Source organism: Rissa tridactyla, chromosome 6, assembly GCF_028500815.1.
Source record: "Rissa tridactyla isolate bRisTri1 chromosome 6, bRisTri1.patW.cur.20221130, whole genome shotgun sequence".
NCBI lineage: Eukaryota > Metazoa > Chordata > Aves > Charadriiformes > Laridae > Rissa > Rissa tridactyla.
In genome coordinates, this window is record NC_071471.1 from 24273775 (window position 1) to 24562132 (window position 288358).

At 37.6% G+C, this 288358-nt stretch overlaps 7 protein-coding genes across 32 annotated transcripts in view; 3 read left to right on the forward strand and 4 right to left on the reverse strand.

Moving 5' to 3' along the window:
* The first annotated feature begins 7516 nt into the window (after positions 1–7516).
* ATP1B3 (ATPase Na+/K+ transporting subunit beta 3) lies at positions 7517–34277 on the forward strand. Of its 2 annotated transcripts, XM_054205450.1 has the most exons (8): positions 7517–7794; positions 15817–15945; positions 20550–20657; positions 21915–22102; positions 22823–22873; positions 23463–23489; positions 28630–28716; positions 31981–34277. In XM_054205450.1, exons 1-8 carry the CDS (start codon positions 7686–7688, stop codon positions 32149–32151), a joined length of 870 nt encoding a protein of 289 aa, XP_054061425.1. In that variant the 5' UTR covers positions 7517–7685; the 3' UTR covers positions 32152–34277. The 2 variants fall into 2 exon arrangements, with proteins under 2 accessions (XP_054061425.1, XP_054061426.1); XM_054205451.1 differs by lacking the exon at positions 23463–23489 and having other exon boundaries at positions 7518–7794.
* A 12019-nt stretch (positions 34278–46296) lies between these two features.
* On the reverse strand, positions 46297–107266 carry TFDP2 (transcription factor Dp-2). Of its 6 annotated transcripts, XM_054205616.1 has the most exons (14): positions 107018–107265; positions 97907–98063; positions 94921–95014; positions 88370–88436; positions 75623–75726; positions 71864–71985; positions 70008–70055; positions 68462–68624; positions 67768–67914; positions 65335–65403; positions 63517–63668; positions 59227–59393; positions 55446–55551; positions 46298–54539 (listed from the first exon to the last, which is right to left on the reverse strand). In XM_054205616.1, exons 3-14 carry the CDS (start codon positions 94933–94935, stop codon positions 54356–54358), a joined length of 1344 nt encoding a protein of 447 aa, XP_054061591.1. In that variant the 5' UTR covers positions 94936–95014; positions 97907–98063; positions 107018–107265; the 3' UTR covers positions 46298–54355. The 6 variants fall into 6 exon arrangements, with proteins under 6 accessions (XP_054061595.1, XP_054061591.1, XP_054061589.1 ...); XM_054205620.1 differs by lacking the exon at positions 97907–98063 and having other exon boundaries at positions 46297–54539; positions 67768–67911; positions 107018–107266; XM_054205614.1 differs by lacking the exon at positions 97907–98063.
* Positions 107267–108350: 1084 nt separating this feature from the next.
* On the reverse strand, positions 108351–138101 carry GK5 (glycerol kinase 5). The gene is made up of 16 exons (XM_054204471.1): positions 137930–138101; positions 136738–136831; positions 133660–133735; positions 133147–133240; positions 132047–132178; positions 130571–130646; positions 129819–129880; positions 129660–129733; positions 129263–129323; positions 127964–128090; positions 124618–124722; positions 123216–123301; positions 119168–119271; positions 117855–117914; positions 114896–115029; positions 108351–113578 (listed from the first exon to the last, which is right to left on the reverse strand). The coding sequence occupies exons 1-16, from the start codon at positions 138065–138067 to the stop codon at positions 113442–113444; spliced, it is 1560 nt and encodes a 519-aa protein (XP_054060446.1). The 5' UTR covers positions 138068–138101; the 3' UTR covers positions 108351–113441.
* On the reverse strand, positions 136738–180169 carry XRN1 (5'-3' exoribonuclease 1). 14 transcript variants are annotated; one of them, XR_008466869.1, is made up of 47 exons: positions 180013–180169; positions 177054–177286; positions 175639–175736; positions 175180–175289; positions 174977–175087; positions 174653–174735; positions 172712–172799; positions 172418–172586; positions 172141–172208; positions 171352–171486; positions 169914–169980; positions 169007–169112; positions 168581–168670; positions 168266–168422; positions 167791–167910; positions 167044–167213; positions 166045–166165; positions 165853–165951; positions 164285–164388; positions 163644–163775; positions 162729–162891; positions 162149–162262; positions 161580–161678; positions 161301–161416; positions 160266–160412; positions 159817–159906; positions 158612–158747; positions 157827–157883; positions 157034–157166; positions 155826–155895; positions 154453–154678; positions 153687–153788; positions 152906–153001; positions 152557–152671; positions 151970–152034; positions 151458–151568; positions 150950–151075; positions 150473–150629; positions 149979–150157; positions 149627–149740; positions 149428–149545; positions 148276–148427; positions 147780–148075; positions 143417–143554; positions 141655–141899; positions 140644–140741; positions 136738–136831 (listed from the first exon to the last, which is right to left on the reverse strand). XR_008466869.1 is itself a non-coding variant. In XM_054204466.1 (43 exons), the coding sequence occupies exons 1-43, from the start codon at positions 180085–180087 to the stop codon at positions 147785–147787; spliced, it is 5310 nt and encodes a 1769-aa protein (XP_054060441.1). In that variant the 5' UTR covers positions 180088–180169; the 3' UTR covers positions 145044–147784. The 14 variants fall into 14 exon arrangements, 6 of the variants coding, with proteins under 6 accessions (XP_054060441.1, XP_054060440.1, XP_054060439.1 ...); XR_008466867.1 differs by having other exon boundaries at positions 140644–140796; XR_008466868.1 differs by lacking the exon at positions 141655–141899.
* Positions 180170–181265: 1096 nt separating this feature from the next.
* ATR (ATR serine/threonine kinase) lies at positions 181266–223461 on the reverse strand. Of its 3 annotated transcripts, none has more exons than XM_054205748.1 (47): positions 223163–223461; positions 222169–222260; positions 220692–220835; positions 219219–220108; positions 218023–218210; positions 216534–216728; positions 216098–216324; positions 215129–215281; positions 214786–214984; positions 213933–214192; positions 213314–213504; positions 213105–213205; positions 212610–212781; positions 211750–211917; positions 210711–210905; positions 210195–210380; positions 209619–209711; positions 208145–208275; positions 207808–207951; positions 206463–206556; positions 205617–205742; positions 203925–204131; positions 203592–203705; positions 202628–202743; positions 201588–201708; positions 200541–200678; positions 199233–199440; positions 198573–198751; positions 197513–197677; positions 196268–196359; positions 195317–195408; positions 194743–194920; positions 193345–193521; positions 192794–192953; positions 192082–192261; positions 190853–190995; positions 190359–190456; positions 189042–189274; positions 188125–188259; positions 187328–187528; positions 186883–187026; positions 185997–186147; positions 185039–185195; positions 184755–184908; positions 183672–183823; positions 183268–183373; positions 181266–181863 (listed from the first exon to the last, which is right to left on the reverse strand). In XM_054205748.1, exons 1-47 carry the CDS (start codon positions 223219–223221, stop codon positions 181690–181692), a joined length of 7983 nt encoding a protein of 2660 aa, XP_054061723.1. In that variant the 5' UTR covers positions 223222–223461; the 3' UTR covers positions 181266–181689. The 3 variants fall into 3 exon arrangements, with proteins under 3 accessions (XP_054061723.1, XP_054061722.1, XP_054061724.1); XM_054205747.1 differs by having other exon boundaries at positions 188113–188259; XM_054205749.1 differs by lacking the exon at positions 223163–223461 and having other exon boundaries at positions 188113–188259; positions 220692–220906; positions 222169–222230.
* Positions 223462–223844: 383 nt separating this feature from the next.
* Positions 223845–271352, forward strand: PLS1 (plastin 1). 3 transcript variants are annotated; one of them, XM_054205750.1, is made up of 16 exons: positions 223845–223939; positions 245741–245849; positions 249177–249340; positions 250612–250741; positions 252449–252581; positions 253487–253568; positions 254876–255041; positions 255137–255279; positions 256732–256827; positions 258402–258597; positions 263646–263724; positions 264895–265009; positions 265736–265869; positions 266848–266971; positions 269090–269214; positions 269680–271352. In XM_054205750.1, exons 2-16 carry the CDS (start codon positions 245780–245782, stop codon positions 269813–269815), a joined length of 1893 nt encoding a protein of 630 aa, XP_054061725.1. In that variant the 5' UTR covers positions 223845–223939; positions 245741–245779; the 3' UTR covers positions 269816–271352. The 3 variants fall into 3 exon arrangements, with proteins under 3 accessions (XP_054061725.1, XP_054061726.1, XP_054061728.1); XM_054205751.1 differs by lacking the exon at positions 223845–223939 and adding an exon at positions 238314–238531; XM_054205753.1 differs by lacking the exon at positions 223845–223939 and adding an exon at positions 239336–239354.
* An 824-nt stretch (positions 271353–272176) lies between these two features.
* Positions 272177–288358, forward strand: part of TRPC1 (transient receptor potential cation channel subfamily C member 1) — a 23572-nt gene continuing 7390 nt past the window's right edge. The window contains exons 1-9 of one of the 3 annotated variants that reach the window (XR_008467123.1): positions 272177–272678; positions 274361–274515; positions 275752–275853; positions 276724–276926; positions 278375–278506; positions 279782–279977; positions 281642–281978; positions 285776–285915; positions 287498–287641. Coding sequence is in view for 2 of the 3 variants with exons in the window: in XM_054206743.1 (XP_054062718.1) it covers positions 272543–272678; positions 274361–274515; positions 275752–275853; positions 276724–276926; positions 278375–278506; positions 279782–279977; positions 281642–281978; positions 285776–285915; positions 287498–287641 (1545 nt within the window). In the remaining variant the exon portion in view is untranslated. The remainder of the gene's footprint in view (positions 272679–274360; positions 274516–275751; positions 275854–276723; positions 276927–278374; positions 278507–279781; positions 279978–281641; positions 281979–285775; positions 285916–287497; positions 287642–288358) is intronic. The other 2 variants (XM_054206743.1, XM_054206744.1) reach the window with 2 other exon arrangements.

A 288358-nucleotide genomic window follows, 5' to 3' on the forward strand; every position in this document is an offset into this window, starting at 1 on the left:
TGAAATCTGCAGGAGCCTGCAGAATCAAAAGAACTGGGCATATGGATCCTAGGTAGCTTTGATTCTCTCTTATACCTAGAGTATTTGTTTATAAAACTATATTATAGACTATAAAGTGTATCTACTGCTCTTTCAAAACCACAAATAGCTAAAAATCAACAGAAATCAGTTGCAAAGAGGTTATAGCTTTGTTTAAAATGATCTAATAATTTGCTGTAAGGGTAGTATAATCTTACAAAAAATGCTGTAAAAAAGTCAGACCAAAAATAGAGTAATGGTGGAATTCCCACACATTCAGACTAGGAAAAAAAATGCTGACTGTCATTTTCCATTTTCAAAAGTTCTCTTTTTTTCCAACTTCCTCCTCTTTCAATATCTTATAAACAAACATTGACTGCGCAACATAAAAAGTTGACACTATCTCAATTTGTAAGCCTTGTGACTTTGTGTGGCCATTCCGCAATTGTAGAGTATCCACTATCGGGCTACTCCCTGCAAATGAATCTATCGAGAACAGAGGGATGTAGGACTTCACTGAAACGATGCTGAGCGTCTTCAATATCATTTGTGGTTAATGAGATATGAAGGTGGTTAGTCTTTTAACAAATTTGACTCTCATGAAGTAGCAGAAATACTCACAAAGAGTTAGTAAATAACCTCAGGTGAATATATTAGTCAAGAGCTGTTCCTGTATACCAGCTGGTTAAATATTTTTACATGGCAATGGTTTATATAATACAGTGAACTTTCTGCTAAACAGTACATAAAAGCTGGCTTGCTGTAATTTTTTTTTTTTTACCTAATGCATGCTCAGAAGGACTAATAATAGGCCTTATGAGTCACAAGCATTCATTAAGTAAGCCACTAGAGTTTTAAAAACATAACAGTTGAGAACTAGTCTGTTTGAAGTGAACAAGTAAATTAGTATGTTTTAAAAAATTGTGACTCTTTTAAAAACACTATGATAATATGCTTCTAAATATTTAAGATCCTTTATTCTATGCAAAGCCAGCATGTTAATTACTGGATTAGCAAAAATGTCTTTCAAGACCAAACTTGAACCCATCTTCTAGGTTTTGAAATGCATTTGGAATGCTTGACTCCCTCGCGATGGTCCCAAGGGAACGTGTGTTAGTCTCACCCGTGTTTGTTTACGCAAGAAGGCACAGCTTAGGCATAGCATTTGGTTTTCAATGCTTTTTACTTTAGTTATCCAGCTGGCTTGATACGGGTACAATTAAATCAAATGATTTGTTCAAGACCACTGAGGGACTCGTCTGGGAGAAGAAAGTTGGACTGGGAAAACTGAAAATACTAGTTCCCATCGCCGAACAATTTCTCAGTAGCATTTAAGTAAATTAGAGGGGCAACCTATTGTATTTCACAGTCATCTGCGCAAACTACCAACATTGTATAGATTAGATTTACGTCAGTAGGGAAATGTAGGTGCAGAAGGAAAACTGAATGAAAAAAAAATTAACACTTTCACGTGATAGATATCTGAACAGACGCACCAGATAAAGAACAGGAAAATTTACATGGAAATTTGTCTTCCAAAGCTATTTGTTTTTGTAGGTATCACTTTTAGTGCAAAAATTCGCTGTATAATGAGTCTTTCTTGCTTGCCTTTAGTCATTTACTATCCAACCTATATGAACTGTAATTCTAGGATTTTTCTAATTTAAAGGTGTTCAAAGTTCCTTTTTTTTTTTTGCTTAATTATCTTTTCATTTTCCCATTTTTTAACAACCTAGAGATATGTCAGTGCTATCGGGAGACTATGATGTTGGTATGATATCACCACTTTTATCAGTAAGATTAGATTACTGCTAAAGACTTCTGCCTGTTGCAGGCATTGATTACTGATAAGAGTAGTAAGTTGTCATCTTCTATGATAACAGAACACAGTGAGACATGCACATTGGCCCATAATTGGCATCATAAAAATTTGGTGGTAAAGGAATAGTGAAATTTAGCATTTTCTAATTTAGTTTCAGGGTAGGACATGGTGCTTTAGCAAGGACAGAGACTCCTGCAATTGCTTTCTACCCTCTCCTTCCTTCCAAACCCTACCTCACTTCTCCAGGCCTTTCAACCCCTCCAACACCAATTTTTCAACAGTTTGCTTTCTTCATAGACTCTTCATTTCAGCCTCAGTGTCCTGGCTTAGCCAGTGCTGGCTTTCTCCTTGGCTTGCTGCCTGAGTCCCCTGCTGAACTCAGGATGTGGTTCTGCCAATCTAATTGTGGGCTGCTACTGAAAGGAGTAGTCCTGTTCCTCCTACCGTCCGCCCTGGTCTCCCTTGTGAGCCGAGTCAGGGAACTAAACTTGTAAGATTCGTTTTCTTTCAGTTCAACTCTCTGAATCAGGTCATCATGGGGTAAAATGAACACCAATGCTAAAAATCACAACCAGGGTTGGAAGGGAGAGTGGAATAGGGAGGGGAGGGACCATCTCTTTCAGCAGCACTTCACAATTAACGTGAGTTTCATCATTAAACTTAATTTTCGGCCCCGAACTCCTCACCCTCCCTTTCCTGTTCTTTGTGTTCCCTTTTTGGCCCCTCTTCCTAATGGCTTCCCATTTGCCCCTGCCCTTTCTGCTCCCATCCCAGAGTTACCCCTCAGCTAATGCCAGCTGTCTTGCCCAGCTCCCTTTTCTGCCTCAGACCTTGCACTTCACTGGTCTCCTGTAGACAGTAACAGTCAGTAACAGTGCCTGTGGTCCCTCACTCGATTGCTGTTTATGAAATATTAGCTCAAGATGGGAGAAAAATGCTTCAGCAATTAAGACAGATATCTCATTTTTATAAACTCTTCTCAAACCAGCTTTAATGAAGAAGCTCTTTTAACTTGTCCATGGAAAAAATCTGAAACTTAACTCTGACTGCATGTGTTATAAAACACATAAAAACCCTAATAGTTTTGAAGTAAAATTCCTCACTTCGAGCCCTTTACACTAAAAATAAGCAGTGAAATAGTTTTCAACGATGTTTAGAAGCTCTTTTTCCTACTATAAACAAATGCTGAATATCTGGGCAAAAGTCTCCTCTGCGTAATGCAAGTCAACTCCCATTGACTTAACAGGAGTTGTCGTGCTATATATGAGAGCAGAATCTTGTCTCTGTGAATAAAGGAGTTTTTTCAAGAGTGAGGGGGCTCTGCACAATGACTGCATTTTTACCAGCCCTTTCTGATTCATTGGCAAACTACCAAACACAAGAACTGTTTCTGTAGTCTTTCTACTCTCACAATGACAGACATTTTCTTTTTCATTTTTAGTGGGAAGTCTTTTGTATTTTTTTTTCTCCTCGTGAAAGTGTGTGTCTTATGTTTCTTGGTATTTTGTACAATGAAGTACAAAGCATTTCTCAGTCGTAATATTTTTGAAGTTGGTCCTTCCTGAGTTTATCATGTTATCTTCTAATTCCAGTTTAAAACTCAGCTGAGGATAAAGAAGGAGATTTGGGTCTAACTTACGTGTACGTCTTTTGCAACTCAAAAGCTGCTTTGAAACTAGGCTGGGCAGACCCCTGTGGAAGTTACAGCAGCCCCAGGGAGCTAGCCAAGCGATGCCAAAATTGTGTCTTACTCTGTTCCACCCTAGACCCAAACTAGAAAAGAAGGGGGTGGTTTTCTAGTCTTCAGGAATCTTCCAATGGGCCAAAGTGAAATTCCCTTTAGCAAAGTGAAAGAAATTTAGCTCGTGCTAAAGAAGTGCCGTCTAGAGTTTCTGTAGTGCAAACTACAGCCTATCATATTTTTACTATTTATTGCTTCCTGTCACATTTTTTCCCCCAGAGTTCTGCGTGACAATTTTTTAAAAGAACTTAGCAGGTATCTTTATACAATTAATATTTTAAAAGTTTGGAATTTTTTGTGTTGTATGGTTTACATTTTTATCATCGTCATCATACATTATTTTCTTGATAGTGAGTCAAGGTGGTTTTCTTCCTGTTGTGTGTTGGAAAATACATATTACTAATTATGCCATTACAAAGATCAGCTGTGCAGATAAAACTGTTTTTCCAGAGAAACAGGAAATTGTAAACTGAGGGCCATTCCTAGCGCTGAATGGTCTGTGAGGCGATGAGCCCAAACCTGACAATCATCAGACATCCATATTCAGAACCACCAGCGTAACTTGTTCATTTCTCTCTGTGGAACCAACTCAAATATTTCAGTAACCATCTGAGCGAACACGGGCACAATCCCTGTGGACAGCAGAGACAGTTGGTCTTGCTTTCGGGACGGTGTACTGCTTCTGACCTAGAATGGTGCATTGCAATGTTATTTGGTGGTAAGCAAAGACTTGCTGCCAGTCCACACACAACTGGATTTCTTCCAAAGCTGACTTAAAACCTGTCTTTAAAAAGTATATCTGATCTCCTGTTTAAAACCCAAGCAAAGGTGTACCCGCTACCTCTCCTGATATAAACTATTTAAATATTTAATTGCCCTCACAGTCAGGAAGTGTTGACATGAGGTTTGTCTAGCTACAGTTTCCAGAAAATGGATGCCATTGCCTTTGTCAGTGAGGTTGAAAAGGTCAAACTATCAAAATCTCTTTTTTATGTTTAAGTACCTATTCAAAGTAAGCTACTGTGTCTTAGGTTTTTTGTTTCAGAAGCTGGATAAGCTGAAACGTGTAAGCTTCGTATTGTAAGTTAACTTGTTTTCTGCTCCCTGGATCATTTTTCAGTACTCTTTGAATTATCACTAATATTTCAATTTTCCTGCTAGTGTAAATATCAGAAGAGCGTGCAGGTTTTCTTGTAGTGTTTCTTCACCAATGTGTGTGCACAGAGACCTTTCTAGAAGACAAGTTTTTATACATACTAGATTGCATTAGTTCTTTTTGCCACAGCATTGTCTGTGCTCTGCTGAACAAATGAACACACCGATCTTCCTACCCTCACCAAAGACTCTAGACTCCTAACACAAAACACCTCCAGCTTAGGGAACAGCATCCTGAAGGATGCCGCTAGAAACACATCAACTCATTGATATCTTGCCACTGACAATTACATTTTGAAATGTCAGCGAGCCAGTTTTTAGTCCGGTTATTTCTATATAAATGAGGTGTTTTGAATCAAAATGTCTTGTGGCACTAAATCAATAGCTTGGAGAAATCCAAGTTTAAAATGGAATTGCAATTAGTTTTTATCAGCTGAACATTTAATTATTTAAAAAACCGAAAATGTTTGTTCCTCCTCATCAGGGCCCTGAGTGCACTAAAAGGCCTTAATTGCCCTGACCAGTCTGACTCCCCCCCTCGTCCCTGTGGCCCCAGAGCCCCATTTCAATTGGACTGGTGCTGGCTTGCATAGGACAATGTAGGTCGGGACGGGAAGTGTCAAACACCGCGCTGTGACTGCAGCTAATTGCATAGCAGATCATGCTGTCACCATTCATTATTTTTAACAAAGACTGGAATATGGGTGGTCCTTTCCATTATTTTAGCCGGGATGAGTGTCTATGATGGGTTTGTGTGTCTATGATGGGTTTGTATGTCCATGAGTGGAAACATTTACCCTTTTGCAGCTCGGAAAGAGTTTGATTTTCAGCGGGGATGAGGAACCACCCTTCCATCCTCATCCAGGCTGGGCTGCATGAGACTGCTGGGTTTGAAAATGAGTATAATAGTTGTTCTAGTCAAACTGAGCCTCTGAACTCATTGCAGCAGAGCACAAAAAGACTCCTATGTTTTATGATGAGCAGACTGAAGAGTTTCAGTGGTTGCTGCATAATATTAGTTCCTCTAATACTTTGGCTTACATTTTCTTTAATGTTTTTTAAATACGAGTATCTTTAAATGTTGAAATTCCGTGTAGGGCACGGTCGTTCCTTAGAGGCAATCCGATTTTTTTTTTTTAATCTGCATTAACTCCCCCAGTCTTTGCATTTAGTAAACTTTAAGGTTGTTGAATCAATATGGTGCCCCATCCAAAAAGATGGCTATAGGCACCTTTTTTCTGACATATTATTCCTTAAGAGTGTGGGATACCTATTTGAATAAACTGGGAAAAATAATTCAGCAAAGCAGCTGCTAGAATGGAATGACATTCAGTCTTTTGCTTGGTGACATTTAGAAGAAAAAAGAAAAATGGAGATGGCTTATTTTGGGCCTGAAATGGAATATATTAGCTGATCAGCGTGACACAGAGTGAGCGATATGTTATCTTCTGCTGTTGTTTTACAGCAAATAGAATGATTTAGATGATGTACCGTAACAGAAAAGACTATTGGAATCAGACATTTGAGTTTATTCTATTCTATGCTTCACATTTACTGCTTTCTGGCATGAATAATACTGCAACCATCATAAAGATTTAAACTAACCATGCTGATAAATACTTCATTCCTCTTGTTTAAGACGTCTCTTTTATTGTTGCTCTTACATTTTTAAGATGTAGTCTGTCTCAGCTTTTTCACTCAGGTTTGATCTCTGGCTTATTGATGGATTATTTTAGGAACTGCTTTGATGTAGTTGCTCTCCTGTTACACTTGAGTTTTGCAGAGTCCCCAATTAACGGTCCATTATTCACCCCGGCTGAGCAATACTGGAGGGAGGACAGGTTAGAGCAGACCCACTGGACGGAGCTGGTGGTGTGCAGGGGCTGGCATCGATTCCCCTCAGTATCGGGGAAAGAGGGAATTGAAGGGGCCGAGCTCTTCATCCATGCCGGAGTAAATGGAGTCTGTTCCTCTGCTGTCAGATGAGAGATAGAGAATGCTTTTCTGTGCTATTCTTACCGTGACCTTTAGGAGTGCGACAGCGAATGAGTTTTTGAGGTTTTATGCTCAAAGAAATCACATTATCAATACCCCTTCTATTGCATTTTTACACATATGTGTTCATTTACCAAGAGTATAGTGGCACAATTAAAGGAAGCCCCAAGATGGGAGGTACACTTGCTAACCTTTCCTTCTTCTGGATATTTTTCTATCGACATTCTATAATATTCTATATTTTTCTGTCTGTTGGTATTTTTCTGCAGTGCAGCATCCCTGGCCCTCCCCCACGGCCCGGCGTCCGTTCAGAGCTGTGAGAACACAGCGGTGGCACCCACTAACCGCCGGCGGGGCCGGGAGGGAGGGAGCCGTGCTGCTCCCAGCGGCCGGCGGTCGCCCATGGCGAGCGCGGGGATCGGCGGGCGCCTGAGGCCAGACCCCGGGGGCGCCGGGCCGGGGGAAGGCGGCGGGGGGGTGCCGCAGGTGCCATTTAGGGCTCGATCCGCGCCGCGGCATCTCTCTCTCTCCAGAGAGGGCGATGTCCCGCCGCCGCCGTTCCCAGCCATCCCCGCAACGCCGCCGAGGCTCCGGGGCCACCCCCCACTTCCACCCGGTCCCCTCTCCCCGCTCTCTCCATTTCCCCCCCCCCGCGGCGGGGAGTGAGACCGGCTGCTGCCCGCAGCCCCCCCACCTCGCCACCACCAACGGCCGCCGCCAGGGGGCGGGCGCGCGGCGGGCGGGGATTGGCTGGGGGCGGCGCGGCGCGGCGGCGGGCCCCGCCCGGCGGCGGAGGCGGGAGGGACGGGCCCTGCCTGACTGGCCCCCGCCCGCTCTCCCGCCGGGCGCCGCGGCCGCATTACTTAGCGCTTGGGAGCGGGCGCTCGCTGCGGTTCTCTCTGCCTGGGAGGCTCCGCCACCGGGGTGTGCGACGCAGCCGCTTCTCGCCTCGCCATGTCCAAGGAAACGAAGAAGCCCTTCCGCCAGAGCATGGCCGAGTGGCGGCAGTTCGTCTACAACCCCAGCAGCGGCGAGTTCCTGGGGCGCACGGCTAAGAGCTGGGGTAAGGGCTGCCGCCGGGAGCGGGGGAGCGAGCCGCCCCGGGGCCGCCGGCGAAGGCGAGGGGCGGCGGGGGACGAGGTCGAGAGCGGGAACGGGGGGTGGCGCCGCGGCCATGTGGGGGGCCTGGGCGGGCAGGTGAGGCGGCCCCGACAGGCCGCGGCGCACGCGCCCCGGTAACGGCTACAACCGCCGCCGCCCGCCGGGCTAAAAATAGCTCCGTCCGTGACAGCGGGGGGGCGGAAGGGGGGGGGGCTTCCCGGAGCAGGTGGGGGTCGGGGGAGGAAGAGGAGTTTCTGGGAGCGCGTCCCGAGCTGACTCACTCTCCCGCCTCAGTACGCAAATGCAGCGATCGGGGGCCGCAGGCTCCTCCTCCCCCGGGTCCGCGGGGGACCGGGGTGGGGAGTGGGGGGGGGCTCCGGCGGCCGCCGCCGTGCGGCTGTGACGGGCTTCCGCCGCCGAGGTGCGGGGCCGGCCCCCCCGCTCGATGGCGGCCTGCGGGCATGTCAGTGCGGCCGCTCGTCTGCCTCCATTCCCTACCGCCCCCCCCACCCCCCCTCAGCATCGCAGGGAACGGAGAATGAATGAGCGCGAATCGCCTTTGTACTTCCAGCCGGTAGCTGCGGATCAGAGAGAGGGGGGAAAAAACACCGCCAAATCCCCCCAAAACCAAAAAGTTTATGAGCTCCAATTCCAGACAGTCTACAAAAAAAAAAAACAAACACGTGATCGTTGTATGTAATTGTGCGCATTGTGCTAAGTTTGTTTCAACGTGGGGTTTCTGGGCCTTTTATTTTTCTTAAATGAAGCTTTTAAATGAAGGTTCCCCAGTAAGGCTTGTGGAGGCAGTGTTTGTTTTCCTACTTTCAGGTAGTCTTCCCATTGCTTTCCTCTGAGCTGGAAGGCATGTTATCATAATCTTGTTGCTTCCAATAAAAATATTTGGATTTTGTGAGTATGTTTTCTCATATTAAACTGTTGTATAAATGCTTAATATTAGGATGTTTCTACAGTCCTCCTGGGACGTATTTACTGACTTCAGAAAATGCTGCGTCTCCTCCCAAAACTTGGATGTAGTTGCGATACTTAATAGTTGTGCTTACAAAACCAACAAGAATCTCAGCATGGCGTAAAGGAACAGGCCAATATATCCTTGGCCTTGACACAATCTCAATGAATACTAATGTTGAAATAGTGAGGAGGAGCCTTAAGCAGACTACGCATGGGGTGTGCTTTCTCTGCGGTGCCAATGTCTCCTGTCCATCAAGAGAGGGCCCTAGCTCTGACTTGAGTTCTCCTCCATTCAGATGGAAATAAGAGCTTGCGAGCTACTCTGCCACTTGAATAGCAAAGGAGAGGAAATTTCCACTATGCCGTTGTCTAGTGATCTTTCTGTAGAGGCAGGTTTCCTGAAGTGCGTGGGCTGGATGAATGGGCGTATGGATTGCAGAAGTCTGTCTGTGTCATGAATCTGGCAAAGGCTGTGGGCGCATTAGAAATAGCTTGTAACTTTTTAAAGAAAGCAAAGTTGAAACAACCTCCTCTGCTTAAACCTATCTATCTAGTAGGATAAGTCACTTACAATGTTAACAGTCTGTGCTAGCCCAAGCCAACAGATAACAGTTGAAATTGATGCGAGTTAGTTGGTAATTGAGTTTATACAGCCAGCTCCCTTGATAAAAGATGTTTTTGCCATATTGAGAAAGTTTGTATAGGCTTAGATAGCAGTTTGAATAATTTTACTTCGTTAATAAGTGGTTTAGGTGATTGGTATGTGGTTAGTGCTGTGTACCTTTTCCTTAGCCTGGACATCGAGGTGACTGTTCAGCAGCACTATAAATTGTGACTGTGTTTTTTTGTCAGTATTTATTTGTCCTGGCATTTTGTGATTAGCACATTGTGCTTATTTAGTTTAATTTTATATATATATGAAGCAAATTATAATCTTTGACTGTTTTGGGGCGTGGTATGTGGCTTTCTGTTTCGGGTTTTACAGTTTAATTGCAGAATACTAATTGAGTGGCTCTCTTAGCACATAGGAATATGCAGGGTTTGGTGTCACTTCTGCCCTTGCAGTACTGATGTGAGTTTAGGGTGGTCGCAAGGACTATTGTTCCTTTCCAATTGCCAGTCTCCCCCCTGAAAGGCTGGGAGGTAGGAGAAGAGAGCTCTGGTTGCCAGTCCGCTGGGCTGTGGTGTCTCCAGGGGCAGCATGATAAGAATTCAGTTGGCTCTGACTCTCCCATGCGTATTTCTCTTGTCTCAAGACAGCTTTCTCACAGAAATAAGGCAGAAGCAGTAGAGAAACTGTTAAATAGTTATTCACAGTATGTGCATGTTTTGCCCTAGTCTGAGGCAATCCTGGGGGTTTATGTAAATCGTAACTGCAAGGCAGTGATTCTCTGTGAATCTGAGTGCCATGGCATTAGAGTACTTGCATTTATCTGCCATTTCTACACCGGTATTTGTAAAAAGATCAAACACAAGCAGCTCCTATACTCATTTGTCATTGAACAGGGGTATGTTGCCTTTTACAGTTTGGCAAAAACCATTTACTAAGTCTGCATTTGCTGTAAAAAAGGAAATATTTTTATTTTACCATTGCATACTTCAGGGATAATTCAATTTGAATCTTTCACAAATCAGTATCCAAATCTAATGACTCCTCCCCCACCAAAACCCTTACACTTTTAGTTATGTGTCATAATCACTTATTCCATTAAAGAGAAAATACTGTTGATGAGTTGGTGGTGATCTTAGCAACAAGGCATAAGGGGCACTAATAGTCCTCGCAGAGGTGAGGGGAAGGAGCGTTGGTCCTGGGGTTCCACACAGGGTGTGATCGGGTATGGCAAGGAGAGGAGAACTTGGAAGACTGCCATATGGGGCCTTCCTGTAAGTAAAAGGAAGACTACCATCTGGCTCAGCCTGTGATGGCAAAGTGCTGTGCCTGCCTAGAATTACAGCAAGAACAGAGTGAGATCATCACGAAAGTATTGTAGCAGGATGCTCACTGCACATTCAAATGTGTGCATAATCTTGCAATATAGACAGTAAACTTTTTACACAAGGTTACAGAAAAATAATTTGTGCCAAAAAAAAGGCAGTATAGAGTCTAGCAATACTTCATTTATAGTCACACTAGATGTCACGTTGAGCTTATTTAAACCTTCCTGTAAAGCTAGTTGTGTCAAGGTGTTCAAGGGACAGGTGACTTTGTCTTGAAGTACATATAAATTTGGACCTACTGAATATTCTTTTGCATGCTTAGTGCACAAATACGTGCTTCAAAATAAAAACAAAAACAACAACAAAAAAAACAACAGAAAAAAACACCAACAAAACCCAACACCTTGTTTTTAGTAGAGCTTTCCACCATTCCAATGGATATCCAATCTTGTCAGTCACCGTAACAAAAGATCCAGTTTTGCTTCTCTTTAGTGTTCACCGAGTTCTTGCTGGGACATATGGTGCTGTCAAAGTTTTAACTGCTTTTCTGATTTGATTCTTCTGTGTTCTTTATCAGTGTTTTAAGGAGGGTTTTGTTGTAATTTAGCTTTCTTCACAGGTAGTGTATTTTTAAATATTCCGGCATCACTGTCTTCCATTGCAGTAGAAACACTTACACATCCAAGTTGTGAATTGGAGAGAGACACAGTGCTCTTTTTTTGTATTGTGACAGATGGACAGCTGATATAAAAAATCCTGCACAGCCGGGAATATCACTGCAGTCAAAATCTTACTAAACTTTTCCATGATACTGCCTATGTAAGAAATGAATATTTGAGAAATCAGTAGGATATTTTATTTTCCATGACACAGATCGCTCTGAAGAAAGAAGGCTTGCCTTCTCTAGTTGCAGGTATCAGTAAGCTTGGGTGGTATAGGGAGGGTATTTTGGGGGTTTGGGGTTTTTTTGTGTTGTAAATGCTTAATCATGACATTAAGCATTGGCTTTTTTTGATTCTTTGCAAGTGTTGCACTTGAAAATTTTTATTGTTTACTGAAGCATTTAGCAAGGTGATATGTGGATCCCTGACTTATTGTGAAATAAAGGACCAAAAGTCCTTCTTGATGTTACTGGCGTTGGTGGAAGTCACTAGTAACGTTATGTAAGTATTTAAATCCCACTAGTTAAAGATAATGAAGAATGATCATGGTGATATGGTCAACGCAGCATGGAATCCAACAAACCATAACGACAGCATTTAATTTTCATTGTTGCAGATAATGTTGAATAGTTGCTTCCATGTCTGCTGTGAAAGTGTTTATATTGATACCTGTATATATCTACCTATATATTACATATAGGTAGATCTTCTGGGCTGGTTTATGCCAGATTGGCATGCTTTTTATCACTTTTGCCATGTCAAATTTGGAAAGCTTGCATTCATCATGGAAATGATGGCCAAGTATGTGGTATCTTGCATTCACCAGAGCCAGAAATTCTAATTTTCATAGTGGAGAACCATTTTGATTCCTGCAAACGAATAGCAGTTTTCAAGGTTTGAATGTCACTTATCAATGTGGTTAGGATACAAAGGGGTTTTGGTACTGTGATGCCCTGCAAAAATTAAAAAAAACACAACCAAACCGAAAACCCAATTAGGTAAATTGTAATGCAGAATTTTGGTTTTGAGAGTTTTCCTCGTGTGATAGTTTTAGTGTCAAAGACTGACTCAAAGGGTTTGGTGTAGCAAGATGTTCTGCAGCAGTCCAGTTGAGTTACATGTTATATGTGGTAGCTGTACTTTCCTTGGAGTAAGTGTGGAGGATAGCATTCCGCTGTTACTTGGGTACATCTTGTTTCCTGACAAGAAATCCAGTGTAATGTGAAGTTATTTTGGCAGAGCTTCTCGACAGGTTATGGCTTGTTCACTGTGATTAGCTTAGAATAATGAATACTAATAGGCTCACAAAGAGCAGCTTACTCAGTTTGGGGCCATTGGAAATTGCAGAGGGGTTTTTTGTTGTTTGTTTTATCCCTCTCTTTAATGTGGCAAAGTAACATAAATGGGGCAGCTTAGTCTAGTGGTCACTGTTCTGCAGTGCATTTACAAGCTATATTAAAATAAAGATTAAAAATAATTTGTGTGTGTGCATGCATGTTCTGCTGTACTGGGGGAAGTTAGTGGAGTTTCAGGGCTGTGAATACAAACGGCATTTCTCTCTGGCCTTGTTACTGCTGCCGTGCCGGTGAGTATGAAGTTGCGGGGAGGGACAAGGACTCTCTGAGGGACTGTTCACACTGCAGTCTCCACCACGGAGTCGATCACTGAGTTTTAGACATTGGGGTCCCTCTCATTTTCACCAGTATTGGGGCTGCCTCTGTGCGCATGAGGGCTCCCCAGGGAATGCCTACACATAGCAGTCCTGCCCTGCTGCAGCCCTCGGCAGGGGAGGGGGACCCCAGCAGCCCCCTTCCCTGCTGTGCAGGTGGGTCGGCACCATTGCCTCGACTGAGGGAGCTGCAGCAGGCTTGGATCTGTTCTTTAGGGTGCTTCAAAATGGGGTGCAAGGCTGGTATTGCAGATGTTATGGAAGTATTGGCCCAAAGCAGTACTATACTTAGGGCTGTGTCTACTTAGAAGTGCACCACCATGGTACTGTTATGCCCACCAGCAATAAGTGGGCAGGGATTTTTTGTTTGTTTGTTTGTTTTTCAACTAGTAAAGTTAGGCATCATATTTTGGAAACTTAAATACAGACATATTCTGAAATAGCTCAATTAAAAAGATTTCCCTGAGTTTTGGCTTTTATGTTAATTGCCACAGAAGGTGCTTGTCTTGTCTTAAATGTCAAACTTTTTTTTCTCTTCCATTGGAACTGATTGATGACTGTCTTGGTCACTTGATGGAAAGTGTACTTTTTAGACAGCTTGATGAAAGTGTAGTCAATCATTGATTAATTTGTAGGAATCAAAATGAGAGTGGACTAAAGGTTTTATAAGGGAGGTGTTTGTTTTTGTCATACCCAGAATACACTGTTATTTATAGCAGATCATTGCTCTGTTCTGGATCCAGTTAAAGCAATTGTAAGCTTATATGTAAAGGCAATTGCTGGTTTGCCAAATACAGATGTAACTTCTGTAATGGCTTGTTGATTAAGATTTTTACTGTTCATTTTTATATGCTCTTTCAAGCTTCTAAATAGCCTTAGCAATAGTTTACAATAGGTGTCTGCTATCTTGTTCATTATAGAGTAAGTTTGTTTTTGTTTTCGTGTACTTTGCTACTTAACTTCTAATCCCTGCATTGTATCTTACATCTCAGTGGTTCCTAAATGTATTTTAAGTAGCGGATCACTATCAGAGTAGTGCAGATTGATGAGTAACTTTCTCAACACATGAAATTGAAAACTAAAACCAAATCAAAATCCAGTAACATTCATCTGGTCGCTGCAGAGAACCTAAGTTATGGTAAAGATAATTTGGGAGCCATATGTTTTAATATATGTACACCGAATTCTTTCAGAAGAAGTAATGCAGGTACTTGCATCTTCAGCAGTCATGGATTACTGGGGGCTGTAGTACACTAGAAAATATTTCAGTGTAAAATGCAAACATAGTTTCTGGGACAGGAGCCAGGGGTTAGGCGTCCTTCTGTCATCTTCCAGTGGACAGTACTTATCGCTGGGGTACAGTCGTTTTTGCTTTTGCTTTTTCCTTTTCCATGGAAGGGTGAAAAATGCTGCACTCGATGCTCTCATATAGTCAAGTGTTAGTGGTAGAATGTTGCATAATGGTTTTGATGTGCTTTTCTTGACCTGAGTCAAAGTCTCTTTGGCTTCCTGATAGCAGCCTTATAGTTAGAATATTTTATAAAAACTGAATTTGCATTATCATTTGGTTATGGTTTTGAATTAGAAGGGTTTTGAAGGTGGCTCTCTGTGAAAGCATCTGAATTCCTCAATGCTTTCATAGCTCCCATTCTTTTTGACAATGTCTATGCATGTGTCCTTAAGTGTCAAGCACTCAGTCAGAGTTCACTCGCTGCAGCTGATCTGAGTCCCTATCAACTCTATAGTAAGATTTTGATCTTTGGGCTGTTACCTTGTCTTTTCAGTAACAACCGGTCTGTGTATCCAGAGTGCATGTCTGTGCATGCATAACGAAAAATGGGGGGGAAGGAACAGGGAAAAAAAAAAACCCACTTCATCACAGTCAGTTTTCAAGCTGTTTTCTTACGTAGTGTTCTCGCTTAGTGCTTTGTTGCAGCTAAGTGATGGAGAGGTACTACGTCCTAATAGGCTGTTTCCTTGAGGCTGTTTCCTCAGGTTTTGAGCAGCTCTTCCTTAGCAACTGTCAAGTTGATGCCAGTAACATTCGTGTAATTGGTGAATTCCAGGAACATTGCCGGGTCCCTGAGGTAGACTGGTGTAAAGCAGGTGGATGTGTTAGACAAAGACTTTTGATAAGTCTGAATAGAAGGCTTGGTTTGCTTTCAAAAACATGCAGCAGACAGCATTTTCACCTTGAGAGGTCTCTTGTAACAGGATGTACGTGTGAATGAATGCTCTGTGTGGAGTTCTCTAAAATGTCAACCATGTTATTAAAGCACCAGTTGCTTCCTACCTATTCTGGATCCAGTGTACTAATTGTATCTTTTCACTCACTTCTTTTGTCTTCCCTACGATGCCTTCCATTCCAGATACAAAACTATAATTCCCTTAAACAAGTGAAACTATTTTTTTTCTAATGGAGTGCTTAGTCATCTTCGCCAGCTTTCCAGTGTAGCTCAAAGAGTGGTTTTTAATGCTTCTGTTGTACAAGTAGGGATGCCAAAATGCCCTGTAAATTTTAAGAGCCAGAAGGTATGAAGAAAACATTTTTGCATGCGTTATTCTATGCTGTGTGGTACAGATGTATGTTAGTGGCATATTGATTTATATCTACAGTTAGGAGTGGCAAGGGATTGCGAGGGACACCAAAACCAAATGTTGTATTGCTTATTTCCCATATTGATTTTCAAAATAGGTAACGGAATTAGCTGAAACAAAAACAGTAATTTTAGCTTTTTCTTTACAGGTTTGATCTTACTATTCTATCTGGTATTTTATGGCTTCCTAGCTGCACTCTTCACGTTCACAATGTGGGTTATGCTTCAGACACTGAGCAGTGATATACCAAAATATCGTGACCGGATTTCTAGTCCAGGTAACAGTGTATTTATTTTTCCATAAACCCCTGTCTGGTTTAACAGCTAAGTTTAAGTTGAGAGTTTATTTGAAGTATGAACTGCCTATGGGAAACTGATTATTATTCAGTTACTTACAGGTTTCAAAGGTAAAACTTGTTGTGAGATAAGTTATATATATTTCTAGCATAAATTCAGTCAGTAGCTTTTTGTGTGTATGTGCTAACTTTTGCTGTTTTTTCTCTTCAGTTCTTTTCAGTTGAATTTGTCATGTAGGTAGACCACAATTTTACCTGCACATCCACACAATATGATGTTGTAGAAGTGGGAGTATCATTTAATCAAATTACTTTAAAGATACTATAAACTAATGGATCTCTTGGATCAGATGGATCTGATCTGACCCCTTGTGATTAGTATTTGATACTTTGAAGAAAGTACAGGAAGGCTGTACTATGGGGGTGGTCTGCTCAGGAGCATGTAAGGACTATGATAGGAAGGCATTTCCAGAGTTTTCATTATAGTATTATATAGCTTTCAACCAACACGGAATGTCTGTGGATTCCAGGGGTTGTTCACCGATTACATAGGGATCCACTGAAGAGAGAGCATCCTGTTTATGATGAAGCTCAGTCCACGTAACGTGTAGCTGCCACCAAAAGTGGTGTCTTGCTTCCTGCAACTACTGCTTCCTTTGTGTCCATGCCCATCCCGTCCCACCGTTGGCTGGTTCAAGGGGCTGTATGTGACAGGAAAAAAACCCTGCGCAAATAAAAATTAATAATAAGGTGGTTGTCTTTTTTCTTTTTTTTTTCACTTTTTAAAGATTGGTTTAAATATATCACAAAAATCTGTCATTATAGGCTCTATTTTGGTGTATCTCCATATTGGAAAAAAATTAGGGATTTTCACTCTGAAAGATTTAAAAGATGCTTCTGCATACTTTAACTACACCAAAGAGATTAGTGTTTTCTAGTTACTGTTTCTGGAGAATGGGTAAGTATGTGATTTGTATATGCAACTTAAATGATTGGGCCACCTGAAAATTTGATAAGATCTCAAATTTTGTAGTAACTTGGCCTAGGGACCAAATTTATGTTTAAAACACAACAAAAGCAAATGGCTATGCAATATATTAATATTTTGGTGGAAGTTAGACAACACTATTTTTAAAAATACTTTTTCCTTTTTTTTGAACTCCAGACTCTTAAAATGAACCAGCATTGTGCAGCTGCATCCACACTTAAGATGATAGAGTAATCTTTTGTGCGAGCAAGTTGCAATTGGGCAACATGATAAATGTCTCTGGATTCTGAACGGAATTTGTTTTGATGTAGTGTTCAGGCCTTCTCTAACAAGGTCCTCTTCTTATAAGGGATTCTTGAGGATTTGTGCTGTTTTTTCAAGCGAAGAATGGGCTAAATGCTGGAAAGAATAATAATACTAAAAAGACCTGATTAGTTTAAAAAAAAAAGAAAAAAAAGGAGGAGAAAAAAAATAGGGTGACTCTAGTTGACTGTTTCTCCCCGTTTCCTTTGTAATAGTCAGAACCTTGGTAGTGGATGGAGCTGTGGGTTGTTGTGACTTAATACTGACTGGACTTAAATGACATTTTTTCTCTTGTGCCTTTCACAGTTCAGAGTATTAATTTTCCTTTGTTTTGAAAGAAGTCGTAAGGGATGTTTGTTTAAAAAAGTACATATAGCATAATTAGTTTTTAATTTAAGAATTCCTATAACATGTCAGAATTAATTTTATTAATGATGTCTTTAATTACTCATACATAAAAGTTAATAAAATTGCTTATTTCTGTTTTAATGTTTCTCTTTAACTCTGTCATTTTTCACTTGCAGTGAAACATGTCATGTTCCTGGCTGTAAAACTTTAAATTATAAAAAAATTTCTACACACAAAACCTGGATGGCGTAGGTCAAAGGTTTTACTCTTGTATTAAACATACTTGAAAATCTCACAGATAGTTTATTTCATAATTGATATTTGACTTGCGTTGGGCACTGGGATATAATAGTATCAATCAAATCCAGATGATTTTAAAACTTTTTTTTTAAATCCCTCTTGGAATTGTAGGATAATGTAATCTCTGTTACAATTCTAGATGTGATCCTAATGTTGAGGCTGCTAATTCTGTTCCTCTAGAAGAGCCTAAGTCCTGCATCTCTCAGTCTATGCATCAGTCCTTCAGATGGCCTTTCTGTAAAATTCACACCATAGTCTCTAGGCAGACTGTGATCTACTGGAATTGGAGCAGTCCCTTTCTCTTAGGATGTTTTTGAAGTTTCCTTGAAGCAATAAATCTCTTCAAATTACTGTTTCGTTTATTCATGGCTGGTTTAGTTACTTTGTCGTATTCACGTGGAAAAACAGCATCTAAGTCCTTCATTTACAGTATAATTCTATAGATAATAACAATCTCTTCTCCCCCAAAACCCCTTACTGTGTAAAACCCCTTCAGCGATTTTTCAGCCCTGTTACTAATTATCTTGTATTTTGTTGAATCCCAGTTTAGTGTGGAAGCCAGAAGATGACTGTAATGGTGCAGTCATTTGCAGTCAAAAATGGTATTTGTAGTTTTATATGGACTATCAGTCATTAAGGCATTTAGTTGTGGCTTGCCTGGAAATAATTTTAACTGCTGCTAATGCAGAAAAGAGAATTTATGATTTCTTGTAAATCCTACAAAAAAGGTAGAGTAAAAAAGCATTAAATTATATGTGGATATTTTTTTAGAATCTAAAAGATGTTTTGACTATGATAAATTTCTAGTGTATTTATTATTGCCCAATTTAAAGTATTTGTAATAATTTCTGCCTTTGGGTGAGAAGCTTGGTCATTTCTACAGGTGAATCCTTAATAGACCTGGGCTGCTTAATTGCACTTTCTATATGCTTTCCAAACAATGTATTATGAATTAAGATTCATTCATGAATTAAGAACATCGAGACAACTTATCTAAATGATAAGTTGTCTCAGATAAGTTGTGTTTAGATAAGACTTTATCTTCCCACTGTATTCTTATCTTCTTAAATGTTTATTTTGTATAAAGAAGGCCTGATTTTATTTTTATTTTTTAATCTGGGGAGATGAGTTTTCTACCTTAAATTTTATTCATTTGGGAATCTAGTTTTAATTAGTTTTGCCAGAGGATAAGAAACTACACGGCATCCTGAACTGATACAATTAGTTGCTGCTGTAATAGCAACTTCTTCCCTTTTGCCAAATTTGACGTTGATTAAACCATTTTAACATTCTAACTTAGAAGAAAACTAATCTGATAAAAAGAGGTTGATTTTGTGGTTTTTTGTTTTGTTTTGTTTTTCTTATGTGGAACTGCAATGTCAATTCTAGGCTATGCTTGAAGAGACAGATGCATGGACACTCCTCTGTTAATCACAACTGCAGGGTTTTTATCCGTTCTAGTTACTTATATTAAATAAGAGTTACTTTAAGGTAGCGTGAATAAAGCAACCAATCATACACCCTTTCTTGAACAGATTTAATCTCTTCTGCAATGTCTGGTGGTGTAGTGCTATTTCATCTGCTACTGAAGCTGTGATGAATGGTAGTAGCATTAGGTGTCCGTGTTAGCGACAACTCCTGATGCTAGAGGGCTATATGTATTTTCACCTGCCACAAAGGAATCCCAGAGATTTAACTCTGTACCTTTCTCTACTCATGTCCTGGGAAGAAGGACAGTTCACCTTTATCGAGGGCCCAAACTGCATGTCAGTCTCTGCCTTTTTCATCCTTCAACACAAAGCCAGACTTTAGCATTCGGTAACCCGTGTCCGTGTCTCTCCTGCCAGTCCTGGCTCCCTGGCTGAGGATTGCTCCTGCTCCGGCACCCTCAGCCAGCAGTCAAGTGAAGCCGGCCGTGAGCCCGCTGCAGGCACCCGGGCTGTTGCCTCTGCGTGCCAGCAGCCTGGGAGGCAGCTCACAAGCCTTCGCAGTTACCACAGGCTCACTAAAGTGTACCCCTTTCAAGTGACATGCGTGCAGTGGTTTAATAAAGTTTCTCATATTCTCCATGAAACAGATGACATCTAGACTTTCTGTTTCATGGAGAAGGAGGAAAGGACTAACAACTAACTTGGCGTGTCTGTTTTGACTGGGAGATCTTTCAAGCCATTTTTATGCATTGTAAAGTTCTTAAAAATACTTTGTTTCTTCTGGGTTTCTATGAGATTAATACAATCATAGCTTCAGTCTATCTTGCCTAATGCTTTAAGTGGAGGTTTTCTGGGTGTGGTTTTGGGTATTTTTTCAATTACTTTGTAAGTTTAATTTGCTGCGTATGGAAAGTGGGAAGTGAATTGGTAAAATTCTTTGATTGAAAGTGATTAAGTTGCTGATTTTGCTATTTCTAATCAGTTTGTGAATTGCAGTTGTACATTGTATTGAATTTAAGTATTAATTCACGTCGTGTTGATTTTGATAACTGACTTCAAACACAAATTACCTTCTGGTACGGTGGAATATAGGGGTAACATTGATACTTCTTTACAGATAGGTATTTTCCAATTTATGGATATGGTTTTTGACTAGGTTAGAGTGCTGTAGGGAAGAGAAGTTGTTTAGTTCTTTACTTGCACTTTTTCTTTTTAAGGACTTATGATTTCACCAAAGCCAGACACTGCATTGGAATTTTACTTCAACAAGAGTGACGCCCAGTCATATGCGGAATATGTTTCTACACTTAGAAAATTTCTTGAATGTAAGTTACTTATAACTGCCCAAAGTAATTCAGGAGTCTTAATGTTGAGTAACATTGAGGAAAATTAGTTTCCTTTTTTACTTGTACTTAACAATTGATAATGAAAACTGATGCAAGTTCACGCCTTAGACGTGTGTTACTAAAGTGTATACTTTGCAGAAAAAGGTAAGTATCAATACCAATATCGGACAGGGATTCTGAGCATGAGCAATAGTGGAATACATAACGGAGAGTTTTGCGTCCTAGTCCAGTGTTTTGGTGACGTTGTTGTTTAAATACTGCAAGATGTAGAAATTACATATGCCAAAAGAAGTCAGTGTAAAATTACATAGATCATGTATTTGGAGGCAAAGTTTATCAAAACCTAAGTGGTCAATCTTCATCTAAATGGCTTGGTAACTGAGTGAGAATCCTTTAGTCTTAAGAATTAATTGCAATTTATTAATTTTTTTACCCTGACGCAAAGTATTTACAGGCAGAACTATTAAAACATTGAATTTAGAGCATGGAGAAAAGGTAACACAGGACAAGATTGAAGGATGGCAAAATCATTAATTTACATTACTTTTATATGTATTACTTTTTATATATTTGCCCATGTGTAGGCTTAATCTAGAAATAGCTGGGGACAGGGTGTAAGGGAGGGAAACAAAATCACAAAACATGTTAAATGTAAATAGATGGGTGTTAGTGACACTGTGATCTGTGTACTTGTGAAACACAAGAAAGTGAGAAACAGTTTGGGATGTTAGTATAACAGCAGTTATACTGCCTGATATAAATGTAATATTAGTCATTGGAATACTTGAAGTTTTCCTGTGTGCTTATAAAATGAACATGTGCTAAAGGAAACCTGGTTTATTTTCTGGGTAAAAACTTGATTGTTTAAATTTGAATACGTTATTAGTTTAGAGTACATCATTAGTTTATATACAGAAATTAATGAGGTTGTGATTATTGATACAATTTGAAAAGCAGGGCAGCAGCATTATTTCTTTAGTAATATACTTTAATATATACTTTTTAGTAATATATACTTTTTATACTTTCATTCAAGTACAATGCCACTTCTTGATAGGCTTTGAAAAAGTAAGTGATTGTTAAGATGGATATGAGACATAGTGCTCTGAAAATAGTCCTGTGAGAAAACTCCTAGACATGTAACAACTATAAATTAGATGTTTATATAGGTTTCTGCAGTTTTTGCCTAATTGTATGCTTTATACCATTGACTTACAAGCCATTTGTGTTTCATAGCATATGATGATTCAAAGCAATCCCAAAACATAAACTGTACACCAGGAAGGATTTTTGATCAGAATGATGTTGCTGTTAAAAAGGCATGTCGATTTAACCTCTCTGAGCTTGGACAATGCTCTGGAAAGGAAGACAAGACCTTTGGCTATTCTAAAGGAACTCCCTGCGTGCTTGTGAAAGTGAACAGAGTAAGTGCTTTTACTTTTTAATTCTTAGTATAAGTGCTCTCAACTACCACTATATGAAAAATGACTGTAGAAGAGGACTGAAATATGTGTTCAGTTTGCTTCTCAAGACATTTGCACTTTTGGAAATAGTGTAACTTACTGAAATGTCTAGCAATTCATGTGTTTCAGAGAGTAAAGTGAAGTGAGCTTTTTGAGCATTCTAATTCTTACAAGTATTGGCATTGATTACTTTGATTACTTGCATCAAAATATATGAAAACCCTGTTTTAAGGAGCGCAGTGCTCTTTGGTTTTGCCTACTTTTCTATGTAAGAGATTCTAACCCACTGCACAGGTTTTACTTCATGTCTACAATCTAGAAACGTCACTAGAATGTCATGCATTCTGTAACTCCTAAACTGTGTAAGGTGGTGAAAGTTTTACTAAGTTTTTGACTTTTCAGTGATATACTTGAACTGCTAACTGGTTTGAGGCATTAAAGTTACTTGCTGAATGTAAAATAAGAAAATAGTCTTTTCTGTGGCCACTATTTGAGTTTTAACTTAACAATGCTTTAAATATTAGTCCTAGTCTAAAATTGTGCTTCCTATAAAAATGATACTAGATAGATTTGCTCCCCATGTGAACTCTGCCATATTAATTGGGGGGGAAGTTCAAGTTCAGTCTGTGAAACTGGAAAGGGGAAGGAAGTTTGTAAATATTTTAACTTTCTCTCCTTTAGATAATTGGATTAAAGCCTGAAGGAGAACCACGTATACAATGTACACCTAAGGTCAGTTCTGAATGTAAGAAGTAAGTGTGTAGTTAATTTTCCTTGTGATTAGGATGAAAAGTGAAGTAATATGCTGTGTCAGAACATTTGTTTCACTCTGTTCCTTTCTTGTTAGACTTTGTACTTTTTTCTTTTTTTTCCACCTATTCTGTGTCTAGTTTAGTTTTAGTGTATTTAATTTCTTCAACGTACTATAAAAATACTTTTTCCTTGTTCTTTCATCTTTAGATGTGTTTTAGCTACCTGACTTGCTTTAGAGTTGAGGAAAAAGCATACATGTAATTTGTGGTCATGTTTATTTGTTTTATTTATTTATTTATTGTGAGTTGTGTTTTGTTTTCTCATTTCATAACCTGTATTTTTATTTTTCCTCCATGCTGCAAGTGCACCTTAGACAATTTTATAAATGATGGGTAAGACACAGTGTGGAAACTAATGTTACTGTGCAAGTAAAAATTGCCTTCAAATCAAGTATAAACTACTTAAAATAACAGCTAATCTGTGCATATTTGTTGTGTACCAATGGATTTATACAGAATGTTTTATGGCAACAATAATGATTACTTTGACTTCTGCGTATTTTTCCTAGACTGCTTGGGGAGCAGTGAAAGACTTGGTAAGTTAGTAGCTTAAGCAAGGGATGGAGTCATGGCTTTTAGCTTGAGGTGACTGGTAAAAATGTAGGCTGGGGAATTTCAGTAATTAACAAAAACATTTTAATTCTTGATTTTGTGGAGCCTTTCAAAGTTTTGATCTCCCCATGACAGTCTGTTGCAAGTACAAGTGCTTCCTTCTCTTATTTGAGGCTTATTTCTTTGTGTCCATGCTTAAAAAATGTTGTTCTGTTGCAGGAATTATTTGTTTCTTTAGAATAAAGCAATTAAGTTCCTTCTACTACTAGTACTCTTTCTTCTTTGACTTCTGTAGTTTATCTTTTTTCATAATGTGGTATCCCAAACTGGACAGAGTTTTGCCCCTAGCTGAGGTATTGTTAGTGACGATTTTTCCCTGTGTCATCGTATTGGAAATAATGATGTCTCTGGAGGTGAATTTGCCATTTGTAATACACTGAGTTTTAATTTTAATTGTTTTACTACTTAGATCTTTATTTTGATTATTTCTCAGTCTGTATTTGTATATGTGATTTCTTGAAGTTCAGAGCTTTGAATTTCATGTTCCTATTTTTGCGCCTCGCCCTGTAATTTTTCATGATCATTTTAATGGGATCGAGATCTTTGAAGTATTTTGAACTACTTATGACTTGGGGCCATCAATGAATGAACTTTGTTTTACATCTTGCTAGTCCTTATTGAAAGCACTGAATAGAGTCCAGCACAGTCATCTTCATTTCCACCTGAAATGCCTTGTGAGGTGTTGAGAGCTAAGGTTCTAGTGATTCATAAAACATTGATGGTAATCCTATTTTATGATGATTGTATTTCTTCAGCTTTCTTATATGGATGTTCTATGAGACAGTGGTAAAAGCTATACTAAGCAAATCACAGAGGATGCTTTTTCTTATCCTCTTGTCTGACTAGCAGAAGAGTAAGATTGATAAGAACTTGGTTGATCATGATGGGGTTTTTTTGCCGTTTTTTTACCCTTTGAGATACTTGTATTTTATGTTATGGTATGTATTTTCTTGCATCATCTTTCTTTAAGTACAAAATACTGCTTTTTACCATATCCAGTTAGAATTTCTCTCATATACGCAAGTGTGGTGTTTTTAAATTTTAAGGTTATTAATCTTATTAGTTCTTCAGTGACTTCCAGGGAAAATATTTGTCAGGCTTTGCCACTTTGAATGCATCTATTTTATCTTAAATTAGCCTATTCTTGCCCTAGCTCATAATGATTTACCTGCTTAGGAAAGCCTAAGTATTGGTGACAGGTCATTCTTCTCTGTAGGCAATGAAGCAGCATCAACAACTTCCATTTCCTCCTTTTGTCTGTGCTTCATTTTTACAAAACTTCTCCTTCTTTCTGTTACGCCCCTTGCTTATCAAAACTCTTAAGCTAAACTTAAAGGATTACGTTGTTCTTCACATCAGTTTGAGGCCTTGTTTCCAATTCCATTTTTATTTCTTTTGGTGCTTATAACCCTATAGGATATGAGTGCTGTGTAATGGTCTCTTCCTCTGCTGTAGTGGATAAGGTGAATGCTCACCTGGAAATATCTTGTGGCTCTTCTGGATCTCGTTGTTGCATGGATCTGAATTGTGGTCCTCTTGTGTGCACACTGGAAAGGTGGAGAAGGGTAGCTGATAGGCTTTTGTGCATTTTGCAGACAAATTTATAATTGCGTTTCATCTGTCACTGTATTTGAATGTTCCTAAATGCTGGCTTATACAGAAGTTGCAGTGTAGCGGTCATTTGTACTTCTCTACTGCTTCTCATTCAGAGTGTTCACCTAGTCTTTAAGTAACTGATGTGTTTTGTGGTGTTTTGGGTTTGGTTTTTTGGGTTTGCTTGATTATTTTTTTTCCTTCTGTGTTGCTGGCAGCAAATATGGATTAATAGAATTTGGGGTGTACTGCAAAGTTTAATCCAGGTGACACGCATTTCTGAAAATAAAATCCACAATGGATATTAGCTTCATAGAATATATGAGCATATTTGTGCAGTTCATAGCACAAATGCAACTTACTAGTAATTTTCAATTTTACGTCAGAAATCTTTAACATCTGAGTGACAAAGATGGATTTTGCTTAAAAGGTGGTTTAATTGAGCAGAGCAGAAATCCTAATATTGTGTCTCTTCATTATAGAGCAGACTTTTTTTTTTCACCTGTAGATTTGCCGTTTTGTTTCTTCTTTCTCCTTCATCTGTGTTTTTAGATGTTTCTTGTTCTTTATAGTTAGAATTTTACCTATATTGAGAGCAGTTTGGAGAACTGTCTGCCTGGACTTAACACAGTCTGACTTCTAAATGGAAAATTATTTTCTTTTTAATTAAGAGGACAAGGCTCTCAAATACAAAATAATATTAATAGCTTCTGACTGTGCATCCTGACAGTCTTTGCTGCCTGAAACGTCATTTAAGTTTTTCACTTTGAAATTTATGTTCTTCAGGCATTCTCCTGTGAGGCGATTCTTCTTTCTTCTCGCTGCACTTTTCCTGTGGGATTTTTTAAAAATAGAAAGATTTTAGGTAGATCTGTGATTTCAAAGTCAGCACACTTGATAGTTGGGGATGCTCCCTCCTTTGCCCCCACATAGTGGTAGTTGTCATCACTGTAATTTCTGTAGATTAGGGAAGTTAGTGTTTGCGCTGTCAGGCGCTGATTACAGCTGGTTCTTCCTTCTGTGCCCTGGAGGAACTGGCCTGCTGTAGTCTTGAGGATCTCCACAAAGAGAAACAAGCCAAAAAAGGATTATGTTTCCAAGAACTTTGAAGATCGGCATTTTAGGTCTTTAGTTTGAGGCTAGAGGCACACAATTTCATGTGCGCTGGAACATCTTGCAGCAGTATTATTTCAAGTTAAAACTACCTTTACTGAAAGCTGGTAGATTTGATGCTTTTTTTTTTTTTTTTAACTACAGAAAAGAAAATTTGCTTGAATTCCAATATATATATTTCTGCTGTTTAGTGACCATCTTGACTTTGTATTAGGTATCACTTTCTGGTTTACAAGAATGAAGAATAGCGGTACGAATGACACTACGTACCTTGCTATTGTCAACATACTCAGCATCTGAGTTACCTTGCTCTTTGTGACAGAAATCTTAGGTGTTTTACAGTTTCCACTGATGGATTCTACTCTTCATCCTGTGCAATGATACCATTTCTTCTTCTCAAATGATTAAAGACCAGTCTTCCCCAAGTTCTTCCCTTGGGTCTTTGTACATAATTTTAACATCTGCAAAATTATTCTTTCTAAGACACAGTCTTAATAAAGACCCAGTAAGTGAGGTGGAAGTCTGTCTGTCCAGCTAAGTGGGCTGATTTTTATATTTGATGACTGCCTGCAACTCTTTGTGGAAATTGTAAATGGTAAGCAGAAAAAGTGACACTCGCTAATGGACTGATTCTTGAAGCTCTTCAGCAAATGCAGCTTGCTTAGCTGGAGGGTTTTTTTTTTAATTGTGGAGGGGTGTTAATTAGGATTAATTAATTAAAGAAAACTGCAAACCCCACAGCAGTTGCATGAGACAGGCAGTTGCATGTCCCAGAACCTCTCTGCTATTGCATTTATAGCCTAATGCGTATATATTTATGACTGCATGCATGCGTTGTTTTTAGCTGCTCCAGAAAGCTCTACTCATATTTATCTTTCTTATGTTATTCTGTATTCTAATTTTTTTAACCATTATTTCAGGAACATATTTGAAAAATGAGTATTTTCAGCTGCATGAGCTTTAAATAAAATAAAAGAATAATGGTGAAAAGCAACACAATTCTACTTATCTATTAAATTTGCTAGCTCAAGGTCCAAAATACTTAATAAACATGTATTGAAGAATTGCAATAATTTAGCCTGTAATAAAGGAACAAGAATGTGGTCATATCCTAAACAACGTAGCTTTTGTTAGTAGGGTGAGGAGAAGGGGTTCTTGAGCTGTGGTTTATTCTTTACTATTTTTGATCTTTGTGTTCCTCTGCTTAGTTCTATTACTACAGTTGTCTTCTGAACTTTGTAGTGTATCTTTGTGAAATTGCAGGTCTTATATATGGTAGTACAGAAAAATCAATGAAAATTACTAATGCATTTTGAACTTGTGAATTACACTGAAGAAGCAGTGATGTTCTGAAGATACATTTAGCATTTTAGGGAGGTTGTTTTAGTGGCATTTCCCTTTATCATGGTAATATGTTTACCTTATTAAAGAAAGTCACATTAGATGTGGGTATTTCCTAGTGGTTTGAATTTGCAGTAGTTTGACATGCTGCCAGGATACACAATCCTAAGGAATACTGTATACGGGGAGATGTGTCTGTGCGCTGCTATACTGATAGCCTGTGCCTGGGACAGCTCAATCATATATACGCATTTTGTGTATCTTACAGATTGGGTGACTCCTTAGTCAGAAATTAGGCAGCAACTCTGTAGGTAGCTGCTTCGTACTACAAGATTTGGGATTGCAGGGGAAAGTCTAGTGATAAGGCATGCATATGTATATTTTCTTCCAAGGAGGTGATGACATGCAGAAACTCTAGTTAAACATCACAGTTTTAAAGTTTGGTTTCCTTTTAGTTAGCCTATATTCCAAGGCTAACTGAACAGTGTTAGGAATAGTACATCATTGCAGGGAGGGGGCTTTAGTTCTTTGTGAAGGGTTGTATTGTTCCAAATTTGAGAGGCTTAAAAACCTGGCTTTAAACAGAAATTCATCTTTAACTTAAATACGGATGTGCTGTTGCTTCACCAAAATATACAGGCTTGCTTGTGGATACTTGGGATTTTAGCTTATATATGGGGGTTTTTTTGGTGGTTGTTTAATTATTCATTACAATGAATATCCTCGTCCCCCCCCTTCCCTTTTCTTTGACTCATAAGAGAAACATGAAGGCAAGCTGTTTTGACTTGATTCCTAATTTAAATACTACTGTTAATAGTCCTTAGTGTAGCAGATGTGTGCAGCATGTAACTGCTTGCCAAAAATTATTTTTTTTTTTTAAGTTATTCTAAGACTTTGGAGATCAGTTGCCTATTTTTAGGGATCTTGCACTTTATCATTGGGTTATAATTCTAATTTTGTTTTCATTTTTATGCAAGTGGATGTTAACTTTAATTTTGTTGCTGTCTCCAATCACAGGAAGAAGGCACGGTTGAGATAAATTATTTTCCTCCTGAAGGCTTGATTGACTTAATGTACTTTCCATACTATGGGAAAAGCTTGCATGTAAGTATGCCTTAATGACGGTCTTCATTTTGTAAATGTTTTTTTTCCTGTTTACATTTACAATTACTAATATCAGATTGATTCTGAAGTTTGTACTTTGTAATGAGGTACAGTGCTTGATGAGATTATAGATATGTTTTAGCAAACAAAAGGAAATGGACTGAGCGTTGTCCTAATGAAGAAGAGGCTGGGTACTAGCGGTGTTAAGGGTCACTGCTTTTTGGTCACTGCTATCCTTTGGAATCTCTTTGAGTGCAGGGAAAGGCAGCAAAAGTGAACTGTTCTTTGTATTACAGTACAGTTTCTAATAGTCAGTCCTTGGGGCTTATGTATAGGATATTAAGTTTATAATTCATTATGGTATTGTTGATTATATTTCTTTGTGTCTCTGTGGTCATCTCTTCTATTTGCTCTGTTTTATGAAGCAGCACTTCAAGGTAGCAGACTTTTTTTTTTTAATTTTCTAATCTTTGTTTTTCTTTGCTTGCTCCATCTATCCTCATTATATTCTGACAGAAATTGTATTTATCTAATTGAAGAACACTTACGTTTTAAAAAAACCCAAAGCTTACTGTTTTATGGACATGGAATACGTAGACTTAAAACTCCTATTTCTTTTTAAACTTGAATTTAGTGTGGTTTTTTTCCTTTCTTTTATCAACCTGTGATAACTCCATACAGAAAATCTGTACCTTCTATAAAATATAAAATAATTTTGCCTCTTACTGACCAAGTTATTTAGTCTAATAAACGTCTTCACTGTTCACCATTGAAGATAAGAGCACTTTTTAAACATAAATCTATTGGATCCATAGTATACCACAGTGGTTGTTTGTAATGTCCCCAAAGTGACTTTTGTACTGAATTATTCCTTTATCAGTTATTTTTCCACTGTACTCTATACTTGCTTGCAGCAGTTCACAGAAGCTTTTTTTATCCTCACATGGCTTTTACTAATGAGGAACGAGTTTGTTTTTTTTCAGCATTTGCTTTTATGTATTTACAGGCAGTTCTGTGTTTTCCATTCCGTTGCCAGACTTTTTGAATTGGTAAACTATCAATTTTCTTAGACATACAAGATTAGAGAAAGACTGTCAACCCGTGCTTCCAACAGGCAGAGTCAGTACGTGCTCTGTCCCCTTCTCGGAATGAAAGAATAGGGAAAGAGAGCACTGCTTCCCTAAGAAACGCAAAATACAGTATGAGCAGACCTTGAGATGTCAGGAGGTAGTTTGTACCAAAGACGGGGTGAAGAACTTTCCTGACAAAATTCACGTCTTCCTGCTATACTGATGGAAGGGGAAAGATTATGAGAGTAATGACATCAGGCAAAACTCAATGCTGTTCCTTGCTTGACTTAGGTGATTAAGAAAAAGCTTTACTTTTTTTAATTCTTTTTTTTTTAAATTATTCTTTTTTAGTCTTTGGTTCAGTGTCCTTTTGTGTTCGCTTTGTCATGTGGGATAGGGCTATGGTTTGAGGGATTCTTGCTTATGTGAGGCTCAATTCTGATAACATTAGTATATTGTGAAAAAAAAAGGCAGTGAGAAGAGTTGTGAGAGGTAGAGGTATTTGACTAGGTCTCAAGAGACTGGTTTGATTTCTTGGCTATATGACAGAATTTAAAATTACATCAGTGTGGAATTGCTGAATTTATTCTGTAATGGAGTTAAGAGGACTAAACTAATCTTGCTGCTCTTGTGCTAAGGTAGGGGCCATGAAAGAACTAGTATCTGCAGTTTCATGGTCCAGAATGTTTATTTGCATTTGCTGCTCAGCACAATGAACCCAACTCCTTGACCTTAGGGATTATTACCTTTTTTAGATGATGTCTTGTACTAAATGAGGATGCTGATTCTCTTCCTCCCTCCCCCCAAATTATATATTGAGTAAAAGTCCATTATGGTATCATCTGTCTTCAAAACATCAGAAATTTTTGTACCTATTTGAAGAATCTTGGTGATGAGAGGACTTCTCTGAGGAAAAACAGGAATTTTATTTCTGATTTTTAGAAAGCTCAGTTAGTACCTCAAATGTGGTATCACCCTTAAAACTGGAGAATTTTGTGAGTGCTTTCCCTAGCTGCACAGGAAAAATTCTGATGTAGTGAAATAACCATTCAAGGAAAGCAGTTCTTTCAGTCTACTTCTTACTAGTACTTTACATGAAAGGTTTTAGCGCATCAGCTTCCATGCCATCATTCTACGTAAATGAGACTTTAAGTGTTCCGTAGTGCTTTCTTTGGTAGAGAAGTAGAGAAGATAGCCTAAAAATAACAGAAACATGTTAAGGAGTCACTTAAGTTAACAAGGAAGAAAAAAACAACAAAACTCCTAACCCCAGATTTGTTCAATTAAAATTTAAGGCTTATACTTGTATAATACTGTGTCATATTTAGTCCACTGGCTTATATGAATTTTTCCCAAGAACATAAATAATTTTGCTTAATCAGCAGTCAGCAGTATTGACCTAAAAACCGTAATAAATTATGGAAATACTTTATGAATATTGGATGAAATGCTGCTTTAACGGTATATGATAAATAAGCTCTTATTTAATTCATACGCACTTTACAAGAGAATTCAAGTCGTCCTAATTGAATTGGACTTGAGAAATAATAATGGGTTGACAAAAGAAAACTTAAGTTTTATTCTTAAGTCTTAATTTTTGTTATAGGGAATGGAGTCAACAATTGTACTTGTTCCACCAAATATGACTGACCAGGATACTGTCAGAATATTCAAGAAAATGTTTCTATGTAAAGCTATCAAACAGAGAACACATTTTAGAATGGATTGTTGCTGAACAAGTAAATGGGATAGTGTGGAAGGGAAGCTAGTTTACTAGTATTTGTTGAATCATGATTTTGGCAAAAACCGTTTAAATTAGCAGATTAAAAAAAACAAAAGCAAACAGAGGAGACAATGGAATGGATAGGAAGGCAGAACGTCATTTCAGAGGCTGTTTGAAGTAGAGTTTTCTAGAGAAATTGGACCCAATGTACTAGGGGTAAAGTCACGTGCCTCTTGAAGATACCGTCTGTGACTTAAATTATGTTGAGTGTATTAGTTAAGAAACAGCATGAAGACTGTATACCTGACTGACGAACTTGGAAGAAAGCAGTCTTACTTGGGTCAGATTGGGCTTTGAAAGGTTGGGTTCTCAATTAGCTTTTTTCTTAACTGTTCTGATGGATTAAGTGTTAATTTAAATGCTAACTTACTTTGGTATCTCAAATATTTTCCCCATCTTTCTGTTTACTAGGCTCACTATTTACAGCCTCTAGTGGCTGTTCAACTAGCAATTAACTCCAACAGTACCAAAGAAGAAATAGCAATTGAGTGTAAGATCCTGGGCTCACCTAATTTAAAAAATGAAGATGATCGTGACAAGTTTCTGGGACGAATTGCCTTCAAAGTTCAGATGACTGAATAGCAGGAGCAAAAAATTATCCGCAAAGTAAACATTGTGTTGTCTGTTTTGTATCAGCTGGACATGCCATTCTAGGATATGAGACCACCTTGGAAAGCGTTAAGGTGGTTTATGGCGTTCAGGGTAGCATAATGATATGCTTCCAAATTGTATGTTTAAAATCCCTCAAAATAAATGCCTATCCTGCTTCTGCCTACCCCATTGGAACAGTGTACAGACTATAGTTATGTCATAGGGACCTGTAAATAGCTGTTTTCAAACACATAATGGTGACCTTTGTTCTGTTCTAAAATGTGGTTTTATCCCCCAAGTGAGTGTCTCAAGCTTCATGTGCTGTGCTATGTAAATATTGTATTGATTTAACACTGGTTTAACTGTCATATCTCAATGCTGACACAGTTATAGGGATAAATAATAAATGGTACCTGATTGACATAGTGATTTTGTTTGTAAGAGTAAACACCTCCAACGTAAACTGTGTGTGTGGGAGAGGGCGGGTGGGTGGATGGCTATGTGGAGATGCCTTAAATTGTAGACTGTGTGGCGTGGGAGAATTGAAATGGATTTTCAAAGTCGGTATGGGTTTCTGAAAGTAAGCGCTCAACTAGTACTTCCTTGTGCTTGTCACTGTGCAAGTATTGTGTACATGTAATACTTGGTATAGAGTTTGGTATTCTAGCTGAGGAATTGAATCTTTCTTCGTGTTGTTAATTGCTTGCGATATGTGGAGCACAAATAAAATCTATACAATATTTTAAAACTTTTTAGTTCAGAAATATCAATATACAACAATTTAAATTGTTTAGGGTCCTGGTAACAGTTGTACAACAGAGCTGCTTGAAAGAAATGGCCTCACTATTGTGGGAATAGGCTTTCGTTTTCCAATTTAAAAATTTCCTGAAGAACCTCTGTTAAAAAAAAAAAAAAAAGGATTGTCTTGATTAAACATTCCTGTTTAATTTATACACTGTTTTGTTGCATCATTTTAACATGCTTCATGTCTTCGTCTGCTCTTTCATCTTGGATTTTCTGTGTTTTTTCTCATCGTCCATTTAGAAAATTGCTGTCATCAACTGCTTTATAGAAATATCCTATTGACAGGGAGTAGATTACTTGCAGTTTAACTTAAGTATTTTTATTAATCCAGTTGCTAAAATGACTACAAATAGACTGGTTTATTTGTGACCCATTATATTGGGTTCTAATTTCTGCAGTCTTGCTGACATGGGTTTTATATTACTTGTCCCCAGGAGTTTTGTTTTTTGTTTTGGTCTTGCTTTTTTTGAGCACAAGGTCCACATTCTGATGTCTTCTCAATATTAAAGACCACAGCAAATTAGCATTTGTGTGAATACCTGTATATTCTGCTCATTAGGCCTAAATTTGTTGCTTAACGTGCTTTTATGCATTTTTTTAGTGGTTTTTAATATTTTATTTAAACAAATTGAATGAACAATTACTAAGATTCAAGATCCAGTCTTAATGCTGCGCTGTGAAAATATTTGAGGCCAGTCTAAGCCATGTTAGTGCAAAACTTTAACACCTCTGCAACCTTACACTGGTGCACAGTTGGAGGAAGCTGCTCTTAATGGGACTTGAACAGTGTGTTGAACCTCATTAAAAATAGATTTATACTGATCTGATACCATTCAGCATGCTTTTTTTTGTTGTCTATAAAAGAAAAATTGTTGTTCTTTACAATATGCAATGGATATTTTTGTAATAATAGCATGCATCAATACTGAATAAGAATGCTCTTTCAAAATATTTCGTTACTAATGTTTTAAATTGTGCACTTTTAGAGCTGGGGTACCTGGGTTCTTGAAGATGTGACTAATTGCTTCTCTGTATGTTAATACTGCCTGAAGGTATTTTAACAGTCCTGAGGGAACTTAAAGTGTAGATGTTGCATCTGAGAGTGAAAAGGACTAGCTTCATGTAAAAAAATCTTTCACATTTGTGTTCACTTAGGAATGGTAGGAAGTTCTGGAGAAACACTCAGTTTTCAAATGAGCTGATTTTTGCAACAGTTTCTCTTTCGACTTATCTATATAGACAAAGCATGAAATGGCAACTCTTCACCAGCACTTTTCAGACAGGTAGAACTCAATAAACTCCTGTTCTCCTTAGATTGTGTAGAAGTGTTTTGTTTTGGTTTTTAATTTAATCGCATAAGGATTATCAGTTGGGAAGAGGGGGGAGGAGAAAACTTTTGGACAGGTTCAGCTATCAAAATTAGCATGTAAAATGTAGGTAATGAGTCTAGTGTTAAACTATTCAATTAAACTGAACTATTTCCTTATTTTTATTTCTGTGTTTTAAGAATGTGAGTAAGAAAATGATCTAGCAGTTATTTATAAACAGGTGTATTGACTATTAGGACATGATAAAATTACTAATTTTCTTCATGTGAAATTTACAGTAAAGGTTCCTTGGACTTAATTTTAAATTCTGTTTAAAGATTTAAATTTACTAACTTGTCAGCAGAAACCTCAAATGTTTAACTTTTATACTGGTAAATACTTATTTGTCATATTGGGTAACTTTTAATGCCTTCGAGTCTGGAACGAGGACTTCTAAACATTGTGAAATGTCCAGTTGTTGCAGGTGCTGTTTCATACCATACCATGAAAACCTGCTTATATCCAGTTCAGTTAAGGTCCCTTCTCTTTGCCATGCCCCCCTGCCACCCCACGCATGGAAGTTCACATGCAGGGCTAAAAGGGAAGCTGAAGAGGAGATTGTTAAGAGACAAAATTAGCTGAAGGTTTTATTTACACTGATCATGCAGTAGATAAGATCATCTCTTGAGAACAGATTACATTTAGCACTGATCTGCAATTACTTCCTGCTGGGGACATGCTGCCTCTAGGACACTAGTAATGAAAACAGACCCCCTTTCCTTTTGTTCTGAAATGGCTTCTTTCCTAGTTCCCAGGCAGCAGAGAGAAAAAGAAAAAATGTGGATTCAAATGAAGAGTAGAAGGAAGAGTTGTAGGCTAAAGGACATGTGAATCTGTGTAGACACAAAGAGTTGGGGGGAGGGGTTGTGGGTTTTTTGTTTTTTGTTTGTTTGTTTGTTTGTTGTTTTTTTTAGTCCCCTGCACCCTGCCTCTCTTGGTAGGAGATTTGGAAAGGAAAAATACATTTCTCTGCACTGAGCCCTGATGACTGATTTGCTACAGTGTTTTGAATGCAGTCTTCTGGCGAACCGGGCACTGAACCTGAATTTTCCCTATTTCAGGATTTTTTTTTTCTACCTCTCTGTGAAGCTTATTCATCATAACTTCTGGATGATATGAGGCAAATAGAGTTTGAAGCTGAACACGAAGTTTTGCATCCTTAAACATTCCGAGAGTATGCTTTGGTCTTCTTACCAAATGAGATGGGTCTCCTGTGGTGGAGAAAAATGTTTTGACTGTATAGTTTAAGGCTTGAACTTTAGATACTAAGAGTATGTGGGCAGCTTTGAGTATGGATTTCTAAAGCACAGAATGCTTGAAGCTTCAATCCTAAGTTTTATCTTTTTGCAATTATTCAGAGCTTTGACTCCCCTGCTAGCGAAACATTCATCTTGCTACTTAGGCACTTTGTTAAAGCTTGTCAGCATTCATGCTAAATCTGCTGTCAAATTACTCAAGCCTTTTAATAAATTTATGTTAATATGTTAGTAGTCAGTATACCTGAAAACTAGTACTTTTTCTCTTGTAGAAGAAATCATTCTGTTATCATCTACCATCATAGAGGCTTGGGTTTACAGTAGTCTTAGTTGCCCTTCAGTTAAAATACATAAAGTAACTGTCATTGTCTTGTTAAAAGAAGAATTTTAATACAAAAGATTGAAGTGAGTTCCTCTATAGGATACTTCCTATAGTTTTTCTTCCTGTGTAAATGGGAGGGAAGAAACTCGGATAAAAGCTTAGCCAAAAATTCAGGTTATTGCAGTTTGAAGTCTGTTAATTTGGCAGCCATGATTCTTAACATAAAATCAGTGCAATGCGAGGGTTATCAGAAGCTTGCATGTCACTCTGTGGTTTGTTTGGATCAAATAGCTCTAATAATTCATGACTAAAAATAAGACTTTTTTGTCTCTTTAAATCTCAGGCAAGGACATAAAGAAGCCAATAAAGGAAATATCCGAGTTACGTTCACTAGCATGCACTTAAAGCCGTAAATCTTTATGTGATACAACTCTGAACAGTGAGTGTTGCACGTAGCTGTGGAAGCAGTGTCTCATTGATTTTGCATTAACTGAAGGGAATTGCTAAGAGTTTAATCTGCATTTGGCAGCAATTCCTTAGAAGGGTTGCTAGTAATCCCGTATTTTATTTTAGAAAGTATACTTCATTGTGTATATTATATGTTAGAGAGGATTATAATCCTTTGAAATTGCATTACAATTGTATGGAATAAAAATGTGTCTCTCCAGTACCCAAATATTTGGTGACTTGTGAGCATGCTGTTTCTAGTTTTCTGACACAAGAGAGCCCCTACAGTGATACCTCCTCCAGGGTTTATTGTTCCTAACAAGGTCTCTCTTAAACCTGCTGTGGCTGTAGATTCTAACTCCAGAAACTGCCACTTCACTCCTAATTACAAATGGGACAGATGCACTTACTTAACACTTTAAATATTTAAATGGCTGTTACTTAGTACCAAGTTGTCTGAATATTTTAAGTTTTCTTGTGAATGAGAAGAAGCATAATGCATCAGAGCTTGGATGAGTTTTAGTGTAAGGAATGATTTTTGGTTAACTTCTAACTTTTTGCTCCTTTTGCCTTTTAAGTTTAGGGAGAGGTTAGCGTAGGATTAGTACGGCATCTGTAATTCTGTAAGTTTCTCTCTAAATTTGTTTGGGCTTAGAAATTGCTTAATTTAAACACTACTTACAAGTGGTAGTAAATTTCAGCCTGAGTGGTTTAAATGTTAGTTTAAAGCAAATCCACAGATAAGGTTACACATCTTAATCTACTCTAAAGAAAAGTTGCATGAGTGGCCCTGCCTTCTTTTGAGGTGACAGGTATAGTAGCAGCTCCTTATTTGGTCCTCTGGTTCCCCACAAATCCCTAAGCAAACCGCTCAGTAATTCTTTGAGCTATTCACTTAAGGCCAACTATAGCCACAGGTGTAAAGTTAGGAGCTTTCTGAGACTTCTTCCCTGGTCCACAACCCTCAGCATTTCAAGTGATTAAAGCCCAGTGATAAAGTACAAAGAAGTTTAGCTGCTAAAGAAAAGTGAAATGGGATTCTTGATCTGAATCTGATTCTTGACTTTGAAAGAAAACAAGCGAAAACAAATCCACCTCTGAAAAAGTAAAGCTGAATTCAGATACATTTCTCCAGGTGGCTGAGAGCATCTTAGTTACTTCACTTGATGTTTTATATATATGTGTTGTGTCCTTTCAGTGGATGGTGCATGGATGTACGTGTTGCATGCTGAGAGCAAGTACTGTCTCCTGAGCCAGCCGTACGGTTTGAACTGGAGGAGCTTGCGGCACGTTGACAAGACTTGCAGGTTCACTGTAGTGCAGTCTCATCTTCAGGCTTACAACCCCTGTGCTGTGGAAGAGAAAGGGGGTGTGGCTGGAAGAGAAAGCCCCTTGTGTGGCTGGAGGATGTCAGTTTTGAAAGAGGGGAAATGTGCCTATAGGTAGTTCCCTCAGTCTGGATCGATAGCTTTCTATGCTTGTGGATTGAGAAGATTTTTTTCTCAAAGGTAACAACACAATAGCTGCTAGGAGAAGGAGGATGTAATGTACACTGGGTGAGTGCCAGGCACAGGACAGGGGAGGTTTGTAATGCTTCTGTGTATTGTATAGTAACTTCCTTGTTGGGTACAGGAGAAAAGTTAAAGAGGGTTTGGGTTTTTTTGAGAGTGCTGTATGATCAAATATGAGCTCCTTTAGTAGCCTTTTTGTGAAATGTACCACATAGTTTAGAAAATTATATAGAAAAAAGGTTAAATTTAGGAAAACTGGGGACAACTTACAGGACAAAAGGGAACATATTTTCCCAGTGCGAATTCCAGCCAGAACAGAATAGATTTAGACTTCTATCGCTTAAACAATTTTCAAATGAAAGACAAGAATGAAGCTGATAGGCATAGAAAGGTTTGCACTGAGATTCAATGTGATGCATTAACCTACAGGTGAAGTCTGAAACACCTCTTAATTTTATTAATCATCTTAAAGGATATAAAACCAGAACACAGTGAAGAACCACCTTCATTACATAAAGCCCCTTTAATATGACACAGAAGTATTCGGCCCCAAATCAAGTGTATACCAAAATGCTTGCAGTTTTAAGGGTTTACCTGTAGTAGTAATATCCTCACTTAAAGCCAAGGCATTTCTGAAATATAGTAAAGGAAAGATCATGAGGGGCACTGTAATAGTACAGTACAAATTATACTGGAATGGCAGGGCAGGAGCGATACCTATGTATTAAAGAAACAAGGTAAAATAGCTGTCGGTGAATGATGCTGGATGTTGTTTGGACTTAATTGTTTTGTCTGCATGGGAAAAGTCCTATAGGGTTAAATTAGTAGTCAGTTATCAAGATTGTACAGTATCAAATACATGAGATTTTAATGTCAAAATCATATCTAAGTCTCTACAAATTTTAAGGTGAGAGAGTGTTATTCCACTAATGCAGGATATAGAATAACCAAAGAAGATAGACAGGGCAATAAAACCAATAGGTCAGAACAGGGAGTTGTTCTGACCACTGACACAGAATACACACGTACCAGTGTACAAGTCAGGTGACGGTGTCTATTGTGTTCTCTTCAGCCGTGCTTAAAACTTTCCTGATGTCTTAATAACAGAAGCAGGGGAGGATAAGAAAAACCCCAAATCTTTCCAAGATTGTTCTGAAAGAGAGCTCTGTAAATCTTGAACTTTAACATAGTTTGCAATGACAGGTGTCTGCAGGCCCACTCAAATAACTGTGGACAGACACCTTAATTAGATTACAAATGTGAAATGTACACAGTGTGGAATGTATCTCGTAACTTTTAAAATCACCATATCAGAGTCCTGTTTCTCGTGGGAGAAGAAGATTAAGGGGTAGTCATCCCAATTTTTTCATGCTGCTTCCCCTCCTGTTCAAAGATGAGTTCTGTTTAAGAGCGGGAATACTTCTATTTGCTAACTTTCCTTTAGTAGTGGCGTTTAGCCGTTCACATTTGACAGTGGAATAGATAAGAGTATCAAAGATCCTCTTTGATAAGACCTTCAGTTCCTCAAAGACCTTCAGTTTATTTCTGGAGTTCAGGAGGATGTCTAGAAGAAGACAGCTTTCTTCTCCAACATGGATGTCTGGTGGGGCAAAAGATATCATTATCGCTAACCCTGTAGTGTTTTGTCATAACACACAGAAGCCCTGATTTGAGGTGTTCAGCGGTGGTCTTCAGGAAACTGCACCCTAGAGAGGTCGAGAAAGAGCACACAGGTCAGTGTGATTTTTGACTGTTTGATCTTTTTGAAATAATGTGTGCAGTCTCTAGCTGAAAATAATAGGTATGATGATAGATCTGGATGCTCCTAATGGTTTGACAAATACCTTGAAAATCAAAGTCTGTTTTTCTTTGTCACCTGTGTTGTAGTAGATCAGTGTGTTTGTCTAAAGACTTGCTTTCTGCTGCAGTGTAACACAATCAAGCAGAAAGATGCCGCAGTGGATCTCGTGTTTCCAAGTGCCCCAATGCGTTAAAGTAGGTCAAAAATTGCATAAGATGCCATTACTGGAAACTGCTGTAGGCTGACTTGCATATAAAAACTCAGCAGTGCAACTAGCAAATGCGCTCTGACAAACAGAAATGCAGCCATGACTTAAAATATGACAAGAGAGCGCTCTGAAATCTCCCTAGGACATGAATGGCTGTTGGAATCGTGAGATGTCTTTGCCCCTTGAGTCCATGTTCCTGCGAACTGCTGAGCCAGAGCTGCCTGCCTGCGCTTCTCAGAGGTTTCACATTGTTCTTGTCTGCAGGGAGCTCAGCCACGAGGCTCCTTAACTCATTCTGGATCGCAAAAGATGTATTCTGTATTTTCCTGCTTACCGAGCTCCTCTTAAGAACAAACATACATAGCACAGTGAAAATCATGTAAGGTTAAGAATCTGTAACAGCTCTTCCACTGACTGAACAGTTGCTGGTGATTAGTAATGACCAATGGAAGTTTATGGAGATAAGAGCAAAAGTCTTTTCGGTTTCTGCACACAGGAGCAGCCACTGCTGTTCAGTTTAATGCTCATATGCCCTGTGGAGCACTGAGCTGAGTACGGTGCTTGCGTTTTCCCTCTTTTGAAGCACTGTTCCATAGCGTCAGCCCAGAGGGGTAATACATGCCTAGGGAGTCAATTTATGTAGTATTTTACAAAAACGTGTAAATGGAGAAGGAAAAAAATAATTCTGGAAATACATAGTATCACCTTCAATGCCCGTCAGTGTGTATTCTCTTTCTCGTGCATGTGCATCCTGTACCCATGAAACCAGCAACGTCTGTTGGCCCACTCTGTTTCCATGCCCTTGTACCTCCGCACTACACTGGGCAGCGCTGAGCACAGAGCATCGGACGCTTGCCTTCAGGTTTTGTATCTTTTTAAGAGTCTGCCCACTGGTGAGGGCAGTCTTCTGTGTTGTTTTTTTTTTTTCTTACTACCGGTATTTTCATATCATCATTTTCTAACACAATTTTAATTAGTTGAATAGAAACAAGAAAAACCTCACAGTTTGAGGGTTTGTATCCATTAGTAATCAGAGCAGGGTATGTTTGGCTGTAATTACCTTTTTGTGCAGTATATTTGTTTTAAGTGTGAACAGTTTATTAGTCATAAAATGTACCATTTGATGGATGCATTTTTCCAAAGGTTTGACATGGGGGTACTCCTCTATGAAATGAATTCATGAGACCTATTCTGAGTCCAGCAAGAATTCTTTGGACTCTGCAGTTATTTACGAATAATCTTCGGCAACCAGTACTGCTTTATTTCCCGAAATTGTTGTGTCTCTCATGATGTACCCATGTGTTATCATGCAAATCACACATTTCCTGTATTTAAATAGACAAGTGGATGGCTCAATACCAATCATCTCAGGGACACACACAATCGTACAGTCACAGGAGCTGGAAGGGTCCTCAGTTAATGTACAAACTGATCAGGTCTCTGCCAGTGCAAAAGTTTCTGTCCCTTATTTGCTGTTCAAGGGCCAACAAAAACTGATCTGATAAATGGTCTAATATAGTTGACTCAGTCATTTGGCGATGGACTCTAGACACAATAGACCTATCAGCCAATCTTAATTTATTAGTCTTAATATATTGCCTTATGTCAGAAAACTGTAGGTAGGAGCTTGGCAGAACACGAATAAGGTTTGTAAGCCTAGAATGTTTCCAACTTGGCTTTAGTCATGCTAATGAGATGATGAGAAAATACCAAAGGTGAGAAGGTTCAAAAATAAATAAAAATCCTGGGCTTTCCCTGAGCTTCCATCAGAATGGCCAGCCTGGCTGCAAACAGCCAGCAGCTGTATTCATTTAGATCTCATACAAGGTTATCTTATTAGCAATGGGTGTAGCTGCTCCTTCTACAGTTTGGTTAATTTACTATTAATAATACTTAATTCTTTGTTATGGTAATGTGAAAATGTTATCTTAGTATGATAATTAAAATGAAAAATTAAAAAATTATGATAATTAAAAAAAAAATGGTCTCCCTCAAAGGGTGTTTTGCAAGCACTGGATCTTTTTCAATCTTGAAGTTTTTTGTCTGCAGATTCTCCAGAGCTGTTTGTATTTCTTAACTCACCCATGTATTTAAAAAAGTTAATTTTTTTTTCCACCTTCAGAGGTTCGCCACCTATTAGGTTTAAGTGTTTAGCTGAATCACTTATTTTTTTTCCCCAGTTAATGCCATAAGGATTTCACAGACTTCATACTCTCCCCGTCATGATTATTCTGTATTACTCTGATTGTACGTTCAGAATTTTGTCCTCTTCCTGGTGAGAGGCTACTTTCCCCGGGAGTGGCTCCCTGAATTTCATGAATCCAGGCAGGGAGTCCATCAGGGAGTCCATACAAGGAGAAGTCCTGAGCACTGCTGTGGCAGGCTTTAAAAGGAGAATAGGTTAAAGCCTATTGGGGTCTTGCCACTTTTAATTATTTTTAAATAAAAATAAACTCCCATTCTAGCAGCTGAACGCTGCTGACCTACAGCACGCTTCAAACTCTGGAACTTCCTATAAATTCCTAAAATAATTCTAATGGATGCTTGTGCCAGGGCTTGTTTGGAGGTGGCTGGTGGCAGCCGGCCCCGCTGCGGGCAGGGGAAGGGGCTCTCCTGCCACCTCACCTGCCGGCCCTGCCGTGCCGCCGGACGCCGTTCCTGCGGGGCCGCCATGAGCTCCTGAGGCCGTTTTTCTCCTTTTGCCGCAGCACTGGGCCTTGCGCGCAGCGGCGGCCCTCACAGAGACGGGACACCGCGCTGCGGCCTCCTCTGCTACTCCTTTCTGTTGATTTTTCAATGGAAATTAAACTGGACGTCAAAAAATGTATGTTAAAACCCCTCGCTGCCCGCCCCCACCCCGCACCTGCCCGGCCCCGCCCCCGGCGCGCGCGGCGGCCGGTAGCCCTGAGGGATCGGGGAGGAGGCGGCCGTTGGCCCTGAGGGAGCGGGCGAGGGGCTCTCCCGAGCGGCCACCGCCGCCTCCCCGCCGGACCGACAAGGGCAGCGCAGGTAACGGGGGGCGGCGGGGGAAAGGGAGGGCTGGCCTAGCTGGGGGGGTGGCGGAGCGCCCGGCGGTACGGGCGCTGCCCCCCGCCGGGGCCGCGGCCTCGGGCATAGGAAGGGGCCGAGCAGGCCAAAGCCTGAGTGTACTTGGTAGAGCTGGGGGAGAAGGTCTGTCGGTGGTTACAGGTAGTGCGGTGTGTTTTGATCTTATTCTCTGCAGGTGTGGGGAAGATGTGCAAAGTGAGTATAGCTAGGTGATTCCACAGGTGTGAAAACTCTGGGAAATGAGTGCAAAAACAACTTTGAAAGTGTTAAGGCAGTGGCAGGTGGCATTATGTTGCATTGTGTGGTTGGAGTACGATGTGGCTGTCCTGCCTTCCTTAGGTCAACAGCCTGATATGCCTTTATGTTTCTTTATTGCCTGGGGTTCTCCACTGGACCTTGCTCTGTGGGGAGGACAGAGGTGCCTGCAAGCCAGCCTTCCCCAGGGGCTGCAGGAGCTCTCTCATCCTCGTGTTGCTCAGAGCAGACTGAGCTGGTGAGCATGTATTTGTGTGTCACTGAAACAGGAGCAAAACAGATAGAAGCAAACAGGGGAACCTGGCAAATGCAAGATACATCCTAAAGAGAGGGATATAGGTTTTTGAAAAGGAGAATAATTCGGCTGGTTTGGTCATAAGTCACTGTTCTCCAACAGTAGATTTAAAGCACAAGAACTGTCTCTTAACAAAATACATGAACATGCAAACACCTCTTTTTCTGATGCTTACCTAAGGTGTGGCCTTAAAACATGCCTGCGACTGTGGAAGCTCCACTTCTTTTTTCTTAAAAAAAAAAAAAATAGTCTTACCTTTGCCATAGAGAAGCTTTCTGTGGGGTGCAACATGGGCAATTACAGTGTGGGAGCTATCTGCGGTGAGTTCACACCCTTCCTTACCTTGCAGTAACTTGTACTTGTCCATGCCCTAGACCTAGTCCTGTTACTGAGAACTCTGAATGCTGTTTAATTGCATTCTGGAAAGCCGGAGGCTTAAATTTTACACAGGGAAATGCTAGGACATTTTCCCATCATCTGTGTGGTTTACTCATTTGAAATGTTTTTTAACTCCTAAATGTGCCAAGAAATTTATGTCTTTGTGGTCCTTATTTATTAAAAATAACTATCTTGTTGATGCCAGCAGCTGCTGCAAAAATATAGTCTGCTGCTTTTACATAGTATGGTATTAAACAGGATTTTTGTTATTTAGAATTTGAAAAACAATGTTCAATTAATGATGATAGATTAATTAAATGTAATATTTGTGTACTGTCATTGCTGCATAACTTGGACTTTAATGTCAAGATGATGAAAACTTGCGTTAGGACAGGCGATTTGAACCAAAGGAGTATTGGTTTCATGTATTCTAGAACAATGGTGCTTAGATAACTTTGCTGTTTTGTAACTGTTTGCTGCCTTATGCTGGAAGAACATGAACCCTTCTGTTTGCCAGTACTTCTTCCTTTTGATGTCATCTCATTGTTGCAGGGTTACATCACTTCCTGCTCAGCTATGCCTGGTACAATGGTTTTTAGTTACGGTTCATGGATCTGTAAGTTCTCTGGCTGACTGGTGAGGGATTCTCAAAATGGAAGAAAATCAAGCCTGTGATCGGTTGTCTAGGTGGCAGCTGTAAGAACCAATAGGCAGGAATGCAAATCCTTCAACAACTTCTGTTTTCTTAGTGTGACAGATGAGTACTGTTTATCCTGTGAAATATACAGGAACAATTTCTTAGGTTTTGTTACCCTTGACCAGCGGTTTCAGCAAGGAGACAATCCTAATGACGTTAGGCTTTTGAGCCTTTTCTGTTGCTCCTACCGTAGATCATTTAATAGGAATTCGATATTAAGTAGGACCCCAAGAGCAAAGATGTGTTGTTCAGACAAAGGACAGGCACACTGCAGTAAAGCTTAACTGTGTTCGGGAGCAACCTACACGAATCACACGCAGTCAGGGACGTTTCTCGTGACAGTGGACTTCCACAATGAAGTATTGTTCAAATTTATCTCCTTTCCTACACTTGGGGTTGAGACAAAGTTTAATGAATAATAAACCTACACAAATTTGGTGGTTTTATTTCTCTGGTTTCCCTGAATGTTTTGAGATCTTTTTGCTTTCTAACAGAATGTGTGTAATTCTGCAAAATACAATTTTAAAGAGTTTGTTAGCCAAGGAAAAAATTTCTTGTCTTAATGTTTCTGTTGTTGGTGTTAGCACAGAGCACCTTAATGCTGCAACTGTTGCCATTCCTTTTGTTTTTTTAGAAAACATGCAGATTTATGGGAAGAAAAGTATAAAAGAGTTTGTATGATGCTATCTTATTGGACAGACAAAGAAATTCTAACCAAAAGCATTTATCATTTCAGAGAGCTATTTGCAGACTTCTCCATTCTTAGAGAACCATGCTTAGTACTTCCTTAGAAGAAAAAGAACAAAAGGGCTTTTATGCTTTAACATTTTCTCAGTTTCTATGTTGGGTTCTTTAGGGGGAGATCCCCAGGTGAAAACAGGGCACAAAGAAATAAAGTAGCTTACAACAAAACCCTGTCATTTTAGATTCTTTAGAGGACAGTATTTATTCCAGCCAGCTTTACCATTAGTTCAGTGTTCCAGAATCCTTCTGGCAGCAACTTACATAGCACTGACACAGAAGGACATACAGTTTTTTACCTTTTTTTTTTTTTTTTTAAACTAGCAATATCTGTATTAGTGAGATAACGACTGTACCCTCTAATTTCTTCAGTTGTGTTTCTTGCCCGTAAAAACCACGCAACAGGAGTTTTAGCTAGTTATTTGGGGCTAACTGGAGCCTGCCAAATTTATTTGTAAAAATGCCATCCTAAATATGCCAACGCATTTTAAATGAAAGGGATCTGTTCTAGAGTGTCTATTTATTACACAAGAATGAATTCACAGTTTTGCAAGTTGTTTCCTATTGTCTTTTAACCTTTACTTTCAGCTGGTTTGAGATTAAAAATACTGAGTCATGGGTCTTCTGTGCACGTGGGGAGCAAGAAGTACTGTGAAATTACTTGTGTTTTTGGTTTTGGTGGAGTTGGAAAACCAATACAGACAATGAAAAGAGACAGTATTTTATGTTCCCTAAATGCTTATCATTTGGATTCTTGTTAACAAAGTATGGGAGAGGGGGTTGGAAGGATGTATGTTCAGAGCCTATAAACGTTTGAAGGGGTTTAGCATGAGACACAAGAGTAGCACACAGAGTACTGGAATACAGTGTGCTGAGGAGAACGCTCTGAACTCCTGCCTCGAAACCTGACTGTTAATAGAAAGACCTAGCACTTTTAAGAGAATAGAATGAAAAAGCCTGTGTCAAACATGCATTCAAGTTGATGTGCACATTGGTTAGCTGTTTCTGAGGCCTTTTCTTAGGTGCAGATTGGGTGCAGGTCTTGATGAGACAGGGACAATAATATTCCTAAACATTTTGTGAGTTTGTCAAAATGTAACAATTTCAGCAGCCTGGCAGCTTTCCCTTGATAATGACATACTAACTTTCTGAGTGGTAAATTAACCAATGAGGCCACAATTGCTAGATTTTTATATTTATTTTCAAAACACCAAAGGATGCAATATTTCATGGACATGAAATTGTAAAGTAGGGCGTTTCCTTTTTTTTTTTTTTTTTTAAAATGCGGTACATGTACTGTCAACATTAACCTTGAACAACTTTTTTCCACAATGTTTTTCTGAAAAACAAGCTCAGTCCCATTGCCTTGAAATTCTTTTATTCAGGTCTTCTACAGTTAAGCTTTATGTTTCTGTTCACAGACAACTGGATGTTTTTCTCCAAAGTGTACAGTTTTCACTTCAGTCAGACTTGTCTGCTCCCCACCCCCATTTTGCAATGTACAATTCCCACTTGCAGCATTTTCAGTAAACATGGGATCATTGAGTATACAGAAATAGCTTCTTCTATAAAATTTCCATTAAAAAAATAACAAGTTTTTATTTACAAAGTGTTTGCTACTACAAAGTAATATTTCCTATTGGTTCAAATATACTATTTGCTAGTGCCAGTGTTCCTATTAGGAAAGTAAAACTTTGTATATGCATTTTTCTTTATATCTTTGTCAGTGTTTAAAGCACATATGATACTACCACATTCTATTTTACACTACTCCTAGCAATGTACAATGTGGTAGTAGAAATTAACACTATTTGATCAGGACAAAAAAATCAGCATAGCTTAATAGCAGTCTTTCTGCAAAAACAAAACTTTATAATTTAAAGGTATTTGGAAAGAAAGAAATCTATGGAGAATTCAAAAATACACAGCAAATTGTTTAAAAGATGAATGGGTGACTTGGACTTCCCCAAAGACACAAGGAGTTTAGCACAAGAAAAGGGAGAAAAATTTCTGTCAAAGTGTTGGTGTGACACTTTATGCCAATACATATGTTGGTGGAGGGGGAGAGTAAGATGAGCGGAATAAAAAAATTAATTAAAACTTCAAATCCCATATAGTTAGCATCCTCATAAATTGGATTTGTCAATGCGTCTTTTCTTCCCACCCACCATGTTTGCAAACCCTCCTTTGAGTTCAGCATTGAAAAAGGTCATAAAATAGCTTTGTCCATGACTGGCCTTGTTCTTTGAAAAAAAAAAAAAAAGAAAAAGAGGAAATATCTTATTTCATTTAAAAGTTAATGGACTTTCAAGGGGTTTCTGCATTTTAAACATGACAAAGAAGTGTCTCTACAACTTACTTCCATGTAAATGTTAAAAAGTGCTACTGTAATGGGGGCTGGATGGACCTGCCTTTTTTATCCTCTACTGCATGTTGCAGCGGCTCTGTAGCATTGGTTGATGCATGCGTCAGCATTAACTCATTGCCCAGGGATTGATCTATTGCCAGATCATCTAAGAACTGCCAACAGACATGTACTGTTGTAAGAACTGTGCCTATACTTGCTGGCTGGTTACTCCCGATGCCATGTAGGGTATGTAAATACAAAGGTTGGTGCCTTGGTCCCAGGGCATGACTTACAGTCAGGACCTGAAAAAGGAGGATGAACTCACATCATCATTCTTACAGGTTTGTTCAAAGTAGGATTAATTTTTTCACAGTAGGTGCTTGCGAGATACAGTGTCATAACATTTGCGTATACTTCTCTGAAGTATTTTTCATATATATAGCCTGGCTTTAGAGACAAGGGAATGTGCCAGAAACTTCTTGTGTGATGGGTTGTGATTCAGCTGGTATTTTCCTAAGGAAATTTTGGAAGATCCACTTAATCCCTGCATTAGCACAACAAAATCTACTAATTATTCAAGTTAGATTAAGATTTAACAAACCCACCAAAAAAAAATGGAGACTGATTTTGTGGACTTAACCTTTTCTGGTCAATGTTTTAACTTTCGTGGCTGTTCAGAATAATGGTATGTTACCTAAAAATTTCAATGGGAAGGGATATGGATATGTGGTGGTTTTTTCCTCTTTGACTGTCTTGGTCTTATGGGTGTGCCATTGCTGCTTCATGGAAGGCACAAGAACAAGATAGTGCTTGGGATTAATGTCTCTGTTTCACTCAGCCTGGATAATGAGAATAAGCTAAAAAAATTCCCTGTTAAAGACTCATTGTCTCTTGAAAAAAGTTTCCTATATGTACTGCATAGGTGAGTTTGATTTACACCTACAACTGGATTTAAATTTTACATAGCTTTATCCTGCTATCTCATGGTGTTAATTTATCTAAATGCTTACACCTGGAGAGCATTAAGTATTTAAGAATGGCATTTAGAGAAGTCAGAAGATTAAATGGTTGCTATGTATTCTAGCCAATACTAAGAAGAGATGCAAGTCTGGGCTACTGGGAGGTTCTTGGATCTGCTTGGAATTGTTATGGTCCTCTACAGATACTGATCTGAGCCAAGTCAGCCTGCTTTTCTTATTGAAGAAAGGAAAAATTAAGTTATTCATTTACTCTATATTGTTCCTAAGCAGGAGGCTTTCTCCTGGGATTTGGATAGTTAGATGTTTCTTCTGCCAAATTTTGAGCAATGATTTTTGGTGTCCTGCAGCTCAGCGGGTATCCTAAATGTTGGAATCTTGGGTACTGTCAAAAAGACCTAAGCAGGAAGAAAACATTTTGGTTTTGGCTGATCTTTGGGGTAGGCCAGACAAGGTAGGAGTATTAAAGATATAGAATGAATATGCACTCTCTAAACAGCTGCAATAAACAGCCTCTTTAATTGTAACTGTCAGATTGCTTTTATGAGCAGTCCCTTACCAGTCAGTGCCAGCTGGGTTAGGTATCCATGGATGGCAACTACATGGTAATTGGGTTGAATGAGTTAGGAAGTACTTTTATGAACAGCTCTACAGTGACTTGAAAGGGAATGAACAACTGGGAGTAATGTTGGTTGTGGGGATTTTTTTGGCAATATAGCTGGGTCCAGGGGAGAACAGTTGCTCACAGCCTCTTAAAAACACTCACCAGACTAAATTCTAACAGCTAAATAGGAAAGCGATAATCTGATTTGGGAATTTATTAAGTTCCCAAAGGAATGAGAGTTTTGGGAAGTCTCATGCTATCAGGATTTGGTTATGTGAACACCTGCCAGCAGATAATTAAGTATTAGAGCTGTTAACATGCTTGCAAGGGCGGGTGTGTGATAATCAGAAATTACGAATGATTTATTGGCATATTATTTCTAGACATAGGTCAGAATTCAAAAAGTGACATATTTTAAAATACAAAAACTCAATCAGCAGGCCAATGGTCCTTAGCCTCTTCCCTGTTCATCAGTAATGCTGCACTAGGCATGTTTCCAAGTGCTGAAGGCTGAGATGCCTTCAGACACAGAACATACCAGGCCTTGGACTAACTCAACTGCAGCATTTCTTTCTTTAAAATTAATTAAGCTTGTAGTAAGCAGAAGGGTGTCACCTCAAAGTATGACTATTACTAGAAGTTTTAAAATAAAAAAATCTAAAACCCTCATATAGCCTTTTCCCAGCTTGCATTATATCTGGTTATTTAAAATACTTGTGTTCATGAGAGACTCTTGTAATGGAAAGATATAAATTAGGTGGGTCAGTCAGAAGATAACTTGCTTTGGTTTGTTTACTATCTACTATACCCTGTGGTTACTAGCTTTGTTTTAAAATTAATCCAAAACTCACATGCCTCTAACTCATTAAAAGGAAGGTCTTCTTAATAAACTGCCTGGATTATATTCAGCTGAAAAGAGACAGTTAATTATAAAAAACAGTATTGCCCCATGTTCAAATGTGATTTAAGTTTCAGCCATGCTCTTGAATTAAATTGGTGGATATGGTCAGAAGAGCGAGCACTCGACATTTGAAACCTTAACTGTGGAATTCTAAATTCAAGCATCATTTTATGTGTGAACTTGAGGGTTTTGTTTTTCTTTTGGGGAAGGAAAAAAAAAAAGGATTAAAATTTGGTTATTAGGCCTTTTTACATTATGTTACTTCAGGCTGACTTAGTTGATAAGCACAAAGTTCTTCTGTGGGTATTCTGTGTACTCAGCAATTTCCAGCATCTCAAAAGTATTAGGAGTATTTGCAAGCTATAGTTTAAAAAACTAAACAAAACCCTTAACCAAAATGGAAATAGCTACAGTGTGGCTTGTAATATGTTTAATAGAAGTTTGCTAAAATCATACCTTCGGTTAAACTGGTATAATTTGCTTTAGCGTTTACTTAAATATACACACTTTCTTAGATTAGGTGGATTGCTGCCATTAATTCCAGTGATTAAATGAGAAAACTGGCGCACTTTAATGCAATTTTAAAAACCAAAATGTCAAATTTCCACATAATAGAAAAATGCTCTCTCCCACTCATGCTTTTTCATCTAGTTTGTGGTTTTTCATAGTCAAATTAGATTTTTTTTCAAGCACTGTAAAGTAAGTCCAGAAATAAAGCTGTTTTCTGCAATATATATAAAAGCATTTACAGATGGCATTATATTGCTTGCAGCCAAGTGCCTTCTGAATGTGTAACCAAGAAAGAGTTCCAAGACACAGAAATGTGTCACACATGAAAAATTTAAATGTTAACTTTGTTTTCTAAAAGCTATGATCTAGTACCAGTTGCTACTTGTTTCATACCAATGAACGTCAAGGGTATTGCGTGAGACAGGAGAGGATGATGGTAACTGAATAGAAAATGAGAAAACAAGTCTTGCTAATGACAGTTTTAGCCTGGAAAGTATCTGCTGCTGGCTTTCAGAGAGAGGGAAGGTCTGCATTTTGAAGCAACTGAGCACAATTACTGCCATTAGCTTAGTGGGAGCTGTGTGGTTGCTTAATATTCTCAATCCTCTTGTTATTCATAATTGCTCAGAGCTCAATTCAGGTGCAACAGCTGCATTTTGTGAGCTCCTGCATTTACCTGTTTTGTTTTGGTTTTTTTTTTTTGGTTCTGATTTTTTTTTTTTTTTTTTTTTTTTTTTTTTTTAAAACATATCAGCTAAGATCAACAAGAATAATAGGAAGGCTGCCTGAAATCATACATGAGTTACTATGGCTGGATAAGGCTCAAAATTCTCCTAGTTCCCAGACTTTAGTGTAACCACAGGACCACAGTACTTTAGTTGAACTTCATCCTCAACTGGAACTTGGCACAAAGGATCCCAAGGAAAGAATTTCCTTTTGAAGTCTCTTCTAAATGTTCTAACTTGTTTTGGCCTTTGTATCCAACTAATACAGGAGAAGTAACTTTTAAAGTCTTGGTTCAACTGTCTAAATAAATGTTATGTGCTCCTAGATTATTACTATTTTATTTTTTTTAAAAGTTGATAGCTTGAAGTTTGCCAGAAAGCAAGTAGTTGTGCAGTCTGCTGCTTTGAAGGACGTGGACATCAATGGAAGGAAGATATCACTGAAGATCTTCCTCCTGTAAAGCAGAAAGCACACTGACTGCTAATAAAATACATTCCATTTCTGGGCAGGAAGCCATTTTTTGCCAGGTTCTTATAGTTCAAAGTGCTCCTCTTTAGCAATTGTTGAGTGTTTTTCTGTTTTTTTCTTTTTACACAGATCTTGAGTGGGAAATACGAAGAAAGTGTGAAGTTAAATCTGCCCCTAATGTGGTGGGGGCCGGGGAGTAATAACTGTAGAAAATGTTCCCCTCTTAAAGGAGTTCCTTAGGATCCTGCATATATATCAGGTGTCTTTGATCTGCCCTCTCCAATGAAAGCTGACATGACAGTTTTTGAAAAAACAATGGGTTTTTAAGAGTAAAAGCAATTATCTGTTTAAATGAAGTGTCATTCATGAAGCTGACAATTCCATACTAATATGCCTGGAGTATCTGTTACCTTCTCCTCCTCTTATTTCAAAAGCGAGCCACTTCAATCAAGTGCCTTGACTCTCTCAGGAAGAATATTATTTCATATTTGTAAAGCTTTTCGTTACAGAGAGGTAGTGTTACGGATTTGGTTGAAGTGAGGCGGTGTAAATCCCTCAGTCTGCTTTTGCCTGTGAGCCATGAGCACAGGACAGTCTTAACAGTCTTGCCCAGAAGGTGAATGATGTGGTAGGCATGTAAGAATTCTTTTAATTTGTGCATTTGCAACTCATTTGTGTAAGCTAGATAGCTCTGCTTGTTCAGTCAAGAGCCGTACCTAAATAATACCTGTACCTCAAATGCAGGAGTTCCAACTATCTATGAAAAGTTTCCAAATTTTTAACGTAAACATGCAGGTGTGCTTGTTCACTCCTCGCAGTTTTAGCTGTCTTGTATGTAGTTAGTCGTGCAGTAACTCCTGTACAAGAGACAGGTGGCTTTTTAGCTGGAGGCTCAGTTTACCTCACTAGCTCAGGCTCAGTGCTTTTGGATCTTGTTGGCTTGAGTGCAGGTTTGTCTGTAAAAGATCATGTGGAGGTACCCCAGTAGAGCTGCAGTAGTGGTCACAGCAGCCAAGGGCTACAGTTTGCTGCCGTTGCTCAAGGAATTACCAGTATTACATGCTGCCTAATCTCGTAACTAAATAACAGAGCCAACCTCCTTGAGCTCTGACAGCTAATACACTGGTATTTAGAAACAGGTCAACTATTTACAAAAAGAAGTAACACCATTTTAAACTGGATTTGCCTACTTGTTAACTTTGAGACTAGTTAAAGTACTGGACGTTAGAACACCACGGGAAGAGTACATCTACGGTGTATTTTGCTCTGTTATTCAAGTTTTGTTTTTTTAAAAAGGTCTTTATGATTGGAGGTGATGTTAACTGTAGAACATGGAGCCTCCTGTTGCAATTCGAATTTAACGGTTCAAATGGGATTCATGTTTTGTAATTTTAACCACAAATTATTTTAAGAAGTGGTTCAATACCCCTATTTTTCAAAGGCGCATCAAGGTGAGTGCAACAGAAGTTCATTTTAAGAAAGTTACTCAATCATAATCCAAACTGACCAGAATGCAAAACATGAAATGATGTATTGTTGAAATTTAATTTTTTTCCTAAGAACCTCAACCTATGACTTTAGAAGTTATGTGACCTGCCCACCCTGAATTTGAAAATACTGCCTTGAAAACATGCTGCCTGAGATCCTTAACTTAGAGGTGTTTTTTTTTTTTTTTAAAAAAACCCCAACACATGCTATAAAATCAAAGGGATTATAAAGTTAGAACAGTAAAGGAGAAGCTACACTGGATACACTCTAATCTAGAAATACAATTTTAAAACTTTTTTGCCTTGAAAAAAGCTGGTGCAGAGAATACTGCTGTTTTCATCCTGACTGTTTAATAATGGCTAAGAATAATCACTTATTTATAATAAATTAGGTCTGCAGTATAAATGAACATATGAACCTTTCAAAAGAGACATACTATTGTTACTTTTAGAGTATCTAAAATGGGTTTAAACTATTTTAAGATTCACTTAATCACTTACAATTTATATTACTTTAAGAATCTTCTATACAGCAAGTCGAACAGAAAAAAGCAAACATTCTAACAGCCCCTTTTCCCTAGAACAATTTCCATATAAGATAGTTTTAAATAGCTATTTTAGGGCATTCGCACGTGCGCTCTCTCCCCCTTTTTTCTAAAGGTAGCACAGCCAAAAGCCAATGCAAGAATTGGCATTTGTTGACTGACTGTTTTCTTCTCCATCTGGTAAAGGTAAGGGGAAGACAGAGACTTGAGGCAGAATGTCCCAAAATGGAAGATGTTTACTTTGCCAAATCTCCAGGGACTTTGTTCTTTTCCTTGGTTATAGTTGATAAAAACCACTTTGCTCTGTGTCTGCATGTCACTCTGTGTTCAGTTACAAAAAGTTTTGAATTTCAGCTGTGGATGAATTTGTTTTGAAGCATACATTTTGCTTCACCGAACACAGTGCAAACCAAGGCAAGAAACTTAAGTAAAATCCAAACAGGAGCTCCCATTAAGAATATTTATGAGCAGCATTTTGTATATTCTGTTTTCTACTGTCCTTATTCTGGGGAGGAAGAATCCTCATCTTCATCCTCTTCATCTTCATCATTGAATGAGCATGGAGTTTCTCCTCGTGATTCAGAGTAGCGTGACGTTGCGCTGCTGGACTGCTGACTGCTAGGGGCAAGAAACTGCCCAGTTGCTAAGGCCACTTCAGCATCCAAACACAACCCTGGATTCTCACTATCAAAACAACAGAAATGTTGAAGTTTAGAGGATTTCTCATGAAGTTTTAAGCTTTCTTTTTGGCCTTAGCTTTTCCTTTAGTTAAAGAAATGCTGCTAACAAGGAAAAACCAAAAAGCTTTACATTCAGCACAGTTAATAGCTATGCAATTGGCTAAAATACTGGAAGGTTGCATAAAAAAGATTATCATATGGCCTTTTTTTCCTAACCAACTAGTAGAACTGCTCAAGCTGAAGAAAGCTTAAAGAAGAATAAATCCATCACAGTTTTGTCAATACACAGAAATGTTTGCAATGGGAAATTAAGTTACTAAATGCCACGAGGAAGAACTTGTTCCAGAATAATCCATAATTACATTTTTTTTAAGGCACAGGTAACCTCCAAGCAAAGTATGGTTGTTGAGGTGGTTTTTGGATAGGGTTTTTGTTGGTGGTGGTTGTTTTCTGGTTTGTTGGCTGGTTTTTAATTTAAAATTACAATTAGACTGTGTGGACTAAACTTCTTTCATGAGAGCTTAAGCAGTAGTGCATTTGGACACCAAACATTCTTTTGTATTTTTCAGGCTTTTTTCCACATGTAATTACCTATTTGTAGTCCATGCCCAGGCAGGAATTTAAAGTTAATCAGGAAAACTCTATCCTTATAATAAGGGCTTGGAAGCGATTCTATTCTTTTGAAACATAGATACAAAATAGCTAGTATGTTCAAAATGCAAAGCATGTTCATTTGACCTTTCAAATATAATTATCAAAGAAGGCAGAATAAGAGACTTTTTCACAATCCGAAATCAACCATAACAGAAAACATCTAATTCCCTGCATGTAAACGGTATAAAATAGTGAGGTTACTCAAAGTACCACAAGTATATATCACTATCCTTGAATAAAAAATTATTTTATTTACCTTGATTTAGCACCAGAAGTGCCTCCTGCTACCTCTAAATGTGAAACTGCTTGTGCTGAACTTGAAAGTAACCCTTGATTTATCCATGAAAATCCTGCAGACATATCTAGAAGAAAGCATAATTGCATTTGTTATAGTTACTTAAATTTTTTCTTCCTTTTACAATCTTAAACTTTGCATTTTCTTTGCAGTTGGGATTCCTTAGTTTAGAAGAGAAGGTACCAGTACTTGAGGTAGATGTATCCTGTTTAAATCAAGATGAAATTTTATATACACGTGTGTATATATATATATACACACACACATATATATACACACACCAGTGTTTGTGGATGCACTAAAGCCTTGCACACCCTCACACTCAGAACTGTAGTTATTTCTATGAAGCTTTTCCCTGTGTCTGATGAGAATTCAAACTGCAGGTGACCCTGGCTAGTAGCCATATCCAATCACAGGTACCTGAAATAGTTTTGGAGTCCTTCAGGGAAACTTATTGCTACAGACTGACCCTATCAAATGCCCCAATAGCTCTAAGTGCCTTTGCTGTTGCGCTTGGTGAAGGTATAAATGGAGCTGTACTTGTCAGGATTGGAGATACTGCAATGAAGCCACCAAGGCAGTACGTGTTTCAGTCGTGTGTGTTCTGATGGCCAAAGGCAGTTTCACCTTGGTGGTCTCATAGCTGGCTGTAATGCAGCCTCCTAACCCAGTCTGACACTGACTAGAGACAGCCATCAGCTGTGGACATGAACAACCATGTCAAAGGTCTTGTGCCAAGAGTATGAAAAGTGAGAGCCTGTTGTAAGCTGCATGTGTGATGTGTGAGTCAGGCTCCTCCCTAGGGATAGGAAATTTTAGGATTAAAATGGTCTTGCAATAATGCTGAATTCCTTCAGGTAGTAATTTGTTAAAAGCCTTCTGAGGGATGTGAATGGATTACTTACAACCATCACAGTACTTGTTTTCAAATTGCCTAACAAGTAATGCCTGCCAGTTGTTTCCAGTTACATATGTTTCTGCCAAGAGAATCAGCAAAAACGAGTCCATCGACCCAATTACACTTAGGGGATTTTTTTTTTTTTGGGGTGGTGGTAATGTTTTTAATTTGTTTCTTAGATAAGGCATTTCTATTGAGCTACCCAAATTCCATCTCAACACAAAGCTAAAATCAAAATAAAGTTATCAATCAGGACTGTCTAGTTTTTTTTCACAGTGCTGGCACGTGGTGCCAGCTGGATGTAACCAGGAGTTACAGTTCTTACTATTATTTTCTATGCCTAACCAAACCTCTCTCCTGTACAGCACAACAGCAGTAAAATGGGATTTTACTGATCATATTCTATCTAGAATTGTTCTATAATAGCAGATAAGAGGAATAACTAAATGTGTTTGTTACATACGCTTTCTCATTTGTCCTTCTGTGTTCTTGTTAAGCTTTGGCTCCTTCAGATTTGCCAGTCCCTAGCACAGGAACTGTTTAAAGCAGGTTGTCACAGCCACGTAAATTGGCTCACCATCACTGGGATTCCTTGATTTGTGCTGTGGGGACTTGTTAGCAGCAGGGTATTTAAATGATGTGCCACAAAGCAAGGCTAGCAAGGTTGATGTTCCTGCCAGCAGAGTCTTTGGAACATGACAGAAAACATTAATAAGTGGCAGCTTTAGGGTGATCTGTGAGGATGGAATAGATGAGAATAGCTGAATATGGACATAGCTGGATGGCTTTCATTAAGACAGCCCTAAATGCAGGTTCGTTTGTACAGAGAACGTGTTCCGACAGTCTCCTCCTGTCTTTGCAGGAGGCGGCCGAACCATTTGGAATGACTGCATTGTATTTAGATTAATAAAGTGGATTAGAGATGTATCACACTGTTGTTTCCTGGTCTTTTGAAGGGGTGTACTTGTGTGTACATGCTTAATATTCCAGAAGAATAACAAGTCACTGCTAGTAATGTTGCGTTTTACTAACAGTTTGGGATAATAGCTAGTTAGCTTTCCTTTTTGAAGAGCAATGTGAAGACTGGTTTTACTCAATAAATAGTGTAATGACAGAGGGTTTTTTTGCAAGTGTAAAGAAACCCTATTCTCTGAAGATACATTAATGCAGGTTTAAAATGAAACAGAAATTGTAGTTTGCTTCTCGATACATGGGAACAATTAAGTAAATTGAAGACTGCAACGCTATTAAAAGATGTGGGTTCTGCTCCTTTCTCCTTTTTTACATTGGCAGTAAATTATGTGGTAAATAATTTTTAGTTGAATGAACCTGCAAGGAACAAGTCGAGATGTCTTTCAGACTCTCTTTTTGGCACCAGAGCAGCCTTATGAAGACTTGGTGTATAATTTCAAAATTGACCAAAATTAAAATCTTAGTTTTAAAACCCACAGAACAAGGGGATCGGGAAAATACAAACACGTGTTGATAAACAAGCACATTTGATGTATCTTGAAAAGTTAAGCCATTTAAAATGTACTAATTTTAGTGAATGTAAATGAATTCTAATTTATATTCAGCAATGTTTTGACATCACAAATTTTAAGAAACTGTTTCATTCTTAATTCTCTCACCTAATAAAATGAAGTATACAAAACCACGTGTTCAGCTTCCTGACGACTTAACTATATTTTTCTTAGCAAAACCAAATAGCATTTTTAATATAAAGCTTGCATTTAAAAGATCCTGACATGAAGACTGAACGTTGCCAACAGAAGGGCATCAACTTTAGGAAAGTTTAAAAAAAAAAATTAAGCCAAATGTTTGAAGTTTCTAACCTCCCTGTGTGAGAAACACAGTTTTACACTACCGTAAATTTAAACAAGACCAAAGCCTGGTTAGTAGAGAAGTCAGGGCAATAGCTTTGTTCCCCCTTTCCTCAAAAATGAAGGTCTGTATACAGTAATTCGTTGGGTAATACTTCCTTTACAGATTAAGTCCCTCCAGAAACTTGAGAAAATGCTGGGCTAAATTTAAACTTTGGGGAGAGCAAGAAGAATGCAGCCTGACAATAACTAAAGGAAGTGATTATAAATTTTAGCAGCTCTAGTCAAATGATGCAACAGTGAAGGAGATCTAGGTTCGAGTCTGTCTAAGTGTGACTCATTCAAACAGTATGACTAGCGGGGGTAAAAGCCTCTGCATAGGACGCTCTTGGTTTATGTAGAGAAGCTCAGTTCTCAGATGTCACCTGCTGGCCATGTGTTTTATCTAATTATCACTGTTTTACATGTTAAGTAAGTGTGAAAATGACTGGACAGAGGAGAGCCTACCATCCATCTATTGTAAGTACACTCAGCATGTCTACATGGACAGAGATGTGGAGAATTCTTAGCAGAGCTCACCTACCTCAAGCGAAGTAAAGAGCGAATGCAGCTGGGTCACATATGGATTAACACTCAACCAGTTCAAGATGCTCTTTTTCTTTCCTTTTTCTCCTCGCCTTGGGAAGAGCTGCTTTCTTCCAGTTTGCTCCTCCACATATCCACAGTTATTCAAAATTAATACTAACCCCTGAAAACCTGTTCTTGGGTGTCAATTTAGTTATTTAAGAAATATTTTTTTCATAATGCAGCTCACTCAGAAGTGAATTTACGTTTACAGGACAACTATGATAAACTTTCCAAAATTAACTGTAAAACAACTTGTTTAGGTACCAACCCTACTAGCTCCTACTTAACTTCAAATGTTACATAGTTATGTAGGTTATTATCATTAAATTTGCTTCAGTTGACTAATGTTATGAATTTGGTCAGAAACAATATTTAAAAGTCTCATCTAACTTACCTGTGATGTAGCCTTCTAAAGCTTTTGGCACCAGTGATTTTGCCGTTCTTAGGTCCTCATCTGAGCATTTGCCTGCCTCAAGCCCAAAGGACATTCCCATTCTCTTCAGCACCTCACTGTCATCATGAATCTCAAAAGTGTTATCAAAATTGAAGAGGTATTCAAATCTGCATGTAAAAAGTCAAAGTGAGATGGTTTTGAAAAGAGCACAGCTATGGTTTTTTTGCTTATTTTTTCCTCTTTTTTGGTATGCACTGAGGTAAGCATCTAGATTCCTCATTATCTGTAAAGGGTCCTTAAGGAAAAAAAAAAAGTGCAGCAAATGCTTTTTCTCTTCTGTTTGTGTGACTGGCATGTCTACAGGGTTTAAAATGGCACTTTCTCAATTAAAGTAACTTCACCACTGCATGAAGAAAGTCTAAAATTTTCTACCTCATTAAACAGATTCAAAGGGGAAGAGGGAGGCCTTACGAAACATGAACCTTCACTTGTACTAAATCCAGTACTTTTAAAGGTCACCTGCAGCCCTGTCACCAAAATAACTATTTTGTTTTTGCTTCTTTTACATTTCATTTCTGTTCTAATGTGCAACACTCCTCCTGTGAACTGACCTATTTACCTGGGTATAACTGTGCTTTTTGGATGCATTTGGATGCTGCTAGCAAAGCAGTCTGTCCAGAGTCCTGTAGTTCACAACCTACCTTTTCTGATGCAGGACTCTCAAAATGTTTTTCATTGCAAATACAAATGGAAATAGTGATATAAACTTAATAGAGCTTTAAGAAAAGCAGGGGCAGCTAGACTGGCCTTATGCTGTGATCACAGGCTATGAAAAGCCTGGACAGCACTGGTCCAGGGATTACAATATAAGGCCTTGTTACTCATGTGGTATTACTTGTAAAACCTATTGTTCATGCAGCTATATTTACTTAAGCATAACCACATTAAAAGGGAAAATAAGATGTGTCACTGTGCCTTTAATTGGTACAATTACATTCCTGCCACCTAGACTGGGGCAGCTAAAGTCAGGTAACTATGTTTACACAAACGGGATGGGAGACCAGTGTCATACTAAGTTACTATCAGCAAGCTGTGTAGTTAACTAATAGCCGAATTCAGCTGCTATGGTACAGGATTAAAGGCTGTATTTATTGATAGCTCTGCATTTCTCCTCCCATGTGTTGTGGTCACATGCTGGATGCTAGAAAGGAGCATAACTCCTCTTTTCCCCCCCGCAAGTTTCCAAACAAAGAAACTTACAGTCATATTTCTACAGTATAGTTTCTAGCAACCTGCAGCCTCTGACATAGGAAGTCCCTACACTTGTACCTTTGCCATTAATAGCTATTTCAGGCATTTCTTTCGGGGATTGGACATGACCCCTTTTTGAACCTACATAAACTTTTGGCATGAACAACATCAAATGCTATGATTTGCATAGAGTAACCGTTACAAACCCACTTGTATTTTTTTGTCTAAAACCTGTCACATGGTATCTTCTCTTAATGTCTCTTAATTTTAACTTCAGTAAGCAACTGTGTACAGCTGTTCTCTATGCACACTCCCCATGTCATCCATGATTTTACAGACACCTGTGAATCCACTGTTCTCTCCTTTTTAGGCCGAAGAATCCATCTGTTCCTTCTGTGAAAGCCTTTTTATAGCTTCAGGCATTCTCTGTGCCCTCCTCTGTCTCTCTCCTGGTAATGCTATACTCTTTCCAAGAACAAGACAGCATGCAGTATTCCAGATACAAAAGCACTATACGTACCTTGTTTTACATTGTATTTCTTACTGTTTTTCCTGATAACTCCTAGCATTATTTTGGCCGTTATTGAGAAATCAACTTTTGTTCTCAGAGTCATCTACTAGGCTGCCATCTTATTACTCAGTGCCAAAAGCTAGGTCCAGAGGCCAATATTGTGTATGCAAAGTTTGGGTACGGCTTCTGTCCCTTCCCATGGTAAGTGCAAATTTGATCAACAATGAATTTAATCTGGATTTTCTGCTCTTGCAGGCAATTCTTTTGCCAAGGGTACAAGAGCCTGCTTCCTACGCATTTTCTCTAACATAGCACTGTATCTCCAAACACCCGCATTTCCTATTAGATGTTCTAATTTTCCAAGTTTCTGCTACATCTGTTGTGTCTGAATGCTTGTTTAAAACGAGGTATTCTGGTTCCTTTTTTTTTCTTTTTCCTAAGACATATAGCATTTACATAGAAGCACCATATACTCTAAATAAATTTTTCCTGTTCAGGTATCTCATCTTTTCAACATAATTTTTAACTTCTTTTTTATCTAAAGTCTCTGCTTTTCCTTACTCCGGCTTCAGAAATGTCATTCCCAGTACGCTGCTTGGCACCCATCTGCCTTCTCAAATACTAACCAAAACTTGCCCAATAACCTCTTTGTTTTACATGTGAGAAACTTTATTCTGTTTTGGCTAGATAAAGCCTGTTCTTGCAAAGGAAAAAGCTTAGAAGCCACAAACCTATGTTCCTCATGATGCTAAATCCCCCTTAAATGTACTATTTTTCCAAGCAATTCTTTTCTTTTTGGAAGATCCTCTGTAAATACAATTTTGATAGCTAATGCTGTGAGCTTATCTGTTCACTGGACCTTCCAAAATCACCTGCTCTTGCATCATGAATACAGAACAACCAATGTTTTATATAAATGTTATTTGTGAGAAGAAAGGAAAACGACAGTCCATTACAACAGTGGGTTATTAACTGAGGCTGAAACCAAGTGAAGGACAGGCACTCAAGTTGACCAGTAATGGGGTTAGGCAGCACAAACACTCTCCAATAAACTACAGAATTTGAATTCTTCAAACTGAGTGACCACTTTTGCCAACTGCCTTATTGAGCAGATCAATGTAACAGTGCTTTAAACACTAGCAGTTTCTGGCACTGTTTGTCTACATACTGCTGCTGCGACTAATCAGTTGCACAAATAACCACAGTGGAAAGCTTGCTTAATTTGGGATCTACACTTAATGATCTCCAGATGACAGTAATATTGAAGCTGGGTTTTATAAACTGAAATATCAACAACTTAAATGATTTTGGTGTGCTTATTTTTAGTAGTAGTGTTTTCTTACAGTTTGAGATTGCAGAAGTGTGTTGCACTTCACTAGATCCCAAATGCCAGTTTATTCTCTCGCTTCGAAGCAACTGTTCTGAAGTTTCAGTATGGAATTGTTAACTGTTTAACAACTTCAAAAGTAAATATAGAACATTGTTTAGAAGTGCTGTAAGAACTGTAGAGTATGCCTACAAAATAAGGGTATGGTTAAGCTAAATCAATATTGATCCTAAAATTCCCAACTTGCTGAACCACAGTGCTGATGGGAGTATTCCAAAAGTTTTGTCACAAAATGTACTGGACTTCAGTCCAATTTTCTACAAAGGTTCAACTTTTAATAGTATTGCTTTTTTGCATGTTGGTGCTTAGGTCACTAGAGACCTTGTCTATTTTTGTTGTATGTTAAATTGACTTGAATCCATATGGGATTTGTTATCACAGAGATTTGAGAGCTGTAATCTACAGTATTAAGGCAAAGCCAGCTATTTTCAGCTAATAAACGAGTTGTGATCTGATTAACAGTTAACATAATAGCACCTCATACTTTCAGCCATATTTTCACAGGATGAAGAGCATGAGCACCCAAAAAGTACATAAATGGAGATTTTCAGATTACTATGAGTGCAACTCTAGCAGTTTGCTTACAAAGACAGTATTTCAGATTTCTGTAAAATTTCCTTCCTTTTTTTCCTTCAAAGAGCTAGATGCAACCTTTTTGCTATTAAAAGACACTTTCAAAGTTGTTATCACCTCCAAAATGTTACTTCTGTGTTACATGGTTCACCTTGTGTTTCTGGCTAAATACATTTATGGCATATTAGGAATAAGAATTCAGAAGCACTACCACGTGGCTTCATTAAAAGCTAGCACTGTCCTAGTATATAATTTCATTCAGTTATTTCTTCTGTGCGGTGAGTCCTCTTTGAAACATCAGTCTGAAGTGCCTTTTATAACAGTGAAAGTTGGCCTGTTTTATCTAGTGATTGTAAAGCAGTGTTGATAAACTTATTGCTGTTACTACTGTGGTTGCATTAAATATTAAAAAACTAAACAATACACACCCCTGATGTGACAGCAGCATATTTAAATTTAAATACATAATTTCTTTTAGTAATCTAGAAAAATTTATCTAACTTGTTCAAAGAAAAATTCCAGTCCACAAAGAACATAAAATTCTAAAAATCGATTCCATAACACTCACTTATCACTTGATATGCTGCAGTCTATAACTGTTCTTTTGCTTGTGTTGACTATTAAGAAAGGCAGCTGTATTGTTGAGTTCAAAGCTGGAGGGCCTTGATTTCGTTGTTCATTTTGCTGATTTCTTTGTACCAAGTTTTTGAATGCTATTTGCTGTAGAAAGAAAGAAAGAAAGAAAAGAAAAGAAAAAGAAAGAAAAAATGATCACTGACAATAAAAGAGAAGACATCAGTGTTTCCAGGGAGTGGCACTTCATAGCTTTTATTTACCAACTCTCAATACCTCCAGTAATTTTCTGGCAAAAAGTTGTGGCCTGACTTTGTGTTTGCGCTAGCGACGCTCACCAGGAACAGAAGTTAAACACAAATTTTTCACACATATCCTAATGGCTATGCACCCCTCACAATCCCTGGAGAAGAAACAAGAACGGAGCAATAAAGCTTGGTGGAGAATGATTCCCCATTCCTTTGGAAAACGCATTGGAGTCACAGGCCTTCTCTAGTATTTTATATACATAATTGCCTCAGACTAGGAGCTAGTTACACTGAAACAAAAGTTAACAGTATTCCCCTGCTTCCCATGATCCATAGTCTCTTCCCCTTCTCATCCCACACCCTCTTTTCCTCTCTCCAAAGAGTGAGTTTTGAAACTCTCCTCTGCAAGTTTTTAAACAGGTGCCGTTCAACACACCACTCGCTCTCTACTGAATTCTTCTGACTGCATATGTATGAAATGTGTGGTTTTAGGAAAAGTAATTTGAGGGATTGGAGGTCAGTGTTCTTATGGACTTTTGACTCACTACTTATTCCACTTATGGGGACGATGGACAGACAGAATCACAAAGGACTGGCAAACCAGTTGACGATTAACATAATCAAGGAAATAATGACAGTTGTTGATAGTAAGGGAGTGCAACACTGTCATTTTCAGACTAATAGTTAAGAGGGCCTGGGCTGCCTTATTTTCACCAGGATAATTTCATGTTACTCTTGTAGAAGCTGCCAATTTATTAGGTCAGACAGAATAAGAATTGTGCCCTAAGTAGTAAAACAGGTTTTGCTAACAAAAAAAGGAGAAGCATCAGATATTTAAAAGTGTCAGTGCATATCTAATTATATGAAAATTGTATCAATATAGTTACACCAGAAAAAAAAAGCCTTACTGCCTGTAACCTCTTAAAACGGTTTGATCACATTTAAATTACTCAAAGTCTGCACAGACCAAGACACTTAATAAGAATATGTAGCAGTGTTTATAAAATGTTACTTTATAAGCAAAGATGCATTTGAAATATATTTCTGCAATCAAAGCCAAAACTCAAGTCATCTCAAAGGTGCATGTCAGAATGTAAAAGAGCTGGATTTGCCAGCCTTCCATTCTTAGGATCCAAAAATGTCTGTCCTCCCCAAAACAACTCCGTACGTATTTATACAAGTTCAGCTGTAAATTTCATACTTTAGAATCAAAGAGAAATTTTCCAGTAGGAACTACTCAGAGAAGGTAACTGGGGGGACTTGGAGTCAACGAAGGGGACTCGTGAGTTGTTCCCATTCCCGCTAATAATGACAAAGCTTCAGCAGAACCCTCGCAAAAGCTTGTGGCACCCAGACGCAGCATGCTGTTTTACAAGAGGCAGAAGTGAACCAGAAAGTGAGGGTAAAGAGGTGTCCCCGCCCCAAATCCAGAAAGGTCCCAAGCATGAAACTTTTCTCCCTAGTATATCATAACTGCTAAGTACATCTAGAAAGAACTTCAGACATTCTAACTTGTCAGATTTGCACTTGATAATTTAATTTATAGAAAAAATAATTAAATATACCTGCAGCAGCAGTTCCTGTAGTTGCGCTCGCTTCTGTTTTATCCTTTCAATCCGCTTCTGTTTTTCTATCTTAAAATATAAATGTAAATGCATCAAGATAATTAGTTACCTTGTTTGTTACACTGTGCCAAACTGTTAGAGCTAAATCGTGTGCTAGCACTGTTACAAAAATCCATACTTTCTTTGTAAAGGGTGGTGAATTCCAAGGCATGTTAAGTAAATGGCACAAGTCATTTTGGCCCTACCCCTTTGACATGTATTTTCTTCTTTTTCAAAGAGACTAATCACAGCCACATGAGTTTCTCCATAAAACAGCTCTGAAAAGCTGTAATTTCTTTCTTTGTCAACAATTTAACTTCAGTAAAGAATCACTTATTACAAGAGGCTGCATTATTTCCCCACCCATTCCTCCTCTTTTATATTGTGCACTGAGAGCCGATTAGCACCAAATTAAACACTTGCTTGAAGGGCTGCTTCGAGTTGGTGCTTGTTTTTCCCTCCAGCCTTCCACTCTTTTGGAATTGTGATGTCCCTTCTGCTGTTCCAGCTGCAAGCTACTGGACATAAATGTGTGGACACTGGGCTCAGGATCATCACCTCCCTCTTTCCAGCGACCTCCACTTTTTGTTTGGACTACTTATTTAAGCCTTGATTAAACTAACAAGATTTCAGCAACAAAAAGGGGGTAGAAGTAACATTTTCTACACGAACACAGAATCCGTTTCTTTTAACAGTTTTGTTAATGCCAGTTTGTGGGGCAAAGCTGTCTTCAACCTGGGTGTGCAGTGTTTGGGACAGCAACAGTACTGGATGCCGAATGACACTGCAGATATAACCAGCAGTATTTTAAATAGTGTTCTGAGACAACACTAAAGAATTGGACAGTAGTCATCATGTTTAGAAGGTGCTTTTCCTCATCATCTTGTTGGCGCCAGCACCGTATGACTGCTCCCAAAATTATTAAACTCTTAAATTACCTTTTAATTCAACCACTGAAACTTAATGATGCAGTCTTTTAAAACTTAGCTGGCCTAACCCCTCCTGTTTTATTTACAGTGTTGCTTTGTGGCAGTGTGTCCCCCCTGCCCACTTTAATGTTTAAAATGCTTCCTTCAGAGCACAGTAAATGACTTTCTTTGCTGGGACAAATATATAACTCTTAAAACAGATATAATTTAGACACGGTTTCCATGTAACAAGCTTTTTTGTACTCATTTCTCATTTTTGTACTGGTAATCTTATTATGGTATTACACTGTAAGAAGAGTTGGCACTTTATACAGCAGTAAAAGCAAAATTAATTCTGATTTTCATACCATGAAAATGCAGCTTTATTTTCTAGTCTTTTCTCTATGTCATAGGAAGCAACATTTTAAGAAAATATGCCTGGCTTCCATTCTGTGTGTATGTAATTAGAGCCTGAAACAATGAATAGCATATGATCACTGTAGACGACACAATGGAATTCAAGTTCTGTACTTGTTAAATAACCTACACTGAAGATAATGCATTCACATGAATGCATGTAAAATGTAGATTTATCCTTTTTAAAAAAAAAAAAAAAAGAGTCCTGGAGTATAATGGTTGAGCATATACATACTCCTTGGGCGGATGTATTTTCCAAGTTGCTGTAATGGACAAGGACAGTAAAAGCTTTTTTCTTACCACATCTAGAAAGATGATGTAAATGAACCTGCACAAAAAAAATTGTTCTCTACCAGAGAGGCAGCCCACCCACCTTTTAGGGTATTTAATGTCCCAAGTATCACAAATATAATACATATTAAGGCGTATTTACAGACAGTCATTACAACATGCTGCAGTAAATACAGTAACTTGTGCTTTTTATTTAAAGAGCATTTGGCCTGAAGGATAAGCAACATTTGTGCAGATAAATTCTGGCATCCCTGCAAAAACATGGTAACTCTTAGGCTGCTGGAAAAATAATGGAAATAACCAATGAGTAGAACTTCATTTTTTCCCTTGCCAGTTCATCACTACTATTTAACATCCTAGCGGGAATTATTTTTCAATTAATTTCCTTTGAATGGCATTTCCAAATACAGACATTAATAGAAAATTGGTCTCCTTTCAAATGTATCACGTTTTTGTCTGGTTAATTCAGGCTACTGCAGACTTTAGTCTTAAAAGTAATCCCCGATTTAATCAATGTCCATTTTGGTAAGGTAAACAGTTTTTTTTTTTTAAACTTCATGTAATATATACTAATGTAACGTATACTAAGTAAAACTGAACTAAGCATAAACAAACATATCCTTTCAGTTTATTCAAATATCAAAAGTTGTATTTTCATAGTGTGCAAGAATCAAAACCAATCAGGTTCAAATTAAGAAAAAACCCCTCATCTAAAGTAGAGCAGCTCCACTCTCACAACCTGTGAACTGCGCAGAATTTCCCATCTACCCCACTTTACCTCTAGATTCTGACATTCCTGAGCTGAGTTTGTAGGAAGGCCGATCCATCTGATTTCCTTCTTCTCTTTTGAAATTATGTTCATTGCCATCAGGACATTAAGGGCATCGTAAACTCTCCGTCTAATATTTTTCTGATCATAAGCCTGCTAAGAAAACAATGGAGCATTAATTACAACAAAAGAATTTGAAAAGAAAAAAAAAGACTGAACACATCCTTCATAGCTATGTAGGCGATAAAAAGCCAAAATGGCAGTTCAGGTCAGAATGGTATTAAAAGAGGGTGCCTTCATCCATGCTACTACCTGGGTACCACGTAGTGGTATTTCCTTTGGTTGCAAATGGAAGCTTCAGACCTGCTTGAAGCCTCTGCAGTAAATTCCCATCATGGCAAGTGTGTTACAGGTGAAAAGCCTGACAAGACCACATGTGGTGGGTACAAGGGTAACCCTTTTTTAAAGATATCTTTTGGCAGACTTCTCTATTTTGTTTATAACTTTGACAGAGTTCAATTCTTCATTTTAATTCTAGATTTTTAAATTTCAGAGGGTAAGTCTTCATATTTGGGAAGTAGTAAAGTAAGTGAAGGAGAGTATGGAGCGTGGCACGACAGTGCAGAAACAGAAGGGACAGAATTCTGTGATAAACCAGACAATTTTGTAATGGTACAACAAATTTCAACACATATTTGCTTACCGAATCTGTAGCTAGGTGGCTGTTAGAATTTGTGAATTCTGATACCAGCTCATCAGCGACTTCATTGTATGAAGTTGTTCCTTTACGTTGAACTTTTTCACATACTTTCATTGAAAAATGCCTCAGACCCTTCCCATTTTTATCTCCTTTTTTGCTTCTCTTACTAGAAGGAGAAAAGTAATTATTTTAACACACTGAATGTTAATAAGATACTTTGTTACATAGCAAAAGGTCTACCTATTGCAACAGGAATCAGGACTCATGTCATTATATACTACCTAAATGAAAAATAAAACTGTTCTGCTTTTTAGAATCAGTTTCTTGTTTCTTACAAGTTGGCAAAAAAGTACACTGGAACCCTTTCCCCTCCTTTGGCGATTCCTACACTGACAGTATGTGAACACATGCTACTGGGCAGATGCTTGAAAAACTGGATTTGTAATTCACCTACAGGGAGTTTCACAAAAGAGCAACCAAAAAAAGGGAGAAAATCTCACAGGCTGTTTATGTGCCTGGAAGCCAGATTTACAGGGAATTCTCATGTTTCTGCTTAAAATAGAAAGGCAGAGACACCCCTATTTACAATACAGCAGAAGATACCTTAGTTCTCCTCACAACCAAGTTTAAAGTCTGTGACTGAGACACAAGAATCTCTTTTGTGAAGAGTAAGTACATATTCATTGGGTTTTATGGTGCCAAATTACTAACTGGCAACTGCCAGGATTATTTTCCATTCACTTTCTTCCTCCAGAAATGCAAGAGCTTAGATAATGGTAATGGAAAAACCAGAAGCAATTGGTTTTATCACACAAGCTAGATTTGGATGCATATTTCAACAGAAGCCTTTAAAAAGTTCAGCTGTGTTGGCTTTGGGTTTGTTGTTGGTTTTTTTGTTGTTTTTTTGTTTGTTTTTTTTAATTACCATTTTACAAGTTGTTTTTATAATATGTTTCAGGGAGATCTATTATTTAACAGAAACAGGCCTAGTTCTGTCAACAGTAACAAGCTAAGGAAAACATTACAATACAAGAATGCTTTTCGAAATTTTGAATGTATTTAAGGAAACATAACACTGGAAAGAAAGGCAGAAGAAAAGGAAGAGTGAAAAGGAACACCAGAACATTAAAAAAAACCAACCCAACACTCCTAATCCCTACACAGTAATTAAATTTGACCAAGCCCTGACAGGTAAACAAATAAAACCCCCTTGAATGCACTCAAAGAACTTTTGGAAGCAAAGGAAAGATCGTCTGTTTACAAGTATTTGTCACACCGAAAACTAGAACAATCCTGTTTCTGAAGATGTGTTGTGTTTTTCACAACTCCCAGTGTCATCTGTAACTGCAAATTTATTTATCAGGAAGTGATAGAGCAAAGAATGAATGTGAATTATAACTACAAGGAATAACAGACAACATAGCCTTTACACAGGGGGTGAAAACTGCTGAAAGTGGGAACTGGACACACATTTCTCTGAAGGGCAGATCTGAAGAAGTAAAATGAGTATGACCATATACATAAAATGTATATGTTCAATAATACTCACCTTTCTGAAAAATCTGATTCTATAAATTCTCGAGTCCGCTTTCTGTCCCTAAGAAAAGACAATTCAAACTTAGATGAAAATAACATTATATATTTAGACCAACAAAATCAATGTATTTGGGGCCTAGCTAGGTACTAGTGTTTGCTGTTACCTGCTCTGAAAGGGGACAATAGCACACACGCAGCCTGACAAAATTTGAGAGGTGGTGGTTAGGACTCTGGAGGTTGTCTGAGCTCGCTGACAGACAAGTTCTATTCCCAACTTTACCCTGCTTTGCTCGTATGATTTTAAGGAAGTCACTTCATCTGGAACTATAGGAAGTGCTGATGTGAGTTAGATAACCAAATCCTATCAAAAAGGAGAAGCTGGGCTCCTTTGAAAATTCCTATTAAAAATTCCTCCATGTGGAAGAAAAACACCTTTAAACAGTGCATAAGATATATTCTATATTTTCAGGACATTGAATGTTTTGGTATCTTTAAACAAAAAACAAGGTAAAACACTGAACATGTTCATATTAGAGCTGATGCACACAGAGCTGAAGAGAGACACTCTGAAGAAGTAGTTGACGTTATTTTTGCAGAGGATTAGCAGTCACCAGTTGTTGCTTGTTTCCTTATCATTCTGTTTATTAGCTACAGCAAACTGACTTCAGAAGCTGTATTCCAAAATCGTCTTCTATTCTTGCAGCTAATACAATGCACAGTGCTTGAGAACTATCAGTAATTACTTCATATTGTTACCCTGCAATTTCAAAACCAGGGCTCACAGCCGATACTTACGCAGCTAAAAACCTGACACTGTTATGAAGGGAGCTGAACAAAACCGATGGATTTGCGGGCCTGTGCCGTGAGAGCCGCGTGTTTGGCTGTGCGACCCCGAACCCTCCGGCAGACGCTTCCTCGCCGCCGCGGCGGGGCCTGTCCTGGGCGACCCCTGTCCATGGTGCTAACCCGCCCGGGCGGCGTCGGGCCCGCGGGGGGCTGGGGAGGGGCTGCGGCGGCAGCGGATGGAGACCCCCAGTCTGTCAGCCGGAGTGACGGAGGCTGATTGGAGCCCCGAGAATGAACATGCTCTTGTCTCATTTGATTTGGGAAACAATTTGGCATCTGTGTGAAAACGGGTAAAGCAAGGAGTCTGGACTTGCAGTCCTCCAGAACTGTCTTCAGCAAGGGGCTCGCCGCTTAGGTTCAGCCGTACCACAGACCCTTCCTCACTTTTCTTCGGATGAAAATATGATCTGTCATATGAACTACTGCAGGGATCAATACTGACTGGCCAGTCTGGAGAACATCTTGCTCCTTTTTATTGGCGAAACAATACTTAGGCTCATTGGAAATACTGTGTCTAGATTTTGACAGTATACAAACAAAAGGATGGTGCTTCTCCTTGGCTGTGGTTGCTGCACTGCAACTAGGCTTCTCTCTGGGAATCTTCATCGCCTGGGTTTGGATGAAGCTTAAGAAAGCTAATGGGCATTGATTCTCTGCTTTAGCAGGCTGGGAACAGACACTATAGCTTTTCCATCCTCTGGGTACTGAAAGAACTTCTGCCTGGCCTCCACATGACACAAATTTTGCAGAAATAATCTTTGACAAATCCTTTTTCAAATTAAATCAGAACGAAGTGTATTTAAAAGATATTTGAGGAGATAAACACATACTCAGCAAAAAAATCAAACTTAAAAACTGCTCAGCTGGGCAGGCAGTTTACTGACTCTATGGCGGGAATAGAGCAACTGGGAAGTACAAGCCTATGACTGTCCTTGTGTACAGCACAGAATGAGCAAAGTCAAGGTACAAACATTATACTCAGAGCAGATCCTCAAACATCTTTAAATAAAACAAAAATCTTACCCTGGTACCCAGCCAGAAGCTTCTGTTATGTGTGTCTGTGTGACCATTGTTGGAGCTGGGTTATATGGACTCCCAATCAGAACACTCCCTGAATTGGTCAGTCTTTGTGATGTGCTTATGATCTATGACATGTAGAAATAAAAACATACAGTTGTCTTAAGAAAACAGAGGTTACCACAGCCCAAAACTCATACTAAGCATGGTACTAAGAAAGTAATAATAATTCTGTAGCAGATGCAAGCTGCAGTCAAAGTACACAGTGGAGATGTCATCACAAGATCTTCATACATGAAAGTAATTACAATGCTGTTAAGTTTTCCACTAATTGTACCATGTTACTGTGTAATTCATAGGGGCAAGATCTAGACAAACAGAAATAATTAGTAGGTATGGCAGATAGGGTCTGTGCCTATACACATTTAATTGTTTCTTCAAGAGTACATCTAGGCAATTTCTTGATCACTGTAATCAAAAAGCCTCCTTTCCAATGGATTTGTCTCTTGGAATTGTCTGTCTTTGGTACCAAAGACAATCTGAGGTACAGGCAAAGTATTCCCTACAGTTTCTAGCATTCACAAGATCTCAAAGCACTCCACGACATTGTACCTATGGAATTAAATGTAAAGCCTGTACAGAATAGACAGAATTTACATTTATTCAAACCTGGTGAAATGTATGCATAATGGTTGTTAACACTAAGACACCTGGTTTCAACTTTTAAATCGTATCTAAGTTCACTCTTTAAAGTAGGTCACCAGAAGAATTTAGATAGTATTTAAAAATGAAGTAGTATTAAGTAGTTATTCTTTAAAATAAAACACGTTATGCTATTTTGATTACAGTATGGTAAGATTCATATCAAGGCTTCTTGGACTATGCTTTTTACTCATATACCTTATTTTGCTTTTTTAAACTTTACTTTTACTTTACTCCATTTGTTGGTGACATTTTGAGTACCTACTGAATTAAACTTTGCAGTTTCCTTTACTTCTTAATTTACCCAACACCCATGTAAGTATAGAGCAGATAATTTGTTTGGTATCCATAAATATTTTTTAAACAAGTAGAAAAAAAATGGTATCTGAAGAATTTTCTACTTCCTTAGCTTACTGAGCATTACTTCACATCCCTCCTGACAACACACTGTGACTGCACATATGTATTTTTTATCTTAAAGACATAGATTTATCTTATTTATTTTTGCAAGTGGATAGCTTGACAGAAACAAGTGAAAACAGAAATTTAGGAAAACCAAAAGAGGTGCAAGTTAGATATTTACTGGTTGGTACTGGAGAACAAAAGATCCCTGGCTGGCTGCTTTACACACGGCATGCAGGCACAGGAAAGGGATCAACTTTTGTCAACTTCCTGCTACATTGGCTTAAAGCCAGAAACATTTTGTGATAGAATGATTAATTTTTAAAAGCTTGCTTAAGTTCAGCCCTGGTGTAACATCAGTATGTATGTAATGCAATGTTTCAATTAAACATCAATCCAATCCAGTAACTTTTTACATCCATTTCTTGCAACACTATCAATAATGTTTATTTGCAGTAAGCGTATGGTTCTGCCAGCGTAAGGCAGGCACGTGCCAGGGAGAAAAGATTTTAAATATTTTGAGAACTGAAATGCATTTCAGCACATTCCCTCCTCTCTGAGGTTTCACATCGCTCTACTGATGTCTTGCAAATCACAGATCAAGCGTGATTGATTGAGTGAAAGAGTGAATACATTAAAGGGTATTTTATGTGCAATCTCCCGGTAATTTTCCTGTGACACGCGAAGCTGGCACCGCCACCTCCGGGCGTCCCCACGCCGACCCGTCCGGTCTCCTCCTGTCCCGCGGTGCCACCTGCTGGCGGCGGCACCGGAGCGGAACCCACCGCCGGCAGCTCCCGAAGAAAGCTGCGCGCCCTCGGGGTACACAAACCGGTGTAACTTCACTTCCACTTTTACTTTTACCAGTGAACGTCTGCTTTCACAAAAAATGCTACACGGAGTATTTTGAGAGGACTAATTCCACCTTCTCTTAACGGCAAACATTTTTTTCCAGTGTGCCTGAAGTAATCACAGGAATTCCCTACGCAACATAAAGCAGGAAAAGAAAACCTCACCCTACTTTAGCAAATAGAGCATCTGTAGGATGTGTTTAATCCCTGTAATTAACCACCAGCATTTTATCAGTGATATTTATGCTGTTAAATTTACACCTACAGACTGAATCTAAAGAAATTGTAACAAACACCCATATGCAAGAATCCAGCCCCAAAAACCTGTGCTGACGTCACTGTTTGCGCAGCCGTACCCCAGGGGATTCCAACTGACTCCGGGGGGGCCGTGTGCTGCTGTGAAGGGCCCGGAGCAGCCACGGGGGCTGGAACCTGCAGTGGTTAAATACAGCCCAAACCCCCTGGCGGCAGCAGGATGCTGCTAAGGCGGGTGAGATGCCAAAGGAGTGCTCACACACACACTATTAAGAACTTGTGAACAATTCCCTTTTAAATGGTCTGGGGCACAACACAGCTGTACGCTGGGTGTCTTAGGAGGCCTAACACCTTAGGAGGAGGTGTTAATGGCTATTTAATAATAAAATGTTTTCTGAATATAGATCTATCCTTACAAAGCAGCAAATAAAATAATAAAAAAGAATTTAAAAAAATTCAAATAAGAATACAAAAGAAAAATAAATCAAATGCATGTCTCACACCACGCAGTAGCTTTTCCAACTTCTACCTGCTATAGAACCTCAACTGTAACTGGGGCTCATGTAAACCAAAAACAGGGCCTTGAGAAGCCACTCGTAAGAGCAGGAACCGCATTAGCTGACTGCTCCCCCCGTTCTTGGCTATTATTTATTGCCCTCACAAGATACATCTTTTGTGGTGGAACCGTTCCAGTGAAATGCTGCAGGGCACGTGCTCTGGCAACACCTGCATCAGTACCGATGCACTGAGGAACACGATTCCCTGGTAGATGGGGCACTAGCCTGTGGCTAGTACTTCAGATGCAGAGCTCTGCACAGCGGAGATGCAGCTCGGGGCAGAGGGGGCTGGCTGCAATGCTTGTGCCCATCTGTCCAACTGGGATAAAAGCCATTGAAGAACAGGAATAAGTGCCGATGTGAAAAAGACCCACCACAATTACTTGGCAAGTAGGCACCAGGTTACTAGAAGCAGTTCACTGTATTGCCTATTTAGTTCTTTGGCCACTAGAAATCTGAAAATTTTTCTCAAACCCAGATCCAAAATCCTTGAAACAGCAATATGCTCTCACATACAGGAAAAGACAGTTTTAAGAAGAGTAGCTTCAACAAGTTAAATATCTAGTAACACATCCAAGACATTTAGTCTTTGGCAATGCTGGAGATTTACTAGTGAGAACATGACTCAAAATATTCAGAGAGTCCCAATAACACTCTTCATGAGAGTTTTCTTTTCTTAATACCGTTTTGAATAATAGTTAAAATGTCAACTGGTAAAGTTGTTTCAGTTTCTATTTCAAGCCAGGAAACGAGTGTCCCCTAAGGTCACCCACAAGACGGCTGTTGGGAGTGGCGATTCCAGCATGCGGAGCTGCTGCACCCACAGGTCAGGGCCTCTGCAGCCAGGTGGGGCCCCGCAGCAGCCCCCGCGGCTGAGGCGGGAAGCGGCAGGTTCCCAGCACTGATCACATCTTGGTTTTTCATGTTTCCACATCACATCAACAGGAAGTCAGGCAGGTAGTTACATAAGGTCGCGTTACCGGAATTGCAAAACTTACCATTTGGGGTCCAACATTCACATTGATTGGTCCTAACGTTTTTGGCAAAATCTTAGTTGGGGAGTTGGTGCTGGAAACTGGTAACGTGATTATTGAAATATTACCTGAAGAGACCAGTAAAAAGAGAATTTTAAATTACTTCCTTAGTAACCTATGAATAACAGTTTGGCAAATTTTCACATTTTAACATATTGGAATCAGGTTAGCTTTTTTGTCTCATAAACTGCAAATACACCTTCCTCACACAACCGCCTCCAGACCTTTTAGCAGATGTCAAAGACACCTCACAAAGCTACACCTTCACTATTTTACCTTTAAAATTACGTGTTAGTATTTTTTCCAGAAACAATTTCTTCTTGCCTAAGACAGAAAGCACACAGCCTGCCATACCTCAGCATTAAAAGTTAAAATGAATGAGTATGCTTCTAGAGAGAAATCAGCATACAAATGCTATTTATTATAATAATGAGTACACATACAAAATGTGTATCCATCTATCTTCATAGCCTTAACCATTTTTCACCTGACTATACTAAAATGTTGTACAAACACGAGTGAAGTAAGCCTGTCACAGCCTACCACTCTACACATGCGATGTACGGAGTAAACAATGCCTCTGTCACTGCACAGATGGTGTAAATAATGCCTTTGCAACTTACCGGAATTAACAGAGCAGGCAGCTGGAGGTCAAGATAAAGCCAACCGTGCCATCTCTAACCCAGCGTGTTCTCATCCCAAGATGTTTATCATCCTTCTGATCCCAAACTGCTTATGGATCTACCTCATCCTGCCTTCGCACAGAGAAGCCCAGCTCTATGCTGAGAGCCTCACAAATGCTGCTTCTCCTCCTCTATTCCAAATCTTATTTTATAATCTTGATCCAAGCAGTGAACACATTTATCTATGGACACTGTGGTGGCAGCAGCTCCTGGCTCTATGGCAGTTTCAATGTAAGAGAGCTGGGACTCAATCAGTCAAACACCTCCCCCGATTCTTATGCCCAGCCTTATTCACAACGGGGAATGACAGTGGTGGGTCTGGAGGCAGAATCAAATACAAGGAAGAGCTGCCACTGCCTCGTAATCCAGAGTCAGCTTGGGTCTAGCTGGGGTCAGGAGCCGTAAGGACAAGGATTGGCTCCTGAAGAGCCACTTATGCTCCCTGGCACTAGCAGACAGAAAATGAAGGCGTCTGAGGCGACAGGTTTCTTCGGACCAGCGCAAACACCAGCCCTCACCACTGCCCTGCCCTGCTCTCCTCCTCCCACAGCAGTTGCCCCACAGTCAGCTTAGCCCGCACAGTCCCACGCTGACCCACTCGTGTTTGACAGCTCTCTTCCCTGGTCTTTTCTCATATAACCTGTTCTCCCTCCACTGCCCGCTCTTCTCTTCTCACTTGCTCCTGAACCATAGTCATCTTTTTTCTTTTTTTTTTTTTAAATTTCAGTACACCTATGTTCTGCCATGAGGTAACTGGAAAGTCACAAATTCAACAGCGTAACTTCTCTGTAATATGAAGCAGAAGCAACGCAATCGAGAAAAAAAGACCACTTAAAAAAGGATCTTCTGTAGCTACAGCATGGAAATAGAAAAGACGTGGACATACACAAACTCTCGCCTTTATAAAAAATGAACAGATATGAGAAATATTTACAATTTGATGTAATGTTCTGTGTAAATTCCTGTGGCATCTGGACTAACACTTCTGCTAACACTAACACTATTGCTGATTACTACTACTACTGACAGTATTAATTTTCCAAAAGGCAAATCTGTATCTGAGAACATCTTCAGAAGAAGCTTGCTTCTTCTTTATTCAATACGTTAAATAATCTATTCAGTCACCTAACTCATCTAGGGAAAAAATCTTATAAAACCCACACACTTGCAAACCCACCCCCCCAGTAGATCCTTGCTCTATTACAAAATACCTTTTGTGAGGCAGTGCCAGAGAGCACAAGACAGCAGTAATTCATGATTTACATACATTGTGTTCACATTTTGAGCTCAAAATAATTCTCTAAACTGGCCAGTTACTTGTCAATTTTACTTTTGCTACAGGATTTTGCCCAGGATTTGCCAATTTGTGCTAGCATGTTCTCATCAAAACCCCATCCACCCTCTCCTTGCAGGCTGTCATCGTCAGGGACGTGCCCGTCACTTCCCAGTACTGCTGCAGCTGAAACTTTTTGACTCCTTTTCTCCAATATCAGCTCTCATACTATTTCTCCTTGTCCCCCTTCTTACCAGGGAAAAGAAATAAATTACTTTCTCTGGTGCTGACAATATAAAGTCACGTGGCAAAGTGCAGTAAAATTCTGAAATGTCGGCATTTGGCTGACAGTTCTTTTACCATAGGGCTACATCACAGATTTGTCTCCAGCGACACTTCCTGGTCTGCAAGAGGCAACAGTAACGTCACATTTCACAACGTAAGATTGAGACCTCTCAGACATACTGTACCATACCATTAGCACAGTCCAATGTACGCATCTACCCACTGTCCCACATCAATCGCTGTGCACACCGTTTGTTTCTTCCTCAGCATGTGGCATGTGGGTTGTAATCTATTTGCACTGGCAATAGTTTTTAATGTGTGTACCCTCCCTGGAACACACACGCAAACTCTCTGAAAACTGTAACTTAAAAATACAATACCCATGGCCAAAGCCACGCACGGCCACCAGATTTACTGTAGCAGCCCTGGAAAAAACATTAAAAGCTACTGCTGAACCATGCCTTCGTTCACAAGGCTACCTAGATAAATGTATACAATCACCATTAGGGCAACTCTAGTAATTACAAGGGTCATTCAAATTACTTAATCTTGATTTTAACAAGACAGTTGCTTACATATGACATATGTTTAAAAGTCTTTTTTGGCTACAGTTACTGTCAGTAAGAAAGATCTTCATCTTCTAATCCCTGCACAAACCCCCCATTTGGCAGCAGCAGCAGCAAAGTGATCTTAAGAGTTGATCAAGTTTTCAAAGAAATGCTTCCCTGTCCTTGTCGTTCCTTTTAAATTTCTTTATGGTTAAATATAAATATGCGAATGCGTAGACTTTAAAACACAGATAGGGACCAGTTTCTTTTTATGAGCGAGGTCTCACTCATCCACCACATACAGAAGGAAAGAGCGACCAAATTTGTCATGATTAGAGTTCATTCTCTGTGTTTGTCAGCAGTTGAAAAAAATAGTAAACAAAAAGTTTTATCGCTTATGAAAAAAATACTCCCTCCCTCCTGTTTTCTTTTTTTTTTTAAAAATAGTATCATAGTCCAGATACTTGTGTGACCTCAACTGCTCCAAATATTTAGTGGTGGAAACACCACCTTCCCATCTCTCTTCACAGCAAACATGACAGTTGGCTCAGTGAGTTGCTGCAAAAAGTTAATGTGTTTCCAAGTAGACCACATGAGGACCCCAACCTGAAGAGACAGATTTTGCAGTCAATATCACCAGCGTCACTACTCTCCTCTAAACAAAGAGAAATCCAACTTCCAAGAGCATCCTGTCCTGCCCATGGCCCTCACGCAGCAGCAGCCGAGGTCCATGGGACTCGGCTGCCTCTGAAGCACCTGGAGCTGGCCAGGACCCGTCCCAGCGCAACCAAAACATCACCACAAACTGGAAACTGCCGACACAAGTACAACCAGCTCTGAGAGCGGGCACTTGTTTGCTAAGGTGACTAGCTGTATTTTACACCAACTTTTCACCAAACAGTGCACTGCTGTTTGCTGCAGAGCTAGCAATTTCTGAAGTTTTGACGGCAAGGTAGTATTACAAGCCAGCAAGCGTCAAGAGGAAAAATTTCTTCAAGTCTTATTTATAAAACAACATAGAAGAAGTCGAAGGAGGAAGGAGATGTCACGCTGTTTGTAGATCATCTAAAAAATATTCAGAGACTTGTAAAAAATATTCAGCAGATTTCTGTATTCAACTTTAAGCAGAAATATAGAAATATCACAAAACTAATTACATATACTTTACCACATAACAATTGTAAAGGCTTTAAACATGAACAAATTCCAAATAAATGCCAAGTGTTAATAACGCCCATGATTTGGGGAAAAAAAGATTACACTGATTTACGTTCCACTGAAAAACAGCAGTGCGTACAGTTGTAAGCTGAACACAATGAGACCCATCAGCCTCCTAGTCACGGTAATCTTACTGCATGGATGAAAAAGGTCAGCAGAGATGGATCAAACTAGAATGATTTGTATAATAATACTCAATTCTTATATAATGTTTCTCAGCAGTGCTTTGGAAGCACAAAGGAGGTCAGTGTCATTATTCCCATTTTACCTACAGAAAACCAAGCACATGGGAAAGAAACCCACTTACAACTCTCATAGAGAGGCTTTAACTGCAATATATAGAAACCCACCACAAACGGAGCACATTCGTCACTGATGCAAATTCAAAATAAAAATCTGTCAGTGAACATATGTATGTTTCTCTTAGAACAAAACCCCTTTGCTTCTACATAAATTAGTTTTCCATCCCTCGGTCACCACTATTGCTGTTTCTCATGGAGAAAAACCAGCCTTGCTATTCTTTCATACTTAGAAAAACATGATCACTACATAACTATTATTCTTCCTGGCATTTGTGAAATATTTTTACTTGCACACACAAAGAAAAAGTCAATTTAAGTGATCTTCAGCTTCAAGCAGTCACAGAACAGTTATTCATGTTTATGTACACGTATGCTCACATGCACACACTAACTAGCCATCCCACAAAACTAACTTTAAATGGTTACATGGCATCCTAAATAGCTTAACTTCACACAACAACGTGGAGTCCTACACGAATATGAAGCTAAAGAGGTTTCAGTGATTTTTCCCTGTATAACTAAATCTGTTAGGGCTGCAGCTTTGTTGCAAAGATAATCAGAAACAATGTCAATCGGAGAACCTATAGAATCTGTCACGGCCAGTCTGAAGGAAACCATAGCTGACAGGAAGCACAGACCAACCAGCTGGGGTCACACACAATGTGTATGTCAACAAAAAAAGTCTTTGAATTTTTAGACAAAACACCAGGGAAGTGCTGGTAACTTGGATTTCATATTGTGAGCTCTGAAACAAATGTCCATATTTTTTAAAGCGTATCAATGAACAGTCATTTTAAATAATACAGCCTATGGCTTGATGGTAATGGACGGTAAAGAAAACAGTTTAGAGCTGGGAAATATCGGGAAGTCCATTAGGGTATTTTGCAATAGCATGTGATGTTTCCTCAGGATCCTCTATTACATTAAATTGATCTCCAAGATCAGGATACGGTATTATAAAAGCATATAGAAACCCCAAATTATTAACATGCTATTAATAGGCATGTATTTTCTTGGTACATTTCTTCATTTGTTTATTGCACAAACTTACTTGGCTATAAACTTAACTTTAAAAATTGCATAGTCTGTAGATGCACACACATATCTAGAAATATATGAAACCAAAGACCTCTGTAGAAAAGGAAAAACAAAATCACAGAATCGCACACAGAATGGTGCGGTACATGGAACAATGGGCATTTTTGGGCTGAATCTGTTCCTGTGTCCAGTGAACTGCTCAGCTACCTGCACAGCTACACTGGCACTAAGCAAAGGACAATCTAAAAGCAGCTGTGAGGTGACCAGGGACAACTTCACCGACACTGTTGCCCGAGAAGATGTCTGGCATCAAGCAAAAGATTACAACACAAGGAAAGGCAGAAAACGGTAAATATGCTAATTAAAAAAAAAGAAAGAAAAGAGAGACACCTGCCTTACTGCTTCCATTACAGTACCACAGCCAGATGGCAGTCCTGTGCACTGCGAAGTTTCTAAAATGCCAGCCCTATCAGGACTTAGTAAAAATTAGATACTGCATAAAAAAGGACGTACCTAAACAGTTTCTTGTGAAGTTCTATTAAAAGTTAAGATTCCCACCGAAAGCAATCTGTATTGCAATTTGATCTGATTAAGGGATCCTCCCTCATGGAGACTGTTGCAAGATTGGTGGTCTAAAGCTGGACTCCCTTTTCCCTCCACAGCAATAAACAGAGAATACCATGTAAATTCTTAGAATTTAAGAATATAGTAATAAAAAAAGTATTAAATAAGGACAGTGTGATCTACATTATACATTTTGAGATGAGAATCAAATATGTCACTCAGTCAACCAGTTGAAAACTGTTGCTTCTTTCTTCCACACCCTATTAACTAGTAACTGTCAATTCACTGGTCATAGAAAAAAGTGGCTCAGTACCCAGTGTCTTCACTCGGATACAGACACACTGGGTCAGCCAACAGATTTTGTTTAGGAAGCAAACACAACAGTTAATCTGTGAAATGAACTCATTTTTTACGTGCAAGAGTATTCCCCATGAAAGATAACAAAATACGGTTTCAGTAACTTTTGTAATTTATTTTACAGGCACTTAGAAATTTAGAATTCTTTAAATTTTCAGGACATTACTGAAAATTAAGCTTGTGCTTTAGGTGACTTCTCTGTGTATTTAATTGACCTGATTTACTTTTCGGAATATCCCTTACTTGCAGGTCACGTACATCAAGTACTTTTACAATAAGCTAAAAGCATGCCAAAACAAGACCTTGGAAAATAATTAAAAATGCAACTTATCAAATAAAAGTTAATCCTTACTAGACTTTTTTTCTACTTACATCAGATATATTACCTCTTCATTCCTACCAGCAGCTACGAGTTTTGAATGAAACAACCTTGTTACAGACGACAGCTTGTTTGTTTTGGAAACAAACTCTCATTGGGAGTTTTCCGTCTCAAAGTCTGGTATGACTTTTTTTTCCCACCAAACCAAGACTTCCTGATCATTTCTACTGGTTTTGCTGTTGTTTTTGGTGAAACTATAATAATTACAATCAAATCCCAACTTCTCAATTTTATGAAAAACATTAACCCCTAAACCTAACTATTCTTGGTAAAATAGGTACTTAACAAGCAAACTTACAAGAATCTGCAGAGAGAATGACAGGATGCTTGGGAGGGTTGTCCAGGGGTCATCTTGTCAGAGCAGGCTGCCCAGGACCATGTCCAGATGACTTCTGAGTATCTCCAAGGATGGAGACTCCACAACTGCTCTGGGCAACCTCTGCCAGTGGTCAGTCACCCTCACAGTAAAAAAGTGTTTCCTGATGTTCAGAGGGAACCTCCTGCGTTTCAGTCAGTGCCCACGCCTCTGGTCCTGCCACTGGGCACCACTGGAAAGTCCCTGGCTCCATCCTCTATGCACCTTCCCTTCAGGTATTTATATACATTGATAAGTTCCCCCCTGAGCCTTCTGCAGACGACAGTCCCAACTCTCTGAGCCTTTCCTTGCATGAGAGATGCTGCAGTCCCTTGATGATCTCCACAGCCCTTGGCTGTACCCTCTCCGCTATGTCTGTGTCCCTCTTGCACTGAGGAGTCCCATAACTGGACCCAGCACTCCAGCAGTGGCCTCACCAGGGCCGAGTGGAGGGGACCTGCTGTCACCTCCCCTCCCCGTACCGCCCGGGACACCATTACCCTTCCTCCTGGCAGGGCCAGGCTCATGGTCACCTTGCTCCTCACCAGCAGCCCCAGGCCCCTTTCTGGAGCCTGTACTGGTGCAGGGGCCGTTTCCCCCGCCATGGCTCTCCCCAGCCCGCTGGGGTCCCCCCGGACAGCAGCAGGCCACTCTGTGGCCCCTCATCCCGGCCATTCCCAGTGCCGCTCCCTGTCACACCACTGGCGCTCCGCTCCCGCCGCTCGCCTTCAGTCAGGGGCTCGGACCCTGCGCTCCCCTCCCGGCCTCGGACGGCGGCGCCGGGCGGCCCCCGTCCCGCCGGAGTACCACGGCGTTAAGCTTAAACCAGGCAGGCCGAGAGCGGGGCTCCTGGGCGGCGATGGCGGCCCCAACTTGTCACCCGGGGGCGGCAGCAATGGCACAGGCGCGGCGGGCCCGGGGCGGCCGGAGCGGGCCGCGGCATCAAACCTGCCTTAACAAAGGCTGTCCTGTCCACCGGTGCAGACTGTCATCCACGGGGATATTCCCAAATTTACACCGACAATGTTAATTCAGGCGGTCCCACACAGCGGTACGGCCAAGGGGGCGCCTGGAAACTGAAGGAGTTGGAAGAGATTTTGCTGAGGCTACAGAGTCCTGATGGAAGAACGGCCAGTGTCTCTTGGGGGCAAAGCAAAGACACAAACCCCAAACCCACCGCTGGTTTGCCTCACGGACAGACTGCTTTGCTGGAGCAGGGCCAGGTCCCCCCCTGCCCCCATGCAGGGTGACCAGCAATGGCCCCTCGCCCAGGGCCACCCGGCTCCATCTCCACAGGGCAAGCACGAGCCTTTCACATCTGCAGGTGCTTTCAAATCGGAGTTCTCTGCATATCTTGTTTTGTTCCAAGGAATATTCAGGACACGCTGTCCCTTCACCTGTCACTGCAGAAGGTAACGAATTAACGCACTTCAGGTGTGTTCAATTAGAGTGCTTACCTGGTGGCACCACATCTCGTTGAATTTACAGCTGAGAAGCTCCTTGACTACCTGATTGCAAACCTTGATTTTATTACAGAGCTTCATACCTAGGCACCTCTGACGCTCAGTGGCTCAGGTAGCCTTAGGACTACTCCTCAAACTAGAAGGGAGCCCTCAAAGCCGCAGACATCCAAGGGATGCACCGAGGGCAGGTGAAGTGGCTCTATGGGACAAGTGACCAAGTGGTAATACAGGTGTGCCCTCTGCCTGGAATCAGCAGGAGATTTGATTTTCCATTTTTATAATCTCTATGAACAGGATTACAAGACTGGAAGTGTTTAATTTACTGACTGGGAATGTCTCCCAAACAGATTAAATTTTAAATTCTCCTGCTTACACATGCGACTTTTCAAACATGAACTCTACAGTATGTCTGATTTAATTCATTCACAGCTTGAAACAATCACCCAAAAACTGTAACTGAACTGTCACTATACAACTCACTTACAAACCTAATTGTACCTGTTTGAGAACTAACCTGAAATATTATACTTAATAATTTTAACTTAATAATAATAATTTAATATTATACTTAATAATCTATTTTAATGGGCCAACTCCACAAAGACATTTTGCCACTTAAACCAGGATTTTGCCTAAATAATGGAGTACCTTAGTTGTTGTCAACTAACTTCATTAGGCACCAAAGTTCTGCCTACAACCAGGAGTGTGTCGGTCTTGTTAGCATGGACCGTACCAGGAGTTTCTCCCAACGGGCACAATCCATGATAAAACACTAGTAGAATACCCAACACATCTGTACAGGTCTCTCCCCAAGGCTAAGCACAGACTCTGGTCTCCAAAACCTGCGAGGAACATCCCTTCTGCATTCAGTAACCGAAGAGTATTCATTCACTAAAGAACGAGAACCAGGGCCAATTTCTTCTGCCTGGGAGAATTAAAATGCAGGTCTCCTACAGGAATAGTTTTAATCACTAGTCTGCCAGGCATTTTCAGATAAGGAAATGAAGCACAGTCAGCCCAGTTTGCCACAGCTGAACAGTTTTGACTGTAACAATAAGAATCTATTACGTGAAAGACTGAGTGAAAACACGAGTGAAAATGACTTTCAGAAAGGAGATACCCAGACTGTGCTGCGTGGACTACTTAAAATATTTTACCAAATGCCTTGGAACAAGCGGTCCCTGGCATTAGACGGGTACCCTGGCAATTAGTCAAGAGCCATCCGCACGTGGCATTCCCTTTCAGATCCACTGAGTATTCATTTCAAGAAGAGGAGAAAGAAGCTCCAAATGGAGATCCTTTAGCCAAAAAAGCCTGTTGCCTATGTGCAAAACATGTAGGAAAGTAAATTGGCTGTTGAACGGGAATTGTTCACTAAACAAAGTGAACAACATTCTGAGTTAATGCTCTGCTGAGCACTGTGAATTTCTTCTATGCACACCTAGAAAGAAAAATCTAGCTCCCTTCAAAATTAGGCAGCAAGTCTTTTCATAAGGATTACAAATGTGGAGGTATGTGCTCTGATTCTACAATCATCACATTTAAAAGATGAAATTCCTTAGTAAATTTGTATTGCATTTAGATACACCAGGTGCCAGAAATGCTTCTTTTTCCCAGTCATTATCTATACAAGGAATAAAAAAAATACGGTAAGTATTCTAAAAAGCCTGCATCAAAAAAACTACAGCAAGACCATAGTATTCACTACCAAGCACAGGAAACAAGCAAGCAATAAGAAAAACTGAACACCCAAATAAACCAAACAACCTGCCAACCTACTTAGGAACAGTAATTCAGATTTAAAAATCATCAGAAGTGACACAGCATGTACTTTAGGACTTACAGATTAGATTGCAATACCTAAGCAGTCTGTGAGCATTAGCTTCTCCTGTAGCAAAATAAACCTGGAAAATATCCAGAGGTTGTGTATGGACACTACAGGTCATGGTGGGAAAGATAAATGGAGCCTGATCAAACCCACGCTGGAACAGCAGCAACAGAGTAACTGCTTCAGATGGTCCGGGGGAGAAACTTGGGGAGAATGAGATTCTGAAAGGTAAGCCTCTGACCAGAAAAAAAAGCAGAAAAAGTAATTTTAGAGCACAAAGGTCAAGTGAGCTATTTTGATTATGCATTTTTAGTGTTGAAAAGCCAGAAAACTTCCCCTAGCTAACTATATATACTGGTGCTAATACTACAGAATGAGACTGCAGCTCTATGAGTACATAAAGAGCAATAGCTGATTCATTAAGTATTTCAAGACATTGTCTTGAAATTTGAAACAGCATCCTCAAAGATCCAGGCTGCAGTCCACTCTTATTAGGCAAAGTGGCAGAGCTGTGGGTTTACCTAGAACAGTCCAGCATTTTTCAAAATTAAAGCCAGTGAAACCAGGATTACACAATAGATTTCATAGTATAATAAAAGATTAGAGTTCATAAAAAAAAAAAAAAAAAAGGAAGACAAAAAATTTGCAAGGAATTTTCTATGTGCTCATGGCTCAGCACTGGAATCTGAATAGTGTTCCTTTAATGTGATATTGGTACGAAATTAGTAAGTTTGTACTAGAAGCAAACAAGTAAACGCACACCACAAATAATTATCTTTTTGGAACAAAAAAAATTAAATTAAATGCAACTTTTCTAAACATAAATTTTTAGCACTTGGAATCTGATGCTTTCAAAAGATCCTTATTTGAGCAAAGGGCCTCTCTCACTCTTGAACATATAAATTCATCATGCTTCAGTCTAAGAATACTGTGAAGGCACATTATGAACTTCAATGCCGGATAAAACAATAAAAACTGTATTAATTGGGAAGTTCACAAAGCTGTGTTAAGAGATAGTGGATCTGAATGCCTGTTTGGAGTTTCTTCTCCCCTCAATTTGCAGAGTTCAACAGTAAACATGCCAGAAGAAGTAACGGATACTTCAGACTGAAAGGAGGAGACAGCTTAGGCACTGGCATTCAAGTTTTTCCAGCTTCTGATTAAATATTTTTGATGAAATATTTTGAGAATATCTGATTCTCCAAGCCAGTGTGAACAAGAGGTTATACTTCAACAGAGATGTCAGTGATTTTTAATTATACCTCAAGGTTAAAAAAAAAATGAAAATAATTAGAGCATAACATTTTAGAAAATACAGAAGAATGGAGGTAAATAATACATCTATCAGCCCAGAAGGAAAATCTAATAAAGACTGGGACCAGGATGACTGAGATATTACTACTAACAGTAATGTTCTATACTTCATAACGTTATTCAAGTCAGTTATTCTCTGAACAAATCAATAGCTTGCCTCAGAAATTATTTGAAAACGTTGCATGTATTTTAGTCTTTTTCTGTAGTATCATGACACAATCACAAAATAATGAAACGCAAAGGGCAATTATCTCACCAATGCACAATAAATTAATTCTTAAAGGCCTAAAATGAATCTGTAATGTTCTGCATAGTCAAGAAAACTAGGAAGATACTGTAGCTCTAGACCTTGTCTGTTTAGTGTCTCTCATTTTTTCAGACTCCGAAGTCTGATACACCTAAACTGTCATAATGAGCCAAAAATCATTCCTCCAGCTGGTAGATGCATTTGTTTATTGCAGTGGATAACAGCAAATCTGTATTTCCTCAGAAAGGTTGATTGAAGCATTTCCTGAATTGTAACTCCTCAAGTTTTGTAATACTGATAAGGGGCTGCAGTTTTATTTTATTGGAATCCTATAGCTGTTCTGACTGCCACCACACTCGTTTAGTCAAAAGTGATTAATCTAGAAATGCCAAGATGAACAGGATATGACAAAATATAATTATTATTGCAAATTATCCAGAATGCTTATAAAAGTACCACAAGATATCACTGACCATGAAGTCTGGCTTAACCTTCTCTCCCATTTGGACAACAAAAGAGTCTGGGAAGTTTAAAGGTGGGGTGGAAATCAGGAAATTCAGCACATTATTCACCATCAAGGAAAGAAAAAAAGGGCTTATTTTATCCTCTAATTATTTTTACTACAGTCTCCTTTTCCCTCTGAAAACCTGAAGACCAGCAACACTTGCATGTCAGTAACAAAACATCTACCAGTGCAGGTGTACGAAATACATTTTGAACATCTAAGTTCTGAGTCTCCCAAAACCGAACCAACCATATGCAGTGAAATCAGCAATAATACTGATTTAGTAAACATAAGAGAGAAATAAGTCTTAACGTATCCTTCTTTTCTATGTATACAAATAGAATTCTCTTACCTTTTGTTGGACTCTGGTTCTGATCTATAAATCCTTTCAAGTCTCCATTTGTGGAAGTCACACCAACCTGAACAAAACATTTTTGAAGTCTTAAAATATGATAAACCTTTCTATGTTTTCTAGTACACAACTAGCAGTATTATGAAAGTAATCTGCTCTGCATTTCTGAAACATCATAATCCTATGGATAGCAGTCTAACAAGAGCATGAGATTCAAAGCAAAGAATCCAAGACATTTACTGTGTATATATGAAGACAAACTCTAATTTTTAAGTTCTTACATAAAAAAACCCCTGAATATTCTGATACTGTACTATACATGACCCAAGCAGCACATTCTGGCTGTTGCGGTGTAAGTCACTGGCCCCTCCAAGTCAGACAGAGCAACTGCCACCAATAGCACAGCAGAAATCTGCCTGATGTCCAGTACTGTCAGTGCTAAGCTACACGGTCTACAGGTCTGAGGAGGTGTGACTCTTGATGCATTTTAAATACATTCCCTAGGCTTCAGAGATAAACTGATTTACACTGAGGGTCAATTACCAGAGACATAGGGAATTTAACTTATAAACAGAACAGTGCACCTCAGATTTTGGCATGTACACAAAGCATAGAAAGGTGGAGTTTGCATAGAAAAATGCAAGATCACTGCTCCTGGATAAGGGAGAGAAGAGATGGAAAGTCCCTCAGATCCCAGCTAACAAGGGATGGGCCCAGCAACAGCAAGCGACGATAAGGCATTCTGCAGTTTCAGAGCATTATGCTTGCACCACCTTAGTAACCCCTGCTCAACAAAGCATTTTGGTTTGCTTCCAAGACGGAAGCTGTGATAAGCACTGACTGAGCTCCATTGGAGCAGTAGGCAATTAAAATAAATACTACAAAATCTCTTTTGAAAATATTATAAAATTTGAGTACTTTGTAAACAATTGGGACAAAGGGTTCAGGTATCCAAGTTAAGAAAAACCAATCATACAATCAAGGATCAAATATTTGCTTTATTTTACAGAAATATGGAATAATAATGGAACATATGCTAGGGCCGCTCATAGAATTTTAATCATATCAAATTAGAGAATCATTTGACTGCAGGCAAATTAAATGTTAGCAACATAACACTAAAATAGACTACACAAGAACAAAAAGTACCTATTACAAGCATTCAGTCACTTGGTTCCGCTAGAGAGCTTGTGTTTGGCAAGTAGTTTTTGAAGGGGAAAATCTGCACACAGCATTGTGACAGATGCTTTTGAAACTACTTTTATTGAGATTGTTTTCACCATCAGAAGCAACATACAAACATTAATTGTTGCTGCCCTGCCCTGATCATGAAATAATCTAAATGAGCAAAGTTACGTGCTTCCGTAAACAAGCCCATAGAGATGTTCAATATAGTTCATCAATTTATCTCAAGTGTTGTCTGTATCAGACTTCCTCTTTCCTATCACACACAACTAGATGGTCATATACTATTTCCAATGGGCAAAGAAGTGCTTTGGTCATTGCAGGCTACAGTATCAGCACAAGTTGCTTTTGAAACAGAGCAAGTCTGCCTCATTTTTTCCTCCCCGTTTTCCCTTTTTCCCCCGCAGGTGGCAGCGGTGCAGAGGCAATGCAGCAGGGCTGGGGAGGACCGAACAGGAACGCCTGGATTTGAGCAGGGGAAAGAGCAGGAAGACATGAAAACAAACGCAAAACGTCTCCTATCGCTTTTTGGTAGCAGGTCCGTACAGAAAACAGCAGCATTCTATATTCTTCCCCCGAATGCTTGGGCAGAAAGGAATGCTCATGTTAGGATTCCTTACACTAAAAATGTATTCTTGAGGAGATCTTTAAAATAGAGGTCGGAAAGGGGAGTAAATTGCATAGCATATAGCATTGAAAGGGCATTATGACTGCAAAGTCAAGATGAAGAGCCAGCACTCTTGGATCATACTACTGCTGCCTTTGCACAATAAATAACAGTACCAGCTTCTCCCTAGGACCCCTGCCTCTGCGAGAAATGGAGAAACACAAATAGGGGAAAATTTTAATTCAGAGAAAGAACAGGGAGCCACAGGGATAAATATCAGGTATTAGATATAAGGGCCTTAACTTGTTCCAAGAGAAAGGGTATGAATTAGGATTCCCATGAACACCTTCAAAGACAGCACTGCAATTTGTTCACAATTGAACCTTTAGCTCTAGATTTACAACTGTACATTTCCCTATTGATTCATATTGGTGCTTCAGTTAAACACTGAAGATGATATACATATGCACCGTCAGCCCAAGATGACTCTCCAGCCATTAAGAAAATTCAAACATTTACATTTAATTCTCTGAAAGATTTAGATTATTTAACTGGTTCAGTATCTAAGGAAGTATAACAAAGTACTTGAGTCCTTTTTTTGTGTGTGTATCCTGTACTTCAGTGATCCAAATGATATAAAATTACATCAAAATTTGAGTTTGTATAGAAATATGTATTTTCATTATGATGGTCCCAGTAACACATTTATAAAAGGCATCCAATGAACAGGATAACTTCTCTCAATTTTATAATCTTTGTATCTAAATTTAGAAGAGCTTGAAAACAAACTTGAATTTCATGACAACTTAAATGAGAAGTGCAGTAGATCTAAAGGGATTTGTTAATCTAACAGAAAAATTATCATAACTAAGTCCTCAGAAGAAGCAAAGTGTGATGCAATATTACAATACTGCAGCAGAACGAGAACTTTATAGTATTGCATTTTGATGTCACAAAGGTTCCAGGCCATGTTGTTAGCTGGAGACTGTACCACCCACAACTTCGAGGAATCTTGTCATTTAACCACTCCTAAGCTGAAACCAGCCAACAATCCAATGCTTACATAGGTATCATTTATTACTTCTTGTAAGGCTCGCCTGATATTTCTGCTTTATAACACTGTCCCAGAGTGTCTGGATTACTGGGTATGGCAGGAGCTGGACTCTTGCTTCTGTGCATCTGCAGCAAGATGAATCCAGCCATGAAGAAAGATGAAATAAGCACTTTGCAGGCTTTTGCATCCTAATAAATATTTTCATCAAGTTTTTTCCCCTCTCCTGGCAGGTGACTAAGAAGTTTCCAAATGGGATAAGGGGAAAGAAAAAAAGAATCACAACGAGAGTCTTGGATGGGGCAAACCGTCAACGAGCTGCTCTTGTAGCTTATCAGCCTTCTCCATTGCTTGACATACTGTTCAGGTAGCAAGTCTCCACCTGCAATCCTTCCATTTCCTTACAGAAATTAACTTTCCAATTAACATGAAAAGATTTTGTTCTCTCTGCCCTAGAATTAATCCAGGTTATAGCATGCAGAAGTTATAAATGGGTAGGGAATCCACTAACCGGTGTTTTCTTATACCCGCAAGCCCTAACAGACTCATTTGTAGACATAGTGTAGTAGTATCACTTACAGAAACAACTCTAGGATCAAAAAAGGGCACTCTCACCATAAACTAAAAGAAATCTGTGTGGACTATCACTGCAGAACAACTAGTGTCCTTTACATTGTTTTTCAAGAGTTTCCTGTGTAAGATAGGTGTTAGGGCTTGTATAAGGCCCTCTTGATCAACTCAAGCAGTTAAACTGTTTTCTGCCACATTGACGTGTGAAAGGAGAGCTATTACAGCCATTTAACTGACCTCATCTATGACAAGACAACCACCCTCGGAGAAGCGGTGACAAATAACTTCACAAGCAGGAGTATATAAATTCAGATCAGACAATCAAAACTAACAGTCTTATTCAAATAATCTGCTCGAGTCATATTATTTACTTTGTCCTAAAAATAAGTTACCATGAGTATTTACTCATTTTTCCTCTTTCTAAATACTGTTTTGGTGTCTTCTTACCTGAAGGAAAGATGGGAACGGAAGTGCAAAACAGGCAAGAAAAATACATGTTACGATATAAGCAAAGAATGAAACAACCCATTATGACAGGGTGATTTAAATTACATCTGGGTACAATGTATTTGGTAAGCATGTAAACATCTCATCTCCAAGAGAATCTGTAACTTTTATTCAACATTTTATTATTCATAGCTGGTTTTGGTTGGATTTATTTTCTAAGGAAGGCCAAATTACCCATAAGCGATATTCCACAAGCAGATACTAGAAAGTGCCCTGCATTTACAGAAAGCAAGCAGTGAGCCCAGTCTTGATAATTCTCCCATCATGTACTCAAAAATTAGCAAGGAAAAACAGTGATGGCGAACGTTATTCATCTTACATACACATTCAATCTATGGAAACATTTTTGCTATGCGCTTGAAGTGCAAGCTTTCTTGGAGACAACATTGCTCAACACAGCTTATGGATGTGAGATGCAAAGACATTTTAGCCTAAACTCACAGCACTTCGCTTTTGCGATGCATCAGGAGCACAAACATCCGTAGACTACTGCATCCCAGTTGAGGGGCAGTGATTTCAGACCACAGACGTGACAGTTTCTTGAGGTGTGCATGTCTGATGAAAAATATGGGCCCTTTAGAGTTTCCCAGATGTCCAAATTCTAGCACTTTAAAGTTCCCTTTCCTTGACGCTTCAATAGGAAGCAAAAAAACGGAAATACTTCTGCAGAGAAGCTTTCCCTCAACTCACTCTGCACATCATTAAAATGTTTCAGATAGCATAACAGACAAACACTAACCTTACATTTGAAACAGGTTTCAGACTGCAGAAACCCATAGCCATATGCTAAACCCTGGAACTCTGCAAATTCAGAAGCATTTTTGGGCCTTCTAATAGCGATAGAAAACACTAGAGCTGACACTGTTGGCCCAAGTGTGCAGTTCTGAGTAACGAAGGTTGCGAAATCCTAAAGAAGTGCTACAACTAAGGACAGAAAGCATATGACCATCCTTGTTTTTACACATTTATTTTGCAAATCCTTTGAACAGGTATATTTAACAAACGTGGAAACTGAGTTCTACTCATTTGCAACACAGTAACTGATTTTTTAAAAATAAACCCACAAACATTAGCTAAATAGCTAGATTTGCATAGTTTAATATGCAAAATTTCAAAACAATAAAATATTTATTCTATAAAATAACTATAGCCTTGTGTTAAAGTGAACAACAAAAAAACGTATTTCTATACTCAGCACAAGAGTAGGTTGCCCAGACTGAATGGCATATGCCTATCCTCAGAGGTTTTCAAAACCCAAAGCCCTGAGCAGTCCTGAACAAAGCACCAAGTAACTGGTTTCTGAATTCAAGTATCAAAGAGCTTTATGCAAAGCACCACAGTAGATGGCCTCCTGAGGTCCCTTCTAACTTACGTCACTCTATGACTCTATCACACAACACTCCATGGATGTTATTGGCATTGGTATTTATCCTTTGACTGCACTGAACAAAAGGTCAAAACTACATACGATTTGGATTTGTGCAGCTGCTCCACAGACATCCGTAGAATCACCTATTTATACTACAGTTGAATACAGCTTATGAAATAAAGAAGTCAAAGGGTTTTGCATATACACATCAATTTATTTTGTGGCTTGGTCAGCTTGAATCAAACAGTCAGACATAAGACTTCTGAAAGCCTTACCTGGACCTACATATCAAATGCAATTATTAATAAAGCCAACAGAAAAGAAATTTCAAAGACTTGAGAATTAATTTAGCCAAACTATGCCCTTGGCATCAATCTAACCAAATAGGCACAAAAGCTTTTGCAGTTACTGAACAGCCAGCCATCCTAGGGCTACCCACAATTTTACTGTGGGGTACTTTGTTAGTCATGTTGCTTCTTAAACCTATTGAGATTTAATTAGACTGCAGGATGCCCTATCAAAGGCAGTCAACTTTGGGCCCAGGGCTCAAAGTCATACTCAACTCACTGACCACCAAGCTTAATCCAAACTGTTCTCTATACAAATTGTGTACCTCAGGAAGCACAGCTAATTAGGCAGAAAATTAATGTCAGGATGTTAGACATTTCATAAGCTTCCTCATAACTAAGGATAGAGAAGTCACATATAGAGCCTCTAGACACCACACTACAGGCTTGTTAAAGGGGCAGATGAAGAAACAGGAAGACCCTCAGCCTTCTAGAAACCAAGAGCGTACCAACACGAGTAAGGAACTATGCTGTCTTTCTGTTCTTTCTTGAGTTTTGAGACTCAGAAGAAGGATTTTACTGTGATGCAAAGGTGAGATGCTACAACAAAATGCAAAGTGCTCTGATAAGTTTGAAACAATGTTAGAGGAATCACAGTATATCTCAAGTTGGAAGGGACCCATAAGGATCAATACGGAAACAGCATAAAGCATTGCCCCAGTTACCAACCTGACCTATAGCTGAATAAACTCCACATCCTTAAAGAGCTTCTAACCAGTTTAAATTTATCAAAATACTGCAGAAGATGATGGGGAACATATTTGTGGTACACAAAAATCAGACAAGATTTTTGAATTTGAAGTTCTTTGTGTTTGATTTCTTATATGGACAAATACAAGAAATCAAAGACCTTCAAATTCTGAAAGCCAGAAGTGCCAATATAAAAAGTAATACAAGTTGTAGAATTATACTTACATTTTTTGCCGTCATGTCAGACAATATTGCTTTATATTCCGTAAAACCATAAGATATCCCTTTTCATGTTCACAGAATCTTTAAAATGAACATCCTGTAAGAAAGTTAATAGAATATCTTAGTTAAAATGTATTTTCAGTTACCTCTCTAGCTGAAACCCTGCATCTCCAGAGGACAGATTTTTTTTTTTTTTTTGCTTTTTGATAAAATCAGTCACCACAATAGTCAGGTTCTGTATGCATAGTAAAAATGTACATTGCTTGGATTAGTCAGAGATGTAATCTTACATATAAAGGGCCAACTTACATAGAGGCCTAACTATATTAATGTGCTAGAGAAGCATGTCATGCCATTACTAAAGTCTTGTAATTAAAACCATGCAATCATTTGCATCTAATGCAGATTGACTCTAAAAACTGGAAGTGAATTAATTCTCTCCATCGTCTCTTTAGCCTCCAAGAACAGAGAGAGCTTCTAATTCCATCACTGCAGACATCCAAAGATCTTGGTAGAAAGTAGGAAATACTACGAAATGCATATACACAGCAAACATTAAGTACTTTTAGGAAACATCCAAGAAAAAACATTCCAGTTCAAACTAATCTTAATAATATTTTCAGGCTTTTTTATTAATCCTATGTAATTAGAATTATAATATTATAATTCCAGGAAAAGACAAACATTTTGGTATACTGAAAAATACTAAAAGCAATTTCTTTTTTAAATCAAAGCTTCCAGAAGTCTTACGGGAAACAGAAGAAAACAAGTTACAAATCAATGCTGGCAGCACAAATCATTTTAAAGACAGAATTAACTTCACAAAGCTTTTAAGTACTTTGAAAGTACTTTATAAGTAGTACTAGCTGTTAAAGAATGAACTACAAAAGACATCTGAATTGCACTTGGATGTATAAGAGAGGAAGAACTGTTCACACTTTCAAGTGTGGAATCAATTCAGCAAAATCTTTTGGAAGACACCTGAAGTAGTTACTAAACATGAGTCACAACCATTTTCAGTAGAACTCACCAATTACAAAAGCCAGGTGCAATTCATGCAATCTCCTCTGTATTCTAACCTACACAAAGTTCGAGAACAGCCAGTATCTTCACCTCCCTTCTAGAAAACTGACAAAAATTGTTTCAGTAGTGTGCATAGCTAATAGGGAGCTCTACCATCACTGCATTATTGTTTTGGGCAATCCAGAATAATTTTAAATTCTAGGATGTTTCTATAGATGTCTTGGTTTATTCACACATCACATCAATTAAACTGTTATTAGAGTTAGTGGTAAAACATTTTATTCAACTTAGATGTGTTCTCCATTCCCTTTTGAATGAGTTGTATTTATCTTCCTTAGTGCCTCAATTTATCATAGCCATAATTAAGCAGCCACTCCAGCACATGAACACCACACAATTCTACCATGAAAACTTGTTTTAGTTTCACAACAAAATATCTGAGAAAATAAGAAGTGTTTTTCTCTGCCTTCAGAGAGGACACTAGAGAGAGGAATATATTCACACCCTGGGTAAAGAGGCTACTGGATCTGTGCAGCAATCCTGAAACCCGAAGAAGAGCCACAGAAAAGCCATAAAGCTATGCTGGTCTTGGTAAAGAGCAAATACTGAACCCCTGCATCATGTCTGAAAATTACGATCTATGTGCCTCTTCTTTTTCCACCTTCCTCCTCCTTCCACACAAACTCTCCAAATACATCATCTGGAGCTCTCGCCAAAATTCATGATGCAGTTTGACCTCCCTCTCTTGCTTCAAGAGGCTTTACAAGTAATTTACTCAAATAAAACATAGTTAAGAACACATTTGCTAAGCAGCTTTAACCCATTTACAGATAAGCAAACTAGTTTCATCTTTGACAAGTTATTTGCTGTCAGGCTTAGCGATCCAGAAGGTATTGGCTATAAACCATTGCAGTCCTTTGCCACAATGCTCTCCAGCCAGTACGAACAGTTGGTATTCTTCCAGCTTTATGAACACATTTTCTCAAGCTCGAGAAGCCAGACTTTGTGACCCCACCATCTGCCATGACCTCTTGTCAGGTTCAGACAAAAGAACCTACACAGATGGCCTCAAAATGGAGATTCTCTTCACTCCCGATTGCTGTTTGACAGCTTGCACCACACAGAAACATAAAACTCAACCTTTTTGTTCTTTAGCTAGTTTCTACTGAAACGAACCTGCATAAAGACAGGTTTAGAGCCCCAAGCACACAAGGCACAAAGATTGCTTTATCCGAACTAAGGTTGTCCCTTCATAATCTAAGAATTGGTTTATAATCCACTCCCATAATTTTGCCTTTTGGCCAAATACCATACAGTACAGGGAGCCAACCCAACTGTCTGACTTCGTAAACTTTGAGCTGCAGTTTCTTCTAGAACATATGTTGCCTAATCACTTATATCAATGACATTAAAAAGCCAGTTTGAGCATTAAATTAACAAAACCCCAGATAATCAAGCTCTAATTACAACAAAACAGTACAACAGTGTTTATCTGTACCTATTCTTGTTACAAGTTAAAAGCCAGATCTATTCTGAAGTTTCAGTGATACTGAAGCTGAATCCCAGTACAAGAAACAATGTAAATCAGAAAACAGTTATCTGCTGAAAAATACTATATTCCTTCACAGGTTTATTTTCTGTGGTCCCAAGTCTTACTTTTAAATTATCCCTTTAAGATACACACATTTGCTAAAACCTAATAGTAGAAAAGAATAAAGCCCCTTACCATAACACTCTATTTTCTGCCCCCGAAAAATTAAGCTTTACCAAACCTATCCTGGTTTTCTTTAGCTTTCTCAAATTCTTATCAGTACTTCGCATATCACACATTCATGTAGACCAGCACCACACAAAGATTCTCCCCAGTCCCAGAGGCCACTTCCGCTTCACAACAGAAAATGCAATTTATGTAAGTATTACATCGGTATCAAGCATCTACAAATTAAGACAACTATTGGACAGTTACCTAAATTGTTATGATGAAAAGTCCTCACGGAACACAGAAAAAACTGCAGAGATATCTTAGTATACTAGAATGATTTTTATCATCGCCAAGGAGGTTTTTCTCATTTACTTGATCAAGAGTATTGCAAAGTGAAAATTATTCCAATTAACTGCGTCAGCTAAGAGGAAAGAAAATGTCAACAGTTTCAAGAAAAAGAAACTCGTGTAATGCCAGCCTTTCCACTAGAAATTAGTTTATATTCTTCGCATCCCTCTCCATAGTACTAACTTTCAAGCTACAGTACTACAAGGCTGTAGTACTACAAGACAGCAGTAACAAAAAAGATTCCTTATTAATCAGTAAAAGCTCAGTTTTAAACCACTAATTTATGCAGAGCATCTACATGGATTAGACCACCTGTTATACATATGTTGCTTCATTGTGTCTCAGTTTTCATACCAGTAAAATTTCAAAATTACAAAGTACTTTTCAGAAATCCACCTGCTCCCAGGAAGTGTTTCCTCATCTTGTTCCTAAAAAAACATTTCAACACCCAACTCCTTTTCGAAGCAACTGAGACAAAAAAGGACCAATTTTAGTGGAAATATCTGTATGTACTAGACAGATTAATTTCTTGGTACCCCAAGAAACATAAATACAACTTTGTTATCAAATTTCTGAAATTTAAATTACAGATTTTGCATCTCTATCAGAAGATTCTATTGATTTGTCAACTTTTTTTCCTGAATCCTCTTCAGATGACTTAGTCCCAGTTTTATCCTTTATTTACATATACAAGAAATAAACTTGGCCTACAAAATGCAAAAGGCAGGAATACACATGTCCACATAACATCCAGCTTGTCACTTAATGAAGAACTTCAGAAAGCCAACCAAGGTGTGTATTCAACAAGTTGCATACAGAGAGTGGGAAATAAGTCACCATCTTCAGTTATCACACAGTAATTTTTATTTTGAGGATAATATTAGAAAGTAGCTCTTAGGAATCATTTGAAAGGAATTCCCACCATGATATGCATGATGATGGTCTTGCAGGTACAAGTTATTTTTCCAGCTTTAACTGTGTGCAACTCCATACCTTCAAAAAAGCCCTAGTGGATAACAGATGCGATCATTAGACAGACTGAACAAAGGAAATCTAGGTGACTTGACTGCTAAATTATATGACAAGTTTTTAACAAAATAAAATAACTTGAAAAGAGTAGTGAGTTTAAAAGCTTAATTTTTTTTTACATGACTTAAAAGACTGCAACCTATGAATCCAAAGTACAGAAGTTTTCACTACTACATGACACAAAACCGAAATGAGCATCACTGCTTTAAACCAAGATGCAAACGGCAGATATAACTACCTCAACGTAATCTGAAAGTGAAGATCTCATCTTGTAGTTTGTGGGAACCAGCCGACACACAAGAAATCAGAAGGAACAAAACCAAGTAAGTACCTAAAATTGACCAGGTTCTCCCAAGTTATTGTGATTGAGCAAAACACCAAGGTATCATCAGAACAAATTAACCAACAGCTCCTGACAACAGCAGTAATTATGACTCAAGTTTACATGGTACTAAGAACCCAGAAAAACAGACAAGGCCTACATGCAAGTTCAGTTAGTATAAACTGTAGCACTTAAGCTATATAACGGACAACCAACATTGAGTGTGGTTTGCTAAAAGCATGTCAGGGGAAATGTCCCTTTATGAACCTCATGCAGCATATATTGAGGCAACAAATGAATCGGATCTTTTCAATACTCTCAGACTCGATCCCAAATGCAACATCCCCATTACTCCCACTATTCGCTATATTTACTCACTGTTGTACATGTACATGACTAGCAAAAGCACTGTTGATGAAGGCTACTGAATATCTTGAATCCCAGGGATGAAAACAGGTCTGAGTGGACAAGTAACAAGAACACACAACACAGGAATAAAATCCAAAGCTGTAATCAAACTCTCCCCTAGATGAAAGTGCCCAAAGTCTCCATGCGCTTAACTGCACTGCTGAGCCTCAAGTTCTGCTGCTTGTCCAGTCCCGACAGTGATGAGACCCAAATCCCATCAACCTGGAACTAGATATTCCTTCCCTCAAGGGACTCAGTTTCTTAGGCATGCTCTTATGCCCAATGTCATGCAAGTACTAGTGGTAAACTATATGTCTAAGAATAGGAGCAGCACTCATGGCTTATTTCAAAATCAATGAGGTGAAGCACATTCCTTATTGCTTAAATAAGGAGGACGTTACATTAAACACGTAGAATAATTCCCAAGTACTTGAACCTTTGAAGGCTCTTTTTAATTCCCCAGACCAGCTTACTGTCAGTCAAGATAAAGTACGTAGGGCTTGACAGTGGATAACACTCACACAGCACTTAAAAAAGTAAGATGATCTAAAATTCCTTTTGAGTTTTGCAGACAACTTTTATCAACACAGATACGCACAGATACACTTGGAATTAACAGAAATTTAGCTGCAATTCTTTTAAGTAGACAATCTATTTTATAAGCTCAACTTTTGTTCTCTAACTAGGTTTCTAGCCCAGGGTTTTTTCCATAGCTGACTACTATACAGGGCACAACATTTGGGACTCTACTGCTTCAGTGGGAAGAGGCAGGTACAACTTCCTTTCAGAGTAAAGAGCACGCTGTATTTTCACGAACGTATTTTTGCCTTGAGAAATTTAATTTTAGCAACAGACTGACATTTGAAAAAAATTTAGTGATCTATATGACTGACTGTAAAATACCTTGGTAAGACAGTCTTTATGCATTGCCAATATTACATTAGCTCCTCTTTCAATTAAGCTCAGCTGAAAAGAGCATCTTTTCAACTACTGAGACTTCAAAACAAGCTTCTTGCTACCTCCAGCTCATATACTGTACGATATATCAAAGAATGCTCTAAATATTGATCTGGTCTTGTAATGAGTTTTAATGTTGAGATTTTAAAATTTCCAGAGTTATCAGTACATTGGCAAATACATGGAACTGTTTAGCCATCCTGTTGAGATACAATTTTGTCTACACCCCGCAGCTGGAGGGATCTTAACATCCACTTAGCTGAAGATAATTTTACATTTGGATTTGATTAAAGATGACCAAGTTATATAGGGATAAAGAACTTGATAATGGAGAGAGGCTTAGTAATAACAATTTCCCACACTTTCCTTATAATTTGCTAGAAGCTTTGTTCCAGTTTAAACCCATTATTAACTCCACTCTTGCATGAAGATCATGACAGTATTCACTGAAGGGTAAAGGTTACAAAAAATTTCATACTTCTTTAGTTATAATTCAGTACTAAGGCAAAAAGGGAGTTTTCTAGTGATGCACAAGCTCTCAAATACTGATTGCAGCACACAAAATTATCTAAAGGGTGCAATTCCATAAAACAATTTGCACTGATGTAAAATCCTACCACTGCTATCATTGCTAAAAGGGATCTTCCACTTTTCCTTACTCTTTCCACTTTCCATTCCTTCCCCAGGCTACACGCTTTCGACAACTCCAATTTCCACCTGACCCCCTCAGTGAGCCAATTTAGTTCTGATACTGTCAGAGTAGCAACAAAGGGGCTGAAAGGGGGAAGAAAGTTTTCCACATGCTGCAACCCAGTGACCGCTCAGATGACCACCAAGGCCTGTGCACGGGACAGGACTAACCCTTCAAATTTAGCAAGCTTTTTGATCAGTTCCATGTGGTTTGCAGAAGCACACCATGACTCTACTTCTGAAAAAAAGCATTTGTGATCTCCTGAAAATTTACTTATGGGTTGAAATGCCACAAAAGGCTGGATATGGTTTGTTTGTAAAAGACTACTCCATACTTTTTAGGAGTTCACTGGAGTGTGTGCAAGCTTTAAAAATCCATCAGGAAGAAGTGGGATGTTTTGTCTTCAGATCATAGCTTTCCCAATTTCTTATGCAGCAAGAAGCAGGATGAATAATTTGCTTTTGACAGACAGCAGAAGCCTGCTGTTACAATCAATACACAGCTTGAAATTTTATCAGTTATATGTATGAAGTTACTGATTTTTAAAAATTGTTTAAATGTATTTGCAATTTTAAGTTGAATTTTAAATAAACTGAAGCTTATGACAATTGGATTGCACATTTAAGAGAACAGAAATATATTTCTCGAGTTTCTCAAGTCTCAAGGTCAAGTTTATAATGAAATGAAAAGTTACCTAACTCTTTCCTTACAATAAATGGGGGGCCCATGCACACAAAGGTTTTTGATTTCACTCTGGGACATAACCTCACTTTCACTTGCTGTTCCTAATCTCATTCATAATTATTGGTCATGTTACTGCCATAATTTCTATTTCAGGACAACTACATTAATTGTGGTAATTACAACTATTGCTCATATGGGAAAGGTTTAATACTTGGATGACCGTTATGGTTTACAAGTGACTTTTAATATGTTAATGCATTGGCATTCACAAGCCTTAATGAGCATATACTGTCACATTTGCTTTAAGACTTTAATTCCCACAAATACCATTATTATAGCTGCTACCAAGTTGAAGAATTCATCCATACAACTTCACTAAAAGTTCATAGACTTAAAGACAGCATGCACCTGTAGCAACCTGCCAATTTAATTCTGAACATATGACTTTATTTTTTCTTGATTTTTTCCACTTACATCTTGGGCTGAAATTCCCAACAACAAAATAGTGAATGAAAACCGTCACTTATTCACGCAGAACACATCTGCTAACACCTACCATGAGGAAATGTATTATGATTCCTTTCAAAGCAACCGCTTCATGCACCCTGCAGACAATATAGTCACCTGACAGAGGTTAGTACGGGACTCTGTTGAACAAAAGAACTACAGAGATTGTAAAACAGAACTGAATCATTTGCTATTCCCACCCAAATGGAGACAAACCTGGCAGAAACAGGAACCTGATGAAACAGGACAAACCTGACTTGCCAAACTAAGCATGCCCTAACTTCCACAGAAAAAAAAGAAATTAAGCTACAAGACCAGAATTACATTCACCAATGGACTTTGGTGTATAGACGTTAACAAAAATTCCACGTTCAGGAGACAGGCACTCCATTCACTGTTAGGAAAGAATCAGCTATCTAGGAACAGGAGAAGCCTAATCGCAACTACCATCACCGCTTCCTCTTACCACTGTTTGTGTAAAACCTGATGGTCAGGGCATGTCGCACTGACTGAAATAACGTAAAACCAGTCAAAAGAAAAGGAACATCACCTTTATAAAATCCACTTATAAAATGGATTATTTCTAGAAGCTATGTTAACCAACAGCATGCTTACAAATTTTGTGAAAAACGTGGCTGTTCATGTCTATCAAATAGCCCAAGGATTGAAAAACAGGAAGATCACAGTGCCAGGACCATTCTGGATAGTGCCTTCAAGGATATCTCTAAAGGAGCCCCCTCAGCAATTCATGCTTAAGTGATTTGGGAAGTCAACAATATCAAGTTGTCTTCTACCTCTCTTTTAAACGTTATCACTAAATCAGAAAAAATGAAATTGTGCCAACACCTGAACTTCTGCAGTTCACAACCAAGCCTACTAACAAAAACAAAAGCTAATCTTTTTCCAGCTTAGTTTCAGTCTGTTGTGACAGCCAACACTAAACATGAGCTGGCTAAAGCATTATTTTATCACCAAGTCACCGCTGAAAAAATATGAAAATTTCTATAGGCTTCAGTAAAGACAAATACTCTCAAAAGTGGCTTCAGTAGGCTGTGGATTTTGCAAACTGTGTTCTGAAAGGCAAAGAGTTTCTTCAACAGTACTAAGTGAATAGCTAGCTCTAGGAGAAGTTATTTCCAAATATCATGCCTTTTTCTTTAATTACTGTTCTGTATTTCACTAGAAATATGATATGCTAGAAAGCTGTGCTTTTGTTACAGATTCCACTACTGCATATTTTAGGATATACTAGTATACGCGTTATTAGCAGATATCATATATAGCAGTCTTGCAAACTGAACTATCATAGGCATTTGATTTGCTTAGACTGATTTGTATAGTATTAATATTGGAAAGTATCAAAGTAAACTTGAACAGTCTGTAAAGACCTTTACTGGAAACTGTCACTGCACACACGAAATCAGAAGATGGAGCAATAAAGTTCCTTTAATGAAAGCATAAGCGTAAGATCACTCACTACTGCCCCACCTTCTTGCAAAAGAGCTGTAGTCTACAAATCAGTAATGGGGTGAAAAAAGAATTAATTTCATTTTAATACCGGATGTTACAAAAAAACACGTGAAGAATCAAATCGGGAAGTTGTTATAGATCTGTCACTCCCTACCATACCTGCACCTTTTTACAGTATTTCTGAGCATATACCTAGTTTTTCAGATCCCGCAACAGCCGTTTATGCTATCAGCTTTGATATAGTATATGTACTACTACCACAGCAAGATGTTTGGATTGTTTTCCGCTGAATGCCTAAAATTTTATGATAAACTTGTCTGATTCCAGTGGCTTCTTGGCTTTGCACACAAGAACTCCACAAGTTTATTTCCTCACACTGGACTAGACAGTTTATTTTCTCTATTTTAAGATTCATTGTTGATTCATTAGTAGTCCTGTCCTGTGAATGTAATCGGAAAGGTAGATGAAAAATTCTTAATCATTACGCCAAACAAGTATGCAGAAAAAGCCAACAATTGAAGAAATTGTTGCTTATTAAAGAAAACCCTAAGAATAATATTTTAAAGTAGCACATCAGAAGAAATTCAATTCCAAGAACTGAATTAGGCTAGCTATAACTAAAAAACTCATTCTGATCCACATTAGGACACAGAAGTTCAGATATTACTATCTGGACAGTATGGGCTGCAGCTTTCTTCCCCTAACCACATCAGGTCACTATTCTTCTCTCATTTTAGAGATGTGCACTAAACTTGCCTGCAGGCACAGTGAAGAGGTCTGCACACTTAAACCAGGTGTCATTATAAATTCTTGAAGGGGATGGAAAGTTGGAATTTTGGTTCCTATTTTTTCGCTAAACCTATAAAAACACCTTTAGCCAAACCAACTGAAAGATCTTCACTGTGAGGGTTCTCACAACTGTCCAGGAAGTATGTCCAGATGCACAAGAGGCCCCTACGGTAGTGTCCAACATAAACGAGAACAGAGGAAGATAAAGAATTCTCCTGTAGTATTGACATCCCTTGCAAAACAGCACTCTGCCTTTTGTCCAGGTGAATTGTTGGGTCTATCCCCTTTACACTGGATAGCTGCTGTCAAGAGGCTGCACTCAAAACTGTACCTTATCAGTTTGTAAAGTAAGGTTGCCAGTCAGAACCCTCTGCAGCAACAAAGCGCATTCCTGACAATGGTATGTGTCTTCTGTTAATTACATCAATATAGTACAAGTCAAATGGTTTCATTTTGTTGTTACAATAGTGATTTCTGTACAAACAGGGCGTGGTTAAAAAAAGCCCAATAATTTATCAGTGAAATAAGATCACCCTATTCACCCATAAGAGAATCTTGCTAATATTTAATAACTTTCATTTTTTTCCTTAGAATAGAATTAAATCATTTCACCTATTACTCTTTCTTCTTCTAGAGGCACTAGACTCACTCCACAACAAGAAAGTTTTCAAAGGACCAGAATTTATCTTTTTTTTTCCTCTTATGACCACTTTCCTGTCAAGTCTTTTTTTCTATAATGCAAACTTCTCCTTACTCTTTCATGTTTACTCAAAGTGATGTAGTTAGCACCTTATATGCTTTTTTGAACAGAAGTTCATGAAATTCAGTAATTTGCTAGGTACATCTTTGAGTACACCTAGCATTGTCACAAATACAGGCTGCGAAATACACTTCTGCATTTGTTCTATAACACTGGTCATCTGTCAGGAGTCTTTGCCCCATGTATACAAATCACACATTTTTTGTGTAAGGGAGGACATAATACAATCAAATGAACTGAAGTTATTTTGGGAAGGGTAAAGAAATAGAGAGAAATTTATTAATTTCCCTTTTAATAGCATCAAGTTATACTACTGTAAAATTATTTTTTAATCAAAGATTATATTAAGTTGCAATTAGTTACACCACACAACCTCCAATGTTTTGCTGTTCTCTGTCAGCATAGTTAAGCCACATCAATGACAACAGCTGAAAAAAAAAATATATCAGCTGTTAAAAGTATTAACGAAGTCATGAAAATAATTGAACTGATTTCCAAATTACGAAAAGTGACCTAGTAATAATTTTTAAATTATTTTTACACAGTGTATTAAATCATACTGAACTATTCAATTTCTCTGTCAATTAAAACATTTACAGCAAAAATGAAAACCCAAGTCCTTTCTACAGAGGAAAGCACCACAACCTCTGATATACAGCTCAGCATCATGCCCTCACCCAGCGAGGGAGCACGCTCTCAGATGCGGTTTTCTTCCCCATTTCAAGGAAGTTTGCTTATTCCGCATTTTCCTCCTATTGTTTGCGTTCTCCATCCCGAAAGGCGGTATTTATATTTGGATTCACCCCTGCCGCCGAACCCTTTACGGTTGAGAGCGAGGGAAGGCCCGTAGCTCGGGAGGGGGGGAGGAGGGGGGAACAGGAAGAGCCATTCCATTAAGTTTTGTTGTTGTCGCTGCCGGCCCAGCCCTCCCCCGGCCCAGCCCGTCAGTCACCCGCCACGCTACCAACTTCACCCTACACTTTGCTCCCCCGCTCCCTTGTTGAACCGTGACTCCTCACGGCGGGGGCCGGTCGCCCACCCCCCCCGCCCCGCTCCCGTCCCCCTGCCCCGCCGCGGCCGCCCACACCCGCCGCGCCGCCGGCCCAGGCCCGCCGCGCTACCCACAATGGAGGAGCGGGCGACCCGGCGGCGCGCAGGGCGCCTGTCACCCGCCAGCCGGGCGCGCCGCCGCCCCGCGGCCGCCCGCAGGTGTCAGGCACCGGCTCGCCTCCCTCCCGGGGCGCGGCGGCGACGAGACCGAGCCGCCAGACGGCGCGGGGGGGGTGGGGTGGGGGGAGGCGGCCGTTAAACGGCGCGGGGCGGGGGAAGCGGCGCCCCGGCCCGCCGGGAAGAAAGGCGCTGCCCCTCCCTCACCGCCCTCCTCCCCCCCCCCCCCGGCTCCCCGCTCACCCGCAGGCCCGGCGGCGGCGAGGGAAGAGGCGGAGGGAAGGCGGCGGCGCGGGCCGGGCCTAGACAGCGGCGCTGAGGCGACGAGGCGACGAGGCGGCCGCTGCCCCTCAGCAGCAGCCTCTCCGCGCCGCGCCGCTCCGCCCGGCCCCGCTGCGCCGACGACGCCTCTCGGCCGGGCCGGCGCCGCGCACCCGCCGCCGGCAAGGAGGCCCCGCAGACGGGAGCGCACCAGGGCCGGTCCGCCAGCCCCGGCAGCGCCTCCAGGCCGGCCGCCGCCGCCCCCCCGCTCCCGGCCCCACTCGCCGCCTCGCTCCGCCGCCGCGCCGCGCGCTGCCCGGGTCCTTCTCCCCCGCACAAGCTTGGCGGCGTCTGGCGAGCGGGCGCGCCCATTGGCCGCCACACCGCGTGAGGTCAGGCGGCCTCCCCGCGCTATTGGCTCGATCCCGTGTGTGTACACACGCCGCCCGCCAATCCGCGGGGCGACGGGGAGGGGGGCGGGGCGGAAGGGCGGGGCCGGCCCAGACACGCGGCCGCCACCTCCCCTCAGGGCTGCCGGGCGGGCGGCGGGGGCGAAGGGCCATCAGGTGCCGGCTGGCAGCGGGGACCGGGCGCCGGTCCGCGCCCGCTGACAGCTCGTGCTGGCCGCCCCTGCCCTCTCCGGCGCCGCCGTCCTGAGGCGGGGCGCTGCAGGTCGTTATAAAGTATATAGATTCGTATTTATATACATGGGACGGCGCCGCAGCGTCTGCGGGCACAGGCCCTGCCGGGCTCCGCTTATCGGAGAGGAGCCGGGGGCCTGGGAATGCAAAGTTCGGCGCGGGCTTGGTCGCCTCAGGTGAGCGCCCGCCCCTGCCCTGGCGCGGAGGGCGCAGCTGAGCGGCCGCGGCCTGGCGGCGGCAGCGGCCGAACAGGGAACGGCGAACCCTGGGCACGGTTTGCTCCGTTACCGTGCCCCGCAGCGGCTCCGTGACTTCCCTCCCGTGAAACAAAGGGGCTCTTGGCGAACAAAGAGGGGACGGCGGTGGCGAGGGGCTACTGCACACCGCAGCCCCGACGCCAGTGAGAGCCCGGCCGCCGCCAGGAAACGGAGTCCGAGCTGCAGGGCCCGTTGTTGAGACTTCAAAAAGTATTTACTGTCTTTTAAAAAAACTGATTTCAACAAAGCAGGATAACGTATTCTTATAGACAGAATATGAACAGTAAACACTCGTGGAAGTAAATAAAATAAAAAAATAATATAAAATCAGCACTAGTTCCATTCCAAGCAATGATGTAACGTTAGTTAAAGAAAGTCTTTCTCCTGTACAGCGAGGCACACATCCAAGACGTGCAGTAACCCATCTTTCAATACCCCGTAACACAAAGTCACCTTAATGCCGCTAAGCAAACTGAGCAAAACAAGGTTTATGTGGATGCAGAAACACAATTTATATGTTTTAGAAACCTCTAGACCATACACAGAGTAGACCAAGTATGTTAAACTGCTCTGTAAAGCAAGAAAAACACATTAAATGCTCTAGAAAGACATACGTGAGAAACATCAAAAAACAGGTGTTCAGCCTGTAAAACAGAGTTCTCAAAGGACTAAGGAAAAAAACTAGTAAGCAAGAACGATATGTTTACTTCAGTGGGATAGTTCACAACTGAAAATCTAGCATGTGCCCAGGAACTTTCTGACTTTGTGGTTTCTTTTCATCCTCTATAAAATACTTTCATCACGTGCAACGAGACCTTTACCAATATTTGCAGTGTTATGCAAGATACCTTCATGAAAGCATTAAAAAAAAATGGCAAACTATAGTGTATTCTCTTGGAGACCCCTCTAACAGGTAGAGTCAAACAGCTAACATAAAGGCAACTGAGAAATGCCCTGACAGGCACAGAAGGCATATGCTGCCTTAAAGGAGGAAGCAAAACAGAGGCAAGCCAGGTTGGCTGGTTTATTGCACTGTTCAGTAAGTTACCTGAGCTAAACAAATACTTGAACTCAAACCCAGCCTAAATAAAGACACTTATGCTTCAAATATCTCTTTTTAGTTCATTGGTTTATTTACTTTTCTGGAAGAAACACCGATGAACTGAAGTCAGATACTATAACTGATCATGAGCATGAAAAACAGGCATTTTAACCATTAAGGAGAAAAAACAGAAAAGGTCACTATTGTCGTTTGCTTTCAACAGCAAACTGCAGAATGAGATGACTATATATACACACTATTGAGTTTGAAGCTGCTGCTGAAACAATGATCAGTTTGAATGAGGGCAAGTACGCTACTTCTGTAACGCTCTAAACCAATATATAGTCTTTCAGAACTTACACAAATCCCAAGCTGTATCCCAGAATGAGGGCTGCACTGGAAAACATCTTGGAATTGTTTTTTTAGTCATGCTAAGGCATGGGTTTAGTGGCTTCTTACAGGAAAACCCACACTGCAGGAAGTTCTCATGTCTCCTTCCAGAAAGGGTCAGTGGTCTAGCTTTGGAACACCTTTCTCCCTCTGGACAGCCAGATCCCTTTCAGATCCTCCACCTTCCCCTTTCACAACACATCACTTTTCAATATTTGCTAGTTTCATTGCGTTCTTGCAAGCTCACAGCCCTTTGCTGTGATAATCTATACAGCCACTAACCCAAAACAGTCCCCACACCTCTTTTCTCCTGCTGAACTTGCCCCTAGTCCCTATATAACCTTTAACTAAAAAGCTGTCCAACTTTTGGGTCAAAGCACTACCCTATTCCCCGACTCAACCTGCAGTACTGACACACTTGTTTGTTCGAAGAGGGGATCACATTGTTGTCTGTACTTTTTCGCTTGGACCAGTAAAAGCACAAACCCTCTCTATTCCACGCCCCGCTGACTGGCAAGAAATGATTTCTTACCTTTTTCCACAAGGCTGCTGTTCAGCTGGTGCGCCTCTGTGCTGTGCCCTGACCATGGAAATAGCAGGACTAGTTGGAAGGATCTTGCTACAGAGATTATACAAAAAAGAAGCTAGCAGGCTGAAACAGCAACTCAGTATTTTCCTTTTTTACTTTCTTCTGACAGGGAAGCAAGTATAAATGCTCTTGTCAAAAACAGATGAGAGTGTCTGAATTAATTTTACATAAAATTAGCTGTTACAGGAGAGAAGAAAACACTACTTAAATGAAAACAGTACTCAAAAATCTTGGCAAAGTTCATTACAGTGAGATTTTAAACATAGCTGACTTGATTCTCTTAGTTATGTAAGAAAACGCATACAACGTCTGCCGAGTATTTTCAACTGTCTGAAGACTATTTTATCTGCCTTTTCTCTTGACATGCAATAATTAATCCTACAGTAGTGAGATCCCTCCAGAATTAGAGGGATTTTTCATGCCATGTAGTCCCCGCATATATAATAAGACCATGTGTCATTATGAATGATACAACTTTCAAACTGGTTCAGAAATTATCTACCATCAGCGCCATGTGTATCTGGGAAGGCAGGATGCCCAGAGATCATTAACACATCTCTCAAATGAATTTCCAATCTTCACATGCCTGACGAGGTGCATTCCTACACAACCCTAAGTAAAACATTCACAGTCTCAACATGGTGGTATCTCTTATAATGATAAAACTCCAAACTAGTTAATATTTATAATTTTTGTAGTGTTACCTTTACTATCAAATATAAATAGCAAATGTAATAAAATGTATCAAATGATAGCAAATGTAAAATCGTATATACTTTTCAAACTGATGAAAAACACCCCGAGTCAAAAATCTAAATATAACTAAACAGGACAGCAGCAAAAGCAGTCCTATTTTAAATAAAAGTTAGTATGAGTGAGGTTCTACAATGGTCTTAATGCCCTTCTGTGTAGCAAAAATTGAGACAGCAAAGCACCTATAGTATATCTAATTGCTTAAAGCTCATTTCAAATTCATTATCAATTAACACGTACCATTTTAAGATATCAGCATGCTAAAAATTTCCTGGGAAGATAAAGTCGATTTTTCTTGTAACAGATAAGCAAAAGAGCCGCATTGCTCAGTAACCAAACTCCTTCAAGATGTCTATTAGTCTGTTCAGCCTTTGGGCAACTACCCGTCACAAGCTGTGGCAGATGCTCAAACCTGCAAAGGCTGCTCCATCTTGGTAGACTTAAAGACACCCTGTGTTTATTTCAGACTTACTCACTATTTGAACCTCTCCACAATAGAACACACAACCCTGCAGATCATTTGAAAGGCTCAAGTACAGTAAGGCCTTTTTGCATCCTTTATTTGCAGTGAAGTTTCTCTCCTGTAGATTTGAGACTAGTGAAAGGGAAAGAGGTTAAATTTCCTACTTCATATTAAACAGTGACAGTGGTAAACAGTTATCCAGAATAGGTCCTCTAAGACACTATCTAGAGCAAGAGGATTATATAACGTCTTCAGTATCTCCCACCTTTCTAGCTGTGCTATGGCCAGGATGAAAACCACCACTAGGTAAAGTTGCAGTGAAAAGGCCCATGGCTCGCTGAGCTACCTTCAGCAGTGATTTGAACAAAATCAGATTCAGGTCCCATTACATCTCCATCTGGGAACACTGCGGGAACCCTAATCAAGCCTAGCAAAACCACAAGACTATTAACTGAACATAGATAAAGGAACCTCCATCAAGAGAGTAACAAGTGGACATTATCCCTAGGCAGACTGATGAAACTGAACTCCTTCAGTGAGAACAAAGTGTAGAAACCAGCAACTGAGGCCACAAACTTCTCCGAATGCCAGACTGAAAGCCTTTTTGTTTGGTCTAGTAGAACCTTCTTGCCAATAAGCATTTTCTTTAGCAGTGAGGTTGAGATGACAGAAAATCACAAGCTGAACACGGGTGTTGAAGCAAAGCAACTGTTCCATGTATCCTGTAACTACAGGTTCTTACCTTACAGCAGGAGGAGGAGTGGAGGGAACCTCATCAATGGACTTCATATTAGAGTCTTGGCACCTGGACAGCTATATTTTTTGGTCCAAAAAGAGGAAAAAAATGAAGTACCTGTAGAGCTATCAACCATATAGATTGTGTAGTCTGCCATATTACTAGAAATGAGCAAACAGACCTGAACTGCTCAGGTTCAGCATTCCCATTAAAGTAGGTTTAGGAGAAAGTGATCTCTGCAAGGATATCCAGAGGAAAAAAAAAAACACAACGTGCCAAGATGTAGCACAGGCTGAAGGACAGAAAGTAACAGAAGAATGAGAAAAACGGTATGTTAAGCTAAGGGTGACAGACAACTGAGGTCTAGTTTGAAGAACACCACAGCTGGAGTAGATGCTCCAACTCATGGCGGATGACTGTTAGGAAACTGAGGGAATGGCGTATGGTTTGACCTTCCATGATTCAACACGAGAAAAAGTGAATGATAGTTCTTCGGCCCTCTTCAATAATGTTATATCTATAAACATTTCTTGTCTCCAGTGTCTGTGGAACACAATCACCCACAGCGTGAATTTGATACTATTCTGAAATGAAAGCGTTTAATAATTTTACATTTTTGAAACTGATTTACACATAATCCTGAGAAAATTAGAGTAAGATTAGTGATAAACAAATGCATAAGAATAATTAACTACACATTTATTTAATTATAATTTATTTAAAAATATAAAAGTAATTCATTGCTTCAAAAATAGACTTTTGACCCCCTTTTAACTAACAACAATAAGATTTAACAATGGGCTTGAAAATACTAATGTTACAGATTTTTACAAGTTAGATAGCATACCTGTAACTACTGTTAATGTATTTGTATTAGCCATGCCACATAATAAAATTTTTGGTCTTTATAAAATTTAAACAATTTCAGCTACAAGCTAGCTAGGAACCATCAGGTACAAAAATCCTGGAATTTTATTTTTTTAAAATGGAGTAGTGAAAGCTTATTTGCTTTTGCATTTCATCTTAATTTACTGCACAAAAATGTCATCAGAGACCTGGGTTAAATGCTTCCTTAGAAAGTCAACCAAAAGGTGGGTAACAGGCTACTGATAAGAACATCTCTTTGTACGCAATCAAGTTCATCACAACTCACCCCCCAACAATCATTTTACGTTTCTTAGAAATGCCTAGGGAATTATATGTGCCTTTTATTAACATACCAAAGATTTTAAAGATCAGAAGGGAGGTAAGTTCCTCAGTAGAAAACCCATCATAGGAAAAAACTCCCCATCTCTAGTACGCTGTAGGATTCAAGCAGCTGGGCCACCCAAGGGAGGTCACTGAAGGGACACAAATGCTGCAGCTGGCCCACAGCTGTCATAGGGATGATATGAAGGTTCATTATGGTATGGTAAGTAACCTAGCAGCAGGAGGGTAATACATTTCAGTTATGGTCTTTACTGTCCTTTTAATGTCAGGGTTTTATAAATAAGCATTAAAAAAATTTAATTCTTCTATAATTAAAATGCCAATTTCTACCAGTGCAGGGAGCGCTTCATTGCTTGTAGCCAGATACCCATAGCAGGTTTGTATTCCTCCGAGTTCTTCTGGGGCTCAAAAACTGCTTCTATTCGCCTTAGCTTCTTTAGTTGCTCTTTGTCAGTCCAAAATCCTATAAACAGAAAGTTCATTCTCAAGCTCAACTGCAAATATGTTATTTTTGAGTTGTTTTAATTTATTTCCAAGAGATCCACAGAAGAAACACAGTAAGAAATCACGACAGCTTTTCTTTACTCAACCAACAACTTTCTCAGAGGGAAGCATATTTTTAACATTGTGAAACTCCTTTCCAATAGCATCCACTTGTTTGGAATCCTGACAACAGCACATCTGCTTAACTGGGATGGTGTCCAAGGAACAGCTCTGGTGCGCTGAAGTTCCCTTTGGTTTCATCCACACCGTGCTTTCAGCTGCCAGGTCCCTCTCAAAGAAGAAGGGCCACAGAAACAAAGACTTCGCTCTAGTTGCTTTCCTACTGTCTTAAAAATTGCATAAATGGCAGAAAACAGCTGGAATTACATATTCAGATTAATTTATGTTATTGAATCATTCTTGTCTGTCAAGGGCTGCAGCTTTCTTACAGTTTTAATTGCTGAATAAATCTTACCTGAGCCTATAGTTTTTATCTTCCAGTTGTGTTTACGTATCAAAGCAATTTAGTTATCGGAAATACATTTTGTAGGTGTGTATTATGCGAAACCCTTGACAGTTTGTAGTTTTAAGTCTGGTTAATTATACACAACAATTCTGTGTGAGTAGAGCTGGATTTTTTTATCGCTGTAATTTATTTTGTACTTCCATTGCATTTATTTCTGTGAAAACCTTAAAGAATAAAGACTCAGTTCACAGATGACAGGACACAGCTTCGGTAGGAATGACACAGCTGCTTCCTTGTCACGTGCTCCATCCCCACCGAGCACCACGCTCCGGGCAGCATGCATGTGGGAAGGGATGCAGCGTCTGGGGCAAGAAGGAGGGATGCAGCAAGACTGGGTTCACCTCTTCCTTCTCCAGTAGGAGAAATGTACTGGTGTATGGTACGCTCCTAAGTGTAAATGAATCTTACAAACATACATGCAGATACTTTTCACATTAAACTTGCTGTAGCTATTCATTTATGTAAAATTAAAAAAGCATATAACTGCTCAGCAAGTTGGGACATGATGTCAGAAATACAAATAAGGTCCTTGATTTGGTTGATGCATGATGTTATTTGTTTCTTTGGACCATCAAATACAAGTACGTGGGTACAAAGCACTATACGGAGAAACATAAACACTACTTACCTTGGATTCCCACAAAAATGGCTAACGTTTGGGGAGTTTTTACAATTATTTGAAGTTATGCACTTTTTTTTCTGATTTTTTTTCCTTATTTACAAACATGCATTATGAAGGGAAAACCAAAACCCTTTTAAACGTATACATACCTGAAGCAAGGCCTGCTAGAAAAGCTGCACCAAGACTAGACATGTCTGCATTTGCAGGTTTTTCTATTTTCTTATTGATTAAATCTGAAGTCATCTGCATGACAAAACTATTATTACTGACACCTCCATCAGCTCTATAGGGAGAAGGGAAGAAAAAGTTGAAAGAAAAAATGCATTTAGTCAAATGCTTATCACAAAATTTCAGAAAACAACTACTGGGGTTTCACACCTATGCAAAAATCTTGCTGTTGCTCATGCACAAATGCATTTTCATTTTATGGGCAAATTTAGAGGCCAGAACAAGGTGCCTAGACACAAAAAAAAAAAAAAAAGAATGTGTATAAACTAGGGGAGCAATGGTAGACAGACACCGGACAGACACATTATCAGAAGCTTTGAAAGCTCTGTCTTCTAAAACTATACATCACCCTGGTTGAAATGTTAGTGTTTATAACGGAACCTTCACATAGTTATCACCACAATATGATAATATTCAAAGCCATTACATTAAACAAACCCTTTAAAGTCTTCTCAGATCTGGAAAAGTACTTTTTTCATTACCCAAGCCACAACACTACCTAATCTTTGTACTAGTTAGTTAAAATGCCTTCACAGTTGCTTCTTTTTGTGAGGAAGATGAGAATGAGCTTTCCATCTATCTATTTTCCTAATTGCATGGAGAAAACTAGAACTTACCAATGCCGATCTTTAATTATCTGAGAGTGATTACTAGTGGTGCAAAGTAATCACTCTTGCAAACAAAAAAATAACTGTAATAAAAAGTAATCTTTGAGTTGTCATAGATTGGTTTGTTATGCTGTTGGACTCCAATACCAGCCAGGTATGGAGCTGTCACTCTATCAAATGTCGTTCAGTAAAGACATCTACTGCTTATCACTACAGAAGGTGTTGGATAAGAAAACTTAATTGTTGCTTAGAAATCTTCAATTCAGATACTCCAGCTGAAATATTCTATACCACGTGATGCCTCAGAAAACTTTCGCATAAATGTTTTGTCTGTTTCTGAAAGTAGTATCAGGAGACACTGCCTGACTGGTGATGTTACAGGGCTTTGCTTGTTTGTACATACAGTTAAGCAGGGTTACCACCTCTACACTACAGCATCAACACCTTTAACTGACAAAGTCACTTTCTTGATGCCAGTGACATGCATTTTACTACTCCTGCAAAAATTAAGGCAACCATTTGATTCAGTTACAAGGGGAAAAAAAGAAAGAAAATTTCCAAATACTCAAGTTTTACATTTAGCTAAATTTTGCTGCTAGATACTTTGAAGATTCAATCTGTACAGTACATCTTCTAGCTCAAAGCTCCTACATGCCATTTGACTGGGGACGTGCTATTTCACAGAACAAGCAAGAAGGTGACATTCCAGGACTCCAGGGACCACCAGGATCACCCTTGTAAAGGCTGCTGCAGACTGCTACAACACAGGACACGAGGACAAAAACTGAGGGTTCCTGCTCTGTGCTTTCCTTGATGTTGTTGAGACAAGCGAAGAGAAATAACAGGAATGTAGAGGACTAATGAAAACAATGACTTTGTAGGAACCAGAGACAAGGAAGAAAGGAGGGATACAGGACAATAGCTAAAAAGGGAATGAAAATATTTATGCGATAAAAACAACAATAAAAAAAAAAATCAAAGGTAATGGAGAGATACTAAAGATGTGCAGACAAAAGGATGGGAGCACAGCTTACAACCCTACTGAAAAACCCATTAAGCGTATCTCATTATCTTCTCATGCTTAATCCACAAGCTGACTTGCTACTAATCGTAGTTAACTATTATAGTCACTATATGAAACAGTAATTTTATATTAATAAAACAGAACATGATCACACAATTTAAAGTCGACATTACAGTGTAAATGGGATCAGAATTCTAGTGTTCCCCAGGCAGTACTTCCACACTTTCCATTTTTCAGTTTGACTGAAATTTCATCAAATTTTGGATGTAATTTTCTATGTAAAAAAGCTTCATAAAGAATAAAAAAATTCAATACTTTTCATCTTTTCCTCTTCATTAAACACCCAAGCCTGTCTTGTTCCTCCACCTTTGCCTACTCTTTAGCAGTACGTGATGGAAGACAGACACTTTTACCTTCTCCTACTTTGTACTTTCACTTTTCTTCCACTACTCAAAAGTCTGATTTCTCAACTGTCTACATGCCTGACAGTCTACTTCTTCCTTCACGCTGGTATCAAGAAAAAAGCCACAAGAGGGACAGGAATGCTCTCCTCTCTCCTCTTGACTGTGGTATCGCTGTGACCCCTGGCTGCCAGAAGGAGAAATTCTGGAGAGCTTTCTCAGCATGACAGGGCTTGAGGCGGTCCAAATGGAGTACCTACTGAAACGTACAGCCTAAGTTTTCCAGCAACTCATAATTCAGATATATTTTTCCAAGACGTTGTGAAAAGCATATTCTAGGGATTGCAGTTAACTCGCAGATTTGATTTGCTTCTTCAGAGACTGAAGCAAAACCAATGTCTTAACAATTGGATTATAAATATATTCTTCCTCTTTCCCTCACAAATAGATCCAGTTTTAACTGACGTCTTAAAAAAATATTCAGTCTGCAAAAAAAATTCAGTATCAAAGAACGATAACAAAGCATAGAATGACCTCTGTAGAAAGCATTGCTATATACGCTCTAGTGCTACCTGAAAACATGAATTTGCTTTTTTTTTTTTAAAAAAAAAATTTATAATTAGAGCAATTCATTACTTACCTACTGACAATCACCAATGCCAATGGTTTAATAACTGACCATTTCCATGGCTAGTCTCTACTGCCACTTTTAAAGTTACATTAACATTTGACTTGGTAGTCATCCATTTCTTAGCAGCAGAATTTTTACAGTAAGATCAAACACAAAGTTCACACCTATTTAAATCAAACTCCCATGTATCAAATTTAAGAGTTACATGGAACTTACCGAATAGTTTGAAGAGGAAGGCGTACCGTCTTCACAATGATATCATAAAGCTGTTTGTTTCTTTAAAAAAATATTTAGTTGAATTAAGCATTATATATTCCATAAAGCGTTTCCAGTATCTACATAGTCAGAAAATAAAATACAAGGCAAAAAATGCCTCAGTTGTGTCAGAACCGCTGCAATAGCTAACAAGTCTCCAAAATGCATAAATAAATTTAAAAAAAAAAAAATCACAAACCAGAAACTGGTCTTTGTTATACATCACTACAAAGGCACAAGTATGGCTAAGTCACAGCGCATTCTATAGCAAGTCACTATAGGAAGCACATTTATTCCCACCTGAAACTGATGATAGGTTTCTACAGACAAGATGCGATTATCGATGTAACAAGGGGTTTAGTGCAAGGAAAGCAGGCTGACAGAGGGTAAATCTGAGTTTATCCATCTGTTCTTTAAAGACAACCTCTGAAGGCTGTACACTTGACTTGTTCTGAAACCATTTCATTTAATGGGAGAAAATCTAAACACAAAAGATCTCTGCCCTTTTCTAGTTAGGTATTTGAATGAGATGAGATTCTCAACATCCCTGTTTTCAAGAGACCCATGCTTCAGTTCAGGAATTACTGCATCTAACATGTGCCCAAAGCAGAGCTGTTGACTAGATGGAAGGAATCGTACCAGAGTTCTCTAACTGGCCACAGTGCAGTGTGAGCCAGGCTCAAACCATATTCAACTTGAGTTCAAGGTAGGCTGGGCAGGTTTGCAAGGCAGAACCAACCTGTTCCATGGACAGCTACTGATGTGATATAGTGACTAGCAGTAGTATCTCCAACCTTGACAATTAGATCTGGAAGTTGTTATCCCTTCACACCTTTAAAGATGTTTAAAGTGCCTATTACTATGTTTTATAAAACACCAAAAATTAAAAAACTTTAGCTAAAGAGCCAATAGAAAACTTCCAGCTTCAGGGATACTTTAAACACAGCTGGAGTGGGGTGTATCTTCTGACAAAACACTGTAAGGAGAGTGAGGACAAAGTTTAAACAGAAAACATTTTTAGAACACGCAGAAAACAATGTAATTTAAGAATCCATATATGGTTACTTAATAACAAAAACTCTCAACTAATAAATATACACAAGTTTATTTGTAAGGTGTTGAAGAAGAATGCAAATAAAACTCCTTTTCAATGTAACAGTGATGGTAACAGTATATTTCACAAACTGCAGAAGTCCATGTATGCATTTAACACTGCTAGTCAAAATAAAAGCAAACATAAGAAAATAGAAGCAAGATAATTAAGTAAGCAGTACCTGAAAGCTACAGATTCCAAAATGGCTCGTACAAGATGGTTTCTGGTAGTGGAAGGTTTGAGCCCCATGAAAGAGGCACATAAATACGGGTCATTCACAGAAATCTGCAGAAAAGATTTCACCATGAGTTCAGTGAATTGTATTTGTATGCTTTTGAGAAAGGAGTCAAATAGTAAGGAAAAAATTAACTTACGACAATTACAGGCAGCATAGTGAAAGAAGAAAATTGAAAACAATATGTAAGATGTAGATAGTGTTATTTTAGCTAACTCAGTGAACAGTTTAAATAGCTTCTGTCAACAGGAAAAAAGTTTAAGTTACTTCTTCCAAATCTGAAATACTAAATAGCACTAATCTTTATGACTTCTCTTTAAAATACATATACACTTTAAGTATCTAGGACAGGCTGTTCTCTAGCAAGGTTTCACAAACACACTTTTTTTTTTAAACACTCCTGAACTGGTGAAAAAAAGATGAATTGACTTTTAAAAAAGTAACACACTGAAAAAGATGGTAATACTTTTTATTAGTTTATACTACAGCCTGTTTCCAATGACACTGATAAACAGAGTCCAACTGAAATTCTAATGGTCACCAAGTTGTCTATTTACTTTTTTTTGCAGGAGAACCAGAGGATTAAATGATGAATCTCCTCTCCACCCCTCTCTCACAATATTTTGTGAGCTTTTTCACAAAATATTAGTTTGCTGGTCCATACCTGGTTTGTAACAACGTTAAATCTTATTTTCAGTGTAGACAGTCATTTTTAAATTGAAACAATCCTTTCCAGTTGTACTGTGCCAAATGTCAATTATGACAACACTTACCAGTAGTTTGAATTTCATGCTTATAAAATATACACACATATTTATAAAGTAAATTAAGAAAATGCTAACGTGTTAAAAAAAAATACACATGGATAGGTACATACAGCCAAAAGGAAAACTGCCATTTTGCAAAAGTTCCTAAATAGAACATGCTTCTGCATTACAGTAAAAAAAAAAATAAAAAAAATTCTTTTTTTTCCATATACAGGTTCCCTTTCCATTCTAAGAATGGAACTTGTCCAGTCCAGTAGCATAATAAAGATGCAGGCTTCCAAGTTTACAGATCTTCATATACAAGATAATAAAATAAAAAACATAGACTCATATTCCACATTAAGGGTGAGCATCTTGAAAGAATCGTTACAAAAAAGAAAAAAGTAGCAGTGCATATATACACACACACCCCCAATGAAGAGTCCTAAGTTTCTGCTGTTACTACTAACCACAGCAAATTAAGCCTGGAAACCCATGTTTCTAGCAGAATGAGTAAGGGGAAAAATGACTAATGCACATATTCGCTCAATTTCAACTGTACTTTCACAACGCTCCTCTCAGTGCCTTTCATCACAGCAGTAGAATCCAGTAAGAAAGAAACTTGTTCTTATTGCCTCAATATAGACGGGCAGAGAAACATTTTACTCCATGTAGGAAGTCAACGTATGGGCTTCATAAGAACCCTCCCTAACCACTATCATTGTGAGGTCTGAGAAACACTACCATACAATCAATTTGTGTTACCATCTAGCCAGTGAAGCTAAGCAGACACGTTACAGTCCCAGAACTGTTCAACTCTGTTCACGTCCCTTTTCATAGCATTTAATCCGTTCGCTTTATAAATTGATACAGATTCTGTTACTGTGAGTCTACTAGCTAAGCACCTTTCACCGAAACAAGCAAGGCTTTTAAAAGGTAAAAAGAAATTCATATTTGTGAATACTATTAGTGGTAAATAGATGTCACAGTTAAAGAGAAATCCATTCAGTTTTCTAAGTACAGCTTTTAAATCTGGGCTGCGAGTTATTAGAATTAGGGAAAAAGAGAATGAATCAGTGTTTACTAAGAAGCTCACTGGGGTTCTTTCTGGAGAGTGTCAAGAAAGCAAGGGGGAGACAAACCCACAAAGCAAAACAAAAACCAACCAAAAAAAGGTTTTACCAACATCTCTAGAACTTGAATATTAATAGAATTGAAGGTTCAAAAAAGATTTAGACTAACATTTATATACCTCAGGATTCCTGTCTGCAAATATTGAAATTTGGCATGGCTCAACATTTGCTTATTGACAGCACAGTTACTCAAAGTAAATGCTAAATGGAAGCATCTGAGCATAATCAAGCTTTATACCCCTAAAAATAATTATTAGGTCAGCTGTTTGAGAGAAGGTAGATGGGCTACTTGCAGAAGAAATGAAATTTTTCTTTGCCTTGTTCCATTAACATACAGGCCTTACACACAGGTAAGGTTAAAAATGTTAAATTTCTTTAGAAAAAACACTAGTCCTGGGAATGATCAAACCAAGTACGGTAGACCAATGAAGATTAAAATAAAACACACTTTTGGACCAACACAGAGATGAGCTGTCAAAAACATTCTGAGTAGCTCTAAAATGTACGCACTCAAACTAACAAATTGCTATCTAAGACTTCTAAGAGAAAAAGAAGGTGGTGATTTTTGAGAAAAAGAAAAAAAAAAGAAAGAATATGATTTCATTTTAATGGCTTTTCTGTGTTTGGGTAACACAATAACTTTTGAACACTTGACAGGTTCAAACATACGTCTATACATCTCAAAGAACCAGCTGATGGCAGACATTCAACACCCATAGCACAGCAACAGTTTTCCCTTCATCTTGCCTGGTCCATCCATCCAATACAGTTCATAATGCTAATATTCCAAATGACAACTTGGAGACCTGGGCTACACCACAGAGTTTCTCCTGGACAGCAATACTGAAGAAAAAATAACAAAATTTTGTGGAGACATGGATATTTTCATATTGACAACTGACATGCTACTGAAAGCGTGCTTTAGTCAGATTATCTCATATTGCTTAGGAAGGTGGCATAACTAGATGAAAAAGTTTTGGGGCTCTGCACAGTCCCTAAGCTAGCAATGGCTACATGAGCAAATCATTCTGTATGAAGGTTTGACTAAGAGCTCTGACTTGCAGCTCTGTCATATTTTGACGTGACAAATTATAAACTATTATTACCAACTGTCAAACCCATACTGGAAGCAACTGCTTTGTAGCTGAATAGGCAGTATGGCAGCTCCCCAGCTATCACAGTTTGTCATTTAACGTGATGTATTAACTGGAATTCTCATAAATTCCAATCCAGACTAATATGCTAGACTGAACTGCAGTATCACTATCACCCTTGTTGCTGCCTCTGCACAGGGACAGTAACTCACATCTGTAATGAAACTCAAGAGGGATCATGAATCAGAGGTGGAAAGGACAGACGTAAGGATACACAAGTCTCTAGTGTAAAACAGAAAGCAAGTAGAAAGAACACAGAGCTTCTGTCCCAGAGGGGATCAAGTAATTGCAGGAAGTTCCTCAAATAGAGAGGAAGGTAAAAGCAATCTACTGGGAAATGGAGGGGACTAAAGTGGAGAACAAATGCCAGGAACTCCTTACTATACACACTGTGCTCAGCAACAAGGTACAAACCCTATTTTAAAGGGAAAAATGATATCCAGATTTTAATCTGAATTAGAAAGGAGTGTCTAAATATTACTGTCTTTGCTTTTCATAACACCAGGACTTGCAATCTTGCTCACATTTAAGTACGGTTAAGTATTCTGATGAATTGCAACCTACATCTTGAAAAGAGGCAGAATAAAATGAATTATTTTAGAACAGTGCTAAGCATGTGGCAGAAAAGCTACGGGATAAGTTTTTGCCTCTGTAGGCACTGCCTGAGATGCTGCGGGCAAGCCATTTAGTTTATCTGTCCCCCAGGTGTCTCCATCTGCAAAATGGAAGTAATTTTCCTATTTTGTAGGGGTTTTCTCATGGGGGAAGTGTAGCATTTAAGCATTCTTATATGACGGTGATCTTCATACGTTGTGGTGAGGGACAGAGAATAAGAACCTGAGTAGTACAGAATATATACTGTGATAAGATGAACATTACTATATTTAAACACGTAAAATTTAAAATTTTAACTGTGTTATTAAAAATATATTCTCAGTTACATTAATAACAATAATTTTACCTGAAAACCTGGAACAAAACAAACGCCTTGAGAATCAACAATACTCCGTGCCATTTTTTCTGTTTCATCTACATTGGTGAAAAGATCTGTAAAGATGCATAAGTCATATGCTTTTATTATTTACTTCAATGTCTTCATATATTACTAAGAGACAAAAATCTAGAGTTAGACTATTTCCTTTTGTAATGTTCTCAGAATACGTATTCCAGGGGAAATGTTTACTTCTCCTGTATTTCATGTCCATCAGTCACATTAAAAAAAATAAAATCTATTCAAATGAATAGGATTTAACAGATAAGAGAGGATCCTTTTATATTATAGTCTTTTAATCTTCAAATCCTGTAAGAGGTCATTTCCTTTCCAAATAGACATAAATGGGAACGGAGCTAACAACGGCACCCTAAGTATGATAAAAACCTAGATTTGCAAAACATAAAAAATGTTTTTCCTCCCAAAGATGTTACTATCAGCACAAGCACCAAATTACTAGAGAGTTGTGGAATTCTGTGGTGAGCTACATTTCAGGAAAACGTTTCCCAGGTAACCCAAAGTTTGAGACACTAAATTCCTTTTTTGCACTCCAGTGTACTAAATTTCTAAGTAAACCAAGTAAATAGTTTATTAGAATACTCAGAAATGTCGTCCTATAAACAATCAGTGGTTTTGAACATCAACTATTAAAGAGATAGTATTTTTCTTAGTCTTTTATTAACCTGGAACACAAGTCTTTTCATTACATAACAGTCATGGCCAAAAGGCACAGTACTTCTATGTGAAACAACATACACAACACCTTTACATTTAATAATAAAGTTCTTCACATTATTTTCATATAACTCAAGCCTGTTATTAATTCTGAGATGTGCAGCTATAGATCTCTCAAAAGCATTACAACGACTGTTTGTGGAACACTGCCTTTACAATCATGCTACCTAGATTTAATCGGTACTCCGTGCTTCTCCTCAACTGAAAATTCAAGTCCAAATACCCTGAAAACAGCACACATCTAACTTTAGACAGGTCTCCTTTACAACGTTTCTATTCAAGTCTGGATACCAGGTTAAAAAACAAAAAACAAAAGAAAGCATCAGAATGTTTGTCATGCTCAAGAGAAAGCAAGCAAGGAGTAAAATGTTTCAGGAAAATAAAAGCCAACATAGGTAGGAGGGTGTGAGAAGCAGATCCTGATGAGACGATCGTGCACATCAAACTCCCTGCAGTAAACATGCTTAGCAGAGAACCTACTAATGAGACTGTGCATCTTCCACTGTCCAAAACATGTGGGCTACTTTCTTCAACTACAGGTAATAAAACCAAGCCAAATAACATAACTGAAACCCCATAAACTAGCTTCTTGAGTAGTAACATATTTAACCCTCTATAAAATTAAAGAGCTACTTACTTATATCCTGAGCCCATCTTATGGCAGTGCCAATGTCTGACATACAGCCTTCAGTTAAATAAACAACTTCTTCCCCAATCTTCCAACCAATCAGTGGATACAGACCTAAATTATTTTCCATGAAACAAAACAAAATACCTAGGTAAATTAATTGTTTCCAGAAAAACATATACAAGCACCCCCCACAATAAACCCAACCAAAAAAAAAAAAAGGTATTCAATTCCTTTGCAGAATTAAAGCTAAAAAAACATCACTGATAGAGGTTAAACATTGATTAAAAATTTAGTAATGGAATTACAAGAAACTCTAACAACAGTTTCTTAAACCAAAGTTAACCTAAAAAAAAATTCACTATCAAATTACAAAAAAAACCAAACCCCTCTAAGCTAAAGAGAAGAGCTATCTGCACTTTTTTTTAAATGATAAGATATTGTATAAACTTAAAAATTTATCAACATTTACCTATTTGTTTTCAATCTATTTTTCACCAATGGTTTTAAAAAGTCAGAATTTACTTCCCCAAAACATAAAACATGAAGGCCTGGATTTCAGATGGAAAGCACAAACACTAAACCAGACATTCACCAAAAAAAAGGCAACACAAACTTAGAACACAGATCATATTTACAGAAGAGGATGAAAGTGATATACTTTTTTATTGCTTTTTCAATATGCAATGCTTCTTCACATAAAAGGCGAAAAAAGTAACCAAGTTTCACAATTTGCCCATCCTTGTCCCCAACAAAGGCTACTACCAGTTAACTACAGCGTTTTACCTGTATGTTTGCCTAGTACAAACAACAAAAGAAATATCCAAACTCATTAAAAAAATATTTGGTGACATACTTTGTCTCTAACTACGAAAGATTAGCACTTCTACAGTTTACATGATGGGATTTGCAGGAAGTTATGATTTCCACCAAATAGTTTCAGCTTTGCAGTGACTCAAAAAAAAAAAAATTCAATGACTCTGAAATTTTTTTTACTTATCTCTCAGAAGCAGGGCAGAAATACACAGAGCAAACACTGTTGGTTTATTTGTACAGCATCTCTCAAAGAGCTGTCTGCTTGAACATACTATTACATTAGAAATAAACAGCTAATAATGAGGCTAAACCTGATGATTTGCTCTCCCCTTTGCTCCCCCCTCCACCCCCCCAATACGTTGAAATCTTAACAAAGAAAAGAGAGACATACTACTTAAAACTGACAGTGTGAACACAAAGACCTTCTTGTTTGATATCGGTATTAGCAAGGACATAGCACAAAAGTCCTGCAGAATACTGCTTTTAATGCCAAAGCAAAAAGACTTTGTTACCTAGCTGAACAGTAGAAGTTCTCTAGCACTGCAGCTTGAAAAATGGTTTTTGAGGTCACTCGATAAGAACCTAAGCGTTCAGTGGCCACTGCAATAAAAACTTCGCCCAACCCAAGTACTGTAACTGTGGAAGTGAAAAAAAGTACCCAGATCTTATGGGACACTGGTCAGGACTTGGAGATCATGGGTAACACAACAAAGGTAAAAGAGTCCCAATAACTATAGGACCAGAAAAGCACCAGAAGGATCTAGAGAGTCTCTCTAGTTTCTCAAGGTGACTTTGCTGATATAATCGGTGTCTCTCACACAATCATCTCCAGTTTGCTTACCCATGTCCAAAAAAGTGGCATGGTAGTACTAGTGCAACTGCAGAAACTTGGTTAGTGCTGGAGGCACCCTGGTGCTTACAAGGGAAAGCAATTAGCAGTACCTATTTAGATTAAAGTTTGTATTTGACTCCTGAAAGGAAAAGGTGATATACATATCTCCAGATCCTTGGTGCAGGTCTCCCTTACGATCTTTATTTTCTACTAAAGGTGAAGCTGCAAAGCAGCAAGACCAAACAATTCCTTGAGCCAAAAGTCCTAGAGAAGGACAGTTAATTAGGGACAGAGAAGTCCCTCAGGTGGCCTTCCTAAAGATGCTCACACTAGAAACTCTAGTAGTGTAAAATCACCTACCCCTAAGGAACGGATCAACATGACACTTGGCATGAACACAGTTCTTATGAACTCTCAGACTGACAGAGAGGTAGAATTAAAATCTATAAAACACGTTTCCACCACTGAACTGTGAGAAGTGCTGATCTCAAAGGAACTTTTTTTTTTTGAAATTGTCACATATAGCAACTAAATGTAGATCAGAAACTAGAACAGCAGCTAATGAACAGCTTGCACAAGGATGCTGCAGGGATTCATCTTGCAGTCTTAAATACATATGTCAGCTTTAAAGATTGAACACATTACATTTCATGCCCAGGGCACTGAGAAAGCTAGACACCTAAATTGTCCTACTAAACATACCACACATCAGCCAAAGAACATAGGGGAAAATAATTTTAATATAAATAACAGCCTAAAGCAGTAAAAGTTTCACAGCATTGCCTTAGAGATTTCAACTCCTATCAGATCAAAACAGCCATATATTTTCTTTAAAAAAAAAAAAAAGGAAAAATCTTACAGCATGTTTTTGCCATTATATTTCCACAGACTACATATGTCTGATTTCTTAAGTAAAATTATCATCACAATGACATCATTAATTAGCCTAAAAAGCATTTGCATTCATAGGGAATTCAGTGTCCATGCTATTGAGTTTTGACACATCTCCTGTATTTGCCAAGGCCCTTCCAGACTTCAGCTGGTAAAAGTCTCCTCAGCACACTGCTGTCCTCCCTCCTCAGCCCCAACCCCTCCCATTTTAAACTGCAGGCTTCCTGAAATTAGTAACTCTTTAAAAATATGACAGACAGAGAAAGACTCTGCAGGCAAATTTACTTCAGTATTGTCTGTTGCTCTCTTGACACCTATGGCAAATTAACAAGCTTGACAGACCACAAATGTTCATAACAAAGTTTTAAAAACTAAAAACACATTGGGGAGCCCATTTCTAGTATTTTAAAAGAAAACTAATAATTGCTAATCCTGCATTAACAGCAATCCACTGCAACATGTTGATGTGAGAAGCCAGAGGACCAATTCCCTTTTTCTCCATTCCTGCACTATATTATACTGCTAGGAAAAAGAACAGGTTAAAAAAAAAAAAAAGAGGAGGGATGCAGGTAGCAGACATAATTACTAGTGATGTTACTTAAGTTCTCTTCTTGAGAAGCATATTTCTGGATAACCAAGATCTACGTTTGTAATGAAAAAATTACAGTCTTCCGTTCTGAAAATGCTTTCAAGCTGTTTTTTCTACAGCCGAAGACAGAAGGAAAAGCAAAGCACTGTTTTATCCCTGTTTGTACCTCATCATTAACAGATGTCACGTAACGTGAAATACTCTAAACCAAAATTTCACTATCTTACCTCTCCTTGATGCAAAGAGATGCTCTCCAGTATTCACGTTCCAGAAACCACCTGTTCCCATGGTCAGTTTAACATCTCCTGGGTGAAAGCAGCACTCTCCAAACATAGCTGACTGCTGGTCAGCTACCTGCCGCAGGTACCAACACAAACAACGTGATGAGTTAGCTACCAGCTACCAATCTACAATGCTGCTGGACTTCAAAATATTGCAAACGCTTCAGAGTTCTGAATACAAATAACCATTCAGAAAGGAACTGAACATTAAGAGAGGACTCATACAATTTCTTAAGTATTTTCAGGCCATTCCAACAGTCTGATTTATCATTAGAATCAAATTACACCAGGTTTGGACATAATGTGAAGGTCTGTAGTATTGCTTGCAATACTGGAAAATGTGTTACGGAAACAAAAGAAATATTTTATGTTTTGGTATTTGACAGGGATAAATGGGGCATTTGCAATCCCAGGAAGCAGAACAGACTAGCTTGGTTTGAATTCCTCTTTCCCCAAACGCAAAGTTGAAGTTTTGATGTCTCACCTTCCTTTTTCTCTGCTGCCCCTCCCGTACCAAATTATTCCATGCTCACTTTTTCAATAATGATGATGGTTCTTAAATGCATTTACTTATGCTTGTGCCTTGGCCAAACAGTAAATTTACAGATAAATTGAGCCTAAAATTCTTTAAAAATAGTAGGAGAAATTCAAGTTAGCTAGATGACATTTTTTCCACGTAGCTCAATTCAAGCAGATTTTTCTGCAAGTCATCACTTTACAAAAACAATGGGGTTTTTCTTATCCAAATCCTAACTACTGAGGCAAGAACATGTTATTCTCCATTTATGTTTACTGAAAAAAGAAATAGAAGTTACCACAAGTGGATCTGTTAACAAATACTCTCACATTTGTGTAGAGTCTTACTGAAGTCAAGCCAGGATGGAAGCCATTGCACAACTTTATATAGAAAAACTGATTTTAAAGCCAGAGAGAGACGTTACCAGAGCTTAGAGCAGAACCAAGCTCTGTTGAGCTCTACGTTCAGCGCTTAATCATTTTGTCATCTAACTTTACTGGACCTCAACCTTTAGAAATCCCTTCCTGTTCCTCTCTCCTCTTTTCCCCCTAAGGTTGCAAACCGAGTTTTTGGACAAAAATTTAACAACCAATTCTAATGTAGTTAAGTCGTAGAGAAGGAAGGGAGAATACTTACTAAACAAGCAAGTATTAAATCCAAGCTAGATAAAAAGAATATAGAAATGAAAAGAAATACACAGATTTAAGTATGAAAACATTTTCACTCACCACTGCCATTATTGGAATAGGTACCCCAAATATTTCAGAGTCAGCTGATCCAAAGTTGAAGCTTGAAACAAATATTATGGAGAAACATCATAACACTAAATTGACCTTTTTGTTAAAATGAAATCCAAACATATAAGGCCTGGGTCTGCATCACAGATGAAAGGTAATGCCACTGATTTATTTTAAAGAACGCATTAAAAACTATTGCTTTAAGAAATACTGGTAATAAAAATAAAGTTTTGGATGTAGTGTTAAAAAAATACATCTGCATATAAAACAAAATATTTTTTTAATGTGTATTTATATATTACTTTGCCTGTGCAGATTATGAAATATTTTTCTAAAGGCAACTGATTTAACAAGTATCATATTCTTTTAAATATGCCTTCATAGTTACCTTGTGTCTTTCACTGGAGGATAAATAGACATTGGAATGGAAAGTAAATTACACAAATTGGGATTCCAACATTTCTGAAATAATATGGGAAAAGTAAAAGTGTCAGCAACTCTCTCAGAAGCACAATAAATAGCAACATTTTTTCGGAACAGCACATACGGTAAAGGGTTCAAAAACGCCTGTAGCACTGGCATTTGAGTAATCTGTAGCATACACAGAACCTATAATAAAAAAAAGAGAACAAAGTAAGATTTTAGATATCCGAATATTTAAGAACAATTTTAAACATTTTTTTCTTTAAACATCTCAGTGACTCCCATGAAATATAAACTGAATGTCTATAAGCAAAGTCATAATAATACAACGAACACACAAACTTCACCTGCCACTCCCTATAATGTGTAAACATTAATTAGCTTATTTTACCCTCATGAAACCGTCTAGATGAGAGCAGGTACCTTTCACACCATATACCACACCACACTGACTGCATCACTCTCTATCATCATCTACCCAATTGTGTATGCATTAGTCCTCTGGACAGAAACTTGTAATTCTTCCACATTTGTAACAATTCTTTGTTCTTTTTCTTTCACAGGTATTTTTCTTCAGTCAAGGCCAATTAGTTTTGGTAGTCCTCTTTTAATTTTAAATGCTTAAAAGGTTGATTATATTGAATAATTACTTCCCTTTCTGACTAACCCTCCAGGTAGGCCCAAAGAATAATTAATTCAGAAGTGGGTTTTTTTTGAAACAGTAAATATATTACCACACATCAATTACAAAAAAAAAAAAAGCACAAATTGTCAAAAAAGTATCTGCATTCTAGGATATATCAATGACAGTCATGAACATCATTACTTCGATTCCGGTACGTTTTATTAATATTTAAGAGGAACTGTAACATTCACCTTTAGTCAATCTGTACAATAACCACGTGTCAACTGTTCCAAAGCAGCAGTTATTTTTTCTGGCAGCTTCTTCAGCCTGGGAACAAATAAACACACACACACAAAAAAAAAAAAAAGTATTTACAGCTGGGTAAAATAAAGAGGAACACAGTACCTGAATCCTTTTCTCATTTTCTTTGTGATAAGTGATAGAACCTTAAGACAGGAAACTTTATAGTCATAATTCTAAGAGTGGTGAATAAAGAAAATGAAGTCCTGCATACTGCACTTAAATAAAAAATTAACAGAAACAGAAGAAATAAGTGTATTTTTAAAATATGTGCTTGAGAACAAAAAAGGCAGAGCCATTGTTTTTTGGTTTATGTCATCTGTAAAGAGTTCAAGATGTTATTTTCTTTGGGATTTTATTCCCTTTTAAAATGGGAAATTCAGGTTCCATCTAATTTCTACGAACTGATACTGTGTACAGCTACAGAATTCGGAAAAAGGACATACAAACCTATTCACCCAAAACATGACTGAATACATTATTCTCTGTAATTAAGAGCCATGAATTTTTTAGCTTCTTGGTTTGATAGTCACATATTTTAGATATCAGTGGCTGACAAAACGTGGGAGAACATTCACCTCGCACTGAAAACTCATCAGCTGTATTAACCTTGAATTCTATAATCCGCCAAATTCACACCTCACATTTTCAATAGGTGTAACAAAGACATGCCAGTAAAGAATTATACTTGACCTCAATAGTTAGTTTTGTGACAGAAAATACCAGACAAAACTCAAAAGATTTCGGGGTTTCTTTACACAGGGTAGAAATGGATGATAACCATTTTCTCAAAAATAATTTGAAAATTGTCATAGAAAATAAGTTGACTCCAGTTTGTAAATACAATAGGAAGAAAGAAGGAAAATGGTAAGGATAGAGCAAAGAATACAGCAACAAAATAGCTCAGTGCTCATTAGTGCATTAAATTATTCCAGCACAACTTATTTTAACGTGTATTTTCCAATTTACACTACAACAAAACGCAAAATAAAACACAGTGTTTTGTTTTTCAGTATGATCTTATTTATGAAACTGTCAACACTGGAATAATGCAGAGTGGAAAGATAAGAACACTGGTTGAAAAGAAATACAACTGTCACGCAAAACCAAAGTGCAAACAACTTTAAAACAAAGTACAATTACTAACTGTGTAATTATACGAAGTGAAATAAGGTGATTTCATTATGTTACTCATGCATGAAGAAGAGTTTTTACTACGAAACATTTCCAGAATCAGAGGAAAAAGTTATATAAACATGAGTAGATATTTAGGTAGACACGCTTTGAACATTAACACAGATAAAAGTCTTTCATTTTGGTTCTTCTGAGGAAAAGAACAAGCAAGAAAAAACTGAAGCAGTTACAACCAACCTAAGTCACTAGCCATTATTATGATTTAAAGCTATTATTTTCCCTTTCCAGCTTACCTCATGGATGTTTTTAAAAACCCATGACAACTTCATAGAAGTTTGTTGTGTTGAAAAAGTAAGAAAACTTGGTGCCAAATATCGATCATTCCCAGTCAAGAAATGAAGCACTGTAAAAATAACATGGATTACCTGTTTCAAAAGAAAACAGTTACTTCATTTTTAATCTCTCCCTTTAAAGGTTTCCAATCAATTATCTTTAAAGGATGACAACAGAGATGAAAGCTGCTGACATGAGATTATATTCAGAAAGCTAAAATTCGGTTAGAGAATCCTTACACAGGATTTCAACAGATAGTCTTCCCACAACAAATACCACAGCAAAGAGCAGCTGCATTGAGCAAGTCTGTTTTCCTGACTTCTGCTGGTAGACTGATAGGAACTGCTCCGCATTATGAACAAAGGTCACCTATATGAGCACAATGCACGATGTGTTGACAGCGTTAATATATTTCCAATGAAAGTTCTCCTAGAGCAGACAGGCTCAATCACATTCTACTAGATTAACCAAAATTTAATCGTTAATCAAGTTTCCATTCACAAAAGATCACAGTGGCAAACCCAAGAATTCAACTTCTTACTGTGAGCGTGCTAGTTAGTTTCCACTTAGAGGAAAAGTAACTTCAGTTTTTCCACTTAGAGCAAATCTTTTCTAAAGTTATGAAGCACAAGCCATGAGCAGCATAAAATGTACCTTCTATAGATAATCTGAGCAAAGAGCACATTAAAAAAACAAAACACACCACCAAAAAAAAAAACCCCAAACCACTGCCAACCAAGAACTACCTATCCAATAATTATGCTCTAGCACTGTTAACGGGCAATATTTAACACAACAAAGAGACTAAAGAGTAAGAAAATGAGTGCTAGAGCTACAGATATCTTTCCCCATAATTAGTTACCTTTAGGCTATTAGTACTGCATTTTTTTTGGTACTATCTTCCATGCTAATCTTGCTCAGTTAAATGTTTTTAGGCCATAGCACATCATATTAACATGTTAACAGGAAACTTGCAGTATTGCATATATTGCCCTTACTTTTCATAACAATGAAATGGTTCTAGTATGTCCACACAGTATCTAGCTTAGCACAATTTTACCTTCAGCAGAAGGGACTTATTCCAGGAATTCACAAGTTCAGCACTTCTTAAGTCTTGCCAACTTATGAAATTATGAAAAGGTTTCCCTGTCCTCCTGAAAAACAGTATTTGAACATCGCCATTTAAAACAACAGGACATACAGTGCCCCAAAAATCCAACATCATTCAGCATTTCCAATCAGGACACTTAACACTAGGTCAATTCCTAAAACAAGTGCATGTCCTCTGGAGGATTTGAGGAATTAGTAATAGGCATGCAGACATTTTGAGTATGAGACTTCTTACCAGAATTAAAAAATACGTATGTATTCATCTCTTCCAAAGTATTAAGAACAAACCAAAAAGGATGTACACTTAAAACTGTTCTAAACTGCTGTAAGGTGTGGCTGTGCAAACACAAGAGAACACGAGTAACTGACATTTGTTGCTTTCAGCTGGTGACTTGACATTTCTACATTCTTCCATGCAGTTTATGAATACAAATTCATTTTAAACTACACACAATATACATACTTGTGCCATGTAATGAAAGTTGCTCTCTGTGTTGAGATGCCAAGACCAGCAATTTGCCTCATGTGAAGTCCTGCAGCTAAAAATCAAAAACAAACCATACCAAAAAAAGCATTTATTAGAAGAAACAAAAAAAATTTACAACTTTTCCAATATAACTATAAAACCTATGGAATACTTAGGAAATTAATAATTTAAGAGACTATAAATCTCTACAGACTGGCCAACTAAGTGGCTAGAACAGTGAAACATTACAGAACTGTATTCTACAAAAACATTTGTGTCACACTGGCTCTTTACACCTTCTGAAAAGCCTGTTGATACTTCAACAATCTCAGAGACAGGCAGGCAGGTTACATATGCCTATATAAACAATTAAAATGTGCATTTCACATGGAAGAATGTGAATGAAAGCACAAACAGAAAAAGCATCTTTATAAAATTATGGAAAGAAATTCCCCAAAGAAACAAAACTATATTGATTCTATAGGCAGTAAAGAGATTAATGTCAATATGCCATGATTTTTTACATCACTTTGATGATATGTCTCACCTTAAAAATTATATTCCTTAATCAATCTTTCAAAATTCACAAGACCAAATTTGCTTAAACTATGTATCGCTGAATGCAAAGTATACTTCAAATTCAGAAGTATGAAGATGTAAATTTGGGTATGCACCAATTTTGCTGTTAAACTTTACCTTCAAATAACTGTTACAGTCTTAATACAAGTAACAGTAAATAATTAAATACATCCACAGCTATTTTCAAAGCAGCTCTGTTCAGCTTCCCAAATACTGCCACACATGCTTCCAGAAGCAAAATTATGTGAAAAAAACATACATTAAGAAATGCCACTTAAACGCCAGCCTATTATTTTGTCCAAAGTACTGCTACTCTGAAGGGCGCTCAATCCCACTACTTGACCAAATCACAGGTTAAGTAGGTCCTGCTCATGCATGTTCTTATGTTAACTTTCATGAGCAAAGTTACTCATTTGCGTAAGCATATACTGCAGACTTTATGACCGACAGCCTCTGAGTGACAATTACAGAAGGGGTTTCACAGAGAAAGGGCATGTCTTGCTCTGCTGACCTCTCCACGTGCTTCCGCACCTTCCCTTGCACTGGTCTTTGCATTCATACACGCAGTGGTATCATGGCCCTTAATCAGCTGGAAATTAAATCAGTGCTTTCGCAAGGCTACCTGCTCCAACCGCCTGCACAAGTGCTGATGGGAGCAGGAGCGTATGGGAGGAGGACCTGAGAGCAAGTGGCTTGAGAACAGCAGTATTTCTTTTTCAGCAGCAGCTAGGTCTAAACTGAAGGCAAAGCCAGACCAGTACTACAGCAGCTCACTACAGATTAGTGGCATGCATTACTCCTCCCCATCTCCACAACCTGCGTGCTCCCACCACTTTCCCTGTGTCAACTGCCATGCTTTCTAGGGGCCTACGTGAGTAGAGCTAACTTCCATTAAAGAGAAAAAAGTAGAACACAAACACAGACATTTTTCAGCTAAGCTGTCTCCTGGAAGGCTTGAACCAGTACCAGAGGGAGAGGGAGGGCTGGGACCATGCAGCCAGATGCAGGTTCCACCTTTAGGTAGTACCGAACTACATCAGCTCATCCACTCGTGCACAAACTCACAAGTTTTAGCTCCACAAGCCCTGTAAACTGAAGTGCTCCTATGCCTTCTTTCTGCTTTCAGCAAGTCATTCCTGCCCTGGTACCACACCCTCTCTTGCGCTGGCACAAATATTCGTGAAGCTCTGCTGGCACAAACAACTGCACAGGGACTTGACTCAGGAGACTGCTCTGGACTTGAAACAACCCTGTAAAAAGGAGGGTGGGACTGCTGCTTGTGACAGCAGTGTGGGCTTACGCTCACTTACGTTACACAGGCACTTAAAAACGACTTGCTGACAGCACACACAGCTTGGCCACAAAAAAAAGCTTCCCCTTTTAAAACTAGCTGAAAAATCTTGCTTCCTGATTTGCCCCACAGAATGGGAGTGGAGGAAACTAACAAAGTCTTTAGGGGTTGAGGTGGCATCGCTATTCTTGTGACAGAAAAATTGTGGTTGCTGAGAAAACAGACCAAGAGACCAAAATAATCATCTGCAGCTTACACCTGGTAATGGTTACTTTCCCTGTCCCCTGGGCTGCCTTCCAAAGGAAGGGACAAGAGCAGTTTTGCCTTGAGCCAGGCTCGGAGGCAGAGCAACACTTGGAGACCAAACTGCAAGAGGAGCTGAACAGGAGGAGCTGAATGAAAGAGTATGATGCACACACACGACAAGGAGGCTGGGGCACTGCAAGAAAGCGACCTGGGGTGCAGCTGGCAGGTCCATGGCATCAGTGTGGCATAGAAGGTGATCCATACTGGATCTGGAGCTGGTATAATGGGAAAGCTGTGGGTGTTGTAGAGAGTAAGCACGTGGCTAGAGCAGCATCCAGAAAAGGGGGAAAAAAAACCATCATAAGTTTGGCAGAAAAGGGAGTTGTGTTTTAGTGCATGGAATAGCAGGAAATTTTAGGCTAAAGTACAAGTAGAGAAGAACTATAATACAGAAATCATATGGTAAGAACTGTTTGTAGTTTGAATGGGGAAAGTGGGAAGGTCAGGTTGTAATCAAGTGAGTGCAACTATGCAGCATCCTAACTTCATTCTCTCATAGACTTACATCCATGCACACACAAAGCGGCAGTAGAATAGCAGGGAAACAGAGGAGGAAACAAGCCTACTCTCTGTTTGTACACAGAGGCATCTGGAGAAAGGAAGACATACACTAGGGAAGGATACATGTACACAAAGCCGGAGCAACAAGGAGCTGTCACCAACATGTAAATCAAGTATGAACACTGCTTCTGGTTCTACTTCAATCCTCAGCTGGCCCCACAAAAAAAAGTGATTTACATAATGATCAAATAGGCCTTAAAGTATGCTGTAAACCTGTGCTGTTATGAATTTTCAATACTTCTTTTTAAATAAACAAAAATAACCTTATTACCTAATTAACTAACTTTACTAATTTTGATGAATAATCTATTACTTTTTCAAACTTTGTAAGCCATTACCTTGTACAGCCTCTTTTATTACACCAACAAACTGACTCCACAGCACTTCAGGATCTAATTCAACCCAGCCAGGACGAGGATAAAGCGATTCCACCTGTTAATGGAAGATACACAGCATCATTATGATTCCTAGTTCACAGAAACGTGCATTCTTGTGAAAGTTTATGCAAATAAGTTCGGGTTTGCCTTTTTTTTTTTGTTCTTAATTTTCTGAATGTACTGCAACAGACAAAACAACAGTGTTTGTCACTTTTAGAACATGGTTGAAAGTGGGTGTGTGATCTCTAGAAGGCTTCCTCAGTTCAGAGAGAATAAAGAAGCCCAAACCCCAAGGAACAGGGAAACCCATAAACCCCCTCTGAGGCTCCAAACTGGAACCCAGGTTTCCCAGAGAGCCTTTTGGCTGCACTGCTAAACTCGGACACCGATGCCCCCGAGCAGCTCACCGGCAGCACAGCAAACCTGGGAGCATCTGCCAGCCGGGTGCCCAGTGAAGGGTCAGCTCCACTGAGGAGAACATCCCCCTCCACCTCTGAAAACCCACCAGGTGTCTTACACTTCCCCTCACCGCAATCTTTTCACTGCAACAGCTAACAACAAAAAAGTTAATTCTGGAGATTGTCTTGATCCCAAAATCAAGAGCCATAGAAACCAAAAGCAGCCTGAAACTCACGTTCCAAAGTTATCACTTTTTTTTTTTTTCTTTTACACAGCGCATAATGGGACGTCTGTAAATGCAAGCCCTACTCAAGCCTCCGCTATGCCCTAACTAACAAAAGTCGTTTTCTTCGGAGAGGGATTAGTCAGGGAGCGACTTAAGCCAAGGTAACAGCGCCCACCGGGCGGCAGCAAACGCCGAGAGGCGAGTGGGGAGCACAATGGCGGTGTCCCCGCGGGGCTCACCGCCGGCCTGGGGGGCTCGTTTCACCCCGGCCGCTCGGGGGGCCCTGGGGAAGCCGCCGCCCCCCACGGCTCAGGGGGTGCCCAGGCGCCGAGAAAAGCCCGGGTGAGCCCCGACCGGCCGCCCGCTGGGACCCGCACGGCTCCGGGACCCGCGGGTCGAAACCGCCCGGCGCTCGGGGGAGCGCGGGCACGCCCGGCCCCGGCTCGACAGCGCCCTGAGGCGAACGCCACCTCAGGCTGCCCCTCGCCCGCCCGGTCCCGGCGAGGCCGCCGCCCTCCGCGGACTCACCTTCCTACAGCTGGAGCCTCTGACCGCGGCCGCCCAGTCGTAGACGTGGCACTTCACCACCGTGCTGCCCACGTCCACCCCCACCACGTACCGCCCGGGGGCCGCGCTACCGCCGCTCTCCTGCTGCCCGCACGGCATCGCGGAGTGCGGCGGGGCGGCCGCCGCCCGCCAGAAAACCACCGCCCCGCCGCGGGGTGGGCGCCCGGCCGGCCTATAGGCGCGGGGAGCGCGGCGGCCGGGGGCGGGCCTCGGCACCGCCTCCACAGGCCGCGGCCTGGCAGCGCGGCCGGAGCCGCGGCCGCGGGGCGGAGAGGGCGACGGGCGGGCGGCCCCTGGGCCTGGCGGGGCCGGTGGCACCTGCGGCCTCACGGAGGAGAAAGAGGGGGGGCGGGTTTCCCGGCAGCGACGGCGCCTGCTGAGGGCCCTCAGGGCAAAACCACCGAACCAAAACTTATTTACTCTGTGCAGTTTCTATATAACTTTAGTGAATACTCTTAAAAGGCTTTTAAACACCAAAACGTTAAAGCGTTTCTACAAGACAGAATTGGAATGTTTGTCACAGTGCCAGTGCTGCCTCAGAGCCACCATCCCACCGAAAGCCCGTTCTCCATCCAGCCGTACCGCACAAGAGTCTTGAGCCGCGTGGGTCTGGGAACAACCAACATCGAGTGTGGTTTGCTGACAGCATATCACAGGAAATGTGCCTTAAGAACCTCATGCAGCATATATTGAGGCAACAAATGAATCAGATCCTTTCAAAACTCTCGCACTTGATCCCAAATGCAACATCCCCATTACTCCCACTATTCGCTGTATTTACTCACTGTCATACATATTACACATGACTAGCAAAAGCGCTGCTGATGGAGGCTGCTGAATATACTGAATATCTTGAATCCCAGGGATGAAAAGAGGTCTGAGTGGAGGTACAAGGGTCAAGAACACATAACACGAATTAAATCAAAGCTGTAATCAAACTGTCCCCTAGTTGAAAGTCCAGGATTTGACACTGAAAGTAGCGAGTGTCAGTGAACAAATTACAGGTAATTATAAGAAATCGTCATCTGCAGCAATTCTCTTGTGCCATCATTCTCCTTCAGAGAGGGAGCCACGATTAAAATTACTGTTGGAACAGAGTTAGTGACAGCCCTGTCCCCATATCGCCCTTAGATGGGGTGGTGGTTTTTAAACAGGAATGACCAGAAACACTCTTAAGTTAAGCAGTAAGTTTCGGGACGCTCATCCCCAAACTACTATCAGTAGAATCTCATTTTAACCCCGATTTAATTAGAAGAATTTGTCAATTAGTTTTAACTCCTCATTTAATTAGAGCAGGAAAAGCAAAAAATACAGAGAGAGTATTTTCCCCTTGCACTTCTGTTTGTCCCCTCTTGCAAAAAATTGCATTATGAACAATGAAAGGATATTATGTGGGATAACAGCCTGATGTTATTGGATCTTTAAACCAGGAAAGTGAAAGCTGCATAAGGAGAGGTGCCCCCCTCGCCCGGGCAGCCACAGAGGTCACTGGGACAAAGGTTCGAATCACGGGGCTCCGAAGGCATGTGAAAGAGAAAGCCAAGGAATGGCTGCTTTAACTCTCCTCCCAAAGGAACGACTCATTAAGAAGTCATCATCTCTTTGACTTTTATATTCTCTTTGACTACAACTTGACAAGTTATAATCTCTTGACATACAGCTAACAGATGTATGTCAGAGAAAGGTATGAAGTACTTCATATCCGATTCAGACTATTTTTCTTCAAAGCAATTCAATTATTCTGTTAGTTTCGGTAAATAATAATTATTTAGAACTCCTGAAGAAACCTCCCAAAATAAGACTCAACACGTGTAACTGGTGTAAAAAGACAAAAACTTCTCCAAACATTCAAAAACTAAGAAGCCTTAAGTAAAATTGGGAAAATGCATCGAGACATCTTTCATCTTTTTACAGTATCAATACAAGCGGGGCCCATCTCATTGTAAGATGAAACAAAACTTCCAAAAGAAAATGGAGGTACAGGTTACTTTTTTCTTCTAGAAGCTCTTAATGTAATAAATACATACCCGTTCTATAGCATGGAAGTTACCATAAGCTGATTTCTTTATGCAAACCGATTTCTTTATGCAAATCTTAAACTCTGTTTAAAATGTTAATAAGAGCTTAGATGCATCTTGAAAAGGAACACCAAATATATGTTGGAAAAAGATAACGTGAACCAACTTGCATAGTTGCAGTCCATGCGTAAATCTCAGTTATACAGCATGTATTTAAATTGCTCAATTGATGAGAGGCTTATGAAATACAAATTTTATATTATTGTTCTGTTTGCAATGTGATAAAAACAATGCAACAAAGGAGGCAAGAGGTTTTCAGACATGCATAGCTTGTCCATACATGACTTACCTGGCATTAGCTAATGTTATTTTGTCATAAATAATATAATTCCCACCCAGGCACTCTTTGTATACCCAAAACCTCTGTCACCCTCAGAGAAAAATCTTATCACCAACATGGGTAAAAATCCCAAGTTCATTTTAGCACAGACCAGAAACATTCAATTAAAAGTGAAGATGTACCAACACCCTCCAAAGGCTGATAACCAGCCTGTGTAACCTCTGCTACCACCCTCGTCTTCCCGTTGGAGTGGGGGCGTGCACGTGCCACTTCCACTGCTCAGGAGGCAGAGAATTCACACACCTGGGGTCACATACCCATTAACGCAGCAGCCACGTCCCATGCTTCTGCATCTTCTCTGCTGAAATCCTCAGTTTCCTTTGTCTCTGGAAAGCATGACTGGTCTTATCTTTTCCTGGAATATCAAACCAAATGAAGGAGTGGAGGCACTCCAGGGACTTGGATCAATGCTGTAGCAAAGGAAAGGAGTTATTATGAAGTAAAACCAACCAAATGGCAGAACATCAGGGACAAGATCATCCATCACTGGCAGAAATGGCAAAACCCACACCACAAGTAGTTCATATTGAATATTTATAAGCAATGTCACCACGTTCAGCATGTTTCAGTCAGCAACAAGTACACTTTAGAGGATGCCAAGCAAGAGAGGTTTGCCCCAGTTATCCAGGTTAAAACAGGCCTTGAGAGATGGGGGTGCTACAGACCCAGCAGACCTAATAACTAGAAAGAAAACATTATATTGATATTTTCTAGCACCAGATTATTAATTAAAATTTCCAATTTATTAATTAAACTGTATTTGGAATAGGTAACTTATTTTTTCTTTCAAATAGAAGTATTCTCAGGTACATTTCTGTGGTGCGACCGATACATAGGAGCCTCTTTGCTTACCCCAGGCTTCCAGTAAGGATCAAACGTGCCACTGGCAGTGCTAACAGGATTCCAGCTACTGGAATCTGGGACAGCAAGACCCAAAACTTGGAATGCATGTTTTCCTCTTTAACTTCCCTTCCTTAGCCGTATTTTGTCAAGATGCGTCTACCCTTCTGCTGCCTCATCAAGCTCTAATTTACCATTTTAACTACTTCCCTAGCTCTACCATTTTAACAAGTTTTAACATTATGAAAGCATTGACCTCAGAGTCCTTTGTCAGTTTGCATTCAAATAAGAAAGAGCCCACTGATTTCTGTTGCTCCATTGGTTGGTGCAGCCCACACACGTCATTCATTAAGCCTTGCCTAAAAACTTAACAGACAGCCCAAAATGAAAGTGATGACCTTTTGGCAAATTTTGCTGCAATAATTTACCATATGACCATTCTCAGCAGTTCCTCCTGTACTCCTGCCAGAATTTACCACTCTCCTTGAAGTCGACAGAACCACATACAATGACATCAGTTAATCTAGCATTTTAGCTCCAGGGGTGATATGAGTTTTAGGCAGCAATGGGATGTTTCTTAAGCAGTTCCATTCTTGCTAAATCATCCCGCCCTCACACTGCGAACTGTTGTACCAACACAGCTGTTCTCGTGGCTCCACGGCAAACTATCAGGCTGAAAAATAACATGGGGGAGAGTTTCAATCAGATTAATTCCTTGATATGGTTCATAATGTGGCGATAGAGTTTGGCACGATCCAGTGGGAACAAGTAATAGGAGACTGGTTAAGCCAGCATTTTCACTAGAGAATTGCACATCAAAACTGTGCCCACATACGTGAGATTTCGCATCGTGCCTGAGGTACAAGCAGTCCTTCCCTTCTGCCAGCTCTGTGACAGAGGTAACCTTTGACAGAGAATGAGGTGGACTTTAGGACAACCACGTTTTAAGCCAAGAATTTATTTACCAAAACAAGTGAAGTGAAAACTGGCATACATATTCTGTTAATGTTTCATTATTTGCCCATGCTTTTAACCCACACTACATTAAGAACTACATTCAGAGATGTGCAATGTGTATATACAAGAAAATGTCCATCATCCTCCGGATGTCTCTTGAGGAATTATGATGTGAACTAAAAATGACATAACTATGAACAGCTTTGAGAAAATAAAGAGATTGAATCCCAAACCCATATAGATATATGTGTGTGTGTGTGTACATACACATGTGATGAATGGTCATTTGTACATAGAAAATCTAGGGCTGAACAGCTCTTTAAAAGAACACTGATTTCAAAGTCTGGAAATTCACAGGAAAAAAAAAAATCTTAAAGAGAGGAAAGTTGCCATCAATGAAGCTTAAGTAGAACAAGAGAATGGATATGCTAGAGGCTAAAGGGATGAAAAAGCACTTAAGAACCATTGTTTCAGTAAGACCTAGCCACTTTAAAAAAGTAATTAAAAAAGCAAGGGGAAGAAAAAAGAAAATTAAACAGAGAAAAATCTAGAAGAACGAACCATCTCAGTATAGGCTCAGTAAACTCAGAGGTTCCAGCAGCCTATACTGCTCTCCATTACCCTGCTGAGTTAAGCCTTCAATGACTGACAAAACATTGCATTTCAGCTGTTTCAAAAAAATATGTACCAGAAGAAACATCAGGAGCTATTAGTAAATGTCACGTTTTATCCCAAATTAGTGCTAAATGTAAAACATGCATAGGTTACACTGAAATAGATCACTCTGTACCCTCAACATGCTAAAAGTTGCCAACTTTGATTTTTATTGCTATTGTTACTGGCACAGAAATCACATTTTGGCTTTTCATTGACAGCCTTTGTCTTTCTTGCCATTACTGAAAATACAGGACTGAGGGCGATTATCAACTTTCACAAAGGAACGCCGATGCAGTCATGCTTACTGACCAAGTATTGCCAGAAAAAGCAGTGAGCTTTAATGAAAAATGCTTTCTCTTCCCCTTTCAAATAACAGGAATCAGGTTTACTGTTTGCACTTGATGGCACTGCGACTCCTTCTGTTCTCTTTGATTTGCATTGTCTTTCAAAGCAGAAATGAAACAGGAAATTTGTAAACTACAGAAAAAGAGTAAACAACCTCTTAACAACTGGAAGCAATAAGGAACTGTTGTGGGAACCACAGATTCTTTTGTTAATAAAACAGGAGCTACTTACCTCACGATATCCGATTCTTCGAAATACATATCAGTTACAGTCTCAACATTCATGGGTCCTCATGCACCTGAATTTGGATTCTTTTGGCCAAGAGTGTGTATTCAGACTGCCCTTATGCCCTTGGTGTCACTGTGTCCCCTTTCCAGAGACAGAAAGAGAAGAACATAACTGTCTCTCAGTAGTAAGGAAGGCTGATTATGGAATACATATGGAGATCACATCTCAAATAAAAAGACTAAAAAAGTCCCTTACTGTAAATAACTATTCCTTCTTTGAGATTCCTCACTCTCAGGGGTCATCCATATAGTAGTTCAGATGAACTAAACTAAATTGAACAAAAGTCACTTATTTTTTGAATAGGAGTGTCCATGAAAGATTTATTACACACAAACTGGTAAATTTTAAAAAGTTATCCCTTTACCTAATTTAGTTTTCTTTAGTGCTATATATTAAGACAGGAAAAGTAACAAGGCAGAACTTGCCATGCAGGATAACTGCAGTACTTGAGAAGTCCACTGACTTAATTTGAAGACAGCTTACGAAATGCAAGATTGTATCTTGGTATCTTCATGTTGAGTAATATGACCTGAATGTATGTACCAACCAGACTGTTCTACACAGAATATTGTTGCACAAAGGTGCAGCAGCTGGTCATGTTAAGAGTGTACTCCATTCTTTATACTAGTTGCTTTAAACAAGCTAATTCATACCATAATCTACGAGAAGGGAAATAACATCTCTCTACATGAAAAGCTGGTGCTGCAGATGGCAAAAGACAGATCCTAACAAAGGTCGTAACTCACAACCAAAGATACTAAGAATTAACTGGCATGACTACAGCGTTCATTACGCTTTAAAAGGGAAAAACCACATACAGTTTGAACATAATCTTATAGATAAGAGAACTCTGCACATGGCATATATACACAATACAGAGGTGGAGAAGTTTATTTACCCACTCTAAAATAAGGGTAAAATCTAGTAACATTAATTTGGCAATTCTGAATTTAAAAAACCCTGCTATTTTTGGAGATGAGAAAATTTAATTATGAAGTGTAACTTGCCATTTGTCTCTTGAAGACATTCAAACACATTATACTGGTTTTAGTGCAGATTGTCATTATGCTTCACTTAGAAGCCTTGTTACAAGTGACGTAACTATTCTTTACTGTGGCAAAAATCTCAGCACAATGTTTTGCTCCAGGTACAGAAAAAGGCTTCCCATTGGGGTGTCAAATACTTCCAGGTACCCATGGCTCCTATTTTTCAGCTGTTTCTACACCCTGTTAAGAACGAACCACTAGGACTGAATTTGCTGGGAAGTAATCTTACTGCCTTTTCTCTAGCTTTTTTTTATTATTATTTTTCAAATCTAATGGGTGACAGAGGCCAAAGAAATTTTGGAAGATGAGTATCTAGTTACCGACAACGTTTTTAACAAGCTTCCTATCTTTAATTGAGTAGTAGTTGAAAGCCATCAAGAAACAGCTCAGAGGTGGGCAGTTGCTGCTTCTGAGAATCACAGAAATTGGTCTTCATGAGATTTAATTTATATCTTAAAATTTTGGTTTGGAGCATACAGAAGTTCCCATATAGTATTTGAAAATAAAACAGTAAAAATAAGTAATGTTTCTTGTTTCAATATTTAATCCAAGCAGACACAGACACAATTTATAAAATTATTCTATTGCATTAAAGTTTTATATAGCATTTAACTTTTACGAATGTTTTTCCTTCAGTGTATCATATATTCATATTTTAAAATATCTTTGCACAGTCCTTTGTGCAACTACATGCTAAAAATCTGCAAATGCACACTTAACACTAAACAGCACAAAAAATACATTCTGTATCCATTCATATGCAAATTTAAAACATTTCACTTGGCAGATAAACAATGAAAAGTTATTTTAAAAAAATCAGAAACTACAAAAACGCGCACATAAAAGTCTTCCCTTTTGGATTTTTAGTAAAATACTGCTCTGTATAAGATCTAATGAAAAACTCCAGTGCTTACAAAATACTTTATATCTATGAGAAAAACAAATGCTTAAATTTATATCTGTATGAATTAAACATAATCACTTTGTTAAAATATAAAAACCGAAATCATAGGGGACATGGCATAGGTCAATGCAGATGTTACATCTACCGGGACATGTAAAACTGTAATTAACTGGGCACCAGGCAGTCAGTATCATAGACTATATAAACTAAAAACCAGGGACTAATACAATATGCAGCAGCTACAGAATTAAGTATTTAACCAGCTACATATAATAAATATAGCGATTCTACTTGAAGAGGGAGAGAAAGTCTAAGTCTGAAGTAATTAATAATAAAAATTGCTGTGTTTACTGGTGTTAAGAATACAGTGTCCTTCATAACTTTGTTTCTAAAAAATCTGCATAAATTGTCTATCCAGATATGTCAAAATTCTGTAATTTCAAGGAAATTCGGAATTCCGACAGAAACTACAATATGTTTATCAATCATCAACTGCTTAGTCTTTTATGATGACACTTGTGGTAAAGTTTAAAGGAGACTAGAGTCTGGGAGATTAGGCGATGCAAGAATCTAATGCAGCCTCATTTCCATCACAGGAATTTCTAGACAGATCTTTTCTCTGATGATCAGATAATTCATAGAGTCTATGGGGGAATAACATCTGTGTCTCACAACTAAATTTCACATAAACACTTCTAAAATATTGGTGTGTCAGCATCGCATCAGTCTCGCATTGCTAACGACAACAAATCACCAAAACATAAAACTTTCCTTTCACACAATATGGCTTCAAACTCTTGAGAACAGATGTCTATAAATAGAAAAACAAAACCAAGGTATTTTAAGACTTAATATAGAATATTCTACAAGGTTTGTGATGCTAAGTAAAACAAAATGAAATTTCTTAACCTTGTTTTTACCTCTGTGATCCTTTTTATAGGGCTTGCTGCTATTCTAACAAATACTGCTGAAGCAACAACTAGTTTCAGAGAAATCAATATAAAAAAAATCCCATAACATGGTAACAACGTGAAACTTGGTACTAGACCAAGAAACAGAGGCAAAGAACAAGGTAGGGGAACTGAAAGAAAGTCTACAGACTTGCAGATCCAACAGAGGCAACAAAATGAATCACTAAAGTATGCTTTATTTCTAAGCTTCCTGGGCCTTAGAAGAAAAGTATTTTTTCTGGAACAGATTAGAATAAAGAAGAAAAATGAAGTTTAATCAACATCAGTAAACAGCACCAATTGAGGCTTCGAATTTTCTCTTAGACTGAACATTTCTTAAAAGAACGGAACACATGGGTTAAAAACAGTACAGGGACCTTTCAGCCTTCTTTTTCTCCTATATGAACTAAGAATGATGGAGTTACATCTTTTACAACATAGCTCCCTTCAAAAATGAAAGTCAACTTTTTGTCTGAAATGGACTCTAATTAAACGTTACTTTGACAGCCATCATACACAAACGGACACCTTTAAACTCTGCCCATTTTTATAATTTAGAAAAAAATGAGGATATCACTAGCATTTTAGGGGGATATGTAGATCTGCAGTAGATATCTGTTATTTTATCATCAGAAAACAATGAAATTGATAATGCTGCTAGTTTAAAAAAATTAAACATACTTTACCAAAGAGGTCTCTACTTCACAAATGTATTTTTTTTATTCAATACATCCTATAAATTGGTCTCCTGGAACAGATTCTGCATCAGCAACCACTTTTTGCCACTCTAGTACTAGAGATACAGTAATACCTACATTTTGAAAGTTGTAAAGTTGTTGCCCTCTGGTACAAATCCTAGCAGTTCATAGTTACAGCGAATTTGGCAGTTCCGCTGTAGTTAGGTTTGTAGTCACACTGATTCAACTCAGAATGACCTGGAGAGCCAATATGAAAACTGCATTTAAATAATTTTTCCTTTCTGCCTTATTACGCTATTTAAAAATAAGCTAGAATACAAAGTGTCATACTAAGCAATGTTTGATGCCCAACTTATTACCGCACCATATCCCTCCCAAAAAGCACAGCAATTCTGAATTAAGGTTGCCACTGTTATTGCTGCTTACCCGGTATAGTCTGTAAGCCACTGTTCAGAAACCTAGGCACAATGGATGGCATGGTAACCTTAACTCAGCATTTCCTGGCTTTTGCTAATTTAAGTCAAAATAATTAAGTTTTAACATAATTTTTATAGTCTTCGTAACAACTTGAAAATAATAGCAAATAAAATGGATTTAATTCTATATTATACTTAAAGTGGCTGGTCTTTTTAATAGAGATTTCTGATTTTTTTAAATGATAGAACATAACAGTGGGGGAAGAGTTAAAGATAAAATACACCTAGCTACCATATTTATTCTGAAGATTTTGGTGCGCCAAAATTGACAGCCAGCTTTCTTGGCTTTCGCTTGCTGGAAGTGTTTGGTGTTGATTTGTTATGAGGAGCACTTGGAGTAGCCACATTGTCTTGAAATGAAACAGTGGATTGAGCAGCTTGAGGAGATTTTAAAGGAGCTGAAGAGCTATCTTGCTGAATGTGGTCAGAAGACACTGGCTGTTCATTCTTTAGTGGTGCAGCTTGAGGGGAACTCTGAAACTCCTTGAGCTCAAAGTTTTTCTTGCTAGCAGCCCTTTTTTTAGTTACCTTTAAATTAAATAAATATTATTTAACAGAATGCATTCTCAAAAAACTGCACATATTCCACTTTCAGAAAACATGCATATAATGTTTTACAATAATTTTCTAATACTAAACAGTGCTTCACAGTGGGGGTGTTGTCGCATTCATCATGTAGGCACTTTTTTTACAAAAACAGAGTATTAAGACAAACCTGCCAATCTTACCTGTAGAGGTATAAACTGGTTGTGAGAACCAACTGGTATAGTTCCTGCAAGAGACACATTTCCTGGATAGGAGCCAGCATAATAATGTTTAGGCACTGGAGTTCCCCAGGACACCGCACCAAACATGTGAGATGATGGAGGCATTATATTAGCTGTGAAAATAAGTAACTTTTAGCTCTCCTTCCTCAAAAAAGGGATACCAACTCCCCAAGACCTCAAAAGCACTCCAGCTACGTTTGTCCGCATGCTGTTTCTCTTCCCAATAAAGCCTCATATTCTTCATACTTACTTGAAAATAGATAAGTATTTATTTATTATCAAAAAAAATCCCAAACAAACCATTTTGCTTTTACAGAACTACACGTAGATGACAGCAGTTAAGAGCACTAAGTCACAGCATCTGCGTTTCAGAGCACACTTAACTTAAGATCTTCACGTCCTTAGCTGAGTCAACTGTATTAGTAGAAGGCTGTGAGTTTAGGCCATTCTTTTGAAACAAGTCAACAATACAGAAACCCTGGGGAAAAGAGATGTAGCAGCTGCTGTATAGGATGCTACGATGGTGCTGACTCATTAATTACTAGCTGTGAATGTGAGCTTTAGTAGAATACAAAACAGATGGGAACCAGAAACACCAGGATTTTCAGCAATTTTTGCGGGGTTACTTACCAGGCTAATGTTTGGCAGCGTACAACAGGATTGTGATGCAGTACTTCAATAAAACTTGATAATAGGCAAATAAAAACACTAATGCATGGATAACCATTAACTATACAGGGGAAAAAAAAAATCCATGTAGAAAATCAAGCAAGATTTCTTACAAATTCTGGACTGGGACTATCAGCTTTGAACTAATTACTATTGTTTTGAAGGAGGAAAAAAAACAACTCAAAAACCAACTAAGACTGAATGGACAAATACAATCTTGAGGAAAAGAAATAATTGGTAAAGACGCAATTCTTTGCATTGAATTAATTTGCATATTGATGAGAAGAGGTTAATGAACTGTTTTCAAAGCAGTTCAGACAAACAACTACATAAACAAAGACCAAAAATGGAGCTTTCTGGAAGACATTAATTTCCATATAAAGAACTATTACAATTGCAGGATATCACAACAATATTTGAAATGTGTACTAGCCAAGTACTTACCAGGGGGTTGTGCAAATACTGGAGGAATAGATCCAGGTGGTACAGGAACCCCCAGAGGTTGGTAATTTGGAAACACTGGTGGAGGTGGAGGCAAAGGGAAGTTTATTCCTATAGAACTCTATGATGAAGGAAACGGAGGATTACAAACAGATGCAATGCAATAGAGACAAAGATTTTAGAAGATTCTTTGCATCCTCACCAAACGCTGTAAAGCAAAAAGTGCAGCTTTCTCCTTTGCTTCAGCTTCAGAATGACACTGTGGTCCGTGAACCAACAAACCATTCGATAATTTTATGTGACAAACTGTCATGGTCTAGAAAAACGAGATAAGATTTTTTGAAGGCATTTGTACTGCAGACAGACAAACTATGAGACACAAACAGAGGACTGGTTTATTTGTTTTCAAAAAGAGGCAACAAAAGGAGCTTGGGTTGATTTTTAGATAGATTCAGTGATTTTTAGATAGATTCAGTGCATTCAGTCCAAATGCTTAATATAGGACAGTTGAAACAAAGTTTAGAACTTTAACTTTTGCAGAGAAAGCTTCTTACCTGTGGTGTTTTTAGGAAAGAGAAATCTGGTTGTGACATTCCAACAAGAGAACAAATACGAGAAAGTTCAGAAACAGTAGACAGTGCAGGCTGTGGGCAAGCAAAAGGGTGACCTCCAGTTTCTAGTGCTGGTGTGTTCTGAGGGCCTCCAGTGCTATGAGGCTTGTTCATATAAGCAGCTGATGAAAGAAGAAAAAAAAAAAAAAAAAAAGCTGTATCACAAACATTTCCTCCACTGAAAGGATAGCAACTTTGTTATTAGCAGAAAAAAAAAAGCATTTTCTTTTCCTGGTATTTTCATATCTGATTAACAAAAACCAGGAGATGATATATAGAGACTTTTCGATCTGAGTAAAGAATTAGAACTGAAGAAGATGGACACGTTATTACTAATCAGTAATTACTATCAGAAATTCAGTACTATACTGTTAACTATGTTCTAAAATGTCCCTACAAGGTGAAGCTCTGAACTATGAGATGATGTCTAAACATACCCATTTTTTTTGTTTGTCTATATTGCAAGGCAGCTCCATGGCAATCCTGTCTACTAGGGGGAGCAGGAACATCATGAACTTGGGATTTCACTTCATTCTTTGTTTCCAGGTCAGAGCTATCTATCTTCAAAATCTCTTTGAGCATCTGTGTTCCTTTCTTTAAAAATAAAATAAACCATTCAGGGACATGAAGGCATTCAGATAACACTACTTTCTTACTTAAATCTGAAAATCATAATCAGTAACAAAATCTGAAATTTTGTTTTACTATCAGTTACATTTTATCAAAGCACAGATAACAGCATCTTAGCATAAACAAGTGTGTTTGTTAATTTTCTTTGAGAATAGCTAATTAAAAGCTCATCAATATGTTTAAAAAGGCAGTATGAGGTTTCATGGAGTTTCTTTAAATAGAAGCATTGATGCTACGACAGCAGATGCTAAATTGCAATGTAATGATTCCTGCAGTATACAGACCATAGCAAATGATTGTGGTGACAGATGTTCTTCATTTGTAGCTCTTGCTTCCTTGGAATAAGTCTGCACTTCATTTTCTTTGGAAATTTTCAAAGAAGCTAAAAGGCTTTCAAGTCCATTGTCCTTCTTAATATAAATTAAAAAAAAAGGTACATTAGCTTAGTATACCACAAGCAGATGCAAGAGGCAGGGTATATTAGTTTGAGATTAATTTTATGCTTATTCAGGATTTTTTTTTCCCCTCTTAGCTTAGGCATATCACAGTCTTGTCTGCACAGATTGTGAACAGGTATCCAGCGATTGTTTTTATCAAGTTTTGCATACCAAAAAGATGCAAGTATTGACCACTAGAGAACTGATTTAAAGAATGATTGAGGTTATACAGGTTTGCCTTGTATCTGTTATAAACATGAATTTGCACACAACTGACCAGGAATAATTATAACAAAGTGCACTGGAAACTGAAGTTATTCAAAAAGCACAAGAAAATCAACTATCTAGATCCTACCTTTCCACCTGTACAGGGACCATCAATTGCAGCCTTCTGAATTACAGGCATGTTGGGACTTTCATTCCTCTTCAGAAGTTTGACATTGTACTTATTCACGCCTGCAAAATTCTGAAATAAACTGCAGCATTTATTATTGAATACTAATACTCCACTACTCATTATAACACATCATATTAGAAATGCATCTGCAAATAGCTTTCACAAGCTAATATTCTTAGAGGATTTCAGCTTACTGAAAACCTAGCGTTTGTGTTTCCCATTACAGCATATCTTTTAGAGTCTGAGAGGAATAGGAAAATCATTTGGTATCATCATTACACGTCTTACACACTTTCTCTCATTTTCTGTCTATAAAATCTCTAGAGAAAAAAAACCAACCTCCAAAATAAAATTTACCCAGTAAAAGAATCAAATAAGATGCAAGTTAAAGAGAAATATGTAAAATGATGAATTACATCAGAGTAAAATGAAAAGAAAAGAATACATTTACTCAGTACAGAACAGATTACCTGTTTGTTTGATATTTTATTATGTGGCTGACTTTCACCTCTTGTAACTTTGGAATCTTCTTTAACTACAAGAAAAAAAGCATTATTTTGAAATGCTCTTAAAAACCATAACAACAATCAGGACTCAAAAAAAATTAATAACTCCATAAAAGTACACAGAGTTGAATTAATTTGAAAGGGTGCATCAAATATTTAATTCCTACTTTATCGGTCATTTGGTGTATGCTTTTCTTGTAGGACAAAATAAAATGAAGGATATGCAATAATACATCTAGTCTTATATCCTACAAATGTGATCACAAGCAAATTTTCAAAGCCAAGTTGTGGAGTTTTTTTTGTTTTGGTTTTGTATCAGATGGGTGAAAAATCAACATAATGCAGAACAGCTTGATTAAAAAGCTCAGGACTAAGTGTGGAATAACCTGATATGCACACCAGGAACATTATTTCACAATAACAAGTGCAGTGTAGTATTTATATAACTATAATTATTTTCTGTTGATAACTACAAAAAATTCAATAGCCATTTCAATAAAGATCAAATAAAGCAAGTAGTTCTCAACACAGTTTCTAATTATAGTACTTACATTTTTTATATGGCTCCTGTTTTCTTTGCTGACCTTTAAAGCTGCTGTCATTGAATCCTGGCTTATAGAACTGATTGCCAGTTCCCAGCTTGATTTCCTGAGGTAGAACTGCACCCTAGGATTTCAAACATCAAAGCTTAACGAGAAAACTATGTATCTATCATTTACATAGAAGTCCCTTATGACTACCTCTTTCCAGTGCTACGCATACCCTGCGTAACAGTATTTTCATCCAGAGGATTTATACGTAACATTGACTAGAAAGTTTTCTGATGTAATGAACTCATGTATATAATTAAGTACCTTCATATTTTGAACCCAGGGATCTATTTAAAGTTTATATACTAACCTTCTCGTGCATGTTTTGCTGGATGTGGTGAGACTTCCCAGAACTCTGCAATGATTGCCATATGCTGCAGAATTCATCATCTTGCTTGCTCTGTGCCTGACAAAATAAGAAACAGCACCCCCAACAAATTCAGCAGCTATAAACTCAACTTTTAAACAGCTAATCATAAACAAAGACATTCCAAAAATCCTAAGGTCCGAGTTTAACAGTCTTCAGCTGGCAGAAATTTTCATACTGACACTTAGTAGAACTTGCAGGTATCTGATTGATGAAATAGGTTACTGCGGTGGGTTGTATTTACATAACAACTTTTCCTAAGAATCACTATTAAACTGAAATGAGCTTAGCTTGTTTTGAGGTTGGTTTTGTTTTGTTATTAACAGAAGTTTCTAACATCGGAAAGATCACTGAGTATAATTAAACACAGATGATAATTCAAAATGGTTTCAAAAGCATGCTCTCACACTGGTAGCATTCGTAAATTTTATTCTTAACGCGTTATTTTGTAAGGCCTTATCAATCAGGCTCAATTGCTTCACAACATTACAGGTACGTAAAAAACACTTCTGAAAATCTAGAGTCTAAACTAGGATAACACAGGGTATTATACTCATTCAAGTACTGGGACGAGTTCTGCTCCAGTCTGTATCCGGACTAAAACATCTGATGGACTAAAACAAAGCTATCTATTAATCATGCAAAAAGGATGCCCACTCTAAATAGGGGCCAAAATGAATACTGAAACATTTGGGTCCAATACTAAATGAGTCAGAATACTCACTTTATTTTTCTGATTGCCACTCAGAAATGATCCCTTTTGGGGTGAGTTAGAGTTGCCCTGATTTTCAGCCCTGAGATTGTAATGCTGTCTTCCATTCAGTTGCTAAATCATTAAGAGAAAAAAAAAACAATCAAAAAAAAAAAAAACCCAGAAGTCTTTAATTGCCTTAAGCTACTTTCCAAAAGAATTTGTATAGACTTCAAAACCATGAGACAATTCTTCTCAAACACACCTACAGCAACATGAAGTTACCACTAAGCTATTTTTCTTTAAAGAATTAATTTATTAAAAAATAAAGTTTAATTAAACCAATGAAAACCCCAATTCACCTGTAATTTTTCCTCCTGTACTGTATTTTCAAACAAAGTAAATCATAATCAAGAACCAAAACTGACACAGAAATCATGTCTGAGCATGGAACAGCTTGGCCCACAGGAAGCATTACTTGGAACAGAGCTTTAAGGAAATAATTGCATCTCTGCCCAAACAAACTTTTTGTTGACACCAAATGTGGTGTCAACTGCTTTGAACTAAATATTTGTGTCTTGGCAATGCAACTGGAGCAACTCAAAGTGAAACAACTGTCAATAAGGAACTTTTGGTGCCTTTCATTATTGGATTAACTCATTTCTCCAAGATAAAGATTATCGTACTTCTAATATACTGGCATAAAAATTAAATTTTGTTTGTACCAATGAAGATAACCATGGTCATAATTCAGCTTCTATAGAAAAACATTGTTGTACAAATGAAAGAAAAGTCTTACTTGAGTAGGAACAAAAAGAGAGCGAGGAGAATGGTTGAGGCCTCCGAGATGCACTTTTTGCGAGCATACAGATGACAGATCAGATGCATAAGAATTGTAGTTATTCACAGCTGGCTGAGGTTTAACTATGGCCGTCAGTTTTTGATTTCCCATTTCTGACCGACTACCATGAGAAAGGTTAATTAAGGCACTTGATGGCAGACGATAACCTCTGGCGGGTGAGCACCTTAAGAAAAGCAAATTACATAGTTGTTTCATGTCATTTAATTATTGACATTTCAATATATCCGATTTAACAACACTGTTGCCTCTATACCAAAAGATAATGATTCCAGTTTGAACAGCAGAGGCTGAAAAATGTATCCAATATTGAAATCTAGTACCATTACAAACAATGTTAATCCCACTGTGCTCCCCTTTGGCCTCTGTCTGTCAAACCCACAAAACAACAGTAATTACTAATACTCTTGCGTTTATATTGGCCTTTCAGTGCTGAGCTTAAAGAAATTTTAAAGATGAGTGAATTGTTATAGCATAGTTCTGTAAAAAATTATGAACCAGGAAATAATTTTCTTTTCTTTTTCTGAGAAGAAAAATGAAGCCAGTAGCAGAATTACAAACTGAAGTTAAGCAGCATTTAGTCAGTTTTATATCTACCTTTATGATTCTGAATACTGAAAGTTATCTGTGTTACAGGACATGCTCTTGCAAGGGATAGGATTGCGTTATGCTTGCTAAACACAGGGAATATGTAAGATTCTCCTCTAATTTCTGTCATAAAACCCCCTTAATTTATCTAACAGTAAAATGAAGCCTGCCTGGTAAATCAGTGCACTTAGAAGTTTACCTGCTTACTTAAATACAGAAAAGTTATCATACTTTTTAAAACAAAAGCATTAACCATGCCTCCACATCCTGAAGAACAGTATAGGTCTTTAATTGTGGGTGGAATTTAGTGCCTAAGTATCAATTACTGACAGCTCAGGGTCCCTCCTTCAGAGGAGCAGATGATTACTGAGTATTTTTAATCTAGATATTAAAAACATGATAACAACCTGTTTTCTACATATTCATTTTAGAAAGACATTTGTATCTAGTGCTTTATTCTGCTGGTTCATATTTGCTTTCTACAAAACAGAAACTCCTGAATATGCAAAAAACCAACCCAAAAGAGCATTTCCAAAATATAGTAGCTCTATAAAAGTTATCCCTACTCAACAAGAAAAAAGAAACACAAGAGAAATAAAAACTGCCCAACACTGAGAAACAAATTTTTAAAAAGAGGCATTAAAAATACTCATCCAAACCAAAGGCAACAATTTCACACAATCTATACCAACAAATGAGATGACTATGAACCCCCCTGCACAAACCTTATAGTTAGGCCTCCAAGGAATTCTTCATCAAACAAAACTTCAAAGAGCACATCTGTTTCTCTACTGGCTATAGATAATGAAATAAAATGTCATCCTAGGTACGTAACAGTAGCTGTTTTCATCTAAACTATGTAAATATCTGTATTAGTTATGCAATAAATAATGAAAAGACCAAAACCGAACTAATTAGCAACAAAACATTCTTTATGCCTTAAATGAGTTATTTCATTAACAGCAGTTAATAAATTATTCTCAAAGTCATACATGCCTGTCCTTTTAGATACACTTTTAACGGAAATGTACCATGCATAACAACTTATCAACCTGCATTAACAGAACTTCAGTTTATAGCAGTATGTCACAGTTGTCAGGAATTGCCAGAAAAGAGATTCAAGCCATCTTTACATTTAGGCAGTCAGAAACTGACAGCTTTAACATTACCTTCTTGCATACCTATAGACATAACTATAGACTAATACTCTTCTAAAATTATACTAGTATATAATCATTATGTAGAAAAGAATAACTCTTAAGAAGCTGCACTCAAGTCTAGTCTATTCAAGATTCTGCTGGATGCAAACTGGATGAGAAAGCAACTACTTAAATGTCAGGTAAAAAAACAATTTCTATTACTAGATCTCAAACTGTTACACCCCATTATGACTCGGTAAATCCTTTTCTTTACCGGAAATAGATTTATGGATAATCTTCTCAAAGAAGGTATAAATCCATGACATTTAAAAGAAATGGAGTATCACAGAGTAAAAACCAAATTAGAAATAAAATAATTTGAGACAAATCATATTTGATAAAATTTGTTGTTCAAAGTATTAAGGTTAATATTTTTGCTTTTATCTCTGCTTCTCTTATCTTTGCTTATCTTCCCATAACATCATTTGTTCCTTTTTTGCAGCCTGTGTTCTCTCTCATTGATCTCTCTTGACTTCTTCATATCAAGATGGAAAAAGGGTAATTTCTTATTCAAAGTACAGCTGTGTAACAAATGAAATTAAAATACAATACCTGTAGGTTTAATTCCAAACAGTAAATATGTCACTAGCAGCTTTAAGCTGCATATGCTTTGTAGGTGAGAAATTTCTGTGCGCTCACAACCATTATACAAAACACTTCTCTGAAGCCTGCTTTCACATCACTAGCTGAGCTGTTATATAGCTATAATGCTACAATTATGAAGAAAATATTACCTCCTTTTATGCCTATAATGGTACCTCGAAGACCAACTGGAACGGAAAAGTTTTCTCTCACATTCACAACACGGTCAAACAGCCTATACTCTGCGTCTCGATCTGGAACAACCCCATTCTGCTGTTCTAATGGCTGACAATAACCAAAAGACTATGTTAATATTTGCAAAAAAATAGGGAATACAATGAAAATGCATTTATAACAATATCTGAAACACACTATAAAACAAACTTTCTGAAAAAATTGTTTAAGAACAAAGAATCTTCCTTTCCCAGACACAAAGCAAACTTTCATTTTTTTCTTGCAAGTTTCTGGTTCTGCCTGAGAACAGTGATCCAAGACAGACCAAGGGGATCAATTTAGACAAAATAAAATCATTAAGTGTAACGTGCCTGTATCAGTAACATGGGTATCTGAAATACAGGCAAGATGACCAGTTGGTCATATGCCAAGAACCGAAGAAAAAACAAAGAGGGAAGAAGAGACAAATTAGTTTTATTTTGCCTTCATTATACAGCCAATAGGAACAACAGAAGCATGAAGGACTGGAGGCAGAAAATAACTGAAAGTCAGTATAACGGATGACCAAGACTGTAGTTAGAAATTCCTTTTGAGACAAGCTACTGTTCTCAAATTGATTTTCTAGAAGACATCATAAAACTTTTTCTTCCATCAATACTGTCCTAAAATCCCACTCTTAGAAAGTTGGTAAGTTTAGGTAAAATAAATATGATCTTGACAGCTTAACTTTAAAAAAAAAAAACCCGAACCAAACCTTTTCACATCACTTACTCTGTACAGCAAATGGGGTTTCACAGTTACTCGCACCTTCTTGTTGCTCTTCCTCTGCTAAAGGAAAGGAACAGAAAGTCATTTCAAACTAGCGTAGGAACAAAGACTGGGTTTCACGTACAACAAAACACCTGAAAAGATAATGTAGAATTGTTTCTTTTAGATAAAGGTATACAGCTTTCATGAAGTCTTTAGGATGACTAAGTCCAGTTTTTAAAACACAACTGATTTCTTACCAGAGCGCTTTTGCATTGTTTGGCTAATTACTGAGTTCACACCAATTTTATTATCACATCCTAGCAAATAATTTCAAAGAAACGAGCCCATTATTTCATGTGCCTTTGCCTTCCATTTTTGCTTTAGTAATTTCCTTGGCCCTTTTTTTGATCTGTGGCCTTCAGAAAACAACTTTCTAGTTTTCCTCAAACCAAAGAGAAACTGTAAGGGAAGAACAGCTCGTACTGCACTTAGAAACACCACTTCAGTATTTCAGAATATATACTGACACCTGTTCCTTTTTGAAATCACCAAAAAAGCAGAGTTCAGAGTATGGGCTAATGCTGCCGAATTGCCTCAAAAAGTAAATTAAAAAGATTAATAATAAGCTCTTCTGAATTTCTGGGACAATTCACATTAAAAATTCAGATATTACATTACATTCTGTATTCTTTTTCTTCGGAATGACAAGTGATCTTCAATTGTCTTATTCTAATTCAAGAACTTGGAAAATAATGAGCAGCTGCTTTTTGGCTGACCCCTGCTCACAATGATGCCAAGCTGCATACCTTGCATTTCTCTATTTCTTCTTCAATTTTCTCAACAATGGCTGCATCCAAAATTTGCAAGTCACAAGATGAGCGAGACAAAGCAGACACAGGATGTGCCTTTAACCATGCAACAATTTCTTGAACTTTCTCAGCTCTAAATAGAGAGATACATGAATTAAAACTTTCAACTGGATAAACTAAGTATTTTACCACATTACCCGATTTAATCGATCAACTATTATGATACAGGCATAATGCTTGTATGCATTCATAAAGTAATAGAATTTAAGAGTTCTGCATGAGTTTACAATAGAGGTTAGGAAAAAAACCAAACAACTAACTGAATTGGGCAATACTGTTTCAAAACTAACCTGAAGTTTTGCCGCAGCCAAAAGCAAACGAAATTAAAAAATGAAATTATTTTAAAAAGTATTCAGTAAATTATGTTTGCATCCAACCAACTAACCACGTCCAGCTGCGATTAAAGATTCTGTAACCAGTTGCTTCTCACAACACAGTAAGAAAGAACTTCAGGGTACGCCTCTCTGGTAAAATGGAGCACAAACCTGAGATTCTTATAATAGAAGAGTCCCACAATGGTATATCAGCCTGGTAAGAGTCGTAGGAGTGCAGCATCATGCAGACTTACTAACTCAAGCCCATGAATAGGGCTTACTAGCTAATAATAAAAGCTTTTTTTTTTTTTTTTTATGTTACTATACTGTATCTGGAACCAAGGCTGCTCCTTGGTCTCCCATGAAACTGACTGAACATATACTGAAAATGTGCCAAGTACTTTAAATTCTGTACACTTTATTTTTCCAATTCAAAGTGATTTTAAGCAATTAAAATAATTATTGCTTATTTTCCAGAATGATCTTTTGATGTCTTTGTGACTATTCATAACTACTCTTACTGAAGGTTACGTTAAAAGCAAGAATTATGAAGTAGCCATCGAAAATTAGGTTTCTCATTTATTGGACTTGAGATGGGAGACTGACAGAGACTTGAACTCCACAACTGGAATGTCCACCGTTCTGATAATTTTTTCAGAGTCATCACTGAACAACCTTGCTGCTCAAGAACAGCAAGGTTTCAGTTACATAACAGCCACTATAAGATCATCACCAATTTCACAATGTTGTCAGCCTTTATTCTACTTATTCTAAGGGGGGGGGGAGGGGAAGAAAAAAAAAAAAAAAAAAAAGAGAAAGATGGCTTACCCATTCTCATCCTCTCCAGGCCAAATGTCATCTTCATAGAAGATATCTTCCTGGCTGTTCTTGGCTATATAATTAAATAGTTCAGGGACCCTAAAAATGAATAAATGGAAGACAAACTTAGTTTCACTTCAGTATAGACCACAAAAAAGCCTCATCAAAACAAACTTTGATGAGCTTCAAAATTTATGGAGCTCAGATAGATTATTTTTTACTTAATTTAGTGTCATACTGTTCATTTGGCAAGGGTAAGCTGATTTCCTCTATCCCAAAATATACTTCTCGTTGAAAGGACAGACTGTTAGAAGGAAAATACTGGAGTAGAAGAAATTCCACAAAGCAATCTCCAGAAGCAAACTCATCAGTTTTTAGAAGATCTGTGTCCAGAGGACAAAATCCAAAGGCCAATATGAAGGTGGATAATTTGGATGAAGTTCATATCCAACATTTACCTTTCTAAATACTCAGCAAGTAGTTGTTCTACTGCAGAAGAATACATCCATTCATTTCCAACTTTCTTAGTATAGCCAGGAACTTCTTCATTTTTCTTATTGAACTTCAGGTTTAGCCCCACATTTGCTTTGTGATCTCCATGAGGACTGGAAATAAGAAAAAGTTTATTAACTTGGAATAATATATGTGTGTACAAACATTAAAAAAACAACAAACAGACAGATAAACATACATCCTCAGCCTTAAACCACAGAAAAATTAAATTCACTGTATTGTTCACTTGTTAGAATTGCAACAGCTGTAAATGTTACAGGACATAAACTGTGCTATGGCAGCTGTCCACATGCATGCCCATACCTTATTGCAAAGGAAGGTAGGAAATATTTTATTTCTTCCTTAATTGAGATCTAATAAGCCAAAATCTACCTGGCATTTACCAAGAAGTAGAAGGATGTCCTTGAACAATCAGTGGGGAACAAATGCACATGTTAAATCACAAGAAGATGCTCATGCATCAATCACTTCTTTAGTGAACTATCCTAGGAAACCACAATTCTGACATTCAATGAACTATAGGGATTGCCTCCCTTTTATATTATAAGCAGTTTAGTCTTAACTAGTTCTTCAAAGAAAATTACAGGTACAATCATTATCCCTTTATACTAGCAGTAACGATAAGTACAATGAAGTTAGATCCCAACTCCACTTTTTATTCTCAGTGTGGCAAAGTCAGTTCAAACTCCTGCTTTAATTATGCAAGTAGTTAACCAGGAAAGCCAATTTATGTCTTTTCTATGATTCTAAAAGCAACAGAACAAGTCTCCAGTAAACAAAAATTAAAAAGAAGTTTATGACAGGAGAGAAAAACACTGCATATGAGTTTAGTTTACAGCACATATACTTTAAAGAAAGCTTCACATCACAAAACAGTTATACATCTGATAAGAACAGCACTTAAATATAGCAGAAAATCTGTAGAGTTGTGTTAGAATTCAGAAGCTTCTCTACAGTCAAAATTCACAAAGAGAACTTACTTTTTCTTTGATCCTCTTCCAATAAAGATACTCCCTGTAAATCTGGAGACAAGATATCCACTTACTCCAAGACGGCTGGCCAAAATATATGCAGGATTGTATTTCACAGAATATTTCTTTAAAACAAACAAACAAAAAATATTGGCAATTCCCAAAGGATAAGGATTTTTACACAAAGGGCAAATGAATAATATGGAAGCATCCCTTAAAGACATTTACCATTGCAAAATATATTTGACACCTTGTTTAAGCTTTTACTAGAAAACCAAAAGCACTTACATGCTGGTTCTGTATTAAGGGATCAAGCTGGGGTTCACATGGAATATTGAAAACTACACGAATTCTACCTTCTGTGATCACATCACGTGAATCTTGAACCTTGGACAGAAACATAACATATTAAAAATGTTACGTAGAAAGACAAGTCTTTGGATACTAGACCTTGTAGTCTACTTTATCAACAGTTTTGCCGCAGTAGGCGCAAAGATGCTTTGGGATTTATCACCTTGCCATGACCTGTACACTGCTTCCTCATAGAGGCAACCAAACACAAATCACAGGAATCCATGACTAAAAACGGTCCAAAACGGGAACTCTCTCTATTGCAAATTATCCCAGATAATTAATAAAAATAATCCTGCATTGAAGTTATGCTACCTTTTTCCTGTTATGCCAGCAAAATTGGTCGGGAAAGCCGAAGAATCCCCTTCCTCCTCTGACTAAACCATCAAGGAATCTTCGCTTTAAAATTTTAGCTAGCAAATGACCACTACTGCCACAATATCTTAGATTATTTTAGGCTTGCAAATAAAGAAATTTAGGGAAAAAAAAATATTATTGGAACTAACTTCTCCCATGCAGCCATAGTAAGGAGAACCCAGCATAAAGGCTGTACTTCCAGGAGGAAACAAGTCATCCAAAGTTTTGATGTTCGAAAAACGAGAGTCAAAGGCTTTGATATCCTACATGAAAAAGACAAAATTGATAATGTTAAATATCATTCAGTTCCAGCAGAATTTTAAAAAAGCATCTATTTATATGCATTTTTTTAATTAACATTATCTGAGTCTGAAATAATTAATTGAAAGCAAAGAAGTTAATGCTGTATTACAAATACTGTTAGCACAAGCAGCTATGCTACCTCATAGAGCAACACTACTGTAACTTCATACAAAGTATCATCATTAAAAGATGACAAAAGGCTTTTTTTCAGTTAAGATCTCTAAACGGTGCAAGAGCCCCACGTTTTGTGACAAAATACTTGCCTAAGTACACTGTGGTTTTTTATACAATAAATTACATTAAGATGCTTATTTTTGTTCATTCTTTTGTTTTAAAGGCACATATGCCCTTTTCCTCCCAGTCCGTACTCCCGCCCCAATGAAGTAAGGAGCCATGTGCAAGAACATACTGCACTTGTGTGTTTACCTTGACAACAGTTTGGTAAACAAAAGGAAGAGCTTGTTTTGACCACTGCTTCTCCAAATAAACTTCTCCATTTTGGTTCAGTTGGTATCTATTACCGGTGAGTAACTGAGCATACACAACTATTGATGTTTCATGAATAATTATTCCTTTTCTTCTCTGGTAGCTGAATACAAAATAGAACATTTAGATTGATTACAATAAACAGAACTGAACCAAGACGGTGGAATTAATTTCTCGAAATTAAAAACAGAAAGCAAAAAAAACCCCAACCAAACAACTTCTCTTAACAAAAGGATTCTAGTAGTTTGCTTCCTGTTTTATTAAAAATACCCAGAATAAATGGCTTAACAAGTCATTTATCTATTGTTGCACGGCTATCATCACATAGCTAAGTGTGTTAATTTAAATTTGACCTTTACAGTATGAAGGGTTAGGGGTAATTAACGCAGTTAAGTGACAGATAATAAAATGGCAAGCTGCTGTAACTCAGTTGTCTTCCACTGGGCACTCACACTTTAGAAGAGCAAGAGCTGTATTCAAATTTAACAATGCTAAGCTAATAAAGTTGTAACTTGATACTGTGTGACTCCATTCTATATGCTTCCTACAACCAGAGATTACTAAAACCAGAACGGAAAATTGAGTGAGAGAATAAATACTGAAACTGATTCATTTGAGAATTCTTTTGTAACAGCATCTAACTTTAAACACCTTGGAGACTAACTCCATGTATTCTGAAATTTCAACATAAGCTCGTTTATGCTGGTTTTATTTTTTTTAATTCCAATAGACTCATTAACCTTTATCATCAAGTATGCAGCAGTTCTTCTCTGCTACTTAGGTGTATAATGCAGCAATAAAACACAGCTAAGCTATAAAACACAAAGTTACACTTTAATTTTCAAAGTTACTTACTGCTCTGAAATGCCTTGAACTTCTTTTAACCACATGCTTTGCTCCTTATCTCCAACGTATGCCACTTTAGTTGGGGGCACTGCATTTCCCATGTAAAGCTTCTGTGTGCCATGTGGTTCTTCCAAATAAAACCTTGAGAATATTATGACAGATACGAATTTAACTGAGTAAGATTAATATAGACATAACCAATCGTGAGCAAAATTTAAAATAGTTAGAAATTACTTGTTAAGGACATGGAAAACTTGCAGCACCATTTTCTCTACTCCTTCCACAACAGGACATGCAGCATATCTTTTACAAAAAATACCAGTGCACGTGCTGAAAGGAAGATTTTATAGAAAAGTTTTCTTTCTCATTATCCTGCGTGGATTTCTGTGTATGCCTTCTTCCCCTCAAAGTTAAGGATGAGCTCCCCCAAACTTCTACATCTATAGCAAAATGCTGAAGAACTAGACTTCTGCAGAAATAACCAAACCTCAGAATAACGTTAAACAAAGCTTCTTCCACTTTCGATACCTCTGGACTAATTTGCTGTTAGCAAGTATTACCATAAAACCCGAACTGTTGTACAACATAAGGAATTTATTTTGAATAAAACAATAAAGATGATAAACAGCTATCTATGAAGTGTCACTCACTTAGTTTCTCCATCTGACACAGCAACAACTCTGGCTTCTTCAAGGTGTGGCCAGTTAACAAAAACACGCTTTCCAAGTACCAAGCTGGCAACATTTTCTACCATCTGAAAAAACAAAGAAGTTACTAATTGTTTAAAATATTAAAAGATTTTTGTTAAAATATTTTCAAACTGTTTTTGCAGTAACATCTACTCTAGTTAAAGAACAGGTTTTCATACAGAATAAAAAGCTCAGTATATTAAATTCTGTTTTGAAACATATTACATAATCTCCAATTAGAAATGGAGAATCCTATTTCATTTTTCAGGACAAAGTAATGTATTCCAAACATGTCTCTTTACATGTAGCACACGTTAGTTTTAAGACCTGGTTTGATTTGCATTCCTGGAATAGGGTTACTATGTCCTTTTTTTGTTAAATCACTTAGAACTATTTGTGCCTCTGGGACACTATAATCAAATTGACAATTTGAGATTAGTGGAATATTCTGTACCATAAATTTTACTTTTGTATCTCACTGAAATAAAGAAACAGCACTTATGTCCAGGACTTTACTAGCACCTGTAATTTTAGTCTCACATCATGTTCTATTTTTTCCATGATTTTCTGCTATTTTTTAGCCTATTATTTTGGCTTATTTAATTCCCTTTGCTGTGTATCTTCAATATTCACTCACTCTATCTCTCTACTGTAAAATACTATCTTACGGTTTTCCTCCTTTCTCCTTTCCTGGTTTTCTTTAATTATTTATCTCCAAAACTTTTTTTGTTTTTCTGGATTTGTCTTTTGCTACCTGATGTTTTTAATTATGAAATAGAGTTGGCTTTTAAAGGATTTAGAAAAAATATTTTGTTTCCTAATGTCTCCATCAATGACTAATTCCTAATGCCTCTATCAAACAGTCTCATGTAATTGGAAGGTGTAAGTCCGGTTTGTTGATGAAAGGGAATGATTAAAAAGGAAAAAGTGTCTGCATAACTCATCTACACAAAAGACAAGGAGCACTGGTCTGGAGACTCTGCTTCCTTGCATTTATACCAATTCCAACTATTAATTAGTCAGGAGTGAGTCTCACCAACTCCTTACCTGAGAACACCTGAGAGCTACCAGAGAGAAATGCCAGAAACTCTACTAAGGAGACTTTCTGAAGCCAGGACAAATTTAAATCTTTGAGCAGATTCCCAAAATTCTAGACTGTTCACCGCAAAAATTTAGTGGTTTAATCCTAATGAATTTTATTTTTTACTATTGACTCCAATAGTCAACAAAAGCTTTCAGTGTGAACTAATACACTAATACTAGCTAAATAAAGTTTTAAAAAAATCTAAAGATTATCTTTTGAATTAACTATTCAACGTATTTAACTGCTCTATTTTAAGAAATGCTTGGGTTTTAAATTTTTTTAAACTTTTTCAGTACTCCTCTAAATGTTTTTCCCCTATAATATACTATTGAGAAGATATACATAACCACCATCTCAAATCTGTCTCTTTAACAAACTCAGTCTTTTTATGACAAGGTTTTTTGTCTGTTTTGTTTTGTTTTTCTGTTCGAAACTGAATGCTTACCTGTTCTTTTGAGTTCTCATCAGCTATGATTTCTAACATCATGTTCTCTCCATGGCTGCTTTGCTGAAACACCTGTACACCACTTTTTTTAAGATAGAACTGGGTAAAAACAAAACAGCACATAAACTTAATTGAACTCTTACAGTTATCTTTAAATGCAATTGAAAATGTCAGAAGAGAGAAATCTTTTACCTTATGTTTAATGTGCTTTAAAGTAGGAAATCCACAAAAATATAATGCACTCTTGTTCATTTTAGTTATCTTATTGTGGGTTATTTCTACATGCCAAGCATCCAAAGGTATTGTTTTATACCTAAAAAACAAGTAGTACAGCATTTGCTCATACAAATTGACCTCCAGCTCCAGAAACTTGTTGCTCATTCAAACATTCATTACTTGACAAACTGTTTGACTTTCCTGTAAGATGGCAATTAATGTAAGCCACTTGGAATCTACACAAAGGACTATAAAAATACATGCTATTGCTGCAAAGAGACTACTCACTAAGAAAAAGACAAAACTCCAAGCTATTTTAATTCATTGTTATTGTCAAATTCTGAATTAGCAGTGATTCCATAGTGATTCCATCTTTCATCTTCACAACTTCACTCTTCTAAACCAGCAATGGTTCCATACAGTAACACTCATCTTCACAACTATTCATTCTTCACAGAGTGTAATCCTGCAACAGGCGTTCCTCCCCTGTTCTGCTTTACGTTTGACTACTATTAAGGTTGTGTTTCCATTTAATCTTGAAACCTCGGCCCGTGTTAAATAAAGCTGGCTTCTTTCAGTGAAAGGGAAGTGAACCACACATTTCTGTTCAACACTCTGCACTGGATCCAAATGCTTACTACTTTTTTTTTTTTTTTAAAAAAGTGGTCTGGAATTAGTGTGCTGATAAATCACCACTATTATCAGATATTTGTACCAGTCTCATCCTCTGTGTCATACAAAGTTTAGCAATTCTCTAGAGTGTTCTTGCTGACTTAGCATTGGTTCATCTGTTTTGCAAAGTAATAGTTGAAAAAGGGGAAAGATACTTTTATTGTGCCATGCACAAGTCACATCTAATTCAGTATCTTACATTTTTTAGTGTATATATTGGCATATACAAGCTTTGGTTAAAATGCTAATAAAAAGTTTTCTAACTACTTTTAGTCTACTCTAAAATAGTTATGCCAGTGTTACCTGGTATGACATCTTTCTATTGCAGGGAATTTCTCTGGCCATGGTGACAAGTACTGGAATTCTGCTTCTTTGTCATACCAGTACATTAAGCAAGCACTGTGAGTATTTCTTCGTTTCTCCTCTTCTTTTAGGCACTTATTACAGGCTTCCATGGCCTGCAGCAGTCGTTTCTAAATTTTAGAGAAATTAGCACATGTGAAACCAGCAACAAAAATTAGCACAAACATCTACATTGGGAATGGCGCTTTTCTAGTTATACTGTTATCCTATATGCAAAAGGAAGATGTTACTATTTTACTCCTCTCCATTAATGTTTGATTCGTACATAAAAGTCTTCTACCCATTTACTGGTGTTCATATGAAGAGATTTTCTGTAAAAAGACTGGGCTTTTTTTTCAAGTGTTTCTTTTATTTTACTTACAGACATTCTGTATTTTTATATGTATATAGGAATAGATTTATTTTTTCTCAAAAAATGTGAAACTAAGTATTTGAATAGCTGATTAGAAGCTCGAACAAACAAGAAGAAGCACAAATTCCTTACTTAAGGCTTCTGACACTTGAAGCTAATGTTGCTTGTGGTAACTTAATCTAGCCTTACTCTCCAGGCAGCAAAATTTTTCTGTAGTCTTATCAAGTATTAATTTAAATTTCCACTTAATTGCACGTCTAACTGTTGATTAATTAAGAAGTTTAGCAGGTTTTTTTATGAAGCTTTTATAGAGAGCAGACATTGAAAGAAATTACCTCATCAATAAACGGGATTAATACTACAGCTTCCCATTCTTGCTGTTTTCCATTTAGGTCAGTTTTAAAATCTGGTGGATAATATTCTATAATAGGAGAGTCTTGACTAATCATCAAATGCTAGGAGAATACAGAAGAGGGATTAAACAATATCAGAGACAATTCAGCACTAATTCTAGGAGGAGGCAGAGGAAGGCTGGTATTAAAACCAAATTCAAGGCTGTAGAAGAATTCAACATTTATCATTTAACTGTCCTAGTCTGAAATAGCTTAGCAAAGGCAAAATTTTGTATTTATTACTAACTCCACAATGTTCTAAGAATAGTAAGAAGCAGAAGTATTTAACCATACACCTAAAATTTAGAGGTAGAATATAACTAAGAGGACACGCAAAAATACTAAGAAAAGAGTTACTTCAAAATAAATCAGAGAACTAGTAAGAGATAGATAAATGCAATTTAATTCTGAATCCTACCTGGTAGCATTTAGGCAGCAGATCTTTGCTAGCTGCTGGAAGTACAGCAAGAAGCTGTTCAAACGGCATGAAAGGTTTTCCTAGTTCAAATTTGATTTTGAGTTCGCCGATGTTGCGAATATCTGACAGATAAGGTGCATAATGATATGGATAATACCTGAAGGGGAAAAACCATCTTAAGTTACTTGACTTAATTATAGCACAGCAGTGTCCATAGATCAGAAACAAACAGAAGTATATTAAATATTCCTAGGATAGATAAGGTGAAATATTGCTCGATCTTTAAGTAATTTCTCATTTGACAATTTTTCTTACCAGCTCCATGACTGAACTCCGTGGTAATAATAATGCAAAATCCATTGTATTGCCTGGACATAACATTCAGCTTGATCAGCCAAGAAGTCACTTAAAAGGAAAAGGAAAGACACTTGTTAGTTACTTAGCACCTTGTACACAGGAATGAAAACAGAGCATTCTGGGAACCTAAAACGACCACGGTTTTCTAGATTCATTTAATACTAATGGAGTTTTTCTCTCTGGTTCTCATACACTTGTTACAGAAAACTTGACTGGCAGCTCTTCTTGCATTAGCCAAAAGCATCACTGCTGCAGTACACTGCCATGTGTTCTCTGCTTTTGACATGGATGAATATTCTGTCTTGTATTAGACATATGCAAAGACTTGTCTCTGGTGTTTAAAAAAAGGAAAGAAAAAAAAAGGAAGAAAGAGCATACACTTACTCAGAAACTACTTCTACACCCATTTTAGTCATGTAGTAAGTTCTTTTGTATTGCCTGAACTCAGTTTCAAATAGATCATCATCTTCTGGTTCGTCTTCCAACACAGCTGAAAAGTAGTCATGAGGAGAGAAAAAAAAAAGAAAAAAAAAAGGATTAACATTCACTTCTCAACTACAATAAGGTTTGAAGACATTCAGTTTTGAATTAATGCCTCACCCTTATTCCTCAATTCACTATTATAGGTGCTCATACCTTCCCTACACTGAAAGTAACACGAAACAATCAAACAAAATCTTTACCCAGATAAATTCTCGAACTCTTTTTTTCCTTTAAAGACAGGCAACCCATTTTGTAGCCCAATTACAGGAACAGAGAGGAGAATATAAGCCATCAGACAATAATTTAAGAAAATGTTAAAGTATATTTTAAAATTTATTCTTCTTTCAGCAACATCATCTTATATCATTTTTACATAACATTTATACATTTTTGATATTAAATTTCAAAACATAAGAAAAAGACATTTCCTACAAGCAGAATGAGTTTAAAAACATAACACAATCAAAACCCACAAAGCCATATAAAAATCTGTTAATTTGTTCCCACCTATATACTAAAATACCTAGGCATACATAACATAATGTTGTTGAAAATTTGGTCATTCATCCCTTTAATTCATCATGGAAATACCGGTTGGGTAAGAAGCACTTCATAAGCTCTCGCCTCACTCCCTCTCGCCATAAGCCAGCAATGTGCAGTTCCATTTCCCAATAGTTGACTACGTAACTCTTTCATTTAGATTAAGGTCATTTCTGACATGAAATTCTTACAGATCTTCCACATCTATACCCAAATTAACAGTTTTTTCTGTTATATATATATATATGGAAAAATTATTTGCACTTACTTTTAGGGGTCACAACTTCACCTTCATTTTTTTCTAAAGCAGCCAAACATATAGAATTTTCCTGAGCCTATTAATTTAATATTTGAGATAAAGTAAAAATACAGAATAATATGCACATACCTCATTCACAACCATATAATCTGCAACTCAAAATGCTATGATCAAGATGCATAAATATTATTATTATTATTTAGTATAAAATGGACTATGTTTCCTTCTCCTGTAATAGCCTAAGGAAAATTATTTTATCCATACAGATCAGACACAGGAGCAGTCTCAAATAAAATCTCAACTACCTCTAAGAAATATCTTAATATTTGTTTTCCAAAATACAACTATTTCCAAAACTTTGCAGCACACATATAGGCATTTTTACCTACATCATGCATTGGGCTACAGCGACAGTATACAATCAAATTTTTACTCAGTACATTTTTAAGATTTCAAATTACTTTTCTGGGAAGTAAGGATACAAGAAATTGTGTTTTAGAGAGTCAAACAAGACAAACATTCACTTCATGCTCCCACTACACACTGTGTTTTGCGTACAGCACTGAGTAGGTCTCAATAAGCACGATCATTGGCCCTCTTCCCCTGTACCTGAGATATGCAAGCTCCTGACTGTCACTGCCATTCAAAGGATCAGTCAAGATGGCTAGCTAATACTATACAGCTCCTCCAAACTTCTGTGGCAAATAAGAAAACAACCACAAATAAAGCATACCTTACTAAAGGAAGAGCTAACATCTTGCTCTTACAACCCACAAACTGCACTAAAGAACAGGATTACGATATACAGTGACAGACTAAACTTTAAGGAATTTCCTGCTGCTAGTCTATACTCTGCTGAAGTCATATATTGAAGGACAGCCAACGGAGGTCATCATGGGGAACATGACAGTGGGGCACACTCAAGATACAGAAAAAGGTGCTGTCCTTATTAATTAGTTATATCTAGAATTGCAAGTTTAATAACCAATCTGAGATAGTTCACACCAATGACATTGCTATTTATCTAGTTATTGTCAAATGGTCGGCTGATACCAAGACAGGCATGAATGATCTATCAGTGTAGCTGAAATATATAAAACTTCCATCAGGCTATGCACTGAAAAGCAAAATTATAAAGCACAGCAAATTTGACCATAACTCACCCAGAAGTAAGTTTTGCTGCTGTTCAGGAACAGATAAATTAAAACATTAAGGTACAGCTTTACAAGATTTCAAAAGTCATGAGAACCTGACCTTGACTTAACCATTTTATCACTCACAACCAGCAATGCACACAGGCAATTCCTCAAATGTTACATTTTACTACATTTTCTGATCACAAAAAAACTCAAAATAGGTTTATGCCATTTAATTTGTCTAAAATCAAATTATTGATTTGCCAAAAGTAACATGCAATTTTGGAAATAAGAGCACATAAAAAACTAACCTTTTGTTTCTTTTGTTTATTTTTTCTGGCTTCCTCTGCTGCAATACCAGCTGCCTCGTTGAGGTATTTATTGCCTACTTTACTTTCAAACCATTTTAGGTCTACAAAGACTTCACTGAAGTGTTCACGATCAAACTGTGCAGAAAGATTAAAGTAAGTTTAGAATTATTTGAGGGGTGCCAAATTTATAGTGGTAAATTAAATGTGTCTTTTTAGTAGGTGCATTAGATAACATCTAGAGTCATTCTTACATAAACATTTTGCCCTAGAGTTACAACTAAACTAATAGATGAATATTAAAAATGTTTTTTCTTAGCAATATACAACATATACCCAAGCCATATTATGTTTTCTTTCAGTAAAGAGTTCTTTACTTCCACACTTCACTAACAACTCTAGTAGCAGTAGAAGTACATAAGGTCTGGGTAATGAGTCTTGCACCATGCACCCAACGCTTTCATAGTTCTACCCAAGAATCAGAAGACTGGGCTGAAACAAGGACAGCAGATGAACTTCCTTTTTCAAGTTCAGCAGAAGGCTGAGACCATTTCTATATGGCCTATACCTATCAAATAATTCAATCTTTTTCCTCCTATGTTAGGATAACATCAGACAACAACTGATTGGAACCCCTCAGTTAAATGATAAAACAGCTGGCTGAACCACTTATAAAACACAGTCATTTAACAGTTCATTGAAACTACAGCACGGTGTATTTTAGGGCACTATACTGAGGTTATATTCAATAGACTATACTGTTCTGTAGAGAGTAATTTTGAAGTTACTTACATCTGACAATCTTGTAAGATATTTTTCAAAGCGTTTTAAATTCAGATGCCCATTTTCATTTATGTAACCTATTGGAAAAATAAAGTATGTTTTTTTAAAATTAACAATTAAAAAGTTTAAATTTGAGTACCACATAGATAATAGAACACAATCTCGCTGGCTGTCTAAAGAAAGTGTAATAAATGCTAAACATTCCAACACAGCTGAAAAGGTCAATAAATATTAACTCAGGAATATTAATGTTTCTACTTTGCACAACTAAACTTAGTGCTCTTACCTCCCAGTTCTGGCAAGATGGCCATATATGTTCTATAAAGTAGCGGCAGTGCATCATGATTAATGTGTAAATGAGGTAGATGAGGAATAAAATCATTTCCTACAAGGAAACCCATTAAGATCCAATCATCTATTATCCTCTCAATATCATATTCAAAAGAAATCTTGTCCTGGGGGGGGAGAAAAAAAAAAGGAAAACAAAAACAAAAAACCCCACAGGAGCATAATTTTTATTATCGTGTTTGCATAAAAAGACCTCACACATTTTTTCAATCACAGATCCATTAGAACTTACTTTTACTGGTGAAAATTCATAATCAATATATTCTCTCATCAGCGATAAGTGCAGTAAATGAAATGTGGTTTCCTCTGGTGCACATGCTCTGTAAATTATTCAAAACGTTAATTTAATTATTTATAATCACACTTTCAACATGAATATTTAATAAGTCCAAGGTTACCTAAAACCAGGTAATCTTACTAGGACTATATGTTCATAGAAGAAATAATGTATAAACATTTCTTTGAATCTATTTTAGGATTCATCTGGTTTGAGTCTATAAAATTTTGCAGTAGAATCTTCTAAACAGATGCGACTGCACTGTATGAAAAACAGCTAGCTTAGAGAAAGCAGGGCTTTCCATGTTGTATTAACTATTTCCTAAGTAATTATCCCATTGTCCAAAAAATGGACAACCTAACCTAACTTTGCACCAAATCCAATATATTTTAAGGTATTTTAGAACTAGTCTGAGTACGTACAAAGTACACAGATTCATGTCTAAACTGTCTGGGTTACATTTGCAGTCATCTGAAATGCTTCTCGTAAGAAAAGAATATGCTCAACTTGAAAATATGCTCCATATACATTACTTAGTGGCTTCAGCATTTAGTACTACAGCACCAAAAACTGACAACATGCTGGTTTTTTATGGGATAAATATGTCAACATATATTCTGCCTTCTTTTCCTCTCTTCACTAAAACTACTTAGTACCTAAGCCAACATTACACCAAAATCAGTTAATACCTACACCAAAAGATTAATGAGCTAAGACTGATGTATTTTAAATTCTTAAAGGACTATTTCGCCTTGTAGACGCTGTAACTAGCTGGGACCACCTCCAATGACAAACCAGCATAAACACCCGTCTATTCACACATACACAGTAGATTTTGGCCAAAATCTACTAGAGGAAGATCTGTGTGATACACAAGCATATATGAAGACTACCAAGACAAACTCTGAGCTACACTTGGCTGCACAGAACTTCAGACCCAATTCTGTCCCTTTTTAAATGTAATTTTCATATTGGTATTAAAGAACTTTGGCAAATGCAGGTTGATGCTCTAATACTCTGGAGACATTCTGCCCCTTATTCTTCATTGCACTGGACTTGAAGATCTGGATAAAACAAATAATTTCTCTCCATCAAGAGACTGCTGACAGATATTAATTTGCATGTATTTTTAGCATTTTCAATTTTCCAACTGTAAGTATTAATAAAAGTGACAATATTGACAGAAGGCAATTCCTGCAACTTCCAGAAGTAAATTCCTGTAATGAGCAATATTATCCAGAAATTACAACAGGAGCCAAATATGGAACAATGCTGGGGGGTGTGTGTGTGGAAATGACCCCCTGCCTTTTGATTTAATACTTTATTTAATTAACTCCTCAAAAAGTTATCACACCTTTATTTTCTATTATTTTTTTAGAAAGGGAAACCCAACATTTTTCTTTGATTAGACTTGAGGTCATTTAAAAACATTACAATGTTACATGCCAACACTATCAACTGAATGAGTATTAGTGAGAAGTCGACTGTGGGAGACTATGAAAAGAATACTTATTTCTGATGTTTATCTTACTGTACTCGCACAAAACCTTAGAGATATAAATAAATTTTAAACAGCCAGTATCTGCATAAGACAATTACGGAAAGAATGTCAGTACAGATAATATGAAGAAAGAAGCATGACATACCAAAGCCCTAAGGATAATTTTTTTTTTAATGAGCTGCCCTGACAGCATACTTTTTCTCATGTAAACAAATTCAAATGCACAATTTAACAAGCTGGTTTCTCTAATTTCATGTATTTTCCAACACAAAACTAAACTAAGACTTCATTTAGTATGCAATCAATAAAAAAAACCCAACCTGTTTTAGTCACTTGGTACCTTTTGGACTTAATTTCATCATATATAAAATAAGAGCAAAGTTAAATCAGTTCACCTTTGAGATTTTTTACCACCAAATCTGACTTCTTCTCTTAAGAGCGCAAAGTGTGCCTCATGACTTGTTAATCCCAGCATAATCTATTACAAAGAGATATTAGAAAGGTCTTACTTCATTATTTTTTTTTTAAACTGTTACTCAAGATTTGAGCAGTATAAAGAAATTTTGCAGTTCTGCTTCATTACAAATTCAAAAGTTTGAAGGAATACAAAATTACATGCTTATTTAATAACATTTTAGAACCCTATGTGTTTAGGAAGACAATGAAAATATACACACTTTATAAACCCCCGTTGTTTGTATTATTTTAATTGCACATACCAAGTCAGCATCTAAGCCATAGAGACAGTGTCTTGTGTTTGGATCATGATGGGGCTTTGCTTTTTCTGATCTGATGAACTCCATAATTTTATGCTCACCTTCCCCTGGAGTCTGCACAAAAAACCCCCCCCAAATTAATCAATAAATATTTTTCTATAAAATAAAAGTTTATTTAAAATAAAATACTAACAAAATACAATGACCTCATGGCCTGATAAGTAGACTGTTACTCCTTGCCAGGATTTGTCTGTGGAAATCTTCATATTTACAAAATATTTAAGATGTTCGTGCAATCTGGCCATGAATTCAGTTCCTGAAAACAGAAATCTAAGTTAAACACAAATCTTTCTACTAGTCACTCAAAATTCCATTTACATATCAAAAGTACTAATGAAAAAAACAACAAAGAAAAATTCTGTAAGATATCAAGGGGATAACTGTTATTTCCCCAAGAGGTTTCATTTTTTCCATAGCAATCTAAAGAAACTTTTAAAACGAGACAGTATTCCAACCTTACTAAAACTTCTGTTTTCAACTTACTTGAGCCTTTATCAATTCTATCCTCTAATTTAAAAAAATGCTTTAGGATGGGAAAATTACCAAAATATAGAATCAAAACAAGACACCTAAACACTTAAAATTTAAATAACTAATTATCTTACCTGGTGTAATACAGTTGGAGTCAAATCTGGCTTCTGTAGGGAGCGTTTCTCCCTTTTCTAATGCCTTTTTTATTTTGTCCTCTGCCTCTTTTGCTGATCTAAAACAAAACAGGGTTGGAGAGAGGCAGTAGAGAAAGAATCATCTTATTCAAATGTTAATATTTAAGTATAGCTTTACTGACAAAATACATAGAGCTGCTTTTCTAAAGAGTTGTGTTTTTTTTTAAAAAAAAAAAAAAAAAGACGGGAAGGAGAAATTTAACTCCTGAATAGAGTTTGAACTTATTTCTGATAAAACTGGAAGGCTTAAAAATACCTTTTTTCCCCCTAGTAATGATGATAAGTAGTCATTACTTGGATATAGTTAATATTTAGATTACCAAGATGATCATTCAACGGCTAATCACAATGAAAGCAAATCAATGTTGAAACAGCAGAAATACTCGGTATCCAAGCATCTGAAAATACCACCCCAGAACAATAATGGTAACGTAGTTAAAGTAGCAAGTTTGGAATACCGTGAGGGTAGGAGGGGTGAACTAACAATTTATCATCACTAGTAATGGAGAAACAAACAAACATCATCCTATCCTTTCTTGGACAAGGATTTCACTTTTGAACCAGAAAAAGAGAAGCCACCAATGTCTTAGATTTTTTGTCCGCCTCTCAATTCTACTGCAATTTTCTATTTAGAACTCTTTCCTAATCTCTTCTTCTTCTCAACCTCCTTTTTTCTTTAAAAAAACCCAACAACCAAAAACCAAACCCACAAAAACCCCAGTAGCTTGAAAATATTTTCTCTTGCCCCTTTCTCCCAGTTTGCTTCTGTCACATTTCACTCACCATCCCTGCACTGTCTGACCACTGGCTTTCTTTCCTTAGAGCAGACTTCAAAAAAACCATATCTCCCAAAACATTAATATAATTCTTAACACTGTGAAATCTACTTGCAGCTCTGTATTTGGGCTAGCTTGCTAACTAGTATCAACAGGAAACCAGAGTTTCATTAGAAATTTAATTTCTTCTATCACTGTCAAAGAACATTCCATTACAGTTACCAAACAGGTGTACCTAGAATTAGCACTCACAAATACCAAAGACACTCATGGGTTATGAAGCCATTGGAGACATCAGTAAGAGCTCCACTGCAGATTTATTTCACAGATAATTTCATACAAAAAAAGCTACCTGTGCCCCCAAGTCCCACATGCACAGAGAAAGATTTCAGTAACAAGCAAACTCTCCTTTTTGGAATCATGATTTTATGTATTAACATTTTACAGGTAGTTACCCTCATTTAGCTAAAAATTAAAGCTACTGTCAAAGTATATTTTACTTTTCATGGCATACACTTAAGTAAATGTTTTTTAAAGTGTTTACTATCTTAAAGACAGAGCAAGAACAAATATTCTCACCTAAAACGTCTCCCACGCTGCTGATTCATTTTTGCTCTTGGAGCTACTCCATCAACTGCCATGAAGAAAACCTTCCTTGGTTTAATAATACGAAACAGTACTTCCAAATAGTGAAAAATATCAGCAAAAATCTTATCTTCTGAGATTCTGAAGTGAACATCATCATCGTTTGGATGTGAACACTGATGTATAATGCCATTCATGTCCAGGTATAAGTTGTCAAATTCTGGAATCTATAAAAGCCACAGTTAGTACCAATTTGGTGACAGCTGAAGCAATGCAATCACTGCCCAAGGCACGGCTGAGACTAATGAAGTCCAGAAACAAGCTGAGGTGGGAAGAACTCCCTGGAACCTACTCTTGCCAATGGGCTAAGAATATCTTGACTGGTTACAGATTTGTCTGCACCTGCAATCCATTATGATGATTTTTCCAGCGAAGAAAGTCAGCTGAACAGATTCCTATCCTATCCTGACTGTTTCTGGTACTTCAGGACTTCTGTTCCCCATGCTCGGCCAATCTTCTATGTTGTATGAGGGAAAAGCAAATAAAAATCACACTTTTCAGGATGAGATAATTTTATTTCTTTTATAACCCCACACATGTCACTGATTCAATCTTGCATAGCTGCACTATAAATAATAAAGACTACAAAACCAAGTATGTAGTTGTCAACTGTATTTCAAAAGCAAAGCCAGCTAAAGAAGCTTTAGGGCTCTCCCCATGTTAACCAGTTCCTACCATAACCACTGTACGCTGCCTCTTCAGCTACGTTAAGAACCACCTGCGGGCACAGAGAGTGGCAATTATCACCAAAAGCAGTAGAGTTATCAATGATAACAACAAGTTCTTTCCAACGCTTTCCAAATGTATTTTTTTTTTCCTCTATCTAGTTCTCAGTTCTTCTAACAGCCTTATCTGCAGCAGTCCAACTTTCTTTTAAAGGAATAAACCCTCCTCCGAATGTACATAAGCAACATATAGAGCACAAACTCTGTTAAACATACGAAGCAAAGGGGCTGTTATCTATCTTTTTGTTGCCAAAAACTACCAAACATGCACGAGAGCAATTTGCAGTAAACCGGCTATTCTTTAATCCACTAATATGACTGTTCATAAAAATGCTCTTGCCATTACAACTGGAAAAAGGCACTGCTAACTTTTTGTGATTTTCTGTAGTATTTCTACTGACATATCTTTACATAATTTTGAAAGGTGTGTTGCTGGACTTGCATTTATCACCCAGATGTAAGAGAAACACAACTCTGTTTCAGAAAGATGAATGATAAAGAGAAGAAACATGAGGCAGGATTGGGAAGGATCTCCAGTCACCTGCAATACTTAGTCTTCTCTTGTGCATATTGATTTTCAGTACAGTTAAATTCAGTAAGCAAACTGCTCTCAACATGCTCAAACACCACATCATCCACACAGGCACCAACTTTCAGGTAAGAAAAGAGCAGGGCATTGCACAGACAGTATTCTAAAGAGATGAAAACTAAAGCTTTTATATGAAAGCAACATAAATACGGAAAACAGATGACCTTTTAAGAAGCACAGCTATAGTATGATTTAAAAATAATGATGTGTTTTACATAGGGATTGCCTTTTATTCCGAGTAGTTTTTTTCTGCATTAGCAAACAAAAATTCCAACGTAGATACTAATATGTGTCAGTCTGTACATTCAAGTGGTCTGGCAGAGAAAAGAACAGGAATACATGCTACTGTTGAAGCTCAATATCAAGATAACAATCTAGACATTTTCTTTTTTCTTTTATATAGAGTAAGTATTCCACATAAGCTAATAACATCATCTAGTCTTCAGAAAGACATATCAGAGAATGACACTAGCATACGAGGTTGAGCTGTGCTTTCCGTTTATCTTAAGAGCCTTTTTCAGAAAGCATCATAGATGCTACCCCTGGTTGAAGCAGACACATACCAACTCCCTCAGCTGCCATAGTTCACCATTCTTCAGCAGAACTTCAGCTGCCACCAATTTCAGGGAGCAGCCCAGGCTTTTAACAAAACAGCTAAAAAGCCAGCATACACTACTGCTGCCCTGCTGCACCAACAATATAAGACGCTGTTGTGAAATCCAACAAGTCATAAGCAAAGACCTAAGCTTTGAAACTAAAAGGAAGGGTTAAAACATCCAGGTTTGGAATCATTTGAGCAGAGCATCTTAGATACACTGAGGCAATAGCTATTTCATCTTTTAAAATAATATCTGTTTAGGAAAAATACGTTAACACTCAAACACGCCTTCAATCATCACTGAATTCATCTCAGAACATCCTTATTCAGACTACAAAACCACATCCATAACACCAGCTGAAAATGATAACAAAAAGCTAAGAGCTTGCGACTAACAGGTGCCAAACATGACTTCTCTGAAAACAAGACTTTTTTTGCCTGACAGTTAAAAGCGTTATTTGCAGCTTTCGTTTTCCAGGCTTTAACTTACTTCTCTTTTTTGCTATCAATACAAACTGTCCGACACGCACTACAAGGAGGAGCCGCAGCAGAGCTGTAAAACCTGTCCCTCGTCATTACTGTGCCATTCCTCGTCAGCACCAGCAACTTTTCCCGAGCCCGGTAAGGAAGCAGCTCGGTCCGTCCGCTCCCCGCGGGGGGTGCAGGGTGCCGGGGGAGTACTGGGGAGCTCCAGCCGGGCCGGGGAAAGGAGAAGGAGAAGCGAGAGCCCGGCCGTGGGGAGCCGGACACCGGGCTTTCCGGGGGGCTCCGAAAGCCTCGCTCGCTCCCCACCGACCGCACACCACCATCCCCCAGTCTTCCACCGCTTCCAGCTGCGGGTCTCTGTGGGCGAGACGGCCTCGGCTCCGGCCCGACCCCGCAAGCCCACTCGGGGACCAGGCCCGCTCCGAGACGCCAGTCTGGACCCCCCCGTCCGGGGACGGGCCCTTGGCAGGCAGCGGCGCCCCACTCCCAGCTCACCTGATGCTCCTTCAGCACCTGGCTGAGGCAGGGGTACCGCTCCGAGATCCACCGGTAGAACTTGGGGACCCCCATGGCCACCGTCCCTCGCCGCCCTCACAGCGCCGCCGGACCCAAACAACAGCGGGCCGCGCTCCGCCTCCCTTCCGGCGCGCGCGCTGACAGCCGGGCCGCCCGCGTCATCGAGCGCCGCGCAGAGCGCCCCGCGCCGACCATAGAGAGCGGCGGCGCGGGGCGGGCCCGGCGGCCTCGGGCCTAACCGGTGCCTGGGCCGCCCGGAGCGCTAGCCCCTGAAGCGTGGCCGCTCACCCCTGTTCCGGCCAGGCGCAGCTCCCGTGACGCGCCTCGGTGCCCTCGGCCGGGCCGGCTGCGGGCAGCGGATCTGGGTAACTGCCTTGGCGATATCTGGCGCAGCAGCTGCCGGTGAGGCTCTGTGCTGTGTAAGGGGAGAGCCTGCAAAAGGGACCGCCGCAACAGGAAAGAGCATAGCAGGTTCCAGAGACCTCACTTGGGAAAAGCTTCAGATTTATGACACTGACAACACTTTTGGAACATTACCTGGTAGTTTCCCAGAGAAACAAAACCACTATAACCACTTGTAAACCTATATTACATTTACTCTGCAAAGTGTCTGGATTTCAGCTGAACTAAAACTTGTCTCATGACACAGCGTCACTGTGACCAAAAACTAATGGGATTGTTTGTCTTCAACTGCAGAAACATAAAAATACTGTACAAAAATTCTAATGATATCCTATTGTAGGGTAAACAAGTATAATTTTCCTACCTTTCCCTACAGTTCGGATGCCTAGAGGAGTAAGCATTACTGTTAGCATACACCTTCTGAACATAATTCATTAGACTACTCTTGTCCATGTCAAAACACTTTTTCTGAAATGGAGTCTGAAAAACACTAAACACTTGCTGTAGCCACAATTTTTACAGGGGAGCGAAGAGAAGCCCATCCAGAACTCTCAGAGAGGCAGCTTTGCATCATTTCCTTCACCAGCATTTCTTAGCACAGCAGGCAAGGGCTAAGGAAACTGTTAAAACATTGTAACGCTTTACCAGTTTCTTCTTGGTAAGACTGAAGATCCCAAACCCTTTTCCAGACATAGCCAGGCCGTGTGGAAGAAAGTCAAAGGAAACCAAAATTCAAGGACTACTGCTGAAAAGAAATACTAATTCTTTTTAGAAAACCCTTCTGACTATGAGGAGAAAAAGTTGAAAAAAAAAAAAACATTTTACATGAATGTAAAACTTTAATGTCAGATTTTCTAATCTACAAGTAAGCTGAATGAGAAAAATCTTTACAAAAATATACAGTACTTTATAAAGTTGGCATGCATTCTTTCAATGTTGTGAAAATTTTTCAAATAGTAAGAGTAGTTATGTACATAAGAAACTTGCAGAGTCTAGTTTTTAAGCAGTTCCTAAGTACTGCCTTCTATATGTATACAAAACATAAGCTGTACACCTTACACACCTGCAAGTGTATTCATAACACACTTGTAAGCGTATTGTACATTTTACATAGAGTTTGGATTGATCATACGACTGTTCTCCTGCTTACAATAAGAAATCAACAGAAGTAACCAGTTATCGCCGATTAATACCTTCTCAAGGACATTATAGCTACATCACATGTAAATGGTATTGTTCCAAAGTGAACAAATCTCACATATATGGAGCCCAGCCCATATACATCTGGCAGAGCAGGTTGTCATCACTTGCTTCCTGAATAAGGTAATGAACATGCCCTTCAATGGATAAGGGTAATCCTTTTATTCTGTTTCTAGTCTTAATCACACCTTGCAGCCGTTGTTCTATATCAAGTACGTGGGTTTTGGCCTGGAAACAAAGAAAAAGGAAAAAAAAAATTAGTATTGCTACTATCCATCAACTTCCACTTCTAAAAATAAAAAAATATTTATTAGGATGTATTTTAAATCTGTATGCTAATTTAATATCAAACCCAGACATCTACACCAGTTACTCTGAAAATAAAGGATACTCACTTTTTAACATCACTCTTTAAAATGGATAGATTATTGGACAAGTTATAACTTTTGCCCTACTTGCCTTACATTTTAACAGATAAAATTTACCATAGAAGACTGAAAAAGCTATGCAAACAAGTATTTCAAAATGCTAGAAAGCTTTATTTTGTACAATTACTTTCAAATAAATGCAAAATTTCTCCAGCTTGTTTCTTTGAATTCTGGATAAAATTAAAGATAACTAGTCTCGAAAATTTAGGCCAAAATTATAGGGTCAAAATTATAGGCAACTGAAAAATGAAGAAGTCTAATAATAGGCTGTACCGAGCAACTCAAAATGAGCTGTTCTGAGACCCACTAGTGTAGCTAGTTCATACCAATTATACTTGCATGTTTTCTTTTAAAGCTCAAGCATAACATTGGCACCTCTCCAGAAAAAACAGTTAACATATACTTCTATGTGGGTGGTCCTGTAACTAAAAGAAAGGTTATGTAGACACAGCCTGGTTAGTAATTGTTTGAAGACCAGGAGATTTTCTGTGCTCAAATAGCTCAGTTAAGTTCTTTGTTGTAACACAGCTTCAGTACTGTGGTTTGTCCTTGTCTTAGTTGCTGCGTTTATCAATGTTCCCTAAGTATTATCTGCTATTACACATAATTATTTTCACTAAATATTCCTTTTAAAGCAAAAAGGGATAATCAGATTTTTTGCAAAGGGGAAGGAGAATAAATATTAAAGGTTGTGCGAGCTATATTTTGGATGAACAATGTAGTACTTAGCAGCAGCTACGAAAGAAACAGTACATATGAAAGCCTAATTTTAATGAACTGTTGACATGTAACAAGGCACGTATTTATTCAGTAATAAACATTCACTCATGAAAAGCACAAAAATATGCATGGAAAGGACTCCAGATGTTACCATCACTCTAAATCTGGAGGACTGTGCAACAGTCAGAGTGAAGGGAAGCGGGAGCCTCACCTATCCTATTGCTTCTGTTGATGTTTAGTAGCACTAATACGAGAATTATAGGCTCTATTTTGTTTGGTTCTTTAGTAGATAAATTACATTTTCTAACAATAAAAATAGTCTCTTTATGGATAAAAATTATCAACACAGAGATAATCAAGAAGAAATAGCCAGAATTTTAAACGAAAGAAAAAGCAAGGAAATTAAGCTTTCAATTTGAAAATACATAACTTGCAACTATAATGGACATTTGAATACCTTATGCTATGCTTGTTTTCAACTAACCTTTTCATTGACAACTTCTCCAGTTTCATTCACCTGTGCTTTTGTATTCCCTTTAACAGGCTTACTCCATTCCACTAGAGGATCGTGGAGAAAAGTCTTTAAGACACTAAACAAATTAAAAATAAAAAAAAAAAAAAAAGAAAAGGATAAGATACATAGAAGATATACAAGATACATTTAATTTGCAAAACAAGAACACTGCCAGGAGTCTAAAGTTACTGCTGAGTATTTACATTGTTTTATATTTAACTGCATGGCATAGTATGACTGAGCTGCATGATGGGCATGTGCTGGAACTGGCATATTCACGAGCAGTTACTGTTTCAGATGTTTAGACCATAGACAGCTTTTTCAGAGTTTACAGACAGCTTTTTCAGAGTTTGTAGCAAAACCAGTTGCCGTACCTCATTAGAGGCTCCCTTTGATCACGCATAAGCCTCATGGTGACTTCACAAGCTCTTCGGAAGAGACCTTCTGTTCCCATTGGACCCATTCCATTAACCATGTTGTGAGTGAGACGAAAAGGAACGATTTCCGGAACCTCAAAAGTTTCGCCCTTTACATTGATAAAAAAAGAGTATGCCTTAAGCATTTTAAGCATTATTAAAGTAAAGGTTAATATTTGCATTGTTTTTAGTTTTTCCCCCATCTTTGTCCGTGGCAGTTGCTTAGCTGACAAGAGATGTTCGTTTAGATCACAGTCCTCCTCAGCTGCTAAAGGGAAATTACAGTGAATAAAGGATGGCAATGTCCAAATAACCTCTTTTTCCCTGTTTTAATACACTAATACAGAGTATACAATTTTGTTCTAAATATATTTTGCCACTCTGTAGTCTCTGTAGTCAAAATGCTAACTTTTCTTTTATAACATGCCCGTCAGCTTAAAAAAATTTCTTTTTTTTTTTTTTTAACCAAGGGTTATGTAGGACCATTTAGGCTTACTAAAAAGAAAGCAGGAGAAATAAAACTAACAGTATTCTCTACCTCATTTATCTGAATTAAGAAGGGCACATGTCCCACTCCAAAAGCATCTTTCAACAGAAACACCAAAACTCCAAATCCCACTCTGGCTGCAATTTCTGCTGTTTATTTTTACAGAACCATTGGAATTTTTGCGTGAAAAAACAAACTCTTCACAGCAGCAGAATTCTGAATGTAGTAATTACAGCTTTGTTCGGAGAGTGGTAGAGGACAGTCACAAAATACAAACACTCTAAAATTTGGGCTATTTCAGTGTATCCACAGCAGCTTATCTGATATCGGCTAAATCAAAAAGCTGGCTTTCATTAATGCAGCATATAGAACAATCACATACTCTTTATATATCCCAGACTGCTTGTTGAGTATAAATAAGAAACAAAGTGAGAGAAATAACCCAACAGACATGTTAAAGTAAAAAAGGGGGGGGAAAAAAACCACAACAGTAGAAATTTATAACTTACATGCATGTAAAATAAAGAGCAAGTTCAGCAAGTGGCATTTCTCACCTTATTGAAGAGGCAGTTGAAATCCACATGCACACATTCACCAGTCAAAGAATCAAACAGGATATTTTCACCATGACGGTCTCCTAGACCAAGTATGTAACCTACCATTGACATAACTGCAACAGAACGACAATAGGCTGACCTACTGTTGTACCTGCGGAAATAAGAATCAGATATGTCTCGGTCACTTCCTTGGGTTATCTGTCTTATTCAGTAGTATCATAAACGTTTAGTGAAATACACAAAGTAGATATTCTTGAGCTAGCCCAATCCCAGTCACTCACCATGAAGTAGGATCAGGAAATGTTCTAAGAAACCATTCATGAAAGAGAGGAGGATGACGAGGCAGAAGGACTTCTTTGAACATTTTTAGCTTTTCAGACAAAGGTGCTGACTTTGGAAGCATATGCTGACGCAGTTCTTTTCCGGTCATATAGATACCTGTAACAGACCTCCTCAATTAAACAAAAGAAATCCCCAAATATAAAGCGTTATACGTACTACTACAATATGGTATTTTACAGAAGATAAACATCTCCATGAAGTTGAAATAAACAAACAAATGGAAAATAACCCATAGAACATGTGGGTGGTGGGGTACTGGAAAGTAAATTAAAAAATCATAATGTGAAACAAAACAGAAAAACAAGCCATCAGTTTTACCAGTTGCCATGGGGTGGAGTGGGGGGGAAACACACATACATAAAAAAACCCGCACCCCAACAAAGCCATTCATTATATTCAACTGAGAAGTTTGGAGTTTCTAACTTCCAGATGCCTGTACACATCCAGATAATGTGTGAAATTTTCCCCAAAAATTTTATTGCACTGACCAGAAAGTTGTTTTGTTAACAAGAAATTCAAAAGAAATCTGATCTTTTCCCCTAGGAAGAAAGAAAAAGTCCCCAGTCTTTTCTGTTATTCAGTCCTGTACATACATTCCCATGCTGCTGGCACTGCTGCTGAAATGATTTACATCATTGTATAAAAGAATGTATTAATTGTGATTGTGTTATCAGTTCTCATAAGGAATTTGTTTATTGCAAGCACCAATCTCTTCCATTTAAAAGTACGTCTACCACACATATGAATAATAATATATTGCAGATAGTTAAAAATACACGTGACTGCACCTTCCTAGAATTTAGTCTGATCCTTGCTGTTTGTCTCATTTACTAATAAAGATACAGGCCTTTAAAAAAATAAATTAAAATATTGCAATAATCTAGTATATTTCTTTACCTTTCTCCTTATAAAGTTTTATCAGGATATTTCTTAAACCAGCAGTATTGTTCACCCATTCAATTATGCCACATTCATCATTTAATGGAATAACCGCATAGGTTCGAATATGGAGTTCTCGCCTACGTGACTCAGCATCTTTTCTTAAGCACTATTCACAAAAGAAAAATGAGATTAATAGATAACACAGATAGGATCAAAATGTATCAATAACATTAATCATTTGATCTATATCTATTTTCCAATCACACAATCTAGAATTTAGAATTATAAGCTTCATTGTCTGCAGTAGGTCAAATGCAAGTAAAATGCTCATCCATTCTCCAAAGTAAATGAAAAAGAGAATTTTGCAATAAAATAGTCAAACTGCATAACTTGTACATGGCTTAAGTCCCTAAAAAGCAGTATTTAAAATAATTTTTTTTTGCATTTCAGAGATGATATAATTTGCTTTAACCTCATGGAAAACATGGTACATTTTCAGCATATTGCTGAGAAGCAAAATATAACTAAAATAAATATGGCAACACTTTTAGTATGAAAAGGTAGATTTACCTATTTCTCATTTAAAATGTTAGAAAATCCTGAACAAGAAATATGAAGCATGACAGCAGAAAGTCTGCAGTTATTTGTTTATTCTCCCGTATATTTTTGCTGGAATAAGCAATTGTTTTGGCAAAATGATATATTTTGTTATTGTTTTCACAAGTCTGTAAGAAGTTACCAATTCTCAATTGCTGTTTATTTCAGCTGAAATAAGATATTTTGCAAGAGTTTACTTTTCTTCCAGTAAGTTTTATCTCAAGGCAAGTGGGGTTTTTTTGCTAGGTATTCAGCATTTTGTTCTGGTCAATAAGTATCATGCGTCTGATTGTCTAACTCAAACCTTATTAATAAGGGAGTTGAATTCCATGAGCCGACAGTCTTTTCTTAGATCATCTTTTGGCTTACACATCATAATGTAAGATTTCCCATCTGAACCTTTTAAGGTGATCTTTTTTGGCTTTTGAAGTGAGGCAAGAATTTCCACCTAAGGAAAAAATTAAATTAACACCTGTATCCGATCATGTAAAAATAAAGCATCTAACTGTAATAAATCACTGCAAGCAATCACATTAGCACCTCCATGGTGCTACAGCATTATCAACCTCAGGCCAAAACTTTAAGTACCAAGAAGCCATTTCTGTCTCAGGTTATTACCACAGAAGCCACTCAGTTTCCACAAAAGTAATTATGAAGTTTCCTAATCACTCCTCCATTTCTAGGGAACTAAGATACATTTGCATTTGTTTAACATGAAGCTTAAAGTGAGGTGCCAACTCAAGGCTTACCGTATCGTCAAAGCCTGCAATGTAGGCCCAGCATCCAGGAAAAGGGTCATGGTTAGCATGTGTACCAGGAATTGAAGGAAGAGTTGGTATCATTACAGATTGTAAGGGAATGAGAATTTCACTAAACGTGTGCTCTTCTACTAATCTCTTAAGTGTTCTGAAATGAATATTCATGCTTAATGTTGAGCTGTTTCCATCAACCTTGAAAAACAAAAAAAATTGTTCAAAACTTAACAATAAACACTTAAAATATTACTGCTATTTCACATTAACTCATGAATAGAATAATAAATGCTTATGATAATATGAAAGATGGCAAATTACATTTCAAATTAAATGGGAATGGTCCAAAGTGCCTTTATGGCACATGCATTTTTCCACTCTGAATGTAAATACAGGATAATGGAAGAATTTATTTAGATAGCTTTAGATAATGAAAGAATTTATTTAGATAGCTTGATTGTCAAGTTCATTTGTTCATGAAAATACAACCAGCCTACTTTTATAGTAAAACACTGTGAAAGTTACTGGGCAAGAATCATACGTGAAAGCACATGACAATGAGCCATTATGTACTGAAATATTTTGCAATATGCTCAATTTATAGCTATTTTCTACTCTTTTGGAATATTTTTATTAAGTAAAAAAAAAAAAAATATCTTTTACAAGTTAGTGTAGTTTCTGTTAAATTGCAGTAATGTAATAAATTGGCTAATGAAAGTTATCAAAAGAAACTTCTGTATAACATTTTTGAATAATCTTATTGCATGCATTAATTTTTTTACTTTTGTAAGTACCGGTTTGTTGCATAGTTCTAATAGCTTATCTGTAAGGCGTGTTGCATCTCCAATAAATTTTCCTAAAGATTCCTTCATGTGAATAGCTTTGTTTAGAATTTCCTTACATCTATTGACACGCATAGGGTAAGAGGACTGAAAAAAAGGGAAGGTTAAAATTTATTAAACAACAGTCAAATCAATTAAAGAATCCTAACACAACACAACCCTCCCTCCCCCAGTAACTAATATATTTTTTTTCCTCTACTTATTGCTTTTCATATGTAGGAGAAGGATGTTTTCCAACTGAAATTTGGTACTTGAACTAGTACTAAAGTGGTACAGTTGGTGCGTCTGTGTGGAGGGGTTATTACTTTCTGAAGCCATCCTTGGGAGTCCCACAACTCCCATAAAGGCCAATATTCAAGAGTATGCCAGTGTATCCTGAATGTTGTTTCACCAGCCTTAAGAAATAGTAGGCATCACGCTTTCCAATTTGCTTTGGAATGACCTTACTACAAGGTAAGTATTAGCACTAAGTATTATATCTATCTCATTTTAATCAAGGCACAGAGATGATTGTTTGAGTATAAAACTGGAAATACCACCACTAATAACAACAAAATCTGTTGTCCATAACTATCCAATTCATCAGCTATTTGTTATTCAAATTTCTTTTCCTAATACATCACACAAGTCAGGATTCATGTTAGCATTCTAATTTGGAACATTTAAACTGTAATATCTGAACTTTAGACTGCAATAACATTTTTTGCAGTGACAGCATTGATACCCTGTTCCACAACACTGTATGACATCAACTGAAACTCTCAATTCCTTCTTATAATCTTAAAATAAAATAGATCATATTCACATTTCTCTCCGATGAAAACAGTTTTACAAACTTAATAAAGGTGTAGCTATACTTATCAAGGTACCTTGGACACAGCAGTCATCATCCACATCGCTTGCTGTGGATAGGCTAAAAACACTTTAGCAACAATCACCATCAGAACTGCAAAGACTTCACCATGAGAATGGCAGATTCGGGAGATTAACTGAGAAAAAGCTGTCAGAAACTGGTAAGGTGCCAGGTGATTTGTGTGCTCTGTAATCACCTTATTTATTTTTGCTAAATCATTTTTCATTTGAACACGTTCTGAACGACTAGCTGAAAAACACAAGAGGACAAGATTATGCTCCTTTTTTCCATCAGAAATGTAAAGTCATTTAAATCAAGCCTACAGAAACATATTTTTTGATAATTTTCATAAATCAAAAAAAAACCCAGGGAAAAGTAAAAGCTCCTACTGTAAAGTTCTTTTTAATATAGCATACAATGACTTAATGCATACGCTATTTAACTAACCAGAACAAGAGGAAATAAACAAGCACAGACAACAGGAACATGAAACAGACAATACTGTAAAAGCTCTCCTTAGACTGTTAAAATAAAACATCTATTACTCCTCTAAAGTGATGCAATGGCATAGAACAAAACAAAAACACTCCATGTATCTCCCCAGTAACAGGATTCTAATGTTCTTCAGTGGAGAGGAAATGAAGAAAAGTCTTTACAAGGGATGAAATTCACACATCTGCTCCTAACCCCACCCCTGCACCTGAGGGCCCAGCATAAGTAGCACATCAACATCAGAGAAAGCAGCATCTGATGTGCCTGGAGCCAAATTCAGTTGACCTAAGTGCCTAGAATCAGGTCAAGATCAAGGAGCCTCAACTGTCTGCTTCACTCCAGACCTGCAAGCAATGTTTACAATTTTCATTTGTACAAAAATCTCTCACCCAAAATGCATCTATGGTAGTTGTTTCACATGCTTTTTAAAGTTCAGTTCTACAACTGGAACCAAGACAAATTGGCAAAAAGCCCTAGAGCATAACGCTCTACTGTAGCAAGCGTATACAAACCCACTACTCATTACTCATGAGGCAACTTAGAAGTGACAGGGATTTTCCCTAAATCTGTTTATTGACTTAAGTTACCTGAGGAACAATGTTATCTCATTATATATTTTTAAAAAGTTCTGGAGGGTTTAACTAAAATAATTAATACTCTCCTACATATTAACACCCTGTAATTTAAAAGAATAATAGTATTTGTTTCCGTATAATCTCAGACAATAAGTCTAAATAAAGAACTGTAAATATACTTCAGTATATTTACTATAAATATATTCAGAAGTATATATATTCAGAAGTATGACACAGGAAGTATGCACTGGGAAAAAATGTTCTACCTTTATCACATTCATATGCTTTTGCTCCAAAGTCCAGCCATAAAGAGAGCATTCTTGGCATTGACTGATAGATGAACTGGTTTCCATACTGTAGAGACCTGTGATTACATGTTTAAATCACACCATGTTAATGATACATATTAGAAGCATTACAGACTTTACATCCTTATTTGTTTCACATTCCATTCTGGAGTTTAGAAATTTATGTTCAGTATTTTAATACATCTGCAACAACTAAAAGCTTACTAATATACAAGGTTTTGTTTTTATAAATCAAAACTGTCTTACACAAGACAGACAGCAATTGCTTAGTCAGAAATAAAATTAATTAGGTATAAAAACAAAAGGACGCATGCAGCTTTTTGTTTCGCAATACTGCATAAAAATTTGAGTCAGTCCAAATTGCTGAAAGACAATACATTCCTATAAAATGCTTTTTCAGTATGATAGTCATCCTTCTATAGAAACTAAGCAAAGTTCCCCTAGGGTCTAACCTCCCAAAATGATGAACGATGTATCTAATCAGATCTCCTTGTTTTTCCATCTTGTTGTCAGTTACCATCGGCATCAATTTATCATAATATTTAGCAAGATAAAAGTGTCCATCTTCCCATTCTGGCAAGAAAACCGTAACATCCTGCAACAAAATAAAACACAGATAATCACTTTTGAGGGGATGCTAAATTTAAAACTAAGAAATAAAACGGTAACAAAAAAAAAGATTCTCAAGAAACTTGTTCTAGTTACCTTTGTGTAAAGCACATGCACAAAAGTATTAACCGTAACTTTGTAGCTCCAAAATCTTAATATTGCCTCAAGTTAAATGCTTGTAGGAAAAAACGTGGGACATACATCAGAAAAGAAATAACTTAGCAAGTGGCACATCCATTCTCTAATTACAGTGGCTTGTTTCCAGTGCCAATATTTAGACAGTAGAGAATTCTAAGGCTTAGTATTTTAATATAATCAATCGAAATTTCATTAGTTTCCATTATTTCATACATCTGTTAGATTTTTCTCTAAATGACTGTTACAGAAGTATTTTAATTAGTAAGCAGCAGTAAGTATTAACAGTATCAAATGCCAAAACTTGGATAGGAGACATACTACTTTTAAGGAAGTATAAAGATCTGCATCTACTACTAGTTTAGTAGGTAATATTAATCAATGCCAACCAAGTATTTCACTGGCATAGCAAGATGAAGCAGTGTAGTGCTGCGTTGTTGAAGAAAAACATACCAGTTGCTTCTTTTCGTAGTCCTTCAGAGATTGGAAGCATATTTAAAGCACAGTTTTAAGTCACTACCAGAGAGAGAAGCAACACTGAAGAGTAGTGTAATGTGTCATCAAGTTATCTTGCTGTCTATTTAGAATAGCCTACATTTTAGTGAGAAATTCTAATTTGTGCATGCATAAGAAAAAAGCCATGCTCCTGGAATTTTTATTTTTATTTTTTTACTTTAAAAGAGTTATATTTGGTATTCTTAGCTCCCACTGCTGGAAATTGTAGACTTCCCTGTACTGACATGTTATATTAAAGCCAATTCAGGTAGTTAAATATTTACAAGAACTACTTCCCTCTTACACATTGATACCATTTAATCCCATTGATGTTATCCTTGGTTGACATCATCAGGAGCATAATGATAGTTTACTTGAGGGATATATTATTATTATTATTTTTCAAAACTACTGTCTTGTTAACACTACTATATCAAATTACCTTATACTTTTTCATAACTGCATTGCTTTCAAAGTTCGCAGTTTCTTCCATAAATCTGCCCACTAGCAGCATTGCCCGACCGTGGATGAGCTGATTTTTGGTATTGCACGGTGCTTTATTTTCAGGGAAACATAATTCAACTCCCTTCTGGAGAACAATGAGTGCTTGATGAACCTCACCCTGAGGGAAACAGGAAAACGTTTTATATACTTTAAATAAGAGAGATGTAAAACTTTTATCTTACAGTCATTATTAAGGCAAAGCTATGTCCCTGAGCATGTTCTAGACCATTCTGGTTGTGGTAACTGAGTATACTACTGACTTCAAACGCTTCTTATATTCCCTTGTTATCTCAGCATTGTTGTCCCTTTAGGTTTACCACAATAATTGCTCCCATGTTTGCTGCCTACCTCTATTAAGGTAGGGAAAGGTCTACTATTAAGATAATTTAAATTTGCCTGGCCTGCTTTGACAGAGGCAGGTAATCCACCAGTTTTATACCTAGCTGACAGAAAAGTCAACAGATACAGAAAAGCGCTGACTAGCAGTTGGAGGTAAACTGCTGTGGCTCAACTTCAATCAGAATGTTTTGATAGTCCCAGTTGACATTTTTTGGTTTACATATACTGATTGTGCGCCTTTTTTTCTTGAAGAAAACTAAAGAGTATTTTCTTGCATGTAAGAAAGTAAGTTCCATTTTTATTTTCTTTACCTTGGACCACAGCCACTTTGCTCTTTCTATGTAAAGTTCTGAGAGTGTAGATTCCCCAGCATTCAGAAGAGCATTATACGCAGTCTGGTGATGACCAGCTTTTCTTGCAACTCTGGCACTCTGGAGCCAACACTGACCAACAAGCTCACTGTAATCCTGGCTGCAGAGGTATTTTTGCAGAAAATGAAAAATTTCAGTCATGAATGCTACTTTACAATCTGAAGTAAATAACACAATGTGTTGAAACACAAATAAAATTTCTCAATAATCTATATACTACATAGCAATCATTTAAAATTATTTGTAATACATCTGTTTCACCTTTTTTCCATTTAGGCCAAGAAACAAATACTCTTTCCCCTTGTTTCTCCCTTACCTTTCCTACAGACATCACTATTCCCTTCTGTTTTGACAGTATGCAATACTGGAGAGGACTACTTTTGTCTACAATATAAGTTTTCAGAGTTTTATCGTCTCTCTTCTAACACGCATATGGAAAACCAGAATATTACCGAGAATACAATGTAGACAAGAAATAGTCATGTTCTCACCTTTTACTGAGACTAAGCAAAGCCCTTCTCAGTGCTAAAATGGGTTCTTTGGCTCTGTAAGAGTTTTGGGTCATTTCAATACGAGCACACCAATTCAAAGACTCTCTACTCTGGTCACCATTTGGTTGCTGAAACATGGGTCCAATACTATGTTCCAACTCACACAGCATATGCAACCTGTGTCAGCAACATAAATGCAAAAAAAAAAATGTTAAAAATTGGCTGCTGTTTGAGATGTACGCAAGTTTTACACAGCTTTTGCCATTTTCTTTCTAAAAGCTGGCCATGTAAGTAATTTCAAATAGTAGGACTTCTAAAAGCAAAAATGCAGCAAAACCAAACACACAAAATCAAGGATTTGTAAACAATTAGTTAGTTTCTCACTATTCATTTACTAAGCTGCTGAACACAGAGACAATGAAGATCACTTGGAAAGGAAGCCAATCCTTAGAAAGTGTATTTTTATATGTTACTTTTAGCAGTAATTCCTCAAAAAGTCTGATATTTTCAGCAAATACCATTTTAGAGGCAATATATTGTTACTTAAACACCCCCTTTACAATAAACTTATTCCATATATTTAAAAATACCATTATTATTAGCTGTCACTGTACAGCTGCAAAGCTGAGCGCTTATAAATGCCTAAGTTCTGATTTGCAGAGTCTAAGTCTAGTGGGTATATCTGATAGAGAAGCAGTGACTGTTTGAAGGCTTTCCAGTAGCACAGATCAACAGCTAAATCAAACTATTTTGAAACACTTCTTTCTCAATACTCAAATTCCATTTCCTAAATAACAATGAAAAAATTACCAACGCAAAATAGAACTAAGAAGTAATTAAGAAATATATACTTCAACTGGCTAGTTTCATGCAGTAGCTTACCATAAGGATACATTTACAGTGCATAGGAAGCATTAAGACTTTTTCACTAAAAAAGGCTATTCACTTGTTAGTCTACTACAGCCAACTTCAAAATTTATTAAAAAAGAAAAAGTAAAACTACTGAAAGGGATGGGTTTCAATTTTTACAGCTTTTTGTTGATAAAAGAAGGGAGTGCTTCTATGCCACCATACGGATTGAAAGCAATGCTCTTAAGTTAACGGAGTTACTGGCCTTACTACTTTAAGCATGGAATTAAATTGTTGAAACTTGCTCGACGATTTTGAAAGACGATATCCAACAGTTTCATTGTGAATATTTTTCATGAGGGATAAGTATAAATTCCTAATTAATCAAAGATTTCCAGTTGGCCAACTATAACAACAACCAAGAAAAAAAAGAGAGGTGACAGAAAATGCACATTGGTACCATTTTTTATGGAAATGGAAAATTCTTGCGGCTGCATACTTGGTTATGTGATTTCTGGGTTTGAAGGTAGTGACATGAAAGTCAGAAACCTGATAATATGTTCGTATCCTCGCTGATAGGATCCTCTTTCAAAGCTTGCTGCAGAAAGGGGTACAATCTGTTCTGCTCGAACAACCTTGAGTGTTTCATAAAAATCTGCTTCATTTTTCTTCTTGGCTGATAATAATAAATGTCCTAGTCTGACGCTCCAAGTAGTAGACTTCACATCTTTGGGGAGAAAAGAAAGCCTCTCAAACTCTGTTTCTTAAAGCAGCTTAATCCACACATGCTAATTTGTCTTAACATAGTGCTGGAAAGATAAGGTTTTTCTCAGAACTAATTAACTGAATTTTAGAAATACTGTATAATTCCACCCCACAATCTACCCCCCAAAACAAACACAGAAGAAATTTGGCCTTACACTCTCTTGAAATTTTTTACTCAAAGACTACACAGTTTACAATCAAACACATTTGCGAAAAGTCTAGAAGACTGTTAGAACCAACCCTCTCCCCAGCAAAACCTAAAATTAAAAAATTACAGTAGCTGACCTTTGATTCAAGATGATCAGACTCGTACAGAAATGCAAGGAACTACTCATATTTTGATATCATGATAACTTACCTGAAGCCAAATAATTTTCCAGTAAATCCCATCGTGACAGTTTCCAGGCTGCTTCCACTCTGTAAGTGTTCAATTCAGAAATCCATTCAGATCTGTTAAAAGAAAACGAAGGCATTAAAAGCCTATGCTGAAACTCAATTTATTTCCTTTCCCCCCTCAGTATGTTAGCTCTGTATTATATTAGCAAATGTTCTTTATATAAAACTTCTCTTATTTGAAAAGAAGCAACATAAGCTTCAATATAAGCTTTCATAAAATTCAATAAAACCAAATGATATGCCTTGATAACAAATAATAGCTGTACAACTCGATTCCACAAATTCAATTTCTGACTAGTGTATTTAACTTCTATGGCACATTAAAAAAATTACCATGGAATAGTTTGGGTTGGAAGGGAGCTTTAAAGGTCATCTAGTCCAAACCCCTGCAGTAAGCAGGGACATCTTAACTAGATCACGTTGCTCAGAGCCTCATCAAGCCTGGCCTTGAATGTTCCCAGGGATGGGGCATCTACCATCTCTCTGGGCAACCTGTGCCAGTGTCTCACCACCCTCATTGTACAAAATATCTTCCTTACATGTGGTCTAAATCTGCTCTCTTTTAGTTTAAAACCATCACCCCTTGTCCATCTTTCAATCCATTTACCCTATTCGGCTACAGAATAGCTATGGAACAAGTAACATGCAAGACAATGAATGAAAGATTCTATTTAACAAATTAAACCACGTATTAACACCGCACACAGTGCAGAGTAGTACTAACATTTCTGAAAGTCTTGAAATATATTTATACACAAAGCCCTTAAAAGTTTCCTAGTTTCACATGGCTAATGGGATATGCTTGATAAGCCTCAAATGCTTGATAGTGCAGGAAAAATGGCTACTGAGACAGAGTTGTAACACAAGAGCTTCATATTACTCAAATAAACGTTGTATTAGGTGCTGATAGTACCTGTTTGCAAGCACTCCATTGACTTGAGTAATTACAGTAGATAACTGACCAAGGCCTAACATGGACTTCACTACACCATGATAATGAATAATCTAGAAATAGAGAAAAAAAACAAACAACAAATGAAAAAAACTACACACATATATTCATGAAATTCATGGCAGTCTGAAGAAGGAAAGATATCCATTTGGATGCTTTTTATAAGGCGAAAAGGCATAACCATTTGCATCATAAGCTAAACGAACACTCAAAATTTAAAAAGTCTACGATTACCAAAGAACTTAAATCACCATAGGCAATTTTTGAAACGCGCCTCACCACAAGTGTAGTTTGATGATTTATTAATACCCATATCAGTGCTGTGAAAAAAAATTTGATTTAAAGAAATGAAGAACAACAAGAAGGAAAAAGTCACAGGAAGGAAATAACCCCAAAACCCAAAGCAATTTCACTCTTCATAAAAATGTTTTCCATGCTCTGGGAATGAAGTAGGGCCATCAATATACCTGTTATCAGCTGTGTTAGATAACCTCTGCTTCACAGGGAAGTGCAAGAAAACCACAGGGATATCCTAGCCTGGGAAACTTTTTACCAATTTCCATTAGAAGAGTATTTCAAATATAGAAAAGGTAATACATGTCTTCAACTTGCTTTCTGCATTTACCGTCACATCTCTGGATATTCACTTTGGCATATGAAAAGCACGATGGTTTTCCAGTACTGCTTAGCTTTACAGTAACTTATATGTTCCAAATAAAGGAAGGGAAAGGGGAACAGAAGACAAATATTTATGTTTTCTTTAATCAATTTCCAATTGCTCTTATATTATGAAGATTTTCCCTGGAAGTCAATAATCAAAAAAAGTAAGTCAGAATTACTTTGAATACAACCTGTGATAACTTGCTTTAATAGTTCTTTTGGCATGTACCAGTACTCATGAATACTTAAGCAATCCAATTCCAGGCCTTCCCAAGCAAAGGCCTGGGCATAAGCACCCAACTATTAACCCAAGCGTGCAAATTACATTATAAACCAAATAAGAGATTGGTTTCAGTTCAGAAGTCACTTCCAAGAGCAATAATTATTCAGCAACTGCCACAGTAAACTCCTATGTTCCCATTTTACTTAAATATCTTGAAGAGGTATTTTTGGCTTGGTCTTTTGTTAGTTAAGAAGATTTAAAAAAATAATATATTTTTATATATATATTTAAAAAAATAAAAGTAAAAATTGCCCTGTATTTACCTGATCAGGTTCCAGTTGGATAGCCCTGTCATAACAGGCTGTCGCATCTCTTAACAAGCCAATACTTTCATGTTCTAAGATTTGTTCTTTGAGAGATGGTTCTGCTTTCCGAATTGCACTCACTCCAGCTACTCCATCTGGCTCATGCATAGCAGCATACAATTTCTTTATTCAAACAGAATTGGAAATGGACATTAAAAATAACTTGAAGACAACAAGTGGATATTTTATACATAACATGCTCAGAATCACGCATTTTCTTGAAAATGGAGAACAAACTACTCTGTAGGACTTCTTGGCATTAAGCTTTCACAGAAAATGTCAGTTTTGCTGGGCTACTTGAGCCCTACTTTTGCTTAGTATACTGTAATATTCATGATCTCATAGTATAGAAAGAATGACACATCAAGTTACCTAAAACAATCTGTATAAAGGGCAAAATAAATATCCTATTATTACATTACAAAGTTGTATAATATGAAGCTGAAGATTACTTAAGGTGGAAAATCAACACACTAAGTTTCTCAAATTTGAAATGTCACTGAGGAATATAAACCATAAGGAACCATAAACAGGCTCATCCCACAGGTTAAATACTTCTTGAAAATAATTTAAATGATTTTCGACACCTTTAGCATTAGCTCTTTCTCTACTTTAGAATAAGCCACTTAGCTTTCCTTCAAATGTTTTGGCTTTTTTTTTTTTTTTTTTTTTTTTTTTTTTTTAGAGTTGGCTGTGTTTTCTCTGAGAAAAGGCACAGAGTTAACTAAAAGCAATAAATGCTATACTTTCAACAAAATCACATTTAACTCTTTTCAGGATTTTTCAGTCTTTCACTATACACTAGATACCTACTCCCTTCTTTTCATATAGGAAGCATGCCAAGGAAAGGGAAGTACTAAATATTGCTGAAAGGCAGACAACTAAACACTTGTATCCAAAAACAAGAGCCTGACTACATCTTTTCTTCTTCCCATCTCAAAGAAGAATTTGACAAAGCTTAATTCATCTATATCTATTTTAAAATAAAACAAACAAAAAACAGTAAGAACTTCAGAACCTGAAGAAATCCAAGATGCTCCTGAATATTTTGTTTCTTCTCTGTGATGAATGATTCAAAGTGCATCACAGCCCTTGTGTACGCCTTGGAGCGAAAGGAAGCCACAGCTAGCGTATCCTGAGGTATGAGGTCTAGAAAACGTGTCACATTTTGGTATTCTCCATAGTCCTCACTTGATGCTATAGAAAAAAAAATAAAAAAAAGATTTAAAGAGTCCGTCCATTGAGGTTTCATTTATAAGAATTACCTTATGCATAAAGATTCAGCTATAGCATAAAGATTTCACAATTTAGTGAGATAATCTGACTAATTTAAGAAAACATTTTTCTCTTCTGTCAACAATGATTTATTTAAAACAATACTGGTGAACTTCCTACACCTTGCAAGACAGCATACAATATGTTAAACTGAACCTTTAGAAAACTACCAAGAAAATAACGTTACATTTTTTAATTTTTAATCAGCATTTCTTACAATAGGCATCCAAAACAACAGGTTTGGGGTGGGAGGGGATGGAAATCACAATACGATAGTAAGAAATCATAAAGCAGACTAACATGGTAACACTGCATTCTTAAATGGTTATAACGTAAAGTGGCAAATTTAAATACTTATTTGAATAATGCAAATGCCACTTTAAATAAAATAAGCATCACTCACTTTTTAGATCACCTCTCTCTCTGCTAGACTTGCCAGTATTTTTCTCAGCAATAAGCACTTGAAACTTATGTCTAGCCCACTGAGTTAGATGATCAAGCATGGAGAACACCGTCTGTGTGCTCAGCTGACTTAGATCAGAGGCACTGTCTTCAAGTCTCCTAGCAGACTGGTCATCGTGTTTCAGAACAGCCATAATCTCCACGTAAACCTACACAAACATCAATATGATAAAAGGCAGAAGAGCCACACAGGCATCAAAATAGTAGGAGACAGCAATTAACACAAAAATCAAACTAAAATAATAGATATCTTAATTGTATATTTTTATAATTTTTGGGCTTATTTGCAAGCTTTGTTTTTATCCCATCTTAAGAGGAAGAAATGGCAGACCAAGTAGCAGTTGTTGTCAGTAGCTTCCATACAGGGAGAAAGCCTTTGAAAAGCAAACCCGTGGATTCAGAATAACCATCACAATTCCTAGAACTTTAGGTTTCAAAACGCAACAAATGCTACTGTTCTTGTGCTGCAAATACAATACTTCCAGATTTGATAAAAGTCTGGCTACCAGATCACAGATCTACTTTTTGCTTATATTTAAGTAAATACCATGTTGAAAAACCTGCTGCCTGTTTTAGACCGCAGAATATGAATTAACATACATAACAGATGCTTACTGTGGACGTACTAGTTCACACAAGAAAAATCATCACGTACCTCTACGCACCCACAAGGTATCTTAGATGTGAAATTTCGGATTAATAGAATTTAAGTAGTATTTTTCAGTCTCTTCAACTTCTGCTAAAGCAAACTGAATGAAAGCAGACTGGATGATTCTTTTCTCTCCTATCCCTGCTTTGCTACAAGACATCTAGGAACCATGCTCTGCACTAATCTTGTAGCTAAACTGTTTTTCCACTTAAATTTAAGTGTATGCAAGGGAGAGAAAAAGTTATGGGTCTGCATTCTTGGAAGTATTCAAGTTCAATTTATTCCTTGTCTGTGTTGAACTCTCTTCCTCTTTGTAAAACTCCAGATCTTGATGCTACTGCAGTCATAATTAACTGCCTAATATCTTGTCCCTACTGAAGAAATACACGGAAATCCACAGAAGAGCAGCTCAACGCAAACTTTTATGAGTATATTCAAAACTCTGGCAGAAAATGTATGTTATTAATACAGGAGAAGGAGTTTAACACCTATACAATTTGTTCATGTAGTTCTACAGTAATTCTGCACAGCTGAACAGCTCTTGGGGAGAACAGCTCCTGAACATTCCTATGAAGAATGCTACCTTTATATACGTCTCACCTCTTGTTGATCCTCTTGACTGCATCCCAACAAAACATATACAAGGATGTGTGGAAGCAGATAAATTGTCACTTTATAGTCATTCTTCATCATAATACTGCAGCAATCAAAAACTTTTCTGGCAAGATCATGCCGCACCTATAGAAAAAATATTAACTCCAGGAAAAGGATCATTACAAAAGGGCAAATGCCTGAACAATTAATAGGTTTCTTTTTATTGACAAATAAAATTAGTTGATGGAGTAGAATTTGTAAGATACTTGCGTCCCACAGAAGGTTTATCAGACCTAAACCTGCAACAGGGATGCCAGACAGAAGCTGCTATTACATGTGTCAGTTGCTGAGATCACAAAAAGACAGGCAAGCATTGCTTACATGTTCCATTTCTCTATGTTTTCTACACCACTGTGAACTTGCACTGCCCATAGAAAAAAACCTTAAGGCCCAGAGTCTACTACTGCACTCAGTCTCCCTTCTGCCCTTAAAAGCCTGCAAAAAGTAGGCATTTATGAAGACATTCAATTCTTCTGTCTGAAACAGAGGACACTGTAGCTACTGAGCTATTGTGACTAAATTAACTTCTTGAAGTGGTTAATTTAGAAGTGAAACTTTCAGTGGGTCACTTATACGTTGGAAAGGAAGAAAGAGACAAGTACTTTTTATGTACTGAGACTGCAGAGCTATGATGAAATGAAAGAAATCTTTCAGAAACTGAGAAGGTAAATTTGAGGTTTTCCAGAAGCATTCCAGATGCTTTTCAGGAGCATTTGTCAGTGCCTTCAGCTATACAGAATTCTCTGGACAAGGGCAAAACTTCCTAGACTCCTGGCTTTGACATTCCCTGTGAAGTCTATCCAAAAAGCAAAAGCGCTGGGGAAGGCAAGGTGCATGGCTACCTTGATGACGCAAAAAGTCTTCAGGTATGTGCTTTAGCAGGCCTATAGGGAATAGGCATATTCCCCCATCCATCTCTGGCTTTAAGAAACCAAAATGTGGTTCAAGAACTGTGTTGTATACACCAATATAGAGAGCAGATTATTCTCTTACCTTTGTTATAAGATAACCTGCCCAAGTTGCTGACCATTCTGCAAAATTATCACCTAATTTGCTTAAGTAAATTGGCTTCTTCATCTTAGACCAATTTACAGCCTTTTGGTAACTCTTGTACCTGTAATTTTGAAACATCCATTTAATAAAACTAACTTTTTAATTTAATATAATAAAAACAATAGCACATTGTTAATTATGAAATTCCCTAACTGGAATTATATTAGGTTTCATCTTCTGAATCTTTTAAAAAAGAATTAAGAGAATACTTTCAGTAGTCAACATATTTTATTATAGAGCTTCTTAAAACGAAACATGAAATACAAACAAGCTAACATGTTACCAGAATTTTTAAGTATACTTCAAAGTGCTGTTCAAATCAGTCTTACAAAATGCAGTTTGATAAATATTTGAGTACTATGTTTTTGACAGGAAAACCCCAGGACATATATGAAAGGCAAGAAATGTCAAAAAGTTTATCTTCTAAAAAGGTAAAGCTTATCACAGATAAGTACGATTGTCTTCATGAAGAAGCAGAAAGGCAACATTGTTGATTATTTCAAATTAAGGTGCATACAGCATTTGAAGTTTTCTTCACATTATTTCTATCATTAACTCCACAAAATAAAAACTCAAATTAAAATCCAATGAGCTCCTCCTACATCTAAAAACAGTAGCAGTAAAGGGATATTAACGGATTTGAGTACAAACTCAAATCCTAGTGAGAATTTTTAGATATGAAAGAAAACAGAAATGAAAGCTTCAAAACATAGTATAAGACAATGCTCTAGGGACAAACAGGCAGGTCTGAGCAACATCAGAGCTCAGAATTTTGCTTGTTAAGATTTATTGAGAATTATGTTCAAGGAAGTGTTAATTCAGCTTTACATAGAAAGACCTTATTTGAATTTTGTATATAAACATATCACTCTTCACAGAAGAGGAACAGTCAGAAAAACGAGTGAAGTTATTGCTAGGCTGGAGAACAAAAAAAGTTTTCAAAGCTGTTATGAAAATAAGTTACTTAAGTTGTCATATACCGTGTATTTAAGTGAGGTTCCAAGATCTCCTGCACGTGCTCAGGAAACCTCCTCCAAAGCCTGGAGCCTGGGCAGTCTGTGTTTGTCTCTCTACAGTCATAGATAGACAGTAATTCCTGAAAAGGCATGGTTTACATGACCAAGTTAGCACTGAAAATATTTCATGACCATAGTAGAAACAAAACCTGGTGTATATACAGAAGTAATGAAATAGAAGTTACAGAATATTTAATTCCAAAATTGTAACTGCAAAAATTTCATCCAACATTGTTAATTGCCTATTACTAGGCAGTGGTGATTTCAACTAACTGTTGATTCCCCAGATTCTCCAATTGGTGTTTGGACCACATTATCCCATATTCTTCACATCTGACGATAAACCAGGACTAGAAATTAGTCTGGTTCCCCATAAGCTTTCTTATTCCGCTGACTACATGGGGCTACTTATTTTCTCCTGGAGCAAAGAATTGTCCTGAGGTTTTCACAAAGATATTAAACAACAACAAACAAAAAAACCAAACCAATCAACCAGGCTCATTTTCAGTTGCTTCTTAAAAGTGTAAGCAGAAATCCTCCTAGGAATACTTACTGCTTTTCACTTCTGCCTATGGAACCCGCACCATTTCTAAGTTTCAGGATTACTCCTTGAATCACTATATATGGACTATTAGTTACCTCTGAAATATCAGATCTCTCCTGAAATGTCAAGACACAAAAGCAAGATGATCTTGTATTTGACAACTCCCCAGAACTCTAAATAAGCACTGAGGAGTTTAAAAACATAATAATAAAAAAAATCACTATCCTGAATAACCTTTTACCTTGTAATTTAAAGCTGTATAGGATGAACTTTCAAATACTTAAACATGTACTTCAAAATGTACATTTATATTGCATAATTCTGTATTCAGTGTAATAGGAAATAATTTGTGAAGAAAAAATAGGACCTAATCATGTATCTTACCTGAATTGCATATGCTGCAGAATCCTGAGCACGAACATTATCAGCGTAAGCAAGGAATGCTCTGGTCAGTTCCATTAATAATCCATAGGCAAAATTTGGATCCTCCACACCAGCCTCAATCACAAACAGAATGCCAGTTTAATTAAAACAAACAGAGCAATAGCTGTATATTTAATCTCCAAATGATCACTTTGAAGCCTGATTCTAAACTGTTTCAGATGAGAAAGCAAGTATAGATGCTCAAAAGGTCTAAAGATAAGAGGTTTTCTACTCCCAAGTACTTTAAAAAATAACCCTTAATGCTAAACAAAACACTACAGCAACACGTCTTACCACAAACGTGAAGTGTTTTCCCTGAGTTTCACTTGTTGAAAAATCAAGCCTGCCAGGATCTATGGCTCCCAGTTCACCTAAACATTCTCCACAAAGTAGACGGGCTTGAGAATTTGCATCCTGGCAGCCGATTAGAAGTACAGTTACCAACTGGGAGATGACTGGCTCCACTGTTTCACTGTCTGTTACATACTTTATCAATTTTTCCTACGAAGTTGAAAAATAAAGATGAATTATGATGAATTATTCTATAACCATGTTTATGGTAAATAATGTCAGAAATTTTCCATCTATAACTCATTCTTCGTATTTCATTTACCTGTGACTTTAGGTTAGTGATTCAAATACTATCATTTCGTAACTATAGCCCAATCGCCCTAAATTGCTTGTTACCCTCGGAAGGACTAAACAAATTAATATGAATGAGGGATTTGGGCCTCAATTAATAATGCTGTCATGGCTAATATTTTATTTCATTATCATACACCTCTCTACTAACTTCATTTTCTTTCCCTGTCTTACCGAGAACCTCTCTTCTTTTCTACATAATCTTTTTCACTTATCTGTCCCTTTTCTTGATGTGTTCTGATATTTTCTTTAAATTTCTTTCATGCAGCTGTTGTCATACCTTCTGGTTTCGCTGCCATTTGTATCCTTATTATTTCCTATTTGTTGAGCATTTCTTCACTCTCAGTCTTACAAACCCCAGAGTTTCAAGTCCTTTAATCAATGCCCATCACGTTAATTGGACTTCTTTTCTTTTTCATTTTGGCCCAGCTTTTATTCCCCAGCTCCACGTTTAGTACAAATACAGAATTTTTTTCTCTTAATAATGTGAAGATGCTTGCCATTGTTACGTTTAATGAAAACTGAAACCACAGCCAACATATTAGAGCAAATAGTTCCACAAGCTGTGGAACTAATTAAGTTTGATTTGTCTCAATTATTTTGCTAGACTTCTAACAAAGCAAGACATGGCAAGATTTTGCTGACCTGAGCTGCAAGAATTACTGATTGGCCTGGAATATAAACAATGATTGTTTGTTCTCTTAGCTAGGATTTTTTCTAATTTCTGACTGAAGAGTGTCACACAATCTTTTAGCTACTACGGGGACAGATTTTTTATTTATTTATTTTTTTAATATAGGTCACATACAGCCCTCTGGGCTAATAACCACACAGATTTGTGAAGCAGTACCTTTGGGACTTGCACATGGCTATAAAGTTTATTCATATTTTTTGAGGGTAGAAGGCAAAGAAGGAAGAGAAAAAAAAATCCAAATGTGTGAGACAGTCACACATATCGATTCTTTCAGCTGTAACACTCACAAAAATGCTGGCTTTAATGTGTTAGTCTCCTAACGCAAAAGCCATACATGTTCTAACAGTCAAGACCACACAATAGATTGCGAAATGGACTTTTTAGATACATCTTTCCTCAGAGTTGAGAAAAATAACAAATATACCACTAGCCTTGCTGAATCGGCATCACACAGATTAGGATTTGAAAGTCCTCTTACAAGGAAACATGATGAAAAAGAATCCCTTCTCCCCATTACATTAAGCTAGCTTAATAAATTGAGGAGAATAACACAGTTCATGTGAACACCCAGTAACAGTAATGAGTTACAGGTTGTTCATCCAGATGCTACTTTGATTATGTTTAATGCTACTGGAAGAGATTTTTTATACCTGATTTCTATATAATGTTTCTTTCAAGCTGGTAAGTGCATGAATACGAACGTCCACATTCTCATGCTGAATAGCTCTCATAGACAGCTGAAGTGTTGTCTGCAAGTCAGTGCTTTTGGAGGACTCCTGAACAAGACATGACATAAGAAGTTCAAGTTAAATAAAACAGGAACGTGGTTAAGCAGCATCTCAAAGAACACAAGTGAGAACACACAAAGAACTACCTTTCTGGCTACATTCTCATCTATATACATATACCACTGTCTTTCTGTTTATTTTTTAAAATGTGTTCCTAAAAAAGGTGCTATATTTACACTTTTGGGTAAATAAAAATTATTAAATCAGAAAAAATGCTTTGCTTTGAGTACCTCATTATCTAAAATCAAATTAATTTTTACATTTGTTACCTCATTCCCACTAAACAATCGCTACTTCCCATCTGTTACCTAACCATTCTGAGGGCAAGCAAAAGAAATGGACCATAAAGTACTCCCAAAACCACATAAACTTCATTATCTTTAAAGAGAATACGGAAGAGGGATCAAATTAGCTTCTCTTGAAACACATTCATCGCTATAGCTAATACTGCTGACGTTTAATCTTATAATCTCTTTAGTCTCAAAAAGATGAAAAGTCAGCGTTCAGGAGATGGTATAGAAACAAGCATGTTAAACGTGAGCATATTTCACTCCTAAAGAAGAACCTACTTGAAAATATTCCTGCAGTACACAAATTCTGTTTTGTTGTGGAAGCAGATAAATACTATTTCCACTTAACAATAAACTTTAGATGTTTTGAATTCATTTGACACATTAAAAATAAACAAATAAATAAAAGAAGCTGTACCTTTCTGTATTCCTGAAGGACAACCTGAATTTCTTTTAGCTCTGGAAGGTCAGGCAGAAAATATATTTCATGTAAAAAGTCTTGTACTGCATCCCTAAAAGTTAGGAAAAAAAAATATTGCAAAGAACATAGCAAACATTAGTTGGATCAGAAAAATCTTAAAAACCCATTAAAAGAAAGCAGTTAAATGTAATGACTAGAATAACAGAGGCTTCAAAAGCAGAAAAAATAAATTCCATGAATTTTTTATCTAATTAAATATACCTATGAAACAATTGTTTCTCTTGTTACTCAACTAAGCCACAGGTATTCCTCTATACTTTAATGACTTTCTCTTTTAAAGACAGTTCTATCCAAAGCTTTCAGAGTTGCCATTCACCTCCTACCAGGTTTGGCCCTCATAATTTTGGACACTGGCCAAAGGGTGAGAATAATTCCATTTGATGTGAATCCAGTTCCAATCTTCCTCGTAAGAAAAGAAAATATACAACCAAGAAAAGGATTTTGTGTTCCTAACATGAAGGAATCTCTTTCAATTTTGCTACTATGGACTTCTACAAGAGCCTTATTATTCCTATTGTCACCTTTTATTTTGAATACTGTTGGTATGACACAGTGCAAGAAAAATGAAAGCCAGAAAAATGAAAAGTAATCAAGATATAAACTGTCATCCTTGATAAAAAAAAAATAATTATAATTTTAAGCTACAAAACATAAGATGAAAAAGAATTAAGACTCAACATTGTCTTCAAAAAGGTTAAGTCACAAAAATTTAAGCCTTTTGTATTAGACTTTGATTTTATTTTCAGTTGTGAAGAGGAGTTGTGAAAGCCTCTTCCTTTCCTCATGAAGAGGATGTATGAAATCTTACTCAACATTAAATTCTGTGCAATCTATAATTATAACTCTAATTATTGAAAGAAACAAATAAAGAACTCCTTTCCTCCCTATTTCCAACTCCATACACTTCCCTCTAGCTTAGAGCAAGTGTTAGCAATTATTGTTATTCTTTCTGTGTGCCCTGTAGAGGGAAGTAATTTTCCATACCAGCAGAAAAAAAATACAGAATTGGAAAACCTGACAGGGGAAAGCGTCTGAATGGGTGGTAACTTGGCCATAGCATCATATATTTTTATAAGGACAATAAAAAAAACACCTTTTCAGATGAGGTTATCACTTGTCAAATTTCAAAATCTCGTTGCAATTTAGATAAGTGGGAATTTTATGGAACAACATACTATTTTGCTGAAAAACAAGTTTTCTCATTTCAGTGCTGGACAACTTTAATTTAGGGTTATGCCCATTCCTGTTTAACCCATATAACTGAAAATACTTTGTACATTACCTATTTTCAACTATTAGAAAGTAAAATACTGCTGTAGTTTCCTTTGGCTGGATATGTATAAGGGGCAATAATGCTACTATCACATGACTAAGCAAGGAGCCAAGGTATGAATGGTCCAGACTTCGAACAAAACAATCCCAGGCTCTAAACAAGAAAAGACAACAAAACAACAATAATCAATGATTCTTCTCTGCATAAAGACATTTCAGGTAAGTCATGAGAAGCATATTAAGTTATTTCAGCTCTGTGGTTTAGATTATTGTCTACAAGAAAACCCCAGTGTATTCAAGGACAGAAATGGCAGGTATGTCACTATTTGGGTACACTATCAGTTCACCTGCAACACAGTTCTGGAAAGTCATCCTTGTATCTTAGAGCTGTTCTCAGTGTAGTCATCATCTTCACTCTCACTGAACTGATGTGTTTGGGACCCATGAGCTTCATTAAAGCCATAAGACTGTTTAAAGCCTAGACACAGAGAAAAGTCATTTTAGGCTATTAGATATTTAGTAAAACATATAAAAGCCATATTTTCTAACAAAACCAGACTACCCTGGTTTAAGAAATCATGCCCTATAAGACATGAAATTCAGACTGATGTTTCAATAAAGAATTTGAGGGTTAGAGGAATGATTTGGGGGTTAGAGACGTGATTGACTATATGTCCAAAGTTTTGGAAGCTGAAAAGAGCAGGTTTTTGAAATACAGAGAAAACAAACAAACTTGCATTAAAACAAAACACCACCACATCAACAACAGAATTGACATACATCTTCTGGCAAAAGTCATTGGTAAGTTTCAGGGAACAGGTAATAGCTTAGTTGTCAATGGGGCTGATGAAAGACAGAAGAGAAATACTGAAATGCAGAAAAAGGAGGAGATATTTCAGTCACAGTAACACTGTACCAAACAAGGTAGCACAATGCCCAGCATGACAGATCAGTGACACAGGAAGAAACCTGAGCTTGAGGAAAGGTCATGCAAGGGGAAACTCACCAAGAACAAACAACAGAACAAGAAAAGATAGAAACAATAGCAAGTGCAGCAGAAGAAATGCTATACAAGGGGAAAGATGCAGAAAGCGTGATGACATGGGGCTATGAAAACAAGAGCATCTCAACACGAATATCTGAAAAGCAAAAAGCTTGAAAGAACACCAGAGAAAATGCAGTCCATCAATGTAAAGGTTATACACATTCTAGCACTGAGAAATCCCCTCCAGAGATCATCTGCACTACCTCTGTGAGGTTGCTAAAAGCCCTGTCTTGTGGTTAGAAGCACTGCCTCCACAGAGCTGAATTTTCAGACTTTGTCTCAAGTTGTGAGCTCTGATTTCTCTAAATTCTCCCTACTGTAAAGCTGAAAGGAGCTGTTCTGTGAGAAGCAAAACCAATAAAGCCCAGTTTCTCTTGGATTTGCATCTTATTTTCTTTAGTTTTGCCTTTTGGTGTCCTTATAACCTTGTTCCCTGTAGTAACTCCAGTTTTCCCCCAAATTCCCTCACCTTCCACTTTGTTTCTTTCACACATATAAAACATACACTTGGATTCCTCCTCTATAATTACTGGTTGATTAACTTTTTACACATACCATGCCTGACTGAAATACGTACATTAGTTGACCATTAAAAAAACGAAACAAAAACTTCTGAGCTTAAGCAGAAGTCCTACCCACAGTGAGACCACCAGTTTTCAAGAATCGTGTCAGAACCTTAGTATTTTTGAGACTTCAATGACAGTTGCACATAAGTAAGTCTGGAATATCAAAATAGTCCTTGCTTATCTTTAATATTCAAAATTAAGTTTACGCACCATTTTTTTATCCTCAATGCCAACGCTGGAACTCAGTAACTGCATATTAAAAAAAGCCAAGATACCAAGCAATTTAGGTTGCAGATAATCAGCCTGTGGAGAAGGAAGGGGGAGGAGGAGAAAGAAAAAAAAAAAAAAAAAAAAGTAAAAACCCAAATAATCTTACTATTAACACATTTCTATGCTTAAGAAATTAAAAAGCAAGTATGAAATGCTAATTATGAAAACCAAATTAGAAGAATCCCAAATACATACACTGTTCCTTAAGGAATATCAGTGTTAGTGAAGGACCTCCCTATTATGCCATGGGGTTTTTTGTTTTGGAAAGACTTTGCGGTGTGTGTGTGGTGGTGGTGTGTTGTTTGTTTGTTTGTGGGGGGTTTTGTGTTTGTTTTTTTTTATGCATACTCAGTATTTATCTCCCTATTACAGGAATACTTAATATGAAATGTCAGCCTTTCCTCCACTTTTTGCCTGAAATAAGTGATGTTCAGACAATGTCAAATCGTCTTCACCCTCAAACTGGAGAAAAGTATTATTTAACAAAACTGAAGATGAATATTTTCACATCCTTACCATTTGTTCAGGAGATGTTATTTCTCTAGGTCCCTGATAGGGATCATCATGAGATGCAAATGAAGCCAATATTGACAAACCATTGAAGACTTGTTGATAGTGTTCTCCTATACGCAGCAATAATTCATTATGCAGTCCCTGGTAGTCCTGTCTCAGCAAGCTGCCCAGCTCTATCTCAGTCTCATTCTATAATCAAACAGCAAACAGAAACCAAGTCTTCATTTCACCACAATGAAACTAGCACAGAGAGACAGAAGGCATTCGACTCTGCTTGATTTACCACAGAAATCAAAGAAAAAGCTTCTAGTTTTAGAGTTTTTTAAGTTCCCAAAATAACTTGCAACAGTTCCTCAGAGCCAAAGAACAGATTATAAATAACAAGAAGAACAAAACTTCTGCACATACAATTTCCCCACCTATGCTTTGCAATACCTTAACTTAAATAAAGCAGAAAGCTCACTATTTATCAGTTGTTGCTCCTAATCTACATGTATAATACAGCAAACGCCAACGTACCTTGAGGTAATGAAGCGCCCGCTCAAGCTCATCCTTGGAGCAGGAACAGACCAAATGAGAGAAGATGTATTTGAAGTTGTTGATTAAAATCTCTCTTCGGTTTACATTCAACTGTTTTGCTATGGTTCGAATAAGTGTTGAAGCTGCAGGACTAGCCTTGGCTGCAAGGTCAGGAAGCAAAACTTGTAGGGTCCGCTGGTAAATTAAGAACAACACTTAATAGAAAAAACAAACAAAAAACCCCTCCAAAAACCTAGGGTTCAGCTTTTTTCTATTTGTGTCAGTACAACACCATACCTCTGGTCATACACATGACCAAAGGTATGAATAACGGAAATACCTAGTAAAAATGCAGATAAAATAAAAATAATTACTTAAGGAGTTCATCTAATCAATACTGAGAAACATGCAAACAAGTAGTGAGCTAGCATTTTCTGTGTCCATCCAGATTCACCACAAAAGGAAATCTTAAATGAAAAAAAACCGAACACACCCACACACATCAACACTCCCCCAACCGACTATCAACTAGAACACTGCTTACTTAACGGCTTTGCATTTCACATCTACCAAAAAGCACAATAAGAGTACAAAACTACTTAGGCTTCAAGTAAAACAGATATCTAACCATATCAAGAACAGATCTATCCACAGAACAAGAGTTTTCTTCATTTGAAACAAGAAAGCAGACACTGTGCAAAAATCACACCTTGTAAAGCATCCCTCCAAGTGCCCTAAATCATTAATAGAGATATACCTGATGAGTACTCTAGACCTTAAGTTATTTTATCGTCTGTCACACTTGAATTAGCACTATAGCCATCAGTGTAACTTGATAAAACTGTTCCTCTGTATTTGAACTCCCAGTTGCAGCAGTCCCAAAGTATTCTATACTATAACAAGCAACAGCAACTAGAGAAAAAAAAATTTCAGATCTGTGACCTTCACAGAAAAATTGTGGACTAAAATAGAAATCCACAAGCACACACACACACAAAAAAAAAAAGCAATCAAGAGTAAAAAGGACTGACCAACTTACTGAGAGAAAGCGATTTAGATCTGGAAAATCAAATACATTGGCAATCTCAGATAACATGTCCAGAGCCATTTCTCTCTGGTGAGCAGCTGTTTGTTTCTGTAGCTCATTACCCTGGCACGGACCACTCAATACTGCCATCTGGCTGGAGTGCAGGGATTCCACTAGAAACTAAGCATGAAGAAATTCAGTATTATTTCCTCCTTTTTTTGTTCCCTAAAAATAAACACAAGAGTTTCACTGCGCTTTCTATGCATCTGTTTTTCCTTTCTCATTTATTGCACATAGATCTACGATTATTACTTTGTGATAGAACTGGATTATCATCCACTTAATAATTTAATTTAATTTTGCAACCCTGGATTCAGACACTGCATTATTTTAAAAAATATTCAGAATTAGAAAAGTCTGCTTTTGATAATTTTCTTTTAAACAGAACTTCTGTCTTTAGGCAATGGGTATAAAAAAAGAACAAATCAATCACGTCTTATGTATACGCATATGTATTATGCCTATGAAACATTGACTTCAATTCCAATTTTAAATCATAGCTTCTCATGGCAATGGTACCACACAATGCAAGAAACCACATAGCTCCTCTGTTTCAGAATGACAGCATCTAGGGAATAAAAAAGAAAAGCAATACCGTTGAGGGGAGAAGATCATGACAAAGTTAAAGATTTCCCATTCCTCCTGAATGTTTGTGGGGGGTTTTTTGTTTTGTTTTTTAAATAATCTCTTTCTTGTCCTATGAGATTTCACCTTGTAAAATACTGTAATTTTTACCTTTAATACCATTTTCAAAACACACAAAGAGAACCTAAACATATTTCTTTCTAAACCACCAACTCTTTTCTTTTTACCTGACAGATAGGCTTCTTGTACTGACTGAAAAAAGCTTGTAGTTTTATGGACTTAGCTGCTGCCAGGGATCGAATTTCCGTGTATGCTGCTCCAGCCACAGAAGCTGACTTGGACAACAAACAGTGTAACAAATGCAAGAGGGCAAATGGTACCAAGTCTCCTTTTGATGCCCTTACAAAATAAGCAGAAGAAAAAGAATTAAAAAGGAAAAGAGAATCATTGCATTAATAAAATGACTTAAGAATATACAATTACTGTAAGGCAAAAGGACTCATAATTGTATTTGCATAGCTTATCTGTACTTCCTATGACACGGCAGAAGAAAATGAGGAATATTCCGTATGAATCAATAGCTTAGTACAGTTGCAAAGGACTCTGGACAAAGGCTAACCTTCAAATAAGTAATTTAATCTTACATTTACACTTGAACAAAAAGTTACTTTGCATCACAAACTGACCCTACCTAGCAAATTTCAAGATACTATTAAAAATACCTTCCAATATCTCCTGTTGTGAGAATCAAGGTATCTTTAAGTTCATTATTTCTTGATATTTTGGCATTTGTGTAGGCTTCTTTCATTCTTGAAACAAACAGCTGGAACACATGAAAAAAAATAAACGCAGTGTTTGACATTAGTAAAACAAAAAAAACCATAATAAGTTAGTAAACCCCCCTCCCCCAAATAAATATGAGTTTTATCACCTCTTTTATCAATCCTTCTTCAGAGCCTAAGGATTCTAGTATGTTCTTTATGCAGTCACTGAAAGCCACTCGTACATCTTTGTCTGGATCTTCCATTAGATTTAATAAAGATTCAACAAGAATTTTCACACTGGACTCATCAGTGTTAAAATCCAGATGTTTGCAAAGATGAGGTATATTTTCTATAAATGCTGGGTGGCATGGGTTGGAGGAGGAAAGAAAAATATATTTTTAATGCTTTTTAAAAATCTATTGGAGTGCACAAAACAGTGATGCAAGTAAGCCATAAAGCACACTGTATTTTTTTTTACAAAAGAGTAAATATTGTCAAACCAGACAAGCTATTTAGAATTCAGATTTTACCCAGTATTACATTTCTAGATAAAGCCATAGACCAAAATCATGCCATAGACCAAAATTATGCCAAGGTAGCTTATAAAGAATATCAATGACAACATCAAACATTAGCAGTGATATCAACTGAAATACAACATTTCAAACACCTTTATAGCTATAAAAAAAAGCAATATAGAAAAAAAGGAATGGAGAAAGGTACAGAAGAAGTGACTTTGTATCTCATACAGAAGTGCAAAATGTTAACAAAGTTAAAGTCACATACCTAGTTTTACTGAACTGGATACTTTATTCTCAAGGAGAATAAGAAATGGCTTGAAAACACAGGCTTGCACAGAACAAGTTTTTTCACGAGCAGAGGTCACAGTAAGGCTGCTACATAAAATATCGTAGGTGACGTGCTTAATAGCAGAGTCTGCTAAGGGAGGTTGTACACTGAATGTACCAGAAAGACAGCAAGACAACTTCCCAACTATAGCAGCACAAGCCTCCTTGACTAGCTCAGACTCATCTTTGATTTGATTTCTGAAATGGAAACAAAAATTAAACAATTTTAATAGATCATTTACCTAGAAATTTGTATTTCTACATCGTCTAAATTCTCTAACTACACTGAAAGCATTATTAAGACAATTTAAAGATCTGTTTCACTAAACTTTTTTTCTGTTTAGATTACCCTCAAGTTCTATTTGAGGTGGCACTGGGCATGGTGAGTCTGGCATGTTATAAAGAAACTGAAGACTAGACACAATAGGACAGAAGACACCAAGATTTATATACAAAAGGCAGAGAAACTGGAAAGATTTTAAGGGACGTATGAAGAAATATCACTTATATTTAATTCAAAGATATCTCCTTTCCCCTCCTTAATTAAATTGTTAATTAGAAATGGTGTCTTCAACTAGTGAAGTAACTTGTATTGTAACCGACATGGTAAGCGAACACTATTCTAGCATACAGACATCATCACTTACAGATATCCCGTTGATATCTTACGATTTCTGAAATTGAGATCTAGCAAATTCTGGATGAAATAGAAATTTGTATTTATTTTGGTGCTTATACTACATTTCTTATTTCTTCTTGCATGAAGACAGAAAAGCGGCATTAATACATACAAAAGAGCTTTGGGAATCATACTGCAGGACCGCACACTTGGTGGATGAAGTAGGAGAGAGAATCCTTTAACACAAGTAGCCCGAATTACTTCGTGGGGACTTTGTAGTGCCCAATGATAAATGGATTTTCTCCAATCCAGACGAATGCTTCTTGGGAAGAGAGACAGAAGGAATACACAGTGTGACTGAGTTTGGGGTGCTAAAGAGAAAAACAAAATAAAGAAGATAATTACTTGATTTAAACTTTGAATATCATCAATCATCATAAGAGGGCAAAGAAAATTTTATTTGAGAAGAATCATTCCAGAGAGATACTGAGTTTTATATACTTCAACATACTTACAGAAACTCTGTGCCGTTTTTTCACTCAAAATTACAGGATCAAAGCCAAAAGCAGATGGCTTAAAAGAAAAATCATCAGGATGGCTGTAAATCCAGGGCAGAGACAGAAATCCACATAAGTTATCAAGAACCTGATCACTCAGTGGAATTTTCACTAGGGGGGGAAAACAAAAGTCAAATCAACAAAAACCCTGATAGTTTTATAGCTCTGTATAGTTTATAAATCAGATACACATCTTATGTTCTTAATTTGCTGCAAAGTGTTATTTTTTCTATCAACAAAGATTAGCATCACCATTCCCACATGTTGATATCCTACATTTTAGACATATAATAATAATGTAGTGCTACATCAAAATAATCTAAAAATTTCAGTAAACAATTGACAGCATGTAATACATGAGCAGCAGAATCAATATAACTTCCATATCTCTGGATTTTTACGGAGACTCTCAAGTGGACTTTGGGATGGCTAGCAAACTGAACTCATAGTAACACTTTAGTTTTTCGTAAAGTCTGTCCTCCATCCTACTAGCTACTTTAAAAAGAAACATACAAGTACTTAATATTTTTGGAACACATTCTCCGTGCCACATTTGTTGAAGCTGGTCGGAAGCGTTGAAATCTTTGAGTGAAACCAAGATAGTAAGACATCCTGCCTCTGTGTGCTTTATAGAGAAAACTGCTAAAAGTTCATTTCATTCTTATGCATATTCACTATCCTCATGTAGTCTCTTGTTCAGATAAAAATCAACAGAAGTACAGACAACGACTAGTAAATCTTGTTCAAAAAGGAATGCAAAGGAAGCTCTCTAGACAGAGAGGAATGCTCTTCGTTTTTATTTAACCTTTTTTGTACAGAAATTGGAGTTCTAACATTCAGTACCTCTACCACAACAGACCAATTTAGTCAATGCATTCCTAATTTACAAATCCAATAAAAGACATGCTAGTTGAAAGGATTTCTCACCTTGTGCATACAGCAAAGCATCAAAGATTTTGACTATTCTGTCAATCACTTGTTCTAGGTTAACAATCTGCGTAGCAGCTGCTAACAGGTTTCTGCAGGCTTCTACTACTCTTGTGATGAAATCAGAGGAAATCCACGTGAACTGTGTATTCACCACTGAACCTGAGGAGCTTGGAGTACTCTTATATGTGTCAGAGTTACATGGATGAGTTACTTTATGATCTAGGCTGGTAAAATAAAAGTCATATCATCAATGCAACATCTAATATTGTATTGCTTGTAAGCAAAGTTACTATGAAAATGTACTTCTTCAAAACATCCAGGACTTATCTAACACTTGTCTTGATATATGGGCAAACATTAAAGTAATCCACACAAATCATAATAACAATTACAAGAAACTACCGATTTCACGGTTTCACCTTGGTACCTTTACCTGGTAGAATTTGTTGGGGGCGAACAATGAACTATGCACAAAGCAGCTAGTTGCAGAATTACAGCAATCCCTTCTACAGTCTGAAGAACATCCGCTGGCAGAATTTCTTTCTCAAGGATAAATATTAAGGATGCGGCTTTCTTTGTGATGGCATTCCATAGAGTGCTCTTCAATTTCATGTTTACGGGACTAAGTCTGCAATTTGACCATATTAATTATTTTCCAACACATACTTTTTTTTTTTTTTTTAAGAAAAGATAAATCATCATAGCATGAACAGAGCTAATCGATGTTGGATACAAGATTAGGAAAATACCAAATGAAGTTTTAGCTTAAACATGCCCTTCAGGAGAGCAAGATACTAACTCTGAAGTTAAGTGTGATGCAAATCAGACTTATCTGAAAGGCTATAAAGGTATAATTCTACAATCCTTGGAAGGTCATGGTGACCAAGGTGGTTCCCAATGACTATAAAAAGGCAAACATTCCACCCATCTTCAAGAAAGGCAAAAAAAGAGGATTCAAGGAACTATAGGCCTGCTAGCCTAACCTCAGTCCCTGGGAAAGTTATGGAAAAAGTCTTCCTTAAACTCATTTCTAGCTACATAAGGGACAAGACAGCGACTGGGAATAGCCTGCATATATTTACCCAGGGCAAATCATGACAGACTAAGTTGATTCCTTTCTACAATGAGACAGGTAGCTCTATGGATAAAAGGAATGCTGCTTATTTGAAGGACCTCAACTGGCTGGAAAATTAGGCTAATGAAAACCTCATGAAGGTCAACAGAGACATATGAAAAGTCCTGCACCTGGCACTAAAAACCCATGCAACACAACAGGCTGAGGGCTGACTGCCTAGCAAGCAGCTTTGGAGAAAATGACCCAACCAACGGACTTGTGGAAAAGTTGAATGTAAAAGTGGCATGACCTTGTTGCAAAGAAGGTCAACTATATACTGGGCTGTATTATCAAGAGCGAAGGCTGATCATGAGCCCAAACCTGCAGTACAGCATTCTGGAGCCAGTTTTGAGTGCCCAAATACAAGAAAGAGATCAACATGTTGGAGCAAGTCCAAGATAATCAGGGAGCTGAAGCACAGCACAAGCAGAGGCTGAGAGAACTGGCTTCGTTCATCTGAGAACAACCTGACTTAACTAGACCTGCTTTAAGCATGTCCAGCACAACAGCATAGTTACATATATAACTCTCTCATTCTGTATATATTTTGTCAGCTTTTCTGTTTTCAGTGTGTAAAAATGAAAATAATTTGCGTTGAACATATTAAAAAATACAGTCTCTAACTAAAGCTTGGCTTAGAAATCATCTGTAGATTCTGATCCTTCAAAATATCATTTCATCATTTAGATCTTTTCCCAGAAGATCTTTCAAGGTGGTTGTTATGAAGAAACTGCCTCAAAAAGATTGTCATTTGTTATTATTAACTAGCCAAATCACTATAAAAGTACTTATTGAATAAGTGTCATACACTACTGGTGTAGGTGATTTCTTTGGATGCTTTGTTTGTAGGCTTAGTCGTCGTTTTTTCTCTGGAACTTCATCACTGCTGCTGCTCCACCCATCAGTATCAGAAGTATCTAGCTGGTTCTGATGAAGCTCCTGAAAGATTTCTTCCGTTTGTGTTTTTAATGCTGTATAAAGTGGACTCACTAGATACTGGGATGGAAAAACAGCAGAGGTACCATGATGCATACTATGCCTTACTTCTCAAAGACATGATATTAAAATATAAACATTCAAAATATTATGGTAACAACCTTCTTAAACCTTTCTGTACAAAAATGTTAATTATAAGATGAAAATTCTCATAAGCAATGAAATTTCCTGTGTTCCTACCAGAGAGAATACAGCTAGTACAGCTGTTTCCCAGTTCTTGCCATAACACCTTGCTACCAAAGCCACCAAGACATGCTAAGTTTAAGAGACAATACATATGATATGCCTGTAAGTGTATGGGGTAGAGGGAACACTCAGCGTATTAACACCTCATCATTAACACCTCATTATGTTTTTTAAACTAAAAGAGAATAGATTTAGATTGAACATTCAAAAATAGTTTTTTTTACAATGAGTGTGGTGAAACACTGGCACAGGTTGCCCAGAGAGGTAGGTGATGCCCCATCCCTGGGAACTTTCAAGGTCAGGTTGGACCGGGCTCTGAGCAACGTGATCTAGTTGAAGATGTCCCTGCTCACTGCGGGGGGGAGTGAACTAGATGACCTTTAAAGGTCCCTTCCAACCCAAACTATTTTATGATTCTATTTTAATTCAAACCTTTCTGCCTGCCTGTCCCAAACAAATATGACTAAAAGCATATGGTTAGAAAGTAAGAACAGCTCAGATGAAGGGAAATTACTTGTAAAGCTGCCCTTGTATGTGTGTACACTGTGCCCTAGCCGCATTTTATACTATGATTACAGACAGATCCTTGTGCCTACATAGCTTCTCAATAGTTTAATACATCTGGAAAACACAGGGTCCAGCTACATCCAACTAATTAAAGAACTCTGACTTCTACAAATACATGAAATAGCTGAGAAACAAGGAGTATCAATCTAATTATGCAACTAAAACAGTACTTCCTAGATTTTCTTCATTGTACACACGTAGGTTTTTGTACATTATCTATTCACATGAAAAATACAGTTTTTAAAATTAACCTACCTCTTGTTCTTCCTGAGTTCCAAGCACATTCACAAAAATTCCACATATGGTACTGATACGGACTTTTCTTACTTGTAATGCAGATTCATAGCCAGTTGGAACAAACTCCAGAAAATACTGCAGCATATGGCAAAAAGCGGCTTTCAGCTTTTCAGACTGAAGACACCTAAACACATCACCTTCAAACAATGCACAGAGCTTCTCTAGTAGCATATTCAAGTAGACAGGTTCAATATTTTTGTAAGAATCTGCTTCAAACGGCAACAGTGTCCTCACCAACAGTAAGAATTGTTCTCCAAACAGTTCTGATTGTTCAGTATCCATTTCAAGTGCTGACTGTAGAATTCCAAAAAAGACTGTGAAAAAAACGCTGGCCAGCTGTTCTGGAGGTCCTCCTAAATGAATTAATTTTACTAAAAACTTCACTGCCAAAGCTTTAACTTTTGGACTGCCATACTCCAACAGGGAGCAGCCTATCCCCCAGAGAATAATATCTTGTCTTACAAAAAACACATCTGCAACAATATCTGTCAGAATAGACAATAATATAACTTCCAAACATTCTACATTGGGCATACCCATCAGCTGTAACGGTGCCAATCTTAAATATCCCACATTGTCACTTGTATTGCTTGAAAATCTCTTTACAGTCACTGGCCAGAGCGGTACATCTCCCCAGAGATGCTTTTGTGCATCTCTTTCATGCAGGAAGATTAAGTCTTGGAAAAGCTGTAGCAAGTCTTTTGTTAGTACTTCAAAAATGGAGCAACTCTTCATTTTAAACAGAGACAGTAAAGAGCAAATGACGTCACAGATGTTCTTGTGCAACGTGTTGCAGTTTGGAGTTGCAGCAATTCGGAGAAGCCTTGTTATGATCCAGTTACTAAATTCTAGGACAATAAAAAAGAAACAACAAATGGAAAATTATTAAGATAAAAACCAAAACCTCCTATTATGAGCACCTGCCTGAGGTTGCTCATCAGCATAACAAAAGACAACTCCTTGAGATAAATGCAAGTAGGCTTAGCCAACTGAGAGCTTTCACTGGGACATTTCTTCAGCAGATCTTATTGAAAAAAGAGGGAAAGGGGAGGCAGGGCTCTATGCCAGGGGAGGGAATGGGGAAAAAAAAGACAGACATTTTATATGGGTAGTTCCTGAAATTTTACCCAGTTAAAAACACCCTCAGCCAATGAATATGCGTACAAGATATCTCATCAACTTGAACCGGGTAATACCACTAAGCAATGGTAACGAATAAGATCAAACTGTCCTGATAAGTTTCCATTATCACAACTGCAAATCAATTCACAACATTAAAGGTCTATCACATTTTTCACTTACTTATAAATATGTAACAAAACTTAAAAATCTGCCTTTTCCCTATTTTTGTTCTTTTGTAAGATCTCATTGTCAAAAAGTGTAAATCCTGAAAATATCAGGCTTCAACATAAACATTTTCAACAAACTCACCAATGCAACTGCATTCGTTTTCCTCCTGATTTCCATCCACGCTTACAAACATAAGCGGGGAAGATTTCATGATATGTTGAATAAAATCAAGCAACATTACAGAACTTGGCTGTGAATCTGATTTCTTAATCAGTTCCAAAGCAACTTTAAAAGAAAAGGAGACACATTTCTGAATTAGCATTGCAATAAATCAACTTCACAATTTTTTTTAATACCTAAAGAGAAAGAAGAAATTTATTATATAAAATACCATGATATAGCATTAAAACTGTATAGTTAGCAATTGGGAGTGTGCTTTATTAATCCATTATAATGATTTTGTGCATATTATAAACTCACTGCGTGACAGCAAACTGTATGAAGAAAAATATAAATTACTCAGCTTAAATATTATGCATTAACATTTAGTTAGTATTATATCCAACTGTTTGATGAGTGAAGAATAGCAAATAGTTAGCATTTTAATTTTTAATCGCACAATTTTCCCTAGGTTATGAACTTGGTAGAAAAAAGCCCTAACTAAGAATTGTTCTAAATCTCCAAGAAATAGAATTTTTTAAATGGTAAGGTCATCTTACTGAATCAGAAAGTTTAGCAAAATACCAAACATATCTAATGCTGCTGTATAGCTCCACTGAAACAGGTATCTGAATCACATCAGATTTATCCAAATTCCACATGGCTAGTTAGCATAAGAAGGAAACTATCTCAGATTCAGATCACAATTAACCAGAAAAGCTATATTATTACCATTCTCATGGTAATAATAAAGTAGAACACTTATGTATTCAAAAGTAGTATCTAAAGCAGATTAGCTTTTTACTTTTATAGCCTTTCCTTTCAGGACTATAACAGAATTAACAAACACGTCATCTGGAGAGTAACATGGGTATGATACTTAAATTTATCAATTCACTAGACAAAATATCAGTCTTACTGAGACAGCCACATGAAATTATACCTTGGAAACAGTAAGTTACCCATCCTGTGATTCTCCTTGATGCAAATGTACAGATAACTACAAATTATAATTTTGTAGTATATGGATTTCATAATTACAGAACTGTTGTTGAAGTACTGTAATAATTGGAACCTTAACATGATTTAAGGAGTACTAAAATAAGGCTTTGTTTGAATTCTAAAATTAAAAATAAAGCCGTTTACATCAAAGTATTTCAATTCTGAAAAACCCTGTGCGTATTAAGACTTGCAAGCTATATTACTCAATGAACAATCAAATTACATGATACAACTGATTTTCAATATTGCAAGCATTTATATTCATAAAACTGACGTAAGTTACTTCACATCATAACAGCAAATACTTCATTGTGGAAGTTATTAAAAAATAAGTCATAAGTAGTATTGCATTCAACTACTACATCTGGTGAAATGAGAGTTGTAACTTTTTTTTGGCAGGAACTGCTTAACGCATAAAGCAGGTAATAATTTTAAGAGATAAGGATATAATACTTACCAACATCTACATCTGTAAGAATTCTGTCAATGAACTGGCAGAGTATTTGTCTTGGTTTCCGCACAGCTGCATTGTATTCTTCTGGACTGGCACTAAAATTAAAAGTACATTATTTTGACGTTATCCTTTTTAAAATACAAAATAATTATTTGAAGTTTAACACAATGTTAAACACTATTTTTTCTTCTGGAAGTCTTAAAAAAGAAATACAAATTGATTTCCTGTTTTAGTGACCAGCCTGTTCCTCTTTCTCTTTATTCTTCAGACGTAAAAAGTTTTATGAAGTACTGAAGATCATTTAGTTTTGTTATGCAATTATGTTTGCTATATATTAAAGCCACATCTGGCAGATTAAGGGATTTATCCACACGCTCTACCAAGCAACAAACCAGCTTTGGTGCAGAAAAAAATTAAATTAAGAACTCGGTCCACTTTTGTAATTAACCAAAACGATTGAACTGATTAGCTACCAACACCCTGCATGAGAGGTGTCAATAGCAACTTCTCAGGTGACTAAGATGGCACCTAGCTCTAATCAGGTCAAGTCTCCAACATACAATTGGACTTCCACATCAACTATCTGCCTACCACAAAACAAAGCCGCAGTCTTGATGCTGCCATTAAAACTTTATAGCCAAACGTTTTCCAAGGTCTTTTAATTCTCAGTGAAACTGCTGTCCCAAAAGGAGGGATAAGTCATTTACCCAAAAACACAAGGCAAGTCCCCAGGATGTGGAGTGTTATGCAGGACAACACTCCTCTCCCGTCAGGTTCTACCAGCACCACCCACGAGGGAGGATGCAACCCAGGCAGGTGGAGGGAGAAGGCGGCCCATAAGGGCCCTCCGATGAGGGGAGGGCATAGGCCCAGCCTCAGGGGACCTCGCACAGTGGGGGGGGAAGGAACGTACTTTTCCACCTCCCCACGCCATACACTGATACTGAGGCCGGCCACGCTTACCCCCCCACACACACGGGGGCGAGGTACGTCCTACCTGGCCAGCTCCCGCAGGGCCGGGATCATGGAGGCCATCTCCAGGCCCTGCTCAGCCATGGCTCCCGCTTTGAAACAGGCCGCGCGCCGCCGAGGCGGGAACGGCGTGACGGCGTCCGGCAGGATCCAAAACTCCTACGCCCTGCAGCTGGCGGGTGCGCCCCCCCGCGGCGCGGCTCGGCTTTAACCGCTTCGCCACCAGAGGCCAGCGAGGCCGCGGCGGCTCAGCGCTCGCTTCCGAGTGGCCGCCCCGGTAGGGCTCTCCTCCGCCGGGCAGGTCACAGACAGGTGACAACCACGCAGGGGCCTAGCCGCGGCCGTTTCCCGGTACTGGCACTGAGGGGGCTGCCGGGAGAGCCAGCCAGGGTCCGGACACGACGGGCGCCTCAGCGGGGTGCAGACCGCGGCTCCCGGGAACTCGCGGGGCACAGCCGGGGAGAGAAGAGCAGCACTTTTGAGGGTGGTTTAAACCGAGTCGAGGGGAGCGGTCCCGGTCTGAGGGGCGGCGAGGAGGAGCCCTCGGTGCTAGCTGAGAGACTCCCGCCAGAGCGCTCCCCGCAGCTCACGGATACCCCAAAACCGACCGTGACGGCACTCCTCTCAGGGAGAGCGATCCCGCGGGCCCCACAGAGCGGCCCCCGCCTCGGCCCGCCCCTGCCGCCCTGCCATTGGCCGCCGGCGCTGCCCGTCCGCCCGCCCCGTCCTGCCCTGCCGGCAGCAGGTGGCGGCGGCCCCGGCGGGCGGTGCGGCACTGGGGGAGGAGGCGGTCAGCGGGCAGGTAGGGAGCGAGCGAGCGAGGCGGCGGTTGCGGCCGGTTCTTGGTGTCCTCCCTCTGGTCCCTCCGTGGGAAGAGAGCGGCGAGCCCGGCTCCCTTGGCTGGTGGGAGGGCGCGTTCTGGCGGGTGCGGGGGCTCTGTGCCCTGCCTGTAGGTAGCGGTGAGGAGCGGGGTTAAGCAATGTTACCGTTACTATTTTGCTTTTAGCGTGTGTTGTTTTCTTTTTACGTCCCTTTGAGGGAGCGAGCGCGTTTAAAATGCATAAAGCGCGAAAGGTTTTGAGAAAGAAGCCGAAGAGCTGGTCCGGCATCCCGCAGCGTGCGGAGCGTTGCGCGCTGCCCCGCGGAAGGTGCGCGTTAGTGGCCGGGCGGGGATGCGCTGGTGAGGCTAAGCTTGTGACCCGCCTGTGGGCACTGCCTGTGTAGCAAGTTTGCAAGACCTCAGAGTATAAAAGGATAAAATAAGGGAGTTTGTGTATAGATAGTAATAGCAGGGGGGTGGTGTGAAGGGAAATTGAGGTCTGAGCTTTGTTTTTCACATTAGGATAGGAGGTGTAGCTCTTTCTGCATTTGTTCATGAACTTTGTCTTAGCGTTGTTTCCGGGCTGAAATAAAATCCTCTCGGAGGCTTCTAATTCTGTTGCCTGTTTCCACTGTGCTAGGGCTGTGTCTCTCGCATGTAAAACAGCCCACAAAGTGGGTGCATGTGTATATTTCAATTACTGATTCATTTCAGATGATTGCTTTTGGGAATCTATTATTAATTTTTCATTCGTAGATGGCTATTTTTTTCCTGCAAAACATGGGTATGCTGTTTCATTAAAAATTCTGCTGACCTTTCAGAGGTTGCTAACATGGGAAGGACATGGAATACTTTGAGAAACTTTGCAAAACATAACTGGGTTTTATCTTAGTTTGTTTTTCAACATATATTGCAATGTTTTCTACTAGCTAACTTTATAAAATATTTGTCTTTCAAGAGTCGTTCCTGGAGAGAAAGCAGAAACTGTGTAGCTTTACATGTTTGTTAAGTAGAACTTTAATGGTCCAGGAAGACCAAGTGTATCTGTGTTTTCTTATCAGTATTATTCTTAACACAAAATTTTTCTACACAACTTCAATTAAAAAAAAAAAATCCATTTATTGTGGAAACAGCATTCTGAGTGTAAACTTACAAGCCTGAGACAACAATCACACTAGGAAAGGTGTAAATTGCAATACTTGCTAATTTGATGTAGAGTTAAAATTCCTGTGTCATCCCTGATAAGACAGATGGCAAGATATCAGTTGGGATCTTAGGAGAGTTTGAGCAGGCTATAATATTCTTTAGCTTTCAATCCTAAGAAATACAATAAATTTATTGACTCATAGGGTGATATTTTTGTTATTAGTAAAAGATAAGTGGGGCACACAAAGTGATTAATGAAAAAAAGAAGTACTTTTGCCTGGAAGTCTGAGTCAACAGTGAGATCGTATTAATATAGGTATTGTAGAAGTGTTTCCATTTGTCATAGGTAGAATGCTGTATAAATTTGTGGTGCAGTTTCTCTAAGAATTTACCAAGCATGTAATTCAGGTTTTTTTTCTTTTTTGTAATAAGTATAGAATCATAGAATGGCTCGGGTTGGAAGGGACCTTAAAGATCATCTAGTTCCAACTCCCCTGCCATGGGCAGGGGTATCTCCCACTAGACCAGGCTGCTCAAAGCCTCATCCAGCCTGGCCTTGAACACTTCCAGAGATGGGGCAAAGACAGCTTCTCTGGGCAGCCTGTTCCAGTGCCTCACCACCTTTACTGTAAAGAATTTCTTCCTGATATCCAATCTAAATCCACCCTCTTTCAGTTTGAAACCATTACCCTGTGTCCTGTCATTACACTCCCTGATGAAGAGTCCCTCCCCATCCTTCCTGTAGGCCCCAGTACTAAGTACTTATAGCAATTCACTAAAGAGAGATCTCCTGATCCCTCACTGGGAGTGAAGGTAGGAGACTTTTTTCCTTCCTGGTTGCAAAGCCCCATCTACTGCCTTCTGACCCTATTGTCAAGTTCTTCCAGCTACCGCGGTTTTATAAGACTGCCCATAACAACAACTTCATTGTGCTGCAAGGATGTAAGAAATCTGCTAGATGCTTCACATAAAAACATTTTTATGGGCACTCGCAAAACTTAGCCCTCCCCAAACCCTCCAAAGAAACACCAACTGAAACACCTGACTTTGTTCCTTGCTTTTCTTGAACACACGATTAGCAGCTCAATAAACACTTAATTCATCTCCTTGTTTCTTCCTCATCCCATTATTTTATACTTTTATATCTCTTGAGTCTCAGAAGGAGGAGTAGGTGTATTATCATCCAGCTGGAGAGAGACACTCGCTGCTAATGAAAACAGTGTGCCTTGAGACTGTTCTGTGCTTTCTCTTCCAATGCAGAATTCATGTTGGTGAAATGAGTCTTAGGTGTGCGGAGCCTGTACTTTGCAGACAGAACCCAGGGAGAAATTCATGCAGACAGAGAGAGCTGAGTATCACATCCAGTGTATGTGACAGTACCAAGGTTTCTGCTGAAGCTGACGTTACTTCTGTCCCAACTTTGGCAGTCCTCTGGCTTTATAGTTGCATGATTCTTCCACACTCAGGCCTCCATCTTCTTTGGCTTTCATTGCTGCTTTACTACACACCTCTGCAGGTCAATATTTTTAAGAGGCTGAGTGACTTTGCCTTGGACCAGCAAGTCACAGAGCACAAGAGCATGTTAATTGTACTTTTCTTCCCTCTGTTGTTTAATTCTGAGGTGGAATTATTGTTCTTGGGGCTCATCCACTCTGTGGATGTATGTGAGATGTTCCCCCATGTGGTTAGCATGACTGCAGTTAAATATCAGCTGTCTCTTGCAAGTAGGCACAAGTGATTATAAAGACATTTAAATGCACGTGTGTATTCCTTGAACTGTGAAATATGAACATTATACAGGCTGATACAGTGGCCAGCAGCCAAGATGGTGCATGAAGGTCCTCTGAACTGTACTGAGTAGTTTCATGTAATATCAAGGTGTGCTTATGGTTTATGATTGGCGTGGCTGATGTAATAATGCCCAATGGCCTGTATGATTACTTGAGGACTAATTTCCATATATAGTCACGAAAGTGGTTGTCAGAGTAGTTGCCTGACCTTTGAACACCTTGCATTGTTCCTGTACACCATAAAAACGTGTTTTCCAGCATGCGCTGTTTTTATCTACTCCTATGTAGCTTAGTCAATTTGGCTGGAGTGAAGGAGCACAGATTAAAATTATATCTTGTCCTGAATATTGTTTGATGATTTAAATAAAATAAAGGTGAAAAATTGAAACAGGTGGTAAATGGTGGTGAGGACCACAGGCAAGCCAGCAATCTAAAAGCAGGATATGTACATTCAATGGTTTAATTGGCTCTGGAAATGACTACTTTTTTTTTTTTTTTAAACTTGTAGCAACAGTGATGCTTAAAAATCCCTTAATAAAATGCAAGACTGTACTAGTCATGGTAGAAGAAAATTGTCCAGTGTTTCAATTTAGAATGCATTTAAACTATATTTGAAAGTACTAGCTGTTGTAATTAAATAGGTTCTTCTTTTATTAAAATATTTCAATGAAAATCTGAATAATTGTAGTAGCCACAATTTTCATAGTGGAAAATTGTTGTTTTCTGAGAGAATTTTAATGTGAGGAGAAATAATTTTCCATCTAGTTCTGTATTCCATACTGATTAAGACTAGAATAGAGTTTATGCATGGGAATATTGATAAAAGTTCTGCTAAACATCAACTTTCCTCATTTCACAGCTTACTATAGAAACCAACACAATGGAGAAGGGAGAAAGGGAATTCATGGTTTTTGTCATTTTACCCTCTTTTTTTTAGAAGTCAAATAAATTAAATCTATGTATGTTGGAACAGTATTCATTATCTTTTGGAGGAACATATGTTCCTTGGTGAGTATTTTCCCAGTACTTGTAGCTTTCACTACGTTGAAGATTATGTCAATGGAATGGACATCACCTTAACAGCATATAATATGGAAGTACCTAAACTAAAAATCTTTTACCAGTACCCTTACATTTAACACTTCGCGTAAAGTTTGTGTGTAACGTTTAGCTGCCACCCTTCTCATTGCAGTAATAAATTAACTAAAATACTTTCATAGCGTTCACTATGATGTATGAAATACTTCACATCCAGAATAACTGTTGCCATAAAAACTCCAAAAATCACTACGTCTACATAAATGGGTTGAACAAATGTAGAACAGGAGTACTAGGGAGTAAAAGGATCTGATCCTAGCAAGCAAGTTTATTACTGGAGAAGGCTCTGGTGTACTGTGACAAACAATAAGGAAACAATCAATTGTAAATGTAGTGCTGGGAAAAGATACCTAGCTAAACAACTTAAAATGCTTTTGAATCTGAAACCCAGGTTTTAAGCTATTCTGTGTAAGATGTTGTCTCACTAGCTCATTTCAGCCTTGACATTCACTGAGCAAACAGTTGACATGTTGCAATACACAAAGGGATATTAACAATGAAATCAACAGGCATTAGTCAGATGAAGTTCAATATGGATCAGGAGTTCCAGGTTACAGTCACGTACTGCCACTTTATTAAGGGTTTTTTAAGCATTGCTGTTGCTACACCTTTAAAAAAGGGCTGCAAACTGAAACAGTAAGGGCGACTTCTCTATTCTCCAGTGTGTTGTGTGTGTGATAAAATTACAATTACATGATTTCAGCTTTGATTCAGCTGGCCACATGCAGGAAATATTAAATGTCATTCATGACCATATTATATACCTTATTATTTGTTTTGGTAATTATAAATGTAAATTACTTGATTAATTTCTAGATTTTTATGTGAGGGTGTGTGCTTAGTTACTGGTATTACATACAGGTGTCCAAAGAGAATAAAGGTAGTACATTACAATAGCTCATCAGAGAGACTGATATTGCTAAGCCTCAGAAATAAATTATGCATAAAGCAGATTGTGTGCTTCTACGTGCATGCTTTTGGTGAGAAAAGGATTATCAACTCACTTTCAGGGCTCTCTTGCAGATGTTTCCTTAATAATAATAGGCACTAGCGGAAAAAAAAGAAATTAATGCTGCTTCCAGTATTACCCGGTTTAATTCACTTAGTGTATTCATCCTTTCATCTTGTTAATAATCATTGGTAGAATGGTCTGATTAAAAGCATTGACGTGTAGTAAAGCCGAAATATTAGGCTGTATGTTATCAGCAAGGTTATATTTACTTGAATGCTAATTTAAAGGATTTGTCTCAGTGTGAGCTTCAGGAGCTAGCTGTTTCTTTTTAAACTGGATGTTCCCTCATAGGTTTTTGTTTACCAAAATTTTTGTAGTTTGGAATGCTTTTGTCTTGCTGATTTAACAAGCTTCTCTTCTAGCTCCACGTCTGTCTTTCTCCCATTTTGTTTCCACATGTCCTACCATTTCTCTTTGAACTGGTTTATCTCCTTATGACAAAGCGAAACTAGACTCTGTTCTTTCATATACTAAAGGTAGGTCAATATAGAGTAGTATGAAATTCTCCTTTTCCATAGAGCTGTTTTACTTTTGCGATGCATCTAGTCCTTCCAAGCTTGATTTATAGAATCAAGATATATTTAATTGAAACTATTGTGGATTTTGCCATTGATATAGCTGGCTTCAGGACTTGACTGATTCTAAATCTGTTTTTTCCCCTTAGGTAACATACTGTATTCAGTGACAAAACAATTCATAACTGAATATAAAGATGTATTTTGCTTTACTTGTCATCACCTGTATCAGCCATTTCATTGTATGGGGCAGAATATTTTTCACATCTCAAATTAGCAAAACGTTATGGCACATAAATAAATCTAAATCTTATCAATAATTTAATTGATTTTTAAAAGAAAGTTATCATGTGCTTAGAGTTGTATCCACAGATAACTACTTCACTAATTCAAGGCCCATTGGACAAATCCTTCTTTTTTTTTTAGCAGAGATTTAAAAAATATAATAATTAAAACTAATGTGCACTCCCCCAAAAATTTCCAGAATCTTTGAGACCATCCATTCGGCCTGAAATTTAAACCTCCGGGTTGGCTTCTTCAGCATGGGCAAAATGGTTTGATCAGGTCCTACCAAAGCTGCTCCTAAGGGAGGCTTGACAGCAACATGAGACTAGTTGTTTGTCATGCCAGAGCAAATCCCTACTTCTGGCACGCCGTGTTATGTTTGTTCTCATGGGGTGGCTTGCACTCTGAAGTGGCTGCCCTCCTGTTGTGGTGAAAGACAGCTACTGGGTCAGCCATGCTGGGCTTTTTAATGAAGTTCTGTCTGATAGACTGACTGCCTTGGGAAAAGTAGTAATTATAAAATGATCTATAGTAATAGATGCACATATTTCTGTTGCATTCCAAAATTTCTGCATGCTTTCCCTCCTGAAATAATTTTTGTGGTGGTTAATCTATGGAACAAACTCTTCTGTCGTATAGTTTAAGCTATCATTCTGCTTTTTACTAAGTAAATTAAGATCAAGGCGTTTAAACTCAATAGGATTAATCCATATCAGTCCTTTTCAACCAAATAAGCATATGTTGGATGAGTAATTGGGTGCTACTGTAGTCTCTGTGCTACCTAAGAAGTGCTTCATTAAGATGTCATTTCAGTTGTATTGCTTTCAGCTGGACTCCTCAACCAGAGGGAGATAGGCCAGTAGGAGTGGGCATGAAAGTTCGGAAGGTATGCATAGTGTTGGCTTGGTACCACAATAAATATTTCTGTGCCATGTTTAGAAATTTAAAACTAGGGATTTAAATATAGATTACTGTTTAATGCTCAAGAACATTGATTTTGTAGAGTTGGAAATATAAGTTATTTTTAATGAGTTGTCACTGTGTAAAGTGACAGTCAGCAACGTGACAGGGTTATTCAATTTTTGTGAAGGTCAGTGGGAGGAGGATGAGCTCCTCGGTGCAGACTTGTAGTTAACTTAAAATCCAAAATGTTTGTTTACTTAAAATATTATGTGAAATAAAATGTTTGTCTTCCAAGATCTACTCTAGAGACCTTTTTTTGCCCTTGTAAAAGCGCTGATTTATCAACAAGCTGATTTGTCTGATAGTTGATCGCACTTGACCATTTTGTCATGAAAGAGGCAGTTTTTAGCTACATATTTCACTTGCTGAACATGTGGAAATCTGCTCTCAGAGTCCTAACAAGTGTTAGGACTTAAAAGTGGTGTAAGAAATATTAATATTTTACTTTGAAAGTGTCACAGTTTGGAAAGACTTTGGATTGTTATTTGGCAATTTTGGAAGACTAGCATTTAATGCAGGCTATGAGAGCAAATAATTGTCACATTACTGTGGGATGTTCTAAAATGGCTAGCACAAAGCAAATAAAAATGCATATTAAACTTAAGAATACTCAGAATTCATGTTTAGCTAAGCAAAAAGACTCCTTACAAAGGTAATCTGCGTGACCAGTTTACAGGATTTTTGTGTGTAGTAGGTATTGAGCCCTGTAGTTACCAGTCTGTAGATAACTGCATAAGCATATCTTTCTCACTTTATGGGACTTTAGGTCATTAATTTTAAAGCAACAAGTAATTTTTTAAAACTGTCATTTTTAGGTTTGCAAGGGTTATTACTAGCCTAGAACTGTTTTGTAAGATGAATGTTTTTATGATACTTGAAAAAACAAAACAACATTTCTAGTTAATAAAATCATGCACATCTTTATGCATTGTTTTGCATAGTTGCAACGAATGGTTTAAATGCTTAGGGATGCCTGCTCTTGTTGGCAGCTCAAACTATTAAAAAAAAAAAATCAAAGAATTTGTCTAAACCCAAGATTTTTGTAAACTTTTTTTTTAATTTTGATTTCTGATGTTTGTAAGAAAGATGGTAAAGTTTTCACCTAAGCATCAGAAACAACTTTATATTTTTAAATGAAAACTATCTCTTAATAATATGAATTCTAAGGCTGAGGTTTTGAATAATTTAGTTACAAAAAAAAAAAAGGCTCAGAAATTTTTTTCCTCTGCAAAATGTGATTAGAAATGACAGTTGGCAACAACAACTGTAGATCTTTTCTTCTGGCCTAATTATTCAGAACTACAGTACCAGCAAATGAACTTCATGTGTGCCCCAGATAGTCTTCTGATTTAGAAGCTACAAACAATACTCTGTTTAGTTTTAGTTACTCGGATTTACTAATGCGCTCCTTTTACCCTCAACACTTAGGCAAACATAGCTCCTTCAGGCTGTGAACGGGGAAGGTGGGTGGCATTTATGCATCGGCAGATTCTGCGGAGACTGAGATTTTGAAATGCTGCCAGCTGCTTTTGCCATGTATTGGAGAAGACCCTCCTTTTTTCTCTAGCTTGACCAATGAAAAAAGAAAAGCAAAAATAACCTATGAATTTTCCATGACAGAAAATCCTGGCTTGCTTGTAGTATAGTAGCTGATCAGTCTAATCTTCTAATAATCTTTTGAACCATGTAGAGTTGAACGAGGAATTAGTAGGTGACAGAAGGCCCTGCTGCCATCTGATAATTAATGAAAACTGAAAAATAGCCTGGCAACACACATCTATTTGGTACTACTTAGTAATTGCAGTTAGCTGGAATATGAAGAATACGTGGATGTATATTGAATTGCTGAGGGCAGGAGAATGAATGTGCATTTCTGTTGTTACTCCTAATGATCTTCACATGATTAAGTTCTGGGATGACCTTAAAACGTAGTTCATTAGTAGGAGTTAGCCTGTGTCTCTCTGCTGGAGTTTTAGTATTTGTAGCAAGCTGAGGTTTACTACTTCAGACTACCAGAGGACAGGAGCACAGAAAGATAAAGGCAGTAGTTTTCTTGGAGTGTTGCAGTTGCACTGTTTTAAAATCTCCCTCCCCTTCTGCCTCTTAGTCTGTCTGTTCGCTGATAGCTGTGTTCATAGTTTTGCTTAAGTCACATGCTAACTAAATGTTGTTTTCATGCTTGGAGAAGAGAAAAATGGCTCATAATGTTCCAGTGGGCTTAAGAAAAAGGTATGTTTCTGAAGTTATGAGTGCCATAGAAGGATAAATTCCTTAGCAAAGAACACTGAGTACGGTATGTCCTACCTCTCATGCAGCACTGAATCTCAAAAAAATAGAGGCTTGGGGCAAAAATTGACAGCCTTGCAGAAGATATTGTAAATATATCCATGATATTGTAACAGATTAAACAACTGAAGGTGAGTACACTTTAATTGTAGGAGATGAAATTTAAAATCCAGCAAACTGAAAAACAGTGAAGCATCTAACATGAAATTTTAATTTGCTAATAGCAGCAGCACAATTTTTGCTGTGAAATTGATAATAACATTGTTGTGCTAGAAGCTAGTAGATAGTGAAAAGCTGTGCTATTTGTTGTATTTTAATGTTTCTGATTACTTTTGTCTCCTTATTATAAATACTGAGGTGGAGATAACATTGCAACTATCTGACTTAAATTGCACTATCACTTTTAGAAACGTACTACTTAAATTGTAATTCAGAGGCAGACCAGAAGATGGTGAGTCAGTGACTTCCACAATATCATTGGTTCTCATAATTTGACTGAGCTTTCCATGAAAATTGAAGATGGTCTCAAAAGTCAGTTTGTGGAGTTGAGAAATTATGTGAGGAACTGTTTAATTTTAAAACAAATTTCTAGTCATTCCAGTGACAGAGAAAAACTCGAAAAGTTAACTAGAGAATAATGTGAAAGAACTGAAAACAGAAGGCAGATGTCATTCCATATGACTAATTTTAAAACCCTTTGACATTTTTTTTTCTAGTTGGTTAGGGTCTGACTTGTGATTGTTTTTGAAAAGTTTTGGTTATGACTGTTGCTTCTGGTTAGCTTTTCTGTTTAGCAATTAACTAGCAGTGCTGTAGTTTAATAAAGAAGTACAAGAATAATTAAAGTGTAACCCCCAAGTTGTGAATCTTATTTCTAGAGTACTGGGACACCCAGAAAGCCCCTCTGCCACCGTGAGCTCTGAGCGTGAGTTTTGCCATGTGCACAGACAAAGTTCTTACTGATGGAAATGTTTCGATAAGAATTTCAGGATTTGTTTCCTAATTAAGATGTATATCAGAGAATATTCATATGTGAAATTCTTATAAAAATAATGCAATTTTTATTTGTTATTGTAGTTGCATGCCAACAAAAGCTCTATGTGCATAAACCTAGACAGAGAAAGAAAGAGATTAAGTATCATTTGCCGGTGTGTCTTTTAACTCACTCCCTTTTGCTGTTGTAAACTTGATATGTAATGTCAGCCTAGGCACAAGGGAATGACTTGAGGATGGAGTGCCTGAATCAACTTGCTTTTATTAGTGTAGCCTTTCCATTTATATTTTAGTGTGGTTTGCTTTAATGAAATGTCAGAGAAACCAAGTTTGGACTTAAAAAAAAAAAAAAAATAAAAAAATTCTACAGAGCGGTGTCTGGTAATCAAGTGGGTTTTATGACAAACTGTTGCCTGGTTTCTCATTAATTTTTTTGTATGTTAATGATAGACTCTTTCCATCTAACATGCATTTGCATGATAAAACTGTGGTGATGCTTTGGCCTTTGTAGGCATTCATCCTGCCACAATTTCTGGGTTTGGCACCCTGTGCCAAAACTGCCAAAACCCTGTGGCTGTGGTGTTGGTTCAGCCCGTATTTTTTCCTTGTTTTTGGTGGCAGCATACGAGGCACCAGCTTCCAGTGCTAATTGGAAAGCGTGATCATTGCTAACTCTGGCCTTCCAGAGACAGCGCAGTTGACTCATCCCTGGGTGGATGCATCCAGAATTGATACGCAGGCAAAGACACTCATGTGGGTAAAGGAGGTGTATAGGGGACAAGGTCAGTGAGGGAAGGGTAGCTTTGTAGTATAGGAAAAGCAGGAGAGGTGCTTGATGGGGACTTGCAGAAGTTCTCCGGGACGGAGGGTCTAGCATATTTGTGTACAGGGAAGCCAAATGACTAGTCAGCATAAGAAATAGGTTTTAGTATAATAAACTGATTTTTGGGGAGTATCACATGATCCATCCAGAGGGCAAATGATATTGCTCGTGAGAGGAGATAAGAAAAGGTTTTCGAGTATATTAAATTGATTGAACTTGTTGATAGAAAGGCAAATCTGGTTTCTGTTCAAGGCTCAGTCAAATGCTTCCTGGACCAGTATAAACATTATGGTGTTTACACTTGTCAAGAAGTTTCTTCCAAGTCACCTTAATCTGTCCTGAGCTCCATCCTAACTGTTAATACCTTACTAATTAATTTGAATGTAGCTCTGCAATCATGGATTACTTGTCTACAGACATTGCCAAGTGTAAAACGGAAAAGCAAGATTTTTGCTTTCAGAACATTGCTTTTAACTGTTTAATTTATATCCAAAAACTCAACTTCAGGTTCTTGGATAAAAAGATGAGATGGTGGGGTTGCTTCACTTCTGTTACCATTATTATTTTGAGTTACAGTGGGCAGGCTCGATAGCGTTCTTGAGCTAAGGAAAACACGTTCATGCTTAAATGAATAAAGCTTTTCATTGCAAATAATTGAGACTTCAATTGTGAGTAGAAGCAGACTTGACTGTAACTATGTTATATGTCTGAAGCACAGAGGTAAAAATGGATCTCTCCAGTGTAAGCCACATAGTGCTCAAAAATGGGCTGCAAGTTTCATGAGTTTTATACCAAGACTTTCCTTTGTGAGTTTCCTTTGTGAGAGTGTGAATTTCCTTTGTGAGCACTAGTTTTGACTGTATCAGTAAAAGGTAAAAATTACTGTAGATTCTGCACAGTATGTTGTAAGCTAAAGAAACACTAAAAATTACTTACATTGGGAAGGTTAATACCGCACCCACAAAGATCACATCTATTGCAATTCTAGTGGTTTCTACAAACGTACATTTTCTAATAGGCTAGAGGAGACACTTGTTCTAGGGTTTGCTCAAAAAGGGAAGGTCTTCTGTGTGATCTCATGTCTCCCAGGGGAATTCCCTAGTCCCACACCTCCTGACACTGTTTTTCTGTGTTCTTTCCTGTCCTTGTGTACCATTAACAGCATGCAGGTTTTATTGCTGGATGCAAGAGTTTCTTATTGCAAAATTAAAATGTTAGCAAGTATGTCTATGACTTTCCACGTGTGTAATGAACTGTAGAACTGAGACCTTGAGGAACCTTTCTGTTTACACTAACACCTGCATTTCTGTAGCAGCAGTAAGCAAGAGCTGCTTTTATCTCTTTTGGAAGGAATATCATTGCAGTTGCATTATATTTGAGTTATTTGTTTCTAAAGCTTTTCACTAATTTATGGCATGATTATTAGAGATGCTGAAAATACATAAATTTAGCTGACTCCACTTGAAGTTGCTGTAACATAACTGAAAAACTTGTCCTTAATAACTGTGGTACCTTTGCTGTGGTAATATCTGATAAGTTGCATTGTGAGCTTCTAGAATATGTTTTGTACCTGAGTGCAAAAGTAACTAATCTTCTTTAGACCAACTGTAAGGCTTAGTTAGGGTGTTTCAGAGCTGAATTGCTGTGGGTTGGTGGTACATCTTCCTAGCTTCTGACATCATCCAGGCATTTGAACTTGTGCAACTTTAGCTCTGTCTCCAAGCTGTTTGCCGGCAAATACTAGGCTCCGACTTTTTTAAAGGGCATAATAGGACCATCCTTTTCTACTGTAGATTGTGGCAATTTTATTCTTGTTTACTCTATTTCATTTCCACGAGAACATAAGCTTCTTTTATTCGCAAGGAGTTCTGAAAACACTTTTTAGTTGAAACAGTCTCTTATTAGTGGATACTTGGTATGTTTATGTTAAACGTTAAGTCCTTATGCCTTTTGTGTTCTTTATCCTGAATAAATATTTATGTTGTTGAGGAATGAAATAAATATTTTAAATATTTGTAATTGATCATGAAAGATGTTGAGATAGCATAAAGGGTAATTAAGATTTATGGTTTGAGTGTATTCAAATTCCTCCTGTGCTTTCATTTTCCTTATGTGTCTGCATTTCTCTTGACAGCTTGGATACCATGTGTGTGGTGTTATTGAACTTTCACCAAGGCAAAGGTGGTGCATAATAAAACCGAGAGCAAGTGCCACTTTAGCAGATTGACTATATCCAACCTTTACTTTGTATCAGAGTTCTTTGAATTTACCCCTGTTAGAGATTCTGTAGGGAAACTTTATTTTTTGTGTCCTTTTATTTGTTGCTTCTTATGGCACAACTGTTTAGTATTTTATGTTGTATGCTTTGATTCTGTAATCCCAAATTTATTGGAAAACTAATATGTTGTATTTAAATGACATAAAATAGTCAGAGAGTTCAGAGTACTTAATCTTGAAGTTTTCATCAAATAAAACATAAAGGCCATATCAAAACTGGCATGATTTTGCTTCAGATTAAGGGGTATATTGTTTTTGCAGACAATCTGATTTTTGTATTCTGAAAAACAGAAGTGTTGTCTTTTAGAAATAGATCTATCAGAAACATCTTGTTTTTATATTTCTAATACTGATTTGTCTGGTATTCTCAAGTCCTACAGGAAAGCCACTTGTTGCATGGAAGCAGCTTTGTGCATATATATTTTTTTTTATTATTATTTTTAATCTGGAAATTATTTGCTAACAGGTAGGGAACCCAGGACGCACTGTATTGGAGAAATACACAAATTTAACTTCATTGCTGTTCTGTGTTACTTGTGAAGATGATCTAAAAACAGCTAGTGTGTTAAGAATGACTGTATTTTATAAACATCAGAAAATACAATTAGAAAGCAGTAACTCGTGCACACAGCTCTGCAGGGCTAGTGGTATTGACTTGTATCAGCTCAGCATCCTGTTTTCACAGAGAATGTCACTATTTCAGATTTGCTTTTAATGATGTGCTTGTTAATACCACAGCTTGTTGTATTAAAACAAATGAGACCAGGAGAAGTGGGGCAGTGTCTGTGATCTGTTGTGGGACTTTGAAGATGTGAGTTGACTCCCTACTTTCCCCTTGGTCTTTGGAACCAGAGGGTAAGGTGCTGTGCCTTCTCTTGGCAGCTGCAAGGAGCAGTTGCAGAGGTGAATTCTTACATACCACCTGCTATTCTAGACTACAGCACACTTACTGCAAATGAAATGGAAGAGTACAGCCTCAAAGAATCCTTGACACAACAGATTCAAGCAGGATTTTTATGAGTTTTATAAATCAGGCAACATCTGGGTTAATGTTGGATGAGCAGGCATCGCTTTGCCTGTGGTTATGGGATAGACAGATTTCATGCCCCTGTTCCAGAACAGAGGGGATAAAACACTTTTAGCCCTCTGCTGGAGGCAGGCGAAATCTGTAGAACTCTTAGGAAAAATAACTAATTAACCAAACCAGAACAGGTCACACATGGTCTGAGAAATCAGTTTGGGCAAATTCAGCCCAAAGTGTTGGCGTAGCTAAACTGCAAACAGGTTAGGTTTGCAGAATGTTTCAGGAAAGGTACTTCTATGAGCTCTGCATGCAATAGGATTTTTTTCAAAATTACTTTCCTAGATGTGGTCCTTCTGGCATAGGTAAGCTTTCCATTGATGTTTTTTATTAGCAGCGCTGAATGTAACAATACAAAGCTCAGGCAGTCTGAGATCCTCCTGAATGATGCATGTGAAGGAAACTACGTGAAACTGATACTGTTGATGAATTTGCATGGCTATTCTGTATACTCAGCAGCCAAAGGAAGCTGAAGGCATTTTGTTTGGGTGATAAAGGTATCTTTCTAAAGTAAACATGTATCTGCTTTATAATAGAAGTGCTCTTCATCCTGATTTAAGCCTGATGAAATTGTTCTGTATTTATACATAGTAAGTGAAGTCAGATTAGGCCCATGACCAGCCTAACAGTCAGGTATCTCAGCTTATTGTTTTACTGTTTATTCTTGAGTCACCCATGTTTATCTTAAAGGCATAGTGGAAAATATTGATTTTATTATTCACCAGAGTTACTGTACTATGTTGAATGAATTCCTATAGAGTGAATAATTAACTTCGATGTAGATCTTCTATTCCTCCTTACAAAAAATACGTATTTCATACGCTTAAAATTTATCACTCTGCCTAGTTTGAAAGTCTTCCTCTAGCAAAGATCAGTGCGTATGGTTTTGGAAGAAGTTAAAACAATAACCCTGTTTTTCCCCTCTTAAATTGTACCTTGTTCACTGTGTAATGCTGTACATAGAAGACTGAGGAAAATTCCATAGATTATCGGTTTATATGTTTGAAGCATAACCGTTCTTCATTGTTATCCTCTAACTTCTAGTCATCAAATACTTTTGATGCTCATAAATGTATCCAGCCACATTTATGAGCCCAGGTTGAGAAACAGACCCTCTGACTCTTTCAGGTAGTAAAACTTCAGACTGACTGTATGATATTTAAAGAACTTTCCACTTCATACTATTCTGTTAATAACTGTACCTGATATCATAATTATACCCTGCCTATTCCTTCAAAAATTAGCAATGTGCTTCAGCAGTTGCAATCTCTTTTATTTTTTTTATATATAGAGGTATATGTATTTATATAGCTAATTACTTTGACCTTTTGGTGCTCTCCTCTTTTAAAGATTTACAGGCATCCTCTTTGCTGCATTAGGAGTGGATCTATTTTTGTATCTTTCTTTATAAGACTCAGTGCTCATCATTGCTTGATTGATTCTATGTTGAGAGGACTGTATAGACTTCTTTCACTTTGGATAACATGAAGTGTAATTCTCTCCTATTTGTCTCCTGCAGCTTTTTCACAGATATGGGAAAGATAAGCTATCTTTCCATATCCAATACCAGTGTAAACTATAATAATAAAAGATTTATAAAGTCACTGAAGCCCACTGATTAATCATTTTGTCATAAAGATTAAAAGATTTACCACAGTAAGTTAAAAAGTTAATCTCCAGTAGGTTATTTTTTTTAAAGTTTATTGCCACTGCTGTTTTATTACAGACCACTAGTGAAACGCTTAAAATAATTTGTCCTTTCACATTGCTAAAGGGCTGATGTAGTTATCCCCTAATCATATTTATCCTTGCGAGTCAAGAATAATCTTGGCCAAAGTAAAAACATCTTTCAGTGTAAACTGGGGGAGAAACCTCCCCAAAAACCAAACAGCAAACAAAAACTTTGGAAGCTTTATCTTCCTGAAAAGACAACAGAAACCTCTGTGTGTGTATTCATGTAAAGCTGTCATTCTGTATATCAATGGCAATTAGTTCCATTACTCAAATTTTTATAATATACAAGTCTTTTCACTGTTGTTTTATTAGCATTTCCTCAGTTAAAATACAGCAGTGTTTTCTCTTCTCTTCTTACAGATTAAAGGGAAGATCTGATGCATAGCCTTGACTTAAAGTTCTTTTTCTATGTCTTATACCTTATAATGCATTCTTTGCTCTCTGAGACAGCATAGAACTCCTAGTTTAATCTGATGAGAGCTTAAAAGACCAGTGGTGCATGAAAGCCACCTTTTTCCCACCACATTGGCCTGAAGAATCCCAGATAAGCTAACACAGGAATGCTGCAGGTTAAACTATGGGGCTTGTGGGGCTCGGTTTGCATTAAAATCTACAGCAGTTTGATTCAGAGCGCAATAAAAGAAGCAGAATTTTAATGTTTTATAATTGTAGATAGTACATATTAATAACCAGCTGATTATTGACATAAAAGCAGTAATTCTTCTGCACAGCCTGTATTTGCAAATTATGCTAGATTGGCTGTTATTAGGAAAAACAGATTTAGGGATGAAGCAGCAATAGAGTGGTACTTGCAGCAGGGACAGAGGAGGTGTGTCCCTAATGCCAGAGAAAAAGAACAGCAACAAAAGAAAATGAGCTCTTGAGTCAGCATGTGTAACGTCCATTGTCGTTGCGGAAGCAGCTGCGTGTGGAAACAAGGCAAATAGAATTTGAAATGAAGAGCTGGTAAAGAAATTGCTAATTATCTGCAGGGATGGAGAAAACTATTGGGCCTGATTGCCAATTAACTGTGCTGTTTTTTCTGACAGCTCTGATAATGGGTCAAAACAGCGGCAGGAGCTGCTGTTTGGCCTGCTGGCTATGTCCGTCCTGGTTGCTCAGCCACAGATACTCCTCTGCACACAAAGAAACACACCAATAGTATCAACAGTAGTTTGTGTCTGTATTAGTGTTGGATGTGGAAGTTTCCAGGAGATTCCAGTGAATTGTGTTTAGATACAAAAAGCCTTCCAGGTGTATCCCTAGCCTGCCTTCTACGTGAATATTGTTGGTTCATGTTAAGCATATTGGTGAGGACTTAAATGAGGATCGAAGGCACTTTCTCAGCATAAAAACAGTGTTTGTATCTACCCTGTCCTGGGGCAGCAGGAATCGGTTTAATGTAAGCATATACCACAGAAAATCTAAGTGTCTTATGAACACTACCAGAGTACAGAGAAATATGTTCTCTTTCAGCAGGTAGTCATAGTTTCAATAGACATGTACTTAAGGCTTAATGTTAAATGTTGTCAGAATTGTCTGTGGACTGAGTCAACTTGGGTGGTGATAAACCTGCGTGTGCAAGGTATTTATTAGCTTAGATAGAAGGTCCGTGTTTCTGTATTGAAATTCTGAAATGTCTGACTAGTTTAGGTGTTGTCTCTGCTCAAACTTGATCTCTCCTGAATGCCAGAACCATGATTACAGCACTTCTGCCATTTAATTGACTAGCTAATTTACCCTGTAATTATATAATAGGGTATTTAAGACTGTCTCTTTAGACCAGAGGTATTACTTTATTTATCTGCTGCATTCAAGAATAGATGTTTCTACTGTGTTCCTGAAATAATCAACATCTTAGAAAATAGCAACCTTTGACTTCCAGAAATAGAATATGTTGGAAAATGTAGATTATGAATCATAAAAGGGGAGGAGTGAAACTAATTGCAGTGCAACTTTGCAGAAATTGTTTTTGATAAAATCTGACTCATGGTAATGGTAAACAGTTAAAAACATTACAGTATGACAGAAGTGGGGTTGTCTTTTGCACCTGTGTAGCTAAATATTCCACTTACACTTTGACATACTCTTTCTGTATTTCAGAGGACTGTCTTCTGTCTTTTTGCAACCTCGCAGTCCTTTAAATTTCTTGGGTAATTTGGATTTAAATGTGGGGTTTTTTTCCCCAGTTTTTCCATAGTTCGTTATTTCTTTATTACTAATTGCCACATCAGGTTTCCAATCAAGGTACTTGCACTTTCAGAAATATCTGTGTGTAAGGTAATTTTTTCCTAAAGATATATTTTAACTGTTTTTCTTTTGAGTATGAAGACTGGCACATGCTGCTAGTAAGCTTAGCAAAATGGATGAGTAGGATTTTAAATCTAGTACTTAAATAAGATTGAGTGACATGAAGGAAAAATACTTAACTTGCCACCCACACTCAAAGCCATATCCTATGTGACCCACAGGAACAGTCCCAGTGAAGACAGAGAAAATACTAACTCAAGTAAAGTAGACAGGATCTCATTAAAGTAACACACTGTTGTTTAAGAACTCTTTTTATATAGAATTATGGAAGAAAGCTAAATTACTATGGAAACTTTATATAGCAAACTACTGCATTTAAAGAAGCAGAAACATTTGCTGAGATGAGAATCAGTTACATTGTGCACGTAACTTGATTTTTCTTTTTCTTACACAGCAGTGTAAATGTGCTGCAGCTAGGGCCCAAATAAATATTTTTACTTTTGCACTTTGAGAGAGCAGCACAAGCATTTATTTATCTACACTTACACTGCTGTGTAAGAAAGAGAAAATGCTGTTGAGGGAATAAAAATCATCCTGTTGAAAAATGCCTACCAATCTAAACATGCATATGGTTACAGTTAAGATGACCTCTAAAAATCTGAGGCTTTCATTTAGTAACTCTTATTTATATAGAATATGAATATAAACGATGAAAAGGATATCATTCTGGGTTCAACAAAAGGCAAAATAATCTGAAGAGGAATGCCAGAATACATAGGTTTGCATTGGTAGGTTTGAGTAAAATTATCAATTAAAATTATCCTGATCAAGGTCTAATTTCTGGCTACCTGAAATCTCCATCCAGCAACATTCCTTCCAACATACTATCCAAATATGTTGAATAACTATGTTTCTTAACAATTTAATATTTGCAAGTCAATCTTTAATCCAGATTTTTTTTCTTTTTTGGCTTTTTTTTTTTGGTCAATTTGTATCATGTCTCCTTTTTCTCTGAAAGATCCCGTGTAAATAGGAGGACATTAGGACGTTGACAGCCTTAGGCATTGGATGGCAGTGTGTAACTGGAGGTAGCTACACAAGAAAGAAAGGCTGACCCTGTGCTCTTCATTCTCCAAGCAAAGGGGGGCAACCTGTGAAGGCCATGCAAAACCAACAGCTCGTGCTGTGCTTCTTGTTTCATAGGTAGGGAGGGAGAGCCGATTTGTAATAAACCAATGTTCTACCCAGTTGGAGAGTATGTTGGGCTGTGTTGTCAATATAATACAGAAGTGCGATACCTTTCTTGGTTTAATAATCTCCATCAGTGATGTCACCACTTATAACTTTGAAATCAGGAGACGCTTCATTGATTAATGTAGTGAGGCAGTGCTACACCAGTTTGTGGCTGACCACAGCCAATTTATTTTATATTACAGCTGTTTTCACAGTAGGGTATGTGCAGTCCACATCAACAGTACTGTATGCGTTCATTCCTTGGGCATTCCTTAGCAAAGCTCCAGGAAATTTGTCTGACTCTCCTTGGCACAATCCCCCAGCAGACGGCAGCTGCTGGTATGCCCTGTTGCCTCTTCTCTCATGTACTGGTGACCTGTGTGATTGCTTCACTTGTATTTTCTCTTGTTTTCAGATTGTGAAGGATTCAAAGAAAACTGATGCAGCCAGAAAGGGGAAGAAATTATTTTCTAACAGAAATTCAGATTAAACATTACCGATCTCCTTTATTATTAACCAAATTCTGATTCCGTTATTACAATCTTACACAGACCTGTGAAGGATCCTGTTGTCGCAGGCATTGTACAAACACCTAGTTACGGGGCAGTCCCTGCACTGGGAAGTTTTGTAACAGAATTAATCAGGACATCCAAAGGTACAGTCTTGCCCAAGGGCGTCCAGCAGGTCCATGGTAAAACCAGTTGTTGAATTCGGGAGTTCAGTTTCCCCTTCCAGTGTCTTGTCCAGTGGGTAATAGTACAGTTCTGTTGATATGCATGGGTTTTTGGGGAGAAGCAGCTGCATAAAGCAGATCTGAATATAATTATTATAAGCAAATAATAACCTATTCTTAATACAGGAATATTTTTCTTGCTCTGAAGCGAAAACACTAAACCAGAAGCAACTAAACAAGAAGGGAAAACATACACAAAGTATAGGACAACTTTGAAAATACTAATGTAAGGTGGATTTCTGTCACTTCTGGTTTATAAAGTAAAAGCAAAGACAAAATTTGTACTTTCTGGTAGGCACAGCACCACCTGTAGCACATTGTGCTCTCTACAGCCAAGTGCTGCTCAGACTTGGCACAGGCAGGTGGGTGTTGCCACATGCTTACCTTGTGTGTACCAATGGCACGTGTGCAGTGGAAAATGGCAAATGCTATTATAAGCTTGTGTATTGAGACAATTGCATGAAGCTTCTTGACAAACTTGCACCTACTAACAAGGGCCTGAATCATCCTGTCATAGTAAAGCTTCAATAAGAGGAAATGGGCGAGGATATGGCACAGGGGTTTATCAGCCCTTGCGAAGATGCCCGCTGTTTTGTGTTGCTTTTTTATGGAGTTGGGTAGAGTAGGTAGATTCACACTGAGACTGCCATCTTTGTGGCCAGTAAAAGCCTTTATTTGACTCTTTGACAGTGTCACGAGACAACAGGCTTGTCAGGAGGTTGTAGAGAGATGGGGGTTGGTCTCTTCTCCCAAGTAACAGGCGATAGGACAAAAGGAAATGGCCTCAAGTTGTGCCAGGGGAGGTTTAGACTGGATATTAGGAAAAATTTTTTACACTGAAAAGGGTTATTAAGCATCGGAACAGGCTGCCCAGGGAAGTGGTTGAGGCACCATCCCTGGAGATATTTAAGAGACAGGTAGACATGGTGCTTAGAGATATAGTTTAGATTAGTGATGGTTTTTGTTACGTTGATGGTTGGACTAGTTGATCTGAAAGGTCTCTTCCAAACTAGGCAATTCTATGATTTTATGACTCCTGCAGCAGCTGTGGAAAGGCTCATCGGTGTTCACCCACTGACTGTAGATAAGTGCTTGAGAGTGTCCCAGTGAGGTTTACCACTGTGCAAGTGTTGGTGTGGTCAGTCCTTTGCGGGACTAGATCCTAGCACTAACCACCAATTGGCAACGATACTGCATTGCACTTAGAAATTTTTTTTAAACTGTTCATTGAAATGATGATTTTAATGTTGGAAAATTTTAATTTTAAGCCGATGATTTTAATGTTGGAAAAGCACTCACGCAATGGAGCTAGATTGTTGGTCAGTGCTTATTCTATGCAAATGAAAACATCAGGTGTATGAAAACAGGTGCTGCTATTGTGAATTCTCAGTCACTGTTACAATGAAAAGAATTGCTGGGTGTTTGATGTACGTTAAAGTGTTCTTTGTAATGTTTTAAGCATGCCAAGCCTGGAAATGTCATACAGGTCCTGTACCTGATACTGAAAAGATCAGTAACTTGTATGTGCTTGGAATTAAAGCCTTATATGTTTCCTGTTTATTAGGTGTAAGCAATTGAGGACAACACTTCTTGCTGTCCAAAGATGGAAAACAACATAACTACTATCTCTCGTGAAGAGCTTGAAGAACTAAGAGAAGCATTCAGTAAAATAGGTATGTTTTAAATAAGAAAATAATAGGATGCCATTAACATTGCAAAGCCACGTAGGATTTGTGGAAGAAGTCTTTATGGATCACTTTGTTGTGATAGGGCCATGTTCCTTCTATGTTGCCAGTAATATCTAAGAAAATAAGAATGTTTATATGAACCCCTTTATTTTCATTGAAACTATGTGCGTTTATTAATTTCTTTCAACTTCATCAATGAAAATAGATACATTTTCTTGCTGGGCAGTTGCATTATTTGTGCCATTGTATATGCAGCATGGTAGGCCTCAATATTCAGGTTTTTTTAACTCCTTAAATATGAAAACAAAATTAATTGAACTTCTATTGTTAAATATATTTTCATGTTAGATTACTGACACTTTGGGTTTGCTTTACTTGCATGTTTGGTGAATTTCTCTTTTTGTTTATTAGAGTGGATTTTATGTTTTAAGTAGAGCTAAACTTGGAGATTTTTTTGGACTTGCTTTTGTAGCTAGCAGATGTTAATAAATAACTACAATTTTGTATGCTTGACAGGATGTTTGCAGATTAATCAGAGAATAAACAGAAAGAGCGAGAAATTATATAGCAACTAACCCCTATTTCCAGATTATAATACAATACTGTTGTGAATGTTAAAGTTCACATTTGCTTCATTTCTTGTTTGCAGCACTTCTGAGGGTGGAAAGTGTAACTGGGGGAACAGGGTCACTTTAGGTAAAAAGTCTTAAATATTAGGAGTCTCCAGCTTTGTAAAGAGTATTGGATAGCTGTATGTTAGAAATCTGTAAGACCACGAGTAGTATGGAAAAGGTAAAGGGAGAGAGAATTATTCAGTTTCTGTCAATACAGGTATCACGTGATGCCCTGTAGAGAGACAGAAAGCTTAGAATAAAAAGAAGTAACTAATCTTCATGATAAATGGTAAAACCATAAACCCATTGACTTTGGTATGTTGTTGAGACCAAAAAAGAGTGGAAATGCTAAAGGAATAAGGTTCATCCATGGAAGATAATTCATGAGTTGTTATTAAACAGTAGTCTTGATATAGTCTGTAGCTCAAGAAGTCTACAGCCTGCGGGAGCTGGAAAAACAGACCAAAGAAAAGAGTCCTGTGTACATGTAACTGGGAGGTGTTAGGATGGGTAGATAACTCACTGGTGGTGTCTGACAGTGTTTCTAGTTGTTTAGTTTTCACCGTCTGCATTCCTTCTTTTTCTCCCTTTCCCTTCTGCATGTTTCCACATTTCTGCTCGGAGAATCGTCTGTGTGGCTCCTGCTCACTGAAAAACATTTTCTTCCTTACTATATTGTGCTTTCTGTAAAACATAAAAATTAAGCATCATTTAGCTTTTTCTTATTCATTTTTACATTTTCAGTGTCTTTATGGATAAATTGCTTGCAGCTGTGTTGGTAAACTGAGAGAAAAGGCATGTATTTAACTCTCTGCTTGTCATCATGGAAACTTACCCTCAGTGAAAGATGAACCTCGAGAAATAAAATAGCTGGTAATCTGAGTGAACTTGTGAGCATGTCCTCTGCTTTTTAGACCACCCCTGTTATTGCGTGGGTTGTTAAATGCCTGCAAACCAGACAGTGGATGGATTAATACATACACGGACATGAAGTTTGTCTGTATAGTGATTTGTGAATTGTTGGTAGTATCAAAAACACAGATACATATGTTTTTTTAAACAGATGTTTTTAGCCTTTTGTCAGCAGTGAAAATCTGAAGCTGTATAGAAGCTACATAGTGTATATGGATTACAGGGAAATTACTGTATAGCAATTAATTATGTGTAGAGATGAAAGCATGTTTCTCTGCTTGCTGTTCTATAATGTGATGTGTATTCATCCACTCTGGTATTACTGGCCGAGTTCTGATACTAGGGACAATATGGAGAGAAGTCTTTTAACTAGTAAATGAAAAATACAAAAGTGGGAGCACCTTGACAAGTCAGAAAAGTGGCCACATCATCTTGCTTCTGTTTCTGACTGACTGTGTAGAATTGGGAAAATACTATTAATTTGTATTTTTCAAGAGCTTTAGTATGATCATGAAAGAGACTGAAAGTTGTTGTCAAACATGGAAAATATTAGCATTAAATACATAAAATGATGGGCATTGTATCCAGCACTAGTTATGCTGGATATGATTTCTTGTGTTTGATTGAGCTTCATCTATACTGTATATGGACTATAGATTTTTCTGCTTTTAAAAGTACTTCTTCCCATTGCATAGACATTGCGCTACAGGTAAGGCTATTTTAATGCACATTCCCAAATTCTGCTTGTATAGATATGTGTATACATATATAGGGAAATATGCATAGATATAAAAAAATTAGGAACGGTTAATGTGTTTTATTCATTTATGTATGACATTGGATAAAAATATACCATAGATTTGTAAAATGGTGCTTTTCTATACTAAGACAAGAATTCATGACCGCTCTCTGCACATAGGTTGGCCTAAGGTGGAAGTACAAAGGGTATTTTTATAATTTCTACTGTGCTGCTGCATTATTCATCATGAGTAACACAAATTATACTGAATTTGTCTTAATTTATTTTTATGTGACACAGCCATTCATTTCTTTCCACAATTGTGGAGCTATACCATACCTCGTATGGAAAAAAAATCATTCTAATACATTGCTGTACATGGATGTTCCTGACGTGGTCTTGGGAGCTACGTGTAAGTGAAGGTAGCAGTACAAATAGCTCCCAAAAAAGCTAGTTAATAGATTAAGGAAGGTCACCTTCAATAAACAGATGTAGATCATCCCAGATTTGTTCTTCACAGGTAAGCCTAACCACATCAAAAATTTTGAAGAACAGAAAATGTCTGTCAGATACTAGGATAAGAAACAAAATGCAGAGTCAGGTAGAGTTCCTGTGTAAGTAGTTTTTCTTGTGTAACTGTGCTCTTCTAATAACAGCTTGCATCAGATTTGAGTTCACTGATTGCAAATGGTATAATATCAACAATAGGAATATAATAACTGATCTCCCTTTCACTTGAAGGCTTATAGAGAATTTTGTTGGGAGTCTTGTAAATTGCAAGTTTTAAGCTTTTTTTAAATTTGCCATCTTGTTATAGCTATGCTTTGAGGTTATAAGAGAGTTCCTGAGAAAAAACATAACAAGATGGCGCAACTTCTATCCAGTTGTGTGTCTAATCCACAAGTGTTGCTTCATGCTTACTTATCTATGTCAGAAGAAATACTTGTCTCCTAGAATTGTATTTCTCATACTTTATTTATTCTCAACGCTTACTATACTTGGTTCTTTACATAAGCATAAAAAAACCTTGTTGCTTTCATTTTACAGATATTGATAACAGCGGGTATGTCAGTGATTATGAGCTTCAAGACCTGTTTAAAGAAGCAAGTCTGCCCTTGCCTGGTTACAAAGTCCGGGAGATTGTAGAAAAAATCATTGCAGTGACAGACAGCAACAAGGACGGGAGAATCAACTTTGAAGAGTTTGTCTCTGTAAGACATTCCCTTTGGATGTTTCTCTACTGTCTGATATCTGTTGAGAACTATGACAGAAAACTAAGCTAAGTCTTACAACTAAGTACTGCTTTGATACAAATAACTAATATTTTGAGAATGGGAAAGTTTTCTGTGACAATCTACAATATGCTATATAATTATTTTCCAGTTTCACTCTCCCATTTAATTTAGATCTCATTTGGGCAGCATGTGAGAGCACAATATTTTCAATCAGTCCTACTTTCTATTTTCTCAAAGATGAGGGCATGGATTACATATTTTAGGAACTGTTGGGTCAGCCCTTGCCCTGTCAAAAGAGTAGATACCAGCCTCTGAATTCTCTTAGTGATAAACTAATGCCTGCACTACTGTGCTTCATCTCTGTACTAAAGGCCTTTTTTTTTTTTTTTTTTTTTTTTTTACTGGGAGTGGGGTACATTTTTTCACTTTTAATGAAGAAATTTGAAAGACTTATACTGTTTTTCAAGATGGATCACTGACTAGTTTATTTAAGAGAAGCAAAAACTTTTCAGGTTGTTGGTGTGTTGTATGCGTTTGGGGATGCTTAGTTTCTGCTTAGTACTGCTTACAGTAAGTTATAGCTTAGTACTGCTGCTAACTGGAGCAGGTTGCCTGTTGAACTAGTTATTGGTCTTTCTTTCCAATATTCTAATTTGCAGTGGTTCATAGGTGAGATGCAAATATTTGCATCAAGGTATTGAACTGTATCTGTTACTTATACTATATTGTCAGTTTTGAGACCCCTACAGTATTTGGGCAAATTTAGGACATACCGGTATATCCAATGTGGCTTACATTGCAGGCAGGTGGAAAATGGTGTCAGCTTGCTTAAGGGCACGTGTAGCTGTCACGTTGTGACATTTTACTGTAAAGTATACGATGAAGGTAAGAGCAAGAAATCTGCTATAGTTATTGAAAATGTGTGTATCTTTAGTTGTTTACTGAAATATCTGTGGAAAAATTGGATTGTTGTGCATCTGCTTTTTTAGATAGCATGGCTTAATAAAGGTAGCACTTGAGGTACTTGCTGAGAAATAATATATTAGATATCCAGTATGCAAGTTTCATGAAGGGATTTAAAATAGTTTTACCCATACAGTAAATTTTTTTGCAGAACAGGAGTCAATGTAAATGTCCAAGGCTGGCAGTCAGGTTAATTATTGACTCTGGGGTAGTTACATGAATTGTCACTTAGTTATTTGAAGGTACGCTCAATCACATAATGCTCTCTATTTTTCTTATTCCAGATAATTCAGGAATTGAAAAGCAAAGATGTTAGCAAATCTTTCCGAAAATCAATAAACAAAAAGCAAGGTATTACAGCAATTGGAGGAACATCAGCAATATCTAGTGAGGGGACACAACACTCTTATTCAGGTAAGAAATAATTAAATACAAGCAAATTTTGCCTGGAGGAAGACGCTATAAATTTGCACTAAAGGCATAGAAAATAAACTACTGGAAAAAGCTGCTGTTGAAAGCAAATTAACATAGAGAAAGCATGTTGAGATGCTTGTACTACATACACAAATTGTTTGTGTACGTACACTTACCACACAAGGTAAGTGTGGGTGGTAGTTTATTAAAATGCAGGCTGTTTGGTTGTTGGTTTAATGCTGCACTCAGAGGCAAGTTAGGCATCTTTGCCAGAGCAAAAAATGAAAGCAAGCACTGACAGCATGGGGGGGCGGGGGGGAACTAATGGTCCCTTTGGCATACTTCTAGTAATGCTAGTCAAGGTTTTGGCTTCATTACGTGCTAATCTACTCTTATTCCTATATTCAGATAAAAATGAATCCTCATTTTCATTTCCAGTGTTAACTAAAATGAAAAAAAAAAATCCACATATCGTTTTTGGATGGAATGTCCACCTCAGCTGTCTCTGTGCCATTACAGAATTGTTCAGTCCCCTCTAATTTTTGCATTGCCATCTCATACTTGAGAAGTTGCTTTTAATATTTGATCTCTGTTTCTTTCTCCCTCTCCCTGCTGCGTGTCATTTAAGTTGGTAATTGTGCCTAATTGCATTGCAGCTCTTGGTCAGAATGTTAACTACCTTGTAGGATCATATTTCAATAAGCAGTATTGCAGCTTTTTTGAATGACTCAAGTCTGGGATTTGCTGTGGTTCCAGAAGTGTGTTAAGATTCTATATATGAGGAAGATTCACTTCAGTTAGCTAAAGCTGGTGATACCCTCTCTCTGGGTATTACCCTTATAGCACCAGCTGCACTTGCTGTATCCCCAAAGCAGGGGATATATTCCATCTCAAAGGATGCCTGCAGGGGGGACACCATCAGAGCTAATTGTTTAGACTCCCTTTCATTTTTGGTGGAGAGAAACTGACCCCATAGACTGTAATCCATCTGACCTGGCCATCTTGTTTATGACAAGATGAAGCGTGCACTAAAATTTCACGTTTCTTCCCACTGACAATGAAAGAAATGTAATGAGTCAGGTGTCTTGTATGCTTCTTGAGGTAAGTGAAGGTGAATACCACCTGTACGGTCTGTGAATTTGGATATTGATACTTGATGGACTGTTGTCCCAATAAGCTGTCTTAGATACATAGTATTAAATTCTACACTAAATATGAAAGAAAATTTAAAATTGAGATACTAAACTCTTTAAGTTTCTCAAAGCTAAATATAGCACAGTAATCCAGATGATAGTCTCACAAATACTTCCAGTCTCTGAAGTCCTTGTAGAAGGCAGAATGAAATGGTACGTTTTAAACCAAGGGTGCATAGATTGAGATGTTGCATATTTCAGACCACTAATTTCCCTCTTTTCATTGTAGTTGCTGAGAAACTGAAGTCAGCCATGATGACCCATTATCTTGCAATGATTTTTTTGTTGTCCTTCAGAAAATCACCAGATGTTTAGAGGGTGCCATAGGAGAAAGATCAATCTGTACTTTTCACTTTTTGTGTGCTATCCCACGGGTCTGATTCTTTTCATAACTGGCCCCTGTGAAACTAAGGGTTTTTGTTGCAGATGAACCTCTTTGACCCAAGTCTGATGTTTAGTAGTATGTGTTCGTTAAAATGATAATAGATTATTTTAATGCTGTTTTTCTTTTCAGAGGAAGAAAAAGTTGCTTTTGTTAATTGGATAAATAAAGCTCTACAAGATGACCCAGACTGTAAGCACCTCCTACCTATGAACCCATCAGATGCCAGTCTTTTTAAATCCCTTGCAGATGGCATTCTTCTTTGGTAAGTCCAGGGCTGCGAGAAAGAAAAGAAATTAATCTCAAAGGTTAAATGCTGATCACAGTGAACTGGAAAACTTCATAGGCTTTAACAATAGGACTCCACTCTTAAATATTTCAACCAATATGTAGGATGGAAAAAAAATCTGTTTGCCCATAAAATGTTATGTTTAGCAAATTTTTTATGTGACTCTGAGTGACTCTACATATATTATAAAGTGGGTTTCCACTTCAGATCCATAATTACACACATGAGATATGTGCAGACTGTTTATAAAGGAGATAATTACACCGTTCATATATTCATCATCTGAAAATAATCAGAAATCTTTGCTATTTCAAGTATTTTTAAAAGTTACTACATCATAGGATGGAAGGAACAGAAATCAGAATTAAATTTATGGCAAAACAGAGAGCATATAGTAGGTCCCTTGACTTTAGTTAGTTAAAGTAGACTAATAGTACATATTCACACACCATGGTAACAAGTGATTAGCTTATTAGTATTGATGTGAATTAGGCTTTGAGATCCTTGTAGATGCAAGATACTGTAGAAATGCAGTGCAGAAATATATTGGCTATATTGCAAAGACTTTCACTAGAAACTATTTAACTGTCTTTAGTTTACAGTTTTAATCTTCTCAAGAACTTTTTTTTCCACAGTACAGGCATTCCCTGTTACTTAAATATAAAACCCTGTTGTACATATACAACTATGTATTATCTGGAGGTTTCTCAATGAATGTGCAATTATTTAACAGGGAGAGGAGTTTAGAGGATGAGGTGGTTTGTTTTTTTTAATCTTGTCAGAAATATTTACAGCTAATTTAAAGTGTTAGGAGTTTATAATCAAATAATGCATTTTCTGAGAAATGAAAGTTTGAGTCAACTCTGACTTTTCTTCCTTAGCAAAATGATCAACTTTTCACAACCAGATACAATTGATGAAAGGGCTATTAATAAGAAGAAACTCACTCCTTTCACTATTTCTGTAAGTATTGCACAGTTAGGAACTTGCCACAAATGAAAAAGTAAAATATTTTTCTATAGCTTTGTTTTAATGACAGTTCTCCTGGTGGAGTGCAAAGAAAACAAAAAAAGGTGCTATGTATTAAAAAATGTCAAAGCATGAAATTCTATTTTCTAATAAACTCTGCAGAATTCTCCTGTTTCTTAGATGATATACAGGAATACTTGCGTTTTTCATGCTTTCCTTAGTTCTTTCCCTCTTCACTATTCTTATTTTGCTTTACTAAGACTTCTGAGTGGATGGTCGGGCCGTATTTTAGCAATGCAGAAAGTATCTGCATAGCTGTATACTATATAGTAGGATGATGCATTTTCAATAGTGGAAAGTGGCTTGGACAGAAGATGGCAAGCTCTATTTTTAATTGTGTGTGAAGTCATGAAAATATTTGAGAGAAACAGTTTTTAAGACCTCAGTTTGGGTATAAGAAAACAAGTCTGGAAGAGAAAAGTAGATCCATAAGTTACCAGCCTAATGAGAAGAAAAAAAACAATCCTGAATAGAAACATCAGTTAATTGGCAGATTTTTAATGTCAGCTGTTACATTAAAATATGAAAAGTTAAAACATACCATATTCTAAATCCTCCAAGTGGGTTTTGTAATACCTACTTATTTAAAGAAGATGAATCAGCAAAGATGATAATACATGTGTTGTCTCTGTAGATAGTTAAAATATGACACAAAAAAATAAAGAGTAATATTTGCAAGAGCTGCCAGGTATTTTTTCTTGGAATATTTCATCTGTGACAATCATTAGCTCTACTTTGAGTGTCAGGATGTTGAATTGCCATGATTTTCTTATGCTATCTGTTCAATTACATTTAACAATTGCTTGAATAAATGTATAAGATCCAAATGGGATTACAGTGATGTTAGTAGCCTCCTGCACAGGGCAGAATTCCATATGAGCATGTTTTTCCACAGGATCAAGCCCCTGATATTTTGAGCAATACTGTTTAATTTGTGTATGTGATTCAAGTTACAAAAAATACTTTGATTAGGGTATTCCTCGGCGATCCAAGCTGCTGAAGGTGGTCCATGATTTTTTGGTGGGTCCATATTAAACTCTGTGAATAACGTTTTCCATTAAATTTTGGTAAGATACATGGTGGTTCACAAAAAACTGTGTGCAGAGTGCCATTTTTCCCCTGGGAGCCATTGAACTAATGCATTATTTCCTCTAACTTCTGAAACTTATAAAATTTAATATGAATAAATTTACTAAGAATTATGATCGCATAAATTTGTTCAATAATGATATTCCAAATAGGAAAACCTAAACCTGGCTCTGAACTCAGCATCTGCTATTGGCTGTACAGTTGTCAATATTGGATCACAAGACTTGCAAGAAGGAAAACCACACTTGGTATTAGGACTCTTGTGGCAGATCATTAAAGTTGGTCTTTTTGCTGATATTGAGATCTCCAGAAACGAAGGTAAGAGTAATGCCAGGTATAGCAATGTCCACAATTTTTAATTAACTGAGATCGCAAAAGCAATGATTTCATCTTTCTTTCAAACTTGCTTTTAGCTCTTATCGCCTTGCTAAATGAAGGGGAAGAACTAGATCAGTTAATGAAGCTTTCCCCAGAAGAGCTCTTGCTGCGCTGGGTGAACTACCATCTGGCCAATGCAGGGTGGCAGAAAATCAGTAACTTCAGCCAAGACATTAAGGTATGTAGTTATCGCTCTGATAATAGAACATAATGGTATTTAAACACGCTATGCGTAGAAACAAATGAGCCAAATCAGAAGCATTTAGAAAAATAGTAGCCATATGCTTTTTCTGGCTATAGGTTCATCTTGCATTTTTCAGTACTTGAAAGAGCATCGTTTTGATCTCTCATATCCTGTTCAGTGGCTCGTATCATGCATTATCACATCAGTGTAAAACAAATATTTCCGACAAGCTCATATTCAAGGAAGTTCTAATGTTCTAAGGTTGTTATTTGAGTTACACAGGACAATGCACACTACCGTATCAGTTACCTTTTTCCTGTCCATCCTTCCTGGATCCGCAGAAACCCATCTTTTATTTCTTTTGTTGTTTTAAGGAAGAAGTGTATGGCTTTAGATCTCCTGCCAGTGCATGTTTGCTAGTGATGATTGCCCTTCACACCTAGCATTCTACACGAGTAGGAAACCTCTTGAGGAAAGAAGAGGGCTGTCTGGAATAGCTACTGGTTCCTGATCTAAGGAGAGAGCAGCCCTCCTCAGTCCCTGTGCTTTGCTGGTGTGACAATTTACTGACACAATGGGACTGAAAGCCATACTGGTTCCTTGGGGCATATGGCAGACCTGCATAATTCTTCTCTCCTCAGTCATTCTGCATGAGTACTGTAGTAACTGCGGTTAAAGAGAGAAAAACCCAACTTTTAAAAACTAAAAGCCAAGGAGGAAGATTCTCTATGCTGATAAGACCTCTTTTCAATGAAGAAAAACATGTCATCAGTTGCTAGTTGTATATTTTGAAATGCCAACAAGAAGGCTATTATTAAAGCAAACCTCAACAAAGGTTTTACATGAACACTGCTACTATGATAAAAATATTACATGCTGTTTAAGAAAAGTATTAAATACTTCTAAAACTATCAGGTTTTTGTTTTATTTTCCTAGTTTCTTCATGGGGAAAAAAAACAGATAAACATAATTTCTTTTGTCACTATAGATTCATCCTAAAAAAGCCACTTTGCTCTCCATTTTTAATTCCAATTACCTCATTGATTAAGAAAGAGAATTTTTTTATAAAAGTCTATTTGAAAAGGATAGTGAATGAATAAGATCCATATTGGACTTTGGGGTTTGTTTTTTTGTTTTTGTGGGTAACCTATATAAATTTGCCTTAAATATCTTAATTAAAGATGTCGAGTTCATCCAGCAGAATAAATTTAACTAACATTGTCTGGAATAATTAGCAAACATTCATTTTCTCTCTTATCTGGCTAAGTAAGTTCTATGTAAATACCATAGTAAAACGGCTGTATGACCTCATCTATATTCTCTGAAATTAGGTTGCCATATTTTTTACTTGTGTGGCTTTTGAATTGGACTGTAAGAGCAGTAAATGGCTACGAAAGGCTATATACTTGCTCATTTTTTAAAAAATTATTGCACTGCTTGTTTTAGGATTCAAGAGCATACTACCATCTGTTAAATCAGATTGCACCCAAAGGAGATGACCCTGATGAATTGCCTATTAAAATTGACTTTTCAGGATTTCATGTAAGTATCCAGAAACATAAAATTAGACTGGAATTATCCAAGACCTCTGTGTATGTATCCAACATCCTGGTTACAAGGCTGTCCCAGAATACCCTTTTGTTTTGTAACACATACAAAAACTCAGTCAGATTCCTCAATGTCACAAAAGCTTAAATGGGTAAAAACTTGAGTAAAGTTCCAGAGTGCTGCTGAAACAGGATAACGCATCCTACAGTCTAAAATTTGGAGCTATGTTTTACTTGGAGTAGTGTCTAACTGTTTTTTATTTTCAGTTGGGTCCTCCAACATGAATATTACAACATCCTGCTTCAGTTCTGCTCTTCTGGAATTCAGACAAGGAGAAAGTGTAGACTTCACAAACCTTGTGATCCTTTCTCAAACCAAATAGTATTCAGAAATAACACGCAAGCCCTTCCAATAACCAGCAGAAAAGGAAACTGTGGCAACCATCAAGCTTTAAGTTGTAAAAGGATAGAGGGTCTAAACCCAGCCTAGGTAGATGTGAAAACACTTTTTTCTAAGCTGCTAGATAATGCTTGTTGGAAGGATTATTCTGAAGAATGTATTTGATCCAAAACTGGACTGCCTGCCTAAAAAACAGATATCCATCTATTAATCAGAATCTTAAGTAGAGTCTTGTTATTCATTATGATAATGAAAACCCGTGTGCAATACTATGTTTGCATGCAAGCCTTAGTCCTCTCAAACTCCTTCATGAGGAGGGCTCTGTTTTGTTTGTTTGCTTTTGTTTTGGGGTATTTTTGGGGAGTGAGGAAAGGATAGTAATTTTTTTTTTGCCTGTAATTTCCTACAGTTCATATGATCATGTTCTGTAGTGGGTTATAAACCACAATATTAATAACATATAACAACTTCTTGTTCTAGAGCAAGTTTCTGGTTGAGTGTACCAATGCTGAATTACTGACTGTTATTGAATTCTGATAGTAATTAAATTACTAACTCATTTCCCTATAAATAGTTACTCTTAGTTTTGTGAAGATTAAAGGCAAAAAGTATATGCTACGAGGTTTTGAAGACTGATTTATTCTATGTAGATTAATAATAAGGATGAACAAACAAAATAACACATAGGTTACCAACTTAAGATGATTCAGAGGCAAAAATATTAAAAGGAAAGCAAGGTAGTGGATTGTCACATTCTGGAGCATTCAGAGTCTTATGGAGGATTTGGGGCATCATCTGTAATTACTAGGGTTAAGAATATCCTTTTAAAGCAGTGATGGTGAATCTATTGCATATCCAGCAGAATATGCAGTGCAGGAATCAACAGTCTGGAAATGGAAATATAATCACTACACCTCTGGTTGCTACTGCTGTTGCTGTGATTTGTGAGGAATGCTGTGCAGGCAGCCACAGAAGCAAAGGACTAAAAGAAAGTGTAAGGAAGGTGGGGAGAGGGTAATTGTTACAGTCTGTAAGAGGTAGCTCAGGCACTGGGGGCATGAGGGAGACACTGGCGTGGGTCGTTTAAAGATTTGCCAAACTGAAGATTCAGTAAAGAATGAAAACATGCTAGTATTCATTACAAATTAATTTATTTTTTTTTCTTTTAGGATAAAAATGACTTGAGGAGGGCTGAATACATGCTCCAACAGGCAGATAAATTGGGCTGCAGACAGTTTGTAACTCCAGCTGATGTGGTTGCAGGCAACCCTAAACTCAATTTGGCTTTTGTTGCAAATCTCTTTAATACATATCCAGCCCTAAACAAGCCTGACAATTCATCTTACGATCTCAATTTATTAGAAGGTACTCAACTTGCTAAGCATATAGGAGATAAGAATATTCGTGATTTCTGTTTAAGTATTCCTTCTAGGTTGTGATATAGGATCCCTGTGTGATGGTGCCTGTGTTAAGAGCTTTCTCAGTAGCTTTCCATATAAGCCTGCAGTAGAAGTCCCCGTTACTGTCAATATTATTCACTTGTGTTAGCCTGACCAAAGGCTATTCCTGAATAACCATCTATCATTCATTTGCAGAAGCAAAAACTGTCCTTCTGCTCCCTTTCTAGTTTTCTGTGCTTCTTTCCATACTATTGGTATCTTAGCTGATGCATAAATTCTAGCTTTCCCTAATTTGCAGTGCTATACTATGCAACTGTAATAGTCCCTTAAAGTACTTTTCACATATTGTGTTTATGTATATGTGTGTGTGTGTGGATTAGTTTGTTGCCTTTTAAAGTAGGAAACATTGAGGGGGGGGGAAGCTTATGTATCAGCAATCTATATTAATCTATTGCATCAGCAACCTATAGAGATCCTAGCATATCAGCAAGTTTGGACTTCAACTGTACCATTCCAATCCCTAATGCTAAAGATGGAGGCATAATGGGTAGCAATCTTTGGCTGTTACCTTTCCTGTGGACCGGCTAATCTAGGATAATGAAACGGCTCCTGCCAGTGTATTTCACAGTTGTTCACTGATCTCAAAGGAATGGTGAGAATCAGGGGTGCCACACTCGGGAGAATCATCAGCAATGTTCACACATTCCTCTGCACTGCCTACTCCTGCCTTCCTCTTACTGTTCCTATCAGGTTTCCTTTCCATCTAGGTGAGTCCATCTTCCTTTGCTCCTCTTTTTTTTCATAATTTGTCTGCTCTGCTGCATCCCTATGTCACAAATCTTGTATCCCGCAGACCACTCCTGTCCCAGGCTTCCTGCTCTTCTAGTTTCAGCTGGGTGTCCCCTGCGGTAGAGGTATCAGAGCACAGGAGCTAGTATTCCCTTTTCAGCTGTGATATCCCTAGTCACTGCAGTCCCTGCTATCCAGGATAAATGATTGAAGGAAAGGCCTGCTCTTCCTCAGCTGCAATTTTGTTAGAAATGTACGCTCTTGGAAATGTATACAGGAGCTGTGTGGAGGTGGACTATGTTCAGTTCAGCTACTCTGTTCTGAACGTAAAGTTGCAGGTGTGATTCGAAATACTGAAAACTTGGTCAAATTTAGAAGAATTTTCATTGGCATGGCAAAAACAGCTGAACTACATTCTGAACTTCCCTAAAACATTTCGAAGAGATCAAAGTCAGTTTGTAAAAAGTTACAATCACCCAAATGCTAGATTTTGTAATGATAAATACTGGCCAAATTTAACACGCTGTTTATAATATATGTATTTTAGAGATGGATAATCATGCCGGTGTTATCTGTTCAAAGGCATTAGCCCCCCAAATAATAACTTCTGTGGTGTAATGTAGATCTAAACCATCAAAATAGTTATTTCAGCCAAAAGATGATGTCGTTAATAAGTTTTTCTGTTAATTTGTTTTATTTTTCCATAAAATCCTGTGGGTTTACTGGTGTTTTCTCAAGGTAGTGATATAAAATATAAGACATTAATTTCTTTATAGTTTCATCATGGATTGTCTGTTGAAATCTGACTCATAATTTATAATGCTTTCCTATTTTGCTTCATGAAATCCAGATTTGACCCCTCCTAATGTAGGTACTGTATTTAGTACTTTTCTGTACTCATAAAAGTGTTTATTCTGCAATTTTTCTTCTTTTTTTTTTCTAGTGTTTTAATCATCTCTGTCCTTTTCTGGTTGATTTTTGCATTGTTCTTGTATTTTTCTATTGCTTTAATATGCCATCATAAGTAAAACAGAAGAAGAAAACCCCCACAGGTCTAACATGATGCATGTAAAATGGGTGCAGGACTTGCAATAAGTCAAATGCCATATAGATCCTTCTGTGGGTTTAACCAGTAGGGGCCTTCCATGACCCAAGATGTAAAGCTCTAGGCATGTGTGGGTGAGTACAGCTTTCTGAAAGTCTCCCATTTTCCTGCATAAATTCCATCTTTTCAGTGACTCTTCCACTCAACGAGTATGATGTGGCTGTTCTTTTTCGTTTAAGACAACACACACTGTGCATAAATTGACATCTGCTCTGACAATGCTTGAAAAGTCTGGTGATGTGCGCTTGTATGCAGAGAGCACATCCCTCAGGTACCCACATAGCAAAATGAACGTTTGATATTATGTGGAGATGGAGGGCGGGAGTCCTGACCTCAGTCAATGCATGACCTTTAACTGGGTGTTGCTGTTGCTCTGAGGAACCTCTCGCTTGTGGGGAAGGCAGCAGAGTTTGGAGTCTACGTCACACAGAAAGCTGAGTTCTTGCAGGGAAGAAGAGGAAGGACTTCTGTCCACCCATGTTTCCTCCAGTGTAGATGTCCTCTGCTGCTGGTGCTTAGTCTGCTGGCAGCCTTTCAAGGCAGTTACCAGGAGAGGGTTAACTACTCCCACTGAGGCCAGTGGAACATAGGGTGCAAACTGCATCTTGAGCTCATAGGTATTTGGAGCCCCTTTAGGTTCTTGGCCCCATCCCTATGGCTACTCCCCACTCAGTTCCATAGTATAATGATCTCAAAGAAAGAGATGGCAATAAATATAAAGGATACTACCAAATTTGCTCCTCTCTCTTTTGTGTAGCTCTGCCCCCTTTCTGCAGTTTTCCAATGATTTTGGCTATCTGCTGCACCACTCAGCAGAAGATATGCACCTGATAGGATCACAAGGTATACTTTGAATAAAAGAATAGAGAGAAAAAAATTGGTCAGTTCTCAGCCATCTGGAAAACTTATGAACGCTTGTGTTGCATGATAAAGGGATTGTTGAGAGTGGCATATTAAATGTAGTATGCTGGGTTTAATTCCTGGATTCCCAGTATCCGAAAGGGTTCTGCCCAACTTGCATGCTCTCGCTTGACTACTTTGGATTCTTTCGACAGTATTAAGCATGCGTTTTAAAATTCTCAGTCTGAGTGCAGTTGCTGAGTATCTGTTTTTTTAACTACGCTTTGTCTAGTAAGAGTTCATTAAATAATCTTGTTTCTGTCTTTGCAATGGGCAAGTGTGCCTAAAAGCACTTTGCAGTCAGTATTTTGGGTATCGCAAACCAACTCAAAGCTCAGTAAGCCTAAAAACTTCAAAGAAGAAAAAAGCAAAAGGGACTTGCTTCAAAATATTATAACCTCTTAAGCGACTCTTTATAAACTTAAATTATTTTTATTGTATCTTTTTTTTTGTGGAAATATAGGGATGTTTTTAATGACTTTGTTTTGTATTGTCTTTTAAATTTTGTTGTGGTAAGAAGTATGTGAAACAAAGCTGACTGCCTGAAGACCTTGCAGGGTATTATTTTTCTTTGTTTCAGCATGTATTCATTAGTGACTTTGGTAATTTTTACAAGTAAATATTCGAAACAAATACTAGTTTAAATTGCATATGAAAGACCTCATAATTTAGAAAGAAAATATATCAGTAGGATGAATATAATCTATTTCATAATAATTGGAAATGAAAGTAACTGGTAAGATGGCTGGAACTTTTAAAATAAAATTTATTCTGTTGGAGAATGTCAATTATAGCTGAAATTTCTTAATTTTTATATAAATATAGTTTGAAGTCCAGAGCTTTTTTTGGAAAAAGGGAAGAGACCTAGATTAAAATTGTAACCTCTATCTAAAAATTGATGTTATGACATAAGTCTGTTTCGTGGAAAAATAATATTACGGAGGTTTTCTTTCTATTGTAGTGATAAATACATGTTTATAGAGTAGCTTCAGTTTGGAAAAACATTCGTTGTCCTGTAGTCAATATAGAACTGCAGTACTAAATGAGGTGGTTTTCATACTACATAAGCCTCACTAGACAAACTCAGTACCATTATCCTCTGAGGAACAAACGAAAAAAGCAAAGAAAGCTCTTACTCAGATTTTTACGTGTTTGAGGACTGAGAAGTCTGTTCTTTCATTGTTTGGGGATGTTTTCTCCCTCCTCAATGTCCTTTCCGTTTTCCTAACGGTGAATTATCAGCCTAGGGGAACAAAGTGATGAGGTTATTCCAAGCTCACATATTCAGGCTAAATATTTTCTTAAATGCTTTTCTTTGATATAAGAGAAAACAGCTTATGCAGCACTCATTTGCATGCAATTGGACACAGATACATTGCTAAAATTTAGGAAATGTTGTATGTAGAAAATTAATGTATTACTGCAAACTGTAACTTTATAGGGAAAGAAGGTTAGTTTAGGAACTCAGGATTACAACAGATAAAAACAATCTAAGTCAGGAAAGTGAATGGCTGTGTTTTGGGGTTTTTTTCCTACTGAATTTTCTGTATTTCTCATAATCAGAGTTGCTAGTTAAAACCGCAAGAATAACTGGTCCCTTTGGCAGTATATAAATAGCTTCGCAAATTTAATCAATACAGTACTGCCTTGCTAAGTCTCCAGTTTTAAACACTAAAAAAGTGAGGTCTAGTGCTTTGGGGAGGACCTTCACAAATGAATAGTGGGAACTCCTGTGTGGAGAGAAGTGGAGCTGTTGTTTCTGGAGTTTGATGCAGTTGCAATAATTGTGTTAGTGCTAACTTTTAATAAAAATATGCCATTTCAAACACAGTTAAAGATACTGTTGAATGCAATTTCCACTAATCTTGGTTTTAGGAAATTACTACTAATCATCACTCTTTTCTCCGTGATATATTAATTATCTAAAATATAACCGACAAACTGTCTGTTTCTGTATTTTTACCAAATTGTATTTACGCAGAAAAATGTAGTCTAATCGTACTCCTTGTAGTGCCTCTGACCTTGTCCCCAGAACTGAGGGATTCTGATAGAATTCCTTCCACTTATTGGCCAGTAGGGACTACTGTTGGGGAAGGAAGAACTCATATTTTGGGGGGGGGGGAGGGGGGGGCGGGAACAGGTGTATGAGAGTCATTTAAACGTTGCTTATTAAAGTCTTTTCTCCAATAATTCATATAGAATTATATTTGTCACTGTAGGAGAAAGTAAGGAAGAAAGAACTTTCAGAAACTGGATGAATTCACTGGGTGTAAGCCCATATGTTAATCACTTATACAGGTAAGGCTTTTTTTTTTTTTTTTTTAAACAATAATTTGATTTCCCTTGAACAACAGGGGAAGAAAGATGGGAAGAAGAAAGGGAAGTTGTATTTCTACTAGAACAGTGATTTCCAGGTTTCCACACAATGTGATAGGAACTTCAAAACTGGTCTGTAGAACCTCATTAAGCAGTATCTGAGTCCAGAATTCTACTTATGATCTAGAGATACTACAAAATCTAACAGGTTTTGATGGGCTTCTCTCACTTACTTGTACTTTGAATTATGTTTTTTGAAAGGTTGAGATAATTGTGTTATATAATGCATGATTTTTACTTTCTCTCATGGCAGATGAAATGACCACAAACCTATTAAAACAGTAATGTAATTCTAAACTGTAAGAGAGGATAGATGCCTGCTGAGTAGACTGTAAGCATCTATGCAGTGTGGTATTCCCTCAAAATGATGGCCTTTTTAGGTGCTTCTGATCATTTTCAAATCGTGCCAGCAGTTGATTCAAATCCTATCAATAAAAGATGGGATATAGGGAGCAATTGGGAACATCTGCTTCTGTGTATACTTGCAGTTAGGTTTCATTTATTTCTGTTTTCTGACCTCTGTAAAGTGATACTATCTGTAGATAGCTTAACAGGGAGAATTTCATTTAGCAAGCAGCTGAAGGGAATTAGGGAATTATCAGGAATGCAATGTATAATGGGAAAATAATACTTTTCCTAATACCCTTTTTTTCACAAGATAAGTACAGTGGTTTAGATTATTCTCTAGCAAAATACATCTGTATGTGCAGATAAAGCATGAATGTTTAATATCTTGGAAAGTTCTGAGGAAATTAAAACTAGATCAATAAATGAAAACTCTTTAGCTAGGCGTTTTATCCGTGCCTACCCTGTGAAAACAATTATTTAATTAAAAGTTGGGAAAACCAGTGACTGTGCTTAATTCACCAAGATTTGTTAAAATAATGAAATTAAATATACAATTTAATGTAAATAATCACAGAAATCAAGCAATATGATATAGGCCAGTTTCTTCACAGAATGACACAAATTTTTATTTGTGACTGGAATTTTTCAGCAACTTAATTGCACTTCAAGAAGTCTCAAGTACTTAACATTTTCATTGTGAACATGAGCTCTTGTACTAAAAAACACTGTTCTACTCTGGTTTAGTGACCTCTCTGATGCTTTAATAATCTTCCAACTGTATGATATGACTCGTGTGCCAGTTGACTGGAACCATGTCAACAAACCTCCTTATCCATTACTTGGTGGTAATATGAAAAAGGTGGGTAGATACTCCGTCATACTGTCCGTTTCACTGTCTCCCTTCCTGCTGTTTGTAGTAATCTGGGTTGTCTAGATTTGCATGCTACTGAGACAGTCCTGGGGAAAAAAAAATATAAAAATCTTCCAGGTATTATCCCAAGGAATAAATAGTAGTTACAGTATATATTACTCTAGTTTCTAGATGTGGACATCTTTTGGCAATATTTAATTTAGGGTCTAGTTAGGGTATACAAGTAAAAGTTTTAGGCCTGACACAGCTATCGTTGCTTGATGCTCTTATATTGTGAGGTGTTTCCTCACAGAGCAAATTTATGTGCTGCCTGGAGAATTTGTGCAAGACTTGCAGAGTCCAAGCTTTCAGTTAGTTTTGTGATCATTATGAAAACAGAAATGTAGAGGAAAAAAAATACTGTCTGTTTAACACACTTCAATATTTTTCCAAATTCAGTTTTGATGTAAGTATATATTAATTCGTTGACTGTCGTGGAAGTGACCTTGGTTTTCTCAAGTGTGAAAAAAGATTGTCATTGGAATCTTGCATGCTTTCACTTATAGTAAAAACTGTGTTATTTTAATCACAGTGTAGAAAGGCTAGAAATCTTTCTCTAGCTCCAAATCTCACCATAGGTAACAGTAAGCCAAAGTAATTCAAAACACATAGACTGTAAGTCCGTATTATAGAAATACTAAGGTGTTATTATTTGCACACAACATTTATTTTTAGATTGAGAATTGCAATTATGCAGTAGAACTCGGGAAGACAAAAGCCAAATTCTCACTGGTTGGTATTGCTGGACACGATCTAAATGAGGGTAATCCAACTCTGACTTTGGCTTTGGTATGGCAGCTGATGAGAAGGTAAGTTAGGCACAGCATATGATAGATGTGTCTATATATGTATCTGTCCATGTGTGTTTATGTGTCTGTATATCAAGAAAAATTAAAGCTAGTGTTCAGCTCATTTAACAGGTATTTTAGAGAGCCATCTCTAAATACCCCTCTTCTCTAAGATAAACTTTTATACCTTTTTTGTAGTTTTGCATACTGTGTAATGGTTGAAACCACAATAGTGTGTATGTGTACACATCCATTTATAGAGACAATTAAAACCTTACATACTAAAAACTGTGATTAAAACTATAAATCCTGCAGCAAGTAAAAAGAGCAGTTTATTTCATGTTGATTCCATGTATCTTTCTGTAAGTAGAGAGTAATTTCAATATTTGTAAAATCAAAAAAAAGAAAGATAAATAGGAAGAGGTGATGTATGCTATGAAAGTTAAAATGGGAAGAAATTTTTAGGCCATCACAGCTATAGTAATGTAATTATCATAAAATCAAATAATATTATAATCAAATTATCATAAAATAAAAAAATGTAATTATCAAAAATCAAAATCTTGCTAGTGTACTGAGCAGGAAAAAAAATATTATAAAATTATTTCAATAAAGAGTATTTTATTGCAAACATTTTCCACAAGTTAATTTTCTTACACCTACCCCAAAACACTTAGTGCTTTTTGTTTCTCAGACTTAGGATTCAGTTTTCAAGGTGACTTGTACTTAAGCTCATGAAGTAAAATTAGTTATGATGTGCTGAGTAAAACAAATATATGAAGAAGATGTAACAGTGAATATTTTGAGTTTTGGGATGTTATTTTATTCTTGCAACAACTGAAGAAGTGATTTAAAGTACTGAATAGTTTGTAAGGTAAGGGTACCTTATGAAGATGAGTACTCAGCATTGTTACTTTGCTGAGGTAACATTTTACTTTTGCTTGTAGGTTTGTACTGTTAACGACTCACTAACTCAGACACTTATTTTCTTCATTAAAGGTACACTTTGAACGTACTATCAGACCTTGGAGAGGGGGAAAAAGTAAATGATGAAATTATTATTAAGTGGGTGAATCAGACACTTGCAAAAGCAAATAAGAAAACTTCAATTACAAGTTTCAAGGTAATCAAATTAATTTACTTTTCTTTTTTCCACATGTAATCAGATCTGGGATTTTTAACTTGATCTGTTAACAATTTGGCTTTAACAGTGGCTCTGCCGTCAGCTAGCGTAATTGTATAAGGAGATATTTCTGACAGTCTGTGATTCTTCAAAAGTATTTTACAAATCTATTAATAAGAAAAAAACCTCTAATTGCTGCTGTAAGATTCAAAACAAAACAACAATAAAAAGGCTAAATTTTGAAAGGGCCTTCTGTCTGAAGTTACCAATGTTTGGGCATGGTGTGTCACATATCTTCCAAATTTTTGGATATAGGCACTGTCATGCTTGTACAAACATGAAGAACAATTTTGGAATTACTGGGAGGGGGGAATCGCTATTTTTAAAAACAGATGGTCAAAAAGATGTACTCGTGTGTGACAGAGCCAGGAGAGGGAGCCCAAGTTAACCAGCGACATTTTTTGTCTTCACCGGCACTGCTGATGTGCAGCAGACCTGTACAAAACAGGAGCTTTTCCCATTCAGCAGATACGAACAAATTGATAAAGGAAGCTTTTCTTTCGCATTGTTAAAGGGTTAAACATGAAAGAAGTCATATGTATGTCAGGTGTGTCATGCTGTGTGAATCTCTTTCCTTAGAAATGGTAGATTAATAATTGCACTTGCATGCAAATACAACATTCTTATGTAGGTTCATTGTGTACTCTGAAACAGTTCTGCCTGTGTTCACAACAGAAACACAAGAACCTAGCAAGTTAAATATTTGACAGCTCACTGTGTTATTAAATTCAATTAGATAAGCATTAGGCAAAAAGTAATATCAAATAATTTTATAGAACAAAATATTTATTTTTTTACTCTAGAAGATAACTTAGGTCTTTATCTTCTTAAAAGGGATTGCTGCTTCTCTTATTTCTACATAAATTGTAATAATGGTGGTACATATATGTTGAAAGTAGGAGGAGAATCTGTCCCAACATCTTGCATTTGGTATGCCTATGGTTTTGGCAGGGGGGGAGGCACTGGTGTATTTTAAGGTAATTCAGTTGATGGTAGACCAATACAGATAAGGAGCTACTGATGTAAAGTGGCATTATTCAGTATGCCTTTTTTTACTACTGATTTTTGACAGCATTCACGTATATGTTGTCTTTCACAGTTTGAGTTTTTGTCTGTATTTTGAGGTTACTGCAGCGAGCAGATTGTGTAGCAGAGAAAGCAGAGGTCCCTGATTTTTATTGTGGACTATAAAAGCAAAGTTCTATTGAATTGCTGTTAGTTCAAACAATGAAAATGACAAAAGCGTGGGCTTTGTCTTATGGTCTTGGGGAGATACTCTGTGCATTCAATGTCTTCAAGCTATTACTATTTTCAAGTGTATAATTAATGTGGTGGCTGTATGGGACTTCACTGAATTAGAAATCACACTTATGGCCTGGTGGCGACGGCAGCTGTGTCGTGTGCCTTTGTTCCTGTGGGGGCTCAGCACCTCAGTCAGCCTCGCTGGCACTGTCCTCTGACTGCTGGTTTGGCACCATCATCTGCTTATCTGCCCTAACAGCTGGGCAAAAATATTCTAGTCTTAAAACAGCAATAGTACTTGCTGTTTTAAGAATAGAAGGAAACACATGTCTGCATATTAAATACAAAATACAGACTGCTTGTATTAGCTCAGAATACCATCTAGGTTGAAAAAGTATAAAAAGGATGAGCCATAAACTACTGCAGAAAATAGTTCCATTACAAGAAAAGGAGAAAAATAAAAGTAGTTGGGGAATGTGGATACCTCTTTGTTGTCTTGAAAGTCTGGTCCTTGGACTTCTTTCAAAGTTCCTTCCTTCCTTAGGGAAGGAGGGGAATTTCGTTCATTAAATAAATTTAAACCATTTGTGTAATAAGAATAATAATATCAGCATTGAGTGTGAACCTTATAATTTTGATTGTGGAAAAGAACAATAGACCTCATAAAGAGGGAGAAAAACCTTCACACAATAAAGTAACAAAACACGCTGCTATCTTTCAATAGGCATGTAAGATGTGCTGTTGGGCTTTTGTATTGTGAAAAGAGAATAATCAAAGCAAATTCCTTATACTAATCTTTTGAGTCTTCTCTTTTAGGACAAATCAATTAGCACTAGTTTACCTGTCTTAGATTTAATAGATGCCATTGCACCAAAAGCAGTTCGTCCAGAAATGGTCAAGAGAGAAGATCTTTCTTACCAAGACAAATTGAATAATGCTAAGTAAGTTTTAAATGAATGCTTTCTATTTTCCTAAAGTGCAGGAGATGCATGGATTTATGGTGTAATGAATGATTTACAGAGAGATATTCCACTAATACTAGTTGATTTGTTTCAAATAGATTATAAATTCTAATATTCTAGAGCTACTTTTCTAGCATATTTAAAATATGAACTCAGATTCATGGCTGGTAAGACCTACCAGCACTCCACTGCAACTAGTTTATTAATAGCCTGCCACCATCCATATTGTTTTTGACAAAAAAGCATTGATAACCAGTAGCAAAATGTCAGCCAATACAATTACTACTACATGCTTGCTTCACAATAATGTCCGTTTTCTCATAGAGTGTAAATACTGACTGAAGAGGCACATCCTGCTATTAAAATCTGTTGTTCTTGTTGTGAATCCTGGCACACTAGTAGATGCAAGAAAAATAACAATATTTATTTTCCCTTGTTTTCAAGGTATGCCATTTCAGTTGCTCGAAAAATCGGTGCTCGTATATATGCTCTCCCAGATGATCTGGTTGAAGTGAAGCCAAAAATGGTGATGACAGTGTTTGCATGTTTGATGGGAAGAGGACTGAACAGAATAAAATAATGAAGAGATGTAATACAACTTTCTGCCATGTTAAGCACGACGAATGCCTCACAGTTTACAGAGTTCTGAAGCTTAGTATAAAATGAGAAAATTCGTATGCATAAATATACTCATTAATTACATCTTAATAATGAGTTAAACTTTTATTGACTTTCATAACACGTTGATTATTTATGGGTAGTATTGTTCAGAACATGTTCATTACCAAATTAACATCACAAATTTGTATTGCTTTAAAAAAATCCCACACCGTATTAATCAAGCTTCATTTGTATTAGTTTCCGTAGCATTGTAAGAATCTGCTTCATTTTACTTGTTGTTTCAGGACCTATTGTGAAACATTGTTTGATTATTATTATTTTTTTTTGTTGGGTGTTAATTGCATGTAGTCACACAAGTCTCAAGGTGCATTCCAGTCCTATCATATTACTCCAAACCGCACAGAAGTTATCATCCTTGCCTTATTCTTTGAGAGCTTAACTCCTGTTGAAGCCAATGAGAGTCTCGCCATTGACTTCAGTGAGAGGAAGTGAAGGCCTATGATAATGTCTGGAAGCTAATGAATATTGCTGAAGCTGATAAACGTTTCTGTGGGAATAACCTTCAAATATACGTAGTAGTTTTGTTCTGTTACTGAGCAGGAACTTTTGCTGTCTGTATCTTAAGAAAAAAAAAAAAAGGAAATAGTAATCAGAAATGTGATCATGTCATTATTAGGTCTGCATACACATTAGCTTTTGCAGTTGGACTAAAAATCTGATTTTTTTTTAAATTTTTCATAAAATATTGTATAAGAAAACAATAAAGAGCTGGCTAGTCCAGTTTGGGGTTTCACATTAATATATTGCACTTCCTTATATATTACTACTTTTGATTTTCCTAAAGTATATATTGTGTGCAGAGGTTTTTGTCTAGAAAGACTGGTACATTGTCTGGATGAGATGAAGGCCATGGTTGTTATTAATTTTAAAGTAAGTATTTGTACTCCTTTCTTTGCAGCTGTAACTTTTCACCAGACATTCTGGAGCTGGATATTTAATGAAGTTATTACCAGAAGCCAAACAATAAAAAAGAAAGAAAACTAAATAAAAATTAAAGATTTTTTTTTTTTTTAAATATGAAGCTGCTACTTTCTCAGCTTCTGAAAACAGTCCTAAGTGTGGCAAAACCCAAGAATCATGATGAGTGAACTGTTGGACTAAGCTTTACATCTTCAGTATCTTGCAAAACATATGAACAGAAAGAAGATGTATCTATTTAGTTTCTAATTTATACAAGGGGATACAGGGAGGTGAGAGAATTAAGTGCTTGGATTTAGATCCATTTGTGTCTGTTTACTGGTTTGTATTGTCTGGACAAGAATAAATTATTAATATTTGATAGATAGCTGGTTTCTATTCCGTTTCAAACGGTGACTGGCTGTTGTACAGAATTTGAGTTCTGTGCCCTGATTCTGTAGTTGAATCAAAGTCCTCATTCAAGATAGGCTAAATGAGGCTTACTTCACCTCTATACCGCAACAATAAATTATCTCGAGATACGCAATTCTGAAGTACTGTATTTACTTGCACAGGCATTTACTCCGTCAGGGTCAGTATTTCCTGTTGTGTAAACTAGGGGTGTAGTGTTTTGTTCCCTTTAGGGAAAAATCTGCTACAAATGTGTCTCATTATTATATATCCAGAATTACTTTAAACTTGCTTTGATCACATTGAAATGGGTTTTCAGGGGCAGCCATCTCCTGCTTCTCAGCGTAGAAGTTTGACAGATAAGCTAGGAGCTACATGTTGAAGGATAAGTGACGGCTAACACCATCTGAAAAGAGCTGTCTTCTGAGAATAATGTCTCTAATGTTAACCAAACAAGATCTTTCTAAAGAAAATTCAAAAAACACTGAGTCAGACTTCTATCTTACATTAATCCTTACAGCTCAGCTGAAGTCACTAAAGCTATGGACTTGTTGTGTGTTTCCACATACTCCAAACATAGGCTAAGGAAATCAGTGGTAAATTCTTGTATAGCATACAAAAAATTAGTTTGTGCCTGGTAGCTCCTGTAACATATAAATGGCTTTTTGAAGTTTAAGGACAAGATGGCACATGATTTTAATATGAAAACAGGAAAACAAATAGATATGGTTTCTAGGAAGAAGAGGAAAGCAAATGAAAGATGTTCTAACAGGTGTTTGGAAGTTGGCACTGTAAGCGGACACTTCTGGCAGCAGAGAGTAGCAGCTAGGAGAAAGTCAGATTCAAGGGGAAAGGCAGGAATGGGGACAACCAGTAGCCAGGTGCTGGCGATGCGCTGCGGTCCGTCTTCTCGACGCCTCACCGCGCGGGGAGCGGACGAGCTCCCCTCACCGCTGCTGACGGGCGCGGGCCCCGTGCCCGCCCGACCCCGGCCCCCAGACGCTGTCCGGGGGAAGGTGAATTGCGGGGGGAGCGGCAGACGCCTGTGGCGGGACTGCGTCCTCGGCCGGTGGGTCGCCCCAGCGCCCAGCGGCGCTCCTCCCCGTTGCCCCTCGCCGTGGGGACGCCGCCATCGGAGCCTGCGCAGTGCGGCGGGGAGCGGTGGCCCTCCGCCCTGCCCTGCCCTGCCGGCCCGCGGCGCTGACAGCGCCGGGGGTGGCCGCCCTGCGCCCTCCGGGGTGGCAGCGGGCACCGGGGGTCGCGCCGCGCCGCGCCACCGCCCCGCCCGCGCTCTGATGGGCCTGGCGGAGCCGGCGCCATGGCCGCCTTGTACCAGAGCGCGGACCCGTCCGCCTCGGCCTCGCCGAACAAGCTGCTGGCGCTGAAGGACGTGCGGCAGGTGAAGGAGGAGACCACCCTGGACGAGAAGCTCTTCCTGCTGGCCTGCGACAAAGGTACCGGCCCCGCCGCCCGGCGCGGCCCGGCCCGGCCCCGCCTGCCGCGCCCTCGAGGAGAGGAGGCCTCGGCCGCTCGGTCCGAGGGCCCGAACCCCCGCCCGGCGGCTTGGGCGGGGGCCGGGGTGAATCCTGCGCACCGGGGGGTCGCGGCGGCGGCCGTGGGGCACGGCGGCGGCCGGCCTCGCCTCAGCGGCCGCCTGAGGAGCCGCCGGGCGCCGGGAAGGGGGGCGTTGGGCAGCTCCTCCTGCGTTTGTGAGGGGGTCGGTTTGTGTTGGAGGAGTTTCTAAGATATGTGCTTCGTTCACTGTTAAAGAGTCTGTGAGTATATAGTTGTTGTGAAACAGGGGGCTTATCTAGGCACCCCCCAAACGAGTGAGTTTCCTGTGATTTGCCCCCGTGATCGTGGATAGAAAGAGATTTTCCTTTCTAAAATGCGCTACTTACTTTAGGAATGTATTTAGTTACCCTTAAGTAGAGAAACGGTCTTAAATCAAAATTATGTTAACATTTCTGAAGTGTTGGACTCAAAGGCAGGCCATTAATCACGCACCGAATGGTTATGTGTGCTTTAGGACATGAGGACGGCTGCAGAAGCTGGTGTGTGTACGGGCAGAGCTGGCCGTGTGTTTAGGTTAGTTCCCAGCCGTAGGAGTGTTTCTGGGTGACGTTACCCAGCAGCCGGGGAGGTTTGTGCTGGTGCTCTCTTGCTGTTAGACAGCCGTGCTGCTGGTGGTCTGTCCTGAAGATAGACTGAGCCACACAGCTCTCTCTCTAAGTGTAAACAGAGGCTCAGGGAGCTAAAAGGATGCACAATGAAAAATGTTTTTAAAAAAAAAAAAAAAGAAAAAAAATGTATATAACAGCTGGTTTAGTAGTCTTATAGACTCTGTATATATTCTACTGTACGTATTCTACGTATACTTCTTAAGTATTCTACGCTACGGTCTGTCTTTGTCGTGGTCTTCTATGTTGCAAAATAATTTGTTACCCTAGAAACAAAAATAATTTCAATGCTTTTGTCTTTGGCAAGAAGAATCAATTAAACAGGAGAAGCAGGGCAGCCTGGTGTTTATACTTCGGTCAAATAGGAAAATATAGCTTACGTACATCTTACTGTAGTTAGCTTTCCTTGCTCATCAAACTTGCTAACTTGAATTTTATAACATTGCAGCATCATGTCACACCTGCTTTGATGATATATAGCTAAAATTGGAGTGATACAGAGAAGGCTAACACGGCTTCTGCTCAGGGAAGATGCAAACCTGTTTGTAGCATTGTAGAGAGGGCTTCTCTAAGCTTATGGCGTTTTTGAACTGAGAAACCTCTGATGTAGTTGAACGTAACATTTCCTGTGTCTCACAGGTTATGTATGAGCTGTTGCCCCAGTCTTGAAGAGTACTTTTGTGTGTGTTTGTTTTTAGGACTGGAACTAAAGGGGTGGATTAAAGTACCTATCTTAGTGCTTTCCTGAGACAGGCCTCCCGAAATATCTTCAGTTTCTTCCCTGATGAGAGAATGCTTACGTATCTCGACTTCTTGATTGTCTGACATATTCAGTGTCTGTTGTCAGCTATGGAATGTTGTCATCTTTGATTGATAGTAGCTCATACTTATAACGTTTGCATGCTTTTAGTGCTTTATGATAATACATAAGTGACATTCATACATTATTTGTGCAGGTGACTATTACATGGTTAAGAAACTCTTAGAGGAAAACAGTTCGGGCGAAATGAACATAAATTGTGTGGATGTGCTTGGACGAAATGCTGTTACCATAACCATTGAAAATGAAAACTTGGACATACTACAGCTTCTTTTGGATTATGGCTGCCAGGTATACAACACATAAGTTACTGAAATTTTTCAGTGTAGTGATCAATCTGTGTATTCTACTCTTTATGTATCTTCTCTGTCAGAATTTGGAGGGAAATAAAATGTGTCTTCATAAGCAGCTCAGTTCTTTCTCCGTTTAGTAATTGTGAAAATGTTTTCTTCTTACTAAAGTACTTTTCTAGTGGGGTTTAATTGGCATGGCAAATGTATAGTAACATTTTCAGTAATATTAACGAGTCTGAATTTTATTTTAAATGTTATTCCTGTTGCAGAGATAATGTATACATTATTTTCAAGCAAAATAAACAGTATATAGTTAAAGTGCATCATATTAAAAGTATAGAATGCAGCGATCTCTTTGGCCGTGGAGTCTAATAACTTTTAAAATGGTAGCACAGTTAGAAAAATGCACATTATATTAGATAATTTCAAGTTTAGGCAAGCATGTGTTTCTGCAGTGCTTTCTTGTTAAACTTGATCTGTGCTTGATGGCAGAGGCAGTTTCATACCAATAACACTTCCTTAACTATATGCAACATCTCTGCCGTTTCTGGGAGAGTTGTAGCTATGATGGCTTAAGTATGTAAACAGGGAAAACTAGTGTCTTTTGTTAGGTTGTTTGATATTGGATGGGAAAAAAACAACAAGCTTTCTCCTCCCTGGACCTCCTTTTTAGTGGTGATAATAAAAGCTGTGTCTCTTCCTTTTATTTTTAAAGTAAAAATTTGAATTTTCTCAAGTGAATGAAAAGAATAATATCAACTGTAGGGAAAATGAAAAGCTGCTTAGCTCAACTTAAGAGAAGTTTCAGAAGTAGTTACCAGTCCAGGAAAAAAAGCTTATGTTCCTAGCTTTACCGCAGAACTATGAATGCGGGGCTGGAGTATCCCACACGCACAGGTTGTGTTACACAGACACTTGCTTTTAACATTTTTAGTAACGTGGTAAACTGTCCCTTATAATTGATTTTTGCAAGTATCCTGCATCATCTTTGCTTGAAAGTAATTTCTGCGATTGGTTCTTCTGCTGTTTGTGCAATAAAACAAATTGTCAGTAATGCTATGCTAACTCCTGGAATGACAACCTGAATTTCTATCCTGATCATGTGCGCGGTGATAATACAGAATATCGTTGATTAAAAGAAAAAAATGATAAAAATGCAGTTTGGCTTCGGATTGACTCTTTACGCTGTTTTAGTTACTGCTGTTTTCACATATGACTTCTTTTCTTTCCTTAGTCATCAGATGCACTTTTGGTGGCTATTGACTCGGAAGTGGTGGGAGCTGTTGACATTCTCCTTAATCACCGACCAAAAAGATCCTCCAGACCAACCATTGTAGTTGAGTGTTTTTAATCCTTGATTTTTGGTTGGGGAGTGGGGGTCTGTGCTGTTGCATTCAGGGTAACTAGTATTTAGAACAATGGTCTTAAATGAAATTGTGTATCTGTAAGGTGATAGAATCTGGACATTAGGGATTATTTTTATAGCCTCTTTTTTCTTAAAGGGTAGGATACATTATTTTGCTTTACTGCCTAAGGAATTCAGTGGCTTTATACATACCAAAGGCTAACAGATGCCTAGTTAGTCCAGAAGAGAAAAAAAAAAAAATAGAGTGCTTATAAGTCTTTTCTCGTAGACTGTCTGCAAGGTAATTAGCAGCCTTGACCTGTAACGGGTATGTTCATGTATTGAAGCTTCGTAGATTTTTAAAGCAAATCTATAGACCTTGAAACCTTGAAAAACCCCTAAAGTTGAAACTTACCTTCGCAATGCTTGAGTACCAAAGAACTTTTAAAAGTTCACAAGTAGAGGTGGAGGGAGAGAAGGAATAAGGTGTTGTGTAACAGAGGATGGTACAGTCAGGATATTATTTCTGCACTTAGATAGTAAATATAATAATTTTTTCTCAGACTAGAGCAAAATACACTTTTTAATATCATGCATGTATATTGGAGAAGGTGGGCACTGAATATCACATTTTCTATGTAAATAAACCAGAAACATTTCTGTGCCCATTTTTTTTCTTCCAGTATTTATCTGTGAGATTTTGAATGTTGTTACAAATTTTTCCTTTTTTTTCACGTTGTGAAACATAGGAAAATATTTTGAAGGACAGACTCATTGTTGAACAGTCAAAAAACCCTTACACGTACACACTGTAGTAGAACTCTATGTAATAAATTTAGCACTTCCTACATTTTATTCCAGAAACTAATGGAACGTATTCAGAACCCAGAGTACTCAACAACTATGGATGTGGCACCTGTCATTTTAGCTGCTCATCGTAACAACTATGAAATTCTCACCATGCTATTAAAGCAAGACATATCATTACCCAAACCTCATGCTGTAGGCTGTGAATGCACACTGTGTACTGCAAAGAACAAAAAAGATAGTCTACGACATTCCAGGTAAGACTTACCAGTCATAGACAATAATAATAAAAAAAAAAATCTTGTCTTAATTCTCTGGTATCGCTTGGGTCAGATTCAGTATATTTCCTTTTTCTCTTTAAGGTGACGTTTATGAGTGGATTTGTTTAATATGTTGTAGACTTTAATTGTGAAAGATGGTAGTTCTTGGGGATGGGTTGTGCTTGAAAAGGCTGCTGGGAGGCAGTGGCTTTTTTTTTAATTTTGGTTTTATATTTTTAGTCCCTGCGCATATTAAGCTCAGTGCCTTTCCTTTCTACCAGTTGTGTGTCAAACATCCTGTCTATCTTTGGCTTGGGAGCATAGGAACTATGCAAATAAAATTTTTCTTAAGTTAGTTAATACTCGGCGGTTTTTTGAGCCATAATGAGGAGGTGGATAATTCTGTATCCTGTTTCCAAAAGTATTTTTGTAGCATGGATTGATGATGCAAACTAAAGACAATTTTTTTCTTTTTTTTTCCTTCAATATTTTTGAAAGTAGAAAGCTTTTTAATAAAGGTTCAAATAAAGAGAGGGTTTTACCAGTCTTGACAATATTTTGTCTGATTAACCTGACAAGATATTTGAGGGTTGAATACAATTTAATATGTGAGAGCTGGGGTGAAAAATCACAGAGCTCAAAGATAAGTGGACTGCATTTACAATATACAACTAGTTATTACATAATTACTTCAGTATGTACCCAAAGGACTGAAAAATAAGGGAAGTGAAAGGGTAATTGTTACTGGTATTCAGCTACTACAGGCCACATTCTGGTACCTGTAATTGCAACATCTGTCTGATAACCCTTGTCATTATCTTCAGTATGAGAAGAGGTGTCAGGGTATCTCAAGCAAACAAACAATAGAAACATTTGAGGTAACAGCTCTTCTTGGTTTAAAATAGAACTGCTGACAGCCTTTGTTTCAGTGTTCATGAGTGAACTTCCCTTTGCAAGAGGAAAACATCCCTTCAGATGCTTTCCCTGTGTTTTGTTTTTTTTTTTTTGTATTGCACATTGAAGCTCCCTACTGTTTTTAATTTAGTTTGTTAAAATAGAAGCTTCCCTTAAATGCTTTATTTGCCTTTCTTATTTCCACTTGAAGAACCACAGGAGCTACTGTGTAACACTTAAAATGTCAAAATTTTACCAATAATGTTACCTTAACTGATGGCCTTCTGCTGATGTAGCTGAAGCAGTGAGGAAAACAAGAGGGAACCAGCTTGACCAATTTTTGATACTTAGAATAGCAGTGATTCTAAGTGTATGAAGGACAGTGTTTTCCATGACATATCGCATTTAATGCTTGTAGTGTCTGATTCTAAGAAACTCAATTGTTTTGTCTTTCAGATGACTGTTTTATGCAAACCTTTGGAGTAGGTTTTGATTTGAAACTGCTAATCAAATGAAACCTCTTCATTTTGCTTGCTATTCTTTTGTCGCAGGTTTCGTCTTGACATTTATCGGTGTTTGGCCAGTCCTGCTTTAATCATGTTGACAGAGGAGGATCCGATCCTGCGAGCTTTTGAACTCAGTGCGGACTTGAAAGAATTAAGCCTTGTTGAGGTTGAATTCAGGTAGGAATTGAAAACACAAACCAACTTTAATACTTTTATGAATTTATATGTATAGAAATGTGTATGCTTTAGAAAAGGTTTATTCTTATTTTTTTTTGTAATTGGAATGTTTAAACTGATAATTAGACATAATAACAAGTTATACAACATAATTTATTCTTCATTAGCAATCACTTTGACAGTTTAATTACTTTAAATCCTTTTAGGTGTAGACAGTTCAATGTGTATAGTGGCACCAGCTGTTCAAATTTCAGCTCTATTGTGGAAAAATAATTAGAAATGATGCTAAATGCTGACTTATTTCAGGATCGCACACCTATTATCATATCAATATCTCATTAGTACTCTGCACTTTTTTTTTTCCCCACATTAGGGTAGACGTATGCAACACGTTGTTTATACTGACCTGACTTGTGTTGGAAGTTGTTTTGGGTATCATTTCTTAATTATGCTCCTTATATTATAAGACTCTGAACAGCGTGTGTGTGTATATAATATCCGTATGTGTGTGATTTTGTGCTGAAAATGCCCTGTTTAATGAACAAATGTTCAGTATAATTTTATGGTTAAACTATGCAGGTTTCTACATTTTGAAACTTAGCAGCACAAAAGCATGTATTTTTTTGTGAGAATATGAAAGCAAATGTTCATATGGGGTAAAATTCTACTTTCCCAAACAACATATGAGCTTTCTGGTTTTGTAGCTGATTTTATTTCTTTTTCTTTCTGTTGCATTTTGGTGACACAACTTGGCACTAACAGGCACTGTGTGCCAGGTGAGACAAGCAAATAGTGTCGTTTCTTTTCTTAATGTTTGATATATTAATAAATAGTATTCAGTGAATAGACTTTAATTTTTAGATGATGGGAATAAAGCAATACTCCAAACAACTTCATTTCCAAGTGGAAAGTCCAAATGATTAATTACCAGTGTCGTGTTTTGTGACTACTACACTTTCTTATTTCCTGGAAATGGTTCTAAGCTTTAACTCTTTATATGGAAGTTATGAGGTAGGAGTTTGTATAGTGTAAGTCTGTTACTCAATTTTTCTCTACGTAGTGGAATTGCAGACTAAACTGAAGTGTAATTGTCATGTTACATGGCGACACCTACTCAGAATGCTTGGATCTTGACATATGACTGTTGGTTTGTTTGGTTTTTTTTTTCATTTGTCTTAGCATAACATAACAATCCCAACCAAAAATGGATAGTTGGTGATTTAATAGAAAATATGTTAGCAGTGTAATAGAACGTGCTGTTTCTGTGTCTTTCAGAAATGATTATGAGGAGCTAGCTCAACAGTGCAAAACCTTTGCTAAAGATTTGCTTGCTCAAGCACGGAATTCACGGGAGCTGGAAGTTATTCTGAATCACACATCTAGCGATGAACATGTAGACAAGCGAGGATTGTTGGAAGAGAGGATGAACTTAAGTCGCTTAAAACTTGCAATCAAGTATAATCAAAAAGAGGTCAGTCTTTGCAGTAATTTGATAGGCTTTCCATATCTTATTTTGCTAGTAATTCATTTAATTTGTTGTTTTGCCTCTAGACATAGAAATGGAAATAAATTTGCAAGAGTTATGGAAGAGATGGTAATATTCAGAACATCTGCATGTGAAACAGGGAAACGATACTGCAAGATGCTGTTTCTTCAGTATTCACTGTGGAGAAGAATGTAGTATTTTCTGTATTGGAGTATAGACTACTGCTCTTTTATGAACAGTTCTGGTAGTGGTAATTATTTGTTCAGATCCTCATTAAATCCTTGCCTAGGAAAGAGTGGATCCTTAGGTGCCATACATGATTTATCATCTTCCCACGTGTCATTACCTGTTCAGCTTTGTCTCAGGCCTTGTCTGTGCTATTTGCAATTATGTTAGACTTGTTAAACTGAATAGCATCTCTGTTCCAGAATAGTAGCACTTTTTTATGCTGTCAGTATGGAACTTATTTTGTCCAGTAGGTCATAGTTGTCTTTATCCGTTGACAAATTATAACTCTGGTTTTGCTGTACGAGAAGGCAAATGGGCATTTGTGGGATTCTGGTGTAAGAACCGGGGCCAGAGAGAAAGTTTCCATTCCGTGCAAAATCCATTTTCAGTTAGCATTTGCAGAAGGCATTATAAATTCTGTCTGTTTTACATATCTAGGCCTAAACTGTTTGTGAAACTGTTAAAATACATAATGTTTAAAAGTCATAAGCCATAGTTATGCAATGTCCTAGAACCAGCACTTACACATTTCTGGTATGTGTTAAACAAGCGTACTGAAGTATCTCAAATGTTCTGGTTTTGAGCATAGCTTGTTTTTACCACGGGTTGGAGAATAACAACATTTTTTGGTGGTATGAGGAAAGTATCTTTGCAGAATATGTTTTATTCCTGGCAAGTTAGCTATACAGACAAATTTTTGTGATGTTTTTTGAAATGTGATAACATCATCAAGGTTCTTTTTGTTGATATTTTTTTAAATTAAATGCCAGACCATCTTCTAGTGAAATATATTCTTTTGTAACTCCATGCAAATAAGCACCTGAAATTGAAACTACCTTTGCATAATCTACGTAACCTTCAGACAAAAATTATCTTCTTTTGAGGGACTTATACAACATAACTTACTCTGATTTAAGATTAACGCTGCTGAATAGAGCCATAATGATTTTAAGAACTGATATGTATAAAACTGCTTGGCCACTTTAGTCCTCATTTTACAAGGTGTTGCGTTTTACAGCATGGATAGTATTTTACAATAACAGTATCTTATTCTTCACATAAGATCACTGTATTTTCTAACAGACAATTAAACTGAGGTTATTTATATGCTAGATTTCTAAACAATTAGAAATCAAATTCATTCTTAACCTGAAAACCATTAGAAGTCTAGTATGTGTAATTCAGGTTTAGTTTCAGGCTTTAGAAGGAAATTAAAATAATGGATGTTTTTAATCATAATGGGTCAATAGCACTTTTCTTCTCTTATGAGATAATTATTTCAACTTTATATTCTTGCCTTTTCCTGTTTATTGGTGACTACACATAGTTTGAAAATGAATTTTAATAATGCAAATGAGTAATCTGTCTTAAGAAACCTGAGACTGATCTTTTGTTTCTTTTTTCTTTTTTTTTCCTCCCAGTTTGTTGCTCAGTCTAACTGCCAGCAGTTTCTAAACACTGTATGGTTTGGACAGATGGCAGGCTATCGACGCAAGCACACATGCAAGAAAATTTTGACCGTTTTGATGGTTGGCATTTTCTGGCCGGTTCTATCTCTGTGTTACTTGTTAGCTCCTAAATCTCGAGTAGGTCGAATAATTCACACTCCTTTTATGAAGTTTATTATTCACGGAGCTTCATATTTCACATTTCTATTATTACTTAATTTGTACTCCCTTGTCTACAATGAGAATAAGAAGAATACAATGGGACCAGCCCTTGAGAGAATAGACTATCTTCTGATAATATGGCTAATTGGTAGGTATTATTTAAGTAGATTGGATGACAATTGCTGATGTTGATAGAACAATGATTTGTACTACCTTCTTATGAAATTAACATGTTACTCATTGCTTGACCAAAGTTTACTCTTTGGAGGATAGTGTTACAGGAAAAAAAAAACAACCAAACAACCAACCACACACGTTTTGAGGAAGGATGTGAAATATTAGAACAATCTCTAGTTATCACAGAAAGTGAAGTATCAGAAACAGAATGTTGTAGGACCTAACAGAGGAGGAATGTGAATTTTTCTTCAGAAGGGCTGGTAGCATTGAGAGTGATGCACAAGTGAGATTCAGTTGTGCAATAACAAATTCGTGTAAAAGCTTTGTATCATCCTAGGTAATTTAAAATTCTGATCTTAAAAAAAAAAGAAAAGAAAGAAAAATAACATGAAGGCAAAGCAAGCGTGTGTTTCTCAGATTAACAGTTTTGTAACAGATAAGAGACTGTCATTGACTTATTTTCTTTGGTGCTAAGTGGAGGAATAAAATGAATTCAGGCATCGCTGTAGATTTTTTTCAATAACTTTTCATAAATAGGTAGTATTATTTGGTATGTAGGTGGTTTAATCATTGTGAGTCAAACTTGTTTTGTTTTTTTGTCAGCCAATAATCCACAAAACTTTTAATATCTTCCAGCTCTCTCTTACAAGAAGCGTGTGGACAATGTTCTTAGACATTTGGTTTAACTTTTAGGTTGCCCTGTGTGGAGTCAGCAGTTGAACTTGATCATCCTTGTGGGTCCCTTCCTACTCAGGATATTCTATGATTCTATGAATTCTATAAAAAAGTAGTAGGAATGATCTAAGCTTCTTAATTACTTGTGTGTCCATATATGGAATTATGCTAGAATCTGAATGTGTACTAGTGAAGTTATTGTTTCTTTGAAAATCTAGCTAAGATCTTTATGTAATCATAAAGTGGATTAAAAGTATTTGTGCATTGTATGCAAGTTAATTATTATTTTTCTGGGTTGTAAGTAGTTGGAGTAAGCATGTAGTTACATTAAATCAATTCCTACACTGTTTTCATTTCTATTTGAATATGCTCTAGCTAGGTAGAACAGGAGGATTCTGTACATTTTTGTTCAACTAATCCAACTTTAAACAATTGCTAAAATTTAGGGTTCTGCAAAATCTCTTCCATAGTTGTAAACGTGAATTTTTATAGCATTCTGTTCAGCTCAGGGACAGGACTTTGAATATATACAGAATTGCCATCAACAGTAAGTAACAACTCGATATTTCATGACCAATTCTGTAATGCTTGATTTGAAAAGTAATTAATAATACAATTTGTACTTGTTGCAGAGTTGGCATATTGTTTAAAGAAAAAAGTATCTGTTATGTATGTTTGTCTTGTATGTGTATCTTAGTCTAATAAATTGAAAGTGTGCATTTACCTCCTCCTTGTTTTAAAACACAGAAACAAGTATAACTTTCCCATATTATAACTTTCCGGTTTTGTATGTCATTATCATAACTGTACCTGAAAGGACCTATGTTAATTCTGGCTGATGCAGTAGAGGGAGCACAGGTACAATTTTTGTTGAGTACTCATGAACTTTTGTTTCAGTTGGAAATTCATAAAATCTTTTAACATATTTTTGGTTGGTATGTGTTCCTTTTTGCATTAAAATTGTGTAGATAAATTAATGGAAACTTTTACCTTACTGTAAGATAATTAGATATGTATCATTTGGTTGATTGGACTTTTAAAAAGCAGTGGTATAGTTGAAAACATCACAGTTTTTATCTAAGTAGTTGTGGGTATTTTATTTTAGAGTTTTTTTTTTTGTAATGGTGGTTCCTTTCATTGTTTAGCTGTATTAAAACTCTTGAGTAGTTCATGCAGATTTTACAAATACCCAGTACCCCACACACAAACGCATGCAGGTCTTAAAAGAAACTTGAAAGCTTCAAATGTAGCACATGAGTCAGTGTTACAGACCCCTCCTTTGTTTGAGATTTGATGTCTGATTTTATAAATTCTTTTGTTCCATCAAATCTAATTAGGTGTAGGTGTCATTAAGTGGTCTTGGAAATTTTAATGAAAGGCCATAGAAACATTTTATTTTCTTCATGTAGTATTTTAACATGTGGATTTCAGATAGGATTGAAAACTGACCTATAAGTAACATAAATCATTAAAATCAGGTTATTTTTCATGTTATTGAATCTTAAGATTTTTTTAAATAGTAATAGCATTTATAGCCTAAATGCCTGTTTTGTAATCACATATTATACTGTGTTCTTACAAATATTCAGTAAGTTGAAAAGAATGTAGAAAATGTGTGACAAAATCAGCTGCAATAAAGACAACCAAGTAAGAAGGATTTATCTACATTATTGTCTTCCATAGTCCCATTAAAATACCTTCTAAAAATCAATGTCAAAATGGCCACAGCAGAATTTCTAACACTTAAAATTAGCAGCTAGTTTTGTGTTCTACTAGATTAACTTTCAAAATAATGAATCCAGTAATTCTCTTTTCAAAGTTATTGAGCCTCAATCATACAAGTGTCTTCCCCAGCAAAAATAAAGCAACAGAACTCAAATTCTTTTGCGTGTAAATAAGAGCAATTGTAGCTTCTTCTAATTCTCCAACTCCTTTTACTGATTCTGTAACAAATTTAGTGTAAAATACATGGTGATCACACAGAGGGGCAGAGGGGTTCTGGTTTAGAAATATTTTCTTAATAACCAGGAAGAAGAGATATTTATGTGTATTCTAACAAACAGTGCACAGCACTTCCAACATTGGAAGGCATAATAGCTGACCGAACAAATAAAGTCATGCATAAGTACCAGATATATTTTTTTTTTTTCCATTCACTGGATCTTGCTCTTCCTGGGACAAAGCATTAGAGAAGTGCAAAGTTCTAAAAGCTGAACCAACTCTTAACAGTTTTTAAGAACCATTTATACACATGCTGCTTTTCTTGTCCTAAATATATTAGCGTACATTTGAAGTACTGGAAAAAAAAAATTAAATAACTGATTATTCGTAGAAATCAAAGGTGCCATTATATTTCATCTAGCAGTTTTATAAAAATGTCAAGTCTGTAAGAGACACTCAGTTAATAAAATTCTCAGCAACTGTATTTTTCTGTATAGCCAGACATGATTATCAATGGTATTAATTTTGCTATCAAGTTCTTGAATATTCAAATGTTTGTTGCTCTAAGTTAAACTTCTGCTTTTTGCAATCTTAAGTCATGGTCTCTTTTCTCTGCTAATATTATTTAATATCAGTTAGGGTAGGAGAAGTTTCTAATTTTTTTTCTAATCTTTTCAGTAGCAGTTACTGAGCTGATTATTCTTTAAAATAAATTTTGTAATACCTACACACTTCCAAAAAATACTTGATACTTCATATAGTAATGTAATGCTTTCTATAGTGCTTTTGGGTAAAGGTGAATACTTTTCATTAAGAAAAAGCATTTGTATTCTAGCCTTCCACCTTTATTTAAATTTGACCTTTTCCTGACCAAATTTTTTGTCCTATACATTTCCTCTCATGCTCTTTTTTTTATTGGAGAATGTGTTTCTTAGTTGGAAAGGAGGCTTGAAAAGGTTAAACATCCCATTGCCTTATGATAAATGCTTGTAATCCAATGCAGTGCTTTTAGTAAATTTACTTGATTACTCCACTTCTTTCACTTTGCTAAAATATCATTTAAAAAAGCCAGTCAAAAGTGCTCTAGTTGTAGAAGAATATCTATTCAGTGCAATGGCTTGACTTCCCTGTCTTCTTTTTTTTTTGCTGCAGGAATGGTGTGGTCAGATGTTAAAAGACTCTGGTATGATGGTTTGGAAGACTTCTTAGAAGAATCCCGTAATCAGCTTAGTTTTGTCATGAATTCCCTGTATTTGGCAACTTTTGCTCTCAAAGTGGTTGCCCATAACAAGGTGAGCATCCATCTTCATAGATCCAAAGCTCCTCTGGGACTGACCAGGCAAATATAATTTTAGTACACTGCTGCAAAATATGTGACGATATGTTACACGTGGTATGTTAGTAGTAGTATGTTGTAGTTAAGTGTATAACATTAGTGTATAACATTAGTGGCGTGGGCTTTTTTTTTTTTTTTTTTTTTTTTTTTGTGGTAAGGAAAAAAGCCCTGAGACCGAAGAGGACCCTTGTCTTTTCTCTGTGAAAAGCCATCTGGATTTGATGGAAGATAAAAGTTTTGAAAATGATCATTCCTATTCTGTTGCATGTGTCATTAGCCATACAGCATATGGCAAGCTGCCAGACCTATTGAAAAGGAATTTTTTAGCAAAATTCAAGCCAGTGCAGTAGCATCATTATTTTGAATTGCAAACTGTGAGTTGACAGCTGTCTGGCAGTTGGGAGGGAAATAAACTGGTTCAGTTCTTTCCAACTTGGTGTTTGGCATGTTTCCCTATCCTTGCATTGATTCAGAAGCTGGTAATCATTTGTAAAAGAAAGCTTCGTTTCTTGGAAAAAATAGAGAGAGGATGCCACGTTGGGCTGCCTTCCCAACCATTTGCTTTGCAACTGGCACATATTTGTAGTAGTAGTTCCTTTGCTGAGATAAGAGCCCTTTGCTACTAATTTAAATTATAACCTTTTTGAAGGTGCAAGACTCCTGTCCTATTTTTATAGTTTATAAATTATTTAGAAAACCAAATAAAAAAGCTTGTTTCACGGTTTAGGTCTATATTGTAGGCAGTGAAGCTGTACGAAATAAAGGAAGAGTCTATGTAGCAGAAGGATTTGTACACATGCAATTGCAATGTATAAAAACATGATTATCCCTTTTTCTTGCCATATTTGTGCAGCACGCTTTCAGGCAAGTTATTTTAAAGCAGCTTCGAGTTCCTTAGTTTTTGGATGTCCATTTTGAGACAGCAGAAGCTGGTGATGTAAATGCAGAATGTTTTCAGTCAAGCTGAAAGTTAGGGATCTGTGGATGTTCCATGAATAGTTGAATCATACTTAGTGGATATACTTTAAGTGTGTGTTTATTCATAAAATCCACTGAAGGAACACCAGGTCCTAAGTATTTCTAAATCTTTATAAAACTGGTTAAAACCAGCTGTCACCACATTGCAATTGCACGTGTGCGTTAGTTTTCTTTGCAGCATTTTAATGTTTTTGACTGAGGCCTATTACGCTAGACAATGCATATGTTTATAAAGTACGCAAGTCCCTGTTTCAACAAGTAGTGCAAAACGGTAGAAGGGAAGGCAGAACAGAGGCATATATGGTTTGCTGAGCAAGTGAGTGGCCGAGGTAGGTGTTGAATTTAAATCATCTGATTTCTGACACCCCTTGGAATGGCTTTTAAAATGCTTTTGTCTAAAAAGAGTGAGATATCTGAAAGAGATAAGTCATCTATGAATTGTATGTGTTAATTTATTTTGTGTTATTGCCTGTTTTGGAGGCAGAAGTAGGGAACGCTGGATGGGTGCGTTTCTGTATTTATAGTGTCATTGATCTCAGTTTGTCCTTTTTATACTGCAGTTTCACGATTATGCTGAAAGGAAGGACTGGGATGCATTCCATCCTACCCTAGTGGCAGAAGGTCTTTTTGCTTTCGCTAATGTTCTTAGTTACCTGCGTCTCTTCTTCATGTACACAACCAGCTCTATTCTGGGACCTCTCCAGGTGAATATCACTACTGCTTGAGAAAATATTACACTTAATCTTAATTTGCAACAAAGAGTCTTATTGAAAAGAGAAAAAGAAAAAATTGAAGTAAGAAAGTCATAGAAGTAAAAAGTAGAAGTAATATTTAATTGAAGTTTGGGTTTTTAATCTATTATGTAAAAACATACTGATTTAGATGGAAAAAGGTAAGGAAAAGAACAAAGATGTAGTGTAGTTCACTTTCTTATAATATTTTTTCCATGGTAACTGTACCCGTGCTCTCTTTTAGTTTTCATCTGTTATTAGCTTAACATACAGCATAAGTGTCTGCAGTTTGAAAACCATAAGGATCAGGTTCTTCCTATGTAGTTCTATGCAAATAATCATCCTAACTTATTATCTCTAAAAGATAGATGGAGGAGTGTAGCAAGAGTAATCAAAAACCTTTCTTTTTACATCTGTGATCTCACTGAAGTTGCATGTTGAGTTGAATTGTGCAGATTGCTTTGGTTTGAAAAATATAAATCTCTCGAGTATTGAAATAGTCATCTATTTATAGCCAGTTATAAGAAGGGAGAATAGGTTTCTTCTTACTTGGAATTTGCTGGAGCCTTCCAGTGACTAATAATGACAGTTATAAACACGTTTTACTTATGTAAAACATTTAATTCATTCATCTGGAAGATGGTAGGGAGAGGCATTAACAGTTTTGTCAAAGATCAAATATGAGAAAAA

Coding starts and splice junctions, on each gene's coding strand:
- GK5 (XM_054204471.1), bottom strand. CDS start 138,067: ATGCCGTGCGGGCAGCAGGAGAGCGGCGGTAGCGCGGCCCCCGGGCGG. Junction 133,736..136,737: donor AATAAAAGAGGCTGTACAAG/GTAATGGCTTAC, acceptor TTTGATTTTTAG/CTGCAGGACTTCACATGAGG. Junction 128,091..129,262: donor CTATTCCAATAATGGCAGTG/GTGAGTGAAAAT, acceptor TACCTGCGGCAG/GTAGCTGACCAGCAGTCAGC.
- TFDP2 (XM_054205614.1), bottom strand. Junction 63,669..65,334: donor TACAGGAACTGCTGCTGCAG/GTATATTTAATT, acceptor TTCTTTCTACAG/CAAATAGCATTCAAAAACTT. Junction 55,552..59,226: donor TTTAGAAGGCTACATCACAG/GTAAGTTAGATG, acceptor GCTTTCTTCTAG/ATATGTCTGCAGGATTTTCA.
- XRN1 (XM_054204464.1), bottom strand. CDS start 180,087: ATGGGGGTCCCCAAGTTCTACCGGTGGATCTCGGAGCGGTACCCCTGC. Junction 172,800..174,652: donor GGTGGTAAAAAATCTCAAAG/GTGAACTGATTT, acceptor AATAATTTACAG/AGCATGTGCACCAGAGGAAA. Junction 167,214..167,790: donor TAATCCCGTTTATTGATGAG/GTAATTTCTTTC, acceptor TCTAAAATTTAG/AAACGACTGCTGCAGGCCAT.
- PLS1 (XM_054205750.1), top strand. CDS start 245,780: ATGGAAAACAACATAACTACTATCTCTCGTGAAGAGCTTGAAGAACTA. Junction 255,042..255,136: donor TGAGATCTCCAGAAACGAAG/GTAAGAGTAATG, acceptor ACTTGCTTTTAG/CTCTTATCGCCTTGCTAAAT. Junction 265,010..265,735: donor TTGGTGGTAATATGAAAAAG/GTGGGTAGATAC, acceptor ATTTATTTTTAG/ATTGAGAATTGCAATTATGC.
- ATP1B3 (XM_054205450.1), top strand. CDS start 7,686: ATGTCCAAGGAAACGAAGAAGCCCTTCCGCCAGAGCATGGCCGAGTGG. Junction 20,658..21,914: donor ACTTAGAAAATTTCTTGAAT/GTAAGTTACTTA, acceptor TGTGTTTCATAG/CATATGATGATTCAAAGCAA. Junction 22,103..22,822: donor TGCTTGTGAAAGTGAACAGA/GTAAGTGCTTTT, acceptor TCTCTCCTTTAG/ATAATTGGATTAAAGCCTGA.
- ATR (XM_054205747.1), bottom strand. CDS start 223,221: ATGGCTGAGCAGGGCCTGGAGATGGCCTCCATGATCCCGGCCCTGCGG. Junction 213,505..213,932: donor ATCCAGTTCAGTAAAACTAG/GTATGTGACTTT, acceptor CATGCCACCCAG/CATTTATAGAAAATATACCT. Junction 186,148..186,882: donor TCAACTCCCTTATTAATAAG/GTTTGAGTTAGA, acceptor TTTTGTGAATAG/TGCTTAAGAAAAGATGCTGA.